Below are 284,779 nucleotides of genomic sequence, written 5' to 3' on the forward strand. Positions count from 1 at the left end.
TTCATTTATTCAGCACTTTTGTTTGCTTGATTCTTTGTTCTTAAACTTCATTTCTTATTATAAAAATAATACATATTTATTGAAAAAAAAGAAGAAAACAAAGGTGGTTTAAAAAAACACCTGTCGGGCTTTCCTGGTGGCGCAGTGGTTGGGAGTCCGCCTGCCGATGCAGGGGACACGGGTTCGTGCCCCGGTCTGGGAAGATCCCACATGCCGCGGAGCGGCTGGGCCCGTGAGCCATGGCCGCTGAGCCTGCGCGTCCGGAGCCTGTGCTCCGCAACGGGAGAGGCCACAACAGTGAGAGGCCCGCGTTAACGCAAAAAAAAAAAAAAAAAAAAAAAAAAAAAAAAAACACCTGTCATACGGAGTGAAGTAAGTCAGAAAGGGAAAAACAAATACCATATGTTAACACATATATATGGAATCTAAAAAAAGAAGAAAAATAGTTCTGATGGACCTAGGGGCAGGACAGGAATAAAGACACAGGCATAGAGAATGGACTTGAGGACAAGAGGAGGGGGAAGGGTAAGCTGGGACGAAGTGAGAGAATAGCATTGACATATATACACTACCACATGTAAAACAGGTAGCTAGTGGGAAGCAGCCGCATAGCACAGGGAGATCAGCTCCGTGCTTTGTGTCCACCTAGAGGGGTGGGATAGCGAGGGTGGGAGGGAGACGCAAGAGGGAGGAGATATGGGGATACATGTATACGTATAGCTGATTCACTTTGTTATACAGCAGAAACTAACACAACATTGTAAAGCAATTATACTCTAATAAAGATGTTAAAAAAAAGACCTGTGATATCATACTTAGAAATAACCACCACTAATATTTTGATGTATGAATTCCAGCATATGTGTGTATAGATATAGATGACCGTACATACAATTATACTGTAAACACAATCTTGCAATTTATTTTTTAAGTAACATTTTTATAATAGTAATATATATCTCTCTCTATATATATAAAACATGAAATTTGCCATTTTAACATTTTAAAGTGTACAATTCAGTGGCATGAAGCATATTCACAATGTTGTGTAACAATTACCCCTATCTAGATCCAGAACTTTTTTAAAACCCCAAAAGGAAACCCCATACCCGTCAAGCAGTCACTCCCCATTCTTCACTCTTTCCAGTCTATGGCAGCCATTAATCGATTTTCTGTCTCTGGGGATTTATCTATTCTGGATGTTTCATATAAATGAAATCACGTATATGTGATTCTGTATCTGGCATCTTTCCTTTAGCACCATGTTTTCAAGGTTCATCCACATTGCAGCAATGTATCAGTACTTCATTCTTTTTAGGGCTGAATAATATTCCATTCATGTATATATCACACACAGACCTGAATCTTACAACAGTCCTGAAAAATGTATAATGTTATTCCCATTTTTTTAACATCTTTATTGGGGTATAATTGCTTTACAATGGTGTGTTAGTTTCTGCTATATAACAAAGTGAATCAGTTATACATATACATATGTTCCCATATCTCTTCCCTCTTGCATCTCCCTCCCTCCCACCCTCCCTATCCCACCACTCCAGGTGGTCACAAAGCACCGAGCTGATCTCCCTGTGCTATGCGGCTGCTTCCCACTAGCTATCTACCTTACGTTTGGTAGTGTATATATGTCCATGCCTCTCTCTTACTTTGTCACAGCTTACCCTTCCCCCTCCCCATATCCTCAAGTCCATTCTCTAGTAGGTCTGTGTAATGTTATTCCCATTTTAAGATGAAAAAACTGAAACAGAAAGGGCTATATAAGTGCACATGGTATTAATGCTGGAGCTGGGGTCAGAAGCCAGTTTTGTCTATTTCCAAAGCCTGCACACTTTCTATTTAAGTTTGATTTATAGGACTTATTTCCTTAGGATAAAGTTCTAGAAGTGGGAATTGTAAATCATAGTACATGCAAAATTTTAAATTATTTATTGCACACCTTTTTAAAGGCAAGATACTTTCGATAACTTCATCCAGCTTGAATCAAGAATATTAAAGATTTAATTTAGCTCCAAAGAGCCTTTCAAAAATTGATGCTACAATTTTTTGGCCTGAAGGCCATATTCAAATTGCAGAAAAAATGAGTTTCTTGTTTATGCAGATCATAAATTGACTGCCAAGGCAGAAATGTGAATTTAAGTAGTCTCAGATTCTAGAAAGAGTAGTTGGAATCCACGATATTATGCATTTGTCTAATGATGATCAATCTTTTGATGAGTAATTCAAATCTGGAGGTTGTCAACATGAAAAAAGGGGCTCCCTCCAAATTCTCTTCAGGAAGAGAGTTGGTATTGGAGACATAATGTTCAGATCTTTCAAGAAAACGTCATTTTTGATAAGTGGAAATATGTTTTCCACAGGGAACCTGCCGCTGTATGTAAAAACTAGTTTGATAATTGCTCTAACTTCTGTACCAAACACCAGGTTGAAAATAATTTTTGTGCAATGAGTAATCTTGCTTTAATGGCTATAACAGAGCCATTCTTGAATCAGTAAAAACCAGACTTTGTGGTTTGTTGAAGGTTTTTTAAATACTTTTACTTACTTGGTAAGAAAAAGAATGTAATGCAGAATGTCATCATTAAACGTTCCACAATATAAATGATAATTTACCTGACAATAAAAATCAATAATATTTACCTGGTAAATCATTTGCATCTAGTATTTTTGTTAGAATAATCCAACAAACCTATTCCAATGTCAAATGCAATGCCTGGCCTCTTAGAAATTATTGATTTCATTACTTGCATGATTTCAAAAAGTAGTGTTAAGATTAAAATGTATTTACTTCCAGATGCATGAGCACTTTTACATAAAGTGTAATATTCAGATCATTTATCCTGCAAAGGCAGAATATTTAGGATTTTTGTTTCAAAAAGTTATTAGTCTTTGTATCCTTAAGAGCATCTATTCCAGTGACTAAAATGTGACAGGCACTGTCATAAAAATCTGTAAAAAATGAAAAAATAAATAAAATGTATTTACTTATGCAACATATTTATCAAGTACCTACTCTGCTAAATCACTAGGGACATGTCGACAAACAAAACCTATAACCCTCTACCCTTATGGAGGAAGACCAGGCAGGGGGATGGTTGGAAGATACAAACCAGACAAACAAAATGCTATGTGTCCAATGGTGACGATAACCAAAGGAAAAGCAAGGTGAGGAATGGAATGTGAGGAAGAGGTTAACTTTTGAGCAAAGACCTGAAGTTAGAGAACAAATGAGGCAGGGAGGTCAGCAGGATTAAAGATCCTGGAGAAAGTTCTCAGCTGGAGGATTTGGGAGTGGCACGAGGGCCAGTAAGACTGGAGCAGAGGGAACCGGGGAGACAGAGGGTCAGCAGTGAGGTTACAGAGGTCTAGACCATGGAGACCTTTGCAAGGATTTTGGCTTTTCCTCTGAGTAGAAAGCTATTGCAGGCTTGAGTAGATGTGATGTACTTATGAAAAGGCTAACTCTGGTTACTATGTGGGAAGGAGAGCATAGAGAGGCAACAGTAGAAGCAGGAAGAATTTTAGAAGTCAAGTGTAGTAATCCAGGCTAAAGTGGTGGCAGCTTGGGTCCAGGGGGAGAAATAGTTAGATTCTGGATATATTCTGAAGGTAGAACTGATAGGATTTGCTTATGGATTGAATATGGGGAATGAAAAAAGAAAGAGCTCAGGGGTGATTTTGAGGTTTTTAGCCTTAAAAACTGAAGTCGTCATTTCTTGAAAGAGGAACATTTCAAGAAGAACAGGTTCTTTTAGTTGTTTCTGTTACAGGCTTTTGTCATGGGGTGATGTATGAGTTTGGTTTGGGACATGTTAAGGTCAAGATAGCACCTATATTCCAATTAGAAGTGTCAGCTATGTCCAAGGGCTATGTCCAAACACAAGCAAGAGATATACAGAAAGAGGCCAGCTGGCCACTGACTTATGGGAGATTCCTGATGGCTCCCATCTTTCGGTGAAATAAGAATCAAGGACATCAGCCCCAAGTGGGGGCAGCGGGAGTATAGTAATCACCTAGGAGTGAGGCTAAGTGGACAGACCAGGGTAGTCTGTGGGCTGGCTTGCGTCTTATGACGTTAGTGGTCAGGAATTTAAAAGGCAGCCGTCAACATAGATGTGTGTTTTTCTCTAGCCACATCCAGCTCTCTGGTGCAGGCTTTCAAAATTCAGAAAGTTGCATTTAACCAAGTTGGAAGTTTTCGGACAAGTACAACACGTCAGGGGATAGAACCGTCACCACTGAAGAGAGCTGCAATGAAAGTAGTGCCCTTGGGGGTGGATCCAGGATTCAGAAAGGGTGAGAAGGTGAGGGAATATTCTGGTAAGAGGATACAGGAAATTTTGCTGATGACTAAGGTTGAGAGGGTCCCATGGAAAGGTTTTGCTTTGGGGGCAGAGTGGTGGTGAGGCCATGATAGGCGATCTACAGTGCTGTATGTGGGTGGAGTCTGGAAGATGGGTGGCCCCGGGGCCGCTGGGGAGGTCCTAGTTTCCTAATGGTGGCTGATGAGGAGATTCAGCCCAGTGGCCTCCTGGCAGATGATGGTAAAGAGTTTGTGAGGATTGGGAGGTGGGTGGGGTCATCATCTAATAGGCACCCAAGAAAGCTCTTCATGCTTTCACCCTCTTCATGCCAACTCACGGCAGCAGCAGGGGGGGTTTGCTGAATGTAAACGTACTTTGAGAAGGACAAAGCATGATATAAAGGGAAAAGTTTTGATTACAAGTTCATCTGATACAAAGCAATGCATGAGGGACTCCCCTGGTGGTCCAGTGGTAAAGAATCTGCCTTCCAATGCAGGGTACGAGGGTTCCATCCCTGGTCAGGGAACTAAGATCTCACATGCGGCAGGGCAACTAAGCCCACGTGCCACAAATAGTGAGCTCGTGCGCCACAGCTGGTGAGCTCTTGCGCCTCAACTAGAGCCCACGTGCTGCAAACTACGGAGCCCGCGTGCTCTGGAACACGCACGCCACAACTAGAGAGAAGCCCGTGCACCACAACGAAGAGCCCGCACGCTACAACAAAAGATCCCGCCTGCCTCAACAAAGATCCCGCATGCCCCAACTAAGACCCGACGCAGCCAATAAATTAAATAAATAAATAATAAATACAGCTAAAAAAAAAAACCAAAAAACACTGCATGAGGGAAAAATATCTCTTGTCCTAGTTCATTTTCACAGCACCACCACCCCAGGACCCTACAAAGGCTGTCAGGCCTCCAGCAACTCCCACTGCAGGCTGGGCCCTGACCCAAAGACAAGTTAATACATTGTCTTTCAAAACCCACATCTCTGTCCAGCCAACATCAAGAAGGTCCAAGAACAGACTGAGCTCCTGTCTTATGATCGGGGAGTTAAACTCTATAGGTTTGGTGCTTTGGGCCCATTTTCAATATGCTCCTTAATCACAGCTTTATTATAAACACAGAATCCCAATAAAACAGTGGGGTATGGCAGGGGAAAATCTAGGACCTCATGATTTAAAGAAATGTTTGGATTGAAAATAAAAACCTGCACGGCAGGGCCAACCTTTCAAAGAATGAGTGTCACAGTGAGTACATGTTGGCAGTGAAAGTTGAGTTAGGGAGGAAATGTGTTGCCAGAGGACCTTGAGCTATTATATGATGTCCAAGATATAATAGCCAAGTAGAAAAAGAGGTTGTGAACATACAGAGATTGGAGAGCCCAGCTGGCGAAAATTGAAAGAGCATCTTACTGTTGCCTAATATTCACAAAGAGGTCTTACCCAACAGTGTGTGTGAACTTGTTGTGACTCCTGCAGTTGTCTCTCTTTTAGCAGGATGAGTATTCCGGGAACATTTACTTGGCCTTTCTCACCATCTAGGGTGGTGTATCTTAAACAAAGAATGACTGTGGTAAACAACTGGTCCCCTGAGATCTGAATACATTTTCCATAAATGAAGCATTAAACATCTCCTGTTGAGAATACCAGTAGGATCCTTGGCCATAAGAAATGGATCCCATTTTGCTGATTATTGAAGGGTATGGGAAAAAAAACTCTGGAGGACACCCAGTATCAGCTCTTCTTCATTTGTTTTGAAAATGATTAACCTCTCTCCCCAGCCCTCAATGCATAGCAATCATCGGAGCTACCTTTCTCTCCTGTGAGCTGGCAGGAGTGCTCAGAGATGGCAAACCAATTTTGCTATCAGCAAAAGAAAGATACACTCTGAAAAGTCTCTTCTGCATCTAACATTCTGTGATCATAAAGCAAACCTCCTGATACCCCTAAAAATAGTGTGCGTCCTTAAATTAAGTAGAGTTTGACTTTGAATGACCCATCTCACAACTCCCTCTCTGAATAGGAATAATCGGGAATGCATTCTGCCCATCTCTCCACCACCCTCGAATGCACACGTATTAACAAATGACTACCACGTTGCTTGAACAGAGCATGATATGCAATTATCTTATTCAAAAATACTTCAAGGCAATGGATTCAGATTGACACTGAAAAATTGGCTTGTTGTCTAGTCTACACTTTCATCTTTGGTCACCAATAGCTAGACTTCAAAAATACCAAACTTCCTGTGTTATAGTTGTTTCAATTCTTGATTCTCCTCAAGGGAATTATTGATTTTCTTAGCATATGGCCTCTTCCTAAGATCGTACAACCAACCCTATAAGGAAACAGAAAGGGTGAAAGAAAGGTCGAGAAATATGGTACCCTCCAGGAAAGTATGAAGTCACCAGTACCTCAAAGGGCATCCACTTATCAGCTTGCTTTGAGAATGACTACTCTCTTGGCCTAAGCAAACATGAGGATGTTTGAATTTAAGGTGAATCTAGGGGTGAAGAAGGTGGAGAGAAGAGGAAGATGCATTGCTTGTAAATCACAAGGTTGGGAAAAAGTGCAGGAATCCGTGTTCAGAGCATCTGTGGGACCTAATTAGAGTCCTGGGCACCTGTTCAAAGGAAAGCAAAGAAGAAAACAGACTAAGGCAAACTTCACCTACTTTTCTATGTTTTCCTGAGTCATCATGTTTTTTAAGGATACCCAGGATGCATTTTAAGGAATGTTTGGTTTCCAGACCTGTTGAAATAATTAAATTTTCATAGTCAGCCACCAAACAGGATGGGGTTTCTCTCGACCTATCCCACTGGCTTTCCACAGGAGTGGTGTTTTGGGGGGGTCATAAAGGATTTACACACACTGGAGGCCTTTGAAGACATCTCTTAGAAGGAGATGTCTGAGGCTTCTCCCTACCCTAATCGCTTCCTAGCTTCAGCCTGGTCTGCATATCACAGTCACCAAAGCCATCAGAATAGAGTCTCCTGGGCTTGGAGCCTGAATTCATATTTTCAAAATTTCCCTAAGCAGCCAGATTTGGAAAGCACTGAAAATTCCCAAGAATGACAGAAAAAGTGAAGGGGGAAGAGGTGAGAGACCAGGGAACAGAGGTCAAGTGGGTGGAAGGGCCTGGCGCTCTCTCTGTGTCTTTCTGCAGCAGGAAACTGGTACTTCTCAGCCTCTGCTTTTTCTCGTCTTTCCACTAACTACTGGAAAGAGTGAGGGGGAGCTGGATGGACATCTGTGTTTTGGAGTCAGACCCAGTGGGGCAGACTGCTTGGCTATTTGTGACTGATGTGAATTACCTAAATTCACTGATCTTCAGTTTCCTTATCAATAACACTCACTAAATGGTTGCCACCCTCAAAGGCCCAGGTCATCTCAGACTAGGCCATGATTTACAGCCTCTGGACAAGTCCTGACATGGCAGCTCTGGCATTCCCAGGCATCGAAGTACCACGACAGCATGGAGGTGATTTCCAGTGCACAGTGGCCTTGATGGAGCCCTGAGTCAAACTGGGACGTGGACCAAGTTTTTTCCAGCCTTTCTCCTACTGCTCTCCTTCCAGCCCGGCAGATGCCAAAGCACCAAGGCCCACCCAAGCCCGTCTTCTCCCAAATGAACCACCATCTTTTTTCTCTTCACCATTGCCTTCATGCAAACTCCGTTCCTTTGAAGTTGCTTACTGCAAATGATTGGTGCGATTAAAGCAATTATCACTAAAGTATGGATGACTTATGCATTGGCAACTTTCAAAGGGTGTTTGTTCATTCAAATCCCCCTCCGGTGTCTTAAAATGGATTCAGGAGGTGGGTCTTTATGGTCTGGGGGGCCTTCTGGGCTTCTCAACTATTCCAGGAAACTCATCACCCCAAAACTCATCTGTCAACCTCATAATTGCCATCCCACCCCTTTCATTAGTCAGTTTTGACTGTAGCTCTACACCACACAAGACTGAGTTAAATACACAGACATCCCTAGGAGGAGCCTGAAGACCCCATCAGAATGACCCCATCAGGAGCCATGAGAACATTCGTGAGCATTATTTTTCTTCAAAATGCCAAAGAATGTTCCTGTGGTATTCATCGGCAACCATCGTCTATTCGTAAGCTCACTCTGCCTATATAGATGTCTCCTCTTCCACAAATCTTGAGTAAAATCTTGAATAAGTGAAAGCGTTATGCCTTCAAGTCCAGGGATATAGTGAGGTCGTCAGACATGAATCCAAGATGGCAGCCTAGATGCAATCAGTGTGTCCACATTCCTGCTGGCAGAAAGGAGAAGGGAAGAGCACATGCTCCATTTAAGGACACTTTACGTGCATTTAACACAAAATTTTCACTGGAGTCGTGCTGACCAGAATCTAGTCACATGACCAGACTTTTCTGCAAGGAAGGCTGTAAAGTGCAGGTTTTTATCCAGGTGTGTTTTCACTTCTAGGTTACTGTGGCTTCTCCCCAGCCCTCCCGGCTTCATTGTACCTTAGCCCTGGCAGCATCCATGTGCGTGTCACTGCCTGGAGATGCCACCTCCTGCGGCATAATGCTTCTTTCCTGTCTCTGCCGTTGTTATAGCACCTGTGAGATCATGTCCTGCGTGGTCCTGGGTGCTGATCTGGGATTGAGTCCTTGAGAACATTCATTTTTTATCAGTTCTCCAAAGGCATCACAGAGGACATTCTACATTCTGACACTAGAATGGAAAGTGAGAAAAAGCCTCTCAGGCAGTTCACTGCATTAATCAACAAAAATGTTAATGAAGCCTCTGATATTCCAAGTACTGGGCGAGGAGTTGAGGATACAGTGACAAGAGGCACAGTCTCTGCCTTTACAGAGCTGGGAGGCCTCTGAAGAGATGGGGTGAGTGCATTGTCAGGGACAAGTGGAAGGTTATCAGGGCACTCTGGATGAGGGTATCTGGACTGTCAGGGCAGGTGGAGGTGGTCGGGTAAGTCAACTTGCAAGAGGTTAGCCTGAGATGAATTTGAGAGGAGGAGCCGGGATTAGTCAGGCAAAATGGAAATGTATATGCCACAAAGAAGGTTTAACATTTCCAAAAGCAAGGAGAAAGAAAAGAGAGTGTTGTATGCATGCAAGCATGTGTTATGCAGCATTACTGGAAATGCAAGAAGATGAAATAAAAGAGGCAGCAAGAAGGCTCTAACTCCCAGACCATCTTGTACGCAATGTGATGCAAGTTTTACTTTAGATTGAAGACAATGGGAAAGCCATGGTTTCAGTCCATGACACAGTCAAATTTGTATTTGTAGACAGAGCACTCTGGCAACTCTGTGAAAGAAAGTTCTAAGGAGGTGTAAAGAGAAGAGGGGAGACCAGATAGCAGGCTACTAAAGTAATCAAGAGAGAACTAATGATAGCCTGAACTAGGGTAGGGTAAGGGAAATGGGGAGAAAGAGATCACTAAATAACAAAGAAGTCAAACCAGCAGGTCCGTTGTTTGACTGAATGGGAGGATGAGGATAAGAAAGCCATCAAGCATGATACCTTGCTTCCTAGTATGGGCCGGGGTAGGTGGTGCTGCTAACCGATGAGAGCAAATGTGTATGAGAAGCAGATATAGGGAGGAGGGTGATGTGTTATATCGTAAACAATTGACGGTGCTGTGTCTGGGGATATCCAGGTGGAGAAGACAGATAGACTGTTGACTATAGGAATCTGAATCTCCCAGGAAAGGTCTGACCTGGGAGATCTAGGTGGCCATGATAGGCATATAAGTCACAGTTTAAATCATGAGAGTGGATCAGTCACATGGAGATTGTAGGAGAAAAAAGCAGTGATCCAAAAGCAAAACATTAGGGTCTTTCAGAAGGAGCAGTTACAGGAAGGAGGAGAGCCATGATGGAGAGACGTCAAGAAAGCCAAAGGCTGAGAGAGCTCAGTAAAGAAAGTGTGGTCCATGTTGTCCTTGTTGGGTGTAACAGAGAGGCCCTAGATGATAAGGGTTGCAAACAGCTATTGTAGTAAAATATGGATGTCTTGACCCTACTTAGTGACCTGGGAATTGTATCAAAATAGCAGGAAATGAACTAGATTTTAGAGTCAATGGGATGTAAAGAAAGAGAAATGATGGTTTGGACTTCTGTGTGGAGTTTGCATGACAAAGGGAGTAAAGATGTTGGACAGTTCCTAGCTGTTTTAGAATGTAAATGAAGGTTTTATTGTTTTGTTTAGTATCGGAGAGATTTGCACGCTTCTCTTGGCTGTAGAAAGGAGCCAGTAAAGAAAGAACATTGATGTCAAATTTCTCAATAAAGGAGGAGGTAAGGAATCTTCTGCGACTCAGGAAATGGAAATGAACAGTGACCTTTGGAACCATTTTTGAGGGGAAGAGAATGGAGGATGACCAAGAACCAGTAAAGGACTCAGTGAAACCCTTCCAGAATCAGTCCTGTGTTGATACCTTAAGGATGGATCTGGAGCCGATACTCCATTATAGACTTTCTGGATTTCCATGTCTTTCTGCCTTAATCTTCAAACATAGTCTGCTCATCCCTAGTCTGCTCATCCCCATCACTGGGCCCTATCCACTTTTTGGCACCCTTTTGTACAGCGTGGGCCCTCCTCCATGTCTTCTCAACAATCTTCTACTACTGATACTGTTACCTATTGTCATTTTCCCCAGATACTTTGTTCCACCTGCCAAACTGGATTTTTCTCTGCATTCTGCACACAGGTTTACTCCACCCTCAGCCCAACAGTCAGTGGTTAAGTTCCTAGTCATTGTGTCCCCTGGTCTGCTTCAACCTAATCCTTCACAGCAAATCAGTTCTACAGAAGAAAAAAAAATCTAAGCAATGTAGGCATGAAAAAAGTTGTGGTAGGTAGTTTCCAAGAAGACCCCCAATAATCCTTACCACTTGTATTCACACCTTTGTGTAGTTCCCTCCCATATTATACCTGGGTTGGAATGTGTGACCACAGAATATGGCAGAAGTGATGCTATGTCACTTTCAAGACTAGGTCATTAAAGACTATGGCTTCTGCCTTTCTCTCTGTATCATATACTCAAGGGCAGCCAGCTGCCATGTTGTTAAAACACTTATATAGCCCTATGGCAGGGTCTGTGTGGGGAAGAACTGAGGCCTCTGGCCAACGATGTTGTGAGCGAGCCTTCCTGGAAGCAGACTGTCCAGATCCATTCAGCCTTCACATGGCTGCAGCTCCAGCTGACATGCTGACTGCAACCTCATGAGAGACCCAGAACAAGAACCATCCATCTGAGCCAGTTCTGAATTCTTGACTACCAAAACTGAAACAATCAATGATCATTTTTTTACGCCATTATTTTTGGGCATAATTCGCTATGCAGCAATAAGTAACCAATACATCTTCCTCGCTTGTCTCCTAGAAGAAGTAATGCTGATCTGATTGGCCAGGTTTCAAGACATGGAGTGGATTATGTTTACTGGTGAATGGGGTCTCTGGCAACCGGTCAACCAGTACTTGCTGAGTTTCTACCATGAGCCAAGTGTTGTTTTAGGTGCTGGAGATATGACAGTGAGCAAGACAGTACCCCTGACATTCTAAGGGAGGGAGGCAAGCAACGAACACGCACACTTTGTCAGTAAGTGCCGTCAAGAGTATGAAACAGGCTCACGTGCGCAGAGGGCCAGGAATGATTCTTGGCTAGGATGGGTGAGGAAGACTTCTCAGGGGAGGTGACATCTGAGTTAGGACCGGACATTGAGGGGGAAGTGACTTTCTCGGGGAAGAGCATTACTAACAAATGCAAGGTCCAGAGAGAGAAAAGAGCTTGGTGTATTTCAAGGATGGAAAGAAGGCCAGTAATGAAAAAGCAGGAGGTTAGGGGGAGATATATCACAAAACTGTGCACCCCTCATTTCCTTTCTTCTTGCGGCTGGCTGGGTCAGTCGAGGCAGAGCCTGAGTCCTTGAACAAACTATGCCATTGTGTCCTCTGGCTCTCTCCTCTCCTCCTCACAGGCACACTCAGGTCTGAGATGTGAAGGGGACCACTTCTGAGCTTTTTCAGAGTGCTTCACTATGGACAAATTGGGCCCTGGGACAATTTGTAGTAAAATGATAGATGGGTTCTCATCTTTCTTGTTCCCTTGAGAACCCCATGGAACAAAGCATGCTTGAGGAGCAGAAAGAATCAGCTATTTCTAAATTCTTCAAACTCTGTCAGATATCAGTGCCTGCTATGTGAAGCCAGAAAATGACTGAGAAAATGTTTGTATCAAAATGAAGGACATAAGCTTAGAACAAGGGGCATAAAGGGGCAACAGAAGAAGAGTATGACCTAATTCCCACCTCCAGCGTGTCGTGAAGAAACTCCCTGGGCTTGCATTCTGCGTTTATACATGGGCATTACATTCTTAACAGCTTGCTTTTCATGTTTACAAATATAAAAATTTCCAGAATGCTCCTTCATAAAATGTATAGTGAGAGGCTATTGATAAGACATGATGTGACCATCCCCATTCATAAAACTCTTCAGATTTTCATGGGGAAGGTGGAGGTGGGGAGGGGTATTAAAGATCCAATCAGCTATTAATTTGCTTTTAGGAGAAAAGGGCCAAAATTCTCCTGTTCAAGGAATAGGCAAATATCAGGACACAAGTCAAGAATTCCAAACTGAATAACTTTGTGAAGATGCAAGAAATGACAGGAAATAACAGGACATGAATACAAAAGTAACTTAGCAGATGCTCCCGAGAACTTCAGCAATGGGACCAGAGCATTGTTCTTTGGCATTAACCAGATAGGACAAAAATAACCCTAAATTCCTGCAAACGCTCTGGGTGGGTGGCGGAACTTCAGGATAAAATGAAGTGGGAAGAGGCTTCTGTGATCCCTGTCTGCCAAATCACTTTGAAGGCAGAAAGTCAGAAAACCCTGTCGATTAGAAACAGAATAAGAATTACTTAAGGGAGAGTGATTGAAGAAATAGGTGGCTCTCAGAAGATTTCTAAGTCACGTGAAAATGGATGGGATTTTTAAAGTTCAGTGATTTTTTTTCAAAACCAAAAATCAATCAGACTGGTCAGATGAGTAGGAAGCCACTGTTTAAAGAAAATAAAGAACTTGCTTAAGAAAGATTTCATATTTCTGTGGTCTTCTTCCTGTTTTCTTTACAGTACTTTGATTTGCATGGGAATCTGATCTCAAGATGGGACTTTGATTATATTTGTTGCCAAAATGTGAATCCCTTTAGTCTGCTGATAAGAGAGTGGTGGGGCCTGGGAGAAGGCAGAAAAGCATGAAGGGAGGAACCTTAGGGTTTGACTCAAGCCCCTATGAAAAACTGCAGACATTTATGTAAGACCAAGTGAATACTAATGGAAATAGTCATCTAAAAATTAAGAGTGTGCAAAAGAGAAAGCCCTAATGATTAAAATCAGTGAATAATTTTATTTTCCCCTTTTATTTCAACCTCCCATTCCCCATCCACAGTCAAACCTAACGGCCCCTTATCAGTTCATCCACAGCTAACGTACGAGAAGCCCCATTCTGGCATGGAACTGCCCTGCTTGCTTGCTGTGGTCCTCAGGACAGGCACCCAGTGCCAGCCTTCTGCCTGGGTCAGGAAGAGAGTCCCTTCTAATGCTTACCAGGGCTATCCTTGAAGCTCCTGCAGCAGCCGGATTCTTAGAATGACCCCTAAAGACCCTTGTCCTTGTATTGTCCCCTTCCCTTTGAGTGTAGGCAGACCTATAATTATGATGGATATCACCCCATGACTTACATTATATTGCCAAGGAAGATTGTCCAGTGAGACTGACCCAATCCCATGAGCCCTGTAAAAGCAGAGCTTTCTCCATCTGGTCACCAAAGGGAAAGTTAGAATTTTGAAGCATAAAAAGAATTTGATGTACCATTGCTGGCTTGAAGATGGAGGGGGCCGTGTGGTAAGAAATATGGTGGCTTCTAGGAGCTAAGAGTAGCCCCTGGCTCAGAACCAGCAAAGAAAAAGGGACCTCAATTGCCAAAGAACTGAATCCATCCAACAACTTGAATGAACTTGGAAGTGACCCTTCCCTAGAGCTTCTGGACAAAAGCTCAGCCTGGGCAGCACCTTGATTTCAGCTTTGTGCACTCCTAAGCAAAGAACCAGGACTGCGAGATAATAAATGGGTGTTGTTTTAGGCTGCCATGTGCGTGGCTATTTGTCACGCAGCAATAGTAAATGAATATACCTCTCTGCCTGAAATTCAAGATGGGTCTCACTGGGATACAGTCAAGGTGTCGATAGGGCAGCATCCCTTCTGGAGGCTGTAGTTGAGAATTTGTTTCCTGCCTTTTCCAGCTTCCAGAGGCTGCCCACATTTCTTGACTCACAGCATCCTTCCAGCAATCACGTTGTTTTGACCTCTGCTTCCATCATCACATCTCTTCTCTGACCTTGACCCTCCTGCCTCCCTGTCTTACTTATAAGGACTCATATGATTATATCATGCCCACCCTGATAATCTAGGATAATCTCCTCATATCAAGATCCTTAATCTAAAGAAAAAGTCAAACTCACAGAAACAGAGGAGAAAGGGCTGGGTGTGGGGGAAATAGAGAGAGGGTAGTAAAGGGTACAAACTTTCAACTCTAAGATGAATAAGGCCCGATGTCCTAAAGAAAACATGATGATTATAGCTGACAACACTGTATCATGTAATTGAAATTTACTAAGAGAGTAGAATTTAAGTATTCTCATATATATATATATATACACACACACACACATATATATGTGTGAGGTGATAGATGTGTTAATTAAATAGATGGCGGGAATCCTTTCACAATGTATATGTATATCAAATTACTATGATGTACACTTAAATATCTTGCAGTTTTATATGTCAATTATACCTCAATCAAGTTGAAACTTAAAAAAACTTTATATCTGTTCCTTTTGCCATGTAAGGCATGCACAGTTTTCAGGTTTGGGATGTGAACGTTTTTTTTTTTTTGGCCACACCGTACAGGGATCTCAGTTCCCCCACCAGGTTTTGAACCCAGGCCTGGCAGTGAAAGCACCGAGTCCTAACCACTGGATCACTAGGGAACTCCCCCAGACATGAACAGATTTGGGGTCCATTCTTCAGCCTATCATAAGAGGTTTCCCTAAATTTGGTCTGTTTTTATTTTAATATTTTATTTTATTTTATTTTTGGCTGCGTCAGGTCTTAGTTGCGGCACATGGGCTTCTCTCTAATTGTAGCATGCAGGTTTTCTCTCTCTAGTTGTGGCGTGGGCTCCAGAGCACGTGGACTCTGTAGTTTGTGGCACTCGGGCTCTCTAGTTGAGGTGCCCGGGCTTAGTTGCCTGCAGCATGTGGAATCTTAGTTCCCCGACCAGGGATCGAACCTGAGTCCCCTGCATTGGAAGGTGGATTATTTACCACGGGACCACCAGGGAAGTCCCTGGTCTGTTTTTAATCATTAATATTTTTTGCTACTTGAGAGGGAGAGTAAGAGCTCTAGAAAACTTTCTTTCCCAATCGTTTGTTACTCACTATTTATTAAATGCTTATTTCACCACCACACTGCACAAATCAGTAATCTCTGGTAAATTACACTCCCCCGACGCTGTACTAGACCACTCCACTGATGCGCGTGAGACATTGAGGCATCGCGGCAAACAAGATGACAAATCCTTGCCCTTGTTCATCGAACACCTGCAGGAGGCCTAGACTGGTGTCTGGGCATGTGTTTTCTAAAACTCCCCAAGTTCTTTTGATGCGCACTGAAACATAAGGACCACTGAAGGCCTCACACCTGGCACTACCCTGGACTACTGAATTAGAACTTGTGTGGGTGGGATAGAGACCACTGTCTGTTGAAAATCCTCCTTGGATGATCCTGACGTACATAAAACCTTGGGTTTGCCTGCTTGCAGCATCATAGTCCACAGATTGGTACCTGGAGGGGATAGGATACAGGAAGTTATGTTTGACAGGCTAGAAAAGAGAAAGGTCAGAGTGTGGGTTCACGGGAAGCCAGAGAGAGGTTCCTATCCTCCAAGACCTGGGGATGGTAAGGAGGGGTAGCACAGAGAAAATAACCCCTCATTTCCACTAGGAAGTGGGATGTCTAGGGGCACAAGGCCAAACTTTGGAGATGTATGTATCACTGGTGAGCGTGGACTCTTCAGTATTCAGTTTAAGGACCATCCATGAGGTATTTCAAGGCCAGATGGAATTTATCTTCAGAAGGTTAAAGAGAGGTGTGTCAGGTGAGGCTGTCCAGATGGGCTAGTTATAACTGTCAAGGCTGTAAAGACCTAGGAAAGGAATTTTAGAAAACTATTTTGACAGAAAATAAGAAGATGGAGAGTCTATTTACCACCAGGAAGAGTAAAATCACCTCCCAGAAGCACATTAGGGTAAGAGGCGGAGTAAGAGGGAGAAGGTAAGAATTAACGCAAAGGCAAAGTTGGGAGGATACCTGCCCTGGGAGAGAGGCAACGGTGGGTGAGCCTTGATCAAATGCAAAATCCATTGGAGGCCACCAATGGAAAGAGACCTGATTCCAGGTACCAAGAGGAAGCCAAAGGCCAGAGCACTGTCCTGGAAGGGAGGGCAATCTCTGCTTTGGCCCAAATCCACTGAGCCAGGCAGGAAAATCTGGGGGTCTGGTGGATGTCTTCCCAATGGCTGCATGGTGAATGCCATGTTGTTTGTCAAGATACCTTTACAGCAACATTAAACAAATTTCTTTTCATCGGAGTATAGTCACCTTACAATGTCACGTTAGTTTCTGCTGTACAATGAAGTGAATCAGCTATATGTATACATATATCCTCTCCCTCTTGGCGCTCCCTCCCGCCTCCCCATCCCCCCCATCTAGGTCACCACAGAGCACCGAGCTGAGCTCCCTGCACTTTACAGCAGGTTCCCACTAGTTATCTATTTTACTCATGGTAGCATATATATGTCAGTCCCCATCTCCCAATTCATCCCGCCCCTCCTTCCCCCCCACCGTGTCCACACGTCTGTTCTCTACATCTACGCCTCTATTTCTGCCCCGCAAATAGGTTCATCTGTACCAATTTTTAAAGAAAATATTCACCCATAACACCATTTACCTATCTAACAGCTTAATGAAGTCTTCAAGAATAACTCTTTTTGAGGAACAACTTTCATGCTTAGGACATCAAACTCTTACTCTGATCCAGAAATTAGTTATTTCTTTAAAATATCTCACTTTCCACTTTGAATGTTAAGTTGCCAGCAAATAAATGAGTATTAGATCATGGAGAAAAATGCAAAAAAACGTTGAATCAAATAGTACAAAGGGGGCTTCCCCGGTGGCGCAGTGGTTGAGAGTCCGCCTGCCGATGCAGGGGACGCGGGTTCGTGCCCCGGTCCGGGAAGATCCCACATGCTGCGGAGTGGCTGAGCCCGTGAGCCATGGCCGCTGAGCCTGCGCATCTGGGGCCTGTGCTCCACAACGGGAGAGGCCACAAAAGTGAGAGGCCCGCACACCGCAAAAAAAAAAAAAAAAATAGTACAAAGAAACACAGTTTCATTTTCAAATATCCTTAACTATTTTCTTTTCTCTTTATAAAGTAACACATGTCTCTTAGGGAAATAATTAAATTTGGACAGATGAAAAACAGAAAATAAAAATAACTCATAATTTCACCTCTGAAATTACATTAGTATTTTGTGTCTATGCATATATTTACACTTACCTTCCCTCATAATGAGATCACACTGTGCATATTATCTGTATATACACACACACACACACACATCACTTTATACAGCTGGAACATCTTTCTATGTCATTATGTTATTTTCCTGCCACATTACTTGTATATTTCTTATTGAAATATAGTTGAATTATGATGTTGTGTTACTGCTGTAGAGCAAAGTGACTCAGTTATAGATATATATTCTTTTTCATATTCTTCTGCATTATGGTTTATCACAGGATATTGAATATAGTTCCCTGTGCTATACAGTAGGACCTAGTTGTTTATCCATTCTATATATACCAGTTTGCATCTGCTAAGCCCAAACTCCCACTCCATCCCTCCCCCACCCCCCTTCCTTGGCAACCACCAGTCTGTTCTCTATGTCCCTGACTTTATTTCTGTGTCATAGATAGGTTCATTTGTGTCATATTTTAGATTCCACATATAAGTGATATCATATGGTATTTGCCTTTCTCTTTCTGACTTATTTCACTTAGTATGATAATCTCCAGGTCTATCCCTGTTGCTGCAAAAGGCATTATTTTATGGCTGAGTAATATTCCATTGTATATATGTACCACATCTTCTTTATCTATTCATCTGTTGATGGACATTTAGGTTTTTTCCATGTCCTGGCTATTGTGAATAGTGTTCCTGTGAACATAGGGGTGCATGTAGCTTTTTGAATTATAGTTTTGTCTGGATATATGCCCAGTAGTGGGATTGCTGGATCATATGGTAATTCTATTTTTAGTTTTCTGAGAAACCTCCATACTGTTTTCCACAGTGGCTGCACCAAATTACAATCCCACCAACAGTGTAAGAGGGTTCCCGTTTCTCCACACCCTCTCCAGCATTCGTTATTTGTAGACATTTTAATGATGGCCATTCTGACTGGTGTGAGGTGATACCTCATTGTAGTTTTGATTGCATTTCTCTAATAATTAGCGTTGTTGAGCATCTTTTCATGTGCCTGTTGAGCATCTGTATTTCTTCTTTGGAGAAATGTCTATTTAGGTCTTCTGCTCATTTTTCAACTGGGTTGCTTGTTTTTTTGTTGTCAAGTTGTATGAGCTGTTTGTATATTTTGGAAATTAAGCCCTTGTCGGTCACATCATTTGCAAATATTTTCTCCCAAACTGTAGGTTGTCTTTTCGTTTTGTTTATGGTTTCCTTTGCCGTGCAAAAGCTTGTAAGTTTGATTAGGTCCCATTTGTTTATTTTTATTTTTATTTCTATTGCCTTGGGAGACTGACTTAAGAAAACATTGGTATGATTTATGTCAGAGAATATTTTGCCTGTGTTCTCTTCTAGGAGTTTTTTGGTGTCATGTCTTATGTTTAAGTCTTTAAGTCATTTTGAGTTTATTTTTGTGTATGGTGAGAGGGTGCCTGCCACATTATTTGAATGCCTATATATTCAATGGCTATTGTATTTCTCCAGTTCTCCATAAGGAGGCGATGCATTTCAAAGCAACCCCTGGGGGCCTTAGTCAACTAACCTCCCTTGAGAACTGTGAGGTTCATTCTCAAGGTCACCAAAGGTGTACTAACATTTATTTAACCAAGAGTGGGTTACAAGATATTAAGGTGGTCCAATTGTTTGCTATTTTAAAAAATGCTGCAAAAATATGTTTGCATTTAAATGTATTTTCTTTTCACATTTCAGAATATCTTTTAAAATTACATTCCTAGAAGTATAAAAGCTAGGTCAAAGGTTATATACATTAGATAGATATTAAAAATTTGCTCTACAGAGAAGTCAAGTCAATTTACACTTTTGACAGAAGGATGGGAGAGAGTCTGTTTCCTGCAGACTCAGCAATACTGGATATGGTCATTTAAACAGCACTGCCAATTTGAGAAGTGAAAAACGCTGTTTCATTTTAGATTATATTCCTTTGATTACCCATTAAATTCATCATCTTTTTATGTTTTTTGTCCATTTATAGTTTTTCTTTATGAATTACTTAACGTCCTATGTCTATTTTTCTGGCAGAGGTGTTAAACTTTTATTGATTGATTTATATTTATCGACATATATGAGATTTTTTTACTGTATAATAAGAGTATAGAGAGAATCATATACTCTTTATACAGGGAAAACATTACCCTTGGTCTGCCTTAGATGTTGCAAATATTTTTTCCTTAGTTTATAATTTATCTTCTAATTTTGCTTAGGGTTGATTGGTTTTGTTTTGCTTTGCTTAGAAGCCCGGAGGTTTTCAATTTTAATATAATCAAATCTATCCATTCTCCTTTTCCTTCCAGTTTTCTCCCACTTTTTTAGAAAGACCCTCTCTACCACAAGAATATTTAAATATTCACATATATGTTCTTCTAGCATAGTTATGCTCCTTAATTCAGCTGGACTTTATTTTAAAGTAGAATATAAAGAAAGAGTTGAATGTTTATTCTCATATCTAGCTGGTTGTCACAACACTTTTTATCAAATAAATCATAATGTTCTCTTGTTTAAAATGATACTTTTCCCATGCAATAATGATAACAAACCCCTATTGAATGAGAACTGTATTCCAGAAACTATGCTAAGTGCTTTCATGTATTAACCCATTCCATCCTCACCCCATGAGTTGCTATCATTATCTTCTTTTCACTGAGAAGAAGATAGTCACAGAGGGTCTGGTGATCACACAGTTAAGAAGTGGCAAGCCAGGAATCAAACTCAATCAGGCTAGCTCCAGAGCCCAAATTCTTTAAGTACTACCTCAAGCTGCCTGTCTAATTTTTAATACACACTTCAGTTGACTTTGGGATTTTGTATTGTTTGTTTTTTCCTTAACATGTCACATTGCTTTTACAATTTTACAATGTATCTTACTTTCCAGCTGGGTGGGTTCCTATGAATCAGAGCCTGTGCTTGGGGTTCCTTAGCTTGCTCTGGACACCAAAGATGTGATCAACAGGCACACCATGGCCACATTTCCAGTCCTGAAACCCCTTCTCTTGTCCTACTTTAGATACTTGAAGTTGGAAGCCTTAGGGTTAGGGGCATTCTGCTACTTCCTAGAAGGAATTTGAAAGTCAGTTTCTCAAGGAAGGCTTGCTCAATCAGGGTCCTACTCTGCTGTATCTGCATAAAATTCCTTGACCTTTTTGGGAATGCAGATGCCTCCTTCCCTGGTTCTGATAGTCATTTTAATGGTAATTTGGGAAGTAAATGCACTGATTCAAAACAGTCTTGAGTTGGACCACAGTTATAACTGTTAAGCCTAAAAATATATTTATTTATTTATTTTGAACTCAGATCACATGAAACTTTAATCGTTGAACAAACAGACAATTAATAGCAGTTATACAATGGACATGTCGTGATCCAGCATCAAGGTCATAAACCATATTGCCGATAGGAACTCCAGAATACAATTACACTGTTATCCCCAGTAAAACTTGTTCCATTTATCAGTGTTTTAGAAGAACAGGTGATAAAGCATTTTGACTAGCTTGTCTAAATTTTAATCACTCAGAGGTGGTTTCATCCTCCAAAAAATAAATGGCACACAGGCTCAAGGTGCACTGGCTTCAGTAGCTGTGGCTTGCAGGCTCAGTAATTGTGGCCCACTGGCTTAGTTGCTCCGTGGCACGTGGGATCTTCCCGGACCGAGGATCGAACCTGTGTTCCCTGCATTGGCAGGCAAATTCTTAACCACTGCATCACCAGGGAAGTCCCAGAATTGCAGTCTCCCTTTTAATGTACCTTAAGCCAAAAGAATCCATGGAAAATTGTTACAGAAGATAAGACAATAAAATATTGTAAAGACTATAACAGAAGCATATAGTACACAATTCATATAGACACATCCCAAGCAGTTACCAAGTATATTGAAAGGGAGGCTGCAATTTTAAAAGAATAAGATAAATTATACCCACAAACTCCCAATCTTTCCTGAAACGTTGCAATCTGAAACCCTATTGTAGGAAGCAGAAGATTCCAGGAGACATTCTACAAATGAAGGACTCTAAACGCTGTGGGTGGATAAGGAATTCTGGAAGGAAGGTATCCTCACCCACGGAGAGCAGGTTCCTATACTTCTCTAACATCACATCCCTGTAACAATTCCCATTGATCTTGGTCCAGGCATTCTCACTCCTCTTGAGAGAAATCTATGGCCGTATCCTGGAATGTCAGCAGTCCCTGAAACTAAAAGTACACATGCCATGTGGCCAAGGGAAGAGTTCATAATGTGACCCAAGAAGAAAACAGAAAGTTAAGAGAACTTGTTTTAATTTAGAAGAGTGTCTTCAATTATCACTAATATATATATATATTTATTTCTTTATTTATTTTACAAAGTAACTTTCTCTACTTTATTCTAAAAATATATTTAAATGTTACCTATAGCTCCTCCATTCTGAAACCTCTCTTTTTTAAGGACAGCCTCTTTCAACTTCCCCTCAACCACCTCTTGGTGCCCTCTTCGCTCCAACCCAGCTCATTCTGGCTGTGGTCAATACTTCTCTCTTCCACCCACTCCCACTGGCCTTCCAGAATTCCATCCTACCCTTCACGGAGACCTTGACTCACCCATTCTCCCTCATATCTTTGACACTTACCCACAGAGCTCTAATACAGCCTCTTGTAACTCCCTGAAGATCAAAATGAAAGAGCATATTCCAATAAAGAGCAAGTGAATTTCTGGCCAAACCAAGTTCTCATCGGCTACGTGCTTTTGAAAACATCCTACCATGTTAACCAAAGCAGGATGTGATTCATTCCCAAGGAGGAGACCTCTCAGTTATACACCCCAATAAAGAAGAGCTTGGGCCAGATACAACAAACGGCAAGCAACCACACAAAGAGAATACTTTCCATGAAATGTGCCCTATGATGTCAGGCAGAGACGTTGCCCTCTACCTTCATATGGTTATGTCTGTGATGAAATTAGCTTCTACTTCTTGAATTCACAGCAGGTTGCAATGCTACGGGTGCTTGGGGGTAAGCTGGGTGGGGATGGAGATGTTTATCTGGGACTTTACATTTCTCTTTTTTCTTTGAATTTTATTTTATTTATTTTTTTAATATAGCAGGTTCTTATTAGTTATCTATTTTATACATATTAATGTATATATGTCAATCCCAGTCTCCAAATTCATCCCACCATCACCCCCACCTCCGCCGCTTTCCCCCCTTGGTGTTCATATGTTTGTTCTCTACATCTGTGTGGGACTTTACATTTCTTACAACATGCTAGTAACCCCTACAAGGTGACAATTAAAAAAGAAAATTGGTGAGTAAAGTAGAAAATTGCCAGAATTCAAGAAGAGGGCTTTCCAGGAATCATCAACTCTGCCAAACAAAAACCCCATACCACTTACCATAGTGCCTGGAACACAGTGGGTCTTGGGGAAGGTGCTTCTGCCCCCATCCAATGGCTTTAGGGCAGCGGGTAGCATGGCCTGGGCTGGAAGGAGCCCTCAAACCTGTGCCCAGTGCCTCCAACCCTACGTTTCCACTGGACCTTCTCAGGCCTGCCCCTTCCTGTGTCCAGATCACCCCTAGCTCCAAGACACCTCCCCTGTTCCTAACCTACCCCAACCCTGCACTTCACCTGGAGCTTTTATCTTTTAAAATCTCCCTTCTGAAGGACAAAATCTGCTTTACCGCTATACACTGGCCCAAGGGCTCACCTAACTCCAGGGGGAAGGTGCTACCTCTACCTTTTAATCTTAAGTTGCCATTTTGCACGGTCTACCCCTTTCCTACCTGACGTGTCCTGCCCCTCAGCTCTTTGCCTTATCTGTGTCACTGTCACTTTAGCAGAAATACAATGTCCATTAGTATTAAAAAAAAGAATTAAGTGTTTCTTTAATATGGAGAGAGAATATATTTATAAATACAAAGGAAGTCATATGGGCCTTGTAAAGTTAATGGTTAAAAACCTAACGTCTCGGGCCTGATGACTTTGAAAAAAAGAAAATCAGCTTTTAATGAAACTCACTGGAAAACTTGGGGCTTTCTTGGGCTTTGTACTATATTTTAGGGAAGAAATTAAATAAAAAGAGAAATCTAAGTGCTCATCTGGAGATTTATGTAATTTGTCAATTACATAATCACTTTTTAAAAACCACGTCATTGTGTCTTGCAAGACCTTAAAGGCTCTGTTCCTATGTACGTGTTCTCATCTTTCTATGTGATATGAAGTTATTTTAGATAATGCAGATTGTTTGAATGGGGCTGCTTGTCCTACATCTCACTTTCTGCTGACATACCTCTACCCCGAAAAACACATGCACACCTAAGCACACACAACCGACGTACTAATGTCGATAGCAGGGCATTTTTTTTTCTTTTTTTTTTTTTTCGGTACACGGGCCTCTCACTGTTGTGGCCTCTCCTGTTGCGGAGCACAGGCTCCGGACACGCAGGCTCAGCGGCCATGGTTCACGGGCCCAACCGCTCCGCGGCATGTGGGATCTTCCCAGACCGGGACACAAACCCGTGTCCCCTGCATCGGCAGGCAGACTCTCAACCGCTGTGCCACCAGGGAAGCCCGATAGCAGGTCATTTTAATAAAAATATTTAGTTGGATTCAACTGTATTTTCTCCCTTTTACAGCTCAGTTTTGAGAGTCTAGATACAGCCAAGCTCAAATCCACTCTCATTTGCATATATGCCTTATTACATGATTTAGTAGATAATGGATGGTCCACCATTGTAATCCCAGTGAGAACTGGTGTCACTGCAGCATAAATAAATTAGGGGGGAGAGAACAACATTCTCCAGTGAAGTTCATTCAATATCACATTTGCAATTGAATTTATACCTAGGTTTTAGAAAGTTTTCTCTTTTATTTTTTTAAATTGACAGTTTTCAGAGAGAGGTAGTATCATCCATGCAGACAGTATCCCCATGGCTTTAACTATTCATTTTCAATGGACTCTTGTTGGCAAGTGTCTTTCAAAGGAAGATCTGTTCTACTTAAACTTATTCTGGTTACAAGAGCCTTGATGTAATACCCCAAATTTGTTTTTTCTGCAAAGTATATGCCTTTTAAGCATTGTTTATCATCAGTAGTCAAGAGCAAGACTCATCTTCTTTTTTTTTTCACTCTGTAGAATTGTAGAAGGTTCCTGATAATTTCTGATGTTTTCCACTTTTTTATTAGGAGCGTTTCCTACAAAGCAATTATTCAAAGCCTTGACTCTGGGTCTTTCTTATATGCTCCATCTGAATTTACTTCCATGAGGCAGCCCTCTTTCAAGGCAATAAGCAAGGCATTCAGTAACTCCTTGAACTTAACCTCTAAAAATTTCATCACTGGGGCACTTACAATGGAGTTGCTTTGCCGCCATCTCACTACCTTCAGAATATTTTGTTAAGATTTTAATGTTTTCAAATTCAGAGCCCTAAAATCTCAAAGTAATTGTGGCAATTGTTCTAACATAAAGCTTACTCAGCAGGATATTCTGAACACATTTCTTAACCGAAACGTACATCAGTCTTTGTTGAACTCCCCACCCCACCCCAAGTGTCAACATCCTGGTCTGGTCACAAGATTGGGGGTTAGTGCTAGGACACACCATTGCCTATTTGGAGGACTCTTTAAATGCTGGGCAGTTCCAGAAACATCCACGTGAGGCTGTCCCCAGAAGAAATGGAAGTTATTTGTGTTATGGTTTCTAGGCTGGTGATTCCTAGGATGGCTTAAGGAACAGCAGTACAAGACTGTATTTCCAGGCAGTTTGGCTTCATTTATTGACAACGTTTTGGCTTTGGTTTTGGTTCCATCGGTTAAATTGTTCACTGGAAACCATAATCCCCAACGTTAGTCTTAAAACGAGCACAGAAGGGGACCCTGATGGGAGAGTACCAGTATGATGCCCTGATAAAGTACAAATATGTATGAAGATATTCTGGGATTCATGTAATCCAATTTTCTTGATATTTAGAAAGGAATACATTTCTTTGTCTCCTTCTGCACAGAAGAAAAACAGGTTTACTTGTTGCTTTGAAGTATCTGTCAAGATTCTTACATGTTTTCCCTTCATGTTTACATATAGCACACGAGAGAGGAGAAAATGAACTCCTTAAGTTACAGAAACTTTTCATCTGATTCAGTGAAACAGTTTCGTTTTAATTTTTCTTTTAAAGCCCCAACACATTTACGATTTGCTTTCTCACCTTTGTTACTCTCCAGATGTTTATTTAGTCTTGAATTTTCTGTCGCCAACTACTGGCCAGAAGAGGGCTCAAAAGTGTTTGGGATTCAATAGGCAACGCCTGTTATTTTCTTTCGCTTGAACTGATTTGTATATATTAAGAATTGCTTTTGTAAATTATTTCCTGGGATCTTGGGTCTCATTTTAGCTGAAGTTTTTCTCTCTTTTATACATTTCCCAAGATAACAGTATTTGCTTTTAGGCAACACAGATTTTTATGGTTCAGCAATATTTCTTTCTAATTACAAAAATATTTGTGTCTTTTACACATGAGTTAATGACACATTTGGAGTAATTTGATTAACATGACACTTTTAAAAACAGTCAACAAAATTCCAACCATGTCCCATAACTTCAATTCAACAGAAAAAATTTACATGCTTCAACGATTATGACAACCTTAATTTAACTCATATTTGAAGTATTTTAGTACATTTGTCTCCATAGTCAATGCCTAGCTTTATTACTTCCCTTCCTTTGTTTTGCTTGTCATTTCCCGGCCCCCCCCCCCTTCCTATTACTTTTGGACCATTTATAAGAACAGTTTCTACGTCAAATTTAGTACCTTGAGGTTAGAGGTTACATGATTAAAGATGACTCATATGAGGAAAAGTAGATCCAGAAATAATCAGCCCTGTTGCCCTGGGCAAGTCACTTAATCTTTGTGAAACTCAGGAAAACAAAGTTGAGGATCTCTGAGGTTGATTCAAAAACATAAGCTGTGTAATCCTCTTGCCAGAAATGCACGTCCTCAGGGAAGGACGTGTAGTCCCTAATAGTCTTGGAGCCCAGAACTGGTCTTTCTTATAGTTATTTAAAATCCTTGAATGCGCGCTGCTTTAGTACAGGAGGCTTCTCTGAGCTACACCCACTCAGCAGCCTCACTCACTCTGCAGTCTTAGTGGCCGGGCAGTTAGCTATGCTCTGTGGACAACTTGGCCAGGCAGGCATGCCTCCTAGTCAGTAAGTTTCTCCTTAAAATTAACAAGGAGGCTTAGAGTGTTCTTTCCAATCGGCCAGTGATTACAGTTTGTAGTAGCATATATACGTTTTGAACAATGAGATTGCTTTCCGCAGTCCAGTTGTTTTTGAATGCCAAGAAATTGGTTCATCTTCAAAAGAGGATTTAGGTTTAGAACCTCATCGGTCTCGTCTTACAAATCACAGCTCCATTTTCCCTTTGTGGAGCAGGGAAGCCAACAAGATATAATATAACTGAAACACTACTTCAAATCCTGTTATCCTTTCAGCCTCTAGACCACTGCTTTTCAAACTTTGATGTGCATACCAAGCATCTGGGGGTTTTGTTAAGACAGGAATAAAGACACAGACCTACTAGAGAACAGACTTGAGGATATGGGGAGGGGGAAGGGTAAGCTGTGACAAAGTGAGAGAGAAGCATGGACATATACACTACCAAACGTAAGGTAGATAGCTAGTGGGAAGCAGCCGCATAGCACAGGGAGATCAGCTGGGTGCTTTGTGACCGCCTGGAGGGGTGGGATGGGGGGGGTGGGAAGGAGGGAGACGCAAGAGGGAAGAGATATGGGAACATATGTATATGTATAACTGACTCACTTTGTTATAAAGCAGAAACTGACACACCATTGTAAAGCAATTATACTCCAATAAAGATGTAAAAAAAAAAAAGCAAATTGTTGTTTAGTTTGGGGTGTGGGCCAGATACTATGTTTATAACAAGATTCAGGGAGACGCTGCTGCAGCTGGACTGTGACCACGCAGAATGGCAAGGCTAAACCATAGCATTCACTGGGCAACTCCTCACCCATTCAGGGTGGACAAGACACCAGGCATGCCAGTAAGGCATGAGATACAGTCAAATCACTGAGGGCTACCCGTGAAAGTTTCTGCTCTATGTTATCTTTTTCATACTTCCAGTTGAAATTGCTCACTTGGCAAATCCAGCATGTAGCTCAAAGGCCAATTTCAATTCCTCTAAATTAGTTCTGGAGTAGATTAAATCTCATAATCCCTGAGTAGCTAACAGTACACTCACTACACTTATTTACTACTTAAAAAAAAATCTTTATCTAAAAAAATCAGCTGGGGGGAAAAGACAGCACTAATAATTGAAATGGCTTTACTTATTAGAACTTTATAGTTTTCCTATTGATATTCCAAGATTCCCTCACTACTAATTGCATCATCTCCTTAATCTATTCAGAAGACTGTGAAGGCTATCGTATCTTCATACTCTCAGTGCCTATTATCCCAAAGTCGCTGTAGTGGGTCAATGATGAAGCAAAAAGCAGAAAATGTCATTCTTTTCCTCAAACACAGGCAGACTTTGAAGGTCTACAATGTGCCAAGCTTTTTTCTTGACACTTTATATATTTTATCTCTTTAAATGTTTGCAATAACACTCTGGGCTGGTTATTATCACAATCCCCATTTTAAAGACAAAGACATATCTCACTTAAAAAGCTTCTGCAGAGCAAAGGAAACCATCAACAAAATGAAAAGACAACTTATGGGATGGGAGAAAATATTTGCAAACTACATATCTGATAAGGAGTTAATACCTAAAATATAAAAAGAATTCATGTAACTCAATATCAAAAAAACCACACACACACCACACACACACACACACACACACACACACACAACAAATAACCTAATTAAAAGTTGGTCAAGAGATAAAAAATGCTGGTGAGAATGTGGAGAAAACGGAACTCTGGTACAGTATTGATGGGAATGTAAATTGGTGCAGCCACTATAGAAGATAGTATGGAGGTTCCTCAAGAAATTAAAAAGATAACTAACATATGACCCAGAAATCCCACTTCCGGGTATATGTCTGAAGGAAACAAAATCACTATCTTGAAAAGATTATCTGTACTCCCACGTTCATTGCAGCATAATTCACAATAGCCAAAGTATGGAAACAACCTCAATGTCTGTTGATAGGTATATGGATCAAGAAAATGTGAGATATACTTCAGCATTTAAAAAGATGGAAATTCTGCCATTTGCACCAACCAACTTGGATGAACCTGGAGGACATTATGCCAACTGAAATAAACCAGTGAGAGAAATACAAATACTGCATGGTACCACTTAGACGTGGAATCTAGAACAAAGGTCAAACTCATAGAAACAGAGAGTAGAATGGTGGTTACCAGGAGCTGGGGGATGGGGAAAACAGGGAGATGCTGGTAGAAGGGAACAAACTTTCAGTTATAAGATAAATAGGGTCTGAGGATCCAATGTGTAACATGGTGACCCTAGTTGGTAATAATGTGTTGTATAATTGAAAATTGCTAAGAGAGTAGAACTTAACTGCTCTCTCTCTCTCTCTCTCTCTCTCTCACACACACACACACACACACACAAGGTAATTATCTGAGATAAAGGATCTGTTAATTAACTCAATGATGGAAATCCTTTCATAATGTCAAACCACCACAATGTACACTTTAAATATCTTACAATTTCACTTGTCAATTATACCTCAGTAAAGCTAGGGGCAGGGGGGGAAATGAAAGAAACAGGGGACAAGTTGATTGTTCAAGGTCAGATAGCTAGTAAATGGTGGGTCAAGACTTGAATGCAGAAAGTCAAGGTTTGGTATTTGGATTTTCAAAGAGTATGTTCCACTGTGTATACGTCTCATGGGGACAACTGTAGATCTACATAATTCTTGGGAAGGATTGTGACAAGTGGAGCTGGGGCTGAGAACAACTGGGCATGTGAGCAAAGGTACTATGTTTTCCTTCCAGGGCTGAGGGCATGGAGATGGCATGGGACACACTGAGTGGACAGGTCTGGTCCAGCCCTGGTGCCAGCACTTCTTGGCTGTGTGATCTTGAGTTGGGTATTCAAACTCTTTAAACCTTAGTTTCCCTTCTGTAAAAGGGAATGAAAATAATAGTACCCACCTCATACGGGTTATTATAGGTAAATAAAAGAACACAGTTGCAGAGTAAATCCTCTGAAACGTTAACTGGTGGTTAAGTGACAGACAAAATTCAGGTGGCAGCATGGAAAAGAATGAGGGAATGCAGAGGCCTCATGCAGGGACAATCCATGCACAGCTTAGTGGCTAGATGTAAGGGGCCAAAGAGAAGAAAAAAGGAAAATTCCTGAGGTTCAGGCCTCCTGACCAGGAGAATGGGGTACCATTTATGTATGCAGGGATGTCAGAAGGAAGGGTAAGTTATGACAGAACACATTTCACTTATTTAGCATTTACTATGTTCCACTCTCTCTGCTAGGTGCTTTATAGCTACTACCTTATTCAGTCCTCAAACTGGAAGTGGATATTATTCCAGAGAAAACTCTAATTCAAAAAGATACATAGGGCTTCCCTGGTGGTGCAGTGGTTGGGAGTCCGCCTGCCGATGCAGGGGACGCGGGTTCGTGCCTCGGTCCAGGAAGATCCCACATGCTGCGGAGCGGCTGGGCCCGTGAGCCATGGCCGCTGAGCCTGCGCATCCGGAGCCTGTGCTCCGCAACGGGAGAGGCCACAACAGTGAGAGGCCCGCGTATCGCAAAAAAAAAAAAAAGATACATGTACCACAATGTTCATTGCAGCACTGTTTTCAATAGCCAAGACATGGAAGCAACCTAACTGTGCATTGACAGATGAATGGATAAAGAAGATGCGGTACTTATATACAATTGGATATTACTCAGCCACAAAAAAAGAATGAAATAATACCATTTGCAGCAACATGGATGGACCTAGAGATTATCATACTAAGTAAGCCAGGCAAAGAAAAATACCATATGATATCACTTATATGTGGAATCTAAAAATATGACTCAAAGGAGCTTATTTACAAAACAGAAATAGACTCACAGACCTAGAAAACAAACTTACAGTTACCAAAGAGGAAAGGCAGTGTGGGAGGGATAAAGTAGGAGTTTGGGATTAGCAGATACAAACTACTATTTATAAAACAGATAAACAACAAGGTCCTACGGTACAGCACAGGGAACTATATTCAGTATCTTGTAATAAACCATAATGAAAAAGAATATGAAAAGAATATATATATGTATAACTGAATCACTTTGCTGTATACCAGAAACTAACACAACATTGTAAATCAACTATACTTCAATATAAATAAATAAATAAGTGAATATATAAATATTCTGGAAGAAAAAAGTGGATATTATTATTATCATTATTATCCCCATTTTACACATGGGAAAGCTGAGACTTAAAGAGTGTAATCTGGGCTTCCCTGGTGGCACGGTGGTTGAGAGTCCGCCTGCCGGTGCAGGGGACACGGGTTTGTGCCCCGGTCCGGGAAGATCCCACATGCCGTGGAGCGGCTGGGCCCGTGAGCCATGGCCACTGAGCCTGCGCGTCCGCGTCCGGAGCCTGTGCTCCGCAACGGGAGAGGCCACAACAGTGAGTGGCCCGCGTACCGCAAAAAAAAAAAAAAAAGAGTGTAATCTGCCCAAGGTGACCCAGCCTTTCAATGACAGAGTTGTGAGCTGAACCTAGCTGTCTGATTCAAGGCCATGCTCTTAAGCCCTACGCTGGCTGAGACATCAGATTAAAGCTTCAGCAAAAGTAAGAATATGGAGCAAAAACTAGTTTCTCGCTCCTCTACTTTCCAGTCACAGTTTTCCTATATATTTTTTTATTGTATCTTGTATTTGAGTGACGTTTCATTTCCCCTTCTAGATTATAAACTCTCTGAAAGCAGCCTCTGAAAATCTTAAATTCTCAGTGCCTTGGACATAAGAGGTACTCTCCTATCTAGTGAGTGAGTGAATGAATGAATGAATGAATAAAAAGCTAGAAAGAGCCATCAGGACCAGGCAGAAAGATTTTGAAGCCATTTGTGCAGATGTAACATTTCACATATTCATAAAAAGAAAACTGACAATAAGGTAGCAAATGGTGTCAAAATAGTTTAAGGAAAAAACACATTCAAACTGAGATGCATCCCTGTGGACTGTAAGCCATCTCTTATTATTTTCCCAGCCTCTTTAACTTTTCACAATTGTATTAAATCTCTCTGTGCTTATCATTGAATCTTATGAAAACCAAGTTTAAGGCAAATGTCCGCCATTTGTCAAGATGCCTTTTCCTGCAACTATTCTTTTCATTTCTCTTTTTTCTTTTATGTCTGTTTTGCACTCCCACCCAGGAAAGTACAATGTTTTTTTCTGTGATATTTGAACTTTTAGTTGACTGTTGGCATCACCATTCATCCATTTGCAACAGTCATTTTCCTAATCAGAATTATAGCTGATGAAAAACTTGACTTCACTTTTAGTACAATCAAAATTACTAGAAACAAAGGAAAGTAGTACAGAGTGGGAAATTAGGCTTTTTATTCACACAATAGTAATCTGTAGATTCTTCCAAGGTAGTTCAAATAGCCTTTTATGTTTAAAACCAGAAGAGGGGGAGTAAAGTGAGGGAGAAGATTATGTGCCAGGAACATTTGTCAGTGGGAATCTGACTTGAGAACCAACCTGCCCACTTGCCTGGGAATGGCCAATCATCTTGGGTAGATCTGGACCAAGCTTCCATCTCAAATCAGGGCAGAAAAGGCCTTGTCTTCTAGAGTAATGACTCCGATCCAGAGAATGAAAAATAAATGTGATCTTTCACAGCACCCAGGCCATTTACTGGTAAAACAGTACTTATATGCAAAGAACTGAATGCCCCAGATAAGCCCTGCCCTTCCAGACAACTTCTTCAGAAGCGTGATATGAGGATACTCTCCACTGACCTGGAGCTACCTGGACATCCTAAGTTAGGGTTTCTCCTTTGGATGGCGGGGGGAGTGCTATACCTTTCATAGGTCATGACACTAATTGACATAAGCTGCTGGATGGCATGGAGGATTTTCGTTCCATCCTTCCTTCCGGATTAAGTAAAGAAATATTTTCTATCATTGGAACACAGGCCCATGAGAGTCAGGACCTCGTCTGTCATGTTCACCTTGAGTTCCCAGATCTTGTCACAGTGCCTGTCAAAAAGAAAAGATCCTCAAGGAATAGTGTGGACTCAGTGAATATGGAACAAACAAATGAATGAGTGAGATAATGCTTGAGCCCCTAGTGCATACCGTCTAGTGTACACCTTCTGTGACCAATGCTATTCCTTGTAAGACAACGTTCTGTGAAGGGCACTGCTGACCTACTTTTGCCCCCTCTGGATGCCAGAATATGACTCTGTCTGGTCCACCCACATCAGATATCCCCTCGTGAGCATACCTGAGGGGTTCTTAATTTAAGGTTTATGACAGAGATAAAAGCCATTGATAAGGATTGAGGATGACCAAACCCACACCCCTAATGAGAGCAAGTTCCAGTGTCTTAAACACAGTCATACATGAGAAACCATGAAGGAGAGACAATGGGTTCTTTATTGGTTTTTAGTTCCTCTTCACTGAAAAGCTGGTGTCCAACTTGACTGGGATAGTTAAAGCCTCTGTATGGGTCCCATCTGCCTCCTTTCCTGAGGGTTTCACGTTGCTTTTTTTTTTTTTTTTAGCCTCACCCTGTGGGATCTTAGTTCCCCAACCAGGGATCGAACCTTGGAAGTGCAGAGTCCTAACCACTGGACCACCAGGAAATTCCCTTCCATGTTGCTTTTGTCTTCCAAGCTTCCCTTCTTGTGCAAGAGCCCTTAGCATGATCACAGAGAGTCATGAGTCTTTTTTGAACCTGCACTCTTTGCCCTGAAATCCTGTCTGCACTTTCTGTGCCACCCACAGCCTGGTCCGGGGGATGCCTAATGGGGCTCCAGATGGTGGGAAAGGTTTCTGAGCCCCTTTTCATGGAGGCAGGGGGAATCACTTCCTGTTCAGAGCCCATCAGAGATTGCATCACTTCCTGCTCAGAGCCCATCAGAGATTGCACTCCCTATTTGTCAACATCATGACATCCCCTGAGAATCAGCACTGAACATGTTTTGGACGAGAGCCACTAGACATTACTATTTAAGGCTTCCACGCCCAGAATCCTTGCTGACACTTTCACATATTACTTTTTTTAATTCCTGTGATCACTATCATTATCCCATTTCTCAGAATTTGCTAAAGGCAGACTCTCCCAAAGTGTATTCCATACAACATTAGCCATCCAGATGCTTCGGTTTGAAAAAAAGTATTTTATGGTGCAACATGTTTGAAAAAAGATGCATAAATCCCCTTCTTGTATATTCCCAGTGCACATGAATCCCACAGTAAAGATACTTATTTACCTTATTTTAACCCAGCATTTCCCACACTTTGATCTCTCTGTTCCTAGGTAGCACCTTTGGAAATACTGGCTTAAATCACAGAACCAGTAAGAGGGAATAAGAAAGAGGGCAGAGATGTGAATCTGTGGCTTTTGACTCTTACCCAACCTACCACATGGTATACCTTCTTTTACTAGTTCATTAATATGTATGTTTTTCATAATATGCATGTTTGCCACAATATACATAAGTATATCACAGCTGCCTTCTTTCTTTTTACTAGTTCATTGATATTTATAAATTTATCTGAATATTTAGGTAGAATACTGAAGGGAGAAAATGTGAACCTAAGAGGAAAATATATAGGACCATTTTGGAAAGGAGACTAGAGACAAACACGCAGGACTGAGAAGGATCATGTCCAGGCTGAGTGACTTAGCGTAAATACGGGAAGGTTGAGGAAGCAGCCCAGCAGTTTCCAGGCTTTGGGCATCACCGTTAACAACATCCTTCACATTTACATAGCACTCTATAGTTTGCAAAGCACCTGTAAATGTACCACATAATTTGATTCTCAGAGCCAACATGGCTTCTAGGTGTGGGGCTTCTGCTTTTATGAATGAGGGAAGCATCCAGAACCCACCCAACGTCTGTCCAGTTTGTACTCTAGTTTGGAGTTGAACCCAAATCTTATTTTAATCCAGGGTCTTTCCAGACCAATGCTGTGTGATTGATGAGGGATGAGCCTGCAGTGGACAGGGAATAAAACCTGGGGACAGATTAAGATGCGGGAAAAAGTCAAAGGCCATTCATTTCACAATTTACCCTGGAAGTGGCCGCCCATGGTCAGTCCATTTAGGGAGCCCCACCCTAAGAGCAGGCACCCTATTTCAACCCAGGAAGCACACTTTTCAGCTCTGCCCCTTAGAGGTGTTGCCTCAGCTGGTGAGACATTTGGGAATGTTAAGAATTAAATAGTTTGGAGCGAAGATTTTCATGGGTTGGTATTCCTTCCCACAAAGTGGACACGGGAGCATAGGAGAAATAGAACAGGCTGGTGAGTCAAGACATGGTTAGGTTTCCTGGGTTCAGAAGTGGGAGGACTTGAGGAAATCCTGAGCTAAGAGGAAAGAGACAGCTTGGCGAGTGGTAAAATTAAAAGTCAGTATGTAGGACTTCCCTGGTGGTTAAGAATCCGCCTGTCAATGCAGGGGACACAGGTTCGAGCCCTGGTCCGGGAAGATCCCACATGCTTCGGAGCAACTAAGCCCATGTGCCACAACTACTGAACCCGTGTGCCACAACTACTGAGCCCGTGTGCCACAACTACTGAGCCCGTGTGCCTAGAGCCCGTGCTCCACAACAAGAGAAGCCACTGCAATGAGAAGTCTGCGCACTGCAACAAAGAGTAGCCCCTGCTCTCCGCAACTAGAGAAAAGCCCTAGTGCAGCAACAAGGACCCAATGCAGCCAAAAATAAATAAATACATACATACATCTTTAAAAAAAAGTCGGTATGTAAAAGGGTAAGAATTCTTTACAAGAATGAACACCAAGTGTTTAGACATCCCAGAAGGAGAACTTCAAGGGAGTCCTAATTAAATCATGATGATTGAGTCACAAATTATTTCCAGTGAAATACAATGTATTTCCTTCTCTCATGAATCATTTTCTTAGAATTTCTTTGGTATGCATTTTCCTAAAATACCAAGCATTGTGGTGAGATTAAAAAGTGGCTGGTCCCATTGACCATTACATGAACTGAAGCCTAATCACTGAACTTTACCATGAAGGAGAAAAGGGTAATGATGCCTATCTTTCTGGGCTCCTGTCTCCTATGTACCATCCAAACCCCCCAAGAACTTTTTTTTTCCTGGAAAAATGAAAGAGGAGTTCCTAACATGCTGGCTTTTGAAGTAGAAATACAATTTTCCCTACATTAATCTTAACCAGATTTCTTCCTTCACCTCTATGGAGCGCTAAGGCGACAGCTCCCCTATCTTTTTCTGGGGCCCCACTTCTCCTGGCAGCTTGCTTTCAGGACTAGCAGACCTAGAAATTTCCTGACCATCCTCCAGTGGCCTGTGGTTCAAGGCAGGGTCTACACACCCGTCTGAGCATGGAGCATGTGTGTTCATGCCTGTGTTCTATGTAAAGCACTTCGCTGGCTGCCCCATCGCCTGCTGGATAAAGTCAGGACTTTTTAGCACGGCATGCAAGGCCTTCATCGTGTGTCCTCAATCTACATGTCTAGTCTCAACTGGCTAGTTTCCAGTCTCCAACTTACACCTTGTACCTCAGACTCCCTGAGATTTGTGCCTTTACACAAACTGGTCAGCCACGATCTCACCCCACTTCCAATGTTTGGCTCAGGATCTCACCCCAACCTGGAAGGCTGTCACCACAAGTTCCCACCCCTGTGCTCTTTGCTGGACCACCTCCTCACAATCTCAGTTCAAGTGTCATTTCCAGAAGTTTTTCCTTTATCTTATCCACGCAACAGCCCTATCTGCATGGGTTTACTCTGCCATCACACTAAATATCGTAACCATCTTCTGACTTGTCTACGTTTATTACACGCTCATTTTTTGAGTGTTTGCTAGATATTGAATATTTTATGGAGCAAAAGGAACATCCAGCTTATGTCCTAGTGGGGAAAACCAACAAATAATCACGTATAAAAATAAAAGCATCTACTGTGTTAAGTGCTATTAAGGAAAAGAAAAAGGATTCTGGGAGTGCATAAAATTATAGGCTGGGGAAGGAATCTTTGAGGAGGTGATAACTGGGCTGAAATCTAAAGAGTGAATAAGAGAAGAGAGGAGGAAACATTGCAAACAGGACAGGAAGTCCTGTCTTTATCTCTAAGACCTAAGGCACAGAGTGGTGAAACATGTTTGTTGGGAGGTTGAAGGCATGAATGAAGGAGGGATTTAATGAATGAATGATACCAGAGACACTGGAGCTCTGAGAATCACCTCATGTCTCCATGTTATCCACCGAAGAACTTAATCTGAAAGTCACTGGATCTGTCCGAGAGTCTGATGTCACACACCCTCTTCCCACTGCTCTAGGATAAGGAAAGTTGATTCAACGGTCAGTCCTCAAGGACCACCTGATACCAAAGGATGGTCAACAGGAAGTCAGAAAGAAAACAGCCTCTCAGAAGTGGAGACCAAAAGTCTGGGGCCAAATTATCTGAAAAATAAGGGCAATGTTGGGAAAGAGGAGAGGAAGTGCAGATGAAAGAGGAGAGTAGGACTCATGCAAAGATAGCTCTGGCCACAGAAAAGGCAGCAGCTGAATTCTTTAGTTTGGTCAGAAGCCAGGCATAATTATTAAGAACAAAATCCTATTCTAGAAATGGTGAGAGGAAATCTGAACCCTTGGGCTCTGCATAAGTAAAAGTTTGTTTGTTTTCTCTGTCCCAAGTGTGTGTTTGCTCTCCAGCCGTAGGGCTATTTGTCGCTGTTAGACCCCCCGGGTCTGAAAGAGGAGTTTCCATGGAGAATAGGTCTCAATACCAGAAGTCAAGCTGGGATCAGTTCTGTGTGAAGAGTCTCTCGTCAGAGGGAAACTTAGGGAACGTTTGTTTATATTTTTCGTAATAAAAATGGCGTTATTGTTACCCTGATCTCCTTAAGTGATTTTCTCTTTCATTTTCCTAATTCACTATACAGGGAGCTTAGTAATTAATTTTCTTTTTCTCTTAAACCTCTAAAGTATTGCCAGGAACAGATACATAACCGTTCCTCTCGGGAAGGAGTGTCACTTTCCAATCTAGAAAAACATGAAAGAGCTGGTCTGTGTTGATTTTTGGTCAAAGCCATTGTCACTGGCGTAATCATAGGTGGTTGCCCCACATTGAGTGGAACCATTTGTCCAAATACCTGCTCTTTCGTGCTGCTCTGGATGCAAGTGCTAATCTGCAAATCCACATTTGGTTTTCAAAAGAGACCTTCCCCCCGCCCCTCCCCCCTCAACTAACACCTTCCAGAAACAAGGACATATCATCGGCACGTGCTATGAAATGTCTTTGACTAGAACCCAGCCACTGACACCTCAATGTTATAAAGAAGGTTAAAAAAAAAAAGAGGAAAAGGAAGAAAGGAGAACCAGGAAGTAAAAGTAACACAGGCAGCCAGGAGCCGTAGTGAAAGTTTCATGAATGGAATTTTATACACGCTACTTGACGGAATACATTTCTAGATCTTCACAGAAGCAAAATGATGGTAAGGAAAGAGTATTAACTCTGAAGCCAGGCAGACCTCGGTCAAGTCCCACCCCTTTCACTGATCAACCATGTGAACCCGGATCCGTTTTGGTTAAGAGGTCACCCCCTGGTCTTCATCTTCTCCATCCATAAAGGGGTAACATGAAATTTAGCTTAAAAGATTGTCATGATCTGAAATTAGAAAATAAGTTAGCAAAGGTAACTCTTACCTTCTTTCTAACACAAATACGGCCAGTTTCCTTCTCTGGATTTTCCCAAGTCCACCATTGAGTAGCCCAATAATTCGAAGCAGGAAGACACTCCCCTAGATGGTGGTGAGAAAGGACCTGGGGTCATCTGATACCAAAGGAAAAACTGATACCAGAACTCAAATAGTACATCTATCTGCAGTCTTATAGGGCCCAAAGTAAGAGAAAATAGTCGTATTCTCCTATTAAAAACTCGGTAAAGTAAGAATGGTTTAGCATGACAACACGTCCACACCCCACATAAAAGTTTACATTCTATTCAGAATATTGTAGTTAAGAAGACAGGAAGTGGCCTTCCCTGGTGGCGCAGTGGTTGAGAATCTGCCTGCTAATGCAGGGGACACGGGTTCGAGCTCTGGTCTGGGAAGATCCCACATGCCACGGAGCAACTAGGCCCGTGAGCCACAACTACTGAGCCTGCGCGTCTGGAGCCTGTGCTCCACAACAAAAGAGGCCGCGACAGTGAGAGGCTTGCGCACCGTGATGAAGAGTGGCCCCCACTTGCCACAACTAGAGAAAGCCCTCGCACAGAAATGAAGACCCAACACAGCCAAAAATAAAAATAAATAAACTAAAAGAAGGCTCAACATTTAAAAAAAAAAAAAGAAGACAGGAAGCAAGAAAGATTTTGGAAACATTTTCATCCATGATGTTTCAAGTTTCATTCATTTACTGTCTTCCAAATCTTTACTGAGCTCCTATCACATTCCAGGCACTGTTCAGTACTTTGGAATACATCAGAAAACAAAACAGACAGAAATCTCTGTCCTTGGGCAGCTTAAATTTTTGCAGAGAGAAACAAGCAATAACCAATGAATACAGCAGGGAAGTAAACATATACTATGTTCAAAGGTGCTAAGAGCGGTGAAAGAATAAAAGGGCACAGGCGATGGAAGTTGGGAGAAGTTGGGGAGGAGAGGAACAGGTTACAATTTTAAGTAGACTAGTCAGGGAGGCCTCAAAGAAAGTTTTGTACTAAAAGGAAAAACCCTCTGATCTTTGAAAAACCCAAAAGGGTTCCAGGAAAGCTAAAAAAAAATCACAACTCTTTTTCCGTTATTAAATTCCTAAATTGAAATTTGACTGTACATCTCACTGGCCAAGTAGACTTAAATCCTTTGAGAATGAGCTCAGACGTGTCCCCCACAGACATTTACATGCCCAAGCTAGTTTGATGAATGAATGAATGAATGAATGATGAAGAAATGAAACACTCTCCTCTGAGAAATCATGGCTTAACATGTTAACTCATTTCTCTAACAAACTGAATCCCTACTGCCTTCCAAGGGGTTTGGGCATCTTGTCCCCCAGAGCAAGCATACATACCTCTTTCTCCCTACTTCTCTCCCGGGTGAATTTCCCACTCACTGTCCCCAAGAGAGAAGACCTATTGGGGCCAATAAGGCACCTTTCACTACGGAACTCTACTCTTAGGCAGCATCATCCCAAGCTACCTCATTGTTGAATTTCCTTATGGTTCCATTCTGTCATGACAAAGACCAGTGAACCAGTCTGTTGTGGTCAGGGTGACAGAGTCCCTGGCAGTAGTCAGGGGGAAACTATAGACTGAACCTCCCAGACACATTCTGCAAGAAGGAGGCTGCAAGAAAGGCTGGCACACACTCTTTTGTGAACCAGCAGGTACATGTAATTTCAAGAACAAATTAGAAAATGGGGAGAGTGAGGCTGAGGTTATGAGATAAGCCCCTGACTTGCTGTGGGAATCTCCGTGTTTTTTTTTTATTAATTAATTAATTTGTTTATTTAGTTTTGGCTGCTTTGGGTCTTCGTTGCTGCGTGAGGGTTTTCTCTGTTGCAGCGAGCGGGCACTACTCTTCCTTGCCTTGCGCGGGCTTCTCATTGTGCTGGCTTCTCTTGCTGCGGAGCACGGGCTCTAAGCGCCAGGGCTTCAGTGGTTGAGGTGCGTGGGCTCAGTAGTTGTGGCTTGTGGGCTCTAGAGCGCAGACTCAGTAGTTGTGGAGCACAGGCTTAGTTGCTCCGTGGCATGTGGGATCTTCCCGGACCAGGGCTCGAACCCATATCCCCTGCATTGGCAGATAGATTCTTAATCCCTGCACCACCAGAGAAGTTCCTCTCCATGGTTGTTTTTTTTTTTGAATTTTATTTTATTTTTTATACAGCAGGTTCTTATTAGTTATCCATTTTATACATATTAGTGTATATATGTCAATCCCAGTCTCCCAATTCCTCTCCATGGTTTTAATATTGATTCCTTTCACCACAAGCAGCAGACATAACTTGAGTAGGTTCACAAGGCTAGACAAAAGCTGGCCCTTAGCCAGGAAACAACCAAGATACTAAATTCTCAAATGTGGAATGCTTTTTATTATATACATTTAACATACAACAGTGCTTCTCATATTTAGACTTATCACTTTCTTATGTCCTATTGCCCATCTGCAAAATCTCAAAAGTTAAGGGTCCATATCATAAATAAATCCTGGGACAAAGGCCATACTTCAGGAAATTTGTCCAAACCAAAACCAAAACCCCAGGAACAGAGTTTAATGGAAGTGTTCGCTGACCCACGTGGCTGGGCTTGAATCAGTTCTCAAGCATCTGAACCATATCTACCTTTTCATGCCTTGCGTGGAGGTCCTTCATGTCCAAACAGGCATCTGTTTCCTCTTTGCAACCAACTCAAGGTCCCAGAGAAGGCCTTGGGCAGAGCAGCAAGTTGCCTGGTAGGAACGAGCTGAGATGTGCTCTCGTTACCAAGGGAGTGCTTAGTAGGGTGGCCTGGTGAAAACCAACCTGGTTTAAAATGGAGATGAACACCAACTGTGGTCCTCCAGCTTTTCATTTTTGAGCTGTGGTACAGAGTAGGACTGTGTGTCTGATAACTGCCCAGCTCCTTCACTAGCGAGAATAAAGAGGCACTATTTGCAGCAGGCTTGCTTGGAGACTAACCAACCCCACCCCTCCGTGAAGGTGAGAACTGCTTCTCCTCCCCTGGGGAGATCTTCCTAGATGCGTCTCCTTCTCAAACCTCTGGGACTGTGTCTGACTGTGTCCATCAGCACTGACAGTCTTCTGGTCCATGGGCAGGTCGTGAGCCACAGATATATTTTGTTGGGGCTGCAGTGAATTAAAACAAAATTTTTTTGAGATAGTTTGCATTTGAAAACTTGGAGGTTTTGTCTAAAAGTCTTGATATCCAACTACTCGATAAATCAGAAGATCTGGCAATACTGACAAGAAGGGGGTGGATGTGAGGAGTGGTTGCCTGTATGAGCCATTCATGCACTCTCCATTTCTCTCCCTGATTTCACTCACAAGGCTTACCTGCCTCACCCTTGAAAGCACTTAAATTGCTGACAAGCTGCTCTGACCATCTTGACAACTGGTCCGAAGCAGAGAATGACAGCCATCATTTATCGAGTGCTCACCATGGGCTTTTCTGAGCTCTTTTCCTATATGACCTCATTGAACCCTCCACCAACTCCAAGAGGTGTACCTTGTCACTCTCCACAGATTACAGAAGGGGAAACTGAGGCAAGGGAAGTTCAGTGATTTGCCGGAGGTCACACAGCTGTAAGTGGCAGAAATCCAAGAAAAGCCAAAGATGGTTGACTCTGGAATCACAGTACCTGACTTCTGATCTACCCCGCCTTTAAGACTGGCCAAATACGCTATCTCTTTAGAACGTTTCCAATTTCATAATCTCGCTTCTGTTTGATTACCTGGTTCTGTTCTGGCCTCACAAGTTTTTCTCACCTTATGGACATGCACATTGTACCTACACGTCCATACTATACTATAAATAATGAATTTCAGTGTAATACATTGCATTAGGCACATGTTATATGTCTATTAGCAGGGGTATATATATACACACACATACATATATATATATATATATATACACATATATATCAAATATTTATTCATCTGTTCAAACTCTGAGGGTCCTAAAGGAGCAGAAAAACTAAGCTACAGACACTGGCAGCCATTGGGTGGAAATGAGCCATGGCTTGTTGCACGAGGCGGTGGCTGTGAAGGACCTGGGGCAGGATGGATGTAGCTGTCACAGGGAGACAAGCTCCTAAACCTCACAGGCTCCTTGGCCAAGACTGAGCTCGGGCCCAAACCACACACTAAGTCAAGCTTCTCAGATTCCTCTCAGAACCTTCTTTCTCTGCTCCATTTCCTGGCCCTCATTTCAGGCCAGTTCCTCCCAGACCATCTTCCATAGCCTGTGGTTCCTCCAAGCTTGGATTTTTCCCCCCACGAACAGCAGCTCCCTTGGGTTCACTGCCTCCTTCCTGCTTCTTCTGCAATATCTTTTTTCTGACGGCTCCTTTATTAACAAGGCCTGAAGGCTGGAACGATTTTGGGGGGTTCTTTTTTAATCAAAGAAGCTACTTCCGTGTTATTTATTTTATTTTGTTTCTGAATACTCCCACTTTAGCGGTGGTTTTTGTTGGTGTTTTCAGAGGAGGTTTTGGTTACTGTTTGTTTAAGGAAGCCTAGGCTGAAGACACTGTGGTGTCCCCCAGGCCCTGCCTCTGGGCTCTGGAATTTTCCTTCAGCCCTGGCCAGCCACGCCCTTGGCTTCCTGTGGGCCCTGGCCTGGCCGGAGACATGCAGCTGGAGCAGAGCTGTCTGGCCTGACCGCCTCCTGCTCTGCAGGCCTCTCTGGGAACCTTGAATACCCAAATTCCCATGCTCCCCCCCAGCCACGCTCAGTTCCCCAGCCTCCTCGGAGAGTGTTTCCTACCTTTATTTTCCAGCACTTCATAATTTAAAGAGGTCGTTTTTCAGGGGAAGTGCAATTGATATCCTCCAAAATCAAAACCTTCTGGGGGAAGTCTATAAAATGAGCACTCCTATAATATGGTACTTCCCCCTAAAATTTATTTTTTCCTTTAAGGACAAGGTACTGTTAACAGCACTAAAACCCTTAACGATGGGGAAATCCTCTGGATTTCGATATGCTGGCATGAAGTACCACAAAAGCAGGGCCCTCTGCTTTCTACTGATATATCCCAAGCGCTTCACAGTTAATAGACACTCAGGAAGAAGTTTCCCAAAGGGAGGAAAGAACTCGTTATTTAAGAGCCATTAATATAGACTAGGAAATATATGAGAGACCCACTGATATAGCTCATTAAGTATAAATACTGAAATGGTATAATCTATACCAAAGTCCTTGCCAAAAAAATAGAATTTTCTCTCCAACCTGTTGTCACACTGTGAATTTTGGTTATTTTAAGATCTATCCCACTCCTTATTGGACTGAATTCCAACCAAGATGCCCCAACAAAGAAAAAACCCACAAGAATACAAATTTTAAGGGTGCTAATTATGAATCTGAACATTAAATTCTTATTATATACATACTCTTATAGTGCAAAAGTTACCTGAGTTTTCAAGATGAAGGCTTTTGTCAATGTTTAGGTCAGGTATACATAATAAAATGTTATTTGCTTAATGTCACTAATTCCAAGTCACGCCTGGAAAGTTTTCTGGCAATAAAGTTCTCTTCTTTCTTCTAGTAAAGCTGATGTTTACCAAAAATGTTGTGTTTAATATCTTTATGTTTATAGAACCTGGTACATAACAGATACTCAATAAATGTTTGTTAAGGGAATGACTTTAGTAATACTTTGCCATAGGGTTAAAAGTACCATCTTTTGAAGGCTAAATTAACATTGGCATACAAACACCATGGAAATACAATCTGTCCCTGAATCACCCCATATTTCAAAAAAGGACTAAAACGATCGGCCTAATTTATCTTATTTTGCAGAAAATGGGTTATAAGTCTTTGCCTACTTCAACATCTTAGAGAGGGAAGAGGTTGTGGGTGAGCTGGAGTAGACTAGAAAGTTCCCTAGGTTTTCTGAAAGCACTGGATGGGAGTGGTATTAAATAGGACTGACAAGCTCACTTGGTCTTAAGAGGGACAATGATACCTGGGGGAGGGACCTAGGAATCTACATTTTTAAACATGTTCCCTGAGGTGGATTTTTTTTTTTTTTAATTTACACAGGTGGCCAAAATTCTCCACCCTTCCCTGTATCCATGCCACTTGCCATCTTGCAAAGTGGTACTGAAGCTCCTCCCACGAAGACATGAAGTCTATTTCCCCACCCTGAATTTGGGCTACTCGTTTGACTTGCTTTTCCCTTGTGACAGAAGGAACACTGGGCCAGTTCTGAGCCTAAGCCTCCAGAGGTCTTGCTTGTTTCCACTCATTCTCTTGTTTGCTGCTACCATGTGTGCAAGCCCAGTCTGGTCAGCTGGGTTATTAGAGACACGTGGCCCCTGTCACCCCAGTTGACAACCACCAACCGTCAGACATGGGAGTGAGAACATGCAGTCTACCTGAGAGCTGACTGCACAGGCACAAGTGGACCTCCCCAAGATCAGCCCAGCTGAGCTGACTGGCGGAACCACCCATCAGCCCACAGATTTGCAGGAAGTAAGGGATGACTGGTTTAAGCAACTGAGTTTGAGTGTAGCTAACCTATGCACATCTCTGCTTCTTACAATCAAGCAATCTTGGAAATGTTAGTCTGCAAGATCTGCAGCTTTCTTGGAATAAAGAGATAAGTCTGAATGCCAACCTCTGTAAATCCCTTGGTATTTGCCCATTAATTGAACACAAATGAAAATATAATTAGGAAAAGCCTACATTAACTTTAAATAGTATAAAACAATCCACTGAAAGTTGTCAAAAAAATAGCCAAGAATTATGACCTCCTGGGGAGACTTAGGGTTAGGTTATGGAAATAACCACTAGTATTCAGGTGTATGATCTATGATCATCACAAACTCTCTAAAAATATATTTTTCAGTTTCTCCATCCTCTGACCAGAAATGAAGGGCAGAATTGATATCAAAGCAAGTAATTGTTCTTAATTGTGTTAATCCTAGAGTAACAGGCTATGGTGCAATCATGATTTTTCAAGTGCAGAATTTGAGCGTCTGGAAATAGGTACTGAATTCTTTGTTTTCTAGCAATGGACACATTCCGCACTCCTGATCCCTGGCCTAATAACAACACTGTGTATTAGGATAATGATGAATGCTTATTGTGGTGTACGCAGCTTAATGGCTTGATAACCGGATGGGAAATCCTGTGCATGTCGACAGGAGAGTTGCCTTAGTTTGTTATTAATCATCAAAAAGTGAACTGCACTGAGTCACGGCAGCAAATGAGAAAGAATAAAGGCTTAGTTATATTGATCATTTTTAATTTACCTTTAGGTCAGCTAGAACGCGTAAGGCAAGGCATTATGAGTAAGTTATATCTAGTGAGGATACCAGGAATAGAGTTGCCTGAGCCAGCCCACATTTCCTTCTTCTTTGGAAGCTGATGAATGAGCTACAACATGATCCTAACAACCTGACAACAACAAGGAAATAGCACTACTTTTTCAATTAGCACGTGGATTAAAGATTTCACGCATGCTTTTATTCTCCTTTTATCTACTAATAGGTTTGCTTATTGGAGAAAAAGGCAGCCTGGCGTAGTCTTGCCTATTACAATATTTCACTAAGACCAGTGACATTTTGAAATAATAAAAAGAAAATAGCACCATAGAGGTGATCCAAAAAGTAATCCCCTTTAAAACAAATTTGCTTAACCATTAAAAAATCATATAATGTTTTGTTTAGCATAAAATAGGTTTAGAAGAGAAAGAGTCTATATTCTTTGAGAAATCTCCTTTATGAGCCAGGTTATGAGCTGAAATAACTATATTTCAAGTGGAAGAAGACTGAGGAAATAAAAGAAACCCTGGCTGTGTGTAACTTTTGGCTTTGTAGAGTCCTTTTTCATGCATATGATAATTTCCTTTGATCCCATCTAAAAAGTAGATAGGGCATGTTTTATCACATCCATTGTACAGATGAATAAATTGATATTAACTTGCTAAGTACACACACTACAACAAATAACCAAGCATATTTAAAACAAGTAGGCTAAAATATACACATTCCTATATATAAAATGGGTAACCAACAAGGACCTATTATATAGCACAGGGAACTATACTCAATATCTCGTAGGAACCTATAATGGAAAAGAATCTAAAAAAGGATACATAGGGACTTCCCTGGTGGCCCAGTGGTTAAGACTCCACGCTTCCACTGCAGTGGGCATGGGTTCGATCCCTGGTCGGGGAGCTAAGATCCTTCATGCCGCATGGCGCAGCCTAAAAAATAAATTAAAAATAATATATATGCATGTATATATATATATGTACAATTGAATCACTTTGCTGTACACCTGAAACTAACACGACATTGTACATCAACTATATTTCAATAAAAAAATTTAAAAATAAAATAAAATTTAAAAATAAATAAAACAAGTAGGTGACTACCAGTTCAAAGTGGTGTATTAGGTGCATCTGTCCCGTTTCTCATCTGTGCCTACACTAAATGTATTGCAATGGAATAATAGCAACAGAAACAACAGGTGTAACAGTATAATAACAGGGATTTGTGTGTTCTTCTCACAACAAAGAAGAGAAAGGGGAGACCATCAGTAGATTTAAGATTTGAATACATTTCTAGAAAAATGGAAAGCAGATGCAGGAGTTGTGGATGATCCAAGTGGAGGAACCTGTAGTCAATAACAGGTAGAGATGGGTGCGCATCTGAAAAGGGAAGTGATTGGCCCTGATTTCAAGAAGCACAGGAAAGCTTGAATTTTGGGATTCAAGGTACAATAGAGGGTCAGGGTGGGTCATGACAGCAGAACAATTGAAGTCTATAGACTAACAGGTCAAGCCAACCTTCACCCCAGGAGCAGGTGCCCAGTAGACAGGCATTTACCTACCCTTCCAGTAAGGTGTTCTTTTCTTAAAGATTGAATGGAAGAGTCAAAAGAACTAAGACCTTTATGTGGAAGATGGTACCCTAGAGAAATGTTCTGTACATTCTAACATTAGGGTTTCCAAAGCAAAAGAGCTGGATCACCACTCTTTTACCCTAACTTAGACAGCAAACAAGCGTCACCCTTTTCATAGAGCTGGTTAGAAACCCCTCTGGGCTATTTGACTTTTTAACTATATACAGTTATTTCTTTAACATTTTTGAAAGTTGGTTACATAAATTTAGAAGTTAAAAACTAAAGTGACTTTCTTACTAAATTCTCTATCATCTTAGAGTTTTTCCCATTTATGTTTACAATTTCATATTAATTATAAATCATAACATTTTATATTTTCCTGGCCTCAAAAAAATACCCTAAAGTAACTTTTTAAGAATGTGAGTTAGTTATCAGGTTGATATTCACAGCATTAAATATTAGAGAAAAAGAAAAAGTTTAAAAAGAAGACAATATGCAAATGACTAAATAAATCACTTGCATAAAATGAAATGCTCTGCAGCTAGTCAAATTTTTAGAATACATTTTTTTTTTTTTTTTTTTTTGCGGTTCGCGGGCCTCTCACTGTCGTGGCCTCTCCGGCTGTGGAGCACAGGCTCCGGATGTGCAGGCCCAGCGGCCATGGCTCACGGGCCCAGCCGCTCTGCGGCATGTAGGATCTTCCCGGACCGGGACACGAACCCGTGTCCCCTGCATCAGCAGGCGGATTCTCAACCACTGCGCCACCAGGGAAGCCCTAGAATAAAACTTTTTTTCATAAAAATATGTTTATCATATATTATTGAATGAAAATAAGTTACAAAATATAGTATAAGGCATTATTATAGTTTTTATTTAAAAGTTATTGTTAAATATGGGTACATACATTGAAAAAAGTCTAAAAAGGTATTTAACAAAATGGTAACAGTGTTTGGCCCTGGGTGGTGAGATTAGGCATAGTTTTTTCTTTTTTTTTTTATATGTTTTCTAAATTTTCTATATAAACATGTTATATTTAAGTAACTTAACAGTTTTTTCTTGTTTTTCCATTTAACATCATAGTATAAATTAGTAAGTGCTTTTAGTAAAAATGTTTTGCCTAATGTACTCAGACTCTTTTTTTAAAAAAAATATAGTATGTGTACATACTACTATATTACTATATCAAAATTTATTTAAACATTTCTCTATTGTTTGATATTTTTGGAATTATAAAAAATGCTAAAAGAAAAATTCTTATTTGAAAATCTTTAATTTCTGAGTTTCCTGAGAAGGTTTTCCTAGAAATAGAATTACTAGATCTAGGAATATGAATTTTACTAGGGCACATGGTATATGTCACCATATTTTACACTTGCAAATCTTTCTGCAGCTGTTTTGTTTCCACATAATTTCACTTCTTAGATTTAACTCTTTAACATTTTTGTCATAGCTGTAAGGTAAGATTATAAATTTAATTTTACCCCCAGATATTTAGTCAATTTTCCCAAGTGTTGTTAAAAACCATTTCCTTATGTTAGGTGCCATATCTTTATATGTACATGCTCAGTTGGTTACAGAACTACTTATTTTTTTTTTTTTTTTGCGCGGTACGTGGGCCTCTCACTGTTGTGGCCTCTTCCGTTGTGGAGCACAGGCTCCGGACACGCAGGCCCAGCGGCCATGGCTCATGGGCCCAGCCGCTCCGCGGCATGTGGGATCTTCCCAGACCGGGGCACGAACCCGTGTCCCCTGCATCGGCAGGCGGACTCTCAACCACTGCCCCACCAGGGAAGCCCCAGAGCTACTTATTCTTTTCTTGTGATCTTTTCATCAACTTTTGTTGCTAAGAATGACACAGTTTTGATGATCAAACTTTTAAAGTGAATTTTAATATCTCATATAATAAGTCCTTTCTTAATACTCTTTCAAAATTTTCTTCTTACTGTCTTCATTTTCTATGGCTGCATAACAAATGAACACAAGCTTAATGTCTTGAAACAACACAAATGTACTATCTTACAGTTTTTGTGTGTCAGCATTTCACAAAGCTGAGTGGGTTTCAAAGTGTCAGTTGGGATGTGATTCTCATCTGAGGCTTGGAATCCTCTTCCAAGTTCACTGGCTGTTACAGAATTGAATTCCTTGTGGTTGTATGACTCTATATCCAGTTGTAAATTGAGCACTACTCACCCATGATGTGCTCTGGCAATGAAGGTCTGCAAAATATCACCATCTGATACTCCTAATCAACGACCTATTAGAAGCAAGGATCTGAGTGACTGTGGAGAGTCAGTCACCCAGACATTTTTGTCCTTTCAAACATTTGAACATTTTCAAATACTTTAGAACATTTTGGGCAAACTAATGAATATAATGAGATTGGCTGGTTGCTCCTAATTTTCAGGGACAAAGTGAGGAAAGAAAAGCATAAGCTCAGTGATTTGAATTCCCAGCTCTAGTGCCACGTAAATGACCTGAAAGCTTCTGTATGTGCCCTGAAGGAGACCCCAACCTGCAGCTGCAGGGATGAGATTTAAAATGATGAGGTTTTAGTGTTATTTAAAACCCACTCAGCCACACTGGGAGGATCCAGAAGACATACCTTTCACCACTACTGTAAGGAGTATTCATGAGGGGAGCATCCTTTTTTTTTTTAATTGATGTATAATTGATTTACAAAGTTGTGTTTGTGTTTCAGGTATACAGCAAATTGATTTAGCTATATATATTTATTTTATATATATTATATATATATTTTTTAATGTATTTTTAAATATATATTTTATATATATATATATATATATATATATATATATATATATAAAAGACTGTGCTATACAGTAGGTCCTTGTTGTTTCTCTATTTTATATATAGTAGTGTGTATCTGTTACTCCCAAATTCCTAATTTATCCCTCCCCCTGACCTCTCCCCTTTGGTAACCGTAAGTTTGTTTTCTATGTCTGTGAGTCTGTTTCTGTTTTGTAAATAGTTCATTTGCATCATTTTTTTTTAGATTCCACATATAAGTGATATCGTATGATATTTGTCTTTCTATTCCTGACTTACTTCACTTAGTATGATAATCTCTAGGTCCATCCATATTGCTGCAAATGGAATTATTTAATTCTTTTTTATAGTTGAGTAGTATTCCATTGTGTATGTGTGTGTGTATACACACATATATATATATATACACACACATATATATATACACACACACATATATATACACACACACACACACACACACATATATATATATATATATATATATATACCATGTCTTCTTTATCCATTCATCTGCCCATTGATGTCTAGGTTGCCTCCATGTCTTGGCTATTGTAAAAAATGCCGCAATGAACATTGGGATGCATGTGTCTTCTTGAATTATGGTTTTCTCCAGATATATGTCCAGGAATGGGATTGCAGGATCATATGGTAGCTCTATTTTTGGTGTTTTGAGGAACCTCCATACTGTTCTCCATAGTGGCTGTGCCAATTTACATTCCCTCCAACAGTGTAGGAGGGTTCCCAGGGGAGCATCCTTGAAGAGCTCTGTGATCACACTTCTCAGTTACAATGGGAACTGTGATCACTTCGTTGGGAAATCTGAATGCAGTGGGAGTAATTGTATGGCAGGGGTCAAGTGTCAGCACTCGACGGACAAGGGCAAGGTGGAAGTGGTTGCTGTATTGACCACAGAGTGAAAGCAACATTCAGAATAGTCTGACTCATACAGATCCATGGTGTTGGCTAGTTAATCATGGCATTTCTAGAAGTAAAATAGATAAGAAGTCTTTTCAATTCTTATTTGATCTGTATAAGCAGAAAAGTTCTAGCTTAGGAGAACAGAAGTCTAACCTGAATCATAAAAATATAGAGTTACAGCCCCTCAGTCAGTTCCCAGACTTGATCCAGTTTACAGACCCAGAGCCCCTTGAATGAAGGAGAGGCTGCATCCCCCTGGGGAAAGACCCTGGTACACTGCCAAAAATTTATACTGTTAAATTTTCTCCAGCCTACTTGAAAGGGTCCAATGTTTTTTTACCAAGGTAATGGTAAATTGGGGAAATAGAAATAATCAGATCTTTTGGAGGACTGCTGGACACTGGCTCTGAACTAACACTGATCCCAGGAGACCCAAAATGGCACTGTGGTCCACAAGTTAGAGTAAGGGCTTAAGGAGGTCACATGGTCAATGGAGGTTTAAGTTCAGGTATGTTTCACAGTGGGGACCAGGGCATTCCGGAACCCATTCTGTGGTTATTCCCCAGTTCCAGAATGCGTAATTACAGGAGACACAATCAGCAGCTGGCAGAATCTCCACATTGGTTCCCTGACCTGTGGAGTGAGGGCCATTATGGTGGGAAAGGCCAAGAAGAAGCCACTAGAACTGCCTTTACTTAGGAAAATAATAAACCAATAGCAATACCACATCCCTAGAGGGATGACAGAGATTTGTGCCACCAACAAGGACGTGAAAGATGCAGAGGAGGTGAATCCCACCACATCCTCGTTCAACTCGCCTATTTGGTTTGTGCAGAAGACAGATAGATCTTAGAGATGACAGTGAATTACTGTAAGCTTAACCAGGTAGTGACTCCAATTGCAACTGCTATACCAGACATAATTTCATCGCTTAAGCAAATTAACACATCCCCTGGTAGTATCTGGTATGCAGCTATTGATCTGGCAAATGCTTTTTCTCCCTTCCCTCTCCATAAGTTTGCTTTCAGCTGTCAAGGCCAAAATGCTTTTTCTCCCTTCCCTCTCCATAAGTTTGCTTTCAGCTGTCAAGGCCAGCAATACACAGTCATTGTCCTACCTCAGGGGTATATCAACTCTCCAGCCCTATATTATAATTTACTCCGATCACCTTTTTCTTCCACAAGACATCACAGTGGTCCATTACATTGATGACATTATGCTGATTGGATCTAGTAAACAAGAATTAGCAACTACTCTAGACACATTGGTAAGACATTTGCATGTCAAAGGGTGGGAAATAAATCCAAAGAAAATTTGGAAGGCTTCTAGCTCAGTGAAATTTCTAGGGGTCCCGTGGTGAGGAGTATGTCAAGATATCCCTTCTAAGGTAAAGAATAATTTGTTTCCTCTGGCCCCTCTTACATCCAAAAATGTAGCACAACACTTAGTGGGCCCCTTTAGATTTTGGAGGCAGCATATTACCATGATACTCAGGCTCATTTACTGAGTGACCCAAAAGCTGCTGGTTTGGGGAAGGGCCCAGAACCAGAGAAGACTCTGCACCAGGTTTAGGCTTTTATGCAAGCTATGTTGCCACTTGAGCTATAGGATCCAGCAGATCCAATGGTGCTTGAAGTATCAGTGGCAGAAAGGTTACTTAAGCAGACCTCTATAGGTGAATCACAGCTCAAGCCCTCAAAATTTTGGAGCAAAGTCCTGCCATCCTCTGCAAATAACTACTCCCCTTTTGAGAAGCATCTTGTGCCCTGCTATTGGTCCTTAGCAGAGACCGAACGCTTAACCATGGGCCACCAAGTTACCATGTGACCTGCCCTCCCCATCATGAACTGGGTTTTATGTGACCCAATAAGCCATAAAGTTGGGTGTACACAGCAACACTCCATCATCAAATGGAAGTGGCATAGATGTGATGGGGCCCGAGCATGCCCTAAAGGCATAAGTAAGTTACATGAAGAAGTGGCCAAAATTCCCATGGTCCCCACTCTTGCTATGCTGTCTTCTCTCTCCCAGCGTGCACCTCATGGTGAGTCTTCACTATCAGTTGGCAGAGGAAGAGAAGATTCGGGCCTGTTTTACAGATGGTTCTGCATAGTATGCAGGCACCACCCCAAAGTGGACATCTGCAGCATTACAGCCCCTCTCTGGGACATCCAGGAAGGAAGGTAGTAAAGGGAAACCTTCCCAGTGGGCAGAACTTTGAGCAGTGCACCTGGTTGTTCACTTTGCTTGGAAGGAGAAATGGCCAGATGTGAAACTGTATTCTAATTCATGGGCTGTAGGCATTGGTTTGGCTGGATGGTCAGGGACACAGAAGGAACATGGTGGGAAAACTGATGACAAGGAAATTTGGAGAAGATGTTTGGATAGTCTTCTCTGAATGAGCAAAAAATGTGAAGATGTTTGTGTCCCATGTGAATGCTCACCAAAGGGTACCTCAGCAGAGGAGGATTTTAATAATGCAGTGGAAAGGATGACCCATCCTGTGAATACAAGTCAGCCTCATTCCCCAGCTACCCCTGTCATAACCTAATGGAAAAGTGGCCATGTTAACAAGGAAAGAGGATATGGGCTTCCACTCACCACAGCTGATCTGACTTTGGCCACTGCTGACTGCCCAATCTGCCAGCAGCAGAGACCAGCTCTTTACTCAATATGGTACCATTCCCTGAGATGTTCAGCCAGCTACCTGGTGACGGGTTGATTATATTGGACTACTTCCATCATAGAAGGGACATTTTTTGTGTTCTTAATGGAATAGACTTTTACTCTGGATATAGATTCCCTACATGCAATACTTCTGCCAAACTACCATCTGTGAACTTATAGAATGCCTTTTCTACTGTCATGGTACCCCACACGACATTGCTTCTGATCAAAGAACACACTTCACAGCAACTGCAGTGCATCAGTGGGCCCAGGCTCATAGAATTAATTGGTTTAACCATGTTCCTCACCAACCTGAAACAGCTGACTTGATGGAAATGTTGTAAGGTTTTTCAAGATGCAGTTACAGCACTAGCTAGGTGGCAATCCCTAGCCACCTAGTTATCCAGAAGGCTGTGTATGCTCTGAACCAACACTCAATATATGGCGCTGTTTCTCCCATAACCAGGGTTCAAGAGTCCAGGAATTAAGAGGTGGAAATGGGAGTGGCACAACTCACTATTACCCTTAGTGACACACTAGCAAAATTTTTGTTCCCTGTCCCTGTGACGTTATGCTCTGCTGGCCTAGAGGCCTTAGTTCCACAGAGAGGAGTGCTTCCACCAGTAGACAAAACAATTATTTCATTGAACTGGAAGTTAAGACTGCCACCTGGTCACTTTGGGCTCCTCGTACTTCTGAATCATCAAGCAAAGAAGGGAATTACTGTTGGCTGGGGAGACTGATCCTGAATGCCAAGGGGAAATTGGACTGAAACTCCACAATGGAGGTAAGGAAGAGTATGTCTGGAATACAGGAGCTCTCTGAAGACATCTCTTAGGATTACCATGCCCAGCGATTAAAGTCAATGGGAAACTACAACAATCTACTCTAGGTAGGACTACCATTGGCTCAGATCCTTCAGGAATGAAGAGCTGGGTCACCCCTCCAGGTAAAGAACCATGACCAGCTGAGGTGTTTGCTGATGGCAAAAGGAATACAGAATGGATAGTGGAAGAAGGGAGTACAAATACCAGCTACGATCACATGACCAGTTACAGAAACGAGTACATCATTGTCATGAGTATTTTCTCCTTACTTTGTTAGGAATATGTTTGTGTGTATGTACTAATATTTCTTTGTTTTCTTCCCTCTCTTATTCTCTTATCATGTAACATAAGATGTATTGACTCTATATCATAATACTTAAGTATACTTATCATTGTAATTATTAATAGACAAACTTATCATTGTAATTTTCCAAATAAACTTCAGAAGAGTTTGGTTAAGCTCTAAAGCAACATCCCGTGGAAATGTTTCTTTACTTGCAGATGGTGTAAACATCTTATTAGTGTATAGCATTCACACAGAAAAGTATACAAATCACAGGTGTACACTAAAATTTTCACAAAATTCGTACTTCCCCAACCAGTTCCCAAATCAAGAGCCCCTAATACTCCTTCCAGTCTTTATCCTCCCAAGAGTAGCCACCATCTTGACTTCTAAAAGCATAGATTGGTTTTGCCTGATTTCAAACTTTATACATATGGAGCCATACAGTATGTACCATTTTATGTCTGGCTTATTTTACATAGCATTATGTTTTCAAAATTCATCCGTGTTGTAATTTGCAGTTGCTGATTCTCATTGCTGTATGGTATTCCATTGTGTGAATCCACAATTTATTTATACATTCTGCTAGATCATTTCCAGATTTTAGTTATAGTGAGTTGTGTGGCTATAGTCATTCTTGAAGACATGTTTTGGAGAACATACAGCCATGAGGATTTTAATTAGAATTTTTATAAACTCCATACATAACTTCAGCAAGAATTGAATACTTACTTTGCTTGATCCAGGAACTTGATAGATCTATCCATTTATTAAAAATTCAAGTCTCTTTCAGTAATGCTTCTTCTACACTCACCTAGTTTGTTGTCCATTGGCCCTGGTCAAAGAGATGGAAAGAAGAGAGGGGCAAGGAAATTCTGACCTCTCTTTTACCTGCTAATGATCACTGTCTTGCCAAAACATTGTTCTGGGCCATTTTCCTCATATTCTGTTCTGGGAATAGATATTATGCCTTTTGTTTCCTTTACTTTTCACAAGTGTTCATTGAGCCCAGTCATTCACTTTCACAACACACTCTTCACTTTCAGTCTTGGTTATCTCTTGCTCATTCATTTTTTTGTACATGACCTTTTAAAATGTACACTCACTGGAGAGCTCCCTGGGGGACTGTTTGGGTTGTTTTAAAGACTTCCTTTTCTGCCTCCTGCACTTTTAGAAATGCCCTTCCCTCTTGAGTCATACTCCTGTTTAGAATCTTTTCTTCACATTTAAAAAATATCTGCTACAGTAAAATCTTGGACACATGTCTTACTATGTCTATAATTCCTTCCAAATAATGAAGTAAGTAGTCATCAAGAAATGCCAGAAATTGACCAGATACCCTGCTTTAGGCAAACAAAGCTTCTAGCTGATGGTGTAGTACTAAAACCTACGGTCACTATCATATCTTACTTTGAGCTGAGCTGGTTTTGTAAATCTTTGTTAGGAAAACATCTGCTAGACCAAATAGTCTGTAAGTGATGGGGTCTCAACATGAACTGTGGGCATGTGTTTTGGGACACTCAGGCCCTTCCAACATTCTCCAAGTGGGCATCACCTCCCTTGTCACCTGGTCAGGAATGAAACTCTGTTCTTTCCTCCAACCTCTGTGCTCCTTGACCTGGAGCAACAAGAACCCGCGATCCTCTTCTGGGCCCTTTAAGAGCCATGGGAAATACGACTTCTCCCAGGTACACCAGACCACAGCCCAAACTCACCCCTTGGGCCCAATCTGCTCCATTAAGCATCCTACCTTCATATAATTTCAAGTGAGAAGTAGTTAATACTCTCCATGTTTTTTGATGACCCCAGGCTCCCCAGAACACTTATTAAATGTGTACGGTATCTCCCTCACCACACTCCACTCCACTCAGACAGCTGCACTAGGGTGAACCACTCTGCAGCTCTGTCAGTCATCTCTCCAGAGAGCCAGTCTCCCCTCAGTTAAAACCCCCAACTCTATAAATAAGTCTCTTGGAGATTCCAGGTTCACTTGTTCAGGCAGGATGGTGGTGGGGGTGGACGAAGTAACCTCCCATCATTAACACAAGACCAGTGGTCCCTGACTCTCTATCTGTCTCTCTCCCCCTTCCCTTCCTTTTCCAGAACCTCCTCCCACCATCTCCTGAGGGTAACAGGGCCATATCTGCAGCTATTTGGTTAGACCCAGGGGAGGGACCGGCCCTGATTTTTTATGGCAATTTTTAGAGTTCAGGGGTATATAACAAATGATTTGTCCTCAGCTTCGAACCTTAGTCAGCTATTTAAAAATAATAGAAAAGGTCTCACTCAACGACAGGTTACAAAGGAAACATATAACAATGATTTTGGATGGTTATAAGTGCTATGAAGAAAATGAAATAAGGCAACATGATAAACAGCGACAGGGAATCACTTTAGATATGAAGGTCAAGGACAGTCTCTTTGAGAAGGTGGTACCCAAATACCCACCAGAATAATGGAAATCACTGAGCCCTTTGGAGATATGAGAAAAGATGATTTCAGGCAAAGGAAGGAGCATGTGCCAAGACTCTGTGGTGGGAGTAAGCTTAACTACTTTGAGAAACAAAGAGAAAGCCAATGTGTTTTACAATATGAATTTTGCCTGGATTTGGCAGGACTACACCTCCATCCTTAGTCTTCTACCCAATGACACAATTTTCTTTTCAACAAGAGCCCATGGCAGTGCTTCTCCCAATAATAAAGACAGGGGGTAGGCGATGTTCAGTGAAGCTGTTCTTAGAAAGAATGACCAAGAAGCAAGTTTGACATAAACACACCATTAACACTGGGATCCTTAGATATCACTAATGCAAAAATTATTCTTGTCTACTTTTAGGTAATATGTCTACTACTGGAAAGACTACACTGGAGTAATTATCCTCTGTTGATGTCTGGACGTTCTTTAAAGTAAAGAAACTAACTGAAGTCTTCAGAAAGGTCCCTGGTACATGGGAAGCAGCCGTCTGCAGCTCAGTAATGTCATCAGGATGCCTTTAAACAACTGGATGAACAAGACAAAGAAATGTGTTTCTTGGGATGCAATTTATCAGCAATAAAGCAAAATAAGCTGGTGAACATTTCATTGCAACTTCTAGGAAGGAAACTGATAAAAATATTTCCAGGAGTAAAAGGTGGTAAAATAGAAATTAATTTCACAATTCCTATTCTTAGCTGGGATTATAAAATGTCATTGATAAGTCCTTAAAAATAAAAGTTTTATTTAAAAAGAAGATTTTTAAAAAGCCACTCAAACTTATCTCCCGGATGTGGAGCTATGACCAGGATTCACAGTCAATTCAGAGTGGTGGTGATGGGAAGCACAAGCTGAATTGTTCTTTTAGTCTCTTCCTCCACTCTTGGACACCCACTGACAAAGACAAATGAAAACAAAAGCTCTCCTCTTTCCTCCTTCAGTCAAAAAACAAGTCTCTGTACATATCAACTTGCAGTCAAGTAGTTCTCAAGTATAGTCCAAGTAGACTGCTTAATTGTCTAGCCTTCCTGCATCACAAAGAGCAAAGTCTTTCAAAACTCTAATACTTACAAAGTTGTGGTACTGCCCACCACAATTCTAAGACAGTCCCCAAGGTCCTTTCCACCAAGCCCTGTGTGCACCCTTTGCCTAGTTACTGGGACTGTGAATACGATGGATTTTACCTTCATGATTAGATTACATTATATGGCATAGTTGACCTTAAGGTAGGGAGATTATCTGAGTGGGCTTGACCTAATCACATGAGCCCTTTGAAAGCAGAGAGTTTCTCCAGCTCATCACAGAAGAGAAAGTAAGAGGTTGGAAACTGGAAAAGGATTCCATGCACCCTTGCTGATGGCAGATGGCGGAGATCATGAGGCAAGGAATGTGGGCAGCTTGTAGGAACTGTTAGAAGCCTTTGGCTGAAAAAGCCCAGCAGAGAAATGGGGACCTCAGTCCCACAACTGTAAGGACCTGAATTCTGCCAATAATCTGAATGAGCTTGGAAACGGATTCTTCCCTGGAGCCCACAGATTAGAGCTCAACCTGACTGATGCATCGATTTCAGCCCTGAGACTCTTAGCAGAAACCCCAGCCACACCGTGCCTTCTGACCTATATAGCACTGTGGGCTAATAAATGGGTGCTGTTATATGTCAATTATATCTCAAGTTTTTTTAAAAAAAAGAAACAAATACATTATTTAAATGTTTATATTTTTCTCAAATTTTTTTCCTTCTATTCTCTGATATGTACGTAGGTATCTCTTTCATGGTCTAATTAGATATTTCCTTCACTTATTAAATATTTCCTTAGACATAAGAATCTAGCCTGTATTCCTTCTACATGGGCTCAATATAGGAGGACAGAATAAACAGTGATGTTGTATGGCAGAGAAGAGGAAAGAAAGAGAAAGAATAAAAGTTAGTAGGAAAGGAAGGAAGGAAGAAGAAAGAGAAGGGAGGGAAGGAAGGAAGGAAGGAAGGGGGAAAAAATGAAAGAGGGAATATTCTGGTTATCTTTAGCTGCATAACAAATCTCTCTAAAACTTGCGGCTTAAAACAACAGTTATTGTATTATTGTCTCATGATTCTGTGGATTGACTGGCTCTGGTGGGTGTCTCTTCAGCTACGTATGATACTGGCTAGGGTTGCAGACATCTAGGGACTTGGCTGGGCTGGAAAGTCCAAGATGGTGCTGACGCGTCTCCATGCCAACTGCTGTCTGGGAGCTCAGTTGGGGCTGTAGAGCACAGCCTCATGGTTTTCCTCCTTGTAATGTCTCCATGTGCGTTGGGCTCCTCATAGCATGGCTGCTGAGTTTCGAGGGGCTGGAAGCAGAAATGATCCATCTTGTTTAGGTCTGGGGGCAGCAGTCCAGTGATGTCACATCCCCTGCATTCTTGTCAGAGCCAATCATAAGAAGAGCTCAGAGTCAAGAGGAGAGGAAATAGGCTCTACTTCTTGATATGAGAAGAGATGTATGTGTACACGTTGGGGAAGGATTTTTGTGAGACATCTTTGGAGACTCACTCCCGCAGGAAGCAAGAGAGAAGTACACACAGCACCACCACCACCACAGGGATCTTCCAAAAACTTAAGTCAGATCATGCCACTCCACCACTCAGGGTCTTACAGTCGTTTACAAAGTGATACACGACCTGCTCCAACCCTTGAGCCTCTTCTGCATCTGACTTCTTTTACTGTCTCCTTGGCTCATTGCACTCCAGACACACTGGTATCCCAGCTGTTTCTCAGACTCCTTAAGCACATTCTTATCTTAGAGACTTTGCCTTTGCTCTTTGTCTGTCTGGAAAGCGTTCTCCAGTTATCCACAAGTTTCCTTCCCTCACTTTTATCTCTCAGATCAAATGTCAGGGAAGGTTGTCACTACCATCCCACACAAAATAGCAACCTCCATCATCCCACCACTATGACTGAATTGTGTCCCATCCATATTCATATGTTGAACCCCTAACCCCAAATATGACTATATCTGGAAAAGGATATGATGTTTTGTTTTGTTTTGTTTTTTGCTGTATGCGGGCCTCTCACTGTTGTGGCCTCTCGCGTTGCGGAGCACAGGCTCCGGACGCGCAGGCTCAGCGGCCATGGCTCACGGGCCCAGCCGCTCCGCGGCATGTGGGATCTTCCCGGACCGGGGCACAAACCTGCGTCCCCTGCATCGGCAGGCGGACTCTCAACCACTGCGCCACCAGGGAAACCCCTAAGGATATAATGTTAAATGAGGTCATAAGGATGAGACTGATTTGTGTCCTTATAAGCACTCTCTCTTTCTCTGCATGTGAGAACACATTGAGAAGGTGGCTATCTGCCAGCCAGGAGGAGAGCCCTCACTGGGAACTGAATCAGCCAGTGCCCTGACCTTGGACTTCCAACCTCTAGAACTCTGAGAAATCAATTTCTGTTGTTTAAGCCACTCATCCTATGGTATTTCATATGGCAGCACAAACTGAAGAAGATACCAACCAACAACATGTGACCACCAACCCTGCACTACTTTTTCTTCATATTCCATTGTATATATGTGCCACATCTTCTTTATCCATTCATCTATCGATGGACACTTAGGTTGCTTCCATGTCCTGGCTATTGTAAATAGAGCTGCAATGAACCTTGTGGTACATGACTCTTTTTGAATTATGGTTTTCTCAGGGTATATGCCCAGTAGTGGGATTGCTGGGTCATATGGTAGTTCTAGGTTTTTAAGGAACCTCCATACTGTTCTCCATAGTGGCTGTATCAATTTACCTTCCCACCAACAGTGCAAGAGAGTTTCCTTTTATCCACACCTTCTCCAGCATTTATTGTTCGTAGATTTTTTGATGATGGCCATTCTGACCGGTGTGAGGTGATACCCCACTGTAGTTTTGATTTGCATTTCTCTAATGATTAGTGATGTTGAGCATCCTTTCATGTGTTTGTTGGCAGTCTGTATGTCTTCTTTGGAGAAATGTCTATTTAGGTCTTCTGCCCATTTTGGGATTGGGTTGTTTGTTTCTTTCATATTGAGCTGCATGAGCTTCTTGTAAATTTTGGAGATTAATCCTTTGTCAGTTGCTTCATTTGCAAATATTTTCTCCCATTCTGAGGGTTGTCTTTTCATCTTGTTTATGGTTTCCTTTGTTGTGCAAAAGCTTTGAAGTTTCATTAGGTCCCATTTGTTTATTTTTGTTTTTATTTCCATTTCTCTAGGAGGTGGAGCAAAAAGGATCTTGCTGTGATTTATGTCATAGAGTGTTCTACCTATGTTTTCCTCTAAGAGTTTTATAGTGTCTGGTCTTACATTTAGGTCTTTAATCCATTTTGAGTTTATTTTTGTGTATGGTGTTAGGGAGTGTTCTAATTTCATTCTTTTATATGTAGCTGTCCAGTTTTCCCAGCAACACCTATTGAAGACACTGTCTTTTCTCCATTGTATATTCTTGCCTTCTTTATCAAAGATAAGATCCTTTATCAAAGATAAGGTGACCATATGTGTGTGAGTTTATCTCTGGGCTTTCTACACTGTTCCATTGTTCTATATTTCTGTTTTTGTGCTTGGAAATTCTTACAAACTAGATAGCCCATCTCCTCCTCTTCCATGTTATTACCCCTTTACAACTTTTCAGTCACTTTTATTACTCCTTTTCAACCTTTCAGTCACTTTTTTCAGTTATTTTTGAGTTGTGGTGTTTTGATTCGGCCAACAAATTCTAAGGGTCTAATCTAATCATAGCAAATTCCCTGTGAGCACTTGTACTATCAAATGAGAAATCCCTCCTTGTGTCCCCCTTTGAGTTTCCCTGATACAATAAGACTGCTGCTCAAAGCATCGCCAGGCTCTTCTAGTGTCTTCTGAATCATTAAGAGAATCAATAATGATCAGTCAAGTTTAGATGCTAAATACATTTCCCCCTCTGCCAATTTCACGGAAATGGCAAGTCTGCATGTTGTTGGTAAGATAAAGCTCATGGATTGTAACCATGAATCATAAATAATGATGTTGATAGGCTCATTTGCTCTGTTCCCTAGTCCTCCTAGATAGACGAATGCCACTATTTTCTAGGATCATTCTAGCTGCTATTACTTAAATCTTGCCTCTCAGTTTAAGGTCAAGACAGGGGCTGCACATTGATATCTCATGTAACTAATGCAGCTCCCCATCTCCCCAGTAAGTTTTGTTTGAAAGACATAGTATAAAAAAGTATAAAAACTTTTTTTTTTTTTTTTTTTTTGCTTTTAAGTGATCAAGTGTTCCCCAAATCAACATGGTTCCTACCACTCTCCTTTTCATTTTTATCCACTAAACCGCAGGAAGTGAAGACTCAGAGGGAGAGGAGATGGGCCTATGACCTCCTTTTCCGTCCCTGTTCACTGTACTGAAGAAAGAAAACCCAACACATGGGTAAACTGGAAACACTGGAGGGGTCCTAACTTCAGACCTACTTCTATCACATTTAAGAAACTGAATAATAAAGTCTTTTAGCCTCTCTCATTTTCCTTACTCAAATGAGTAAGAGTTCTAGTGATAATTCCATAAAAAATCTTGGACTGTTGAAGCAGGCATCAGCAGACATTTTGGGTGTTCTTAACACTCAAAGGTTTGAAATGCCACTTAAGGAACTGCGCAGTGGGTCTCTGGGAAAATAAAACCTGTTTAACCTCGGAATCCTAACTGTATTTCTGCAAAGTCAGGTGGGTCTGGGAAGTCCCAGAACTCTGTTTTATAGAATAGCTTTCCTTTTTTTCATCCCCTTTAGTCATTTAGTGAAAATGACCAAATACAACATCATAAAGTTCTGGGGCAAATCAGAAACTATTCGAGCTGGAAGAGAAGTTAAACTATTCACTTTCCAGATGAAGAAAGAGTGACTCACAGGCGTTTTGAGACTTGCTCAAGGTCTCATAAAGGTCTTATAATTTTGGGGGGTGGCTTAGTCACAGGGATGATGCTGAAGTATTAAGTATTTGTAACAAATTCTGCCCACTAGCCTGCACTGGCCTTTTTAAAATGATGTGCCTTGCAATACTGGTGAACAGATGTTCTGTGCATAGATTTTGCTAGACAAATAAATTTAGGAAATAACATGTACTGTAACTTTTCTTGGAACATACTAACAACACAGGTCCTACAGTAAAAAAAAAAATTAGTTGCTTATATTTATGAGACAGTTTGTCCAGTATGTTTGACCAAGGAACCCTTGCTCTGTAGAACACCCACCAACTTGAGATCAAGTTTCCCACGTGGGAAAGACTGATCTATTGGTTTAGTGTTTGCTCTGCCACAAGAACTCAAGCTCCTGGGTACATTTTTCACTTTGTCCTGGGATTTATTGGGCCTGCTTAGATTTTGTTTAAAATGTTAAATTAAAAAATAAATATTCTACTGAGGGAAAATTTCAAACATGTTCTTTCTGGTGTTTTTATGGCACAACTTAGGAAATGCCAAATGTGCCATAACTCAATGCAATTTAGTGTCTGGTTCTTGGAGTCAAACAATCTGTCAATTAACTGAGTAAACTTGAAATATGAATCCATGAGTCAGGATGACCAAGCCAGCTCTGCATGGGTGTGCCTAGCACACTAGGAGTTGTTAAGAACCCTCAGTGGATCTATTAGCCAACACTATTGAACATCTTCCAGTGAAATTGCTACATCTCTCCAGGGCTCAACAATTCAGATGGCTCAGGCAGTGGCATAAGTGATCTAATGACTCATCTTCAGGATTGTTTTAAGTGGCCTGGCAACAACCACACTATTTTCAACATTGATTTGTCTTTTGATGGTTCAGGAAGAAGTAGAAGCAGTTTGTGCAAATCACAAATACAGGCCACCAACCTCTCCAATTTATGACTCTTCTTTCTAAATCCAAGAAATAGAAACAACTATTTCTGCTTGTTTCCCAACCTAAGAAAAAAAATTGGTTTCTGGTTATGGATGAGAACAGAGCTTTTGCCTAATGTCCAATTAGGTAATAAGGTTGTAATAAAGTACATTCAAAAGGGAAATTAATTCCCATTATGCAACTCATTCTTAGCACTGTTTGTTCTTATAACAGATGCAAACACATGCTTTGATTTTTCTACTGGATGATAATCTGTACTTGAAGAGTTAAAAGTCTTCTGTTACAACTTTGAATGAGTCCAGGAAAGCTACCTAACTCTCCTACATGAGGGATTGCCCATGTTTGGTGGTGGATGGAACACACGCATGAATGTACACCTAATTTTTCTATCAGGGTTTCATTTGAAAATGAAAAAAACAAATTTCGGAAGTCCTATTAATCCCTATATTTTGGCTGCAGGAGATGGAAATCCAACTCAAACTAGCACTTCAGCCAAAAACACAATGTGTTGGCTGGGAAGTCTGAGATGTGCATCTTGCTTCAAGTATAGTGAGGTCTGGGACTCAGTTTGTCACACCTGAACTCTCTCCCTCTTCATCTCTCCACTCATCTCTGCTGGGTTTTATTATTATTATTATTATTATTGCGGTATGCGGGCCTCTCACTGCTGTGGCCTCTCCAGCTGTGGAGCACAGGCTCTGGACGCGCAGGCCCAGCGGCCATGGTTCACGGGCCCAGCCGCTCCGCGGCACGTGGGATTCTCCCGGACCGGGGCACGAACCCGCGTCCCCTGCATTGGCAGGCGGACTCCCAACCACTGTGCCACCAGGGAAGCCCTCTGCTGGGTTTTAATCTCAGGTTCTTTCTCCATCGGACAGCAAGACATCTGTTCATAGCCCCAAGCACAGTTTGTCCTTCTATCTCCTGATTCTGGAAGAAGAAAGAGACTCTCTTCCAGTTTTCCCAGTATCAAACCTCATGGAAATGCTCTGGTGGGACTTGGTTGAGTCATGTGCTCATAGCTGAACCAATCACCATGACCGGAGTAAAAAGCTACTCAGATTGGCCAATCTTAGGTCATGTGCCCACACTAAAGTCAAAGCAAACAGAGCTGATGTCCTACCACCATGGTTGGAGGGACAGTTTTCCAAAAGAAGAGAGGCTGGCAGGCACCCAAGGATGGCTAGTACAAAAGACACTCACTTCCTGAAAACCATAGCACTGGAGAGCTGAAGGGAGCTCAGCTAGCCTCCTCTTCCTACACAAGACACTGCTAAGGACTCCTAGCAGTTGGGATATCCTATAGCTATGTAATAACCTATAGGATTTACATTTGTAAAACCTCTTCCCGAACTATCCCCCACTCTGAGATGCCTGCTGATAGGAGACTTGAGACCCAGACACTCAAAAATATGATAAGAATGAAAAGAAGTTTAGTGAGACAAAGTGCCTAGAATTGAAAGAAAGCATTTTTTAGATATTGAAAAATTATGTTTCATTTAGACTTCAGGAATTTCCTTTATCCCCCCACCCTCTAGTTTTTGATTGCTTAAAATAAGGTTAAAGAAAATATTTTAAAAACACTATCCTCCTGTCCTACTCCAATGTCCCCCAGCCCAGGAAATAGTCAACTGGTATGAGAACTATAAATCACTTGAGAGTGAACACTCAATGCCTGAAAACATGTGCTGAAGATTTTAGATAGTGTCAATGATTCATGGTTTAACATTCTTCTTAAAGTTCCAACTTGCCCTCTGAGTCATGGGTTTCACACTTCCTATTTCCCTGCCTGGAACATCCATCTCCCTTCTCCCTTTCCTTTTCACCTCCACAAAGAAGCTATCCTGTCTGATGTATAATAATAGATCACTCATCAGTTATTCTCTATCACAGAGCTTCATTTGCTTCCCTCATGGAGCTAATCACACCTGATTACAGTTTTATTTATTTGCCTGTTTCCTGTTGGTCCTAGATTGTAAGACCCATGAAGGCAGGGGCATGCTTTATTTGCTAACACCCATCCAGCAACTAGCACAATGCCTGGCACATTGTAGAAAAATAACTGAATAAAGTAAACCAGAAGAAAGAAGTAACTTAGGACTTCTTGGTTGTTGTCCAGGCTGAGAAAAGTAGGGGGAGGTTAACCTAGAAGGCACCAATCATTTCTTTCTGGCAGAAATTGAGAAGGTGATGAGATGGAGAACAGGGAGGGGACTGGAGGCTCTGCCTTATCCATTGTGTATGATTCCTCCCATCTCCCATTTCCCATTTCAGTATATAATCTCCACTCTCTGCACCAGCAAAACTTGCTCTTAGGAAGGAGTAACTAAACTCCTTCACTGTATTGGGTGACTAAGAACAGCTTAACGTGAGAACTTTTTAATACAAATTAAGCCTCAAACTCTTATCTATAGATTTCAGCCATGGAGGCTGGGGAAGGTAGGCAATACATGAGGTGTCCTTGATTCCGACTCTGAATTGCTCCTAAGATGAGTCTCCCTTGCCCTTTGAGAAGTGGAAAAGTTGAGGGCTGGGTTAGCATTGAATTGAAAGCCTCCCTGAGCAGGCTTCTGATCACAGCTTTCCCATCTCCAAGCTCCTCTACATCCTCCTCCAGCAGTTAACAGTGCCGCTGGCTTTAGAGCCAGACCACAAGCTTGGAAAACGGCATCATTCCCAGGAGGTCAACAAAATGTATACGCCAATCGACATAACTGAAAGCAGCATTAGTCACTCCTGGCAATTTTTTATTTTGGAAAAGCTCTTTCTGCTCATTGCAACTGTTACTGGAGCTTTATAGGTTATAGCAACATTGAGATAAATTTATGATAAACTTTAAAAATATAAATTTTGGGTTGTTTGGCCTGAGGCAATCCAGAACTGGAGGCTACAGGCTCTTTCTTGGGGCTAACGGTGGGCTCTGGGGGGAGCTCAGGCCAAGAAGTACTTCCCAGAATTTCTGCTGCCAGTGTCCTTGTCCCCGTGGTGAGCCACAGAAAACCCCACCTCTGCAGGAGACCCTCCAACACTAGAGCTGTGTGGCTGACAGGGTCTTGGTGCTGTGTCCGTGTGTTAGGCCTGAGGCTCTAAGGTGGGAAAGACGAGGTCAGGACATTGGACCACCAGAGACCTCCCGGCCCCACATAATATCAATTGGCGAGAGCTCTTCCAGAGATCTCCGTCTCAAAGCTAAGACCCAGCTCCACACAATGACCAGCAAGCCCCAGAGCTGGACACCCCATGCCAAGTAACTAGCAAGACAGGAACACAACCCCACCCATTAGTAGAGAGGCTGCCTAAAATCATAATAAGTTCACAAACACCCCAAAACACACCACCGGACACAGTCCTGTCCACCAAAAAGACAAGATCCAGCCTCATCCACCAGAACACAGGCACCAGTGCCCTCCAACAGGAAGCCTACACAGCCCACTGAAACAACCTTACCCACTGGGGACAGACACCAAAAATAACGGGAACTACCAACCTGCAGCCTGAAAAAAGGAGACCCCAAACACAGTAAGTTAAGCAAAATGAGAAAACAGAGAAATATGCAGCAGAAGGAGCAAGGTAGAAAACCACCAGACCAAACAAATGAAGAGGAAATAGGCAGTCTACCTGAAAAAGAATTCAGAGTAATGATAGTAAAGATGATCCAAAATCTTGGAAATAGAATGGAGAAAATACAAGAAACATTTAATAAGGACCTAGAAGAACTAAAGAGCAAACAAACAAGGATGAACAACACAACAAATGAAATTAAAAATTCTCCACAAGGAATCAATAGCAGAATAACTGAGGCAGAAGGACGGATAAGTGACCTGGAAGATAAAATAGTGGAAATAACTACCACAGACCAGAATAAAGAAAAAAGAATGAAAAGAATTGAGGACAGTCTCAGAGACCTCAGGGACAACATTAAACGTACCAACATTTGAATTATAGGGGTCCCAGAAGAAGAAGAGGAAAAAAAAGGGACTGAGAAATATTTGAAGAGATTATAGTTGAAAACTTCCCTAATATGGGAAAGGAAATAGTCAATCAAGTCCAGGAAGCACAGAGAGTCCCGTACAGGAAAAATCCAAGGAGAAACACGCCAAAACACATATTAATCAAACTATCAAAAATTAGAAACAAAGAAAAATATTGACAGCAGCAAGGGAAAAGCAACAAATAAAAAATAAGGGAATCCCCAAAAGGTTAACAGCTGATCTTTCAGCAGAAAGTCTGCAAGCCAGAAGGGAGTGGCAGGACATATTTGAAGTGACGAAAGGGAAAAACCTACAACCAAGATTACTCTACCCAGCAAGGATCTCACTCAGATATGATGGAGAAATTAAAACCTTTACAGACAAGCAAAAGCTAAGAGAATTCAGCACCACCAAACCAGCTTTACAACAAATGCTAAAGGAACTTCTCTAGGCAGGAAACACAGGAGAAGGAAAAGACTTACAATAACAAATGCAAAATAATTAAGAAAATGGTAATAGGAGCATACATATCGAAAATTACCTTAAATGTAAATGGATTATTAAATGCTCCAACCAAAAGACATAGACTGGCTGAATGGATACAAAAACAGGACCCATATATATGCTGTCTACAAGAGACCCACTTCAGACCTAGGGACACATACAGACTGAAAGTGAGGGAATGGAAAAAGATATTTCATACAAATCAAAATAAAAAAGAAGCTGGAGTAGCAATACTCATATCAGACAAAATAGACTTTAAAGTAAAGACTATTACAAGAGACAAAGAAGGACACTACATAATGATCCAGGGATAAATCTAAGAAGAAGATATAGCAATTGTAAAAATTTACGCACCCAACATAGGAGCACCTAAACAATACGCTACGAAATCACCAAGAGATCACTGAAGAAGTCAAAGAGGAAAGCAAAAAATACCTAGAAACAAATGACAATGAAAACACGATGACCCCAAACCTCTGGGATGCAGCAAAAGCAGTTCTAAGAGGGAAGTTTAGAGCAATACAATCCTACCTCAGAAACAAGAAACATCTCAAATAAACAACCCAACCTTACACCTAAAGCAATAAGAGAAAGAAGAACAAAAAAACCAAAGTTAGCAGAGGGAAGAAATCATAAAGATCAGATCAGAAATAAATGAAAATGAAATGAAGGAAACGATAGCAAAGATCAATAAAACTAAAGGCTGGTTCTTTTAGAAGATAAACAAAATTGATAAACCATTAGCCAGACTCATCAAGAAAAGAAGGGAGAAGACTCACATCAATAAAATTAGAAATGAAAAAGGAGAAGTAACAACTGCACTGCAGAAATACAAAGGATCATGAGAGATTACTACAAGCAACTATATTTCAAAAAACTGGACAACCTGGAAGAAGTCAACAAACACTTAGAAAAACACAACCTGCCAAGACTGAATCAGGAAGAAATAGAAAATATAAACAGACGAATCACAAGCACTGAAATGGAAACTGTGATTAAAAATCTTCCAACAAACAAAAGCCCAGGACCAGATGGCTTCACAGGTGAAATCTATCAAACATTTAGAGAAGAGCTAACACCTATCCTTCTCATACTCTTCCAAAATATAGCAGAGGGAGGAACACTCCCAAACTCATCCTATGAGGCCACCATAACCCTGATACCAAAACAAGACAAAGATGTCACAAAGAAAGAAAACTACAGGCCAATATCACTGATGAACATAGTTGCAAAAATCCTCAACAAAATACTAGCAAACAGAATCCAACAGCCCATTAAAAGGATCATGCGCCATGATCAAGTGGGGTTTATCCCAGGAATGCAAGGATTCTTCAATATACACAAATCAATCAATGTGATAAACCATATTAACAAACTGAAGGAGAAAAACCATATGATCATCTTAATATATGCAGAAAAAGCTTTTGACAAAATTCAACACCCATTTATGATAAAAGCCCTCCAGAAGTAGGTAGAGAGAGAACTTACCTCAACATAATAAAGGCCATATATGACAAACCCACAGCCAGCATCATTCTCAATGGTGAAAAATTGAAACCATTTCCACTAAGATCAGGAACAAGAAAAGGTTGCCCACTCTCACCACTATTATTCAACATAGTTTTGGAATTTTTAGCCACAGCAATCAGGGAAGAAAAAGAAATAAAGGAATCCAAATTGGAAAAGAAGAAGTAAAGCTGTCACTGTTTGCAGATGACACGATACTATACATAGAGAATCCTAAAGATGCCACCAGAAAACTACTAGAGCTAATCAATGAATTTGGTAAAGTAGCAGGATACAAAGTTAATGCACAGAAATCTCTTGCCTTCATATACACTAATGATGAAAGAGAAATTCTCTGAAAGAGAAATTAAGGAAACACTCCCATTTACCACTGCAACAGAAAGAATAAAATACCTAGGAATAAACCTAACTAAGGAGACAAAAGACCTGTATACAGAAAACTATAAGACACTGATGAAAGAAATTAAAGATGATACAAACAGATGGAGAGATATACCATGTTCTTGGATTGGAAGAATCAATATTGTGAAAATGACTATGCTACCCAAAGCAATCTACAGATTCAATGCAATCCCTATCAACCTACCACTGGCTTTTTTCACAGAACTAGAACAAAAAATCTTAAAATTTGTATGGAGACACAAAAGACCCCGAATAGCCAAAGCAATCTTGAGAAAGAAAAACGGAGTTGGAGGAATCAGGCTCCCTGACTTCAGACTACACTACAAAGGTACAGTAATAAAGACAGTAAGGTGCTGGCACAAAAACAGAAGTATAGATCAATGGAACAGGACAGAAAGCCCAGAGATAAAGCCACACACATATGGTCACGTTATTTTTGATAAAGGAGGCAAGAATATACAGTGAAGAAAAGAAAGCCTCTTCAATAAGTGGTGCTGGGGAAACTGGACAGCTACATGTAAAAGAATGAAATTAGAACCCTCCCTAACACCATACACAAAAATAAATTTAAAATAGATTAAAGACCTAACTGTAAGGCCAGACACTATAAAACTCTTAAAAGAAAACATAGGCTATGTTTTCCTTTCCATAGGTTATGTCACTCTATGACATAAACCACAGCAAGATCCTTTTTGACCCACATCCTAGAGAAATGGAAATAAAAACAAAAATAAACAAATAGACCTAATGAAACTTAAAGGCTTTTGCACAGCAAAGGAAACCATAAACAAGATGAAAAGACAACCCTCAGAATGGGAGAAAATATTTGCAAACCAAGCAACTGAAAAAGGATTAATTTCCAAAATTTACAAGCAGCTCATGCAGCTCAGTATCAAAAAAGCAACAACTCAATCCCCAAATGGGCAGAAGACCTAAATAGACATTTCTCCAAAGAAAATAGACAGATTGCCAACAAACACATGAAAGGATGCTCAACATCACTAATTATTAAAGAAATACAAATCAAAACTACCATGAGGTATCACCTCACACCAGTCAGAATGGCCATCATCAAGAAATCTACAAGCATTAATGCTGGAGAGGATGTGGATAAAAGGGAACCCTCTTGCACTGTTGGTGGGATTGTAAATTGATACAGCCACTATGGAGAACATTATGGACATTCCTTAAAAATCTAAAAATAGTAATACCATATGACCCAGCAATCTCACTACTGAGCATATACACTGAGAAAACTGTAATTCAAAAATAGTCATGCACCACAATGTTCATTGCAGCATTATTTACAATAGCCAGGACATGGAAACAACCTAAGTGTCAATCGACAGATGAATGGATAAAGAAGATGTGGCACATATATACAGTGGAATATTACTCAGCCATAAAAAGAACGAAATTGAGTTATTTGTAGTGAGATGGATGGACCTAGAAACTGTCATACAGAGTGACGTATGTCAGAAAGAGAATAACAAATACCGTATGCTAATGCATACGTATGGAATCTAAAAATAAAAATGGTTCTGAAGAACCTAGGGACAGGACAGCAATAAAGGCACAGACATAGAGAATGGACTTGAGGACGTGGGGAGGGGCAAAGGTAAGCTGGGACGAGGTGAGAGAGTGACATGGACATGTATACACTACCAAATGTAAAATAGATAGCTAGTGGGAAGCAGCTGCATAGCACAGGGAGATCAGCTCCGTGTTTTGTGACCACATAGAGGGGTGGGAGGGAGACGCAAGAGGGAGGGGATATGGGGATATATGTATACATATAGCTGATTCACTTTGTTATACAGCAGAAACTAACATAACAATGTAAAGCAATTGTACTCCAATAAAGATGTTAAAAAAAAAATCCATGGGGTGTCCTTAGAGTCTGGGGGAAAAAAGGCAAATATGCAAAATGTTCTCTACGAGATCCTCAATTTATAAAGAAATAACATAATATTATCTATGTTTCTTTACGTAATGGACATCCTGTATTTCCTATCTATATACATATTTCCTATAATATGTATATGAAGGGCAGGGCATCTTTAAAGCTCACAGTTTTAGAAGGTTCTGGGGCTGAGAGGAGATAGATTCTTCTCTACTAAAATTCAAGAAGAAGCAAGGAAAATAGTCTAGCACCTGCAGAAATTTTCATAAAAGTCTATGGGTTAAGGGAGTGAGCAAAGTGCGAAAACACAAGTCAAAGGGGAAAGAGGAGGAGGACAAAGCCCTCTTTTTTTTGTTTTGTTTTGTTTTTGTTTTTGCGGTACGCGGGCCTCTCACTGCTGTGGCCTCTCCCGTTGCGGAGCACAGGCTCCGGACGCACAGGCTCAGCGGCCATGGCCCACGGGCCCAGCCGCTCCGCGGCATGTGAGATCCTCCCGGACCGGGGCACGAACCCCTGTCCCCTGCATTGGCAGGCGGACTCTCCACCACTGTGCCACCAGGGAAGCCCCCAAACCCTCTTAATCTTGATGAGTTCTAAATGGAAGGCTGGAAGGAGATATTTTTGCCTGGAGCAGATTAACCAGAGTTTAAAATGTATTTACTTACATGCTGGAACATTTTTTTCCTTTGATCTTATGGAGACTTGAATCTGAAGTCTGAATAAATCCATCCTTAACCACTGGCTCAAAGAATTGTTTAGCCAGTATCAATGGAATTCAGGTTTCTAAAAAAGTCTGCTCCTTCCGGGACACGCCCTATTGGTTTATAGGTTTTTTTAATCCCTCTTCAAATGCAGAAATATATTGAATCTCTCTCTGGGTGTGAGTCCAAACTGAAGGCCCTATCATAGTGCGCTATTAATAAAGGCACTAAGTCATCCATGTTCACGTGGATGAAATCTTTACATAGTAGCCTGGCCGCTGGTGTAGCGAATCGCATTTCCAGACAGCCATTCTCAGCTAACGTGGTCTTTTGAGTCCTTGCAGCTGAGCTCACTTCCACCCTGTTACCTACCTCTCCAATTCAGCAGTTCAGTGCTCTGAGTACATTCATGCCAGTAAGTCAACTAAAAGCTTGATTCCCACTTACTGAGGAAAATGTAAATAATGCTACTAACCATTACAGATGTTGGGACTTGCTTTTCACTTTTTCCTTCTGGAAGCCCCCACTAGAGTTTTAATGGTGATGAAATGAGTAGCTGGGTCCTAGAAAACATCTCGATGCCAGAAAAGACTTGTTGATACCACAGACACCAAGAGAACCAGACATGATTTCCTCCTGCTTGTGGTACTGATGAAAATGACAAAGGAACCTGAACCTGATTCTCAACTGGCAACTCACGTCTGGGTCATGTGTTTCCGTGAACCCTGATGAGCACTTCTCTGTGGTCAAAGTATAAATATAGTGGTAATTGTATGCCTGTGTCCTCACCAGCAAGTCTGTCAGAGGGATTTCTTAACTTTTCGATACCTTTGTTTTTAACATGAAAGAACAAGTTGTTGATACCTTAGTAAATACTGCCATTGCCTCAAGCATTTGAAATATTTTGAACAGACCACAAAAGCTTTGAGTTTCCTGTATATTACTTGTAACCATTTTGAATGGACCCTACTGCTTAACTTAATTTGTAGTGGGAATTTCTACACTGACTGACCATATTCTCTCTGTAAAGTGGTTTTAGAAATCGTGAGTACTGGAATTTAATTACATGGACATTTTTTCCAATAAGGGCTTGTTCAGTTTTGGATGTAGATATGCCTTGGGTCAAAACAACTACTGCTCTATGAAAAATAAGGTATATAAATCAGTTAGAAAGAGAAACTCCTGAGGTGAAGCTACAGTGTAAACTAACACACTCATAAAACTCCAAAATGTACCCAATCAGTTTCAGTTCTAGTCACATCACTGTGGAGTCAGAATGAACCTCTTCTAACCTTTCATTTTACAGACAAGGCCCAGAGAGATTGAAAGTTGTATCCAAAGTCAGGGAGCTGATTAATGGCAGAGCCAAGACCGACTCTATACCTTGGCACTAAAATGAAGCACTGCCTTTGCCTTAGGATCCTTTTCAAGCCAAACCTGTTCATTATGATTTATTCAATCGATGTAAGTTTATTGGCTGATCATGAGGTACCAGGCACTGGGATTTGACTGTGAAATAATGCAGAGTTGGTCACTGCCCTCATAGAGCTTACATTCAAGTGGTCGAAATAGATGAACAGATAAATAAGATGATTACAAAATTAGGACATAAACTCTAAACAAAAACACTTAAGGGGATGAAAGAGAATAACAGGGAGGTATCAACTTACCTACCAAATAATAGCTCCCATCTTTGGATAGAAGAGGCATTTGAGCTCAGACATCTAAAGGAAGAAAAGGAGATAACAAAGAGAAGAGTTTGGAGGGGCATGAGAAGAAGATTCCAGGCATACAGAGGTGCTTTCAATGTTGCTGAACATGAGGCTAGTCTAGACTGTTCTCTGATAAAGGACATATTTATGATGTCCAAGGATGAACCATGCCTGATCCCCATACATACCTGGTTCAACTCTTCATTCAACTCAACACAATGCTTCTCGTATTCATAAGAAGGGGTCTCCTCTTATTATCTAGAATGAGACTCACACACTTATCCATCCTCTCCCCCACCCCAACCATCTGCCACAAACAACAGAAGGAAAGAGGCCGAGGTTGCTCAGATTCCTACTCCTAGCCCTGCTCAAACAAGCTAGATTTCCTCCTGATTAGACTGAGAGCAGATCTTCCTGGCAGGGGCAAAAATAATCAAATATAGGACTTAGGAAGTTATTCACATAGTTCATGAGCAGATGAGAATCCCACCCGCTCTCATCAGTTGCTGTATGCTCAGGCTACTCAAGATGGCTGTTTTCTTGCTCTTTGTACATCCCTGCTCGACCAGTCCCTGCTTCACCTGCACCCTACTCACATGGACATGTTTGCCCCTTGTCCCTTAGACCAGAATAGCTCTACCTGCTAGTTTGTTAAAGGGAAACATCTGGCCTCGTGGTGGTCATTAACCTGAGGGGCTGTGAGGGACGTGCCCCTGCTGCTGATTTCCCTGGTAGTTGATGAGCCAATCCGATGTCAATTCCCCCTATAAATGGTAGCCTCCTTCTCCCCCAGGTAGCGAAGACTTCTGCTGTGTCCTGCCCGCTGTCTGCTGCACACAGTGTGGGGTGTTGCTCCCAGACTTGCCTCAGCTGTATAAGATCCCCATCTGTTAAATCATTTGTGTCTCTGTCACTGTCTCAAGGCTCTTTCTTCAGTCTCGAGACTGGGCAACTGCAAGGCTTGCAGGCCTGCAGGGTGCAGCCCAACAGTTATATTTATCACATAATGAGCTTGGTTTTCCTTATTTTACGCACTAAACAGATGTGTAACAAAAATGATGCCTAGAAAGTACAGTTGCATTGGACTTGCTCACTTGATAACATGGGAGTTTCTGATTGCATCTGAATCCATCGACCCTCTTCCAATTTGTCCCATTAAAATATCCCAGTCACTTATGTTCATTAAAAAAAAAAAAAATCTATTCTCCCATTTGGGCATAAGTAGGATTACTTCCTCAAAGTTTCATTCAAACCCCACTAGACTCCCTAGTGTCCGACCTCACACACTATGATATAAAAGTTTTGTAGATAACAAGAATGTGAACCCACCCTGTCTGTCTGACTCAGTCAATAGCTTGACCTCCCAGATAATCTTGGATTTGACTGCTGAAGCCTGCCCAAAGCCCAGTTGCTCTCCAGCCAGTTGATTCAGCTGGAATGGAAGTCATGAAGCTGGGGCTACAGATTCGGCTCTCCTGAGGACTAATTAGTTTCACACAGAGAAAAAATTCTTCCAAACTTCCCTTATAATCCCAGCCATCTATTTTGGAAGTGCACTCACTGGGGAAGGAAGGACATTCTAACTCACTCTCTCCAAATCTACAGATTCCCTCTTCTTCTCAACAAAGTTTCTTGCAAGAGATGTTTAGACTCATTAGCTCAGCCTCCTTTTTTCAGTTACTCCTTCAATGTCTGGATTCCTTCCTCCTCCCAACAATCCATTGAAATAATTCCTGCTAAAACCACCAACAATCTGCTAACTGCTCTGAATGAGGACCATTCAGAGCCAATCCATTTCTCCAGGGAGGAAAAACAGTGGCAAACATAGTCTCACTCCTGGAAGACAAATGAGCCCTAGTGGATGCTCTGCTGCCAGATCCTTCTCCAGCTGCTGGCACGGTTGGGGGCTGAAGGCTTTCAGCTGGATTGCTCTTTGGGAATCTGCATCAGCTGAAAGCAGCTGTCTGACCCAAACTCTTTACCTTTCTGGGGACAGCCAGCATGCAATGACTGGTTGGTGGGGGGTTGAGTATGAAGTGTCAGCCCTCTTGCCTTAAATTAAGACAACCCTAAGGGGCCATCCTTCTCCCAAGCTCCCTGTGGGATTGACTGAAGCCTTTGTTACAAATGCCGTGACGTGACACCATCTCTTGATGAGAACTACATTGGACCCTCCACCATAGAAGGGACAGAGATTGATTCTGACAGACATATAAACATATTTTGTGGGGTCTGGGTTTGCCCTTTCTTCCCACAGGACCTCACCCAGCAACGCTGTCTGAGCATCTGATCCAATGACGTGGGTCCTACATAACATCATACTGAACCAAAGAACCCACTTTATTTTATTTTATTTTTTATAAATTTATTTATTCATTTATTTAATTTTTGGCTGCATTGGGTCTTCACTGCTGCATGCGGGTTTTCTCTAGTTGCGGCGAGCCAGGGCTATTCTTCATTGTGGTGTGCAGGCTTCTCATTGCAGTGGCTTCTCTTGTTGCGGAGCACAGGCTCTAAGCGTGTGGGCTTCAGTAGTTGTGGCGCAAGGGCTTCAGTAGTTGTGGCTCGTGGGCTCTAGAACGCAGGCTCAGTAGTCGTGGCACATGGGCTTAGTTGCTCCGCTGCATGTGGGATCTTCCTGGACCAGGGCTCGAACCCGTGTCCCCTGCATCGGCAGGCAGATTCTTAACGACTGTGCCACCAGGGTAGCCCAGAACCCACTTTAGAGCAAAGAGATGTTGCAGTGGTCACATGACCATGGGCTCTACTGGTCCCACTCAGAAGCTGCTGGCCTGATAGAGCAATAGGATGGATTTCGAAGGTGCAATTAAGGCACTGTCTTGAAGATGATACCCTGAAAGGGTGCTGCCTTCCCTCCCCACCCCACCTCCCAGGATTCAGCATGTACTCTAAATCGGTCACCATTACATGGTGTTGGCCCACAGAAGGTAGAACACAAGTATCCATAACCAATGGGAGTAAGTAGGAGTGGTCCCATCCACCATCATGCCCGGCGACTTGCTCTTGGTCTTCAAAACTCTAGTTCCTATGGATTTAAGGGTCCTAGTTCCCAGGGTAGAAACATTTGCACCAAGGGACAAAGCAAGGGTCCCATTAAAATGCAAGCTACTGGGCTGCACCCAGTCACTTCAGTCTTCTAGTGCCAAGAAACAAGAAAGTAATACAGCAAGTTGTCCACCCTGGCAGGAGTGATGGATTCTGTTACTCAGAGGAGGTGAGGCTCCTGTTACACAGTGGGGAGAGGGAAGATTATGTTTGGTACCCAGGTGAACCACCTGAGCCTCTCTTGGTACTCCCCTGCCCAGTTTTGATACTGAATGGTTAAACGTAGCAGCCATAGCCTGAGAAGGGCAGATTGACCAATGTTCAGGCTTCTCAGTGTTAAGGTTCTTGGTCATCCCACCAAGTAAACCACCTGAACCAGCAGAAGTAACAGCTGAGGGAGAGAGAAATCTCGAATGGGCAGATCGTTTGCAGCTTTGAGATGAGCTACAGTGATGGGTCCCATAGTTCATCCCACTATCCATTTTCTTATAATCCTGGGACAGTTGGTCCCAGAATGTCTTGTATGAAAAAAACTGGATCCAAGCAGTGTCAAGGGTAAACAGCAGTGCACATTTTAGCGCACCTCGCAGACCCTCCATCTCAAGATTCTGGAAACCTTTCTTCCAGTTGCTGTGAGTGTTGACAGCACAATACTTTCAGATGAGTTGTCCTCCAGAAGTTGCCCTCTATTAGGTAAAACCACCTCACACAAGACCATGCCTTCTTCTCACTGGCAGCTCATGTCCAGTGACTGGACAGTTCTGGGAGGGTATAAAGAACCACCCCCTTTGCCTCAAGGCAAGATGACCCTGGAGGGCCACCTCAGTTTCTGAGCTCCCCATGAAACAGGATGAGGTCTTTGTGACTGTATTACAATCCAACTTCTCCCTCTGACCAACACTGCTTTTGTCAATCCCCATGAGAACTGATATTGGCGACACTCCCCAATGAACTTTCTACAGACCAGTCTCCAACTCAGAGTCTGTCTGCTGGGAAACCTAAGACAGAAGCTTGAATATAGGAAGAAGGTATCACATTGGGTTTAAGGAGAGTATGGATTTCGAAGTTCCACAGAACTAGTTCCAATCCCAGCTTTCCATGTACTACTACCTGTGAACTTGTAAGCAAAGGCTTACATTCTCTAAGCTTCTGTTTCTGCATCTGTAAAGTGATAATAATAATATGGCCCTCAAATGGCTATGGTTGATGTGTAAATTAGATATGATGAAGTTCTTAGCCTGGTGTTTCACATAATAAGCACTCAAATGAAAGCAAATATACTTAAGTGAGTCTTCTGCTGGGTTCCTCCTGAAGCAGACCCTGAGCCTAGTATTTGAAAGCAGGTAGTTTACTGGGGAGGTGGTCCACAGGAGGCACTCACAGGGGGAAAATGATGTGAGATGGAGAAAGGAAGGAAGTCGATCCTGGGTATGTTAATGAGAAAGTTAACGATGTGGGCAATTAGGACTCAGTCTCGCCAGGGACCTCTGAAAGATTGGGCAGAACTTGCTCTCCTCAAGATGGGTAAGGAAATTGGGGTATTTGCCCCCAAATCCTATCCATCGTCTGTTGAATGCTTTTCCCCAGAGGATTAATTCCTTGATCATTTTAGTTCTGCCTCACCTGCTCTGGGGCAAACCCAATCCAGCAATGAGAGAAAACTCTTAGGCAGAGACTGAGAGATGCCTTCAGGTAGGAGCAATTTGTTGTCTGGGAATGGCAGCGCTGTGGGGATGCGGCCAGGGCAATGATAACATTTGCCGCCGGCTGTGTTTGCACATATTATACACTAACAGCAATCTCCTTGCACATTTTCACTTTATTCGTACACTTCTATGTTCTCTTGATCCTCTCACTGTTTTGTGTTTTGGAGAGTATAGTGGATTGTATGGTGTCCCCCCAAAAGATGTGTCCACATCATAACCTCTGGGACCCGTGAATGTGAATTTATTTGGAGAAAGGGTCTTTGCAGATGTAAGTAAGATAAGGATCTTGAGATATGGATCATCTGGGTGGGCCCTAAATTCAATGATACATGTCCTTATAAGAGAGGCAGAGAGTTTTGAGACAGAGGAGGAAGAGGCAGTGTGACCATGGGGTCAGAGACTGGAGTGATGCTGCCACAGCCAAGGGACACCTGGAGCCACCAGAAGATGGAAGAGGCAGGGAAGGATATTCCCCCTAAAGACTAGAGGGGTCACAGCCCTGCCGACACCTTAGTTTTGGACCTCTGGCCTCCAGAACTCTGCAAAGAATCAAGTTCTGATGTTTTAAGCCTCCCAGGTTATAGTAATTTGTCGTAGCAGGAAATGAAAACAGGGCGTGTTCCATAAATTTGTTTCTGGATGTTTTTGGCATTCTTCAGAGAGTGTCAGCAACCACGGTCTTAACTTAGCTTTTCGTTAAAGAAGAAAGAGGCTTGAACGCAGACCAGTTCTCCAGCCCAAACCAGCCTCTCACTTGGAGGACCTATGCTGACTGCATTTCCCAGATTGGCAGATGCGCTCCAGGCCTTGGGAACCAGGAGGTTCTCACCTCTGGTCTCCTCTGGTTCCCTGGCTCCAGGCTACAAGCGTAACACTTCCCTGAGGTTCTCTGGCTGTTTCAGAGAAGCCACAGGGCATGAGATCTCTTCTGTGCTCTCTTAGGCAGTCTGAAAAAAATGAAAGCTAAATTAAATTAAAGCTAATTGAGGAAGCTGATTACTCTATTAGAAGCACTTCAAAAGGTGTTCTGCAAGTTGATGCCCAAGTTGGATATTTATTCCACAAACATTTATCAGTTTTTCTGGTGTACCAGGAATTTTTCTGGATGCTAACAGAGATAGGAATCCTTAGGGAAAAGCAATGATGGTTTTATAAATTGCACATTTATTGAAGTCCATATTCCCACTCCAGACAAGGTCTGTGCATGTGGTGTGTCAGCGTGGCAAAGATCCGTTTTTGACTGTGTTCAGAGTTCTGGTCCTCCGACCTGTTAGCTGGGGATTGATGCTCCTCCTGTGATCCATTTTGTTCTAAATGTGCTGTCTTGGCATGATGTAGCGGGGGAGAACTGTCCCTAGGGGACACTGGATGCAGAGGCTACAATGCCCCCCAAAGCTCCTTTCACATTCTAGAGAACAACATCTACAGGTTTGAAACAGGAAAATATGATCTGGGACTTCCCCTGTGGAGCAGTGGTTAAAAAACCGCCTGTCAATGCAGGGGACACGGGTTCGAGCCCTGGGCCGGGAAGATCCCACATGCTGCGGACCAACTAAGCCCGTGGGCTACAACTACTGAACCTGTGCTCTGGAGCCCATGAGCCACAACTACTGAGCCCATGCGCCTAGAGCCTATGCTGTGCAACAAGAGAAGCCCCCGCAATGAGAAGCCCGTGCACCGCAACGCAAAGTGGCCCCCGCTCACCGCAACTAGAAGAAGCCTGCGGGCAGGAACGAAGACCCAACACAGCCAAAAATAAATAAAATTTTAAATAATAATAATAAAGAAAAGAAAATATGATCCTTCCCACCCATCCTTCCTGGACCATTTAGTCTACCTCCTCCAAAATGCTTCCCAGACTTTTCTGGCCCAAGTAATCCATCCACCTATGATACTCTGGGCTGGTCAACCCATGCCAACCCAAACATCTATATTGTTACTTACCACCTTGTTAAGTGTTATCTCCTTGGGAAGCAGGGACAGGATCCTAACATTGTCCTAGCCCAGGAAATCTAATAGATATTCAATAATTTGTTTGAATGAGTATTGAATGAAATTCATTAGACAATTGGAAAAAAATGAATGAATCTTGACACTTCTGCTCAAAGCCTCCTGCTGACTTCCTATCACGCTCAAAGGCCAAAGCCAAAGTCATTACAGTAGCCCAAAGGCCCCCTGTGACCCAGCCATCTGCCACCTGTAGGACCTCATCTCCTATCAGTCTTCCCCTTGCTCATATCTCTGGTCTTCCGTTTCCTTGAACACACCAAGCATACTCTTTCTTCAAGCCCTAACATGGCTTCCCAGATTTAGCAAATAAGATACAGCATGCTTAGCTCAAGTTTAATTTTAGAATTTTTTTTTAGTATATAAGTATGTCCCATGCAATATTGGGGATACACTTATACTAAAAATATTTTTTTTATCTGAAGTTCCACTTGAACTGGGCATCCTGTATTTTATCTGGCTACCCTATGTGGTGATTCCTCTTCACAGACCGCGCTTTCCCAGGGCATCTACATGGCTCAGTCCCTTACTTCCCTCAGATATCACCCCATTAGAGAGGCCCACTCTTGGCACTCTGTCTAAAAGGGCACATCACCATCAACTCCATCCCTCTCGATCCCCATTCCCAGCCTAATTCTTCTTCTTAGTACTTATGACAACCTGACGGAGAGTATTTTTATAGGCTATTGTCCATCTTCCCCACCTTGCACATCCACCCCATATGAGTGGGAACTCGTTTCATTTACTGACATTTTTCTCATTACAGGGACAGAGTCTGGCGCAGGATAGGCCCTTAGTAACTACTTGTTAAATAAATAAATTTTAATAGCTTATAATTTGCTTTAAATTGTTGATTTCTATAGAGACGATTTGCAGGTAAGAATTTAAGTTTTAAATTTTAATATTGTTCTCCTTCAAGAATAATACTCCCTCTCGCCTCCCCTTCACCCATCATGACAGACCCTCTCAATAGGAAAATATCTCGAGCAAGAAGGGGATTTACCTTGATTCTTGGGCTTCTTCACTTGAATCTTTTCCCTTCTTTGTTCCATGCTGAATGCCAACTTAGAAACATGGAAGTTTTTTTTTTTAATATAGTTGATATACAATATTATGTTACTTTCAGGTGTACTACGTAGGGATTCAACATTTGTATATGTTATGGAATGATCACCACAGTAAGTCTAGTAGCCATCTGTCCCCATACAAAGTTATTACAACATTTTTGACAGTATTCCTTATGCTGTGTATTTCATCCCTGTGGCTTATTTATTTTATAACTGGAGGTTTGTACCCCTTAATCCCTTTTAATATTTTGCCCACCCCATACCCCTCCTCTCTGGCAACCACCCATTTGTTCTCTGTATCTATGAGTCTCTTTTCATTTTGTTTTGTTTTGTTTTTTAGATACTGCATATGAGTGAGATCATACTATATTTGTCTTTCTCTATCTGAGAGTCAAGTCCCACTGATACTTGAATTAGAGGACTTGTTTGACCTTGAGTTTTCTTGAGATGTCCTGTGGACCAATTTATCTGTAATTGACAATCTGGGGAAGACAAAAACAAACACTAGTAATTAAGGGGATGACCCATGTTATTTCATCCCATGTTCCACTTTTCTATTTGTCCCTTGCCTGGGGATAGGGAGAGAATTGTCTTTTGTTTTATTATAGAGTTCAGGTAGAATGAAAATTGTAGCTGTTATACCAGCTGCTGGCTAAGACCTACTGTTCTAATTCCTATTTGTCTAGCACTTGAAGGATGAGGCATTGTTTGGAAACATCTAATAGGCAGGTACCCTGGGTTCTGCAAAGTTGACAACAAGGAACGAGAATCTCAGTTCTTCTTTCTAGTACCCAACAGGATAGCTTTTACCTTCTGAATCTTTACCCAAAGCAGATATTCGAGCCAGGATCACACTGGTGGTCAGTTGACTAAATGGGGCTCAGAAGAGCCCAAAACTCCAAAGCTCTCCAACAGTCCAATAGTGAAGAGTCTCTGTGACTTTCTTCTGCCCCTACCACCACTACATTAGGCAGGGTTCCATCATCATGTACCTGACTCCCTGCCAACTGACACTTGATTCCAGGCTCTGCCTCAGGAATCTGGAGGTCCCTGCCAGACACTAATCTTCACGATTTCTTTCACTTGTTCAGGAATTGTAGTGATAATGTAGCGTTGGCCCCATCAAGGGTCTTCTGCCTGGCTTTCAAAACCTTCCATCATCTACTTTTTCCCCACCAGATCAGCCTCCATCCACCCATCTCTCTAATCTCTACCTTCCTTTCTGGTCTACATCCCCCTCCAGGCATTCTTTTAGATGCTCCTTTTGCCATGTCTATACCCTGAAGCTCACCTCACCTTCAATATCCTCTTAAGCCTTTATTGATCTTTCCTTAAAGGCCCCCAAATTCCAAATTTATCATTTCATTATATACTTACTGCATTTTAAACTTTTCTGTTGTCTTTTTTTCCCAAGTAAATTGTAAGTGCCTTGAGATCTTGAACATTTGTATGGAAAATGAAAACTATACCTGATGATTTATTTGTAAATGGCCCCAGTGGCATAACACTTAACACTAACTCTTAAGTTCATAGCTATACCTTTGGTTCTCTCTTATAAGCAACTAGAAGAAGAGGGGTCTTTGTTGGTTCAGTGACTTCCTGACACTGGACTTTAGACAAGTTTATTTGACCAAAGTTGGGAAATCTGTACTATCTTGACACTGGCTCAGTAAGAGCTGGTTTGTAGCCTCTTTTTGAGGAGTCAAAAATAAACATGTATGTGCTTAACACTGATTATACATTATCTTTAATCCTTACTACAAACTTATGCAAAAGGATTGTTATCCTCATGTTAAGAGTTTAGAAGAGCTTAGTCAGGTAAGAAATGTGCCCAAGTTCATGTAGTTAGTCAGGATTTGAATTACAGGCTGGGCTAACTTTCAAAGCATCTCCAATTAATTTTGTAGGTATTAGAGATCATAAGCACCAACACCATTATTATAGACATGGGTGAACAAAAGGGCGTGGGCTCAGAGGAGCTGCCTGTCAAATGTTCCAACAAACTGGCAGCATCATACACCTAGGAATTAGTCAATACATTATTTCTTTACATTCCCATGGATGTTGGAAAAAACTCAAATCACACAGTTTTCAGAGAATACCACATTCACTCAAAATTTTGGCTTGCTGAACCTAAGAGTGCTCAGGAGATATTCAACATCTAAATATGATTGATTGCCTTCTCTGGGGGGGAGGGGGGAGGGAGTAATGTTTTACTTTTCCTCTAGTTCGTTAGAGCCTTTTTTTTTTTAAAAGATCTTCCTTTAGAAGTCTAAATGCTTAATCAAAATAAGTCCTGGGACCCCGCAGAGCTTCATCTTACACAGTTGCATTTAAAAAATGCATGGCTCAATAGGCAAAAAAATCACTTAATGGAAATTTCATTCTTTACTTGCATCTCTTATAGAATATCAAAAGAGATCAGATTCACATATCCAAATCCAATTTCCTCTTACACCTATTTCTCTTCTACTCTGAAGCTGTTTTGAAGCCTCTCATTTACCAAAAGCAGAGTTGCAACATTCCTAAGTGTGGGAAATTAAAAATAGCCAGAACTTTTTAAAAAAATATTTTTTATTTATTTATTTGGCTGTGCCGGGTCTTAGTTGTGGCATGAGGGATCTTTTATGCCGCATGTGGGATCTTTAGTTGCAGCATGCAAACTCTTAGTTGTGGCATGTGGGATCTAGTTCCCTGACCAGGGATTGAACCCGGGCGCCCTGCATTGGGAGCATGGAGTATTAACCACTGGACCACCAGGGAAGTCCTGGCCACAACGTTTTATGCCACTCTATATCTGTATCTGTTGCAATGTGATTTTGTAGCTCCTCTTGTTGAGGTAGAAGTGACTGTGTGCCATTTCCGAGTTTAGACTTCAAAAATCACCTTGTCCATTCCCTCTCTCTCTCTCTCTCTCAGCCCTGACATGACTATGTGAACAAGCACAGGCTAGCCTGGTGGAAGATGACTGGAGGAGAGCCTTGTTGTTCCATCTGAGAACATCCTAGACAAATATACAGCCAACCAACCACCAAACATGTGACAGTATAGTCAATATCAGCAAAGCCAGCCAGCAGCCAGCCCACCAACCCGTCACCTATGCACGAGCAAGCTCAGCCAAGACCGGAAGAGCCACCCAACGAACACTCAAATTCATGAGCTAATTAATGTTTGCTGCTTCAAGCCACTACCTTTTGGAGGGGTTTGTTACACAGCAATAGCTAACTGATGCATTAGTGAAAGAGGGAAATCAAAGCTGGAAGCAGAAGGGAAATAGAAAATACTCATAAATAAATTTTGTTTCCTTCTGGCAGAAGGAAACAAAATTTGTGAGAGTTTCTAACAGTCAGCGATACTGGCTTCAGTGTTATCATTTTCTTCTTCTTTTGGTCCAATCTACCAAAATAACTCTGGTCAAAAACAAAGTATCCGTGGACTTCCTATTACAAATGTAAAAATCTTCTCTAGCCTCCACTTGATCATAACCATTTCATCTGCAATTTTCCTTATAATCCAAAGCAAAAGTCTCTTTCTATCACACACATGGCTTCTGGGCAGAGTCCACTGCTTGAGGGTTTTGCTGAGAGTAGTGCCTACATATCAAAGAAGCATTTATCATAATCTGTGAAAGGTTTATGTGTGAGCAACAGCAATGTATAAGTCATTGGTTCCTGGCAGAGCTGTAATAAAATCTACATGTTGGCTGCATCACTTAGGAAATATTCCCCTTCTAAGGATATTTGTTTGCTTTCAGACATTTTGGACATAAATTGTTTTGAAGTTAGGGCACATACCTCTGAGATATTGCCAAAGAACTGCTTCCATCACATCCAAATTCTATCCCCATGAGATATTCTATAGCTGTTTTTTTTTTTTTTTAAAAAAGCAGAGCTATAACATACTAATGACGATAAGGCATTTCCTCAAGATTTAACAAACACACATTCCAAGATAAATTGGATTAGACAATAGTATGTAATGTCACCATCTGGTGAGTTCCCCAAAATGTTACAACTATCTCCATGCCAATAATCAACAATTTATTAGTGCCTTAAAGCAAGAAAAGATGATTTTTTAACAAGACATATGGGAATTGTTTTGTAATATTTGATAATCTATTAAAGAACAGTGTATCGGAGTGTCTTTGGGAGTTCTTTGCTTACAACACAGAAATCAGCTGTAACTAAATTAAGCGAAAAGGAACTTGTTGAGAAGAATATGGGATGACTCTCACAATCAAAAGTAAAGCTAAAACAAACAAACAGAAAAACCCCACAGACACCTGAAAGGACAGGGAACAGAGTAGGCTCCCGGTACGAGGTGTCAGGCACTATTTAATGAGTCACCTGTTCAAATTGCCATTGTCATGATGAACAACCTCTGGCTGTTTTCGTCTTTTGGTGCCATTTCCTTTATGATTTCATTTCCAGGAAAAGAGTATCTACTTGGCCTAACTTGTGTCACCTACTCAATTTTGCCCAAGGGAGGGCTAGGCCACGTCAATTGACAGTCCCATCAGGACTGCATCCAATGGGACAGAGTATGCGTAGAAGGAAAGGAGGTCGGTCCCCAAAGCAACATCAGGGTTTCCATAACCTGAAGAATAAAAAATGGGTGCTGAGAGATCAAACAACAGACGTCCACACAGACGTCCATGCTTAAAACACTTTGGGAAGCTGCATGAAACCTAAAGATCCCTCCCCATTGCTCTGTCCTCTTCAGCTCTACGTAGAGGCTTACAAATACTGTTAAAAACACTCCATAGACAAGGCCTGGGGTGAAGGTGGGAGATATAATATTTTAAGGGCAATTTGAAAGGAGAGAGGGTATTAGCTTTCAGCTTCATTGGGCATAAAAAAGATCTTGCTTTAGTTGCTAAGGCAAAGTGAAAAAGGGAGTAGAGGATATGGGGAAGCAAAGACACACATAAGCAATGAGAAGTGAAGGAGATAACAAAAAAGAAGCAGACTCATAGATATAAAGAACAAACTAGTGGCTACCAGTGGGGAGAGGCAAGTGGGGTTACCATTGGGGTAGGGCATTAAGAGATACAAACTATAAGGTATAAAATAAGCTACAAGGATATATTGTACAACACAGGGAAGATAGCCAATATTTTGCAATAACTATAAATGGAGTATCACCTTTAAAACCTGTGAATCACTATATTGTACACCTGTAACTTATATAATATTGTACAGCAACTATACTTAAATTTAAAAATAATTTAATTTTTAAAAAGTGAAGGGGAAGGAAATAAATCTGTTATGAGGGAAAAAAATGCCATGATAGTTACTCCTTCCCTATGAGACCATAGACTAAACAGACCCAGAATGGGTGCTTGCCTGTGGTAACATCGCTGTATTCTGCTGCTTAAATGTGACTTCAAAGACACCTAGAACAACTACGAGTTTTGTATTTTCTAAACTGATTCTCCTAGAACTATCTCTGTCCTCTCTTCTTTGTACCTAAACTGGCTTTTTCCTCTTATAATTAATTTAACTTAATCTTGTACTATTATTAGTGATGGTAGAGAATAATATGGTACTACCCTTCCTATAAACATCTCCTCATATGCTTACCATTCTTAAACCAATCCCAACCCTGCTGTGAAACAAGACGAACGATCAAACAACATTCTCCCATCAGTCCTAAGTACTCAGCCCTAAACAAGCTTTTCTGAAAGAAGAGGTGCCGCCTTCACTGGGTTCTCAGAAGAGGCGGAGGCCTATCTGTCCTCCATTCAGAGTGGAAATTATTGTTTTAATATTTATTTATTTGGTTGCACCGGCTCCTTAGTTGTGGCATGTGAACTCTTAGTTGCAGCATGCACATGGGCTCTAGTTCCCTGACCAGGGATCAGACCCAGGTCCCCTGCATTGGCAGCGTGGAGTCTTATCCACTGCACCACAAGGGAAGTCCCAGAAATGATTTTTTAAAAAGGAAGAATCATACTGAACTGATGGAATTTGATCCCCATCCTTCCTTTTAGATATATGCATGAGAATATCCTCTCACACGAATGCAATGGCAGAGCTTCTCTAGAGCACATTAAGACATCTCAGCCTGAGATATGTTAGCATCTCAGCATCCTAGTTTGGTGGAGAAAGGACAGAAGCCATAATAAGAAGGAGCCGGGGCGAGGGCAGCAGGCAGCCCCCAACCAAATCAGCCAATCATGAAACATAATAATAATATCAGGTAGTATCCACATGTGCTGGACCTCAGGTCAAGTGATTTACATGCATGGTTTCATTTAATTCTCTTATCCACCCTGGCTTTCAGGTTATTTTTCTCACTACAGATAAAGAAACTAGGGCTCAGAGGGTGAAGAAATAAATTCAAGATTACACTTTGTAGGAAGTATCAGAGCCAGAATTCAGACCAGATAATCTGGCTCCAGGACCCAGATTAGAAATGGCTGTCCCCACAGGGTGATACCCAAGGTTGGAGGTGGAGATGGAGTGCCCACTGTGGCGCGCAGCTGCCTGAGGGTTCTGGGGGAAGCAGGTGAAAGGCCAGCACCACAAGAGGAGTATTTCTGGACTGGGCAGGCTATGGGAAATCCTGCAGGGAGGAGGGTCAAATGGCTGGGGGCCTGGTGTTAAGTCTCAGCAAAAATCCATATGCCAGTGTCCGTGTCTGACTGCCTCAGGCAAGTCCAGGTTGAAGACCAGAGACTTGTTACCTGATGGGTGTTGTTCAAGCCAAGCTCACAAGCCAATGAGAGACGAGCCTGGCAACATATCCAGTTGCAAACCATTAGGGCCATGCTCAGTATCTGGCCCCGAGCCTAGATAAACAGTCACCTAAGAGACCAGAGCCAGAACCAGAACCTATGTACTCCCTCCAGCCCTGCTCACAGCCGGTACCGTGTGTGCCCAGTCACTGTATCCAGCCAGGTCCCGATCCATTCCCTGCTGACCAGAACCCTAAAAACCTGCTCAGCCCCTTCCTGTCCTCTTTTCTCTCCAGTGAGCTGAACCCTGTTCCTTAACCCAGCATCTATTTTTCAGTAACACTGTTTCATTCCAAATACATGCCCCCAGATTCAACATACTACTGACCATTGATGCTGGTTACCACGACTACTCAGAGATCTTATTACTGTACTCTCGGTCCCCAAACGGGGCCAGTTGGCTGCTGATGCCAGGCGTGATTAAACCCAGTCTTTCTGGTAATTAAGATGGCTGGCTACGTTCTTGGGCAGGAGCTCCCAAATGGTCACTCCCAATTGTATCAGTCCCTGCAGCTCTAGCCCAGTCTGAGTCTGCTTACTCCCCTTCCCTACCAGCCTATGGATGGGGTCCCCACATACTTGGGAACCCGGCTGGAACACGTCATCATAGCACAGGTTGCAAAACAGAAGCCTGGTTTGATGCCCTCTCCTGCAGCACAGGTCACCAGGATAAGGGCCATGGTGAGCTAGCTGGCTCCACAGAAGCAGGGCTGGGAGTCACGGGGCCTCACGTGACCTCACTCCCTCTTGCATGCCCTCCCACTTCTCGGCATCTGTACTGGATGTTCTCTTATTGGGGACCTGCCTTCTCTTACCCTTGCCCAGAAGTCCCCTAGATACCCACTGGCTTTTCGCATTTTGAAACTGCATTTCTTCAATGAGTATTGTTTCTGGAAAAACAAATAGTTACGAAAGCCCTTTCTGTGGCTGTCCCCTTAGACAGGGTCTCCACGCAGGTGGGGCCCTGGTACTTCAGGCACGGGGCTATTGAAGCTGATGGCTTCACTCATGTCAGGCAACATTGAACCACTCCAGGCAAACCTCACAAAGAATAACGTCAGCTTGGCTGTTGCTTATCAGAAGCTCAGACGAAGGAAGTAGTTTTTCCAAAGGTCTGTAACTCTTCCCCTTGAGCCAGAACTGTTAACCTCAGAAATGAGAGTGGGTTTCAGGAGTCTGCAACAGGAATAACTGTATTTATATAAAATGTTTTGAATGTGCATTTTCCTGAAAATAGGGTCCACAGCTTTGATCAGATTCTACCCCTCACCTATCCTTCCTACGTCCTATCAATATTGTTCCTGCACTACACCTGCACCTGCATTCCTTCTCCATCACCCTAGTCCAAGCTATCAGAACTGCTGCAATAGGGACTTCCCTGGTGGTCCATTGGTTAAGACTCTGTGCTTCCACTGCAGGGGGCATGGATTTGATCCCTGATCGGGGATCACGCCTGCCACGTGGCATGGTCAAAAAGACAAACAAACTGCTGCAATAACTTCCCAGTGGCCTCCTGACCTATGGTCTTGCCCACGCTCAACCATCAGACTCAAACTAGGGCCAGAATGATGTTTTAAAAGGCAGAGTTGATGGGAGCAGCCTGTTAACTTAGAGGGTTCTATCCTTCCACTCCCAGTCATCCACTAAAATATTTTGCTTTTGCTGCTTTATTTCTTCCCCTTTGCTCTACCCTCTATGGGTGTTCTGCTTCTGCCAGCCCAATTCCTGTGATTATTGTGATCCTGAAAAAGGATGACTATTTGGAGAGATGGTACATAGAGAGTAGGAGAGAAAGGTGAGGTCATGGTAAAGCCATGGCCCTGTAGGCTGAAAGCTGGGAAGGAGTAAGGGTGAAAGAGGAAAAAGGGGGAATGAAGAGGTGAGGGGTTCCAGAGCTGCTCTGGAACTGTGGAGGATAGACATGGTGGTTTTAAGAAGGGCTGCTGTGTGTTATAAATTACACGGTGTATTAGTCATTGTGGTGGGTTGAACAATGTCCCCCCAAAATGCATGTCAACCCAGAAGCTCAGAATATGACCTCATTAGGAAATAGGGTCTTGGAAGATGTGATTAGTTAGGATGGGGTCATGCTGGATTAGTGTGGGCTCTAAGCACTGGCATCCTTATAAGAAGGCCATCTGAAGACACAGAAAGATGCAGATACACACAGGGAAAGAGGCCATGTGAAGATGGAGGCAGAATTGGGAGTGACGAACTGCAAGCCAAGGAGCACCAAGGATTACCAACAGCTGCCAGAAGCTGGGAAGAGGCAAGAGAGGATTTGTCCCTAGACCCTTCAGAGGAAGCCTGGCCCAGCTGACACCTTGATTGCATACTTCTAGCCTCCAGAGCTGAGAGTATAAATTCCTGCTGCCCCTGGGTTTGTGGTACTTTGTTACAGCAGCCCTAGAAAGCTAATACACAGTCGTATTACACTGTGGCAAGAAACAAACCCTGAAGCCTCAGGGCCTTAAAAGGGGGTGATTTCTCACTCACCCAAAGTCTGAGGTAGGTCCCCAGCCCTCTTCCATCTTCCATTCCAGAAAGATGACCTCCAAGATCATTGTTGCTGGTAAAGTGAGGACTGAAAGATCACACAAAATGTTTTTGAAAACCAGACCTGAAAATGACTTCCATCATTACTGCCAAACCCAGTCTCATGGTCCCAACCAAGCTGCAAGGCAGGCTGGAAAATGGAGGAGAGCATATAGATACCCACTGACCTCTAACGCTCTGCCAAAGATCCCCCTTAAAGGCACAAGGAATGAGTAGAAGGACCTTTGGTTGCATTTCATTGACAGTGTTTTGCATCTAAATGAGGTGCTGTGGCAAGACTGAGCCCTAGGGTGCGCAGAAGGTACTGGTTAGGTTATATAATCACATCATTCCCAGATTAGAGCCCTTTATTTTCTTTCTTTTTTTCTCTTAGGAGAAAGAGAGAAATCATTATGCTCTCCAAGATCTAGCCTATGTCATCTGGACCCTGCCGACCTCTTTGGTCTTAGATGTGACACTTTCTCCCCCAGTCTCTCTTCCCCATCCCATAGATCTTCTTCAGTTTCCTCCAGGGCACACACAGTACTCCATCCCCATACCTTCCTCCTCCTACAACTGCTTTCAGACCTCAGTTCACACACACCACTTGCTAAGTAAAGTCTTAACCTTAATACCACTCCTTCCCAGTCTAAATTGTATCCTTCAGTTATTCTCACATAGTTTCTTATACTTTCCCTTCTTATTACTTATCGTAGTTTGTCATTCTATGTGCATGTGATTATTTAATCAATCTCTCTTTTTTGCTTCCATTTCTCAGTAATATTTTATTTATTAAAAATGAATGAATGAATGGGTAAATTCTGAAAAAGACTTTGGATTCCCCAAAAAGTTAATTGCTTTAAAGTATTCTAAAAGATGTATTCATTATGATGCTTTTGGCTGCAAGTAAAAGAAATAACAATTCAAAATTCCCAAGACAATATGGGCTATTTACTCTCTTATATAATGAGGGTTTCTTAGATAGGGGACTTCCTGGGTTGGTTAATTCAGCAGCTCAGTGACATCATCAAAGACCCAGGTTCTTTCCATATTTTGTCTCTTCCACCCTCAGCATGTAGCTTATTTCCTCCCATAGTCACAAGGTGGCTGCTGTAGTTCTGGGAAACAAGTAGAAGAAGTGATCTCCTCTTTCAGTATGAACCTCTTTTATCATCAAGACAACCTTTTTCAGATGCTTCTCTGCCAACTGACTTCTCTACAGATCATTTCTACTTCTAAACCAAGCATTGGCAAAGAGAATAAAATGATTATTACTGGTCAAGATTAATGAGGATTTACTCCTAAAACAGGTATCAGATAGATGGATGGGTGTCTGACCAAAATCCAGATTCTGCTAGCAAGAAAGAGGGATGGCATTAACAGATAAACAACATATCTGCTACACATTGGTTGGCAACTTTACGGATGTATTGCCAAATTTTGATCTGAATATAGAATGTATTATATGAATACTTATCTTGATATATTAATAGGTGTCAGATAAAAATGCTATGTTGAGCTAATTGTATTGCTGTGGTATGGTACAGGGTATATTTTCACATGAATGAGTCAGGAGGCATCAAATGTTACAAAGATATGTGTGCTGGAACACATGAAAACCTTTTCTCACGAGTAAATCAGAGTACATGTCCAGGACAATGGAGACATAGGTCTAAAGAGACACCAAGTGGATTATTTCATATCTGTGGTGTTGGGCTGCACCCCACAGGCCTGCAAGCTCTACTTGCCCAGCCTCAAGCCCAAACAAAGAGTCAGAGTCAGCGACACTTTAATGGATAAGGAGGATCTTACACATCGGAAGCAAGGTCTCGGAGTGACACTCCACCCGCGTGCAGCAAATGGTGGGCAGGACATGGCAGTAGTCTTTGCTGGGGAGTGGGAGAAGGGGGAGAGGGAAGGTACCGGTTATAGAGAGAACTGATGCCAGGGAAACCAACAGAGAGGCACGCCCCTTTGATAAACTATCCTGGTGGAGATAGTTCTGATCTAAAGATTAGAACAATCACTAGCTGAGGTCAAGGGCAAGTATGTTGGCATTCACTGATTAGGCTCTATGAGTAAGAGGGAAGTTCAGTCAAGTGAGTAGAGAGTAGAGTGTAGGTGAAGCAGGGGCTGGTTGAGCAGGGGATGTACATTGAGCAACAGAACGGCTATCTGGGTGGCATGATCATACATATGGATATAACTTATGCACTAAAACTTCAGCATAGGGGCTCTGGGAGTGTCCCATGCCTCAGTAGCAACAAACATACACATTAACCAGATCTTGGTTTCTACAATAAATGCTGTTCCCTAATAAAAGGAATCAGGGCTCCTTCAAGAAATGACTGATTCTAGGGCTGAGGAGAGAAAATATAAGATGAGTCTACAGCATCCTGTAGTTCCAGAAAGCAAAGAAGTAATCAAAGGACAAAAGATGGAGGCATATCAAAGGGACACAGGAAAAGCTCCCAGGAGCTAAATCTGGAGCAACAAAATGACTAGTGTGGTATTGCATTAGGATCCGAAATGTAAAATAAACATACCTAAGTTCATCTTGATATAAATAAATAAATGAATTAAATAAATACCTGGGGAAGAAGAGATAAACCTTCCCTTCAGAAGAATCCCATTTAATATAAGGAGACATTCCCACCTCCAGAAGGTGGACTTTGACCTCCTTGAGTGCGAGCTGGACTTAGTGAATTGCACCCTAATAGTACATGGAAAGGGGGAAAATAGTAACTTTTCAGTGGAGAAAAGGCAAATAACACCTTAACCACATAATCAAGGTTAACTTCACTGATGATATTGAAGAACGCAGCCCTGATCTAATGTGATGAGAAGGGCACTTGGCCTATGTGGTCCTCTTCCTCCAAACCCATAATTCCAACCTAATCATGAGGAAAACATCAAACAAACACAAGAAGAAGTATATTCTACAAAACACCTGACCGGGGCTCCTCAAAACTGTCAAAGTCATGAAAAGTAAGGAAAAACTGAGATCTGTCACAGAGCAGAAGAGACTAAGGAAACATGATAACTAAATGCAATGGATACCCTGCACGGGGTCCTGGGACAGAAAGTGGAGGTGGCGGGACGCGTGAAATCCAAATAAAGTCCGGAGTTTAGTTAATGATAATGTGCCCATGTTAATTTCTATGTCTCCACAAATGTAAGACGGACTTTCCATATTATCTCTGCAACTTTTCTGTAAACCTAAAATTATTCCAAAGTTCAAAATTAATTTTTTTAAGTGTAATTAAAGAAACAGGTTGAGAACAATTGCTCTAAAATCTATGCTTGGATTAGGCAACAATATCAAAGAACTGGATTGCCTGGGTTCCTGAAGCAAATGGTGTTGCTACTCTGCCTTCACTCTCTCCGTTACAAAATTTTCTGACGGTCATTACCATCAGAAAACTCATATTAAAGGGTATTGCTGTTGTCTGAATGTTTGTGCCCCTCAAAATTCGTATGTTGATTGCTACTTATTAGAGAAATACAAATCAAAACTACAATGAGGGGGCTTCCCTGGTGGCGCAGTGGTTGAGAGTCCGCCTGCCGACGCAGGGGACGCGGGTTTGTGCCCCGGTTCGGGAAGATCCCACATGCCGCAGAGCAGCTGGGCCCGTGAGCCATGGCCGCTGAGTCTGCGCGTCCGGAGCCTGTGCTCCACAACGGGAGAGGCCACAACAGTGAGAGGCCCGTGTACCGCAAAAAAAAAAAAAACTACAATGAGGTATCACCTCACACCAGTCAGGGTGGTCAACATCAAAATCTCTACAAATAATAAATGCTGGAGAGAGTGTGGAGAAAAGGAAACCCTCCTACACTGTTGGTGGGAATGTAAATTGGTGCAGCCGCTATGGAGAACAGTATGGAGGTTCCTTAAAAAACTAAAAATAGAACTACTGTATGATCCAGCGATCCCATTTCTGGGCACATATGTGGAGAAAGCTATAATTCAAAAAGATACATTTGCCCCAATGTTCATAGCAGCACTATTTACAATAGCCAAGACATGGAAGCTATGTAAATGTCCATGGATGTGGCACATGTATACCTATATATATATAATGGAATATTACTCAGCCATTAAAAAAATCATGAAATAATGCCATTTGCAGCAACATGGATGGACCTAGAAATTAGCATACTAAGTGAAATAAGCCAGACAGAGAAAAACAAATATCACATGATATTCCACATTATATGTGGAATCTAAAAAAAAAAAAATGATACAAATGAACTATTTACAAAACAGAAATAGACTCACAGACATAGAAAACAAACTTATGGTTACCAAAGGGCAAAGGTGGGTGTGGGGGAGGGATAAATTAGGAGTTTGTGATCAACATATACACACTACTGTATATAAAATAGATAACCAACAAGGACCTACTCTATATCACAGGGAACAATACTCAATATCTTATAATATAATGGAAAAGAATCTAGAAAAGGACACACACACATATATCTGTGTGTGTGTTTATGTATAACTGAATCACTTTGCTGTACACCTGAAACTAACACAACGTTGTAAATCAACTATACTTCAATAGACATTTAAAAAAATATTTGTATGTTGAAATCCTAATGACCAAGGTGATGGTATTAGAGGTGATTAAGTCATGAGTGTAGAAACTTCATGAATGGGATTCGTAGCCTTATGAAAGAGGACCCACAGAGCTCCCTACCCTCTTCCACCATGTGAAGACACAGCAAGACATCTGCAGTCTGGAAGACGGCCCTTGCCTAACCATGCTGGCACCCTGATCTCGGACTTCCAGCCTCCAGAACCGTGAGAAATAAATGGCTGCCTGACGAGTAGATCTTGAGATGGATTCCCAGGTGCATTTTTAACAAGAATCTCAAAGATAACCTTGCAGGCCATCTTTGGACTACACTTTAAGAAATGCTGGGCTGTTGATCTATAAGGTTCCTTCCTCACTTTAGAAATCTTGGAAGAGATGTTCAATGCTAAACTGACACAGGCATCAACAGCGTGTGTTAATAGATACAGTTAGACAAAGCTCACACTTACAGATTCCTTCGAGGTTCAGTCACTTGTTCCTAGATCGTTTAGGGTAGAAATGTACAAAGTGTAGACTGGAGGGACTAAAGAGGGTTCTCCAGTGGCCCTTTATTGCTTAAAAAGTGATAATGGGTCTCTATGTCTGGGCTTTGGTTTTTTCTTTAATAATAACCAGTCTTTTCTCAAGGTTTCATAAGGATGGGGCATCTTCCTTAAATCTAAAACGGGGTGTAAGAAGAGGTGATAAGGGGAAGCTGAGAGAGGGTGGAACACAGGATCCTTCCCACAATGGAGATGTTGGGGGCCTGGAACAGCGAGAACCGCTCTAAGGGGAGGCAAGATGCAGAGCATATCAGCTCCTGTCCTGTAACCACCACAAAGATGATTAAGCAGGGACTTCCCTGGCAGTCCAGTGGTTAGGATGCTGTACTTCCACCACAGAGGGCATGGGTTCAATTCCTGGATCCTGCACGCCGTGCCACATGGCAAAAAAAAAAAAAAGATTAAGCAACCTGTGATTAAAAAAATTTTTGTTTTTTCTTTTTCACTCAGAAGCCATTCTTGAGATTTCAAAGCCTGGTTATTCTCGCTCTGCAATCTGAGTCGCCTTTGATAATTCAGGGTCTTCCTGAGCATCTGAAGACAGCTTTCTAACCTGGTATGAAGTTGGGAACCTAAACAGACAAATTCATTCCTTCTATTTAGAACTGGAAATCTCAGAACACTTGTCTTTACTTTCCACTCCCCCAACATCTGTCCAGAGGGACTGGGAAAACAATAATAAATGCTATTATTTATTGATTTCTATGATGTGCCAAGCACTACAGAAGGCACACCGGAAGGGTTGGTATAGAGCAGAATCTGCAAGGAACCAAGATAGACCAATGAAGATCAATTGTGTGCTTCAGAAGTAACAATAGTAGTGTTATGGCTGAAGGTTTATGTTCCCTCAGAATTAACAACAGTAAAGTTATGGAATGAATATTTGTCCCTGCAAATTTTATCTGTTGTAGCCCTATGCCCCAATGTGACAAAATTTGGAAACAGGGTCTTTATGGAAGAAATTAAGGTTAAGTGCATTCAGGTGGGGCCCTGATCCAACAGGATTAGTTTCCTTATACGAAGAGACATCAGAGTTCTCTCTCTCTCTCTCCCATTCATACGCACAAAGAAGAGGTCATGTGAGTACACAGTGAGGAGGAGGCCATCCAGAACCAGAGGAGGGGAGAGTCTCTCCAGAAACTGACCATGCTGGCACCCTGATCTTGGATTTCCAGCCTCCAGAACTGGGAGAAAATAATTTTCTATTCTTTTTTTTTTTTTTTGCGGTACGTGGGCCTCTCACCATTGTGGCCTCTCCCGTTGCGGAGCACAGGCTCTGGACGCACAGGCCTCATGGCTCACGGGCCCAGCCGCTCCGCAGCATGTGGGATATTCACGGACTGGGGCACGAACCTGTGTCCCCTGCATTGGCAGGCGGACTCTCAACCACTGCGCCACCAGGGAAGCCCTAACTTTCTATTCTTTAAGCCATCCAGTCTATGGTACTTTGTTAACGACAGCCCCACTAGACTAATGCAGGTAATAATATCTGTGAAGCTCTTTGGATTTCACAAAGTGCTTTCACCTAAATATCATACTCCTTTCTCATGACAGCCTTAAAAAGGTATTATTCTTCTTCTATTTGACTGAGCCTTGGAGAAATCAAATGACTTGCTCACAAACACAATTAAGAGGTGACAGAATGGGACAGTAACCTAGGCATTTTGGCTCCCAGTGTCCTGTCTTCTAGTTCTTCCACATGCAGTTGTCTAGGGTACCGGAAGAGGTAGAGGACTGAGGACACAGAAGAAGCAGTGAAGTGTGCAAACTGCCCAGGTGCCAAACCTAGTTGATCTGTGAGTGGCTGTCACTTTAGGGAACAGTAAAATTAATTGTATTTTTCTTCATTCAATAAACATTTATTATGGCCCCTCTGTGCAAGGCACCACATGAAAACTTAAAGATATGAAAAAAAAATGGCTACTGCCTTGAGCTTAGAGCCTAAACCAAATGCTTACATCCAAGGAAGGATGTGGTCATGTGAAATAAACAATCCATACTTAGAGTTAAAGGAGTGCTGAGTGAGGAGATATCAACACTGGCGAGGCTGAGAGGGGAAAATTGTGAAGCATGAAAATTATTATTTCAGTGGCAGAGAAGGGTGGTGAATTAAGTCCAAAAATTGGTGCAATGATCCCTCCTTTCCTGCAGCCCCTTCTGCAATGCGATTTTTCTACTCCTCTTGTTATAAACTGTGTTCCTCCAAAATTCGTATGTTGAAGCCCCAACCCCCAATGTGACTGTATTTGAAGACAGGGCTTTCAAGGAGGTAATTAAGGTTAAATGAGGACAAATGTGTGGGGCTCTCCTCCAGTAGGACTAGTGTCCTTATAAAAAGAAACGACACCAGAGATCTCTTTCTCTATGTGCGCATGGAAAGACTGCATGAGGACATAGTGAGAAGGCAGCCACTTAGAAGACCGGAAGAGACGTCTCACCAGAAACCAACCCTAAGGGTACCTTGATCTCAGATTTCTAGCCTTCAGAACTGTGAGAGAATAAATGTCTGTTGTTTAAGCTACCGAGTCTGTGGTGTCTTATTATGGCAGCCCTAGGTGACTACTACATCTCCTTCCTCATTTGAGATGGTTCTGTGACCTACTTTGAATCCAACAGAAATGACGTTATACTAAATCCAAGGCTAGTCCTTAAGAGGTCTTGCAAGTTCTGGTTTTACCGTCTCGGAGTCTTGAGCTATCCTGTAAAGAAGTCTGTGTAGGGACTTCCCTGGTGGTCCAGTGGTTAAGACTTTGTGCTCCCAATGAAGGTGGCATGGGTTTGATCCCTAGTTGGGGTTGCTGCACAGTGTGGCTGAAATATAAATAAATAAATAAAACAGTGGCTATGTAAATTATACTTCAACAAAAATTTTCAAACAAACAAACAAAAAGGCAGTCTGTGTATTGCTGGAAAACCAATGCAGAGAGAAGCCTCTCAGTTTGAAATATGATAAGAGGGGGAAAAGGCCCATAAAGATGAAAAAACTGGAGCAAAGAGAAGACAGAGTTCCAGCCATGCCTGCACAGGGTCCACACATGTGACTGGAGCCATCTGGAATCCTGCAGCTGTGCAGGTCAGACAACACTGGGTGAATCAGAGATGAACCATCCCAGCTGAACCCTGCCCAGCCAACCCATAAAATCATGAACAAATAAAATGGTCACTTTAAGCCATTAAAATTGGGATAGTTTATAATGCAAGACTAGATATCGATACAGGTGGAGTGAAAGAAGGGATATTTGGGGCAGAATGGTTTAAACAATGGCACAATAGTAGAAAACTACAATAGAAATTTTGATGAGGAATTCTGGTTGGTAAAGCCTTTATGAACATATTAGAGAAAATGAGAGGACAAGGCTAACAAGGTAGGTTAGAGTTAGACTGTGGAGAGCTTTCACTGTAATAATTTTTTATTGAGTACCTACTATTTACATTCAGCTAAACCCTTTTCACAGATTAACTAATTGTGATTAATTGTGATTAATACATAACTGTATGTGTAGGTTATACGATTAGTATCCCCCATTTTACTGATAAGGAAACTGAGGCTCAGAGGTTTAGTTAATTGAAAAAAAGTTATGTAGTGATGAGGTTGGTATTTGAACACAGGCAATCTAACTCCAGAACCTGTGACCCCAACCTCTACAAAAGACTGTCTAAGCCAATGAATTCAGACCTTAGTGATAAACATGAAATTATTTTAAGCGTTGGAGTGGCATAACTGAAGCAGTGCCTTAGAAAGATTAAGCTGGCAGTGGTGGATAGAATCTGGAAGCTGAAAGAATAGTTAGGGTATACTGCAGTGGTCCAGGGATGAAGTGATAAGGGTCTGAACTAATCTGAAAAAAAAAAAAATAGGAAAGGGATGAATAAGAGGGACTTAGGGATGGAACTACTAATAGCACCAGGCAATGGCTGGATATAGGATAAAGGGAAGAGGAGTCATCAGAACTCATTCCCATCCTTCTGGTTTCAGTGACTGAGGCAGCACTCATCCCTCTAAAATCCTTATGGAGTTCAAGAGGAAGAACTGCTTCAGGAGGGAGATAATAAATTGCTTTAGATTTGTTAGGTAGGAGGTGATGGTGGAATATTTATTTATTTATTTAGTCGTTCATTTATTTATTTGGGCTGCGCTGGGTCTTAGTTTTATCGCACGGGATCTTCGTTGCGCACACAGGTTCTTTTAGTTGCTGCATGCTGACGTCTTAGTTGCGGCATGCAGACTCTTAGTTGCGGCATGCATGCGGGATCTAGTTCCCTGACCAGGGATTGAACCTGGGCCCCCTGCATTGGGAGCATGGAGTCTTACCCGCTGGACCACAAGGGAGGTCCCTGACAGTGGGATATTACGTAGAAGTTATCTGCCAAGCATTTGGAGATATGTGAGTAGGAACTTGAACAGAGGTCAAGGCCATCTGTAAATACAGGCTTGGAACTCATCCAGAACTAAGCAAAGTTACAGGTATCTAGGATGTATCTGTTAAAGATTCTTGATTACAAGCAACAGAAACCAAATCTGGCTAGAAAAGAGTCCAGTGTGGACTTCTATTCAGAAGAGGCAGGGACCATGGTGGTTCTGGGGATCCAGAAAGGGAAGGATTCATAAACAATCTTATCAAGCTAGGATGAGTCAGCTCCAACTACTCTCCCCATTCCCTTCAAGTATTCAAAGTCCTGGGAGGGGATCCAGTGAGCTTGGTCATATGCCCACCCCTTGGCTAGAAGAAGTAAAGACACCTTGTCATCCATTCCCAACAGGGTGACATAAAGCAGAAGAAGTGATTCTCCAAAGGAAAACAGATCCGGCAATCAAAAGACAGGGAAGAGATGCTGGGTGGCCACAAACCAATCAATGGTCACTCCACTGGGAGAGAGTGTGTGAAGGAGAGGAGACAGCTGAGGGCAGACAATAATATAGCACCCACATACGGGAGGAGAAGGATTTGATGAGGGAAAGACAAAGGCTAGCGAAGGAATTGGAGAAGAGAGAAAACAGGCAAAGGAATTTCAAAAATGGGCAAAACACCAGAGTTATATGCTGCCAAGAGATCAAGGGTGATAAAGAATGATGAAAAACCACTGGGGTTGGCATGGGAAGTTATTAGTAACCTTTGAGAGAGGCGGGGGCGGGGTGGAGGAAGAGAGAGAGGGAGGAGACAGTGATGCAGGTAAGAAGCGAGGGCAGAGAGAGTATAAAAGAAAGGGAGGCGGGCTTCCCTGGTGGCGCAGTGGTTGAGAGTCCGCTTGCCGATGCGGGGGACCCGGGTTCGTGCCACGGTCCGGGAAGACCCCATGTGTCGCGGAGCGGCTGGGCCCGTGAGCCATGGCCGCTGAGCCTGCGCGTCCAGAGCCTGTGCTCCTCAACGGGAGAAGCCACAACAGTGAGAGGCCCGCGTACCGCCAAAAAAAAAAAAAAATGGGAGGCGGCATCCTTGTTTGGTGGTAAAAGGAAGAAGAGAAGAAGAGCTAGGTCGTTGTTTGAAGGGGTCAGCATCACAGTGAGCCTCAGCACCTAGGGCTTCCCATCTTCTCTGGTCAAATATAAGTAGAAAATAACCCTCAGCCCAGCACTTACTGACGTCTTTTCTCTGAAGCCCTTGGTGAAAAGTAGCGACAAGAGTGGGAAAGTGTGAACTGATGCTCTGGTTGAGTCTGTTTCAGAAGTTACAGAAAGAGGAAACTGGAATTATTTGAAAGCCAACTTGAAAGGGAAATAAAAAGACAAAAAATACCTATTATAAGCTTAAAAAAAGAGTTCATACCAATGCAACAGTCCCAGAAACTAATTGTCTAAGTGAACTGTTATAACCAGTCTCCTTTCCCCTGGTTGAAACAACCTTACGAAACAGCATTTGCATCTATAAAGTTGTGTAACAAGTCGTCTTGTGGTGAAATGCATTTTAAATAGGGGTTAGATAGGAGAGGAGCAACTATTATTATCTTATTATAGAAACATCAGTAGCTCTTCCAGACAAAACACCATCACCCATTGGGAGCTAAGGATAGCTTTTACTTAAATACAAGGTCATACTGTTTGGGTGTATGAGGGAGCAGTGGGGGTGGGGTGGGGGGATTTTCATCTTCTTCCAAAGCACTCAAAGCTGGACCTCTTCCAAGAGAGGAAATGAGACTAAATAGATCATTTGTTTTATTCTGTTTGGGCATTTCTTGCGTTTCTCCCAACTGCGGCTTATGGACACAAAGCCAAACTCAGAGACTGGCTGGAGCTGGCTAAACTCCAGGTCACTTAAAAAAAAAAAAAATTAAGGAATAAACCATTTGAAGCTCTATCAGAGGATTAAGGCAAGCCACACAATTGAGGGACAAAATGAAATTCTGCTGTGAATGTGAAGTTGTACAAAAAGAAGCAGGTAGGAGCATTAACCGATTTGGATTTCTCGAACAAGACAGGAGGGAAACGCCAATTGAAAGCACACACCTATGACAAATCCATTTCAACAAGGGTCATACACCCTCTGGTGTCTGAACTGCCGCTTAGGGGCACCAAGTGAGGTAGGAACACAGCTTCTTTGGGGCAGCCCCTAAGATGGGGGTCAAAGTGCCTGGTCACTTGAATGTTGTGGAAAGCTTGGGAGATTGCTTCTGTACCCTCTTGCTGGCATCGGGAAGGCCGGTCAGCAGTCACCGTGCACATTCTGTAACAAGCATAGTTGGTATTCCCAGCATAGCCCACTGGCAGAATGGGTCTTTGTCTTGAATCACTTCCCTCTGGGAGACACTCAGTGGCAGTCCCATCCAATGTCCAAGGAGAGAGAAAGGCCCATTAGTGGTTAGGCATAGTTTAGCATATTAGTTAACACTGCATCCTGTCTGAATTCAGAACTAAGAAGTCATGTACAGTATTGCTCAAAATGTTCCTTCAACAGTACTGGGTAGGGCAGGGAAGTGAACAGTCAGAGGTAAGTCCCAAAGATTTCTGACTGTCTTTTACAGATGAAGAATCTGGACCTCATTATGCTCTAACTGGGAAAATAAAACATTCTTCCCCTTTAAAAAAAAGTTGGTTCCAATAAAACAAGAGACCAAAACCCTTTAACATAATCTTTGTTCATTTCTGGGCTTCCCTGGTGGCACAGTGGTTAAGAATCCACCTGCCCATGCAGGGAACATGGGTTCGAGCCCTGGTCCGGGAAGATCCCACATGTCGCAGAGCAACTGAGCCCACGTGCTACAACTACTGAAGCCCATGTGCCCTAGAGCCCGTGCTCCACAACAAGAGAAGCCACTGCAACGAGAAGGCCGTGCAAGGCAACGAAGAGTAGCCCCCGCTCTCCATAGCTAGAGAAAGCCTGAGCGCAGCAACAAAGACCCAATGCAGCCAAAAATAAATAAATAAAATAAATAAATTTATAAAAATAATATTTGTTCATTTCTTTCAAAATTTTAGAGTAACTTTACTAAAAATTTGAAATGGCAAATAATTACCCAAGGTGTTTGAGACATGAATCAATGTATACGTGTTGATATACTGATTGTGATATTACACAGTAGTCTTGCAAAATGCTACCTTTGGGGCAAACGGGACAAAGCATACAAGGGACCTCTCTGTGTTATTTCCTACACCTGCATGTGAACCTACAATTATCTCAATAAAAATGTTCAATTTTTTTTTTTTTTTTTTGCGGAACGCGGGCCTCTCACTGTTGTGGCCTCTCCCATTGCGGAGCACAGGCTCTGGACGCACAGGCTCAGCAGCCATGGCTCACCAGCCCAGCCGCTCCGCGGCATGTGGGATCTTCCCGGACCTGGGCACGAACCCGTGTCCCCTGCATCGGCAGGCAGACTCTCAACCACTGCGCCACCAGGGAAGCCCAAAATGTTCAATTTTAAAAAGTGACAAAGATAAAAGTGGATGCAGGAAATCGGGCAGGCTTTCATAACCTGGCTTCACCCACTTCTTGGTTCTATAATAGTTTGTTTCTCCACTAGTCCCCTGAATGACTCCCTTCCAGCTGAAAGACGTTGGTCCTAGCTTCTCAAACACACCAAGCTCAATCCCACCTCTGGGCTTTCTCCTGTAGCTTCTCCCATCCCCACCTCATTCTTCCCAGCTCCAGCTTGCCTTCCCAGATGAGACCAAATGATAACACTGTCCCTGGAGCAGTCCTTACCATGTTAACAGTCACTTGGCACTTGTCCACAAATATTTCTTGAGCAAAGACTATAGGTGGAGTGTTGGCTCCAGGCACCAGGAACCAGGTGAGTTAGAAACCACATTCAACTGGTTTCTCTTCCTTCCTTTCTGGGAGCATACATTCTAATGAGGAAGTGTGGAAAAAACTAGTCAAGAAACAAGTTAAAAAAAAAAAATCAAATCATGCTGAGGACCATGAAGAACGTCATGGGTTGGAGAAAGGCGGGTGACTTTAGCTCAAGTGACCAGGAAAGGGTTTCTAGAGAAGGTGACATTTGAGTTGTTGACCTGAAGTAAAAGGAAGCAGTCATCAGGAAGATGGTGGGGAGAAACAAAGCATTTCAGGCAGAGGCAACAACAGGAAAAAGGATTTTTATCCTGCCTGTAACTGAATATGAATACTGGGCATGAGTGTAAAGCAATGAAGTGGGTTTTCTTTTTGTGGACTGTGCTTCCTTTTAATTTTAGGGCCAAAACTCCCATAGCATGTTTCCCTATATGAGAGGCTGTGAATACCCTTCCAAGATTCCAAGTTGCTCTAATGAGTAGATGCAAGCTTAATTCAAGGCTGTGTCTTAGGAGATTTACCATATTTCTTTCTCACAGTCGGGGCCGTGGGCCTGCTGGTGAGGGTTCTGCACTGTCTAAAGGCAACATAAATTATGCCATTAAAGTTGGGTACCTACAAAACTAAGCTGATGCAAAGGCGGGCCGCATGCGGGAGATCTGGGTCATACAGCTGGGAGCAGGACGGTAATTTGCCGCCGGCCTCTGGGGTCTGTGCTTCTCTGCGGCGCACGAGGTCCCACCGGCTGTAGTAACCGGTTGGGAAGGGCCGGATTCCCAGGTCTCTGCGGGGTACCTCACGCTGTCACCGCAACCAGGAATCCAGTTTTCTGGATCCCCTGGTCTGCCTTTTGCCTAAGGCGACCAGCTGCGGCTCCTCTGTTCGCGAGGCCGGGAGAAGTCGTCTCTGGGGCACCCGGCGAAGAGGTTCGAGGGGTGATCTGTCCCTCCCCGGTCGCGACCTGGCACCGTTATCCCCATCACCCGGACCGGTAGGCACTGTCCCGGGGCGTCCCCCTGTTTCTCCCGGGGAGGGGGGCAGCCCAGACGACCAGCCCTGCGTCCCAGGGACGCGCCGCGAGCCCTTGGGTCCCTCCCCCTCCCAAACCTCCCCCCCCGCCTCCGAGCCCGGCGACCCACGTGCAGCTCAGGCCGGGCTGGTGCCGCAACTCGGGGTCGGCGCGTCTCCCGGCTCTTCTGGGCGCAGCCCCGGGACGGGGACCCGCGGGGGGCGGCCTCGGCGGGACGGCGGCGGGAGCGGGGGCGCCCCGGAGTGCGGGCGCGGGGACGCGGCGGCCGCTGGCACACAAAGGAGGCGGCGGGAAGGCGGGGCGGGGCGGGGCGGGGGCGGGGGCGGCAGGAAGGGGCGGGGGCCGCGCGCGCCGCGATAAAGCCCCCGCCGCCGGGGCCGGCCCGCTGGCTCAGTGGGGCTGCCGGGCTGCTCGGGTTGCGAGGCGTGTGCAGGCGTCGCCGCCTCTTTCCTCCGCTGCCCCTCCTCGCCGCCGCCGCCGCCGCCGCCGCCGCCGCCGCCGCCGCTCTTCCTCCTCCGACTCCCCCGCCCCACCGACACCCGGCTCCGGCTCGGGCCGCGCCGCGCTCCGCGGCCGCCACCTGGGGATCCCGAGCGAGGGGCGGTGAGTACGGGCTGCGCTCCCCGCGGCCGATCCCGGGCGCCCGGGGCGGGAGGGGCGCAGCAGGCGCTGCCCGCCGCGCCGGGGACGGTCCCGGGGCTCGGCGCGCCGCCTGCTCCGCGCGGCGATCTTGCGCCGGGCCGGGAGGCTGCGGGGCCAGCGGGGCCGGGGGCGCCGGTGTCGAGGAGGAGGAACTTTCTCAGCCTCCCCCGGCCAGGCTGCCTCGGTCAAAGCTGCGTGCGCGCCCCGCACCCGTGCCCGGCCCGCGAGGAGCCCGAATAGGACCCGGGCGGGGCACGGAGGGGCCGCGCCGGCGGGCCAGGTGTCCGCGCGGCCGGGAGTCCTGGGGCCAGCGTGTCTGCTGCTGCCGCCGGTCCAGCCTAGCGGGCGCCCGTGACCCTGAACCTGGGATACCCAGGTACTCGCGGGCGTCCCCTACCCCGTACTTTGCGTGTGCGCCGCCTGTTCGCGAAAGACAAACGGACTCCTACTTGTTACCGCTGCCTGAGCGGGCTGGGGGTAACCGGTGATTTGGGGGAGAGCCTTTAAATTGGCTTCTGGCAACCGATGTAAGCCCATGGAGCTGATCTTTGCCATTTTCATCGTCTGTAGAAATGGGAATTGCAATGCTGATCAGTGCCTACAGGTAAGGTGAAAGTACTCAGAAATTCTGGGCGGAATTAGGTGTTTAATTTGCCTACAAACTGAGTGCGGAGGGAAGACTTCTATTACATAAGACAGCACTCCACCTTCAGGTATTATGGAAGATGCTATTGAAGGTTTTAGTGTTTTAATGAGCGAAAAATAGTCTTCGTTTGTGTCTCTCTTGAGAAATCTCGAATGCTGCTGTGTCTTGCTTTGACTACTTCGCAGGGAACGTTTTTATATTTATATTATTTATATTTAGCATCAACATAAAAAGCTGTTTGAAGGTTTGACTTCCTCTTTCAAGCCAGGAAGCAGTTTGCTCCTCTGAACTGTTCAGGAACAATTTACGTGATAATTTTATGCTTCGGAGATTTTATATCGGAAAGTTGAACACAGATAACTGGGGAAAAAATGTAAGCATTGCTAATTTGTATATCTAAAGCACACTTCAAAAATTGAAGATACTTTCAATGCTGACTGCATATCTAAATCAGTAATTATGTACTGTTTGCAGTATTTCAGCAAAAAATTTTCTTCAGCTGTGCAAATGAAGGTGTTAGCCTAAATCATCGAAGGCTTCTCTCAACCCCAAGTTTTGATACTTTCTTAAAATCATGTTCAAAAATATTGTACAGTGCAGGGCAATTACTGAAGGTTATCAAGATGTCGCCTATCTCTTATTCTTTAAAAAAAATGAATCTATGCAGAAAATTTCTGCCTCCCATGAATTCACATAGTAGTGTAATTTGAAAAGGACAGAAATGATTCAATCTCCAAAGGACAGTAATTTTCAGTTCCACATGAGTGATTAAATACTAGTCAGAGATTGTTTGAGGTGGCAGAGTGGGAAATGAGTGGTGACCTAGCCAGGTCCCAGCTACACTTCTCTGTGGCCGTTCTCTGCCAGCTAGTCACTCTCCCACAGCATGGGAGACTTTGGCCCGTGGGCTTTCTCTCCTCCCCTAGTCCCACAGTCCATGTAGGGGATGCTTCCGATTCCTGCTTCCTTAACCATCTCGACTCCAGTGACCCCCAACCACTCCAGCTACTGGGTCCTCTACATCCAAATCTTGCCCTCACCCAGAGACGCTCAGCTTCTGAAATCAGCATCTCAGTGTCTCTGCACCACAGGCTCCTTCCTTCCAGGTTGCAAACTGGTACTCCCATGGCAACTCTTCTTGAACACAAGAGATCTGTTCCTTTCCCTCCTTCCAGTTTGGCAGGTGCCTTTCATGGCCCACTCTAATGAGAAAGTAGGGGTCACCAGTTTGAAGTCTCCCCACGTCCTACCCCATTTCCTTCCTACAGATTTTTCCAGATTTACCCACATCCAAGAAATCTTCTTAAGCATCTGTTGTGTCCAGGCACTTTGCTAGGCCCTGGTGTATGGTAAATGTAGCCGGTCGCTGTTCTCTTGGAACAGTCTTTCCTGTGGCAGCAAACAGACACAAAGAAACCTAACTATGCTCTAATAAAATAAGAATAAGGCAGAATAATAGAAGAGAAATCAAGTTGGGGCAGGGACTTAGAGAAGGTTAGAGAGAAGACTTTCCTGTGGCAGTGCCTCATGTCTCCCAGTGAACTCTTTTCTTTTTTAACAGTGTTTTTAAAATGCCATAACCTCCCTTGTCAATGCACCCCCAGCTCACCTACAGCCACCACCTGTCTCCCAGGCTTCTTAAATGAGTTAACACTTCCCCAGGCTTCCCTTTTTTCTTAACTCTCTGCAAGCTGGCCAGAGACTCCCCAAAGTAGGAGAAGACCCCACAACTCCTGCATGAGTGGTCCTGAGCATGTGTCCTAGACCTCTCTGCAGCATCGGATACGGATCTTTCCTCTTTTTCTGATGGATGCTTTTCTCCTTCCCTAGTTGCCACCTCCTACTGGTTTGCCTTCTGCCACCCTGGCACCTCCACCACCTCCTGGGGTGACCCAGGGCTCTGTTCTTACCCCTCTTCAGCTTCATGCAGAATGTTTGGGATACCACATTCCCACAGCTTCCACTTTCACCAGTACGAAGTGAGTCCCAGATTGGTACCTGCAGCTAGTTACCTAAAGTCTATGCCCTTTAGGCAGAAAAACCCACAGTAAGTCGAAAACTGATTTTAGTTCTCATCACCCACTCCGTACCTGTTTCAGCCTTGACCAAAATTTATCCTTTTTTTTTTTTTTTTTTTTTTTTGCTGGTGACTCGGCTGTTTACCAAGGTGCTAAAGCAGGAACCTCCCTCCCAGGGACGCTGGGCTCCTCCAGCAACCGCCTGCCGCCCGCATCCAGTCACTGAGTCCTTCTCGTGCTGTGAAATCCCATAAACCTCTGCTCTGGTCACCATGGCCCTGCCCTGCTTTAGAGCCCAGAAGTGGCAAAATGGTGGCCAGTGTGCCAATTCCAGCTGGCAGACGTGTTGCTGGCTTGAACACAAGTATACAAAAATCGTGTGAATATTTGGAAATGTTACGATATCACTTGGATTTATAGCTCCTCTTAAAAACCAGGAGGCCTGGAACAGGAGGCCTACGTTCCCACGTGGCAGCACTTGGCTGGCACGGAGCTTCCAGTGCCTGGCCATGCTGGAGGCTGCTTGCTTCCCGCTTCCTCTTGCACCCATGGTCCCCATTTACAGCAGCTTCCTAGCTCCCGTGGGCTTCCAACCATAGGCTGGGGGACCGTCAACAGCCCAGGAATGCTGAGTGGCTGACTGCACCGTTTCCTGCCTGGTCTGTTGCAGTAGCTTTGCACCCCTTTCAAACCATCATCCACATTGCTTCTGGGGCTACTTACCTCAGGGCCCTCAAATCCGAATCTGCTTGTGTCCCTCCTGATAAAAACTCAGTGCCTCCCTCTTGCCTTGGGGACAGACGCCGACTCTGAAGGAGTAGCTGTGTTGCGTCACAAGCTAGGTATCTCAGATAGAAAGGTGAGCTTTCTATTGACTTTTTAAGGTGATGTACCTGCATTTCTCAAAATGCTTTTGAACCTCTATAAGGAGGGTCGCTAATATGTAATTCCAGTGTTTTCTCACCCTTACTGAGATGCAGTCTCTGCTGTTTACAAACCGTTTCCACAGGCCTCACCACCTTCCCACTGCCTCATAACCACTCTGGAAGGAGACGGGGCAGGGTTGATTCCACATCCCAAGGCACGGGCTGCCCCAGAAGACCTCAGCCCTTGGAACATGGCGGAGCCCATTTCACATGGTGCCCAGAGTCATACAGTATGTCCCCAAGGTCACTCAGCTGCCTTTGGGCAGTCCTGTCCCAGAAGTCCTCAGCCCTCAGCCAGGGAACTTTCCACAGTGCCCTGCCCTGCTCTCCTCCCTAGCAACTCCCCAGACTGCCGGCCATTTGTAATGACAGAGTCCAAGCTTTCTTCAACCCTTTCCCACCTCCCTGCCTTGTACCCTCCCGCAAACTTTGTTCTCTTGCAAAACTGAACTCCCTGCAGACTCCTCACACCATGGCGGTGCCCTTACTCCCCGCCTTGGCTCCTATGGGACCTCTGCCTGGAATTCTCTTTCTCCATCTTCTGCATTCATTGTCTGGCCAACTTCCCCTTTTTCAAGACTCATGTCTAGTATCACCTGTTCCAAAAAGTCTTTCCTGAAGACCAGTGTCTCCCAGTCCCCTGTGGCACACGTGTGGTGTGTGCACACACATGTACATCCTACCAAGTGGATGCCTCTCTGACGGCGGTTACTGTGTCATAGCAACATACTCTACCCACCAGATTCTTAGTGCCGTGAAGTCGTGCCTGTGTTCTGGTTTCATTCGTACCAGCAGTGGTGCGTGACCCAAAGGCATTTAATGGCTGTTGAACTAAACCATATTCATATTTTTCATAAGTTTGCTGCACACTTTATGAAAGAGAGCTTGTCTTTGGGGCTTAAAGAGGAGCTCTCCTCCCAGACCTCTACCCCTGGTGCCGGATACTTCTGCATTTAATATATATCTTCACATTAAAAAAAAAAAATCTTTGATCAACCATGTCTTCTAAAAGACAGAACATTACCTAGAAAAAAGCAGAAGTCTAATACAGAAGTGCTTCTGTGTCTGTGTTCACTTCAGTTACCCTCATCCGAACCCTCTTTGGCTTCATTCTGTCTTCCTTGAAGTCCACTGGCTGTACTTCGTATTTCACAGTTTATACAAGGTAGGAGAATACCTTCTGGTTTATTTCCATTAACCTTCTCGGTGAGGGTGATACATGCCCTCTTGCTGACCCTTGTTTTTCGTTTTGTTTTGTTTTTCAATTTTTACCAGGGCAGTTTTTTGGCTGTCTTAAGCCGGGTTTGGTGGAAAGAGCCCTGGGTTGGGAGAGGGTCTGGGCTATGCCACAAACGATTTACATAGTTGACTGTCTAGAACTTAATTTCCTTGCCTATACAATGGGTGTGTTGAAATAGTGATCTCAAAGCTGCCTTATTTAAAGAAACAATTTAACTTCTTGGCTAATTTTCCTTTCTGACCCAGCTTTCTCATAAATATCAGGCCTAGGGGAAATTTTTTCTTAAATGCATTGTTTTATGTTTATCTACATGAAATTCTTCTCTTTCATTTTCCTTCTCTTTTAAACCTAAGAAATATATATTCAGTTTGGTTCTTCAGGACTTAGAAATAGCATTGAGGCCCAACATGAAGATTTATTTAGTTTGTATTCCCACTTGGAGGCATTTATAAAAATGTTAAATAGATTGGGTCCCATATACTTGGATCTTCTTTGCAAACCACTGTTTCCAACCATAAATGTGCCCGTCTTCTCTTTCCAAAACCATCTTTCCTCATGAGTACATTGCACGCCTGATCTAAAAATCAATATTGGGTTTTAAAAAAATACCCTTAGGTATGAAATGGAGTGAAATGCAATAAACTACATCTTTAGGTTGTTTCTTTTCTATAAGTTCACAGTTTGTCTAAGAACACTGAAAGACTAGGCCAATTTTATTTCTCTTTTGAGAAATGCTACCTTTCACCCAATGGGACAAGTCAATTTACACAGTAAATGATTCTCCCCTTATTCTGCTGTTAGATTTCTAGGTCTGGATGGAAGCCCAGCCCAGAGAAGTTGGCGTTCCTTCTGCAACTCTTTTTGTGCATGGGGATGGCCACGGAGCCTAAGCAATCCTCTATTTGTAATTCCATTCATGCATCTGGACAAACATTTCATCTCCACTTCACCTTTGAATTCCTTCAAAGGTTGGGGTGGACACCCTAATCCAAGATCAGATGAGGAATACCCCATGCTCCTGCTTCAGTCTGACCTCAGACTTTGCCCTTTGTCTCAGAAGATAATTGGAGAATTGGAATCCACTGTGCCTTTCTATTTTTATCAGTTAATTCTTGGGAGACAGATAATGTGGAGGGGTCTTAATATAAAACAGAAAAACTCTGATGAAAAGGCAGAAAGGATTTCTTCTAGTGACTGCAAATCTTGGTGAATGTACTTTGTTTCGTTTTTGTGATGCCTTCCCGCACCTTGCAGCAGTGAGAAGTCCGGTAACCTGGGGAATTTCTAAGAACATACTAAAAACAGCATCAGTACTTTCTCCCCCTTCCCTTCCCCGCTCCATTTAGTGCCAACTAATACAGCTATAGAAAAATTAACTACTTGTTTTGGGCCTAAGTTTTTATGGACCAAATCTTGAAAGTGGGTGTGGGTATGCGGGAGAGTTTAACCCCAAATACGAAGCCCACTGGAAAATGTATGTGGTGACTGCAAATGAAAATAGATTTTTCTTTCTTTCTTTTGAGAAAATGCTACATAGATAATGGCAGTGTTCGCATCCTCTACTAAAGAGGTTTTTTCTTTTTTTAACTGGGGAATCCACTTAGGAAGAAATTATTTTTATTGAGGATTTGGTCATTGATTGGATTATATGAGCTTTAACTACCGTCTTATCTTTTGGTTATAAGGGCAGAAACCCCAATCAAAATAACTGACTCAGAAACACGGAGAGCATGGGGGGAACTACTGGCTTATGCTGCCGCGCCCGAGCCATGGCGGAGGTGCTTTGGCCTTGGAGGTGACTGGAACTAGAGACTCAGGGCCTTGGGCCTCTTTTCTCTCCCTCCATGTCTCTTGTCTCCGGACCATGACATGACTGCAGGCACCTTCAGGCTTATCTCCCTACAGCCTTAGGATCAAAGAGGAAAGATGAGCTTTCTGTCAGTTCCAGTGGGGAAAATCGTATGGAGGCGCTCTGATTGGCTCAGGTTGGGTCATGTGTCTTTCCCTGGACCAATGGCTGTGGTCAGGGGAATGGGATGCTATGACTGGCCAGATTCTGAGTCACAGGTTCAAGCCTGCAGTCAGGGGAGGAGGGAGTACTGAGAGGGTGTGCTGGATAGGCAAGTTAGCTCAACTGTCATTAGTATTTGTTTGCAGTCGACAGAGGCACTGTGCTATCACCTCCAGCCTCATGTTTGCTTGTTGGACAGATACTAATATTCCCACTCGGACAGTTGTGAAGAAGAACGTGGAGCTGCCCAGGTGTCCATGGTTATTCATACAACCTGTACGTGTCAATGCCAGAGCCTGCACCCAGGTCTGTAAATGTGTGCGCTGTGAGCTGGTACCATGAGCTGTCAGAGATTTACGACTCGTCAATATTTATAACCTCTCGAAAGGAAATTCCTGTCAAACAACGGGCCTCCTTTCAAGAGACCAGCTTCTCACTTTGCTGTATGATCTGCTTCAGTAAGACAACCAAAACAGAGATGGAAACAGACTAATATTTGTGTGTTATGATTGAAGTAATGTTTTTATGCCTTTTGGCCCCTGGGCCCAGTTGTTCCTTAGATACTTGTTTTTTTCCTGGGACTCAGATGCTAAAATTAGTACTGACCTTTGGATTGAAAAGGTAGAGTACATATACCCAGAGTCCAGGGGAATAACTTAGGCTGAGCTGGATAAAACTCAACTGAAGAACAAGTGTGACATGATTTTTAAAAGATGTCTAATTGAACTCCACAAATGTGTGGAGACTTAGCATAAAACATGGAGGTTTAACTTTTCTTTTTATTGTTTTTTTAATTTTTTAATTTGTTATTTTTTGCGGTATGCGGGCCTCTCACTGTTGTGGCCTCTCCCGTTGTGGAGCACAGGCTCCGGACGCGCAGGCTCAGCGGCCATGGCTCATGGGCCCAGCTGCTCCGCTGCATGTGGGATCCTCCCAGACCGGGGCATGAACTCATGTCCCCTGCATCGGCAGGCGGACTCTCAACCACTGCACCACCAGGGAAGCCCCTATAGTTTTTTTTACATTTAACTTTATTTCAAAGTTTGTCACATCAAATGGTACGTGCTTTCTTCCTCCCCCTCTTCCTTAGTCTAGTGTAGTAATTAAGAGTATGGAGGATGTAGAGACCGACAGGCTTTGGTGTGAATCTAGATTATATCGGTTACTAGTTGGAGGCCAGAAGGCCATAGCCAATTGCCTAGACTTCTCCAAGCCTCAGTTTCATCATCTGTGAGTTGGACATGAAGGTAACCACATCTTAAGTGTTGTGAGGGTGCCGTGGAGAGTATGTTTTAGGTGCTGAGCACAGGGTCTAGAATGGAGCTGACTTCCAGGGCACGAGGTGGCAGTGGGGTTCCAGGCAAACATTTAACTCCTCCGGGACTGGTGTTTTCATTGCGCCTTTGACCTGAAGAATGAGCGGCTTGCTCTCTGTGTTTGCATACCTAGTTGCCAGACCCCTTTTCTGTAAAACTCTCAGTGAGTAGCACTCCTAGGGATCAGCTGGTCATCTGTCCTTTCCACAGGCTTCCAGCTCCTCCAGTACTGGCCATGGAGCAAAGGATGGCTGATGCCAGAAGTAAACTCCCTTTTACTCCACCTTATGAGGAAATGTAAGCAGCAGTGTTACCAGAAGTTCCTTCTAGAGGCACATTGCAGGCTAGCCCTGTCAGGCTGGGCGCTGTGTTTGTTTGTTTTGGTTTTTTGTTAGTTATGAAGAATGAATAAATTGTGCAGTAGGAAAAATAATCTATTTAGGTTTTTGCAGATGTAGCATCCAGAGTCTTCTCTTTTTGTTCTCATTTTTCCGATTGAGAAAAAGTCATTCTACTGTATCCAGTGATGTCCATATACCTAGAAATAACCATTTTAACCACACACTGAATGTATTTAAAACACCTTTAATTATTCCTTCAATATACAAAAGAGTTCTATGAATGTTGGATTAACCACTGCCAACATCGTTAGATAGGAAATGTATTTTCTGCTGCCATTAGTATGATTTTTTTAGGATTTTACTGGCAGATATCCACATGGGACTTTATACAGCACTCAGTGTATGCCCACACGTGAATTATTGCTCAGACAATGGGATGGGAGATGCCAGGGAGATTCTATGTGATGGCTTAATTACAAAGAGAGTTTTCTTTCTAAAGGTGTGGATTTTCTTTTTGGAATTAATTTACTTGATAGACTCATATCATCTCTTGCCAAACCTCTGTTCATTTCTAGCAACTTGGAGGATTGGCCAGAGATGCCGAAGTATCCGTAGTGACCCTGTTCTTGCGCAGCAAGGTGGTAAATCATGACTGTCAAAGTGCTAATCATACTAATGTGAATGAATTCAGCAATTACTGAAAACAGAGTTGTTCCATGCCTGTGTATCACTTATTGGTGTCAAATTTCTTTGAGAACAATATATTTTTTATGTATACAATGGCAAAAATGTGCTTTTCTCTTACTCTCTACCGTGTGTTCTCGTTATGTGTGTGTCTTATCCACCCCACTAGGAAACCGCCAGGACTTTGTGGTCTCTCTTACTCCTCTGGGCTCCTTTCACAGTACCTGACACAGAGGAGCCCAAAAGACGCTTGAAAGGGGAGAATGAAGCGCAAGCTCATTGGATCATCAGGGTGTCAAGGGCTGTGAGGCACATTTTATACATGATCTTGTTGAATCTAAACAGCCCTTGTAAGGTAGAAAGTAGTCCTAGTTTACAGGTGAGAAAACTGAGATTCAGGTGTGTGGAGTACCCTGCTGAGATTCCCACCCATGGGGATGTTCTCTCCAGGGCTGGGTGTCTCGCAGAGGAGAGTTTTGATTCTGAAACATTTTTTTCAGGGAATGACTGAGGCCAAACAGTGGTGATGGAGCAGCAGTGCAGGGAACCACAGACCATTGCTGGATGGAGAATGACTTGGGGAGTCAGATGGACCTGGGTTTAAATGACTATTCTATGCTTAGTAGTTTTGTGTCTGCAAACTACTACCCGCCCCCAGTGTGCTCCATTTCCAAAGCTAGAGAATGGAGGTGTTGAGGATGCAGCTTCCTTGCGGAGAGAGATAGTATTGTTCCTGTCTTACACACAGGGAAATAGGAAGTATCATGAATTAGGACACTTGACAAGCCTGAGGTCATTCTGTAGATGAGGAACTCGGAGGCTCCATGAGGGTCAGGAACATGGGCAAGTGATGGACTGTGTCCAGGTCTCAATTTCCTCCCATGTGAATTGAGGGCTTTGATGCCTGGCTTGCCAGGAGCCCGAGAGCGTCAGCCATGCTGATGCGAAAGCCCTTTACACATAGGAGTTTCTTAAATGTCAGTCACTGGGTCAGGGCTGTGACTTAGGTCACTTGGCAAGGTCAGGGCTGTGGCCGAGTGAGGATTCACCTCTCTGTTCCTATCACTTGTCACCTCTCCAGACGCAAGTCTAGGTACAGTTTGGTAACAGACCGCCATGACCTGTCACTCACCCCTGGTTAGCCCCCAGAGTACCCCCACTGACCTGGGGACTGTTACCACTCATTCCTTAGGGCCACTGGCTGGTTCATGTCTCCCTTCCTCTTTGTTGTTCACACCCATGTTCTCAAAGAGGATTATTCCCCGAGAGAAAAAGGGTTTCCCAACGCTTACTCTTGATGAATCTGCCCCACACAGGACTTCAAAGGAGCACGAGGTGGCAGATCTGGTGTATTTGGGTGGCACGCAGTGTGAGAGCTACTTTTTGAGCGCTTACTCGGTGATAGGTGCTCTGCGAGACAAGAAGTAGCCACAAAATAAGTTGACCTTTGAGGATCTTCCCTATGTAGGTAGAAAAGGCATATCCGTGAGACTTTAGCAATTGAAGATAGTCTAGAACAGCGGTACACCGTAGTGGGGTGGCAGCAGGGGCATTCGGGGGAAGCACTGTCTGTAGAGGATTTAAATGTAATAGTGAAGTTACCTCAGGCTTGGTTTGCTTTTTATTATCACTGTGTGCCATGGTGATAAACTATTTCTCCCCTGGACCAGACCATCACCCTGCCCCTCACTACTGTTCTGGGTCACTTATCCACTGCTGTGTAATGAGTGCCATGGATGAGATGCTCAGGATGTCCCACTGGACTGGTCGGTGTGTGCTGAGTTGTTGGTGTGAAGGGACTCTAGGAGCGCCGTGTGTGGCCCTGGTGACCGGAGCGGCCACTGGTGCCAGCCCAAAGCCACGGCCGTGCACTGCCTCCCTAAATCCACTTGGCAGCCCTGAAAGGCTGGAGGCCCGAGGTCGTTCTATGGATGAGGGACCCGGAGCCTCCGTGAGGGTCAGGAATGCAGGCAACTGATGGACGGTGTCCAGTTCTCGATTTCCTCCCGCGTGAAATGAGGGCTGTGATGCCCACTTTCTAGGAGCCTGAGAAGCTCAGCCGTGCTGATGCTAAAGCCCTTTACACATAGGAGTTTCTTAAATGTCAGTTGCTACTAATCACGTGTGTTCGTGTTCGCGCGCAGGGGTGTGTGTGTGTGTGTGTGTGTGTGTGTGTGTGTGTGTGTGCGCGCAGAGGTAAGTCTGTGCACAATGTGAAGCGTTGGCTCGTAGCTAATAAGCACAAATGTCCAGACAGCCCTCGGGGGTAATGCAGTCCTTTCTTTTTCTTTCATGTTACTCTCCATGAAAACCGTTTTGATCTAAATTGTGTAGAATTGCTATTTACTGATTTGTATCAATAATAATGAATTGGCCGGTTAGTCTCTCATGTGGTCTCTATGACTAAAGATGTGGAGATAACTTCTCCATGGGGGAGAAATCAGATCTCATAAAAAATATGACAGCTTTGGAAAGTGTGAAACATTACTTGCATGGAACTTCTACTTTCATTAAATACTCAAGACTACAAGACACGGAGTGTCCAGAGCTGCAGTAAGGCCCGCTCTCTTCCGAGTCACGCACGCACACTGAATTGGTGCCTGAGAGATGCCTTAATGAGTCACTGAAAAGCACTAAAATGGTGGAATTTTGTCTGTGAAAATGAGAGTGTCCTAGTTTAAAAACCGTGTACATGAATATGAAGTGAAAAATTTATCTGAAATTGTCCCTCAGAGAAAGAGAGATTTGCTAGATATAAGGGTCCATTTTACAAAGATCCTGATATGTTTTTGGTCAGAGTTCACCAAAAGCACTGGATGGACGAGACTCATGAGAACACATGGGGAAGGCGTATTAGCCTGAAATCCCCTGTATCAATTCTTATTGTGAATGCTTTTAGCGACTGCATGATGAAAAAGGGTTTTTTAAAAAAAAGGCAGAGAAGATGGCAGAAGAATAAGTGGAGATCACCTTCCTGCCCACAAATACATCAGAAATACATTTACACGTGGAACTGCTCCTATAGAACACCTACTGAACGCTGGCAGAAGATCTCAGACCTCCCAAAAGGCAAGAAACTCCCTACGTACCTGGGTAGGGCAAAAGAAAAAAGAATAAACAGAGAAAAGAAAACGGACGGATCCTGCACCAGTGGGAGGGAGCTGTGAAGGAGGAAAGGTTTCCACACACTAGGAAGCCCTTTCGCGGGCGGAGACTGCGGGTGGCGGAGAGGGAAAGCTTCGGAGCCGCGGAGGAGAGCGCAGCCACAGGGGTGCGGAGAGCAAGGTGGAGAGATTCCCGCACGGAGGATCGGTGCCGACTGGCACTCACCAGCCCGAGAGGCTTGTCTGCTCACCCGCTAGGGCGGGCAGGGCTGGGAGCTGAGGCTCGGGCTTCGGTCGGAGCGCAGGGAGAGGGCTGGGGTTGGCGGCGTGAACACAGCCTGAAGGGGTTAGTGCGCCACGGCTAGCCGGGAAGGAGTCTGGGAAAAGTCTGGAGGTGCCGAAGAGGCAAGAAACATTTTCTTGCCTCTTCGTTTCTTGTTGCGTGAGGAGAGGGGATTCAGACCACCGCTTAAAGGAGCTCCAGAGACGGATGCGACCCACGACCATCAGCGCAGACCCCAGACACGGGCATGAGACGCTAAGGCTGCTGCTGCTGCCACCAAGAAGCCTGTGTGCGAGCACAGGTCACTATCCACACCCCTCTACTGGGGAGCCTGTGCAGCCCGCTACTGCCAGGGTCCCAGGATCCAGGGACAACTTCCCTGGGAGAACACACGGCGCGCCTCAGGCTGGTGCAATGTCACGCCGGCCTCTGCCGCCGTAGGCTCGCCCCGCACTCCGTGCCCCTCCCTCCCCCCGGCCTGAGTGAACCAGAGCCCCCGAAGCAGCTGCTCCTTTAACCCCGTCCTCTCTGAGCGAAGAACAGACGCCCTCAGGCAACCTACACGCAGATGCGGGGCCAAATACAAAGCTGAGCCCCTGGGAGCTGTGAGAACAAAGAAGAGAAAGGGAAATCTCTCCCAGCAGCCTCAGGAACAGTGGATTAAATCTCCACAATCAACTTGATGTACCCTACATCTGTGGAATACCTGAACAGACAACGAATCATCCCAAATTGAGGAGGTGGACTTTGGGAGCAACTATATATATTTTTTTCCCTTTTTCTCTTTTTGTGAGTGTGTATGTGTATGCTTCTGTGTGTGATTTTGTCTGTATAGCTTTGCTTTTACCATTTGTCCTAGGGTTCTGTCTGTCCGTTATTTTTGTTTGTTTGTTTTGTTTTGTTTTGTTTTGGTATAGTTTTAGCACTTGTTATTGGTGGATTTGTCTTTTGGTTTGGTTGCTCTCTTCCTTTCCGTTTTTTAAATTACTTTTTAAATTTTTAACAATTTTTTTTACTTTAATAACTTTATTTTATTTTATTTTTTCTTTCTTTCTTTCTTTTTTTTCTCCCTTTTATTCTGAGCCATGTGGATGACAGGGTCTTGGTGTTCTGACTGGGCATCAGGCCTCTGCCTCTGAGGTGGAAGAGCCAAGGTCAGTACATTGGTCGACCACAGACCTCCCAGCTCCATGTAATATGAAATGGTGTAAATCTCCCAGAGATCTCCATCTCAACGCCAAGACCCAGCTCCACTCAACTACCAGCAAGCTACAGTGCTGGACACCCTATGCCAAACAACTAGGAAGACAGGAACACAACCCCACCCATTAGCAGAGAGGCTGCCTAAAATCATAATAAGGCCACAGACACCCGAAAACACACCACCAGACGTGGACCTGCCCACCAGAAAGACAAGATCCAGCCTCATCCACCAGAACACAGGCACTAGTCCCCTCCACCAGGAAGCCTACACAACCCACAGAACCAACCTTAGCCACTGGAGACAGACACCAAAAACAACAGGAACTATGAATCTGCAGCCTGCAAAAAGGAGACCCCAAACACAGTAAGTTAAGCAAAATGAGAAGACACAGAAGCACAGCAGATGAAGGAGCAAGGTAAAAACCCACCAGACCAAACAAATTAAGAAGAAATAGGCAGTCTACCTGAAAAAGATTTCAGAATAATGATAGTAAAGATGATCCAAAATCTTGGAAATAGAATGGAGAAAATACAAGAAACGTTAAACTAGGACCTAGAAGAACTAAAGAGCAAAGAAACAATGATGAACAACACAATAAATGAAATTAAAAATTCTCTAGAAGGAATCAATAGCAGAATAACGGAGGGAGAAGAACGGATAAGTGACCTGGAAGATAAAATAATGGAAATAACTACCATAGAGCAGAATAAAGAAAAAAGAATGAAAAGAATTGAGGACAGTCTCAGAAACCTCTGGGACAATATTAAACGCACCAACCTTAGAATTATAGGGGTCCCAGAAGCAGAAGAGAAAAAAAAAGGGACTGAGAAAATATTAGAAGATATTGTAGTTGAAAACTTCCCTAATATGGGAAAGGAAATAGTTAATCAAGTCCAGGAAGTGCAGAGAGCCCCATACAGAATAAATCCAAGGAGAAACACGCCAAGGCACATATTAATCAAACTATCAAAAATTAAATACAAAGAAAAGATATTAAAAGCAGCAAGGGAGAAATAACATACAACAGAATTCCCATTAGGTTAATAGCTGATCTTTCAGCAGAAACTCTGCAAGCCAGAAGGGAGTGGCAAGACATATTTGAAGTGATGAAAGGGAAAAATCTACAACCAAGATTACTCTACCCAGCAAGGATCTCATTCAGATTCTATAGACAAATTAAAACCTTTACAGATAAGCAAAAGCTAAGAGAATTCAGCACCACCAAACCAGCTTTACAACAAATGCTAAAGGAACTTCTCTAGGCAAGAAACACAAGAGAAGAAAAAGACCTATGATAACAAACCCAAAACAATTAAGAAAATGGTACTTTGAACATACACATCGATAATTACCTTAAATGTAAATGGATTAAATGCTGCAACCAAAAGACATAGACTGGCTGAATGGATACAAAAACAAAACCCGTATATATGCTATCTACAAGAGACCCACTGCAGACCTAGGGACACATACAGACTGAAAATGAGTGGATGGAAAAAGATATTCCATGCAAATGGAAATCAAAAGAATGCTGGAGGGCTTCCCTGGTGGCGCAGTGGTTGAGAGTCCACCTGCCAATGCAGGGGACATGGGTTCGTGCCCTGGTCCAGGAAGATCCCACATGCTGTGGAGCAGCTAGGCCCATGAGCCATGGCTGCTGAGCCTGCGCATCTGGAGCCTGTGCTCCACAACGGGAGAGGCCACAACAGTGAGAGGCCTGTGTACCTCAAAAAAAAAAAAAAAGAAAGAAAGCTGGAGTAGCAATACTCATATCAGACAAAATAGACTTTAAAACAAAGACTATTACAGGAACCAAAGAAGGGCACTATATAATGATAAAGGGATCAAATCCAAGAAGAAGATATAACAATTGTAAATATTTATGCACCCAACATAGGAGCACCTCAATACATATGGCAAATGCTAACAGCCATAAGAGGGGAAATCGACAGTAAAACAATCATACTAGGGGACTTTAACACCCCACCTTCACCAATGGACAGATCATCCAAAATGAAAATAAATAAGGAAACACAAGCTTTAAATGATACATTATACAAGATGTACTTAATTGATATTTATAGGACATTCCATCCAAAAACAACAGAATACACTTTCTTCTCAAGTGCTCATGGAACATTCTCCAGGATAGATCATATCTTGGGTCACAAATCAAGCCTTGGTAAATTTAAGAAAATTGAAATTGTATCAAGTATCTTTTCCGACCACAACGCTATGAGACTAGATATCAATTACAGGAAAAGATCTGTAAAAAATACAAACACATGGAGGCTAAACAATACACTACTTAATAACCAAGAGATCACTGAAGAAATCAAAGAGGAAATCTAAAAACACCTAGAAACAAATGACAGTGAAAACACGATGACCCAAAACCTATGGAATGCAGCAAAAGCAGTTCTAAGAGGGAAGTTTATAGCAACACAACCCTACATTAAGAAACAAGAAACAGGCTTCCCTGGTGGCGCAGTGGTTGAGAGTCCGCCTGCCGTTGCAGGGGACATGGATTTGTGCTCTGCAACGGGAGAGGCCACAACAGTGAGAGGCCTGCGTACCCCCCACCAAAAAATAAGAAACAAGAAACATCTCAAACAACCTAACCTTACACCCAAAGCAATTAGAGAAAGAAGAACAAAAAAACCCCAAAGTTAGCAGAATGAAAGAAATCATAAAGATCAGATCAGAAATAAATGAAAAAGGAATGAAGGAAACAATAGCAAAGATCAATAAAACTAAAAGCTGTTTTTTTGAGAAGATAAACAAAATTGATAAACCATTAGCCAGACTCATCAAGAAAAAAAGAGAGAAGACTCAAATCAGTAGAATTAGAAATGAAAAAGAAGTAACAACTGACACTGCAGAAATATGAAGGATCATGAGAGATTACCAGAAGCAACTATATGCCAATAAAATGGACAACCTAGAAGAAATGGACAAATTCTTAGAAAAGCACAACCTTCTGAGACTGAACCAGGAAGAAATAGAAAATATAAACAGACCAATCACAAGCACTGAAATGGAAACTGTGATTAAAAACCTTCCAACAAACAAAAGCCCAGGACCAGACGGCTTCACAGGAGAATTCTATCAAACATTTAGAACAGAGCTAACACCTATCCTTCTCAAACTCTTCCAAAATATAGCAGAGGACTGTAGCCTGTGCTATAGATGGGAGTGACTGTATGACTGAAATGCAGACTGGATGACTGAAACACTCCCAAACTCATTCTACGAGGCCACCATAACCCTGATACCAAAAAGAGACAAAGATGTCACAAAGAAAGAAAACTACAGGCCAATATCACTGATGAACATAGATGCAAAAATCCTCAACAAAATACTAGCAAACAGAATCCGACAGCACATTAAAAGGATTATAACACCATGATCAAGTGGGGTTTATCCCAGGAATGCAAGGATTCTTCAATATACGAAAATCAATCAATGTAATACACCACATTAACAAATTGAAGAGTAAAAACGATATGATCATCTCAATAGATGCAGAAAAAGCTTTTGACAAAATTCAACACTGATTTATGATAAAAACCCTCCAGAAAGCAGGCATAGAGGGAACTTACCTCAACATAATAAAGGCCATATATGACAAATCCACAGCCAACATCGTCCTCAATGGTGAAAAACTGAAACCATTTCCACTTAGATCAGGAGCAACACAAGGTTGCCCGCTCTCGCCACTGTTATTCAACATAGTTTTGGAAGTTTTAGCCACAGCAATCAAAGAAGAAAAAGGAATCCAAATTGGAAAAGAAGAAGTAAAGCTGTCACTGTTTGCAGATGACATGATACTATACATAGAGAATCCTAACGATGCTACCAGAAAACTGCTAGAGCTAATCAATGAATCTCATAAAGTAGCAGGATACAAAGTTAATGCACAGAAATCTCTTGCATTCCTATACACTAATGATGAAAAATCTGAAAGTGAAATTAGGGAAACACACCCATTTACCATTGCAACAAAAAGAACAAAATACCTAGGAATAAACCTACCTAAGGAGGTAAAAGACCTGTATGCAGAAAACTATAAGACACTGATGAAAGAAATTAAAAATGATACAAACAGATGGAGAGATATACTGTGTTCCTGAATTGGAGGAATCAACATTGTGAAAATGACTATATTACCTAAAGCAATCTACAGATTCAGTGTAATCCCTTTCAAACTACCACTGGCATTTTTCATAGAACTAGAACAAAAAATTTCACAATTTGTATGGAAACACAAAAGACCCCGAATATCCAAAGCAATCTTGAGAAAGAAAAACAGAGCTGGAGGAATCAGGCTCCCTGACTTCAGACCATACTACAAAGCTACAGTAATCAAGAGAGTATGGTACTGGCACAAAAAACGAAGTATAGATCAATGGAGCAGGATAGAAAGCCCAGAGATAAACCCACACACATATGGTCACCTTATTTTTGATGAAGGAGGCAAGAATATACAATGGAGAAAAGACTGCCTCTTCAATAAGTGGTGCTGGGAAAACTGGACAGCTACATGTAAAAGAATGAAATTAGGACACTCCCTAACACCATACACAAAAATAAACTCAAAATGGATTAAAGACCTAAATATAAGGCCAGACACTATAAAACTCTTAGAGGAAAACATAGGCAGCACACTCTATGACGTAAATCACAGCAAGATCCTTTTTGACCCACCTCCCAGAGAAATGGAAATAAAAACAAAAATAAACAAATGGGACCTAATGAAACTTCAAAGCTTTTGCACAGCAAAGGAAACCATAAACAAGACAAAAATACAACCCTCAGAATGGAGAAAATATTTGCAAACCAAGCAACTGACAAAGGATTAATCTCCAAAATCTACAAGCAGCTCGTGCAGCTCAATATCAAAAAAATAAACAACCCAATCCAAAAATGGGCAGAAGACCTAAATAGACATTTCTCCAAAGAAGATATACAGATTGCTAACAAACACATGAAAGGATGCTCAACATCACTAATCATTAGAGAAATGCCAATCAAAACTACAATGAGGTATCACCTCACACCAGTCAGAATGGCCATCATGAAAAAATCTACAAACAATAAATGCTGGAGAGGGTGTGGAGAAAAGGGAGCCCTCTGGCACTGTTGGTGGGAATGTAAATTGGTTCAGCCACTATGGAGCACAGTATGGAGGTTCTTTAAAAAAGTAAAAATAGGGCTTCCCTGGTGGCACAGTGGTTGAGAATCTGCCTGCTAATGCAGGGGACATGGGTTCGAGCCCTGGTCTGGGAGGATCCCACATGCTGCGGAGCAACTAGGCCCGTGAGCCACAACTACTGAGCGTGCGCGTCTGGAGCCTGTGCTCCGCAACAAGAGAGGCCGCGATAGTGAGAGGCCCGCGCACACCATTTTAAAGCAATTATACTCCAATAAAGATGTTAAAAAAAAAAAAAGGCAGAGAAATCGAATACAGACTTAGTCATTACTGCAGAGGTCATGACTTCACAGTCGCCAAATGTTGAATGTTGTATTAGTTAAGGTCACGCTAGTTGCCGTAACAAATAAACGCAAACGTGTACCGTGGTTCAAACATGATGGAAGGTTATTCTCCATTTGCATAAAGCCCCACATAGGTGTGTCACTTTCCTGGTGCGGACCTGGTGATTCAGTGACCCAGCCTCCTTCCGTCGTGTGGCTCCACTTCATTTAACGTGTGGGTTCCCAGGGCATGATGCTTGTCAGCAAGAAGCTGGTGGAAGCAGAAAGGTCATGGCAGAATGCGCATGGCAGGTCTTGATGGGCCAGGCCTGAGGGCAGCATACATCACTTCCACTCCCGTTTCGCTGACGGCATTTCAGTCATACAGTCATATAGCACAGGCTACAGTCCTATCTTTAGAAGAAGAGGAAATGGGTTTGCTGAGTAGGTAGCTATTCTGTCAGATGAAATTTTATCAAAACCACAAAGGGTCATTTTAAAATGGAACACAGTAATATGCTGTGGGGATCACAGATATATTTTTTACCTATGAGAGCCACTGTGCTGATGCTCTGTGAAGGGCTTCTTATGGCTTAGGATAGATTTTTCCATGGCAGTGTCACACATAGATTTGGAAAGCGCGGTATCACAGGCAACTTGGAAGAAAAGTGGATAATGTGCTCGGGGAAATCGTTAGACAACACAAAAAGCGATGACAGGCATGTAGAAGATGTCTGGGGAAAATGCTGAACTAAATTGCTTCACAGAAGGTGGCAATGGAAAGAAAGGTTCTATTTCTAGAGTCACATAATATACGTGCTTTCACGTGTTAGTCATAAAGTTTACTTAGTCCTGTGGACCAAAACTTGGGTGGGCTGGGGAAGAGGTGTCAGGATCTTCTTGTTGGGGAAGAGGGCTGTCGTTTTTGGGAGATACCATATATTCAAGCACATATTAGAACGTAAAAAATAAAGACTTTCATGATGGAAGAAGGGGCGCCTCTTGCAGCTTGGGAGAGTGTCGTCAGGTGTGCTCAGAGCACCATTCTGCAACCGGGAGCAGAAGGCGAGGCGAAGCTGGGGGACGGGATCAACGCCAATCCTGAGCTCTGACGGGGGGTGGCGGGGTGAGGTAGGTGAAAGAAGACCCGGAAGAATAGGACAAAGGGGGAGGCAGTTGACAGCGTGACGGGCGCATCTCTGCCCTCTCTCTGGAAGAAGCCTCTGGCAACATCCGTCGCGCCGAGGTGGGCATATCCACGTGGTCCTCGCCTCTTTCTTGCTGTGTGACGTGAGGCAGATGCCTCAACCTCTCTGCATTTCTGTTACCTCAACCGTATCCCGAGCGGCTCACGTGAGATTTAGTAAGACGCTGTGCTCACAGGGCTGTACACACAGGAAGAGTTTTAGAAACAGCCTCCCGTCTCCTGTGCAGAGACTCGCCGGCTCCACTGTTGGTGAGCATTGTCTCCATAACTGGCCCTGAGAAAAGGGGGAGGCATTCTCCCCCTGCAAACTGTGGCTTCATGACAAAGAGAAGCTCAGCCTCCTATCCCGAAGGATTCCTCAGTGCAGTGCCTTATAGCAGAGGTTAGGCAACGGTGAGAACTTTCATTGTCATTGGTTTTTTTTTTGTATATCTGGTATTGATTCTTCTTTTCCTTTAATTTTATTGGAGTATAGTTGATTTACAGTGCTGTACACCTGAAACTAAAAACTAACGCAACGTTGTAAGTCATTGATTTTTAATTCCTGAAATCCTTTTTCTACCTGAGCTTTGTATAAAGGCCGTTCCTATGAGGAAGAGTTCTGTGGGACCTGAGAGTTGTCATATCACTTCTCAGGACAGTGTTTCATGTGTGTACCTTCTGAGGTGCAGAATGGGGGAGAGGGGTAATCACTGATTTGACAGATGAGGAAGCTGAGACACAGAGCAGGGATTTATGCTACACAGGCAGGCCTAGGGCTAGACAATCCTATTCCACCACCGTTTCAAAGTGGACACAGGTTAGAGCAACTCCCCTCCCCCTACCAGATCCCTTCGGAAGGCACCAGCGGAGACCTCAGTGAGAAAAATCAAGTCAGGCTAAAGGAAGAACCTTGGTATTTGAGTAACTAAAGCCAAGTTTGGAATTGTGCTTCCCATAACTTCAGGTGGTTTCTAAGCTTTGCAGAACTTTGCTGGTTAGATGGTTGCTTGCTGGGAAAAGAAAAACCAAAAACAACAACGACAAAAACATGGAAGTAGAGAGTGGTCATCTTAAATATTCCTTTGGGATTTTATTTGTTTACAAACTCATCTCGCTGTCCTTTTGGGAGATATTCTCTGGGCCACAGAAGTTTGAATGGGTCAAGTCTAGGAGTGTTTGTATTCCTTTTACATCCATTGCTTTAAAAGTCACTTGGAGCCTTGAAAACCTCAGTTCCTAGTGTGAAAACTTAGGCATGGTTGAGGCTCACCAAGCAATGTTGACCTAAGTGTGCAGAGCACTTGGTGACAACGCTTGACTGTACATTGTACAGCAGGGGATGCACGTTGAACTTCCTCCTGGATGCTTTAACTCATGCATTATATGTGCAGTATTTTCAATTAGCTGCAGAAAAAAGTACCTTCGGTGTGGGTCTATTTTTACAGCTGGGAATTGCCCTGAAAACACAACTATTTCATACATGTGAGATTTATTTAAATGACTCACGGAGTATTTGCAGTTTAACCAATAATTGAAAATATTATTGCAGTGTGGCAGATAAAAGTCGGAAGTCATTTTGCATTCCTCCAAGCTCAATAGGGTTATGTTAGTCCAAGGGGCGGGCAGTGGACAGCGGGTGAGAGCAGTGTTGAGATTCGATCCTTCCCATTTCATTCCCGGGCTGTGCTAACACCATGGAAAGAAAGAGACCGCCTGGCCTAAGGATGCTGTGAGAGGGTGTTCTCAGCAAGGACCCAAAGCACTAAGGTGTTCTCTTGTCTCTCTCTCCTGTTTTCACGTACCAGACACAGATGGAAGGTCCGATCATATGTGAGGAGCCCCATCCTTCCCCTGATTCTTCGCCGACTACCTGTTTCTTCCCTACCATGCTTTTGCCCCCTGTTTCACATCAGCTGTCACCCAACTCACCAAGGCAGAAAGCTAGCTTGAGACTCTCAGGATGGGCCAACCAGCCCCTCCGTGGTGGTTCATAAACATTACCAGGGATTTGGGATACGTGTTCCCGCTGAAAGGATGTTGTAAATGGTAGTTAGGTAGCGCTGTATTAAAATGCATTCTTGCTTCTGTGATTCAGTCAAAGCATGGGTTACTTAGGCATTCTGTGGGCAGAATTCAAATCCTAACCACCAATTTTTAATTTTTCTCTGGGTCAACAGTTCTTAGCCAGGGGCTATCCCCCTCTTTCCCAGGAACGTTTGTCAATGCCTGCAGACATTTGGTTGTCACACTGGGTGAGTGGTGCTACTGGCATGTAATGGGGAGGCCAGAGATACAGCTAAACATCTCACAATACACAGGGCAGCCGCTACAACACAGAGCTATCCAGTCCCAAATGTCAATAGTGCCAAGCTGTGAAAGCTTGCTCTAGAAAAAAAGAAATATCTTCCCCAAAGACTTTTCAATCCCAACCTGCCTGTAAGATGGTGGCTTCTGCAATCGACATTAGTACGTGAGGTGAATTCAGGTGCTCGCCAAAGGGCTGGCTTCTTCATCGATGCCCTGGTTACATAGAGAATCCCTTGGTATCCCTTGTGCCGCGCTGGACACTGGGGAAGCTTGGTGAACAGAACAGAAAATGTCCCGCCCCACCCCCAGTCAGAAGGAGCAGGATTATGGAGGCTGGAGGTGGGAAAGAGCCTGGCAGCTTCTACAAACTGCTAGGGGGAGAGTGTATCTGTCAAAGGAAGCCAAATCCGAGCAGGCTGGCCAGGTCGTAGGCTGTGGGAGGGTAAGAGTTCAGGGAAGCCACTGCAGGTTTGATGCAGGTCTTGGTGCCAGAAGTCAAGGTCAGCCTTCCGTATCAGCAAGGTCACTGGGCAGTGCAGACGGTGGGTTCAGTGTGGGAGACTGATGTCTTCTTCCAGGAATGTCGGTGGCTTGCTTAGCACAAAGAAGGCAGAGAGAGTAGACCATTCAGGAACCGTCTCAGGGGTGGAGAGATAGAGCTTGTTGATGGTTCAGTGGGGTCGGGGAGAGGCTGGAGGATGACCCAGACTTTCTGCTTAGATTCTTGAGTGGGTGGGGAGCTGCACTTACGGGGAGGTAGATCCTGGAGGAACAGCAAGTTTAGGGAGGAGGAATACTCTTTCCTCCCATTACAGAATCTCTGTGAAAACCGATAAGGGCACTTCTCCATCTTTCTCCCCAATGTTTCTTTTGAAAAGAAGCATTGGGCTTTAGAGTCAGCTCTGTTAGCTAAAATCTAAGATATTTCTCCTGGATTACCTCTTCTCTCCAGTTCCCATCATAATTGGCTTTCCAATGTAGCTCAGAGTTATTTCTAAATGGCTTCCTTGGGCAATCATCAGGCATTTTCTCTGTGAGATATCCTCTCCATCTAAGCAAATTAAACAGTAATGAGACTCTGCACACCATCCAGGCTTCTGAGATACAGCTTGTCTGGCTTTGCCACACTAAAACTTTTTAAAAATTGTGATAGTCTAATCCTGCCCTATTCCATTTTCAGCTGGTAGGAAACACTTTTCCTTATTCATGAGTCTGGCAGTCTTGGAGGAAGCACCAGGAAATCATCAGAGACTGATGCCCGTTTCCTGGGTTCCTCAGTAACCATTGGTCCTTTCCTGACGCCAACGCCAGGGCCATTCAAGGAGGCTGCATGGGGCCCAGCTGCTGCCTCGGGAGGACAAGGCCACTCAGGTCACCTTCCCTGAGGACTTGTGACCAGAGGTGAAACTCTGATAAAGTCACATGGTAGACCCTTGAAGCCCACCTGCAGCAGAAACATGAAGGAAATGGGCCACAGTTGAAAAAAGACCACGAGTAAATAGAAAAGGCAGCTTAAAAATTCCCTTTGACTTTCAGAAATTGGAATTTGGGGAAATTTTGCCTCTGAGGAAACTGTTAGGATGGGCTGGCGAGTCCACCTTCAGAGGCTGAGGAGAGAGACCCCAGGACTCCTCGACCCTCTGTGATAACGGCAGTCGGGGCAGAGCCAGCTTGGTTGAGCCCTTGGTGTTCGAGAGCTGTCCAAAGAACCTGAGATGGGGCTTCCCTGGTGGCGCAGTGGTTGAGAGTCCGCCTGCTGATGCAGGGGACACGGGTTCGTGCCCCGGTCCAGGAGGATCCCACATGCCGCGGAGCGGCTGGGCCCGTGAGCCATGGCCACTGAGCCTGCACGTCTGGAGCCTGTGCTCCGCAACGGGAGAGGCCACAACAGTGAGAGGCCCGCGTACCGCAAAAAAAAAAAAAAAAAAAAAAAAAGAACCTGAGATGTATCACCCATTTTTATTCCTCACATCAGCCCCTGAGGCAGGGACTACTGTTGTACAGTGGGCACAGTGAAGTGTAGTGCTTGTCGAAAGTCATGCAGTGAGTTGGTGCGGGACCTCGTCTGAACTTGAGGAGTTTGTCTCAGGAGGCTTACAGAGGCCAAGATGCCTAAGAGTTTGTGCTCTCTCAAAGAGTTATTAAAAGGCACAATTATGCAAAAAAATATTTTTGGTATCTTTTTTAGAATATTGACATTTTTAATGTGCCTGCAGTAATTGGGAAAAGAAAGTAAATAATAAAAAGATCTGTCTTAAGGTGTATTTGTTTGCTGACTAAAAGTTTTAAATGAGGGGTTTTATTTTTTACTTTTTATTTGAAGGTAGTTGTAGATTTTTTTTTCACATCTTTATTGGAGTATAAATGCTTTACAGTGTTGTGTTAGTTTCTGCTGTACAACAAAGTGAATCAGCTATATGTATACATATATCCCCATATCCCCTCCCTCCCATCCTCCCTATCCCATCCTTCTAGGTCATCACAAAGCATCGAGTTGATCTCCTTGTGCTATGCATAGGACCCAGCAATCCAACTCCTGGGCATATACCCTGAGAAAACTATAATTCAAAAAGATACATGTACCACAATGTTCATTGCAGCTCTATTCACAATAGCCAGGACGTGGAAGCAACCTAAGTGTCCACAACAGATGAATGGATAAAGAAGATGTGGCACATATGTACAATGGAATATTACTCAGCCATGAAAAGAAATGAAATTGAGTTATTTATAGTGAGGTGGGTGGACCTAGAGTCTGTCATACAGAGTGAAGTAAGTCAGAAAGAGGAAAACAAATACCGTATGCTAACACACATATATGGAATCTAAAAAAAAAAAAAAAAAGGTTCTGATGAACCTAGTGGCAGGGCAGGAATAAAGACGCAGACGTAGAGAACAGACTTGAGGGCACAGGGGGAAAAGGGGAAGCTGGGGTGAAGTGGAAGAGTACCATTGACATATACGCTACCAAATGTAAAATGGATGGCTAGTGGGAAGGTAGTTGTAGATTGATACGCAGTAATAAAAAACGGTAGAGGGAGATCCCATATAATCCTTCACCTCGTTCCCCCAAAGGTGTCATCTTGCGCAACCAGTACGCAGCAATAAATACCGCAACTAGGACATTGATATTGTATAATACACCTCGTTCAGATGTCAACAGTTTGACATGTACTCGCGTGTGTGTGTGTGTGTGTGTGTGTGTGTACTTATTTCTATGCAATTTTATCATACTGTAGATTTGTGTCACCACCACAGTCAAGACACAGAACAGTTTCATCACCAGGACCCCCTCATGCAAGCTTTCTATAGTCACATCCATCCACCTCCCTCTCAGGCCCCCTAATTCCTGGTTGCCACTAATATGTTCTCCATCTCTATAATTTTGTCATTTTAAAAATATTTTATAAATGGAATCATACAGTATGTAACCTTTTGGGTTTTTGGGGGGAGGGTTTGTTGTTGTTGTGTTTTGTTTTGTTTGGCGGTGCAGCAAGGCTTGTGGGGATCTTAGTTCCCTGACCAGGGATGGAACCTGGGCCCCGGCAGTGAGATCGCCAAGTCCTAACCGCTGGAACACCAGGGAATTCCCCAGTATGTTACCTTTGGGAACTGACCTTTTTCACTCAGCATAATTCCCTTGAGACCCATCCCAGTTGATACATATATGAATAGCTCATCCTTTCTTCTTGCTGAGTGTGTTCCGTGTATGCATGTGCTACGGTTTATTTAACCAGTCACTTGTTGAAGGACGTCTGGGTTGTTTCCAGTTTGGGGCTATTACAAATAAAGCTGCTACCAACATTGGTGCAGGTTTTCGTGTGAAGATGAGTTTCCATGTCTCTGAAATAAATGTCTAAGATTGCTGGATCGTATGGTTAAATGCATGGAAGAGACTGCCAAACTGTATCCTGGAGTGGCTGTACCATTTTACATTCCCACCAGCAATGTGTGAGTGATCCAGTTTCTCTGCATCTTCTCCAGCATTTGGTATCATCACTAGTTTTTATCTGAGCCGTTCCAGTAGGTGTGTATTGACAGCCAGTTGTGGTTTTAATTTGCATCTCCCTAATGGCTAATGATGTTGGACGTCTTTTCATGGGCATATTTGCCTTCCGTATGTTCTCTTCAATGAAATGTCAGTCTGTGTCTTTGGCCCATTTTCTGATCGACTTGTTTGGTGTTTTTTACTTTATGTTGTGAGAATTGTTTGTATATTCTAGATAGTGTATTAGCCTTGTGTCAGATATGTGGTTTGCAAATATTTTTTCCTAATCTGTAGCTTGTCTTCTCATCCTCTTTGCAGAGTCCTTTGTAGAGCAAATATTTTTAATTTTGAGGAGGTTGATTTATCAGTTTTACCTTTTTGGGGGTCAGACTTTTAGTATCAAGTCTAAGACAAAGTAGGGTTTTGATTCCTGCCTCGTCTAATGTGCAGTGTCTGATCATGAGAAAAAGGCAGTGGGGCAGGATGGACACTGGAGTGTGAAGGGTTGTTCTTCCAGCCTCTGTCTAGTTTGGACTCTGGTGTGTGTCCTGATGAGTTGTTGCTCAAGGTTATGGCCCCAGGGTAGACCTGGTCCTACAAAGACTGTAAGATGATGATGGTGTAAAGCAAAACTTTCAAAATCTCAGTTTCCAGAGCCATACGTGGTACCTTCTAACGCAAGGCCTTTTTGCACATGAGATCATCTGTCTGGAGCACTCTCCCTTGCCCCCGGCCCCCTCCTGCTTTGTCATATAAAGTTCTTCCTCCAAAGCTGGCCTACCAGGCCCTTCCTCAGAGCACCTCATCAACCCCTGCCTGCCCCCATCCCCCCAGGTGTGTCTCGGCTCCCTTTGTTGTAAATTCCACTTGCTGTCCTACCACTTGCAAGCAAATGTGTCAAAATGAATGTAAATATCCATTCAGTATTTGTGATGATTTCATTAAAGTCTGTTTCCCTCTAGACCAAGGTTTCTCAACCTCAACCCTATTGACCTTTTGGAGGTGACAGGTCCTTGTTGTGCACGGCTGTCCTGAGCCTCGTAGGGTGTTGAGCGGCATCCTTGGCCTCCATCCACTATATGCCAGGAGCACCCTCCCCCTATGCCCAGTTGTGACAACCGAAAACGTCTCCAGATGTTGCCGGATGTTCCCTGAGGGACAAACTGCCCAGGTGGAGAACCATGGCCCTAGACTCTGAGCTCTGGGAGAGTAGGCACCAGCCCCTTTGTCCATGTTCTCTCCCCAGCCCTGTGCCTGACACACTAGTGCTTCATTAATACTTGTGAAATAAATGAATGGACGAACAGTACCTGTTATCCCACAGTTCTTTACATGGCAACCTTGGAAAGACCACCTGATTCTTTCAAAAGAATCAAGCGGGTTTCATTGTGAATCTGAGCCCCAAATTTCCTCTCTTCAGAGTTGAGTACAGTTTCCTTTCCCTCTTCCCGTGCTGCCTGAAATAAAGATGCAGGAGTCTTCGAGTTCCTGCCTGATGAAAGCCCACATCCTCTGTTAACACTGCCAGCGCACCTCCATCATTCACAGGGCTGGGAGGCCTCCCACGATCTCTGAACATCCCTGCCGGCAGAAAGGGAACCTCCTGCAGGTGGCTTTTGGCAGGTAATTTGGCTCTGCTGGAGACGCAATTCAGCATTCGTCTGCTGAGTCTCCTTCCCTCTCTGGCCTCTGCTCCCTTTTCATGAGGAAAGGGAGGATAAGAGAGATTTGGGCTCGGTTTTGCTTAACTAAGCATGTAACTGAATATAATTAGTTCAGAAAGTTCCCAGGGAGTAAGTACAGTAGTCGTTAAGAATAACTTAGGGATGTGTGAGCATTTTAGGTTTTTCTCTGTACCTGGCAGTTTTGTTCCCTGAATGATAGAGCTGGCTTTGCTTTAGGGGGGAAAAAAAAGGGCTGCTGGGCATGGGGGAGCAGGCAGTGGGTGGGGAAGAGAGCCCGACGGGGGTAATGGCTGGGTATGCCAGCCTCGGCTCCCTACTGCTGCTTTATGTGAGGGGTCTCACTGGCGCTCAGAGGTGCCGCAGTAGAGGGAGGCGGGGACTGGTCCTCCCCACGCGCCGTGGAGGAACAGCTGGGCCTGCTGTAAACTCTTTCCCTGCCGATCCTTGCAGGAGGCTCTGCATGACGCAGGCATCCTCCACTCCAGCCGCAGAACGTCCGCGGGCCGTAGAAGAGCCTGATTTGATAAGGTGGGCTGACGGGCCACAGCTTTAACTACTGGTACCACAAACCTTCCCTTCTGGGATTCACAAAAGGGATGGGCTGGATCCCTTCCTCTCTCGTGGGTCAAAAGTTCCAGGGAGGGGGCTTCCCTGGTGGCGCAGTGGTTGAGAGTCCGCCTGCCGATGCAGGGGACACGGGTTCGTGCCCCGGTCCGGGAAGATCCCACATGCCGCGGAGCGGCTGGGCCCGTGAGCCATGGCCTCTGAGCCTGCGCGTCTGGAGCCTGTGCTCCGCAAAGGGAGAGGCCACAGCAGTGAGAGGCCCGCGTACCGCAAAAAAAAAAACACTGTGACGGTGTCAGCACAGTTGTTGCTTTGACAAGAAACGGTCTGTGACTTCAGACTGAATGCTCGATTCTAAGTTAAGGAAAGTCAGTTGTGACGCACTGGGGAAGAGTGGAAATGTGTGCTTTTTTGTGCTCTAGAAGAGCCTTCCTTATCCTCAGCACAACTAACGTTTGGGGCTGGATAATTCCTTGAGGTGGTGACCGTCTCCTGCGCTGTAGGATGTCTGGCAGCATCCCTGGCCTCAACCCGTGAGAAGCCAGTAGCACTCCATCCCAGGTGTGACAACCCAAAACACCTCCGGATGTTGCCAAATGTCTCTTGGGGGGCAGTGCCGCTCCCCCTTCCAGCTGGAACCACTGCAGTAGAGTAACAAGCTTTCTGTTCAATTCCTGTGCCCTGTAGAGCTGTGGTCACTTGTTTACTCCAAGTATTTGGTGATTTAAGCACAGGACAGAGAGGTAGAAAGAAGGCAGTGTTTCTTTACTTTTTCCTTGGTTGACCCTTTAAACTCCCGCACAAGAGTCAGCATGATATATTGACTAAAAGTGTTGGTTTTCAGACATCTCTTCACCTTGTATGATCTGGGCAGGTCATTTAATTGGGCCTCAGTTTTCATTATCTGTAAAATAAAAGTACTAATGCCTACTTCTTAACTTGAGGATACAGCTAGACATTGAATATATAAAGCTCCAGGTACAGTGTCTGGCATATGGTAGGCATTCCGTAAATGGTGGCTAGTATTCTTGTGCACTTAAGAATGTATTTTACAAGTTTTAAACAAATCGGATTTGTTTTTGAGTTAGCAATAGCAGTTGCTGCTGCTACCTAAAATAGTAATGGGAACAGTTAATTTCCATAGAATTACAGCTTATTTCAATAACATTATGGAGTTCCAACTATATAGTAGGTACTATGCTATATGCAGGGAATAAAAAAATTAACTGTAATCCCTGCCATTAAATATCTAATATGTAGATTTAGCCACATAAATGGGTCAAATCATGTTCATCAAAATACAGCCATCGCTTACTGAAAAAGCTCAACACGAAATGGTCCATGGGTTGTAATGGGGTGTAGCATTCATTTTAGTGTAGATAAAAGGATCCCACCATATTTCTCAACTCTCTCATTTTCCAATAAGTACCAATTTTTATTCAAGTTTTATGATCCTGTGATTCAACCACGGTGATTTAATTGTGTTCTGTAACCTTCTCTGCTCCCTCTTAGTACACATCTCAGCTGAGCTATCTGGAATATATTACCATATCTTTAAGTTTTCTTCAAGGATAATTTCCTAGCTTCTGAATGATACTGTGTTGGATGGATGTCATGAACTGTCCTTTACTGTTGGGTGTCGTAAGTTGTGCCCTCCCAGATGTAGTCCCTGAGTCAAGGATAAAGTGTAATTGATTCATTAAGGAAGTGCTCCCAGTGAAACAGTAAGGGAATGGAAGAAGTGGGAATTAGAAAGGGAAGCAGCCTATCAAGGGGCAATATCAGGGGAAGTCCTACCTCAGCCCAATCCCACGGGGAGCTCTAGAGAGTCTATTGCACCTTCGGGTGGTCTGTGCCACCTTGAGGCAAAGAAGCTGGGCTTTTGTACTCCTGACCAGTAGTCAGTGGCTGGTGACCTCCCGGATGGCAGAATGCTGTATGTAAACTCCCAGCCACTTAGAACCCACTAAGATCGTGGGCTTCAACTCACAATAGCAAGACTCTGAAAATAGCAGGTGCAAATGATTAGCAACAAAGCACACAGACGCTAGAGAAGTGCACAAAGCTGATGAGAGGTCACCCACAGTGTCCCTTCATTGGAAATTTAGGTTGCAGTGATCATTGTTACTGCGATTTATCTATTGCAAAGAAGATTGCAGTGATTTTGCTGCTAGAAATAACTCCACAGTGAACATTTTTAGACTCAAATCTTTCTTTTCATTATTACCTTAGAATTGAGAGATAGAAGGAGTATTACTTTTCCAATAGGTATATACATTTTAAAGAACATGCATATGAAAAATTGCCTTCCAGAAATATTTTTATCAATTTACACTTCCAGCACTTACTGTTCATTTTCTTTTTTAGCAACAGTCTAGAGAGCATTGATTTCTCACCTATGAACTGAAGACCTGTAGACAACATCAGAGTTATTCTCAGGGATCAGAAAAGTCATGTTCCTGGTCTAGCTTTGAGTAGAGACTGAATAAATGATATCTCAAAATACGATTGTTTTGAAATGTATCAAGATGCTGTTATGTATAGATAAAAAGCATTTGCATTTTATTAGTGTTTATGAATTCACGGTAGCATTTCATCATGTATTTTCACCAGTACTAAAAATATAACTAGTCATGAAGCATCTGTAGTACATTTTTTTAGGTCTCAAAAAGGTGCTACCTTGTTTTAAAGATTGAGAACTACGAGCCAATATCACTAAGATGTCTTAGGACATGTCTTGACTATTGATTAGAAAATCACCCATCTAAACTGTTTTGTCTTAAAGATTTGTCAGTAAGAAAGTCTATACGACTTGGCACCATACATATAAAGCAGATTTAATGACCAAGTCAACAGACTAAAAAGCACATCTCAGAACCATTAAAGGTTTTTTGGAACATACCTACCTACCTCCACCCCCGCCATAATAGAACCCCTTCTTTCTCTTATAGGGGTAAGGGAACACACCAGCATTGTCTTATTCTGTGTTTTAAATAGTCTAAAGAAATTAGAAAGACACAGACAGGGCTGTATCAAGGTGGAAGTATTGTTTGACCTGTTTTCTTAGCTCGATCCTTGAGGCTTTCTAAACAGCTGTTGAAGTAAAAATCAGAGACTGTTTTGGGTCTTGAGCATCGAGGAAGACAAGGGTGACACTTACTGAGCCCCTACGCTGAGCCAGATACTGTGCTAGTTCCTGTCTGCCTTTCTGTTGTGAATATGGAATTCCCATGACCACCCTTGAAATTTGATTTCTAATACAGTAAAGGAGAAAGCTGAGGTTGATAAAGGGCGTGACTTGCCTTGGTTAGTAGGTGGGAAAATTGGGATTTGAACCTCACATGAATTTCCCCTGACACTTAGAGGAAAATAGAATAAATGACCCATAATCTTGTATTTTAAAAGATGGACAACTCTCAATTTAAAAAAGACCATAAAAAAAAAAGATGGACAACTAACAAAGCCCCAGTTGCCTTCTTCCTCCTAACCTTACCCTTTCACCTCAAAAGAGGTTTCAGGGCTTCCCTGGTGGCGCAATGGTTGAGAGTCCGCCTGCCGATGCAGGGGACACGGGTTCGTGCCCCAGTCTGGGAAGATCCCACATGCCGCGCAGCGGCTGGGCCCGTGAGCCGTGGCCGCTGAGCCTGCGCGTCCGGAGCCTGTGCTCCGCAACGGGAGAGGCCACAACAGTGAGAGGCCCACGTACAGCAAAAAAAAAAAAAAAAGATTTCAGAATGAATGGTATGTGGATGAAAGACACTTGGATGTTAGTTAGAGTGTACTTATATCTCTTTGTTGAAGGAACCTTTTAGACATTGTTGCTATATATTTCAGTAGCTGAACATTTCTTTCCTGGGTATTTTTAGGTTCCTTTCTGGCAAAATTAATTAGTGTCATAGATCAAGCATATACTTTGAAGTCTGATAAAAATGTAAGAAAAAAGTCCAAAGAGGTCTCTAAGTCTCTCTCCAGTAACCTGAAAGAAGACATTTTAGAACCACCAAGCTACTGTCACTTTGATCAGTTGGCATTTCCTGTTTGTTCTCTTAAGTCTTAGGAATGCTAAGTCATTCAGATAATACTCTGTACACTTCCCAAGGGTATCAAGAGGCCCTTTAGTTTTGCTTGTTCATCTTATTTTCTGGCTTAAGAGAATGTGGTAGATATTTGGAAATGAGGACAGGTTCTGGTGGATGTAGTTCAGTAATGTCTGCAGAGGTTAGAGGGACTAGAGTCCTTCTCTCTCCATTATAGGACCAGACCTGAGGCTTAATCACAGTTATTTGTTCATTAGCAACTGCAGTCACTTTGCAGATACAGCCTTCACTTCCATAGGTCAACTCCTGAAGGCCTCCAGAATGCCTATTGCCAAACACCCTTAACAGTTAGGCCTTTGCCTGTTGGCAGAGTGTTGGTGAGAAACATTTGGCCTGACTGCTGGGCAGCACAGTCCTGCTCAAGGCCACCTAGAAGTCTCAGTTTGGCAGCCTTTCCTTCATATTTACTTCTTTGGGAAGCTCTGTCAAGAAAGCTGTTGGGAGAGGCCATGATTCTAATATAATCTGATGTGCTATTTTTTCTCCTCCTCCTGTAGCCTCCTCCTGTAGCCCCCCCGCACCCCCGAAGAACTGGTTAATCCAGAGGTAGATTAATAAAGGATCTTAGTTTCCAAGAACCAGGATCCTAGGAACACAGAGACCAGAAGGATATCAACAGTTTCCCAGGGCCTGAGAACATGTCAGCTTTCATTGACGGGAGGCAACTGGTTGTCACACCTTGCCCCCCACCAAGATAAACTGGGGTTCTCTCCTTGTCATGCTGTGGGCCAGTTGTTCATTCCAGGAGCTTGCATTGTTAGGACCTCACTCAGGATGGGGTTGATCCAGGAGACTCATTACCTTCACATGAAGGTGATTCATTGTGATTATCCTAGCCCAACTTTTAATGCCCAGCTCACTCCCCCACATTATCATTATCTAGTGTGCCTCCCCTGTGCCATACAGGCCTGGGAGGCAAACCAATTCACAGGGTAGCAGTCTATCTTCCATAACTTGAATTTCAGTGTTCGACTATAGTCCAGAGAGGGATGTTAAGTGGATTTTGGATTTTTCTACGTGTCTGTTGCCCAGTATCCCCACAGTTAACTTAGGGTTTATTTGGTCATGACACTCAGATTGTGGTCTCTAAATACTGTCTCCCACTGAAAGGAACCAGAGTTCCCTAGAGAAGTGTCTGATTCCAACTGGGTATGCAAAATGAGCCTGGAACATCTTGCCAAACCAGAAACAAGGAAGCTATTGAGACTACAGGGTCACATGAAAGGTTCAGGAGCCAACCTGAAGAGGCTTGTTCTGAGCATCAATAAAAGTAGTAACATTTTAGTAGATCAAAACCCTTAAAATATGTTGAAAAACATGAGTTTGTAATTATACTAAGCAAACAAACAGAGAAACCCCCTCTGGTCAACACTAAGAATTCTGGGTAACCGAGTCATTATTTGGAGAATGATACAGGGAATGGATCTTGCCTTTGCTATACAAACTGAACCTCAAGACAACCAAATCGTTGGTTATGGGAAATTTCTTTTTATAGAAATATTCCAGCCAGTAAATGGAGAAAGAAAGGATTACAAAAGCACCATTTGGCAAGCCATAATAAAACAATACACTTAGGCAATGATCATGAGTAACTGCTAACATCACAAAAAAGAGACAGACAGCCGCTGTTTCCTGATTCCAGACCCCTGGGCAGTACCTCTGTGAAATACTCTTGCAAAAAAGAAATTTGAATCTGATCAGCCTCTAGAGCAGAAGTTGGCAAACTTCCTGTGAAGGGCCAGGTAGTAAATGTTTCCTGGCTTTGCAGCCAACTGGGCAGCTGTCTGTTCAACTCGCTGTAGGAGCCTGAATGCAGCCAGAGACAAAACAAAAAGTGTGGCCAGATCTGGCCCAGGAGTTTGCAGACTGCTGTTCTAGGTCTAACTACCAGTTTACAGGAAGTAAGGAAGACAGATGAGCCTGTTAAACAGCATCACATGAGTGCAATTAGCAAAATCTAGACTGGGAAACTCTGTAGGACAAATAAGCTGGTTTCTTCAGTTAAAAATAAAGCAACTAGGGGAAGATTTTTTAAAAGACAAGAGACATATCAACCAGTTACAATGTTTGGAGCTTATTTAGATCCTGATTCAAATAAACTGTAAAATAAAAGGCAATCAGGAAAATTTGGACACTGACTAGATATTTAACATAATAAAGAGTTATTAATTTTTGAATGGGATAATGATATTATGTGTGTGTGTATTCCTTAGGTTTCGAGTATATACTGAAAATATTTTGAATTATATGCTATCTAGAATTTGCTTCAAAATAATCTTTGATTCTGAAAGAAATAAAATAAGCCACAAGTTGATAATTATTTTTTCTGGATGTTGGGTATTGAGGGGTTTTCTTGCATATATTTGAAATCTTTTATGACATAAAAAGTTTTAATATGTACATTTTACAAAATATATCACTTTAAACTTTTTTTTTTTTTTTTTGCGTTACGTGGGCCTCTCACTGTTGTGGCCTCTCCCGTTGCGGAGCACAGGCTCCGCATGCGCAGGCTCAGCGGCCATGGCTCACAGGCCCAGCCGCTCCACGGCATGTGGGATCTTCCCAGACCGGGGCACGAACCCGTGTCTCCTGCATCGGCAGGCGGACTCTCAACCACTGAGCCACCAGGGAAGCCCTAAACATTTTTTAGAGAAGAAGAAGGGATGGAGTATTTTCTGTTAGGCACCCCTGGGTCCTCCTAAAACTGGTGGGAATTATCTGGCTAAGAGTTGGCGCCAGAAGAGTCTTTCCGGTGTTTTTTCCCCCAAAAACTGTTTTCATACATCTTATTTGTCATTCTAAATAGACTCGACAGATATCATATTATTTATCATTTGAGCTGACAGATATCACATTATTTATCATTTGCTCATGTGTTCTATGTAACAGACATTTTGTTTTGTAAAAAAAGAATTTATAAGGTTGAAAATAAGCTTCATCTTTTGTGACCAACTATACTAGGCTCCCATTGTTTAATCGATGAGCGTTTGTTCAGTGCAGGAGTCTGGCCACAAGTGCTTTTCACAGCCTGGGGAGGTAATGTGAGTGATGGCAACTGGTGGGGAGCAGAGGGGGCATGTAGGAAAGCAGGTGCCCACCTCCTGGGGCAGTTGCTATGCAGGATGTCTGCCATGGGAATGAGGGCCCTGTGTTACCAGAACACCCATTCATTTTCCTTTTTCCTGAGAAGAACTCTAAATCTAGATTGTATGTGACATTGTCTAACTTTTAGTTGCTTAAAATATTTCTACAATGCCTTGTCTTCCAAACCAAACACTTGCACAGCTGGATTAGACCTCTGATTTAGCGTCTGCCCAATGGCAGGGCCCTAAATGAGAGCCTGTGGGCACCAGGATTCTAAAGTGCCCTGGCCCTGCTTTCTGTGAGCTTCCAGTCTAGTTGGGAGGAAAAAAAACATACTTGAAAAACAAAATGAGAGGTGTAGATAGGAAATGCTATGGGAATTCAGAGAAGGGGGTGGCTAACCCCATCTGGAGAAATTAGGGAAAGCTTCCTACAGGCCACAGAAGGAGTTGGGGGAAGCCCTGGTGTTCTAGGTGGAGAGCCAGGGAGAGAAGCAATGTCATGGACATGGGCAAGAGCAAGGCCCAGCAACAGGAAACCAACCCTTTGGGAGGAGAGTCAGTGGCCCTCCACAGCCCACCCATGAAGGATGTTTCAAGACAAGATTGTGTTCTGTACAATCAGGTGAAAATAGGCAGCAAACAGTGGAAAGCATGGCACTGAAACTCAGCTGAGGATCTGAGCAGCAGATCAGAGTATCATCTGTCTAGAAGTGATGGTTGAAGTCATGGGGCCTGTAGAGAGTGTGTTTCTTTAATGCTTGCCATTGGCAGGTGGTACATTTATATAGGTGGTAGGGATGCTCTCTGAGTCTGGCATTTCAAAACTACCAACCCATTGTTTATAACACTAAATCTTACTTAAAGCTCAAAGCAGCACCCAAATACTTCAAAAACATTCCCCACACTGGAAAGGAAAGGTTTGGAGTAAGAAAAACTAGAAGTCCATGGGGGAGGAGAAGCCCACATATGGAAGGATATGCCTGTGGTAATGGCTTTATTTATAGGTATATGGTCTCCCTCCAAGGATGGCCTAAAGTAGAGACTTTTTCACTGTTAAGAAAAGATTATTCAAGAAATTGAAATATTATATAGATTATGATTGTCCATATTAATGCTATGTAATACATTTGAGCAACATCTTTATTCCTTCCCTTATTTGAAAGTTTAAAGTGTAATTTCTCTTAAAAAATAAAACAGGATGTTATCATGTTCTTCCCATAATGAGAATCTCTTCGTTCTAGAGAATAAGCATTTCAAAGCCTGATAACTCCAACAGTTATATCATGTAAAAGACTATCTATTTGGACAGGAATATGTGTTAATATTAGGAACGTTATCAGCCTATAATAATGTATGGATTAATACCCACTTTCCTGGCTACTGAACTTTGAAGAGAAGTGAAAGCTTAGTCTTGGACATGTACGCAAGCCAGGTGAGTTTAGACCACTGAGCATTTAGCTTAGGAAACTGAGACCAAGAAGAAGTTATGCCCAGAACATAAATCAAAAATAGCTCTGATGATTCATTTGGAGATTGGTTCAAGATGGTGGAATGTAAGGACGTGCACTCACTCCCTCTTGCGAGAGCACCAGAATCACAACTAACTGCTGAACAATCATTGACAGGAAGACACTGGAACTCAGCAAAAAACGTTCCCCACATCCGAAGACAAAGGAGAAGCTGCAATGAGACGGTAGGAGGGGCGCAAGCACAATAAAATCAAATCCCATAACTGCTGGGTGGGTGACTCACAAACTGCAGAACAATTATACCACAGAAGTTCACGCACTGGAGTGAAGGTTGTGAGCCCCACCTGGGGGTCCGGCAACGGGAGGAGGAATTCCCAGAGAATCAGACTTGAAGGCTAGCGGGATTTGATTGCAGGACTTTGATAGGACTGGGGGAAACAGAGATGACACTCCTGGAGGGCACACAAAAAGTAGTGTGCACATCAGGACCCAGGGGAAGGAGCAGTGACCCCATAGGAGACTGAACTAGACCTACCTACCAGTGTTGGAGGGTCTCCTGCAGAGGTGGGGGGCAGCTGTGGCTCACCGCAGGGACGAGGACATGGGCAGCAGAAGTCCTGGGAAGTACTCCTTGGCATGAGCCCTCCCAGAGTCCACCATTAGCCCCACCAAAGAGCCTGTAGCCTCCAGTGTTGGGTTGCCTCAGGCCAAACAACCAACAGGGAAGGAACTCAGCTCCACCCATCAGCAGACAAGCAGATTAAAATTTTACTGAGCTATGCCCACCAGAGCAATACCCAGCTCTGCCCAACACCATTCCCTCCCATCAGGAAGCTTGCACAAGATAGCCTCATCCACCAGAGGGCAGACAGCAGAAACAAGAAGAAATACAGTCCTGCAGGCTGTGGAATGAAAACAACATTTACAGAAAGATAGACAAAATAAAAAGGCAGAGGACTATGTGCCAGATAAAGGAACAAGATAAAACCCCAGAAAAACAACTAAATGAAGTGGAGATAGGCAACCTTCCAGAAAAAGAATTCAGAATAATGATAGTGAAGATGATCCAGGACCTCAGAAAAAGAATGGAGGCAAAGATCGAGAAGATGCAAGAAATGTTTAACAAAGACCTAGAAGACTTAAAGAACAAACACCTAGAATAATAAAAGAACAAAGAAACAGAGATGAACCATACAATAACTGAAATGAAAAATACATGAGAAGGAATCAATAGCAGAGTAACTGAGGCAGAAGAACAGATAAGTGACCTGGAAGACAGAATGGTGGAATTCACTGCCATGGAACAGAATAAAGAAAAAAGAATGAAAAGAAAAGAAGACAACCTAAGAGATGGTCTGGGACAACATTAAACACACCACCATTTGCATTATAGGGGTCCCAGAAGAAGAGAGAGAAAGAACCCGAGAAAATATTTGAAGAGATTATAGTCGAAAACTTCCTTAACATTGGAAAGGAAGTAGCCACCAAAGTCCAGGAAGTGCAGAGTCCCAGGCAGGATAAACCCAAGGAGAAACACGCCGAGACACACAGTAATCAAATTGACAAAAACTAAAGACAAAGAAAAATTATTAAAAGCAACAAGGGAAAAATGACAAATAACATACAAGGGAACTCCCATAAGGTTAACAGCTGATTTCTCAGCAGAAACTCTACAAGACAGAAGGGAGTGGCATGATATACTTAGAGTGATGAAAGGGAAGAAACTACAACTGAGATTACTCTACCCAGCAAGGATGTCATTCAGATTTGACATAGAAATCAAAAGCTTTATAGACAAGCAGAATCTAAGAGAATTCAGTACCACCAAACCAGCTCTACAACAAATGCTAAAGGAACTTCTCTAAGTGGGAAACACAAGAGAAGAAAAGGACCTACAGAAACAAGCCCCAAACAATTAAGAAAATGGTAATAGGAACATACATATCAATAATTACCTTAAATGTGAATGGATTAAATGCTCCAACCAAAAGACTCAGGCTCACCGAATGGATACAAAAACAAGAGCCATATATATGCTGTCTACAGGAGACCCACTTCAGACCAAGGGACAAATACAGACTGAAAGTGAGGGGATGGAAAAAGATATTCCATGCAAACAGAAATCAAAAGAAAGCTGGAGTAGCAATACTCATATCAATAAAATAGACTTTAAAATAAAGAATGTTACAACAGAAGGAAGGACACTACATAATGATCAAGGGAACAATCCAAGAAGAAGATATAACAATTATAAATGTATATGTATATATGCACCCAACATAGGAGCACCTCAATACATAAGGCAAATGCTAACAGCTATAAAAGAGGAAATCAACAGTAAGACAGTAATACTGGGGGACTGTAACACCTCACTTACACCAATGGACAGATCATTCAGACAGAAAATTAATAAGGAAACACAAGCTTTAAATGACACAATAGACCAGATAGATTCAATTGATATTTATAGGACATTCCATCTGAAAACAGCAGATTACACTTTCTTCTCAAGTGCACATGGAACATTCTCCAGGATAGACCACATCTTGGGTCACAAATCAAGCCTTGGTAAATTTAAGAAAATTGAAATCATATCAAGCATCTTTTCAGACCACAACACTATGAGATTAGAAATAAGTTACAGGGAAAAAAAATGTATAAAACACAAATACATGGAGACTAAACATACATTACTAAATAACCAAAAGATCACTGAAGAAATCAAACAGGAAATCAAAAAATACCTGGAGACGAATGACAACGAAAATATGACAATCCAAAACCTATAGGATGCAGCAAAAGCAGTTCTAAGAGGCAACTTTATAGCAATACAATCCTACCTCAAGAAACAAGAAAAATCTCAAATAAACAATCTAACCTTACACCTAAAGGAACTAGAGAAAGAAGAACAAACAAAACCCAAAGTTAGTAGAAGGAAATAAATCATAAATATCAGAGCAGAAATAAATGAAATAGAAACAAAGAAAACAATAAAAGATCAATATAACTAAAAGCTCGTTCTTTGAGAAGGTAAACAAAATTGATAAACCTTTAAAACCAGACTCATCACAAAAAAGAGGGAGAGGACTAAAATCAATAAAATGAGAAATGAAAAGGGAGAAGTTACAACGGACACCGCAGAAATACAAAGCATCCTAAGAGACTACAGCAAGCAACTCTATGCCAATAAAATGGACAACCTGAAAGAAATGGACAAATTCTTAGAACGGTATAACTTTCCAAGACTGAACCAGGAAGAAACAGAAAACATGAACAGACCAATCACAAGTAATGAAATTGAAACTGTGATTAAAAATCTTCCCACAAACAAAAGTCCAGGATCAGATGGCTTCACAGGTGAATACTGTCAAACATTTAGAGAAAAGCTAACACCCATCCTTCTCAAACTCTTCCAAAAAATTGCAGAGGAAGGAACACTCCCAAACTCATTCTATAAGGCCACCATCACCCTGATACCAAAACCAGAAAAAGACACTGCCAAAAAAGAAAATTATAGACCATTATCACTGATGAATATAGTTGCAAAATTCCTCAACAAAATACTAGCAAACAGAATCCAACAACACATTAAAAGGATCATACACCATGATCAAGTGGGGTTTATCCCAGGGATGCGAGGATTCTTCAATATATGCAAATCAATCAATGTGATACACCACATTAACAAACTGAAGAATAAAAACCATATGATCATCTCAATAGATGCAGAAAAAGCTTTGGACAACATTCGACACCCATTTATGATAAAAACTCTCCAGAAAGTGGGCATAGAGGGAACCTACCTTAACATAATAAAGGTTATATATGACAAACAAAGGAAACTATAAACAAGATGAAAAGACAACCCTCAGAAAATATTTGCAAACAAATCAAGGACAAAGGATTAATCTCCAAAATATATAAACAGCTCATGCAGCTCAATATTAAAAAAACAAACAACCCAATCAAAAAATGGGCAGAAGACCTAAATAGATATTTCTCCAAAGAAGACATACAGATGGCCAAGAGGCACATGAAAAGCTGTTCAACATCACTAATTATTAGAGAAATGCAAATCAAAACTACAGTGAGGTATCACCTCACACCAGTTAGAATGGGCACCATCAGAAAATCTACAAACAACAAATGCTGGAGAGGGTGTGGAGAAAAGGGAACCCTCTTGCACTGTTGGTGGGAATGTAAATTGATACAGCCACTATGGAGAACAGTATGGGGGTTCCTTAAAAAACTAAAAATAGAATTACCAGACTTCCCTGGTGATGCAGTGGTTAAGAATCCGCCTGCCAATGCAGGGGACACGTAACCACAACTACTGAGCCTGCGCTCTAGAGCCCACGAGCCACAACTACTGAGCCCATGTGCCACAACTACTGAAGCCCGTGTGCCTAGAGCCCTTGCTCTGCAACAAGAGAAGCCACTGCAATGAGAAGCCCGTGCACCACAACGAGAAGTAGCCCCCACTCACCACAACTAGAGAAAGCCCGTGTGTAGCAACGAAGACCCAATGGAGCCGAAAATAAATAAATAAACAAATAATTTTAAAAAGTAAATAAATAAGATAAAAATAGAATTACCATATGACCCAGCAATCCCACTACTGGGCATATACCCAGAGAAAGCCATAATTCAAAAAGACACATGCACCCCGATGTTCGTTGCAGCACTATTTACAATAGCCAGGTCATGGAAACAACCTAAATGCCCATCGACAGATGAATGGATAAAGAAGATATGGTACATATATACAACGGAATATTACTCAGTCATAAAAAGAACAAAATTAGGTCATTTGCAGAGATGTGGATGGACCTAGAGACTGTTATACAGAGTGACGTAATTCAGAAAGAGAAAAAGAAATATCGTATATTAACACATATATGTGGAGTCTAGAAAAATGGTACAGACTAACCGTTTTGCAGGGCAGAAGTTGAGACACCGATGTAGAGAACAAACATATGGACACCAAGGGGGGAAAGCCACGGGGGGCGGGGGTGGGATGAACTGGGAGATTGGGATTGACATGTATACACTAATATGTATAAAATAGACAACTAATAAGAACCTGCTGTATAACTAAATAAATAAATAAAATTCAAAAAAATTTAAAGAAAGAAAAACTGCTCTGATTCCGAGTTCTGCACAGCCCCTGACACTGTCCCAATGCACTGTTATGAAACTACACACAGACATCTCACAAAAACTTCCTAAATTCAAGGAGCTAAGAAAAATACCCCTGGCAGCCTTCCCCCACTTTATAATGAAACTGTTCTTTTAGCAAAAAATTCACAACCAAGAAAAATTCTGCTAAATAAGGTGGGTATTTATTTGGGAGACCGTCTTTGCTGATTTCCAAGACCTTGGAACTTAGCTTTCTCTCGTTACTGTTGTTTTCTGCCCGTTTTACAATCTTCTACATAAGTCTATAGTATGTGGGTGAATCAACTTTAAGCTATCAGAGGCAAAACCAATATGATGTCCATTATGAATATGCAGATTCAAATATTTATTCAAACATTTGCTGATCCAGGAGGATTTCTTTGGGAAGCTTGGGGAGAATAGCTAATGGCATACTGAAGGCAGATGCCAGAAGCCATCGTAATGCAAGAGTCAACAGTTCAGAGTGATGAAGTTGGTGCCAGTCACCGAATTTGGCCATTTGTAACAAAGAAGGTACAAATTGTTTTATACTTATGATGCCTTGGTAGTATATTAAATGTTAAAGAGGAAGTTTAGTTCCAGAAAGAAAGAAGCAGGGGAGCGGACACAATGTCTAATTTTTAGACCAAATGAGTAGAACTTCCATTCAGGATTTGGAAGCGCTCCATTATCCAACAGGCTGAAAGTAACTCAGGGGATTGTCGTGGTATTAGAGACAGTCCAAGGTGCCAAAGTCAAAACAGGCCACTCTGGCCATAGGAGAGCCCCAAGTGGGAGTGTATGTAGGTCACTTACATGTTTTGAATTTAGACAGGCTGCGTTTATGCAATCATTTTACAATTAAGCGCTGGATAAGTTCTGAATGTTCTAAATTTTTTATAATGTGCTTTTTTCCCAACATATAAGAAAATTGCACCATCACCTTGAACGATGGCCTTAATGGTTCACCTTGGGGCCCTGAGTGTTCGGTAGGGCGCTGGCGGGGAACTCTGCCTCTGCTGACAGGCCTCTTCCCACCCCAGTGAATTTCACTCTGCTTGAGAAGTGTTTGGAGCTAAGAGTGCCGGAGGCTCAGGACTAAATTAGTCACGCTCAGTAAACATTATTTTGATGCAGTGAAAAAGAATGAACAAAAATAGAAAGTGTATCAGCCATCAGGTTTGATCCCACACATATTTACTGAACATCTACTTGGGTGGGAAGAAGGACAAGTACGTAGAGAGGAAGACAAGGGAACACACGTGCCCGTTTTGCCTGATGCTGTCCTGGTGCCCTTTCTTTCCCTGGAGCACATGGACGTTATTTCCCCTCGCTCCAGGTCTCCTCTCTAAAAGGCTCCCCTCTTTCTTGTTCTCTGCAGACACCCCCAACTTCCCCCATGTAAATGCACATAACAGGAGGACAAATTGTTTCCTGGGGAAACTTGTGCTGATCAGGAGCTTGGGTCTATAAGGGAGGAACCAAATTAGCCACATCTCAAATTCTGCTTTTGTTTTACCAGCTGCCGCTTCTAAGTTCTTATTTAATGAAAGTATTTGCTTTTCCATAAACACATGTAAATTTCCTACCTCTTGCTTCTCACAACCAAAGAAAGCTCAGTAAGTGGTAATCAAGGAAGAAAGCATATTTCAAAAAAATCACTGTAATTGAGAATATCAGTGTAAACAACGCCATCTTCACAGCTGATGAATTTGCCAATTGTTCTGCCGTCTTGTAGATTTAAGGGTGTCACTTAAATTTATTTTCATTAACAATTCATTAATTAAGAAAGTTATATATATGGTAAGAAAAAGAAAGTGTGTAGTTATAAGATAATCACAGCAACCCAAGGGATTCACTCCCTTATTTCAAACTCTCCAGTGCCTTCTTTTTTTTTTTTTCTTAATTTATTTGATCGCACTGGGTCTTAGTTGCAGCTCACCAGCTCCTCAGTTGCGGCACATGGACTCCTTAGTTTTCATTCGCGGGCTCCTTAGTTGCGGCTCACCAGCTCCTTAGTTGCGGCATGCAGCCTCCTGAGTTGTGGCATGTGAACTCTTAGTTGGGGCATGCATCTGGGATCTAGTTCCCTGACCAGGGATCGAACCCTGGCCCCCTGCATTGGGAGCGTGGAGTATTAACCACTGTGCCGGAGGGGAGCTCCCTCCAGTGGTTTCTCGTGACCCCTAGAATGAAATGCAAGAGCCATACCTGGTGTGACAAGCCCTTCAGGATCTGGCCCCTTTTTCTTCTTCACCTCCTCCCCAACCTCTCCCCTTCATGTCCCTTACATCGCTCCAACAATCCACCTTTGTTCCCACCTCAGGGGCTTTGCCCTGCCGTCCTTCTGCTTGGCACATCCTTCCCCCCTTTCTCGTCACTCAGCTCTCAGCACGCGTGTCCCTCTGCAGAGGTGGCCTCCCTGCCTGTCCTGTCCCATGCTCCCCCACTCCATTCACTCACATCACCGTGTCTTATTGCTGTGGCCTGATCCCTCTCTGAAATGACTTTATTGCCTCCTGGTTTATTTTCTGTCTCCCCTCTAGAATATAAACTCCAGGAGGGCAGGGGTCTTGGCCATCTTACTTACATTTCTATGCTCAGCACTTAGACAAGTGCCTGGCACACAGTAGGCTCTCAGTAAATATTGGTGTGATTGGATGAAGTGCGGTAACAAGGATGGAATGATTAGAATTGTGTCTGGCACAGAGTTGGGACCAGCAAGTGGAAGTTTCCTTCCTCTCGCTCTGCATCCCCCTAACAAAATATATATAAAGGAAAACAATCTAAGCTACACTGTTGTGTCTTGAATATATTAAAGATATTCAGTTACACTGAGTATAGTAAATCGTATCTAGCTGAGTATTCATTAAATGTAGAATGTAAATATTTTCTTGATTTCATTTTTCAGGTTGTCCTTGCCAGAAGGAACCATGAATTGGCATTTTCCCTTTTTCCTCGTGGCCACCGTGACATTGCCCTCTGTGTGCTCCCAGTTCAACCCCCTGTCTCTGGAGGAACTAGGCTCGGACACAGGAATCCAGGTGTTCAATCAGATTGTCAAGTCCCGGCCTCATGACAACATCGTCATTTCCCCCCACGGGATTGCGTCCGTCCTGGGGATGCTTCAGCTGGGAGCCGACGGCAGGACCAAGAAGCAGCTCACCACAGTGATGAGATACGGCGTGAATGGTGCGTGCGCCTGGGCCTGGCTGGCGGGACTTGCAGGAGTCCCAGTCTGGAGGGCCCCTGGCTTGGTCTTTGCTTACCACACAGAGGAGCAGAGCAGCTGGGAGGGGTCTTGCTGGTGCCCCCTGGGCTTGAGGGCCAGTCTCCTCTAAGGCACAGTGGCAATGCTAGGAGTTAGGAGAGCTGGGTTCTGGTCTCCGTTCGGTAGCTTGAATGCCCCTGTTTTCTCATCTCTAACAAGAAAACTTCCCGTCTGCCCCCCCTATGTTGCACAGTGCTCAGAATGCATCATGGCTGTGAACGTACTTTTAAATCCGTAATCTGGGGAGGTGGGTGGGTGTGACCATGGAGGGCAGCCCAGGGCAGCCTTCTGCGTCTCAGTTGAGGTGGCAGACACACGAATCTCCATGGGGGGTAAAATTGCATAGAGCCACATACACACGCACGCACACGCGCACACATACGTATGTAAAACAAGTGAATGAGCTCTGGGGACTGTACCAGTGGCAGTTTTCTCGTTGTGGATCTGTACTACCATCATGCAGGAGACTGGGTGAAAAGTGGAAATACACGGGACCACCTTGTATATTGTTTTGCAACTTCCCATGATTCTATCATTATTTCAAAATAAAAAGCTATAAAGGAAGTTTGTTTAAAAGTAAGGCCCAGGGCTTCCCTGGTGGCTCAGTGGTTAAGAATCCTCCTGCCAATGCAGGGGACACGGGTTCGAGCCCTGGTCTGGGAAGATCTCACATGCTGCAGAGCAACTAAGCCCATGAGCCACAACTACTGAGCCCGTGTGCCACAAGTACTGAGCCTGCGCTCTAGAGCCCATGAGCCACAACTACTGAAGCCCACGTGCCTGGAGCCCGCACTCCACAACAAGAGAAGCCCCCGCTCGCCACAACTAGAGAAAGCCTGCGCACAGCAAGGAAGCCCCGACACAGCCAAAAATAATAAATAAATTAATTAATTAAATTAAAAAAAAAAAAGTAAGGTCCAATAGGAATGGTTTTCTTTTCTTGAAAGAAAGCCCCATTTTAATTACCTGTTTAAGCTTAAGAGCTTGCATCTCCTAGTTCTGTCACTCAGCTTTAGCTCAGGTTTCTCACCCGAGTCCCCTTCCACTGCCCCCTCCACAGTCCTGGGCATGGGCCAGCGCCAGCCTTGGAGGCCTTCCTTGGCACCAGCCTGTGCCGTGACCTTGACAAGTCACATCTGACATCCAGGTTTTAGTTGCTCTATTGGGGAAGCAAGGACGTTCTCCCACCCACGTTCCTCCAGTCCCACTGGCCATAAAGTTCTAGGAATCTTGACCACATTGACGCCTTTGCTGGGAGAGGAGGAGAGATGGGGGTGTGCGTACTTCAGGGCTCCCCTCTGCGCCCCAGTTCGATCCTTCTCAGAGTAACCCCCGGGGGCTGCAAACACGAGATGCCCACCCGCCCCGCTCTGTTTACACGGCATTAAACTTTTGCATGAGTTTGCAGTTTGCTTACCTGTTGGAAGCACTGGGGGACTAAATATTTGGAACACACCGTTATGCCCTTGCTTGGAAGCCCACAGAACTCTTGGTGGTTTATAACTTCATAGTGAATCACCCACAGGGCTCCTGGCCTCTCCCAGCGCCATCCGGGCCCTGTCGGCCAGCACCATTCCCAAAGAGCAACTGGATTGTCGTCGTTTGTCTTCCCGCTGAACCACATTCATTTTCACTAGTGTTTCTAAAGTTTTGACAATATTGGTCTGTTGGCCACTCCCCCCAACCCCCATCTCTTCTTCCTCCCAAATCACTAGCAGTCGAGTTGTGGAATGACTTCAGTTCACATGACAGACTCATCGGGGGAGCCCGGGTGGGTTTTCAGGCCCTGGTTTGGGCTCAGCCTCTGAGAACTCAAGACAGCGGCACTCTGGTTGAGGGCAGAGGCAGGACAGTCTGGGGCACAGGGGGAGGATCTGCCCTGATCTTTTCTGGGCAGGAGACTGGGGAGCGTGGAGGAGCTGAAAGGGACAAGTGCCGAGATTGGGCTGTGAAGTCTGCTGGTCCCTTCATTGTATAACGTGCCTGCCCACTCCTGCTGGGCCTGCCCCCACAGAACCCGTGAGGGGCTCAGTCTCCAGAGGCCTCACAAAGGGCCAAACCGTGGGGCTCTTACCTGCCATCATTTAAGAAGGACAGGTCAGCTCTCCAGGGGACCGTCAAGGTGACTCTGCCAGTTGTTTTAGGACAGTGTCATTTTGAAAGGACCCCAAGCGAGTAAGACAGGTCTGTAATTCGAGCTCTCTGTAGGAACACATTTCATCCTTTACAACTTATTTCCTTCTTTTCCATGCTCTGAAACTAAATGGAGCGTGTATGAATGGCCTGTGTAAAATAAAGCTTACGTTGCCATAAAACGGATTCCCTTACTTTGTGAGCTTCGCATCAAGTAAAAATCACCTTGTTCTTGGATGGTGGCACGTGGCCATTTTTTATAGTCTTTCTGATGCTCAACTTTATACCTTTTTCTCCCCAAAATAGAGAAAAATCGTGTTGTTAAATCTTTGGCAAGAAAGGAAATAGCGCTTAAGATTGTTAAGAGAGAGAGACGGCATTAGGAAGAGTCCTTTGGTTTATTTCCCCACGGCTACATAACTGAAGAGCTTTCCAGTCTCCCTATTGACCTGGTGCCAGGAAAGTCTTCCAGGAGAGCCAGGTCTACTTGGGGAAGCTGTGGAGAAGGCCTGGAAGATGCCTGCTTTGAGGCCAGAAGCGCAATTGATCTTTAGGGGCTATTAATAGTTATACTTCATTCTACGCCCTCCCTTTTCTTAACAGAAGGCCACTGAGAAAGCAGATGACTTAGTCTCTTGCTACTCGTACTAGTTTTGTTTCTACTGTTCTTATTTGCCATAATATAGAAGATATTAAAAAAAATAATAACCTTCCTACATTCTTGCGGAAATATTGCTGCATTTTCTCTTTTCTCCTTCAGGAGTGGGTAAAGTATTAAAGAAGATCAACAAAGCCATCGTCTCCAAGAAGAATAAAGATATTGTGACGGTGGCCAATGCCGTGTTTGTGAAGAATGGCTTTAAGATGGAAGTGCCTTTCGTCACGAGGAACAAAGACGTGTTTCAGTGTGAAGTCCGGAACGCGAACTTCGAAGACCCCGCCTCCGCCTGCGACTCCATCAACGTGTGGGTTAGGAACGAGACCAGGGGTGAGTGGCCACGGTTCCCGGGAATGAGCGGGCGTGGTTTTCCACTTTGTGAATGAAAGCGTGAGTTGGGCTTTGAGACCCTCATTGGGGCCGGCGTGTCCGGTGGCCCTTCTGTTGTGAAAGGCCTGGACCCACTGACTGCTCCGCCCTTTCTCTCTCAGAGCCCCACGGCTCAGTCCGCCTTCCTACCCTTTTCCTGCCGCCATCACCTGTGCCCCTGGGGACTTGTCTCCCTGTGGCTCTCGGGCCGCAGGGCGGAATACCGCTCTGCAGACTCTCTTCTTTCTTCGCAGCATCTCATCTCCAGAGCCCCTGCCCACAGGCCCTTGTCTGTTTCGAAGGTTTTAGTGCTCATTCCTTCCTACTTCTGTATCCACATTCCCTTTGCCCAGAATGTGCTTCTCAGCCTTTAAGATTCGGGATTGAGCTCTCCCCACGCCTTCCTTGCCTCTTTCTTTTTACATTGAAGTATAATTGATGTACAATATTATATAAGGTACAGGTGTACAGTGCAGTGATTCACAATTTTTAAAGGTTATACTCCATTTATAGTTATTATAGAATGCTGGCTCTATTCCCTGTGTTGTACAATACATTCTTGTAGCTTGTTTTATACCTAATCGTTTGTTCCTCTTAACCCCCTGCCCTTGTGATGCCCCTCGCCCTTCCCTCTCCCCTCCCCTTCCTCACCTCTTGCTTCTGTTGTCCCAGGAAGTAGGTGGCTCCCCCGGTTATGATGGGCATATGCTTATCCACGACTGCACCCTTCGTTAGAGCACATCCACACGATGTGATTACTTGTGTACGTGCATCTCTCCCTCCACGAAACTGAAGAAATGTCTAACATCGGTGTTTTTAGCCTGTTCATTTGTAAACTTCAGGTTCAGGCGGAAACATTCAGAGGGAGAGGTAGGTCCAGAACATCGGAGGAAAGTTAAGGCTAGAAATAGAGATTTGGGAACCGTTTTTCACCGAAGGGGAGAGTTAAAGTCACAAGAGTGGAAGCAAAAGAGACTCAATACGGAGAGTAAGCCCAAAGACAAAACTTGGGGGAACTCTGGCCTTTCGGGTCATGTCTCTCAAAGCGTGGTTCCTGGGGCGTGTGTTTAGAATGCAAATCTCTGAGGAATTCCTTGGTGGTCCAGTGGTTATGTCTAGGCACTTTCACTGCTGAGGGCCCACGTTCAATCCCTGGTCAGGGAACTAAGATCCCAAGCAGAAAAAAAAAAAAAGGAATGCAGATCTCTGGACCCCAATCTACTGAGGCAGGGACCTAGCATTCTGCACTAAAGTAAGTCCTCCCCCGGTCTCCCTCCAGACTTGTAGATGTGAATATTTGCAAACCATGTGAGGGGCTAGAGAAGAGCCAGATGGGGAATGCTCTGGAGGGTGGAGGAGAGCCAGCGTGTGGTTTTGGTAAACCTGTGACATCCCTTTTCAACAGGATCCTGCACGGTGCAACCTGGGCTCCCTTCCTGAAACCACGAAATGATCAGGCGGACTGAGCCGTGGGGCTCTGAGAGAGAAAGGGTGGAGCAGTCAGTGGGTCCAGGCCTTTCACAACAGAAATGCAGGAGACCAGCAAATGGGAGGGGGCTGGTGGGCTCTTCTGAGCCTGTAGGGCTAAGAACAGAGGTGGGAAGCTGATGGCCCTCAGATGCTGGTAGCTGTATGATGTGATGTGTCAGCGCCCACCCAGCCTTCTTCTTTGCTGTGTCCTGGGAGTAGTAAGTCCCTCAGGATGCCACCCGACCATTTCAAACCACTTGAACACACACTGACTCAATGCATTTCTCACAGCAACCGGGGAAGGGAAAGCGATGAGGCTAGAAAAGTGATTTTCAACCCTGCAGACCTAACTCCCTCTGTTAAACAAAGATTTTCACTCTGTTTACTCTCTTGAAATGAAACTCGTAGCTCATATAACCTATGCACATGTACACAAATTTAAAAAAAAATTAATATAATGCCAAACTGTAATACCAGGAAAAACAAAAGTTATTTATAGCTGTAGTTCAGTAGGTAAACCCTTGGGTACAGCCACCCCTGAATACGTAACAGTCAGATTCTTAGAATAAGAATTGACATTCACATTGACTGTGAATTGACAGCCACAAAAGCAGACCAAGACAAGCACACTGCACTGGCGACACAAAAACCACGGGCTGTGTTACCATCGTTGAGGCAGTTTTTTATAAAATGCTGCAAAACTCTTGGTAAATTTCCGAGCAAAACAAGTACAGACTCTATTTGGTTTGCGTGGTAGTCACATTCCTGACAAATTCAGCATACATTAAAAGTATGCAAAAGAAAAGATACTTTGTGTTTACACCGGAAAAAGAATAAGGTTCTGGGCTCAGATGACAAGGAGCAGGTTTCTCAAGAACGTGACTGTGCAGCGGCGTGTTTGAAAGCAGGATAATTCATCGTTTGGGCTGTTTTGAACACTGCAGGATGTGTAGCATCTCTGGCCACTGTCTTTGCAACCAGAAACACTCCCACAAATTTCCAAACTGCCCGCTCAGAGGCGCTTGTGTATATGTGAGGTGTCAGAAGGATCCTGGTGATCAAACTGTCCACGTGTGGAAGACTGCTGCGTGATGACATATCCTGCCCCGCAGAGAGTGGGGGAGCCTTTCCAGTGTGCTAGGGATGTGGTGATGGCCTGGCTGGGGCTGCCCTGCCACCTCTCTGTGGCCTCAGCCCCAACCATGCGGGCTTCCTCCCAACTCGCATACTCGCCATCCTCTCTCCACAGAACCCGCCCCCCGCCCCCACCCCGGTGCATCCTGCTACCTGGAATGCTTTCCTTCCCTGTTGCCCTTTGCCTATTCATTTCACACTATCTCATGAATGGAATAATAGTTACAAGCATGAGTGCCCAGTTTGAACCTCAGTTCTGCCACCTGCTGGCTGTGTACCATTAGGCAGGTTACTTAACCTCCCTGTGCCTCAGCATTCTCCTCTGTAAAATGGAGCTATAGTAGTGGTACCTCCTAGAATTGTTGTAATAACATTAAGGTTGTTATGGGACTCTAAATAATAAGCATAAGTCATTTAGCAAGGTGGTTGGCACTTTGCAAAGGTTCAACGAATGTGAGCTATTTTTATAGCCATTGGCTCAAGTAGTACTTCCTCAAGGAATCCATCCATCCCTGACCTCATCCACCAGATCAGATCCCCCTCTTATTTGCCTTCACATCCTTAAGTACTTTCACTTGAAGATATTTATTACAATTGCATTTCTAAGTCACTTATATCAGCCTCCACTTGCCTCTAATCTATAGCTTTTGGAAGGGCGGGTTTTATTTTTATTTTGTTTTGTTTTCTCAGGTAGACATCAAAGACTGGATACCTGGATGGATGGATGGTGGATGGATGGATGGGTGGATGGGTGATAGATGCATGTTTATGGTAGTTATTGATGGCAGGTCCCCCATGTGCCTCCTTGCCTCTGAACCATGCATTTCTTACACTTCTCTTTTATCCTTTCTTTTCATTTCTTTGTGCCCCTTATTATATCTTAGTTCTACCAGTGGCAATAAGAGGCTTTATTTACCTTAGGAAAAAAGGGCAGAAGAGATTCCTTCAGACTCTCGGTGTGCAACCACAGAATAGTGAACACAGAATCTTAGGTGTGATTTTTAAAAAATGAATGACAGCGTTCTTGCTCTTGTGCAGCTCACAGTTTAGTTGAGGGAGACAGATGCTACATTTGGCTAGAATAAAATACCGCAGTGTAACTAACGGTGGTGCTGAGCATTGGGCTTTATGGAAACTCCAGGAGATAGGGAGGAGTGACAGAGAAGAGATATAAGAAGAGGGGACCACTGAGCTATGTCTCAAAGGCAAGTAGGAATTGGACTGGGTAATGGTCCCAGCAAAGGCAAAACACAGCCTTCGCTATTGGGAAACCAACTCTCAAGAGCTTGCTATCACTGGAGCACAGAGTTCTCACTTCCTTCCCACAGGACAGAGTCTGTTCACAGATGCCGCTTTGCTTTGAGCGATGGCTATTTATATCACATGTATTTTCCTTCCAGATCCTGATGTAAGGTGGCTTTGGTGCCCCCTTGTGTAAGTAATGAGCAATGACGACACTGACTTGCCGGGCGCCCTGTGGGTCAGGGAATCCTCCAAGTGTGCTTCTTTCCCATGACTGACGTAAACATCTGTTTATTGTACCTCCAAATCTTCTTGAGTTTCATTTCAAAGAACTTAAAGCTCTCTCTGCTGAATCAGATATTCTTGCTTCTTCAGAAGCTGTTGGTTTTATTCTCTTGCATTTACATTATGAACATTTTTTAAAAGTTGGACTAAAAGCTACAATGAACTAATTTTTAATAGCTTTAGTGTTAGTGATCTCTCTTAAACCCATACACACACACACACACACACACACACACACACACACACACACACACACACACACAGTTGAATCTTCAAAAACCAAGCAAAAGGAACCTAAATGAAAATTCAAAGCTTCAAGCACAGGTGGCACTTTAGAAGGACCTTTGTGACTTCACAAGAACAGCCTGAAATTGCAACTGTTGTGTGTGCCTCATTCCTGCACAAACAAGCCGGACCGTCCTGATATCTTGTGAAGAGCATCTTCCTTAACAAATAATTATTCTAAGAGAGACCCCGTTTCTTTTTATCTCTATAATATGAGCCTAAATGGACCCCTGACCCATAAATATAGATACCAATTTTAGTCTCAACTCTTCTTTAAGTAGCTATATAATAATCAGGGATTCCAAACTAATGCTCAACATTCCTAAAATCTTAAGAGAAATTAAGCATTTGCCTTTGATAACATTACACAGGCTGAAGTGTTCCTTTATTTTTAACTGGGATTAAATCAACCTAGTGGTTACAACAAAGCAACACGACAACTGTTTATCTTGTGTCGACCAAAAGCCCTCACTGGCAGTCATACGTGTCAGTTATTATCAAAAACAGAGAAATTAATTATGAATTAAGTATAGCTTATGCAGATGAGCAAAATGTTCTTAAAATATGGGGTTTATGGGGAATTAGTTATAAAAGAATTTTTTTTTTTTTTTTTTTCTGCCGTACGCGGGCCTCTCACTGCTGTGGCCTCTCCCGTTGCGGAGCACAGGCTCCAGACGCGCAGGCTCAGCGGCCATGGCTCACGGGCGCAGCCACTCCGCGGCATGTGGGATCTTCCCGGACCGGGGCACGAACCCGCGTTCCCTGCAACAGCAGGCAGACTCTCAACCACTGCGCCACCAGGGAAGCCCCTATAAAAGAATTTCTGGATGAAAAGTTTGGTAGCCCTAAATAGAGGGTCTCTGAAGTCTTTTCTGGTTCTCTGATTTTTAGCTTGTTTTCAGCTTTTAATTTTTAGTGAGGAAAAAAATTAGAAGGGACAACAGGATATTGTAAAAGTTCTTTTATAAATCTTTGAAATTTAAAATTTTAAAAATCTTTGAATTTTTAAATTTTACAAATCTTTGAATCTTAAAATTTCTCAGATTTTTCATTCCTCCCGATCCTGCAGCTGCCTTTTGCCCCCAAACGGACTGCCCGTCCTGAGTGTCCTCTGTGTCTGTTCTCTGACTGCACAGGTATGATCGACAATCTGCTGTCCCCGGATCTTCTCGACGGTGTCCTCACCAGACTGGTCCTGGTCAATGCAGTGTATTTTAAGGGTTTATGGAAATCACGGTTTCAGCCTGAGAACACAAAGAAGCGCACGTTTGTGGCAGCTGATGGGAAATCCTACCAAGTGCCGATGCTGGCCCAGCTCTCCGTGTTCCGGTGTGGTAAGTTCACACTCAGTGGGGCTCTGTCCTAGAATGTGCCAGCCGCAGAAAGGCCCTCGGGTGCTGTCACTTAGCTCAAGAGCAAACCTGCCTTTTTATTTTTTATAAAGGGCAGAGAGGAGACGGCAGGATTTTTTAAAAGCTCATGGTAAGTCTCTGCATTACTTACAAAGGTTATGTATTAATGTATAACACATGTAACGCTTTTAGGTTGAAATTTAAAGATGACGGGACAATTCACAAAATGAGAAGTATAAATGGACATGAAACATATTGCATGCATTATCAAGTCATCATGAGCAATCTTACATTACCAAATCAAAAATAAAAGTAAAACTTAGATTTCTTTTTCACTGATCAGATTAGCAAAAATTACGAAGATTGACAAAGCCCAGTCGTGGCTCTGGCGTGGGGGCCACGTGGGCACCCTTGGGTGCTGTTGGTGATGGGGAACCGTGGTCTGGAGGACTTTCTAGAAGCCCCGCCTCAGCAGTCTCACGCCAAGGAATTTATAATATGAAGATAATCATACACTAGCAAATAAATAGAAGCCATATATGTACATGTAGTGGAACACACATGATAATTAGATTTATATAAGCAGAAAGTTATATAATATGTGGTTGATTTCAGAAAACAAGTTACAGAACAGCAGATGCTGTTTCATCTCATTTATGTAAAATACTTTCTATATATTCATGCAGACATGTCTTGGAGGATGTTAAATAAAATGTTAAGTGGTAGTATTTCAAATGATTATTTTTCTTTGAGTTTGAAATTTTTTTTAAGGAACATGTGTCAGTTTTACAGTTGGGGGAGAAAGAAAATGACCCATCTCTGTAGTCATTACCACACATAGGTAACTAAGGCTGGTGACTGTTTTTTAAACCTACTTTCGTTGAAGTATCAGTGGTCCAGTTTAAGTTAAACTTCTTTTTCCTCTATAAGTTAGCCTTTATGTCTCCAATCTATATGTGGACATGTGGGTCCCAAGTATTCCCTTTGCATATACAGTATATGTTAGATCAAGCATTGCTCAACATTTCTCCAGCTGCCAAATTCTTTAAATTAAGAAATGACTCATGCTAGAGACACAATAAAGTCACTTTCCTTCCCCCATGTCTTTCATCAAACTTCCAGGTGGAATTTTGTCATTCACTCAATAAATTTTTTCAAGATAATACGTATTTAAAAGCCCTGCAGAGGGACTTTCCTGATAGTCCAGTGGTTAAGACTCTGCACTCCCGATGCAGGGGGCCCTGGTTTTATCCCTGGTCAGGGAACTAGATCCCGCATGCTGCAACTAAGACCCCGCACAGCCAAATAAATATTAAAAAAAAAGAAAAAAGTCCTGTAGAAAGGTAGCATGCTAAACAACTGAGACCAATGAAAGGCTCTTTTTGTCCAGAACTCATTCTCAGGTTACGTTGCCCAGGAAGACGTCATGGAATGCTATCATGGCCACCAGCTCCTACCCGAAGCACAGTTATTTTATTTTAGGTCAATCTTTGTACACATTCTAATAAAACAAAACGCGAGAAGGCCTCATTTAGTGTATGTTTCTGTTGCTGAAAAATAATGAATAAGTCGGTAAAGAATAAATCAGCAAGGCTTCTATAGGCATTCCCACGAAAGATTAAAATGTTTGTATTTGTAGGAATGGAAGATGTTTTTCTTGAGTATATAGGATGTTCCCAGAGAGGGAGTTACATATCCAGGTGGCTTTTCAATTAAGAACTGATTTGTCTAAGAATTTGTGGTGTGCCTTATGGAAAGTAAGACACAAATACATTCTTATGGTCCAAGATTCAAACTCCACAGCTCCACAGTGTGGGAGATCTCTTCCCCCACCTTCCCTGATTCATGCCCTCCCTTCTCCACCCTCTTCTGAGCCCCCTGGAGACTGCATCAGTGGGCTCCCTTTTCCCCTGGCTTCCTGTTGGTTGGCTAGTGGTGTGAACCAGCAGGTGATGGGTAAGGGAGGAGAGCGGGCTTGGACACTGGCTTCCCAGCCCTCTCCTTTCATCGCCAGGGCCGCAGCATCCCTCCACCCAAGGTCTCCTGCCATCAGGACCTGCCCAAGGGCTCATTCTCTCTGGGCCACCAGCCCCTACCCTTGGCCCTCCAAGGCTAAGGCTGGTAATGGTGCCCCACTGTTTGTAGCCCAGGGTACCATCCTTATTGGCTCCTCTGTACCCTATCCTTGCCTTATAAGTGGTCCCTTCATTAAACTCTGCTGAATTGACCCAGTTTGGTGTCCTGTCTGTTAGCTGTCAGACATTGACTGATCTGTGCTGAATTCAGAACAGAACATGAAAGTCCCCTTGCTCTCATTCCCTGCCAAGTAAGCACTGTAAGTGGTCTGGGACCATCCTTCCTGCCCCCACTTTCTATGGTGTCATGGGTTTTTACTGAGTAACTTGGGATTGGAACCCAGCTCCTTCATGGGCCAGGAGACAAGAGTCCAGTGGTGTCATCTGCTCCCAGGTTTCCCTCTTTGGCCGGCAGAGCAGTTTTTCATGGAAAGATGAGGCAGGTTTGTCTTGTGGAGAAAGCTCAGCCGTCTGTGGTGGCCCCCAGTCATTTGTTTTCATGACCATAGACCACACAGCCGGTCACCCATTTTCGTCCTGTCTCATCGTCCTGCCTGGCCCACTCGACCAGCCAGGGATGGGAGGCAGGTGGTCCTGATAGCTGAGCCAGGCCAGGCTGCCTGAACTCACTCACTCAGCCTCTGGTGCCACCTGCCCAGCGCCGCGTGAGGCCCCAGCCAAGCCTCGCCACCTTTGGTCACTTTGCTGAAACATTGTACTTCCATTTACTGTTTTTCAGCCTTCCTGACTTTTCCTCCAAGATATCATCAAGGTCTCTGAGAGGATTTCCTTAATAACATTAGGGAGAGGATAGAAAATAAGAGGGGAAAAACTCTTCTGACTTAAGCCCCATAAAGTGTAAGCACTTTGAGGGCAGAGACATTTTTCCATTAAAAAAAAAAAAGCCTTAAAGATTAGTAGAAATGTATTTCATATTCATTGCAAAGTCCTCAAATACAACAGTATATAAGGCAGAGAGTAAATGTTACTCTATATTCCCATTTCCCATCATAAAAAGCCCTATTAAGTGCTAGGCGTTTTGAGGCTTTTTCTGTGCATATCATTTGAGGCTTTTTCTATGGATATGTAAAATTTGTCTGTCCAACTTTTTTGCATACACAGGATTACACCATAATTTCTATTCTGTAACCTGTGTATTCATTAGTCTATCTTGGAAAACCTTTTATTGTCAATTCTCGTGGAACTACTCGATCCTTTATCAGTGCATAACACTCCATAATGTTATAAACGTATCATAATACCTTAGGGATTGCCATTTACTTTTTTTCCTATAACAACACTACAGTGAGCATTCTTGTACATAAATCTTTAGATATTTGCGTCAGAACTTCTAAAGGTAATGTCCTTGGATAGGAATTGCTGAATCAAAGTTGTTACAAATTTTCTGTTTTTATGGTTATGGATTTAGATTTAAGAGACTTTTCTGCTTTGACAAAGACCACAAAGAATTCCAAACATACATATGTATGTGTATATACATGTGTGTCTGTGAATATACAGTATGTTTCTAGCTTCCGCTCTTCTCTGAGTTTCCAACTCATACCTACACATCCATATTATGTCTCTAATTAGTTGTCTATTAAGTTCTGGTTCCACAGATAAATATACTCTTGCCCTTCCCATCTAGTTCTCCCCGCAGTGTTCCTTCACCCAGCAAATGGCACCAACACTCACCCAGTTGCTTAAATCACTCCTCCTTCCCCATCAACTCTCCCCAAACTCCCTTTCCACTGAAGCCTGAATACAGACTACTATATACAGTGGGTCTACTTGTTGTGGTTCTTTTTTTCAAATGTATATTTCAATTTCTACTTAAGTATAGCCTGAACAGTTCCTTAAGACTCAGAAATCCACAAAACTGCTTGTAGTAGAAGGTAATTAAAGGGACTTTCATGCTGTCATGCCCCGGAACAGTCATTTATTAACAACTTCCCACATTTCGCAGTTTCTTTTTTTTTTTTTAATTAATTTATTTATTTTGGCTGCATTGGGTCTTCGTTGTTGTGCGCGGGCTTCTCATTGTGGTGGCTTCTCTTGTTGCGGAGCGCGGGCTCTAGAGCGCAGGTTCAGTGGTTGTGGCGCACGGGCTTAGCTCCTCCGTGGCATGTGGGATCTTCCCGGACCAGGGCTCGAAACTGTGTCCCCTGCATTGGCAGGTGGATTCTTAATTAATTAATTTATTTTTGCTGTGTTGGGTCTTGGTTTCTGTGTGAGGGCTTTCTCTAGTTGCAGCAAGCGGGGGCCACTCTTCATCGCGGTGCGCGGGCCTCTCACTGTCGTGGCCTCTCTTGTTGCGGAGCACAGGCTCCAGATGCGCAGGCTCAGTAGTTGTGGCTCACGGGCCTGGTTGCTCCGCGGCATGTGGGATCCTCCCAGACCAAGGCTCGAACCCGTGTCCCCTGCATTAGCAGGCAGATTCTCAACCGCTGCGCCACCAGGGAAGCCCGGCAGGTGGATTCTTAACCATTGCACCACCAAGGAAGTCCCTTTTTCGCAGTTTCTAAAAATGAGCTCTACCAGTGTAGGAACCTAATGTTTTCTTTGAAGATTAAAGGGCTTATTAGGAAGTGGGTTTTTTCCTCACTTTCCAATCAATTTTTCAGTTCCTGCTGAGACCGTTTTATCATGCAGGGTAATAGTAAAGGTGAAGACTCCCATCTTGGACTCTCAGGCAGCCCCAAGACGGGACCCGGGCAAGAAGGAGAGTCCACGTGTGTCCGGAGCTGGGGCCAGTCACCCTGGGTACCTGAGCAGCCCTGCAGGCGAGGGCGGCACATGGGGACCTGAGTCACCGAGCACCCCCATGAATTGCCCGCATATTTCTTCCTCAAGGAGAAGCTGTCATGTCATCCTGTAGTGTCGTGTATTCTAAGAGCTTCACCATTCTTACCATATTTTACAGCTAAAAGTGTTTGTTGCATAACGAAGACACAGTACGCTGTCTCTCTCTCTCTCCATCGGTGCCTCCGTCCCAACCCCTGTCTATGGACAACTGGCTTACTGAGGTTCCTTGTCTCAGTTGCAGTGATTAGCAAAGTCATCCCCAAAGAAAAGACAAGTGACAATCATGAGAGAAACTCACTTTCTCTTTTCTCTCGTTCTTAAATATGTTGTCCTTCTGGGTCATTCAGGGGAGGAGGGAGAGGGAGCCAGTGTTCACTGGGCACCCACCGTGGGCCAGGCCCTGCTGAGTACCTTATATGCATATGTCTTCTAATCTCATCATCACAACAATCCTGTGAGCTACACACTGCAATATCCCTGGTCTCTCCATGCTCCAAACCAGGAGGCACACAGAGGTTAAGTAACCTCAGCAAGATCACCGAGGTCTTCTTCAAAAGTTGGAAGTGTTTCAGAAAACATTTCAGACATCCACCGTCATCTAGAAATGCTGGTTTTCCATTCACCTGGTTAATTCTTACAACTCTCCCATCGCATGTCTAATGTAAAGGTTCTGTGGGCTCCTAAGGCATGCTCTGTGGAAGGCTTTTTCTCCCGGGAGTTCATGGCCCCTCTGGGCCCCATGCTCATGCCCTGGGCTTCTCTCCAGCGCCTCTCATGTCTGTACTTGCGTCCACTCGGATGGGCAGTGCTCAGCTGTGCTCCTCAGTTGCTAAATGTTTTGAACATTTTACATGGGGATAAAAGGGTTCTAAGATCAAATTAGTTTTGGAAACCTGAGAATAACTAGAGTTAAACAGTTTTCTTCGGGATATCTCAGAGCCTTTCTAGCATTGGTGTATATTTTGAATCTGCAGGAAGAATCGAGTGTCTGGGGCTTCCTCAACTTCCTGGGATGTGGAATCTGTTTTGTCTACCAGACATCTTGCAGGGATGTGTGTTCTCTAGACGACATTCAGAGAAATGCTGGTTTAAATCCTTCTTGTGTTTTCATCAGTAAGCACAAGTACCATAATGTATCAAAAAGCCCTAATGGTAGTTACTGGAATGAATGAAGAGTGAGTAGGAAGTCAGGCAGTGAAGGAGGATCATCTTTGCCATTAGACGTACTGAGTCCTGGTCCACCTTTTAGCCATGTGTCCCTTGGTAAGTTACTTAATTTCTCTAATTGTAGCCTCCCCAGCTGTAAAATAGGACTGCGTATGCCTACCTCGTGGGGCGCTGTAGAGGCTAATTGCGTTGGGGTGGTTGGTGTGGGCCCGGCACAGAGTGGACCCTAAATAGTGGAAGCTGTTTACCCCCACCCTTCTTCCCTCCTCTTCACATGCATTCAGAGACACCACCAAAAGAATCATTCTTAGGCAGCTCAGATTCATTCCTTCATCCACATGATAAGGGTCAACTTGCAAAACACTGTATGCTAAGTGCCTTGTGATCTAGTTAAATTCTACTCAACAGAATTAGTATGACTTTAGTGATAGCCAAAGGTATTCTGTTAAGACATGTCTAGACTAAAGAATTCTTTACCAGGGAAGGAAGAAATAATTGCCCTTATCTTTGACTTTGTAAGCAAACTATTCTTATTTATTTTCTTTGAATTTTTGAATTTTATTTTTTTTATACAGCAGGTTCTTATTAGTCATCCATTTTATACACATCAGTGTATACATGTCAATCCCAATCGCCCAATTCATCACACCCCCACCCCCACCCCCCACTGCTTTCCCCCCTTGGTGTCCATACCTTTGTTCTCTACATCTGTGTCTCTATTTCTGCCCTGCAAACCAGTTCATCTGTACCATTTTTCTAGGTTCCAAATATATGCGTTAATATACGATATTTGTTTTTCTCTTTCTGACTTACTTCACTCTGTATGACAGTCTCTAGATTCATCCACGTCTCTACAAATGACCCAGTTTCATTCCTCTTTATGGCTGAGTAATATTCCATTGTATATATGTACCACATCTTCTTTATCCATTCGTCTGTTGATGGGCATTTAGGTCGCTTCCATGACCTGGCTATTGTAAATAGTGCTGCAATGGACATTGGGGTGCATGTGTCTTTTTGAATTATGGTTTTCCCTGGGTATATGCTCAGTAGTGGGATTGCTGGGTCATATGGTAATTCTATTTTTATTTTTTTAAGGAACCTCCATGCTGTTCTCCAAAGTGGCTGTGTCAATTTACATTCCCACCAACAGTGCAAAAAGTTTCCCTTTTAGCCACACCCTCTCCAGCATTTGTTGTTTGTAGATTTTCTGATGATGCCCATTCTAACTGGTGTGAGGTGATACCTCATTGTAGTTTTGATTTGCATTTCTCTAATAATTAGTGATGTTGAGCAGATTTTCATGTGCTTCTTAGCCATCTGTATGTCTTCTTTGGAGAAATGTCTATTTAGGTCTTCTGCCCATTTTTGGATCCAGTTGTTTGTTTTTTTAATATTGAGCTGCATGAGCTGTTTATACATTTTGGAGATTAATCCTTTGTCTGTTGATTCGTTTGCAGATATTTTCTCCCATTCTGAGGGTTGTCTTTTTCGTCTTGTTTGTAGTTTCCTTTGCTGTGCAAAAGCTTTTAAGTTTCATTAGATCCCATTTGTTTATTTTTGTTTTCATTTCCATTACTCTAGGAGGTGGATCAAAAAAGATCTTGCTGTGATTTATGTCAAAGAGTGTTCTTCCTGTGTTTTCCTCTAAGAGTTTTATAGTGTCCGGTCTTACATTAGGTCTTTAATCCATTTTGAGTTTGTTTTTGTGTATGGTGTTAGGGAGTGTTCTAATTTCATTCTTTTACATGTAACTGTCCATTTTTCCCACCACCACTTATTGAAGAGACTGTCTTTTCTCCATTGTATATCCTTGCCTCCTTTGTCATAGACTAGTTGACCATAGGTGTGTGGGTTTATCTCTGGGCTTTCTATCCGGTTCCATTGATCTATATTTCTGTTTTTGTGCCAGTACCATATTGTCTTGATTACTGTAGCTTTTTAGTATAGTCTGAAGTCAGGGAGTCTGATTCCTCCAGCTCCGTTTTTTTCCCTCAAGATTGTGTTGGCTACTTGGGGTCTTTTGTGTCTCCATACAAATTTTAAGATTTTTTGTTCTAGTTCTGTAAAAAATGCCATTGGTAATTTGATAGAGATTGCATTGAATCTGTAGATTGCTTTGGGTAGCATTTTCACAGTATTGATTCTTCCAATCCAAGAACATGATGTATCTCTCCATCTGTTTGTATCATCTTTAATTTCTTTCATCAGTGTCTTATAGTGTTCTGCATACAGGTCTTTTGTCTCCCTAGGTAGGTTTATTCCTAGGTATTTTATTCTTTTTGTTGCAATGCTAAATGGGAGTGTTTCCTTAATTTCTCTTTCTGATCTTTCATTGTTACTCTATAGGAATGCAAGAGATTTCTGTGTATTAATTTTGTATCCTGCAACTTTACCAGATTCATTGATTAGCTCTAGTAGTTTTCTGGTGGCATCTTTAGGATTCTCTATGTATAGTATCATACCATCTGCAAACAGTGACACTTTTACTTCTTCTTTTCCAATTTGTATTCCTTTTATTTCATTTTCTTCTCTGATTGCCTTGGCTAGGACTTCCAAAACTATGTCAAATAATAGTGGTGAGAGTGGATATCCTTGTCTTGTTCCTGATCTTAGAGGAAATGCTTTCAGTTTTTCACCATTGAGAACAATGCTTGCTGTGAGTTTGTTGTATATGGCCTTTATTATATTGAGGTAGGTTCATTCTATGCCCACTTTCTGGAGAGTTTTTATCATAAATGGGTGTTGAATTTTTTCAAAAGCTTTTTCTGCATCTATTGAGATGATCATATGGTTTTTATTCTTCAATTTGTTAATATGGTTTATCACATTGATTGATTTGTGTATATTGAAGAATCCTTGCATCCCTGGGATAAATCCCACTTGATCATGGTGTATGATCCTTTTAATGTGTTGTTGGATTCTGTTTGCTAGCATTTTGTTGAGGATTTTTTAAGCAAGCTATTTTTAGAATAGGGAAGTTCTCAACCCGAATTGCTCTCTTCCCTCTGAAGCTACCCTGGTGATCAGCAACCATTCATGCCCCTTCTGGAAGTCACCAAGGATGCACTGAACCTGCCTCTGATTTCTTTAGGGTCTACAAGCACCCCCAGTGACTTATGGTACAACTTTATCGAGCTGCCCTACCACGGGGAAAGCATCAGCATGCTGATCGCGCTGCCGACAGAGAGCTCCACCCCACTCTCGGCCATCATCCCGCACATCAGCACCAAGACCATAGACAGCTGGATGAGCACCATGGTGCCCAAGAGGGTGCAGGTCATCCTGCCCAAGTAAGTAGCCCCTTTCCCTAAAAGAGGAAACAACAGGACTACTCGATCCCTGGGAGTGATTGTGTCAGTTACTGGACAACTGAAGGCTGAAAGAGACATATCATGAAACCTGCCTCATTTTGCAGAAATTGCATGGTAGGACTACAAGGCTGTGCTTTTGTAAAAGTTGGTTTTCAATCCCTGTGCCTCTTATATGGCAGGATAGTGATGATGGGGAAGGAAAGAAGGCAGCCTGGTCTCTAAGCCTCCACAAGACTACAGCTCTTGTGCCACTACAAGGGCTTTTAATATAGGTCACTGTTCAAAAGACTGAAAAGCAGATGCATATCATCATCTGATAGTATGCTGAAAATACAGTGAAGTTTAGTAGTGCTCCGTGTGTTTTGATAAGGAGTTTCATCTTAGGTACTTAAGTTTTAGCTGCAAGTTGCTAAAGGCCAAGGTCCAAAAGATAGGTAATAAGGAAATATTTTGAAGCCACCCAGGCAGAGTTCTTACATTAGTATCTAGGGCAGTTTTTCTATTATACCCTAAAAGTATAATATAAATGAAACCTGAACTGTTAGGACTTGAAACCAAGGGGAAAGGAATCCCAAATTCTGTCTGATTCCTAAATTTCTAACAGGTCAGAGAATACTTTGCCCAGATCTGTGAAGCAGGCAGTGAATGTCCCCTTTTTATAAACTTTTCAACATTACTGTTTTGTCAGTACCCAGGGCTTTAAACCACCCAGGCCTCAGTGGTGGTGGCAATACTTTCCAGTTCTAATAGCTTTTAATTCTCTAGCCACTGAGTTAAGTAATCAGAAGAGTACATTCATAATAAGTATTAGTAATTCTTATTAGTATTAGTAATTCTCCCAAGAATATTTCTTTTATTTATTTATTTATTTATTTATTTATGGCTGTGTTGGGTCTTCATTTCTGTGCGAGGGCTTTCTCTAGTTGTGGCAAGTGGGGGCCACTCTTCATCGCTGTGCGCGGGCCTCTCACTATCGCGGCCTCTCTTGTTGCGGAGCACAGGCTCCAGACGTGCAGGCTCAGTAGTTGTGGCTCACGGGCTTAGTTGCTCCGCGGCATGTGGGATCTTCCCAGACCAGGGCTCGAACCCGTGTCCCCTGCATTAGCAGGCAGATTCTCAACCACTGCGCCACCAGGGAAGCCCGAGTATTTCTTTTTGTTGTAAAATAAGCCTTCACATAGGCAGTGCTTGCCATAAATGAAGAAGCTGGTGATGTAAATAAATTATAGTTATAATGGTAAATTACCATATAAATTACCATAATAGGCCATCTGTGATGAGAATCTGCTCACTTAGCCTTGCTGCTTTCCCACAGGATGTTATAAAAACTGGTAAAACGTCCTCTGATGATAGATTTAATAACTGACATTTACATATCTATAGCTATAACGCCAGATAGTCCACAAATGTCCAAGAAATCCATATCACACCCAAATGAATACCATTCCTAATGTTTGCCCCTGTTTTAATGGTAAAATGCTTCCAGAATCCCAACACAAACTAGCAGGAATGTATTTCCTCTCTTTTGACCATCCCCAATCCCAGTAAGTATGGTGGCTCTTACAGCAGCCAAGATCATGGCTCTGTTGTTGGGTATGGGGAAGAACAGTAGATATTCCAGAATACCAGACACTCATCAACACCCTGTTACCAAATCCAAGCTTGTATTTCTCGCCACATGACAGACCAGCAAATCAAGAAATATCAAGGAATAGCAACTTTATTCAGAAAGCCAGCAGACTGAGAAGATGGTGGACTAGTGTCCCAAAGAACCATCTTGCCTGAGTTAGAATTCAGGCTTCTTTTATACTAAAAGGGGAGGGAGTAAAGTCAAACATTTCCTGGTTCCCATCAGCCTCCAGAGGGGATGTGTTCATTTCTTCCTTCCTGCAGTCATTCACAGGTGGGCCTGGTCAAGATAGTTACTGTGAGCTAAACAGAAGTATTTTAGCTTAATGCTTATTACCTGGGAGGCAGGGTTCCCAGAGATGGGCCATTTATGTGTAATTTAAGCTTACAGGCAACATCCCTTTAATGATTAACTTGCAATAGCATACAAAGTTTCTTCCCTATTGCAACCCTGCATCTCCTCATCAGCATAAGAGAAAGTGCTTCTGTATATCTTCCTAGGACTGGAATGGGGAGCCTGTTGCCCATGAGGGTAAGGACACCCCTACTTGCTGATACTGTGCTATTTTGCCAGGTATGTGTTTGAGAGATGAGTTGTTCTCTACTTACCTGGTACTTAAATCTTGGGATTAAAATGAAAGTTATAGGTGTTCAGAGTGTACTTTAAAAAGGATCTGTTTGTACACCTTTTTTCCACTGGCACTGACTATATCATTTTATATCATGTATAGTATATTGATTTTCCCCCTATTTTCTGCTTTCATGCTAGGTTCACAGCTGTAGCACAAACAGATTTGAAGGAGCCGCTGAAGGTCCTTGGCATCACCGATATGTTTGATCCATCAAAGGCAAATTTTGCAAAAATAACAAGTATGTTCAATTTAAAACTTGCTCTTAAACTTGTGGAATATGTTACTAATTGAGTCTCTGATTTGTTTAGAAAGAAAAGGTCAAAATTAGGAATGTGCTGCCATAAAACTCTCCAAGGCTTAATCTGATATATCACCCAATGATGCTGTTGAACCTTCATCACTTAAATCAGCATGTCATCCATCCCTACATTTCACATGTACATTTCATGTGAAGCCCACACGATCCCACACATTTAAAGAAGCATTTCAGTGGCTCACGGGCCCAGCCGCTGCGGCATGTGGGATCTTCCCAGACCGGGGCATGAACCCGTGTCCCCTGCATCGGCAGGCAGACCCTCAACCACTGCGCCACCAGGGAAGCCCTCTGCTCCTCCTCTTCACTAATATGCCCGTAAGATGAGTGACTTTTGTTATGAAAAGACAGCACTTACCACGCCACTAATTAGCCATGTGATTGGGGGCAGATTTCTTAACACTCTGGTCCTCGCTTTCCCCATCTGTAAGTGCCTTTTTTTTCTGGATCTGACATTCTGTAATTGAAAAATAATACTGTTGGCTTGCTTCTTCTGGAAAACTAGGCTACCTTTTTAAAGCCCTGCTCTTTTCATTTTTTAATAAAATTCTTAGTGATCAGAGTTGAATTGATAGAGTCACTAACACATTTGGGATCCGGGACTCCCTCCTCTGAAGTGATGTCACAGTTCACTTAGCAGAGACTGAAATTAACCATGGGTGACCCTCACCCTACATGCAGCCTTCAGTCACTAGGACTGTAAGAGGTCACTTCTTCTGACACCTTTTAAGAATTGGAGCTTGCCATGGCGTTGAGGTTACTTCCGCCACTAACCCGATGACCTGCATATCAAATAAGTGCTGTTTTTGTTTTATTTTCTGGAAACAGGGTCCGAAAACCTTCATGTTTCTCACATCTTGCAAAAAGCGAAAATTGAAGTCAGTGAAGATGGAACCAAAGCTTCAGCAGCAACAAGTAAGTAAGCCCTGGGTCAGCAAGTAAGTAAGCCCTGGGCAGGACTGGTCCTGGTGAAGGGAGCAAGTGTACCCTGGTCCACTCATCAACTTAACGAATGTGTCCTAAGCCCTATTTCTAGCCAAGCACTGTGGATTGACCCTCGGGAGACAGTGGTGACTTTAGGAGGGTCTGCATCCACGAAGCTCAGAGTCTGTTACATTAAGGAAAGCACTTCAGTAGAAATTCCTCTAGGACAGGAGTTGGCAAACTTCTTCTATAAAGAGCTAGATAGTATAGAGTTTCTGCTTTGTGAGCTATACGGGGTCGCTCACAACTTCTCAACTCTACCCCTGCAGTGTGAAGGCAGCATAGACTATACAGGCAAATGGGCATGGCTGTGTTCCAATAAATCTTTCTTCATAAAAGCAGGGCCCCTCAGACTTGGCCTAAGGATGGTAGTTTACTGATCCCGCTCTCAGAAGGATGAAACATATTGTGGGTTCTTATCGACAGAAAAGACCCATCTTCACATTAAAACATAAAATAATAGCAACTACTAATAGGAAAATAGCCAGTTGGGTCTGGACGAAGGACGAAGTGAAGAATTAACAAGCAGCTATTGTTGCTATACAAGATTGCTCTGCAGCCTTCCTCGATAATTAGAACATCCACGTTTGCTTTCTCCTCAATAGCTTATATAATTAAGCTAGAGAAAATAGAACAATTTTAGGTTGGTTTTTGTACCCCCTAATTATCCACATGAGATTGGATGAATAGATCTGGCCAAACTCTGTGAATTCATAAAGTGAATGTTTTAGCTATACCTGTAACTAGGTCAAATATTTCTGGTCATTAAAAGGCATCATTTATACTCAAAATAGACATTTTATTGCCTTTCTAGAATAAACATTTATTTTTTATTCCTTTAAAATAGGGTTTAAAACAAAGACCTAGAAAGTGATACCTAAATTTTGCCAAAGTTGTTGAGCAATTTTGCCAATTGGTGTAACTATCGGAACTGACTACTTAAGATGCAGGACCCTATGCAAAATGCAAATATGGAGCCCTTTGTTCAAAACTTATTAAGAATTTCAACACAGCAATAGCAGAGCAGTAAACCAAGTGCAGGGCCATCGTGAGCATGGGGCTCTTGTGACTGCCCAGGTCACATGCGCTTGAAGCCAGCCCTGCTGTATTAGTCTGCTAGGGCTGCCATAGCAAGGTACCACAGACTAGAAGGCCTAAGCAACGGAAATTTATTTCTCACAGTTCTGGAGAATAGAAGTCCAAGATCAAGGTGTTGGCAGGGTTCCTTTCTCCTGAGGCCTCTCTCCTTGGCTTGCAGACGGCCACCTTCTCACTGTGTCCTCACATGGCCTTCTCTCTGTGTGCTCACATCCCTGGCATCTCCCTCTCTTCTTATAAGGACACCAGTCCTATTGGATTAGGTCCCTACCTTCATGGCCTCATTTAAGCTTAAAAAGTTCCTTAAAGGCCCTGTCTCCAAATACAGTCACATTTGGGGTTAGGGATTCAGTATACAGGTTTTGAGGGGGTACTATTCAGTCCATAACTACCCTCCTGCAAGGCCTTATCACTGGCTTATACATCAAAGCTACCATTGGTAAACAGCAGAGTAAACATGTGTAAGACCATAAGCCGAAATAAGTTTGCTTTCTAAGTCCCACGTCTACACCAGATACTCGAGTTGAACAGCAGTATAAGGTAGTAGGTCCCAGATGAGCAGTCTACACTGCCAGTGAGAGGACAGTCTAGATGATGTGCTCAAAGAAGGCACAGACAAAATGGATGAGAAGTGAGTGGGTCCTTGATACAGGATTTGGATAAGCTAAAAGGTCCAGGGACCAGGCATCAGCTAGGAAGATGGTATGAATGAAAAACAGCTAATAATAATGGTGAATATGCATTGGGTGTTTATTAAGTGACAAACACTGTTCTAAGAGCTGTAATATGTTTCATTTAATCCTAATAAAAACCCTACAAGGAGTAAGTACGTTTATTAAAGGAGATGGGGCTTGTGTGGACTAAATGTGGAAGGATGGAAAGGGCCTGGCCAATGGCAGGTGTGCAATCAGTGGTGACCACTGGACCTGTTATTACATGGCTAGCCTGTGGGACAGGAATCATGTCCTGCCTTGAATTACATGCTGCCTTGCTGGCCTCATGCTGGGCGTACAATGTATTTTCCTTTTCCTCCCACAGCTGCGATTCTGATTGCAAGGTCATCGCCTCCCTGGTTCATAGTAGACAGACCTTTTCTATTTTTCATCCGACATAATCCTACAGGTAAGTGATTCTCCTCCTCCGTTTTTCGCTAGCTGTTAGTTAACTCCAGCAGTGCTGCTTTTAATCCTTGTCCCATGTGTCAACAAGTGCCAACGCTTTCAGTAATGTACCCACGCCCCTCACAGAAAGAGGAAAATCAGGCTGTTTTTACAGAGTGTGATGGCATTTTTCAAACACAGGATTTTAGGTTTTGTTTTGTTTTGTTAACATCTCGAGAGCTCTGCAGCCCTCGAGACGTCTACTGGTTTTTTTTATAAATGCAGAAGGTAAATTTTGCAGGAAGCTACCTGTCTTCAACCTTTGTAAGGGCACCCTGCGGTTATGACCTGAGAATTGTTCATTCAGTCTATCTTAGCTCCACGAGTCATGGGTTCAAAGTTGGCTCTGTCCTTTAGCTTCATCTTTAAAATTAGAATAACAATAATTCCTACCTCTTAATACAGTTAGGAAGAATACTTAAGACTGTCTTTGTGGAGACGTTGTCGTCATGTTGGTACAGAGTAGAAACTAACATAGTCTAACTTTTCCTCTGCTTTTAATCAATGACGTAAGCTAATTCCTTATCCTTTTATCTCATTGCATCTTCATTGTTGTAATTCGTGTGCTCCCGAGCCAAACAGTCCAATATGGGAGCCTCTAGCCACACGTGGATACTTAGCTTTTTAACTTTAATTAATTAAAATGAAATGTAATTAAACATTCAGTGTCTTAATCACACTAGCCACATTCCAAGGGCTCAGTAGGCACATGTGACCAATGGCTACCATATTGGACGATGAAGATACACACATTCCCATCACTGCAGAAAGTTCTATTGGACAGCACTGCTTAAGAGCAGTGGGTTAAACACAGCCCAGAAACCTCCCCTTAAATATACCTTCCATCTTATTTGAAGGATCATTTTTTATAGAGTTATGTGTTGTTTCCTTTTAATTCTCTAGGTGCTGTTTTATTCATGGGACAGATAAACAAACCCTGAAGAGTATACAGAAGGAACCATGCAAAGCAAAGACTACTTTGCTATGAAGAAAAGACTCCTTTCCTACATCTTTCATAGTTCTGTTAAATATTTTTGTACATTACTTTCTTTTTAAAAACTAGTTCTTAGGAACAGAGACTCAATGATGCAGTGTTTCTGTTCTGGGAGGCGTTAAGGGAAAAAAGGGCAAGACGGCTGGAACACTGTACTGAGAAACGAACAGAAGGCTTCAAAATGTCTAAAAGATTCTTTAAACTACTGAGTGGTTACCTAGGTCAACAACCCTCTTGAGTATTTACTGTCCAGTTCAGGATCTTTGTTTTGTTTTGTTTATATGTGTGGCTTTTCAGAAAAAAAATTAATCAGTGTGATGGGAGGGAAAAAAGGACATTTTATGGTAGCTCTTACTTTTATATGAAAAAATATTATTGGCCTTTTAAATTTTTTTTTTTGTCTCATCCAAAGTCTTGATAGTAAGAATTACTTTGGGGATAGAAATAGCGAAATCTCTAGGCTCTTTGTGTGTTTTTGTTGTTGTTGTTGTTTTATATAATGCATGTATTCACTAAAATAAAATTTAAAAAACTAATGTCTTGCTAGACAAGGTTTGCTGTTGTGCAGTGTGCCTGTCACTACTGTTCTGTACTCTTTGGATTTGCATTTTTGTATTTTGTACAAAGTAAAAATAAAGTGTTATGAGTAGTAGAAGAAAAAAAAAAGCCATTTCTCTGCTATTTGAAAATACAACAAAAGAAATAGCCTTTAAAAGTACCTCAGCCTCTTCTAGTAAACCTTTGCACTTAGGCAAACAGCAAGAAACCCCTGGCCTTCCCTTCCCTTCCCTCTAAACCTAGCAATCAGACACTGTTCCCTGCCCCCGCACTCGCCAGGTTACAGATCGCTCCGGAGAGCCACTGTCACAGTAAATGCATCTCTGATGTCAGCTGCGGTTCCTCAGGTGAGGGCCAAGGCTTCTCAGCAGAGGTAGGGATTTTGTAGCAAGAGTAGAAAGAAGTTGCCTAGTGAACAGTGACTGTTTCTTTTTTTTGCGGTACGCGAGCCTCTCACTGTTGTGGCCTCTCCAGTTGCGGAGCACAGGCTCTGGAGGCGCAGGCCCAGCAGCCACGGCTAACGGGCCCAGCCGCTCTGCGGCACGTGGGATCCTCCTGGACAGGGGCACGAACCCGTGTCCCCTGGATCGCCAGGCGGACCCTCAACCACCGCGCCACCAGGGAAGCCCTGACTGTTTCATTTTTGATGCTAGGCCAGAGCTTTTGTTTTTTGAAATGACAAGCTTTTGGTCTTTTGTGTTTTTGGAGAACTCATCACAATTCTAATGTTACCATTTTTTATTTGCCTGGTTTTTTTTGTTTGTTTTTTTACTAATTTCCTAAAGATTGGGGTAGTCTTATCTAAATCAGAATGCTTTTAAAAATATTTATCAAAACTTTGAACTTTTTTTTTTTAACCTTCGAGCTCTGTTCGTCTCTCTTTATACATTTAAACCTCATGTTCAACTCTCCACCAGTTTGCCATTTGTAAGTTTTATTCATCAAGTGGACTGAGTTTTGCTGTTTGCAACTATTTAAGTGTGGATACCTTGGTTAACCAAGAGAGAATGGAGAAAGGGGGCAACTATTTTCCTGATTTAAGAGTAAATGCCAAAAAATTATTTTGAAGGGTTACCTGAGGCCACTTGCATTCTAGCAAACATGCTAGTATAGTTATTAATGCCTCCAAAGTAGTTTTACTGGTTTTTCCAGTTTTCTGATCCCATTCAGTTATATTATTTTGAATAGTTTAAAAAAGGCATAGTGTTAGCAGTAATTTGAGAATTATACATTCATTCATTCGTTTATATACCTATTGGGGTACCAAGTACCAGGCGGTACAAAGACAAATATGTCCTTTCCTTAAGTGACTTGATTTTGGAAGGGAAAGAGAGAATCCTAGCCCAGCAAAGTATCTAACTATTGCAAGTGTATTTACAAGATGTGGAAGTAAGATCAAGTGGTCATTAGTCCAGGAGAGAGGATATAAAAGTGGCTGCAGGGTCAAGACTAGATCCCTGGGCTCTTGACTCCAGCACTGCTCATTCCAGAAAGGACCGGAAGAGTTTGCCTTTCAATATAGTGGCCCTGTTACATGATACAGGTAGTCTGCTCCCCAGTAAAATAATTAGTCAAATTTTACTGGCCACATTAAATTTTGAGGTATCTGGTCCCATTTCTGAATGCCTCTTCAATAGATTATAGCATTTCAAATTTATGATATACAAAACTTGGAAACATCTCATGGAAAATTCATAATATGAAGGTTCTCAGACTATATATATATATATATATATATATATATATATATATATACCCTATTTTTCATTTGATCCTCCCAACCTACTCACCTTTAGCCTCTCCTCATGTTGACCTAAAACACGTAGAATGCCAGGTGTTTCTCCAGCAAAGATGGGTTTATTTGGGATCAGCAGAGAATTACAATTCGGGGTCTGCAACTTTGGGGAGCCTCGTACAATCCACCCCCATGGCAAGAGAAGGAAATGCTTTTATAGAGGAGAAAAGAAAGTTGAGCGGCTGTGATAAACAAAGGATTCATGGCTTCCCATTGGCTGAGTCCTTGCGGGGAAAGAAGAGGAGTCTGTCTTTTCCCTGTTGGACTCAACTGTCTTCACAGGGCATGAGAGCTCTCCCTTCTGGTCTCCAGACTCTATAGCAGTTTCTGTTTATTAACTTTTTACACTTACCAGTCAACACCCAGATTCTGACCCTGGCTGACTCTTAGACCCTGTTTATAATCTCTGGACTTGGGGAAAAATTTCCTCTCAAATTATTATTTTTCTAAAATTCAACTTTTATCTTTTGATATACTTAGTGGGTCTGTCGGCCTTGTCTTCAAAATGATAAAGTTTATGAAAACTCCTTTACTTGAGGGAAACGAATACATTTAAAATATGGAGACTGCCACAAAAATGACATACCTGGGGTAGAAGATCATGTTTGCTGTGCTGCTGCGATCTATAGTAAGAAATATATCTTTGGTCTTCATCCTCATTTCTGGCACAGAACTCCCAAAACCTTTGGAAGTTCTTAAGTGAGGAACACAAAAAAGGGGTCTTTTGTTATGTTAATAAGGTAACTTTTCCTGCTCCTAAGGATGGGGGTTGGTCGCCAGGAGACCCAACCACGTGATTGGAGGGGGTTGGAACTTTTAGTCCCACCCCCCTGACCTCCTGGGACAGGGGGAGGGGCTAGGGGTTCACACCAATGGCCAAAGGTCTAATCAGCTGTATTTATGAAATGAAGCCTCTGAGAAAATCCAAAATGACGGTTTGCAGAGCTTCTGGGTTGGTGAACTGAACACATGGAGATACAGGGAAAGCGGCATGCTCACTGAGAGCTCCTTGCCCTTGCCCTTCCCCCAGATCTTGCCCTATTTGTCTCTTCCATTTGGCTGTTCCTGAGTTATATCCTTTTGTAAGAAACCAGTAATCTAGTAAATAAGATGTTCCTCTGCATTGTATGAGCTGCTCTAGCCAATTCATCGAACCCAAGGAGGGGGTCATGGAAACCTCTGATTCATAGCCAGTGGGTCAGAAGCCCAGGTAACCACCTGGGCTTGCAATTGGCATCCGAGGTGGGAGGCAGTCCTACCGGCCTGAGCCCTTAACCTATGGAATCTGATGATACTCTCTCCGGGTAGATAGTGTCGGAATTGAGTTGAATTGTAGGACACCAAGCTGGTGTAGGGAAAACCCACACACACTGGAATTGGGTGTCAGAATCTTTATTTGCTATGTAGTTATTTGAGCAAACAATCTACACGTGGATTAGATGTCATACTGAGTTCGGACAGGAGACAGGCTGTAATTTCCCTAAAGTAACAAAATGGTAGACTTCTGGAAAAGCTGAAGACATCGGCCAGTAAACTCACTCCTCTGACACTTAATGAGATGGGGACTTTCAATTCTTTTTTTTAAATTTATTTTTATTTACTTACTTATTTGGGCTGCACCAGGTCTTAGTTGTGGCACACAGGCTTCTTAAGTTGCAGCATGCGAACTTTTAGTTGCGGCATGCATTCGGGATCTAGTTTCCCAACCAGGGATCGAACCAGGGCCCCCTGCATCGGGAGTGCAGAGTCTTACCCACTGGACCACCAGGGAAGTGCTGGGACTTTCAATTCTGCCTGAGACACAGTGAAAACAAAGAGTAGGCACTGACCCAAATAAGTTGAAAGCGCTATGTCTTGTTGGCCTTCGAGTCTTTGTTCTAAAAAGGAAATGATGACGGGTGACCTGAAAAAAATGCCAATCATAAGAGAACTTTACAGAAAGCCACAAGGGAGTGGCTTTTGTACCCGCAGCTCTTTGTTTTCCTGAAAATAAAAAACTGAAGGACACATGTGCTCCACATTAAGGCACTTAAGAACTGAAGGAGGAAGGGCAGGGATTTGCTCAGAGCCGGCAGAGTAAATGTGGTCGGCGGTGACTGCCCGGTAGAGGCGAGGTTTGGGTGAGCTGCTGGACGACCTCTATGTCCTTGACCTCCCGTGAATGCTGAAACACACTGTGTCCTACCAAGAGTCCACTTCGGGCGGCCAAAGAGTGGACAACACCACTGGCTCCAAAGCCCTGTTTCTTTCAAGATTCCCCAAACTGCCCCTTTGACCCTCTTCCAAACCTTGAAGAAAAAAGGATGCAGATGTTGTCATTTAAAGGAGAAATTTGCTAAATGAGAAACCACTGCTCTACACGATATCAGGTATGTTGTTTGCAGATTAAATTGTTGTATATGAGGTAGTAAAATGGAAATGAGTTGTTTAATCCCTTAACGTTATACTCTACCATCTGCAGTTTAAAATCCCAGCTACCAAAGGTAAAGGGAAGGGTGGCAGACTTTTGTGCTTGTCCTTTCTAGACAAAAAACAATCCCAGGACCAAAACCTGAGTCCCAGTGGCAGGTTGTCTGGGGCCTAACTAATGGTCACCATTGCCAAGTTTATCTGTGGATGGTCAGCTAATTTTTGACTGTATGTGTCTTGTTAACTGTAACGTCTGCTGGTAAGTATCTCCTGGCCCTTGCTGACATGTTTTCTTGCTGTGGAGGCGCTGATATCAATAATTTATGTAGAAGAAGTATTATCAGAAACACTTCAGAGGAAGTGTTATCAATGTTATCAGAAAAGTGTTATCAAGTAAACCCTTCCTCTGACTAGAAATGTCCTTCTCTAGCTGACAATGACCTGATTACTCATCTCTCCTGCAAAACTCATTAAAACAAACTCACTAGTTCACTGTGCAATTTTAATGTATAACAGATATGGTAAAACGGTGTTCTGTTAATCATCAAATTAATGGGGTTCTTCCTCAGTTGAAGGGGGAATAAGCTAATGTATTTAATTTTCTCAATCATTTTTCTCTCAGAAAATTTTCTTAAAACCCTTAGTCTTCTGGTATCGGTGAGCACTAACAGGCAGCCGGACCATTGAACAGGAGCAAATGAGCGTTGAGTGGAAAGCACAGACAGCTTTCTTTTTTCAGGAGCGTGTGTGCTTGTGATTATGATTTTTGACTGCATGAATTTTCTCCTGGAAAAATTGTTCTCTGTTTGCAAGATGCGATTCAATCTAGCCATCAGTCTTGGTATCCTACAGAGAGAACTGTGGCTTTCAAGTGCTCTGATAGTCAACCAAAGTTGCGAACCATAGCTCTAGGGCCTAGCAACAATGGTGGAGGGCTTTACCAACTGAGAGAAGACTCAGGGGTCTGCTGAGGGGAAGAGAAAAAGCGGGCTTAAGGATGCAGACGTGGGCAGCATGGGGCCACCCTCAGCTGGGGAAAGTTGTGAGCTGGACCACACACACCCCCCCCCACCCCCACCCCCCCGTGAGAAGAATGTCCACATCTGGTTTTATGAAGTGTCAAGATGGACAGTGAGATTCCCTTGCCTCTGCAGTGCATTTTCTGCCATCATAAAAAGAGGGGGAAAAAAGTCTTTTCAAAGTTTTATCCATGGCAGCCCTGCAATTCTCCCTTTCCAGTAAAGATAAAAGAGCTCAAACATCCATACCTTGGCATCAGAAATGAATTGTTCATACATGAAACTCTTAACTTTACGTCCTGAGGGGAGAGGTAAACTAGCTTCTGCAGAAATAGTCATAAAATATTATAGCCGTAAGGGGCCTAGAAAAGTCATGTTTCACTGTAATCAAATGTAATCAGTCTTTCCTGTATAGGGAGAAAATGGTGTTCCCCATAATAGCGCTTTATATATTACTTCACTGAAAGTAGGGTTAGAGCACCACCTTGTGGCCAAAATCTAACACATGCTGAACACAAAAAGCTGCATTTGTTCCATGCTTACTTGGGATAATAGTTTACTAGTTTCTAGTAATACTTTCTCATGGCCATATAAAACACTTTTGAGAATAATATGCCCTATTTTACATATGTATATAATAAAAACATAATATGAACTAAAAAGAATAAGCCTTGTATAATTGAGTCTGTAGATATCAATCTTAACATTTTTGGCTAAGGAATCTTTTTGGAGCAATTGTATTTTGGGCTTAGGAAACTGGAGGGTGGGAAAGAGTGTCAGAATTTCAAAGCAAATGACTTTAAATGTCTGTCTCTGCTGCCAAGGTTAAGCATCAGTGCTTTTATATCCCACCAACTTCCTATGGTCATAACGACTGTCTTCTCAACATGGATTAGACTTTAGTCAAACAGGAGTTCTCCGAATGGTCACTGAACGCTCTTGGGTACAAACCCCCTTTCGCAACACCCTCAGACCCACGTGTTCCTCTTGCCCACACATCAAACTTATGCAGTATTTATTCTCATACAGCAAATTAAGTAATTGTCCAGGTTGGTTCCAAGTTTCAAGCTATTTCACACAGAAGTGTTTCAAAAGCATATTATTTGTTTTCTGTGTTCTAGTCCATCATGTTTTAATGGGTGCTTTTAAGAGGTGTAACTTAATTTAGGTTCTAAGACTTTAGAATTGTGTTGAAATCATTCTTTTTCAAGGCATTTGGATCTCTTGCGAAGCAGTTTTCATCAACTAGAGCTAGATTTGCTTGAAAACCTGAGGATAGTTCCCCTCCAACCTTGTAGATTAAGGTCCTACAAACTACCCTCAACAGGAGAAATATCAGCACAAATTTATGGGGGGAAAAAAAGGATTTTACTGAGTTTGCTACTGAGTTCTCCAGACTTTTCAAAAAAATATTCAACTAAAATAAAATTAGAACACTGCTCTAGCTGGAATCTGACATTTTGCACATGCTGGATGACTAAGTGGTTGGAGGACATGTACCATCTTTTGCGTCCCAGAAACTTTCTATAATCTCTTTCCTCCTATGGTGTCAATGAGATGCTTATCAAGTCAGGTTTACTTGTCATGGATGATACGCATAAGAGTAGCATTTTACTACTGGATTTGGTCCTCTATCCCTGTGTTGAATTATTAGGAGTTGCAGTTACTCTCAAAAGAAAGGTGAAATAGTTTACATTTAGCCTACTAATTCTGCCAACTAGGTCATTCTCAAACGTCCCTCCAAATGCAGTCTCTGTGTTAGCTGTCATAGCTGTGAGCCTTCTTACATATAACATTAAGTCCACTTTCCTAACCAGTCTCAGGAAAGGAGTTTCAAAGATCCTTCATCTTCCCTTATAAAAAAGATTTCATGGCAAAAGTGCTGTCAGTTTAAACATTTTACCACTTTTCTATTCTCAACTCCCACTTTTCTTGTTAACCTCTGGGAGTGACTACTGGCAGACTGAAACTAAAAATTATTACTGTTGCCAAAAAGTTGAAAAGAAATAAATCAAAGGGAATTTGCAGGATTACTGAATTGAACACGAAGGATTAAAGAACCAGAAGGACACACTCTTAAGATTTGTCCTCTACTGAATTAAACGTGTTATAATAAAATACTTAGAAGAGTGCTTGGTACATGGTAGGTATGATGATGATTATGGAATACTAATTGATAAATACATACCCTATTTTTCCATTAGCTTCAACATTTTAAGCTGCTTTTGATTTCTGTTTTATTTTAAAAGCATAAAACGTATGTTCCCTGCCATTCGTTTTATAGCTATTGAATAACTATGAAATTAATTAGTATACAGAATTTTAAACCTAGACAGAATCTAGAGTTCATGTAAATGCCTAATTATTATAATCAGCCCCTTACATTTCTAAAGGTTAAGAGTTGTAACATTACTTTTTAGCTAAAGTCATACTAGGGAGGCAAAGTTCACTAACCTGGGTATAGCAAATTAAGCTACAATGAAACACTTAAAGAGTAACTTTTTTATTGGCATTACAGCAAACTTCACGTAAAACATATATTCAAATTATGATACTTCAAAGCTAGAAGGGAATAAAATACACCTAACTGTACAAGTTAAATATTTACAATAATAAAATCAAGAACTTTAGTTAAAATTTATCAGAAAAATAACAAAAAAGACTTTTGACAAAACAAAAGTGATTAAAAAGAAAAGAAAAGTGACCTGATAAATATCAATACTTGTTTAATTTTAGGAACTCAGTATGAGGAATAAGATATATTTCTTTACAATTTAAAAAATGTCCAGCTTTGGATGTCTTTTGACATTTGTCTCGCTGTTTTGCTTACAAATTTCAGGCTGCCACATCTCTGGCTGGCTGGCTGGCTAGCTGGCAGTGATGGTCTTTTCTGCTCTCACATGTTCTTTGGGCTTGGAATAGTCCCAGGGCCGGCGATTCTCGGTGAACCCGTAGAGCTTCCTAAGTGCCACTCGAGCAGCTTCTTCTTCTGCAACTATTACTGTCTCCCCAGGTCCTTCTGCGATCAACTTTTTATCACTAGGAAAAAAAACCCAACAGTAAACTAAAATTACATGGTGCATCATAAAACAAAGTGCACAAATCAGTTTTGCCTGATCTAATTTTGGCAACAATATTCACCAGAAGTAACAAATACTGCGCTTTTTTTTCTTTCTACCATCAGTGTATGAACTGCTGATAAAGGATGTGTTTAAAGCTCGCCAATCTGATAAGCAAGAGTATCTCATTTTGCTTTGCACTTCAATTAAAACTAAAGAAGAAACTTCTTAAAACATTATCAGTTTTCTCCTTTGTGATGTCTTCCATTGCTTTCATACCTATAAAGTCCTACATCACATAAAGATCAGAAAAATATTTACCTAAATTTTAGTTACCTTAGATATTCACAGTTTACATTTAACACTTCAATCCACCTGAAATCAATTTGAGGCAGGTCAACTGTTACTAAGAAACCAAAAATGTTCTCAGCATGGGTGAATTATACATTTTTGGTGGACAACGTTTAGTTTCTTTTCTTTCCCAGTTCTAGGCTCAATGGAAGCTGTTACAAGTGTGGACTGCGGTTAAATCTGTAATACTTATGAGTCAAAATTTTTTTACAGAAATATTTATATTAGCAGATACTCCATGAAATTCTACAGTGAATAGTTGGTTAACAAAAGCTACTATACAGGAAAGGAAGTAGTGACTAGATAACCATGGGAATGAGATTTTTAAAAAATCTTTTAATGCAATTAGAGGTTATAATAAGAAATTGTGAAAAGTCAGTTTTTAAGGCTTCTGATCAATATTATGAAGTTAAGATTAAAATTTTACTAACCAGTATAAGCCAACAAAATACACAGGCAAAGCTGTGGTGCTTCCAGACTGCCGAGTAAGTCTAGATTCGGGAGCTGAAATATTCCTTTTCTTCAATTCTTCTACCAGTAGCCCCATGGGGTTTATTATCTTCCAAATCTCAAAGAGTTCTTTTCCAGTCATTTGAGTAATTAAGAAGTCCTGCATATAAAAAATATAACTGATACATTTAAATTAGCATAAAGAAAATAAGGACCATAATTCAAGGTACATTCTTTATAGAAATTTAAAAATTTAACAGGATTAAGAGGTAAGAACTACTATGTATAAAATAAATAAACCACAAGGATATATTGTATGGCACAGGGAATATAGTCAATATTTTATAATAACTTTAAGTGGAGTATGATCTATAAAAATATTGAATCACTATATTGCACACCTGAAATTAATACTGTAAATCAAAATAAACAAGTAAATGCACATTTGATCATGAAGATCTCCTACCCAGAGCTTCTCCAGCTGTCTCCACATCAGCCTTTACTAGACCATCAAATACAGACTCCTCAGCATGGCTAAAAACAGTGCTGTTCAAATTCTGGGGTGCTTAAGGATCAGCTGGAGACCTAGTTAAAGCAGATTCCTAGGCCACACTCCCAGGGATACTCATTAGCAGTCCGAGGTGTTGCCTGAGAGTCTGCATTTCTAGCACGTTCTCAGTGATGGTAATACTGATGCACAGTTTCAAAAGATCTTCCCCACACTGGCTCTAAAAGGTCCAGACCCATCTCCCATTTCCCCAGATACAAAATGATCTGACCACACAAAATTACTTGTAGGTCCTAGAGCAGAAGCTCATCCTCAAGGTTTCTTCCTGGAATGACCTTCTTGGGGCAGGTGTCAGTCCCGTAAAGCTTCCCCAGCCCTGCTAGAGTTAGCTGTTGCCTCCTGAGCTCCCTCTCCTCCTTACAATAAGTGGGAGCACCGCCCACATTCCACTCTACCTCTAATGAGCTGTGAGTAGGACCCTGAAGGCAAGGATCCAATGCTACTAAGCTCGGGCTTCAGTGCTCAGCACAGTGCCCGGCACACAGCAGACAATAAATATTAGGTGGACACATGAATGAAATAAGACAACTCAAACCTGTCAGTTCTACTATGGAAGGCAGCCACACTCACCACTGTATCACCAATGCAGTCAGTTCTACTACGGGAGATATCAAAGCCCTTGACTTAGACATGGCTATCTGAATTATCTGACTCTACTAGGATCTACAATTGGAACTGTCAACAGAGGCACTAAAATATGGTAAACAAGTATTTCCAAAATGGTCTCATGACTACCCTGTGAAAATTTCAAAAAGGTGACTGAACACTAGGCAGTTCTAGCCTCTACATAAGCTATAGTGATAGGGAGAGAATGGAAATCAAGGGAAGATTTGGTCAGAATTTCTTTAGGAAAAGCTATTTAATTGCAGGGGGAGGAAGGGGCAGGAGAGGCTCCCCTTTTCACCTTAAGCCTAGAGGGCTTCAAAGGGTCCACTGGCTTCTGAATCTGAGGCAAGTGATGTTCAGTCAACGGGCAGCCAACACACATGCCTGCTCAACAGGCGGGCAGAAGCTGCCTGCAGAGGTGGGGTGGAAGTCTGCACCTGATCTCAGAGAGACACAAATCCTTAAGGCCTGACATGGAACACAGAAGGGATGTCATTTTGGGAGGAATCCCACCCAGGAAACTAGAAGCTGACAGCCAACACCCATGTAAAGGAACCTGGTTACGAGGTTCCAGCAGGGAACAAAATGCTCACTAGAGTCTGTTTTAAACACTGATCAGGCTCAGAAAGCACTAAACCAGTTTACAGACATCAAGTAAGTATCTTCTGCTTTCCTTCTTTCCCTCAGCTCCCACTCCAGAGGGGTCACTTAACATACCTGCTTCCCAAAGGCAAACAGGTAGTCTACCTATTATAAGCCCTGGTTGGGGAAGGAGGAAGACAGGTCTCATCTATGAACGAAGTCTGAGTGTTGGTCAACACAGGTATCCTTCTTGATCAAAATGATCAGTGTCAAAACTAAATAAATAGATTCCAACAGTAAGGGATGCTGGTTTAAAACACGTGAGGTTCAAAGGTCTGAATCAAGACTGTTTTTGTGAATTGAAGTGACTGCCTGGACTATGCATTATGTAAGAAAGACCAAAAACTCATGTTTTCATCCAAAAGCAAAGGATGAAACTTCTCCCAGTTAACAATTCTAAAAGGACAGTGGAGTTAAGTCATACCAATTATTAATTATTTTAATTAGCCAAGCTACTGGCTAACAAGGAGTTAGGTATACATCATACGGACTCAGAAATCCAAGATTTTATCACTTTAGAAGAACAGAACAGCAGCTAGTACTTAAGCATGGAGCTCCCTAACCATACTAGCCCCTCCAATAGTGTTCTTTGGACTCATTCATTCACTAAACATCTACTGAGCATCTACCATGTAGGCACTACCCTTGTACCTGAAGATGTAAAGCTAAAGACATGGCTTGCAGTGCTTACGAACTCACAACCCAGAATTTAGTATTCACCTCTGATGCTGTCCTCAGTAAGAGACAACTGGAATAATTAAGACACTACCATAAAAAAGCTTTAGGTCTTTCTCAGTTTGGGCAGGGAGAAAAACTCACACGTAACCTGCCAAGGTCACAGAGCAAGGACATTAAGTATAAAAAGAAACTTTTCTTTCTGTCTACCTCAAGCATGTCCCAGAGTGTGCAATTAACAATCACCTACCCTGATGAAAAGTGCAGTCCTCTCAGGTCCGCTGCTCTGTAACAGGACTCCAATCACTGCAAAGAAAGTCTGCCTTAACACAGCTGGGGGGACTGGGAATTCTGCACTCAACGTTAACTGCTCCACTGCCAAGTTTCTAGCTACATGACACACAACTTCCTCACTGGTGAGAAAGTCAACTAGACTTTTAACGCCTTCAGTGGGTAAGTCTGAGAATGCGTCCTCAAAAAATTGTGTGAGGCAAGTTTGTGAAAAAGATGTCCCTTGTTCAGATAGTTCTTGATTATCTTTAAGGTTCAGAAGAACAGCTTCTTTCTCTATTCCAAGTTTTTGGCGTTTGGCCTCCTCACTTTTAATATAGCAGCTATTAACAAATGCAGTTTTGAGAAGATCTAAGGAAAAGGTTTCCTGTAACCGATGGCCAAATGCTTGCATTTCAGCATGGTAATCCCAGTTGGGCTTCTCTGAACTGAAAATGTAAAACAGAAGATAGATGGTAAAGAGAACAACAAGATGTTACTATGATGCAAACATTTTTCATTGTGATGCAATTTTATTAATTATATAAAGAAGATTTAAAAATACTGAGTTTCATTCAAATTCCAGACTCTGATTTTCTGAAAATTAAAACTTATGTCACATGATTACTTGTGGTTCTTTGCCAGATTAATTTTCCCTTTGAGTCAAATGCCACATCAAAGTGGTTCTTCAACATCAGAGACTAAGCCATTATCCTAACTTTTAGGTTCTTTACTTCTGCTCTAAATGGGACTACGCTTCATACTTAGATATGAAATACAAATTATAATTTCATAGGGTCAACCCATAAACAGTAAGTATATTATATTTATCTTGTATTTTATTATTTTAAGTTTTGAAAACAACCATTTAAATGAGCAATTAAATAATCTAGTATCAATATTACAAATAAGTTAAAAGTTCATAATCATTCTCAAGAATTATTAATAGGTCTTTTTAAAAATAAAGACAATAAATCGAAAATAAAACTCTTTTAAGTAAAAAAGTGCAGCAAAGTATAAAGATATGGGCTGTAAGTCATACGATGTATATAATCTATACAATCCATAAAGTTTCTTCCACCTATAAAAGCCTAAAGTGACTAACCTCACAATAATCAAATGTGAATTAAGAAGAAACATTATTTTATTTTTCTTTTTAGAAAGAACTTAATATTCTGTGTGGAGAGTATACAGGACTATGAACACGTATACACCTCCTGGTAGGTGTATAAACCGGATCAACCTTTTTTTTTGGAGGGCAACATTAAAGTACCTATCAAATTTTCATACGAAATTTCCAAAACAGTAATAACTTCAAAGCTGTTACATCGATGTAACTAACAGGTGTACACTGTTTCATCGGTTGTAATAGCAACAGTATGGAAATCAAACAACCATAAATGGAGTCATAAAAGAGTGCGGTGCATCAACCTGTACAGCCACAACTACATGTCAAAGACACATTATTAAAGAGAAAAAGGTGCAAAACCTCATGCATAGTAGGGTCTTTTTTGAAGCTATAAAGATCTGCGTCTATTCCTACCAGATTTTCTACTACTGGAACAAGGTTAATTTCGGCAGAAACCTAAAGCCAAACCGTTTTCCTTTTCCTCTGGACAGTGGACTTGTGATTGTGTAATTTTTTCTTGCCCTAAATCGCAATACTGTAGAGTGCTTTCTTCCCTCTTGTCCGTACCCAAAGAATTCGCAGGCATCATCACAAAGCAGGGGCTACAACACCCAAGCCCAGATAAAGATTACCCTCCAGCCGGCCTCATTTCTCACAACTTTTCCACAACTTTCGGATTCTAAATGGGAGTTCCGAAAGCGTCGCGGGCAGCCACGCGCCCAACCCCTTAGCAGAAATCCACCATTCCCTTTGCCTCGGCCACGCGTCCACGTCCCGCGGGTGTCCCTATCGCACAACTAGGGTCAAGCCAGGAGCGCACTAGCAATGAGCAATCCTTCCCGCCGCCGGGCCGAAGCTGCGGGGAGGGGAGGCCAGGGTCCCCAACCGCCACCCCTACCCCGTCCTGAGGCGGCTCCTACCGGCGCACGGGCGGCGGCGGGCACCGAAGCAGGCGCCACCGCTCTAACTCCTTCTGGAAGCGGAAGGCGGCGCGGAATGCCTTCTTCACTCCCCGAATCGGCGGGGCGAGAACAGGTACGGCCGGTGCCAGGAGGCAGCGAGGCCTCCACAACAGCAGCCTCACCAACCCAGACGCCATCGCGCAGAAGAAAGCAATGGACGGCGGAAGGAAGAAGGTCGGCCCAGCGTCGCGGTAACTCAGTTCCCCCGGAACCGGGGTAGGAGAGCGAGGTCGGGGCGGAGCCAGCGCGCGGCGGGTGGGGCGACTGGGCTGCTTTAGTGCGCATGCGCAAACGTTGGTGTTTTTGCGCGCCTGGGAATTTATCTTGGGGGAGCAGGGCCTGCTGGGTATTTGGGTGCAGGAATTTCTGGAAAAGTTTCTTCATCCTGTCAGTTGCTCTCGTTCCTTCCGTTCTAATTAAAGTAAAACAAAAAAGTTGTTTCCCGTTTAAAGAAAACACTTAAATTCTCAAAAAAAGAAAACACTTCTTACCAACCTGTCTTAGCCACTATTTATGAGAAAATATTTACCTGGCATGTCTCCAGAAGCCTTCGTTTTAGGACCCCTATACTAAAACATATTGATTTATCCAAAATAAACATTTTTATTTAAAAACTAAGTACAAACTTTTTTACAGCAAAAAAAAGGGAAAGAATGGAAAAAACTACATCAAGATGGGAACAGTGGACTTACGTCTTTTTTTAATCTTTCACTTTTTAGCGATATCATCATATTGCTTTCTTACCAAACTGTAAATATATATTTTAAATTTAATATTAAATCACAAGGGAAATCTTGTCTGAATTATCAAATTTTGAGTTGGGTGCAGAACATCTAGATGTTGAAAGGGGCACCTCTTTCTGTGGTGTCTCTACTTGTTAATGGCGTTAAAATCCCTCCTCACCCAGATTGGGCTCCTATGTCTTCAGTTGTTCCTTTTTCCACAAACACCCTCTTTTGTCTAGTTGCCAAGTCTTTTTTCAGTTTAGACTGAAAGCAGCTACCTGATGGCTTAGGCTACCTCTCTCCCAGGTTATTGTAATCAGCCTTCATTGTAATCCGTCTTTTACCTTCCTCTCTTCCCTTGCACATCTCACCTACACATCTCACCTACATTCATCTCCCTGAAACACAGACCCAAACATGTTACTACTTAGCTCAAGAATCTCTGATGTTAGGATCTGGCAAAGATTCTCCCTTGACCAAAGTTCAGTCAGGCTGCTGTAAGCCCTCTCCTCAACAAGCCTTTGATCTTAGGTTCCAGTGTCCCCCCCCCTTGACAGGCCTGCATCACCCAGTTTCAGCAAGAATCCTGTTAAGTCAGTCTAGAGAGGCTCCCCCATCTTCATTATCTCATCACCCTTGATATCTAATCAAACTTATAAGCCTCTCTATCCTCCAGTGATGTCTGATCACGCTGGCCTGCCTTCTGCAAGAGTTCTGTCAACTTGGTTTAGCCAGACTCCTCCTTTACCCCTGATGTTTCCTCTTAGTACTTTTCCACCCACTGACCACCCACCCTGCTCCTTGGCTTCAAATCCACACTTGTCCATGCTATACTGGGAATTGATTCCAGTTGTACGCTGGGGTCCCTTTTCCCTCATTACAATAGTTCCTAAATAAAATCTGTTATTAACTACTGTCTAGCTGTTATTTTTCTTTGACAGGTCATACAACAGTTTAGGTCTCTTAGCTTAACTTTTCAAGAGGAAGAATCTGAACTGTTCATTCCAGCTTGTAAAAAGGTTCCCTATAGGGAGGGAGAGAAGAAAAGAGGGATTTGGTACATATCACAAAACAAGCTGATGAATTTCTGGATGAAGCAAGTTATCTAAGAAAAGGTGAGAGGGGATTGTGATTGGTCTTTTTATTACACTGCAATGTGAAGTATTGAAAATTCATGGAATATCAATCAAATAAATGGAATGGAAGAAAGCACAGGGAACTGTATTTTTGCAATATCCCATTACTTGAGAGAAATAATCTAATAAATGATCTAATAATCTAGTTGGAGCACAATAATGTTAAATGAAGTGTCTCTGTATTGAAAGTTTCTCATTGAGGTGTATTAAAGAAAAGGGGGAGATTGAAACCAAGCAGGACAAAAAAGCCCTTCCATGTCCCCAGTTTCTTGTTGGTAGAAAAAGGCTTTAGTCACTAGGTGTTCCCTGAGTTCCAAAGAGCAGACTCAGCTACTGATTAGGGGAGTGAAGGAACATAGAAACAAAGGAATAGCAGTCAAGCAAGGAAAGTAATGATAGCTTAAACAATAGTTTAGCCATAAAACAGAGTACTTGTTCCTCCTCAAGGAAGAGACTAGCAGTCTGATGCATATCTCTGAGCTATTCTGCAGAAACTAAGACACCCCTCCCCCCATCCAGGTGGAGGATGGTGACTACAGGCTGACCAAAAGCACATAGACTTCAGACTAGTTGGAACCAGAGGTTGATGTTTAAGATTCTGAAACATAACTCGTAACCTCACCACTAACCAACCAGAAGAAAGTCCACAAACTGCAACCCGCACCCCAAATGTTGCCTTTAAAAACCCTTCCCTGAAAGCCATCAGGGAGTTGGGTCTTTTGAGCACGCTGCCTGTTCTCCTTGCTTGGTGCCCTGAAAATAAACGCTGTACTTTCCTTCACCACCTGGTGTCAGTAGGTTGGCTTTGCTGCGCTGCGGCCTAATGGACCCAAGTTCGGTTCAGTGACGTTTATGTTCCACAGGAACCAGCTGTGAGCACCCAGCCAGCTCTTAGCAACACCCAAGTCTGGCTGACAGTACCAGGCCAGCTCCTAGAGGTCTAGGGCTGCTTTTCTCTTTCTCATAGCTTTGTGACCTTAAGCAAGTGATTTAACTTCTCCATGGTTCAGTTTTCTCATCTCCAAAATGAGATTAAAAGAGCACTTACCTCTCCACCTCTTATGGTTGTTATCAGTATTGAGATAACCCGTGTAAAGATTTTGGGATAGTGCTTGGTATATAGTCACCCCTCAATGAGTGCCTTTCAAAGATTCTAAATTGCACTCATTTTTTTCACACTTTATCATGTCTGAAATGGAGCTGTGGTCCAAACAAAGGCTTCTTAGAATGGATACAATGTAGTAGTATTATTTTCCCAAGGCTCTGGTTTGGGGGACAATTCCTCTTCGCCGCCAACTGCTCAATCCACTCCTGGGTGAATGACTTTACTTTTCAACCTTTGTGAGTTTCACCACGTCTCGGGCAAATCCCTAAGGGCCTCTCTCTCTCTCCGCCAAGTAATTTTAGTTGCGCGTCTTCCCCAGCCAATACGATCGTTGGCGGCAGCACTCGGGAGCTTACGGCGGTGCGGCACACTCACCGCCGAGGAGCCAAAGCGAAACCTGCAGGTCCCCGCCCGGCCATCAGCTGATGGGCCGCCCGCCGCGAAGACCGCCGCCGCCGCCGCCGCCGCCGCCGCCGCCGCCGCTGCCGCTGTGCGAACATGGCGGCCGAGATCCACTCCAGGCCGCAGAGCAGCCGCCCGGTGCTGCTGAGCAAGATCGAGGGGCACCAGGACGCCGTCACGGCCGCGCTGCTCATCCCCAAGGAGGACGGCGTGATCACAGCCAGCGAGGACAGGTAGGGCCGGCGGGTCGAGCGCGGGGCCGAGGCGCGACGGGGGCGGCCCGGACTCCCGCCGGCGACCGGGTGTAGGGACCGTGGGGTCGGCGGCCTCGTCGCTTTTCTCGTGGGGACGTCCACGGCCCCCGGGTCCCGCGGCCTGTCGCCCCCGCCAACCTTTCTGGCCTCTGGGCCCCACCCCCGTCCAGGGTTCCCGCTTTTGGGTTCCCTAGTCTCGACCCCCACCGCGCCCCTCCCGCCCGGTATGCCGTACCTGGTTCGTACCTTCAGTCCGGGACACCTGTCCCTCCCGCGTCCACTGCGCTCTGCCAGCCCGAGACCCGCATCTCCGCCACGTCCCTCCAGTCTGGGACTCCCGCCCCCCCTCGCACTCTCCTTTGTGGGATTTCTCCCAGAGCTGGATGCGTCCCCTCCTCGGTCAGTTCCGAGCCGCTTTCTCTGGGAGCCGGGACTGGTGGCCGGTTACCGCGGGACCCGGTGCCAGTGATTCCCTTCTTGCAACAAACCTCCCGGGGCTTCAACGGTCTTCTTTCTGCTTTACGCTGGAGTTTACACCTCTGTGTCGCGCACACCAGGTCCCTAGATCAGTTATTTTATCACAGCAGCTCGGACCACCTGAATTGTTATTTACAAAATAGTTTCTTTTTTTTCTAAAAGTGACTCTCTTAAGAAAAAACTTAATAAGAATAATGAAAGATACTTTTATTTTTAAGATAACTTGATATTTGCACTATTAATGGAAAACCGGTTATCACTTGCCATAAGAAATTAAACTAAAAGCTAAAACATGTTCATCTGTGTCACCTAAAGTCAAATGTATCTTGTAACAAGACGTCTTGCCCACCGTATTTTGGGAAACACTGATCTGATGCGATTTTCTCATTCTATCCAAGAGGAAACTGAGGCCCATGGAGAGGCACAGAAATACTGGTGATGCCACAAATGCACCCCAGGATTCCCCAGTCCAGCTCTTTGGTCTTCCCAGGGCTGTGTGATTGGATTGGAGAGAGGTTTATTTGTTTTAAAACTTTGGCATTCTTTTAAACCCTAAAAGTTTAAAAGGTTAGTGGCTTTACTGTGGGAATTTGGAGGAAACGACTGATGTTACTGAGAGAAACTGCGTTTCCTTGCTGCAAGGAGTGGTCTTAAATGGTGATATTGCAAAAGTGGAAAGGCTTTCTGGAAGAAGGAAGGTGCTGCTGTTCTCTTAAAGCTGGAGGCCTTTTGTAATCTACATTTGAAGTAAGTACGTTTGGGGGCCTGTCCCAAATGGAAAGAGGAAACCTGAAGCCCTCAGGGCCTCTTTGACCTTTGCATTTTGCTTTTGAGTGAGTTTATTGTGACCTGGCAATTTACATGTAGCTGACCTTGGTGGGACCTGGGTGTGGGTGCGTCACCAGGATGGGAATGGGAGAGAGAGGGATGCGTGAGCCACAGGGAGAAGAGGGGAATGTAAAAACAGGCAAAGGACAGAATAATGATATTTGCATGATATGAACATAGATGCAGGCAACGCTTTATACAAGTTATCTGTCTTTATTCGGTAAAATATTTTATTCATGATTCGTGTGTTGGGTCAGTCGCCGAATATTTGAGATTATTGGCCAGGAGCAGTGCTGATTAATGTTTTATGGAAAGTGATTACTTAGCTGCTCTGGGACTGAAGTGTTCTGGGGGAGCCTTAGATCAGCTCATTTTGTCACTGGGGCACAGCAGGGTCCTGGCAGATGACTGGACCAGGCGAGGGTAGGGGCCTCAGGTTTCTAATTTGTGTTTCAGGCCCATGGACCGTCCTGGAAGGTAGGACACTCTTTTCAGGAGGTGCTACCCTTCATGAGATTTACGAAAGCACACGGCTATGGGGTTTTTGTTGTTGTTGGATGTGGTGGTTTGTTTTTACATTGTCATAAATGTGTCATATTCTTCAGTCATTTACTTATTCACTCATTTCTATATTTAGCAATACTGTACTTACTGAGTGCCAGGCCCTAGAGATAGAACAAGGATCAAAAGTCATAGCACCTGCCCTTATATAACTTTGGAATCATTGATTTTATGGCCTCTGACCTGATAGAACCAGCCTGTTGAGGAAATAGAACACTGACCACCCTAATTCATCAAACAAGCATTTATTGGACACTTACTGTGTGCTGGGCCCATGCTAGACCCGGTGGGTAGAAAAAACTGATGCTGAAATTGTTTTTTCCAAAGGGCTGGGTGGTGTGGTGAAGAGATGGCCATGTGCTCTCAACTTCCTGGGTGCTGGGGAGACACCGAGGAAGGAGTATCCTTGGGTGAGGGCTGGGTTTCAAGGAAAGCCTCCCCGAGGAGAAATCACTGGAGAGAGGAGTGGTCTGTGTGACCCTCGTCCAGGCAGAGGGAAAGGACAGGAGAATTTGGACTTTAGTTTGCAAGCAGTGGGGGACCATCAAAGAGTTCAAAGCAAGCAAATGACATGATCAGAATTTGTACTTGAGAAATAACAATAGTTAACCTTTTAAAAGTCCCTTTCCTCTCTCAGTACAGAAGTGGACCAATGTACGTGACTGCATCCAATCCTCACATCTCCCTGTGAGGTGAGTTCGGTCACCTAGTCTTATCAGCAGTTCCAAAATTCAAAGTATTTAAAAAGTCAAATGTGCTTTTGTTTGTTTTTTTGTGTGTTAGGCCTGAAAACTCATCGGTGCTAAAGCTTGACCTATATAGTTGAGACTATTTGTAATCTTTATTTGTCCCATGTGGTGTGAATATTCATTTGTTTCACTGCAGAAATAGCAATGCATTTAATTGCAGGCGCTGCCCCAGGCCCCGCTGGGAGTTTTATGGAACATTTGGTGTAAGCATCTTATTGTAACGGGCATTTGATCATGTAGAAAACTGGGGCACAAAGGACATTGAGTAAGTACCCAAGGTCACGTAGCTAGTAAATGATAGGACTGCGATTTGAACCCAGGTCTGACTCTGAGGCCCCAGTTCTTTCTGCCATGGCCCTAGTTCTACACATTTGGGAAACCTGAGTCCAGGCAGTGTCAGTGATTGTCTACTCTGACAGCAAGTGTAAAATGCTAGGATTCTGCCTTCCACCCGCTCCCCGCTCCCCCTGGGGACATTTGGCAATATCTGGAGACATTTTGGTTGTCATAACTGGGGGAGGGTACTCCTGGCATCTAGTGAGTAGAGGGCGCTCAACATCCTTTGACGCACAGGACAGACCCTCATGAAAAGGATTATGCAGCCCCAAATGTCAGTAATGCCCAGGTTGAGAAACCTTGCTCCAGACTTAATGTACTTGTTCATCTGGTCTCTCTAGACAGTGGTTCTCAAACTTGAGTGTGAGTCAGAGTCGCATGGAGATAAGTCTTGTTAAAACACAGAGATTCTGGTTCAGTAAGTCTGGGGCGGGGCCTGAGAGTTTGTCGAGAGTTTACTTGTCATGATGCTTGCCTGTGGAAACCCACAGGGAGAGAATACTCTTTATATTTTGTCCTCTTTTTTGTCAGCTTCTGGGATGTATTTGCCTGGAGTCATTTAGATATACCCACCTATTTCCCAGTAAAACCAGACTATATATATGATAGAGCTACATACAGAGAATCCCCCCCCGCAGGGAGTAATAAACCATTGTGGGGTATTCAGCTTAATTCCATCGGACCTGGTGTCATTGGTAATGGTTTGGGCAGTGAGCTTAGGGGTCTAATCAGAAACCTTCAGGGGTTACTGTGCCATGAAGGGTTAACAGAGAATGGCACTACTCTCACATGCATTCATTTCTATTTTGTTGAAGTAGTAAGTACCCTACGCTCTTTTGCTTAAACTTCATTCTTCATGAAACCTTCATTAGTATTTTTAAATTTTAGTTTTCAGTTGCTTGCACTTTGGAACTAGAATATTTGAGCATGCAAAGTAGAATGATACATTTGTAAAGTGAAAAAAAATATTCTTGAGTCACTGGAGTATGACTGTCTTTCTGGTCAGGAGACCGTGAAAATAAAAGTAATAACCTCAGTATTACGTTTCAGAATTTGAACCGCAGCAGTCATTTTCCTGGTAAGGGAAACAGAAAATGAGACTCTGCTTTCAGGACAGAACTGAAATGTGGTGAGGCAGCAGGAATTGATTCCCTAGACGCGTTTGCTTTTTGAACTTCTTTGCTGTGAACTGCACCAAAAAATCAGTCAGTTGGTTGAAAAGGATAGATAGCATTTTCTAAAGATAAAAACTTTATTAAAAGCTTTATCAATAAGTTAAGGCTGTGGGCCTGCTGTCTTCATTTTTTGGAAAATAGGGTTTGGAGAAAAGCGTGCTAATACTATTGCTTCAGGGGCCTGTAGGCCAAGGTTGATTTCTGCAAGAAACTCAATTTTGTCTGGCCCAAGTCAAACAAAGAGATATCTCATATGTTTTAAGATATTTTAGGATGTTGCTGTTAGGCTGGTAAATAATAGAAATTATAGAAAATCAACTTTTAAAGTATTTTTGGTGGCCTCTTCCTTTTTTTTTTTGTTACACCAGCTATTTAATTTTTTGTTTCCTTTTAGACATTTCTAAGTATATTAAGACGGTTTAAAGGAAAAATTGTGTATTTAGTAGCTGTTCACATGGAAACAATCTTAAATAAACAACTTGATTTTTAAGTGTTCTGCTTAGGAGGAAACCTGGCATAGCTGGAAGTTTTTAGTTTATACAGAAAACCAGAATGTTAACCACTGTATTTTTGTTGTCATGCAGTGCCTAAAAGTAGACTCTTTCGTTTGTGTTATAAAATAAAGTGAAGAAGTGAGAAAGGGGAAGCCTGGGTGGGAGAGCATTTATTCCTCTGTCGTTAGAGTAGTTTTCTTTAGCTAGCTCATCTAAAGATGAGCTATCGTTTTAGATAGATCATTTTCTTTTAGTTAGATCATTTTCTTTTTATAGCATAGTTTAGAACAGATTCTGGATCCAGAATGCCAGAGTTTGAATCCCAGCCGTGTGACCCTGGGCAGGTTACTTATTCTCTCTGTATCATAGTTTTCTCATCTGCAAAATGGAGATAATAAAGGCACCTACCTCATAGGGTTTTGTGGGAATTAGATGAATTCATATGCAAAGCACTTTGAACTGTGCCTGGCACAGATAAAAACGCTTTTTGTGTGTTGGCTGTTACTGTTTTCGTTCCCATTTATTTTCCATTTAATTGCTTTAATCTCATCAGAAGCTAAAGATGTCTCTGCTTACTGTGTCTGGGTATGTATGTGTGTGTGTGTAAATAAAATGAAATTTCTCCTGTCTGAATAGAATAATACCATTTTGGGGGTCACTTACACACCTAAGTTCTTATAACTGTCTTCGAGTTATGCCTTTTCATCATTTCCATATTTGGTCACTTACAAGTCACGTCAGTCATAAGTTTTCCCTTATAAAAATCTTTGCCCTGCTGTGTTAGGGGGCGCCAAGGCCACCGCCAATTTCCTTGACTCACTAGGACTGTCATTATACAGTCATGCTTACGGTCCTGATTTATTATTACGGCGGGACAACCCACAACAAAATCCATGAAGGGAAAGGCGTGGGGTGAAGTCTAGAGGAAAGCAGGCATGAGCTTCCAAGAGTCCTGGCCCTGTGGAGGCAACTCAGGAGGTGCTCTCTTCCTCCAGCAGAGAGTTACATCACATGTGTGAAATACCTTCTACCAGCAAGGTGGCTGGAGACTCAATACCCAAGGCTTTCACTAGGGGTTGGTCATGAAGGCAGCCTCTGCCTCACACGTGCTGCAATTCCAGACTCCCAGAAGGAAAGCATGTGGTCAGCGGTCTCTCAAATGTTAGTCTGAGTGAATCAATAAACAAATAAACCTGGTAGGAATGAAGAAGCATGGACCAGAATTGAAAAACAGGCTTCTCCCTTACGGCCCCCAACGGTGCTTCTTTTAGGTTAGTTTAACCTTGCATTTCAAGACTTCTAGGCTGTGAACAGAGTTTGAAACCTTTTATTTTTAATTCAAGAATCAGTGTTGCGTGGACCCTCCATTGACTGACTCCATCCTATCCTCCTGCCCCGGCTCCTCAAAGGTTGTGATAGCTTTTACCCTCCTGGGTGGCGCAGAGGTCGCAAAAAATAATTTTGATGCTAACAAAAGCCTAACAGCAGGAACAGATAACAGCAAGAGTGGTTCCTCAAGTAAAAAAGAAAACATCTGCAGGTAGGAAACCCAGCCATCAGGCTTCTGGAGCAGCGCTATTCATTTAGGGGCTGGCGCAAGCACCACACAAGTCAAGTGGCCTTCCCTCCAGGATAAAAGTCTGCCTGTGACACGGGCTGCAGTCTGAGAGTCACCATTGTCATGGACCCTTGAAGCTGCCCCGGATTCCTTCCCTGGACTGTAGAAGGGGGTGGAAATTTTAATTTTTTTAAACCAGTCTGATTCTCCTCTGTAGAAAGAGGCTAGTTTCCCTGCCTTTCAGTTTAGATAATCAATTCAATAAAAATCTAGTGTTTCCCCCCTTTGTTATCAAAGGAGAAAGGCTGCTTTCTGCCGCAGTAATGAAGAGGGCAGAGTTCAGGAGACTTGGCTGGAAGGAAACTGCTGTTTATTTGATAAAAGCAGATTGTACCATATCCTTTCCTCTCCCTCTTAGGCTAACATTTTAATGTTATAGAAACCAGCCAGGCTACCAGAATTACACATTTTTGTAGGTAACCCTGGAGGTACTGTCAGACTAGGAAAAAATATCCTTTGTAGTAGGTAACACAAATGTTTGGTGATTTACCAAGATATAAAATAGCATCAGTGATCCTAAGAGTGACTGGAAAATCAGATTTCCCCAAACTTACTATTTGTTCAGAGTTTAAAAGAAATCAGGCCTGGGGCTTAATTAATTTGTAGCATATGCTATACTCTGTATTCTTTTAAATCATTTTGTTGAATAACCCCTGTATATCAGTTTACAATTTAAAGATGGTTAAATTACTTCAATTTAGCTATTTTGGGATGATTAGGGTGTTTTTTTGAGAACTTTTTTTTTAAGTTTAAAAAAATATTTATTTATTTAGGCTGTGCCGGGTCTTAGTTGCAGCACATGGGATCTTTAGTTGTGGCATGCATGTGGGACCTAGTTCCCTGAACAGGGATTGAACCTGGACCCCCTGCACTGGGAGTGTGGAGTCTTACCCACTGGACCACCAGGGAAGTCCCCTGATAACTTTTTTAAAAGAGCTGGTTTTAATCATCAAAAAATCTACAAACAATAAATGCTGGAGAGGGTGTGGAGAAGAGGGAACCCTCTTGCACTGTTGGTGGGAATATACATGGATACAGCCACTATCGAGAACAGTATGGCAGTTCCTTGAAAAACTAAAAATAGAACTACCATATGACCCAGCAATCGCACTACTGGGCATATACCCTGAGAAAACCATAATTCAAAAAGAGTCATGTACCACAATGTTCACTGCAGCTCTATTTACAATAGCCAGGACATGGAAGCAACCTAAGTGTCCATCGACAGATGAATGAATAAAGATGTGGCACATATATACAATGGAATATTACTCAGCCATAAAAAGAAACGAGATTGAGTTATTTGTAGTGAGGTGGATGGACCTAGAGTCTGTCATACAGAGTGAAGTAAGTCTGAAAGAGAAAAACAAATACTTCATGCTAACACATATGTATGGAATCTAAAAAAAAATGGTTCTGAAGAACTAGGGGCAGGACAGGAGTAAAGACACAGACGTAGAGAATGGACTTGAGGGCACGGGGGGGGGAAGGGTAAACTGGGACGAAGTGAGAGAGTGGCATGGACATATATGCACTATCAAATGTAAAATAGATAGCTAGTGGGAAGCAGCCACATAGCACAGGGAGATCAGCTCAGTGCTTTGTGACCACCTAGAGGGGTGGGATAGGGAGGGTGGGGGGGAGAGGCAAGAGGGAGGAGATATGGGGATATATGTATATGTATAGCTGATTCACTTTGTTATAAAGCAGAAACTAACACACCATTGTAAAGCAATTATACTCCAATAAAGATGCTAAAAAAAGAAAGTCATACCAATAAAAAAGAAAAAAAAGGGCTGGTTTTAGAAATGCTGATGTGTCGGGTGAGGTGGAACTTGGCCTTGTGATTTTACAGAAACACTTGTGTGCTATTTGAATCTGTTTATCAAAGTGTGGGCATGACTTTCAAGGTAAGCATACCAGAAAATAATATGTATTGGACCAAATGTATGCTCTCATGGAGTGACAGGTTTGAAAATGGTATTAATCATGACTTAACACGAGATGCCTCCTGTTTTGAGAGCCAGTGATTTTTAGAAGAAAAATCATGCTTTGAATCTGTCTTTGCTCTAGTATGTTGTAGCTTAAGCAGATGAGGCTTTATAGACTTGGTGATTTCCTGAAGTATATTTTTAACTTGCTTTCAATCAGCTCTTTGAAAGAGTCAAACAAAGGGACTAGAAGAAATAAAAGGGGCCTCTCTGCTCCTCATCAGGAATGTCTTTGAGCAGATCAGATTAATCTCCCTGGAATAAGTACTTCTTTTCTTAATCAAACTTTTGGTTTTTAGTCTGCTTTTTATGTATCTGCTGTAGTAAGGTAAAAGAACGTACAGAACTACTATCCTTGATAGGATGAAAATATTGAATAATATTTAATTAAGAGTAATGACTTCATTCATGCTTTTACAGTAATGTCTTCAGTTTCTTGGGAATCAAATTAGCATCTGAGCAAAGTGAGGATCCTACAGCTCAGTTAAAAGTTAAAGTGGACTTATGTGTTCACTAAGTACTTTGAAATTCTTGACACTTGGTCAACGCCAAATGCTGTTTTTATTTCCAGTTTTAAGGTCAGATTCCTAACTATTCTTAAAGATACACTGCTTGGGACAGATGGCATTGTATCAGTTAGCTATTGCTATGTCGCAAACCAACCGAAAATTCAGTGGCTTAAAACAACAAGTGTTATCATTGATCATGAGCCTGTGGGTTACCTAGACAGTCCATCTAGTCACAGCTAGGCTCACTTATACACGTGTTGGCCCTGCTCATCTTAGCCGCAGCCCTGTGGAGGACGGCTTCACCTGGCACAGTGGGGCTCTCTTCTGTGTGATCTCTCATCCTCCAGCAGGCTAGGCCCTCTTGTTCATGTAACCATGGTAGGCTTCCAAGAGAGGGCCTCTTTACTTAGAGCTGGCACTGCATTGCTACAACCACGTTCTTCTGGCCAAAGCAAGTCACAAGGCAGCCCATTTTCAAGATCAGAGAAGTAGTTTCCACCTCCTGATGGGAAGAGCTACAGAGTCACATTGTAAAGGGCATGGATGCAGGGAGGGGTAAAGAATTGGGCCCAGTTTTGCAACTTGCTACCTCAAGCACTTACATATTGAATCGTATACTGTAGTTGATCTTGAGGTAGTGAGAGATTTTGTTAGAATCACTGTACGTATTGAGCACAGAAGTCAGGATTTTTTTGAGCTAAGTGAGAATTTTGGAGTTAGACCTGGACTTTTCCACATTCTGCATTTATTTGGAGAAAAAAAGGAATTTAATGCTTCATGTTTCCTTATTGTTTAGGAGTTACTGCTTTGGAGGATAAAATGTAGAGTTTTCTGAATGGCCTTTAAAAAATTGTTCTCTATATTAATTAATTACCATATAAAGCTTCTTTGCTTTGAATGATTTACTTTGGTATTGTTTTGAAATGTGGATTTTCATCACCTTCTGGCAGAATAAGTAGACAGAGTTGGAAAATCTGATCCAGGCTGCTGTTGGTTTGTTTGATTTTAGGACTTTCTCCCTCCTGACCTCTGCCTCCCTAAGTATAAAATGGAGGTCTTGGCTGTCATCTTTGCCTTGAGGGTGTGGCATCATGTTCTCAACAGACTTTTCTAGATTCGCAGTGCATATGTAGAAGGCAGGAGGTAGCGTCTGTGCCACTGGAGCGCTTCTCTGGGAACTTTGAGAAGTTAAGCGGGGACACATTTGTGAAGAGGCACGGTTTATTGCCCTGTATCTTTCGGGCCATCGAGCCCTGTGCCTTTTGGTGTCTTCTCTTTCCTGCCTTTCTGCACTGGACTTCTTTGCCCAGCTCTGCCCATTCTGCCTCTCTGCTCACTGCTCCCGGGGCGTAATTGATGCTCTCGAGGCCCCGTCCACCCAGCACCTCTAGCCCTTGTGTCCAGGCCCTCGTCACTCCTCTGCACTGACCTCCGTGGGTGCAGCGGATCCCCTGACAGACTCCATGGGGGCACAGGGCCTCTTAGACTCTGCCGCACTGAAAAAAGGAAAGTGGCCGAGCCCTATTTGAAACTGCCTCTGATTCTAGTGCCCGCAGCCGCGCCAGAGCTTCAGTCTGACCCCTGCTTTACTACTCAGCCTCCCTTGCTCTCAGTGGTTAATGATTTAACGGGCACACTCCCAGGGAGTGGACGGTTTTTACATTTAGAATTTGAGATAGGTACACTTGAAAATCAGACAAGATAAGTCCTTATGTGCCTCAAGGCTTATGAGGAGGTGTTTAATTGTTGGTGGCCCTGCTGTTTTCCTGCTTCTCAGCTGCTCTACATCTTTTCTCTGGGAACCCCCCCCCCCGCCCCCCAGGAACCAGAGTCCTTGTCTGCCCCAGGGGCGTGTTCCCTTCTCTCCTTCTTTCTGCCCTTCATCAGCCGCCTTGTCCTCCCTGCCCAGCCTGACTCAGCATAGTTATGGAATTTAGTTCTATCATCTTATATTAAGCTTAAAAAAAAAACAAACCAAAAACGGGCTTCCCTGGTGGCGCAGTGGTTGAGAGTCCGCCTGCAGATGCTAGGGGACGCGGGTTCGTGCCCCGGTCCGGGAAGATCCCGCATGCCGGGGAGCGGCTGGGCCCGTGAGCCGTGGCCGCTGAGCCTGCGCGTGCGGAGCCTGTGCTCCGCAACGCGAGAGGCCACAGCGTTGAGAGGCCCACGTACTGCAAAAAAAAAAAACCAAAAAACCTTAATATATTATAAACATTTTTTCATGGTTCTATGGTCTTCATAACTAATTTTACTGACTATATAGGCAATTAAATTCATGTGTCATTAATCCATTTCATTATTTAACATTTTCCCCTAACTTTACTCCTTTGAATAATGCTCATATGAACTTTTTAAAATATGTAGTTCTTTTTTGCATCTATTAAAAAATTTCTTCAGGATCAATTGCCGAGCCTGGAATTCCTAAATCAGTTTATTGTTGTCGTTATCATCATCATCATTGTTATTATTGTTATCATTATGATTAGGCAGGAAACGTGTCTCTCACTATATGGAGCAAAATTCTTGCCAAAGAATTAGCTCTAGTGCGCAGTGCTGACTGAAAATCATGAGAGCCCTAGAAACAGCATGTTGTTATTGTTTTCAGCTGTTCCTTTGCTTGGCCCTGCCCGGCAATACATTTTAAACACATTTCAGTCTGAAATATTTAAAATAAAGAAATACAATCCAACTTTGGCATTTCATTTATTTAGAGAATAAATAGATGATGATCCACCGCGCTGAACAACGAGACCAATAAGATGATGGTTTGATGTGCATACAGTGGGGCTATAGTCTTACAGAGAGACTTCCTCTCATGTCTCCATGGAAATCGCTGCAGCCCTACATGAGTTCATGCTTCTCAAACGAGGAGGGCAAAGGAGACTAATGGTGCAGCCCTCCACAGGGACAGCAGGAGCGTGGGGAAGATTGAAAAGCACTTACAGTAGTGTAGGCTCTGAAAGAAATGACACATTTCCTTTCTAAGTACCTTTTGGAAAAATATCAGACTGTTGTTTTCAAAAGAACTTAAAAATAGATCTTGGCAAAGATGAACATGTTTCTAAGGTTCTGGTGTAAAGAAAAGATTTTTTTTCCAGATTGACGCAGTCTTGGAACATCAAACAAGATCCCTCTACTAGAAAAATGGGTAGAATAAGCAGCAGGCAAAACATAAAATGAGTTTAGGTGAGCGGGTGTAGGTTGTCAGAATAGTGAAGGAAAAGTTAAGCTGTTTTACTTCAGTCAGAGAGGGACTTAGACATTCATCTAGGCAGAAAATACTGTGCTTTTTGGAAAAATAAAGCCATCTGATCCTGACACTTTGGTGATTATATCGTTCATTAGTATCATCCTAGAGGGGTTTTTTTGTTGTTTTTTTGGTTTTTTTGCAGTACGCGGGCCTCTCACCACTGTGGCCTCTCCCGTTGCGGAGCACAGACTCCAGACGCGCAGGCTCAGCGGCCATGGCTCACGGGCCCAGCCGCTCCGCGGCATGTGGGATCTTCCCGGACCGGGGCACGAACCCGCGTCCCTTGCATCGGCAGGCGGACTCTCTACCACTGCACCACCAGGGAAGCCCATCCTAGAGTTTTTAATAGTTTGCTTCTGTAAAATGTTACTAAACTGTTTAATTGTGACTAGTAGATTTTGTTTCCAGTTTTCTGAATAGTAAATTTTTTTAGTTTGTGGAATTTGTTGATTTTTTTAAATAAACAGCCCAACTTAAGGCTGTTTTTTAACCATTTTTTTAAACCAATGAGGCATGTCTGACTACAATACAAAACAAATTTCTATATTACCTAGTAGAAATTATACACCTTTGTTTAATATCATAGTTTCTTGAGAGTACTGGAGTATTAGGAGTTAAATTTAATATCATTTTGATTTTTATCTCAGAAGTGGGAGATTTTAATGCGTCCCCCAAGGAAGGGAAAGAGTTTGGCTCGAAAAGAGAAGGAAGGGAATTCCAGATAGAAAGTGTGAGTACAGAGGTAGAGCCAACTCTCAAGGTCAGTTGCCTGATTCCCAAGCAAGGATGATGGTCTTCTCTCAGCCTGGATGTGATAAATAATTTCCAAGTGAAACACCCCAAGAGATCATTTGTCTTGCCAATTTCCTAGTGTGTCAGCTGGGTGCAGACCAAATGGTAGTAACTGATGTTTGTCCTCCAAAGGAAATAATACTGTTTCAAAGATGCTGGGGTCTAGGTAGGTCCCGTTTTGACCTTGGACTAAGCTGCATGAAGTTAAAATTTGACTTTTCCAGGTTAGATGATTGGCTGGAAGAGACAACCTTTAAGGTTTCCCACTCACAGTGACTTCTGTGCTGTCTGAAATCACTCTTCTTTCAAGAGGACACAGGGAAAAGCATGTGCCTCTGAGGCCTCCATTGAGCTACCAGTGCATTCATGACCCACAACTTTTGGGGGTGATCTGGGGGCTTTTAGGCTACATCAGCATTCTGGTCTTTAGACCCTTGAAAAACCAGACAGATAGGTTTAATCCCTTTGAGTGAATGAAGGCGCTGTACGGTGCTCTCATCTTCAAGTACCTTGGCCTTTGCTGTCCTGTCTTTGCAAGTGGAGTAGAATCCTTTAACAGATTTAATGCTTAGAGGTGAGTTGGCCTTTGACTTCTTATAACTCCTGTTTCATCCCCTATGTTGAACATAAGTAATGAAACGTATCCATAAACATTCTGTACTAAGTAACATAAAATATAGTCAACAGAATGTAATATTGTGTTAGTAGTTCAGGCCTAAGGATCATCATTATAAGCTTCTATTGATTAATTTAGGTGAGGGAGGTCATGCTGAAATGGTACCCATCCTGCGGGTACTGCCCAGATGAACTACTGCCTAGAGAGAAAAGTCCTTGGTGGAGTGGTGAGGGAGGAGGGATTAGGACATAACCTGAGCTCAGCATATTTGGGGCATCTGAGGTTGAAAGCTTGCTGGGATGTAGGATCTGGGTCTGGGAATCATAATTACGTCAGTTGAACCCCTGATGTGAGACAACAATTGGTGGGCTCTGAACACAGGGGCAGTGGGATGCATGGTTCCTTGGGAGATGTAGCCAGTCGTCGACATGCCCGAGGTGGACCAGGGGGATGAGCCCACCACATAACCTGAAAGGAGGCTGCACTGAGGCATGAGTGATGAGGGCTGGACGGTGGTGAGCATGCTGAGAACAGAGACAAGGGCCAGTGTCCCAGGTAGGCATTACTGCTTACTTCTTTAAAAAACAAGCAAAAACCTGCAACACCGTTATCACACCTAAAGAAATAAGCAGTATTTTCTTTTAATATATTTATTTATTTATTTATGGCTGCACTGGGTCTTCGTTGTTGGGTCTTAGTTGCTGCGCGCAGGCTTTCTCTAGTTGCTGTGAGCGGAGGCTACTCTTCGTTGCGGCTTCTCGTTGCGGTGGCTTCTCTTGTTGCGGAGCATGGGCTCTAGGCGTACAGGCTTCAGTAGTTGCGGCGCATGGGCTCAGTAGTTGTGGCGCACAGGCTTAGTTGCTCCGCAGCATGTGGGATCTTCCCGGGCCAGGGCTTGAACCTGTGTCACCTGCATTAGCAGGCAGAGTCTTAACCAGTGCGCCACCAGGGAAATCCCCATTAAATATTTTTCATCGCTTCATTTAAATGGTTTCAAACTAGAAAGATCTGTTCCATGAAAAAGTCTTAACCTCTGAGGTTTGTGGAAGAAGAAAACTAAATAATCATGAACAGTAACCAAGAACCCACAAATAATAACAGTGGTTTAAAACGTTACCTCAGAGAGTGTCAAATTTTGATTTAAGATGTCGAACTACAAACAGTAAAAAGTATAGGTCTGTTCACAGATGCTTTAGTCTGATCTTTCTCTCTCTTTCCCTTTTAATTTTGGTTGTGAACTTGAACTTTCTAGGACTTCCTATCACAATATAGGTACTCCTGAAGGAGTCTGCCTGAGTGCCTTGCCTTGTGAACGTCGTCACGTAGGATCTTGTTTAATGGTGCTTGAACGAAGAGACAGTGTCTGAGAGTCTTCATGGTGTCCCACGCAGACACAGTGTATGAGTACCTGTTTGCTTGCAAATAGCGAAGGTTACTCAGATTCGCTTAAGCCGCTGAGGGTGTTTATGGTGAGGATGCTGGGGCATCTGCCTCATGGAACCCAAGTCTAGGGAAATAGCGGCCTCAGGAGCAGCTGGCATGGGGGACTCTCCACCTGGACTGTCTCCAGCTCGCTACTGCTTCTCCTCTTCGGTCGGCTTCATTCTTTCCCTTTTATTAACGTACAAAATTCTCCAGTCCAACTTGCAAAATGTGTGACGAGAAGCAGTCATTTCAACTACTGGAGACATACTGATCTATTTCTGTCTCTCCTGGTTTCTGAGTTCCCGGGGAAGGAACTGACTGATCCCATTTCTGGTCTGGCCAGTCGTGATCAGAGGTGGGATGTAGAGAAAAATTCTGAGGGATTCAACTTGGCCAAAGGTTCCATCATGACCAGTTAGCAGTGGCTGGAAGTTGGGTCGTGTTTTACAAATGGCTGTTCCTACACTAAGGCCTGTATAGCCAGTTCACCTTTAAAATAGCATGATTCCCGCTGTGCTGCCAGGTCGTCTTATTTATTTGGATGAATGAAAGTCAACATCTAGTCTTTATTTTCTTTTATTTAGCTCTAATCATTTACAGTAATCTGTAAGATCTTAAGTACAGCTGGGCAGGTTCTGAAAGATGCATACACCCACGTCACCTACTCCCCAGAGCCTTACCATGGCCCTAGAAGGTTCCTTCACATCCCTTCACTGCATTCTGTCCTCACCCCCAGAAGTAACCACTATTCTGATTTTTATCCTCATGGACCTGTCTTACTTGTCTTGAACTTCAAGCAGAATGGAAACACAGTGTCAACATTTAGCCTTACTGTATTTTAGTTCAAGGTTGCAACCATTAATTCAGTGCTGGCGGTGGGCCAGAATCTGTGTTGCTGTTAGAAATACAAGAGTGTGACAGAGCTGACAATAAGGGACACTGAGACAGGAGTCACGGCGAAGGCAGAGCACAGCTGTGCCGGAAAAGGCAGTGAGTGTCCCACTCTGAAGAGGAAGGGGCCCGGAGCTTCCTGGAGGTTCCATGAGTGCTGGAGAAATATTCCATAGTGTTCTTCTGAGGTGATAAGCCAAAGGATTAAACTTTGGCTGTTTTGGTCGTGTGTCATTTTCCTGCCTGTGTCCAGGATTTCCTCATCTCTCTGTGTGCGTTCTGGTGAAAGGAGAGGCTCAGAGACGGGTGTGGAAGGATTTCCTCCCGGGGCCGAGACGACTGGGAATTATCTGCGAACGAGCAGTGGTGTGGGCTCTGCTTTGTACGCACGTCTCTCCCAGTTCTCCAGGAACGTTTTCTTTCCACTTACGTCTACGACTCTCATTTGGCTGAGACAGCCAAGCGACCCAGTTTGCAGTTTGTTGCCAAGAAAAGTAGTTAATAGTTCTCAGCTTTCTTTGTATATCACTATATATATAATGAACATTTTCCATATTATGAAAGTTATTTAGAATCCTGACTCCTAGTTACTGCATAACTCGCCATGTATGGACATACTGTAGGTAGCTATATAATATGTGTGTGTGTATATACACATATATACTAGTATAAAGTATACCATGATGCTCTGTGTGTGTATTTGTCTAATTTTTCCAGTTGATTAATGTTATAAGGTCAATGGGAAACAATACTGAAAATAAAATTAAAAGTTTGCCTGGAGCAGAAAAGAAGGTAAAATTACTAAAGACTACTCGTTTTTTTCTTTGCTTTTCTCCACAGAACTATCCGCGTATGGCTGAAAAGAGACAGCGGTCAGTACTGGCCCAGCATTTACCACACAATGGCCTGTGAGTAGCTGTCTTTGAGGATTTAAATTTCAAAATTCCTGATTAAAAAAAATGCCGCTAGATTTCAAAATGAGCTTCTTAGTTGCCTAATACCTCTGATAGGCTGTGTTAAACCACAGGAAGACTCCCTTTCCGTTGTGAATGAAGCTGGGTCTACCGGCTTAAGTGAAGTGGACTTGAACAGAAGTGGAAAGAATAAAAGGAAGAGGAAAGCCTCCCACCTCCTCCATTTTCCTTTGTCTTCCTTTTGCCAACTTACATTAGTAGTAACTTTCTTCTTAGTAATAGCTGATATTGACACTAAAACAGGGCTCTGAACACTCTGCCTTCTTAACTGGCCTTTTGTGCAACTTTTTCATAAACTCTGGGTACTGTTGAGAGATTTGGTCCAGGGCACAACGCATTCTAAATGGAGATGTTTCTCAGTAGTCAAATATGTTCTAAAAATAAACCCTGACCATAAAGCTTTTGCATTGAGATTTTAGAACAGCCCTGAGATGTCGTGATATAAAATTACATTTAAATCCAGCCCTTCCTGCAGATCTAAGCAGCTTTGCATCCTTCTTTCCCACTTCTCCATCCTTTCTTGAAAAAAGTGCCTGGATACCACCCAGGTCCAAGCTGGGGTTGTGTCCTGCCCCCCCCCCCCCCCCCCCCCAGTGGCCACACGGAAGGCATCCGTAGCTGCTTATTTCCTGGTGGTTTTGGTCCTTAATGAGGGCTTTTCCTCAGTTAAGGTTTCAATAATCAGAGGATCCCCTAGGAAAAGACAAAAGGCTCCGGAGCAGGCTTGACGGTTTGCTAGTGACGACTGTTACGAAGTTCTCCAAAGAAGAGTGTTTGCTAGTTCCAGACGCTGTGGACACTGTTCACAGCTCCCTTAAGAGTTATTCCAGGGGCCGTGGAGTTTCTTACAAACACAGAGCTGCCAGTTATTCAGCAGATTCCTTATATCAGCCTGAGTCATCCTTCCAAGCACCTCCTTTCTTGGCTAGCGCTTTCTCATTTGCACATTTATCGCAGGGTACGTGCAGGGTTTAGATCCTATAAGCATTTCCACAAATAATTAGTAGTTTATCAGGATTTTCATTTGTTCTGCCTTCTACCGACAGCTTGGGCAGGCTGCTTATCTTCTCTATCTTGATAACCATTCAGTGAAAATGAAGTGGACTCTTTGGAATACGGGTATAAAGCTAACTATTATAAAAGGAACCAGAAGACTTTACCATGTGCAGTGTGTTAAGACTACCTGAAACCCTAATCATGATTTACTATGCCAGGCAGTAGTACCTCCCGTCCTGTGTCCGTGTGTGTCTGTGGATTCGTCACCTTGGTTACTCAGTGTGAAATAGGAAGCGGCTGATGTCTTGTGAAGGTGCTTATGGAGCCCATTTGATAAATTTACTTTGGGATTTTGAGGGAGCAGGGCAGAGGTAGGTGGGATACTCTGGGCCTCTGAGCCTATCCTTTACCCAACTGAAAAATAAAAGGCAGTTAACTTAGACAGTTAACTCCTTACTTCCAGTGACCCAGTGAGAGATCTGATAGCTGGGAATAGCAACAGCCTGGGGACCTGCTACCTGTGCTGGGGGATGTTTTGCCGTCTTTGTGGACAGTCCTGCTAATGCTCTTGCTGTTATCCCTCCCTCCTCTCCATTACCCCGCACTTCATAATCTGGCCACAGCTCAATCTCCTGAGACCTCAACCTTGGAGTTCATGCTCTTAAGAACAGAGAGAGACTGAGATCGATTTTTGTCCAGTGTTTAGTTCAGTGACTCCTTGACTTGTATTTCCCCCAGATATTTAGTTCACTTTGTAATTGATTTCTCCCCCAGGGCACCAGAACCTAGCAGTAGCAGTGCACACTCTTCCTTGGCTTTTGGGTCTTGGGCACATGGCTTTGCTTTCTCTCTTGCCATCCCTTGCTACCTTGGCCTAACTGTACCCTCCAGAAGTAGCTTCCGGCGCTGTGGCTGGAAAGACTAGTAAAGACACAGCTCTGCTGTGGGTGACTGACACCTTCATGTTTGTATCTACACGTATGCAGCCTGTTGCTTCCAGATGCCTCTTTATCACCTCCATCTGGAACAATGTCTACTGATGAAATTGCAAGAACATTGCCAGAAGAAAACGGAATGAATGAATTTTGAGAAATAACTGCTTGTCTGTTTTATTTTAAAATTAAATGTGAAGTCTGAGAAGAAAAGGGCCGTGTTGGTTTTAAAAACTGTCTGCAGGTTACCTGGCTGAGGCCATTTTAGTGGTCATCCACCAGTTTGTTTCCTGTGACCTAACAGAGGTGATCAGTAAGCAAACCTTAGAATGTTGCTGTACGTGGACCAATTAGGATTCAGAACATTACCTCACATAACAAAACTAACTTTCAGAATCTGCTTTAGCTGAAGAAAAATGTAACTCTTAGTTTCTGTATCTACTATGTGCCTCATGCATTTTTGTCTTTTGGTACTATGTTATGAAATCATCACAACAGCTATATAAGGTAGATGATATTTTCACCATTTAGTAGACAAGGAAACTGAGGCCAGAGGTTGGAATTCCAGTTCATGCCCACCTGACTCCAAAACTGTGCTGCTCACCGCAATATGGGGTGGGTCCACAAACTTTTTCTGCAAAGGGCCAGACATAAACATTAGGCTTTATGGGCCAAACAGTCTCTGTGGCAACTTCTCAACTCTGCCATCGTAATGTGAAAGCAGCCATAAGGAATACATAAATGAAAGAGCCTGACGATATTCCAGAAAACCCTTTGTTTACAAAACTAAAGTTTTAAGCATATGATTTTGGACTGCAATGGTGCCTTTTTAAAAGGTCACTGATTTGAAAGATGATTTGTGTTTTGCTTATTTATAAAACTATGTGGGGCTTCCCTGGTGGCGCAGTGGTTGAGAGTCCACCTGCCGATGCAGGGGACACAGGTTCGTGCCCCGGTCCGGGAGGATCCCACATGCCGCGGAGCGGCTGGGCCCGTGAGCCATGGCCGCTGAGCCTGCGCGTCCGGAGCCTGTGCTCTGCAGCGGGAGAGGCCACAACGGTGAGAGGCCCGCGTACCGCAAAAACAAACAAGCAAACAAACAAAAGAAAACTATGTGAACATTCACATTAAAAAATATATATATATAGTTTCTCTCAGTAGAAGCTTCCCTTCTAGGAAAAAAGCCAGGACATTTTTAGATACACAGCAAACTAGCAAGGCTTTTTTTAAAAAATATGTGAGAATTCTCTAGTCTTATAAAATTACTCAGCACATTGTAATTTTTACGCAAAAGATTTTAACATGTTTATGTACAGTTAGTTATAGGATTGGGCATAAAAAGAATTGAAAAGAAGCTTAAAACTAAAGCATTAAGATTTAGTACCAACTGAAAAGCAAGCAAAAATGATGACAGTGAATCTTTAAAATCATCAAAGAGATTTGATTTCTCAAAGATAATTTTATGCGTGGTTATTAAAAAGCACTTTTTATGAAGATACATATATCTTTGTGGTTATAATTCTTAAACATGATCATTCTTTGTAGTTTGAAACATCAATATGGTGGATAAGGGTGTACAAACTTGTAGTCAGTTCTGATTGTTTTGTGTGTAGACAGTTTTGGTCTCTACATTTCAACGAGATAGTTTTTTGAATGCCCCTGAAATGGTCTGATCACACAGCTAACTGTGTTTCTGCCTTTGAGTACGATTCAGTTTTGTAGTTTATTTTCTTCCTTTGGTGGAGAATATCAGCCATTGTAGTTAGAGAACTTTAAACTGTTTTCAAATGGTAACTTCATTTATAAGATTTTTCTCTTTTACTTTTTTTAAGAAGTTTTATTTCAAAATAAACTCATTTGTTTATTTCCTAGCATGCATTTCTTTCCACAGTCAATTAAAATTCTTAAGCCTGAAGTGAACCCAAACATTTCTTTTTCCAAATGTTCCATTTTCTAAATCACTTTAATTCTGATTTTTAGCAGAGGAGACAGTTTAGAGTTTCTCCTTTGTGAAACTCATTCTCTGGCCCATGCTTTCTGGCAGAAGACTATGTAGAAGCTGGAAGAGGGGTGCATACCTGGGAAGAGTCGGGGCTGTCCTAGTCACATGACATGCTGTGGGCAAAGAGACATGTCTACCCCTCACAACGCGTTACCACAAACTGGGGTTGTATGAGTCATCGCAAAACGGAACATTTTTTTCATCATTGGGAAAAAAAACCAAGTAATCCCAAAGTGGCTTTCCCAGCTTGCTCACATGCCACGGAAAGGAAATTGTGGTGCCGGGAACCCTTCTTTCCACAGATACCAGGTGCTGTTTTACCTGTGATGGGGAAGCGGGAGGGGCAGGATGACCTGTGGAATTTGGGTAGCAGATCACCTACTCTAAGCACTGGACCCCAGACCTTTCCAGAAACAGGTGGGAGTTTCAAGCAGATGAAACTTCATGGAGCTCGCTTCACCCAAAGTTATAAAAGTAACTTGGAAGATTGTTAAAGTTTTACACTAAGACAACAGAATTTTAGTAATATTTCTGTTTATAAAGTGTTTTTGCCCTCTTTCTTTGAACCTAAGTTTTATGGCTCTTTTTAATAATGTCCCTGGAACAATGACTCACCATGCTTAGCTTTGCGCGTAACGTGGTCTTTGTCTTTCTGGCAGCTCCTTGCTCGGCCATGGCTTACCATCATGACAGCAGACGGATATTTGTGGGCCAGGATAACGGAGCCGTGATGGTAGGTAGCCTCCAGGATGTATTCATTATACTGACCTCCTGTGTTCACTCCTGTTGGACAGTGTAAATAAAGCTAACAATGAATGCCTGCTTGTTTGGCATTAGAAAATGTTTCATCCGGTACAGATGTTAGGCCTAAAAATGGATTAATTTTAGTTAGTGCTTAATTGTAAACTACAGATCTTCCTCAACTTACTGATAAACCCTGATAAATCCATTGTAAATTGAAAATATCATAAGTTGAAAATACATTTGGGACTTCCCTTGTGGAGCCGTGGTTAGGAATCCTCCTGCCAATTCAGGGGACACGGGTTCGATCCCTGGTCCGGGAAGATCCCACGTGCCGCAGAGGAGCTAAGCCCATGCGCCACAACTACTGAGCCTGTACTCTAGAACCTGCAAGCCACAACTACTGAGCCCGCGAGCAACAACTACTGAAGCCTGCGCGCCTAGAGCTCGCAACAAGAGAACCCACAGTAATGAGAAGCCCGTGCACCGCAACGAAGAGTAGCCCCTGCTCGCCACAACTAGAGAAAGCCCGCGCGCAGCGACGAAGACCCAACGCAGCCAAAACTTAAAAAAAAAAAAAATAATTAATTAATAAAAAAAAGAAAATGTATTTAATACACTTAATCTACTGAATATCGCAGCTTAGCCTAGCCTACCTTAAACGTGCTCAGAACACTTACATTAGCCTACAGTTGGGCAAAATCACCTAACACAAAGCCTATTTTATAATAAAGTATTGAATATCTCATGTAATCATTGAATACCATACTGAATGTGAAGAACAGAATGGTTGTGTGAGTCCAGAATGATGGTAAGTGTGTTGGTTGTTAACCTTCATGGTCACATGGCTGAGCGGGGCTGCGGCTGCCCCTCCCCAGCATCATGAGAGAGGATCGTATGGCATATCAGTCACCTGGGAAAAGATCAACATTAATCGAAGCGTGGTTTCTACTGAAGGCGCATTGCTTTAGCACCATCGTAAAATTGAAAAATCGTAAGTTGAACCATCGTAAGTCAGGGACCATCTGGAGTTCCATGGAGCTCTGAATGCTGTCATGATTGATGGTTTGGTGCTCAGTCTAGCCCACAAAGTACAACCTTCGTACAGGGGACGTGAGTCCTGTAGCAGCCCTGATCCCTGAACCCGTGAAGGAGGAGGCTGGGGCAAGGAAAGTGTGGGAGAGAGCACACGTGTGTGTGTGTGTGTGTGTGTGTTTGTATGTGTATAAGGTGAGAAGGAAGGAAAATAAGACTAGGGACTAGTCATTCAGCCAACAGCTCATATAACTCTTTGAGTCTCTACATCTCAAACTGTCTTTGGTGAAGGACCAGATAGTTAAATTTTCAGTTTATTATAGATTAGTATTTTTGTGGGTCTAACTGTGTGTGTATGCATATATTTAATGGAGATGTAATTCATATACCATAAAAGTCACCAGTTTAAAGTGTGCAATTCATTGGTCTTATAGTATAGTTACAAGATCATGCAACCGTTAATACTCTAATTCTACAACATTTTTATCAGCTCCTCCAACCCCCGAAAAAAAGAAATCCCGCACCCATTAGCAGTCACACTACAGTCCCCTTTCCTTCAGCTCCTGGCAGTAACTAATCTACTTTCTGATTCAGAGATTTGCTTATTCTAAACATTTTATGTAAATAGAATCATATAAGGTGTATATCCTTTTATGCCTGGCTTCTTTCACTTAGCATAATATTTTCAAGGTTCATCTATGTTGTAGCTTGAATTAATACTTCATTCCTTTTTGTAGTAGAATAATATTCTGTTACATAGATTATACCACACTTTGTTTATCCATTCATTAGTTGATGGATAGTTGGGTTGTTTCTACCTTTTGGCTATTATGAATAATACTACTATGAATAGTCGCATAACAGTTTGTGTGTGAACCTAAGTTTTCAATTTTATTGGGTATGTACACCTAGGAATGGAATTGCTGGGTCATATGGTAACTCTGTACTTAACTTTTTACAGAACTGCCAAACTGTTTTCCAAAGTTGCTATACCATTTTACATTCCCAACAGCAATATATAAAGGTTCTAAGTTTTTTACATATTTACCAACACTTGTTATTTTCTGGGTTTGTTTTTGTTTTATTATGGACATCCTAGTCGGTGTGAAGCGGTATCTCATTCCGGTTTTGATTTGCATTGCCCTAATAGCTAGTGATCTTGAGCATCTTCTCACGTGCCTGTTAGTCATTTGTATATCTTCTTTGGAGAAATATCTATTCAAGTCCTTTGCGTTTTTTTGTTTTTTTGTTTTTTTTTAATTGTTGAGTTGTAAAATACTTGGACCTTCAGCTTGGAAGAGTTTCACCAGTGAAACCGCCTGGTCCTGGGCTTTTCGTCCTGGGAAGTTTTTTGAGTGCTAATTTAATCTGTTTACTTGTTATGGGTTTTCTTTTTCTTCTTCAGCCAGTGTTTGTTGTTTATGTCTTTTTAAGAGTTTGTCCATTTTATCTAGCTTATCTAATTTGTTGGCATGTAATTGTTCATAGCAGCCTTTACAGTCCTTTTTCTTTCTGTAAGGTTTATAGTAACGCTCCCCCTTTCATTACTGAATTTAGTAGTTTGAATCGTCTCTCTCTTTTTCTTTCCCACTCTGGCTAAATGTGTGTTAATTTTGTTGATTTTTTTCAAAGAACCAGTTTTGATTTAATTGATTCTCTATTGTTTTTTTCGATTCTCTGATAATGCATTTCAACTCTATTATTTTTCCTTCGGTTTGCTTTGAGTTTAGTTTGCTGGATTGATATTTTGGGTATTACATTGTTGATTGAGAAAATTTGCTGGTTTTGTCTGCTTGGATGTCATAATAATATTAAATTGCTGGAAAGGCTTCTGAACACACATTCCCTATTTCTCTGCTTCTTTCATCAGGACCAGTGGTCCGCAGACCGCGCTTTGAGTATCACTGCTTTATAGAACTGCACACAGAGCAGTGAGAGCACAGACCGGTGCCTGCACCTGGCCAGAGAGCGGCAAGGCCAGCCTGTTACTGTGCTGAGTCATAGAGGATGGCTAGGAGTTAACCAGGAAAGAGGGAGGAGGACTTCCAGACGCAGAGGACAGCATGAGCAAAGACAGAGGGGTTTTCAAAGTCAGGGTGTGTGCAGGGAGCAAGAATGAAGCAGCTTGGCAGCGTGAAGCACATAAGACTGAAGAGATGGCTGGAGCGGGTCACAGAGAGCCTTGCATTCAGCACTAGGTGTCATGCAGAGTGCTAATTAAGAAGGTAGACATGGTCCCTGCTCTCAGGAGCCTTATGGTCTCATGGGAGGGACAGGTAATATACAAGTAAACATGAAATTACAGGTTGTGGTAGGTGCTGTGAAGAAGTGAACGGGCGCAGTGGAAGAGGGAATCCAGAGAGATGTGTGGCCCCGCTCGTAGCAAACAGGATCCTCAGGAAGGAAGACCGCTCCAAGGGTGTGACGTTCAGCTGAGGCCTGAAGGGCAGGTAGGAGACAGCCAGGCAGAGCCAGAGTAAGTTTTCCGGAAGTGAAGGTCCAGGTAAAGACTCGAGGCAGGAAGATCTCTGTGTCTGAGGACGTGAAGGGGGTCGTCTTGGCTGGATGGTGCTGAGCGACGGGGCAGGACGAGGGGCGATAGGACAAGCGGGCTGAGGCCAGGTCACGCAGGACCTTGTAGGTCTGGGAGAAGTTTTAAGTTTTGTAAATCTGTGGGAAGCGCTTACAGGGTTTTCAGCAGAAGAATGGCGTGATTTAATTTACATTTTTAAAAGATCACTCTGGCTGCTGAGTGGAGAGTGGATGGAGGGGCCACAAGAGTGGAGGCGGGAACGTCAGGTGTTGTCGCTTTCTGGGTGAGAGGGCAGTGGCAGTGATGATGGACAGAAGCAGATGACGGACATACATCTGTGGCAGGTTGGGTGTGGGGAGGGGAGGAAGGGCAGCAACTCAGGTGACGGCCAGGTTTCTGGCTTGAGTAACTGCTAGACAGAGGTATCATTTATTGAGAAGAGAAAGGCTTAGGGGTATGTGGGGAGAGGGGGCATTTACAGGGAAAGAAGACAGTGAGGAACCAGCTGTACAGCTGAGATACCAGTGAGACAACCAATGGCGATGCGGAATTGGCATTGGATTTGCAGGCCTGGAGCCCAGTGGGAGCCCGGGCTGGGGAGTCATCTGCACATAGGGCATCTTTCAAGCCATAAGAATAGCTGTGATCGGGCTTCCCTGGTGGCGCAGTGGTTGAGAGTCCGCCTGCCGATGCAGGGGACACGGGTTCGTGCCCCGGCCCGGGAAGATCCCACATGCCGCGGAGCGGCTGGACCCGTGAGCCATGGCCGCTGAGCCTGCGCGTCCGGAGCCTGTGCTCCGCAACGGGAGAGGCCACAACAGTGAGAGGCCCGGGTACCGCAAAAAAAAAAAAAAGAAAAGAATAGCTGTGATCTCCTGGGGAGAGAATGAGAAAAGACAGGCCCCAGGCCTGAGTCCTGAATGACTGATTTAGGAGCGGGGTTGATGAGGAAGGCAGCCAGGAAGGAAGGGGAAATAGTGATCTGAGTGTGCATGAAGGAGCCTGGACTACATCGTGTAAGCCGAGCTTCCCACGCTTGCACAGTCAGTCACATTTATCATTTAGGGGACTTACTGAAATTCGCGTTGCCTGGCTCCATGCCAGACCCACAGCTTCAGAAGCACTAGGGAGGGGCCTGGGAATCTGTATTTTAGCAAGTCCTTTCGTTGACCCTTAGGATCGAGTGCATTAGGGAGTCACTGCATGATGGGGAGCCATTGAGGAGCATCAAGTCGGGGAGGATGGAACGGTCAGGTGTCTGTCTGTTCGCTTAGTGTGCGGATATGTGGAAGATGTTTGATTAGATGTAGGTGTTTAATAGAGAGCAGTGGTGGTAAGATGGCATCCGGTTTCTAGCCAAGGTGATGGTGAACGGTTAGCTGCTCCCTGAGACAGAAGACACGCTGATATTGAGGGGAAAGGTGACAGGTTCAGTTTTGACAGTTGGGTTCATGTGCCCAAGGGGTTGGCCTGGGCTGGGGTTGGGAGTCCTCCCAATTTAGGTCTCAGTGGAGACCACGCCTGTGGCTGGCGTCAATTAGGGATAGCGGTACGACGAGAAGAGCAGAGGGCCAAGGTCATGTTCCCTGGGGAATATCAACGTTTAAGAGAAAGTCAGGGGGTTGGGAACCCACAGGGGAGACAGAGACGGAATGGGCCATGTGGGAAGAGGGCCTAAGATCAGAGCAGGGACACGACCTTGGGGATGGCAGCTAGACAGCAGCTGGTGGTTGCAGGGAGAACCCTTCCCATGCAGCGGGGGTGGTGCCCTGCGGTGCGGTGGATTCACGAGTGACCGGGGTGAGCAGCTGGAGACCCTGAACGTGGTGAGTGTGGGCTCATCTGGAGAGAAGGTTTTGGCTGAGTAGGGGATGAAGAAAGTTTTGGTATCGTTAAGAGAATTTTGTTGTTTTTTGTTTGCTTGTTTTGCTTTTTAAAGTAAAGGAGAAGAAGCCTTGAGTGTGTTTAAGGGCCAAGGAAGAAAGCCAAGAGAAAGGACAGGCTCTCTGCTTAAGCAGTTCACGCAACAGTGGGCAGCCGGGGAGGGCTGGGGAGCTGCGGGCTTGGGGGTCAGCGCCCACCTGCTTGGGGCTGCTGTGTATACGTTGTGTAGTGATAAATGCCAGTGGTCTTGTTTTTCTCCCTCTGAAGATTTTATAGGAATATCGTGGCGATGTGTACACACATATAACGAGAAGCCACGAGTGCAAGCCTCAAATGCCTTCTCCAGTGCTGGTAGTGGTCATGCATTTATTTCTCTAGGGACCATTCTTGTGGCTCGTGGTTCAAGGGTACTCTCTGCAGTTATAGGATGGCATATAAAAACCCTTATAGCTCCTCAGTGGAAAGGAGCAATGTAAATTCAATTTATTATTAGTTAGTATTAATCTATTGGTTTCCCCCAAGTAGAAATTAGTATGTATAAAATGCTGATACATTTTTGTACTTTGTAAAAAACCAAGATGGAGGACAAGGAATCAGTATTCCTTTGTGGGTTGGTTTCTTTTTTTCTTCCTGACCAATCAGCAATTCATAATGTCCATGTTATCGAGACCCTTAAGGACTTATCAATTTAACGCTGATCAATAGAATTTTTAATTAGTGCTTTTTCTTTAGAGTTTTATCTTCTCAGTTTTATGCTGAGGCTCACTTTCTCATTAAGAAATATGTACTTTTAATTTTTTCCTAGTTATAAAGTATTACATAGTCTGTATAAATTTTGGAAGATACAGGAGTATTAAAAATAAAAAACACCCAGTGTCTAAATTTCCTTTTTAGTGTGTGTTTATATATTAAGTATACGTAATTTTCCTCTTCTATTGCCTCAGATACCCAATGCCTTATTTTCATTAGTGCTGAGAATTCTGTTAGTAATGGGTCTTTGTAGTTTTACTTTGTATGTGTCATCTTGAGGAAATTCTAGTGAAGCCAAAAGAGCAAAATTAACAAGATGCCTCCTTTGCAATTAGAGGGAGAGGAAACACAGAGCACTCATTTGTAGAGGAAGAATTGGACAAAAGTGCTGTGCTGGTCAGCAGCACTTTCTTTACTTGTCTGGTTCCAAAAGAAATGATAACCCGAGGACAGGACCAAGAAGCAATTCCCTGTTGTTCTTACGTAGCTAATCTTGAGTCCCAAGGCTGGTGGTGGCCATTTTTGGATTTTACTTCCTTTTGAAAGTTAAGGTCCTGTTGTTTTTAAAACCGTAACTGTTTTCTTATTGCATGTGTTTACTTTTAGGAATTTCACGTTTCTGAAGATTTTAATAAAATGAACTTTATCAAGACCTACCCAGGTAATTATAATACACACACACACAACTAGAATACCATGTCTTATGATCAAAATTAGGTTTTCACATTAACTCTTTAAAAGTGTTGTTACCCCAGTTATGTGGGAGGCTATTAGCTCTTCAGAATTATTTACCGTCCTTTTCCTGCTCATTAACATTTGAAATTTTGTATAATATTCCATTGGGTGCAGATTTAATTTAACCATTCCTCTGTTTTTGAAAATGTATACTGCTTCCATTTTTTGATAACACATACTAACATATATGATGGTGTGTATATGTGTGTATACATATCTGTGAGTGTGTATATTTCATATATATGTATACACACATATGTGTGTGTGTGTGTGTGTCCTTGATGGTTACTCTTACTCTAATTCTGTAACTCCTTACTTCTATTTAAGACAGATTACTAAAAGTAGAATAACTGGGTCAAACTTTAAAACTTTTTTTAATACTCTGGATTTATTTTGCAAAACTCTTTCCAGCAATAGTGTAAATTTTTAATGAGTGGTGATTGAGAGTACCTGTTCATTAAGTCTATATTGATCTTTATAAATGTTTATTGCCAGTTTGATAGTCAAAAGTTGTTCTCAGTTTTAAAATTATTTAGGCTTTATTTAATGTTGGCCATTTGTCATGTTTTATGAATATCTGTTCATGATTTTGCCCATATTTCCTGGGAGTTGTAGTATTTTCTGATTAATTTATGAGAGCCCCTCCGTTTTTCTGAAGCAGCCTACACAGCTGAGAGCAAGGTCAGAAGTGTCTCTGTCTAGCCTCTGACTTCATTCATCAAACTGGGCATTTATTAAACACCAGCTGCATGCAAGATCCTGTTCCAGATAAAGTAGACAGGTCACTGCCCTGATGTGACTTGCAATTGACCTGGAAATACAAATATTCTAGAAGTTAGGCAATAGAACACCTTCCTCATTCTCAGCTGTTGCTTTGGGATGCAGAACTTTACAAATGCTTCATCTTAAAAATAATAAAAAGTTAATTTCAGAAAATCTCAGTTGCCCTTTTTTACAATGCCAGTGTTTTCTAAAGAGTCAAAACACTAAAGGTATAGACAATAAAAAACAAACAAACCTATTCTGTTGAGATTAAGACTGCTGTTTTCCATATGGAATTCATTGAGAGTTGTATGTGTGTTTTTTAATCAGTTCTCTAATATATTATTTGAATCCCTCTTGAGCCTTACTCTGTAATGATTTGTAGCTTTTGATGGTCTTCCCTGTAGGGAGGCAGAGGGCAGGGCCACGGAGAGCCTGCGATAGATCTTGGGTTGGGGTGGGCAGATGCTCCACAGCCTGTTTGGAGTGCGGGCCTCTCCGGGATAGGACTGCTGAGCATGTGAGTCTGCAGGCCGACCAAGTGGAGAAGGGGAGCCTCAGTTCACACCCGCGGAGACTGGACTCCAAAGGTCACGTTTCTTCCTGAAGGGCGCAGACTTTCCCTTTCTGTCCCCACAGCCCATCAGAACCGGGTGACCGCGATTATCTTCAGCCTGGCCACAGAGTGGGTGATCAGCACGGGCCACGACAAGTGTGTCAGCTGGATGTGCACCCGCAGCGGGAACATGCTGGGGAGGCACTTCTCCACCTCCTGGACTTCGTGTCTGCAGTATCCTTCCCTGCAGCGCCTCCCGGTCTCAGCAGCTAGTTTTGAATCTGCTTGGAAATTGCTGATTGAGATCCAAAGACTGAACGAGACCTACATATTTCACATAACATCTAAGAACTTCTATCTCTGCTTTTTTGCTGTAAAGTCGGTTTATTAAAGATGATAGCTAAATGAATTGCTCTTCTCTGCTGGGACGTGCTCTCGGTGTTTTACTACAAGATCTCGGAAAACCTAAACCTCATTAGCGCAGACCCCTCCCTTCACTCCTTTGCTTTTCAAAGTGAAAGAAAAGACTTTCTGCTGTAGAAAGAAAGAAAGAAAGGAACGACTCTTCTGGTGATGGTTTCTTTGCAGACCCCACAGGAGAACATAAGAAGGGTCTGTGACCCTGGAGTTCATAAATGGGCTACAGTGTGTCTGGAGAGGGTTCATAATCCTTATAATACTCGCAAAGTTGCCTCAGGATGCCCCAAATGTTACAGAATTGCCGCTCTCAAATTTTTCTACTACTCTATGGGATTTGTTTCACGTAGAGCTCCCTCTTGCCTAAGGCTGCCTGTGGTAGCTGTGTATCTTAGCGATGGCAAGGTCAAGGCTGTCAGCAACAGACAAATGCCCCGCAGTAGTTTCTCTTTGAGAGTTGGACGTCTGGTGTAGTAAAACTCTTTTCTTCCATTGAAAGCCTTTATAAAAAAATGTGTGCTACAAATGAATGCACAGCATGAGATATTTAAAATAGTACCACATGCTTTAGAATCAAGCAAGGGAAGACTACTCAGATGTATCAAGTGCTAAATAAGTTTTTCTGTTATGTGTTTGGCTTTCGTATGGATGGATAGAAAATGGCACCGAATCACATAATCATGGCCCAGCCTGTGGTCCTCCTTTTGATCTATGTTTTGGAATTAAAATAGTAGTTATCTTATTGTGGGTAAACTACTGATTTGCCACAAATGTCTATGGCCATAAAGCGACCAAGAAAGTAATGAGTTGTTGCCAATAGTTAATATATTTTTAAATTTAAAGTTTACTACTACCCCAAATGACTGCCGTTTGGATGATTAAAATTAAAACTCTTCACAGCAATTTAAACCATCCTCTTCACTTAAGGCTAAATCATCTAGGCCCCCCAAAAAGATGGGTTCATGTCCATATTTGCTGTCAGTTTTACACCATTTCCAGAGATATTTCATGAAAAGCAGTTTTCTTCCAGTTCTTTTTGGCTGTTTTCACTATTGAGCATTTTACTTTTTAACACTTAGTTATACTTTGCTTATAGTCACTTGTTTTTATGTCTGTCTTCTCCATCAGCTCTTAACTTTTCTTTTGCCAATTCCCAGGATACTGGTTGGAATAGTAACAGCTACTCAGTGAATTCTTGTTGAGTGAATGAATATTAATTTTCCTGGTAATTCTAGCTTAAAACGTTCTTTTTCTTCAATATGTACACGTTGTATGATTTTCAGCTGGGTATTTCTTTTCTCGTCGTTTTAGGTGCACAGTTTCTTCTTTATAACTTTGGATTGTGTTATATGTCCTTGACTGCGTCTCCACAGATACGACTTTGATACTCAGTATGCTTTTGTCGGCGACTGTTCTGGACAGATCAGCCTGCTGAAGCTTGAACAGAGCTCCTGTTCAGTTATTACCACCCTTAAAGGACATGAAGGTAGGCTGTATAATCACCGCCGTTTTTCACCTAATTCAGGCATCCAGATTTAGTTCTCAGCTCTGTGGTTTCACGAATGATCACCTCCTTATGATCTGTCAGATTTCAATCCGATCGGCCAGATAGGGGGATTAAATCTCAAAAGGTCTCAAAGAGTGAAAACTAAGTGAAGGCAGGGTGTTGGGGAGGGTTTCGTGTTGTCCAAATCCCTTCTAGATGGCTTGTGTGGATAATACTTTCTATTTTGTTTACCTTTTAAATTAAATTATTTTTGAAGACCTTTTCAAATGTCTTATAAATGGTGAGACCTTTGGAAGAATGTTGTTATTACTGTTTCAAATTTGTCACTTTCTAGGACACCAAGCAAGATGTAGTAGGTGAGTACAATTAGAAGAAATGTATGAGCTGGTTCTGTCTCTACTTGGGAAACATCCCCGGGGGAGGGACCGCGGGAAAAGAATGACTGGGTGGAATTTTATTATTTCTGTAGGGTGGTGAGTTGGCCGGGCTTTGTGGAAAGGCTTTAAAACTCAATCGGCTATATTGAGTCACAAATTAGAAGCTCTGAGGCCATCTGGTTCACATCGAAGAATTGGGGGTTTGTTGAAGGAATTAATGATGGACTTATTTATGAAAATAGTGTTTTTAAGTGTAACAAGTTAAATATCCTCCATAGCTAATCTATTTATGGAAAACCGAGTCTATCAGATCAGGGACCTTGAAGGGGAAAAGGGAGAGAGAAGGACAGTAAGTTTGAATAGATTTAGGCAGGAAAGCACAGGCAGAAACCACTTTCTGTTTATGACTAATGGTCTCATGATCCCCATGCTGTTAAGTATTCTCTGGGTTGCTAAGGGCAGAGTGTGTTCTGATAACTACTTAGCAGTGTTCATGTAGAAGGACCTTGCTTGTCTGCTATTAGGCCTCTAGCTGAAGTGCATGGGGCATAGGATCAAACAGGGTCAGGATTTCTGCAAAGTTGATCCCTGAAGCCAGTTTTGCACAATACTTCTTTTTTCACTTTCGTTAAGCTTCTGTGAGAAACTAGTCTCTGTTGGTTGGTTTTGAATGTGGCTTTATCAGTTTTCTGTATACCCACCAAAAATATTATTAGCTTGTGTGACTGGTTCAATTTTATTAAGTTTATTAATAGTTTTTTTCTAGGCAAGCAGCAGTCAATGGAACAATGAAGAGATCTGTTGAAAGAGAAATCTGTAGAAAGAAAGATTTTCCCAAGGATATCAAATTTAATAAGTTTAGCCAATATAGAGTGTGAAATGTAGGGTTTGGATTTTTTTACCTAAGTTCTCTGGCATAATTGTATGGTACACCTGCATCTCTTTTTTTTTTTCTCTGAGATACTTAATTCAGTTTTCTTAAACGTAGGCATCCTGTGGTAAGACACCTGCAAGGTCCCAGAGCCCTAGAATAACCTAGATTTTAATCTTATATAAGGTAACCACAGAAAACTTCACTGCCTTTTCTCGTTAGATATTGGTAGCTATTTTTTTTTCTTCAAAAGCTTTTTCTGAACTAACCCTCATATACAGCTATTTTATAATTTTTTGGTATAGACGGGGAAAATCTTCTTTAAACACATTTGTGTTCAAAGCAGTTTGATATACAACTGAAAATCCTAATCTTGTAGCTTGGGACAGCGGATGTGCTGTGCCTTCTCTGTGACTCGTGATAAAGTGTTGAACGCCCTTTTGTGCAATGAAAATACATTTTTACTTAAAGATTCAGCCGGTCCTCGTTCGGTCTTCTGCCTCAGATGTGTATGTCCTGATGTAGAATTACATTTAGCCTCCCTCTCTCACGCCTAGGTAGTGTCGCCTGCCTCTGGTGGGACCCTATTCAACGGTTACTCTTCTCAGGAGCCTCTGACAACAGCATCATCATGTGGGACATCGGAGGAAGGAAAGGCCGCACACTCTTGCTCCAGGGCCACCAGTGCGTGACTGTTTGTGGGGGTGGGGAAAGAATCTGAGCTGGGGCAGGTCGGGGGAGGCGTTCGTATTCTGAGACTACTTTCTCCAAACCCCGTCTTTTAGCAGACAGTGAGCCCTGTTTGATAGGGCTCTCTCAGTCTGCTTCTAACTGCTTTTCCGTGAGGCCTGAGTGTCTGGTGTTCTGTAGCAAAAATAGAGGCCAGGGTTTTCTTCTTCCTTAGTCCATTGGTAGTAACTACCGTGCCATTGGTAGTTTGATAGGGAATTGCATTGAATCTGTAGATTGCTTTGGGTAGTATAGTCATTTTCACAATGTTGATTCTTCCAATCCAAGGATTGGTATATTTCTCCATCTGTTTATGTCATCCTTGATTTCTTTCATCAGTGTTTTATAGTTTTCTGAGTACAAGTCTTTCGCCTCCTTAGGCAGGTTTACTCCTGGGTATTTTATTTGTTTTGTTGCAATGGTAAATCGGAATGTTTCCTTAATTTCTCTTTCTGATTTTTCCTTGTTGGTGTATAGGAATGCAAGAGATTTCTGTGCATTAATTTTGTATCCTGCAACCTTACCAAATTCACTGATTAGTTCTAGTAGTTTTCTGGTGGCATCTTTAGGGTTTTCTATGTATAGTATCATGTCATCTGCAAGCAGTGACAGTTTTACTTCTTCTTTTCCAATTTGTATTTCTTTTATGTCTTTTTCTTCTCTGATTGCTGTGGCTAGGACTTCCAAAACTATGTTGAGTAAGAGTGGTGGGAGTGGGCAACCTTGTCTTGTTCCTGATCTTAGTGGAAATGCTTTCAGTTTTTCACCATTGAGAATGATGCTTGCTGTGGGTTTATCATATATGGCCTTTATTATGTTGAGGTAGGTTCCCTCTCTGCCCATTTTCTGGAGAGTTTTTATCATAAATGGGTGTTGAATTTTGTCAGAAGCTTTTTCTGCATCTATTGAGATGATCATACGGTTTTTCTTCTTCAATTTGTTCATATGGTGTATCATATTGATTGATTCCTGTATATTGAAGAATCCTTGCATCCCTGGGATAAATCCCACTTGATCATGGCGTATGATCCTTTTAATGTGCTGTTGGATTCTGTTTGCTAGTATTTTGTTGAGGATTTTTGCATCTGTGTTCATCAGTGATATTGGTCTATAATTTTTGTGTGTGTGATATCTTTTTCTGGTTTTGGTATCAGGGTGATGGTGGCTTCGTAGAATGAATTTGGGAGTGTTTCTCCCTCTGCAATTTTTTGGAAGAGTTTGAGAAGGTTCGGTATTAGCTCTTCTCTAAATGTTTGATAGAATTCACCTGTGAAGCTATCTGGTCCTGGACTTCTGTTTGTTGGAAGATTTTTAATTACAGTTTCAATTTCATTACTTGTGATAGGTCTGTTTAAATTTCCTAATTCTTCCTGGTTCAGTCTTGGAAAATTGTACCTTTCCAAGAATTTGTCCATTTCTTCATGGTTGTCATTTTATAGGCATATAGTTGTTTATAGTAGTCTCTTATTATCCTTTTGCATTTCTGCAGTGTCAGTTGTGATTTCTCCTTTTTCATTTCTAATTTTATTGCTTTCGTCCTCTCCCTTTTTTTCTTGATGAGTCTGGCTAAGGGTTTATCAGTTTTGCTTATCTTCTCAAAGAACCAGCTTTTAGTTTTATTGATCTTTGCTATTGCTTTCTTCCTTTCTATTTCATTTATTTCTGCTCTGATCTTTATGATTTCTTTCCTTCTACTGACTTCGAGTTTTCTTTGTTCTTCTTTGTCTAGTTGTTTTAAGTGTAGGGTTAGATTGTTTATTTGAGATTTTTCTTGTTTCTTGAGGTGAGATTGTATTGCTATAAACAAGATGGCAGTGTGGGAAAACGTGGAGTTAGCATCTCCCCACAAATAGGGCGCCTGCCGGCCGCTGGTGGGAGACTCTGACCTGCAGTTCTTAATGACTGATTAGTAGTGTTTATTTCATAGAAACTATTATTCTGTATAATAAGTTATAGAATGCCAATTAAAGTTTATACTGGGATCCAGATCATCAATGATAAAATGTCAGTGGCTGATTCCAACGAGGGGAGAGATTTGAGCCTGCATGAAGATGATGTCTGTGTTTTCCACATTGAGACACGTAACTGTTGTGTGTGCTGTTTGCAGTGACAGGGTGCAGTCGCTGTGTTACCTTCAGCTCACGAGGCAGCTGGTCTCCTGTTCCTCAGACGGCGGAATTGCAGTGTGGAACATGGATGTTAGCAGAGAGGAGGTAAGAGAGGGCAAGGCAGGGCTGACCAGGAGAGCTCCCACAGCCTGCCTCTTGGTTTTCTACCCGGTGACCGGAGATGCCAGCCAAGGTGCAGGCAGTCCCAGCTCTTACTGGTTATCAGCTGACAGGGTCCTGCATGTCACTTTGCACTGCATTCACTACTCATTGGAGAGTTTCCACAGGGACAAGCGATATACGCAGCCAGGGCATTTAGGCTGATTTTCACAGAGAAGGGCAAGGAGAGGACCCGGGAGACGGTCTGGCATGCGCAGGGGAGTGACTGTGGGGAAGCGCTCCGAGGTTGCACACCTGCCCTGGGGTCCCCGAGACGCGCACCAGGGGCATAGCTCCTCTGGGAAAATATATCTCTGTTCTCTGCTTTTATTTTCCACTGACTTCTGTTCCACTGAGTCCATGTCAACAGTGTTCTTTTCAGGAGACCTGAGTTCTAAGTGCCTTAATTTCCCTGAGTCTCCATTCCTTCTTCCATAAAGTGAAATAGTTGAATGAGATGACTTCTAAGGTCTCTTCCAATTCTTTAGACAGACACTCTATCTAAGCAATCTCTCTGTCTTTTTTTCTATTTTAAAGAATGCTGCAGTGAACATTTTTCACCTTGTCATTGTGTGATTGTTCAATTATTTATTTCAGACAAATTTCTGAAAATAGACCCTTTGGGTCAAGGATATGTGCATTCTGAATGCTTTTTATAGATGTCAGATGATTTCCAGGCAGGATTTCCATTCTCATCTCTGCCAGCACAGGTATTTATCTGTCTTTTCCAAGTGGCGTTTAAAACCTGTGACGTAGATAGTGGAGTTGGATTCCAGAGAAGATTTTAGTGTGAGGGGTGTTAAAGACTTATGGTTTAACTTCAGAAACATTTATTGAGCATCTAAAGGGTGGTCCTAAAGTCTGAAAACTTAGGTGCATATGCATCATAAATGATACTGCATTGCAGTACATACTGTATTGCATGATGTCACATGATGTGTTCCAGGTGCCGTCCTTTACGCAGCGTGTAGGTCAGTATGCTGCACACCTCTGTGGTGGACGCCAGGCATGAATGCAGCATTCCCACCCACCCCTGCATGCATCTGCTTTGTGTTGCCTCTAATTACTTGTGAGTCTGATTCTCACTGAATAAACTCGCATCTTTAGTATACCCTAGGGATGTAATCAAAGGGGTTCAGTCTATTTAAAAGAAATAGCGGGCTTCCCTGGTGGCACAGTGGTTAAGAATCTGCCTGCCAATGCAGGGGACACGGGTTTGAGCCCTGCTCTGGGAAGATCCCACATGCTGTGGAGCAACTAAGCCCATGTGCCACAACTACTGAGCCCACGCGCCGCATTTACTGAAGCCCGTGTGCTCTAGAACCCGTGCTCCACAACAAGAGAAGCCACCGCAATGAGAAACCCGCGCACCACAACGAAGAGTAGACCCCACTCGCCGCAACTAGAGAAAGCCTGCACATAGCAATGAAGACCCAACACAGCCAAAAATAATAAATAAATAAAAACAAATTTATAAAAAAAAAACGAAATAGCAGTATTACTCACTTCCAGACTTTATGATTACCATGCTTTATACACATAGATCCATACCTGCAAGAAGCTTGTAATCTAGTGAAGGAAACAGACTACCGTATAAATGATAAAGTGCGGTCCGTCATCTGGAGAAGTACCGATTGCTACTTTTTTAGTGACCTTGTAAGACAAGTCATAGAGGAAGTCTTGATTGTATGTCTGCTGGTTAATTTCCCTTTTAGAATTTTCTAAAGATCTTTTGGTAAGGCTTAGAGTAACTTGTTATTAAACATATGTAACATTGGCTCGATATTACAGAATGTGTAATACTTTCTTTGCAAAGATTTATTTGAACTGCATTTTATATTTATCATCTGCTAGTTACATGCAACAGTGGCAGCTCGTATACTATTCTATTTCCTAGACTCGGCCTGTTGTTTTTCAGTCTTATTCTGTGTTCCCTGGATCGTGAGGGAGGAGACCACTGGGGCCTGATGCTACTAGTGGCTCTTGTAAGGGTTTAACCGCTTGGATTTCAATCCACTATTCTCATCCTTGGTAAGTTCTTTCAGATGTAGAAAGTAGAAGCAGAGTTCTTACCTTCAAGGTTATGTGAGTGTGGAGTTTATTTGTGCCTCTAGGGAAAGAAAAGAGAGTCCTGTCATTCCTGTGGGGGTCACTCTTTTCCTTGTAGTCACTTATGGAAGAGTACCCCAAATCACAAGCACACAGCTGGTAATACGTTTTGCTCTATGAGCTTTTCTGTCTCAATGGTTGGCAGTATTGGTGGGAAAGAAAGTTATGTCAAAAAGGTGCAGCATTTTTAGTAGATTTTTTAGGGTTTTTTTTGTTGTTTTGTTTTGTTTCTACCAGCTGAGTAAATATTAGTGCAAAAGTAAGCCGCCTCCGATCCGTTAGATTCTGAACTTGAGTTAGGGTTTGGGACAATTTGTAGGACTTCTTTAGGCACAGGCCTAGAGGATTAATCCCAGATTCTCTAGCCCCACAGTGTTTGCTGGAGTTTCTTTCTGAGTCACCTGGAAACACTGACTGTGGAGTGTCCGCAGCCTACAGTGGCTGTCGGCCACCACACTGGCTGGTTGGAAGCAGATCTACCTCCCTGCCGGATTGTAATCAAAGGGACTCCTTTCTGGAAGTAGGCATGAAACATAAATGAGCAAGTAACAAGAATTAGAATGAATCCTCTTGAAATGAGAACTTTATTTGGAGCTAGTCGATCACAGAATGGATACTATTTTATACATCAGTGCAGAGTAGATGAGCGCACCCATTAGCAGCAGCAGTGCATTGGGGTTATTCTTGTTACATCATCTTTGTCCAGATTAAGCAGATGGAACAAGATGGAGAAAAGAGAGTGAAACAGAAAACTTGATTAATGTTCTCTTCAGCTCTTCTCAGCATAAAAGAAAACTTTGTCTCCTTAGAGAATAAGCATTTAATAGGATGGTTCATGATAGCTTACACCATAACACAATTCTATTAAAAGAAACAAAGTTATGCGTATTTCTTATATCAAAATATGTTTCAAAAAGTCTGTTTATTTCTGAGTTCATTTTTTCATTTGTTATCTCAAATTATTTTAAGCATATTTTTTCTTCGCTCATGCCCCTCTGCCCTCCAGCTCAGCAGAGTAATATTCTTTCCTAACCCTTAGGCAGAAGCATGCTTCCTGAGGGCAGGAACTCAGTCCCCATTGGTTGTCATACTCCAGAAACATGTTTGGAGACCCTGACATGTTGAAGTGAAAAGGACCATGTCCAGAGGCTGTGTGGAGCGCAGTGGACGAGTGCAGGGCTGTGGGCTGGACTCTTGGGTCTACTGGGAGCTCTACCCACTAACCAACCATGGACAGTCGCTTCAATCTCTGAGCCACAGTTTCTTTGCCTGTAAAATGGGGAGAACGTTGCTCTGTATCTCCTAAGGTTGTATTGAAAATTAAGCAAAGTAAGGCATATAAAACCCTGGGCACACACTGCTGGACTTATAAGACCCTTTGTATATACCAGGCATTATGCAAAACACTTCGCCAATGTTGCCTCATTTAATGCTCACAGCCCTATGCGGTGTATACTCATACTTGAATATCACTGCCGTGAATACGTTTTCACGTTCATCTTGTCCCACGTGACTGTTCCTCACATGGGTGGTATTGCAGGAGTTACACTGGCGTGTGTCACAAACATAAGACTAGACAGTGGCCCCTGCTTTCCTTCCCCCTGCGATTTAATGTCCCCACGTTGTTGGCAGCAGGGCCCGTCGTGTCGTTGTAATCACCGTTTCTCCTTCAGGAACATTGTTCACAGGCAGTGTTTTCAAACCACCTTCTCTCTTCCCTGGTCACAGAAACAACTAATTCTACATCAAGTAGTATTCTTCCTCACGGAGGTGTGCATCTCTTTATCACCCTTTCTGTCCTCCCTTCCCATTTCCAACATTAGCGCAGTTATTTAAAGAAACCTCTCCTCTGTCTCAGCCCACTTCTTTCTGTTTGTGAGTGCCTTACCCCCCAACCCCTGAAAGAAAGACCTTTGTAATGTCTGTCCTATATAGAAATATTTCTAGTGCCTTATCTAAAATAAGGAATAGGAAAGCCAAAAGTTTTGATGAAATAGGAAACAAAAAAAGAAGTTGGGAAACTCATTCTTTAAACCACCAAAAGTCCCCTTCCGAATCTCTGTGAAGCTGACCATCTTCACTGCATATTTTATAAGGATCAGTGTAGGTCATTTCCTGTGGTTCTCCCATCCTCTCCTCTTATCAGATACATTTTTCTTGAGTGTTAACTTTCAAGATCAAGAACAGATTATTTCTTACTTCGTGACCTTTGGTTTAATTTTATGGAAGTAGTATTTTCTATTTTTACTGCACGTATATGACGATACATGATGAGGTTAAACAGGCTTTTAGCAGGTTCATCTTGTAATCGAATACAACTTGTAACGTTTTGTTTAGAGAAATATTTTCTAAGTTCTCAGTGAAGTAATTTTGAGGCCTAATTGCCCTGTTTCAACAAAAATTCATTGAGCGCCTACCCTGTGACAGGCTGAAGGTACTTAAAGATGAAAAGACCAGTGAATAATTCATAGGTTAGTCGAAGGGGCTGGGGGGAGGAAATGTGCATAAAGATTGCAGTGCAGGGCTTCCCTGGTGGCGCAGTGGTTGAGAGTCCGCCTGCCGATGCCGGGGACGCGGGTTCGTGCCCCAGTCCGGGAAGATCCCATATGCCACGGAACGGCTAGGCCCGCGAGCCGTGGGCGCTGAGCCTGCGCGTCCGGAGCCTGTGCCCCACGACGGGAGAGGCCACAACAGTGAGAGACCCGTGTACCGCAAAAAAAAAAAAAAAAAAAAAAAAAAGCAGTGCAGAGAGATCACTGCTCGAATGGGGGTCCACAGGCTGGCTGTGCGGGCACCACTCCCAGGAGCTGGGAGTGGGGGCGGGGCAGCTCATCTGTCTGACACGATGCCGCGCCCTGAAGATCTCCTGTTGGTCACCTTGTGACCCCACAAGCCTTCCCAAGTGGTAGTTCGTCAGGTTCTGCAAGAAAGGTTTTTGCTCAAGTGGATATAGCTATCAAACAACTTTAAAAACTTTGGGCATAAAACAGAAGTGTATGAAGACAACTCTTAAGAGTTCATAATGCAAAATGAACTACTCCCTCCTATCGATAGATTAAAAATGAACAATCCTGAAAACATGGCAAAAATGATAAAGATGATTCAAAACACAAACATAATACTGAATATGGCAACAGCTATAATATATTGAAGAGTTTGAAAAAAGGATAACCCCACCAAGGTCTGGAACTGTTGTATTAATTTCTGACAACTCAGGGTAAACAGGCAGATGCTCACATGTTGGGTTTCACTTTCTCCTCCCCCAGGCTCCTCAGTGGTTAGAAAGTGATTCTTGTCAGAAATGTGAGCAGCCCTTTTTCTGGAATATAAAGCAGATGTGGGACACGAAGACACTGGGGTTGAGACAGGTGAGTAGCCAACATCGAGTCATCACTGGGTTAATTCTGTGTTTTGTTATTTATATGATTAATCTGTCATTTTGTTTGGAATCGCACTTTTCCCTCTAAATGCTGTTGATTCCTACCCTTGTGGTGTCACCATCATTGTGTGACTGACCATGAGCAGGGCCCTTCCCGGGTAATAGTGAGACTGTTAGCAGACTATGCCACTGCTTGTCCTGCACTGGAAAAGCCGGGACGCACAGAAAACCCTGGGAGCCCATTCGTCAACAGATGAAAGAGTTGAGTTTAGGACTATTACTTGTTAAAGTCAGTGTTTGTACTAGCCCAGCACAACATCAGAATGAACTAGGGCGTCTAAGCCTAATGCTTGCACAAACAGACAACAAGTAACAGATTAGCCCTCACTGGAATACTCTGACAACAAGAATTTTAGATTATTCATAAATGGTTCCACGTAAGTGTACCTGGAGCATTTCTATTAAGCATGTTTCAAGTACGTACTGTTTTTTATCTTTTTTAATTTGTCGACGATACATGTCCCAAATAGCCTACAGATTTCAAGGAAGCGCTTACCACTGGGTAGTCACGTAACACTAAAGCTCTACAAAAAACATAGTTCTACAGTAGCCTTGAAGGTAGCCACTCATTCAGATTGAATATGAATTTGTGCAGGTGAAGTAAAAAAGAATGCCAATTTTATTCCTTTTATTACTGGTCGCACCTCTCTAAGGGATTGACGGAAAGTTTGTGTGTGTTAATAAACTTTCTTTGACTTTACTTATGAAGCTACTCTACAGCAAGTTCAGGTATGAGACTGGCAGGCAGTGCAGGAATTGTTTTAGCATTCATAACATTCTAATGCTCGGAAGTAGCACCCACGTTGCAGCCTTGGCCTAGTTTTCGCGACGCATGTCTGGTGGTAACTGATGTGTGAAGTAGTCTCTACTTCAAAGGAAACATGAAGAATTAATTTTAATCTTATGAGTTAACAACTAGTGGTAGAGAGAGGAAAGGTGTGGATCGCAAGGCTTTTAGTGGTTTAAAAATATATATATGTTAAAATTAGTAATAATAACTGGGCTATTTTGGAATGTTCTTGGTGCTTATTTCCAGAACCACAATTTGAAAGATTAAAAGAAATAGTACAACATGATTATGGTTATCTGTTTCTTAATGAGGGCAAATTACATGTAAAACTTTTCTCTGTAATAGGAATAAATTTTTCCCTCCTGAAGTCTCTAGCCATTTGGGTTCCTGAATGAGCTTGAACTTGGTCTTGGCAATGTTGTTTATGGTCGCCTAGGCAGATAATATGAATGAATAAAAACTAGTATTTAACCAATAACAAAGCAAAGATATTTGGAAATCCTCAACGGCTGTTGATATTGTCTGCCTCTGGTGTGTTTATTGATACACTGAATTGGGGGTGATTATAATTCGAAGCACATTGTCCCAATCCCATTTCCCCTACTCTGAAGTGAGGCCACGGGCATTAAAGCAAAAGGTAAACTCCTCCTTTTCCTCCTCCTGGTCCCCGAAGCATCACTGCAGGAAGTGTGGGCAGGCTGTCTGTGGGAAGTGCAGCACCAAGCGCTCCAGCTACCCTGTCATGGGCTTTGAGTTCCAGGTCCGCGTCTGCGATTCCTGCTATGACTCCATCAAGGACGAGGAGTGAGTGTTCGCTTATCTTTATCTTTTTGTGTGTCCATCTTCAGTGGGAGAGCCCGAGAAATGATACAGATACATGGTTGACCCTTGAACAACGCGAGGGTCAGAGGTGCAGCCCTCCGCGTAGTGGATAACTTGGGTATAAAAAGAGTTGGCCCTTCCTATCCACGGTTCTGCGGATCACGTAGCGCTGTGGTATTTACCGTTGAAAAAACTCTGGGTATAAGCGGACCCACGCCGTTGGAAGCGTGTTGTTCAGGATCACCTGTATTCCTGCCCACTCGTTTATCCCTTTCATAAACAGTTTCTAAAGAGAGGATTCTGCCCTAACTTTATGACTTAAGACAAGTTTCTCCCAAACACTGTGAGAAATGATGCTGCTAAGACCAGTCTGGCCGGGAGCCCCCGCACCACTCGGGATGCTGTGAGGGTCAAGGCCGTGTGCACACTGATGGGTGGCTGAACTGGCACCCTACAGAAGCACCCTGGCTTCCACCTGTGCGCACACACGCATGGAAATTTTATTTGTGGGAAAACTCTGGAGACCCCTGTTCTCTCTTCCACAACAATCTGACCTAGCAATCTGTTCTTAAATAACTATTTGTGTGTAAGACATATCTGTCTGTCCTCCATTCTCTCCTGACTCAGGCAGATCCATTTGGACAGAACCAGCATTTTATTTTGCTCCTTTCTTTTATTTTTATTTATTTTTGGCCGCATTGGGTCTTCGTTGCTGCGCGCGGGCTTTCGCTAGTTGCGGCTAGCGGGGGCTACTGTTCGTTGCGGTGCGCGGGCTTCTCATTGCGGTGGCTTCTCTTGTTGCGGAGCACGGGCTCTAGGTGCGCGGGCTTCGGTAGTTGCAGCACGCAGCTCAGTAGTTGTGGCGCACGGGCTTAGTTGCTCCGTGGCATGTGGGATCTTTCCGGACCAGGGCTCGAACCCGTGTCCCCTGCATCGGCAGGCAGATTCTTAACCACTGTGCCACCGGGGAAGCCGGTGAATCATCTTTGAAAGTAGCAGACGGACACACCTTGGGGGAAGCCCAAGTAGGAACGCTAGTGCGGCACCACTGGTGTCGGTCAGGGAGCTGGAGATGGGGCCTGGGCTGCTGCGAGCTTTGGAGCAGGGTGAGGGTCAGCGTGCGCAGGAGCGCTGCTTCTCACACCAGAGTTCCGGGGGAGCCTGCAGCCTGGGATCTCATGCAGTGTGGTCTTGTCCTTATGTCTAGGAAAGTACCAGCCTTTCCGCTAAAAAAAAAAAGAAGAAAAAAATATTTAGTTATTTTGGGAGTTTTAGAAAATCTTTTATAAAAGAGTCTTGCAACTTATCATGCTTTCCATCATCCTTTAATTATAGTTTTCAAAACTGCAGCCACATTTTTAGGAGCGAATTTTGACGCTGTTACCGTATTTCCTCTCTGTTGCTAAGAAAATTCATCCCTTGGCTCTAGAAACAGTGGGGTGAGTTTAAATGGTCTCTTTTCTCTCTGTTAGTCGGACTTCTCTAGCAACCTTTCACGAAGGAAAGCATAACATCTCCCACATGTCCATGGATGTTGCTAGGGGCCTGATGGTGACCTGTGGGACCGATCGCGTGGTGAAGGTAACCTGCCAATTAGCACCTCAGTGTAGATTGCTCCACCGTCATGCTATGAATGTGCATAAGGCACTTCTGATTGGCAAGCTCGCCTTGCCTTTTGATGAACAACCTATAGCCACGTGGAAACCTGGAAACGAACTGCATGTTTGTGAGTTTCCACGCCCTTGGTGGTGTCTCCCTCGGCCACGTCGGTCTCTCCAGGTGAGCCAGTGAGGGCCTGGCACACCTCTGTCACTGTCTGCACTGAGCCAGCCCCAGGGTCCTCCCTCCCACTGCCTGGCCTTAGCTGACCCCTTTCTCTGATCACTCCTTCCCTGGCTATTGATCCCTTCATCCTGGGCAGAAGGCTTCCCACGTATAAGAAATAACCACACGCTTTTTTATTAAATCCCTGGGTGGCTAACGCAGAAACTGAAAGTAAGTGTTTTATCCTTAGTACCACTCTTGAGTTGTAAAACTATGACATAGTTTATTTCATAATAAAAAAAGAAGGGCTTTTCCCCAGTGGGCTTTTTATTAAAAATAAAAGTAAATTTATAGTAAAACATCATTATGATGTAATTTGCAGGTGTCGAGAGAGATACTGCTTATAAGCTTTTTTCACATTTTAGCTGACCGCGTTGTTTCGTCGCTGTGTAAATCTCGAGAAGGTTTTGTAGGGGAAGAAGAGCATGAGTTACGTTGGCCCCTTTGAGAGTGTAACCGCTGTCTGTTCTCAGCGCCAACAGCGCCTCCTGGGGGCACGTGACCGGTGCCGCGTCTCCAGGCCTCCCCCTTCTCTTGCAGATTTGGGACATGACGCCCGTGGTGGGCTGCAGCCTGGCGACTGGGTTTTCTCCACATTGATCCAGGAGCCGGGCGGGGTCTGCACCTTCCCAGCAGCAGCCTTCACCAAACAGGATGCTTCCCTGTAGCTCCACAGTCACTGTCACGTGGATGGACAGCAGCCACTAAAAACCAAATCAACGTTTTTAAAAAGAAAAAAAAAATGTAAAGGTGTGTTTTGGGGCCTTTGTGGAACTACCCGTGGGATGTAGCGGGTCCCCAAGGAATGGAGTTACTCCAGCGAGACGTCCTCGGGCGTGGTGAGCTGACGTGTGCTGAGGCAGTAATTTAGCACGCGAGAGTTTCGGAGGAAAAATACTGAACGGAAGAGTTAAAGCCTAGAACTTTCTTCAGGCAGTTCCAACTACAAACACACTTCCCCCCAGACCTGCTGGGCCCGCAGGGGCTCCCATGCTTCTCTGCAGGCAGAGCAGGGGTCAGGGGAGGAGGGCTTGTTCTCTCCCTTGGGGGCTGCAGTGGGACTTAGGAGCCCAGAGATTCTCCTCATCTGCTGGCAGTCTGTGAATATTCTCTACGCCTCGTCACTGAGAAACCTCTTAACAATATCTGTCCTCTCCAGGTAGTGCCATGTCTGCTCTTAGTGTGTGGCCCACTTCAGTTGTTTCTCGTCCCAGCCAGCATGCCGTGGGCGAACTCTCAGATTGTCACTAAGTGAGCTGTACAGTTTCTATACTAACCAAGGCAGTCCGCACTCTTCCCTTTCCCCCAAATGTGCTCTGAGGACGAGACGTTTCTATGGTGCTGTTAACACGGGACTCACACAAGCCGCCTGACTTTTTCTGATTGCAGTCAGTGATGACTAATGGAAAACCCAGCTACCAGCATGACTGTGGTGGGATGTGATCAGCCCATTCCATGGAATAGCCCAGTCCTCCTAAAAGACACAATCTATTTGCAGTTCCAAGATGAGCCCCTGTGATACTGTGGCAATTTAACAGACACCTCAGAAAAGGACTCCAAAGCTTTTTAAACTAGGTTGACTTTTAGTTATAACTTATTTCATAGAAGGAAATCGGTAATCCAGAGCAGTAACTGTTAACCAGGTCCTGCACAGTAATCCCTAACTTGTAAATTACTTTCATAACAATTAGCAAAATCTGTTGTATCAAACGGCATTTTAAAAGTTTTTGGCGACTTAGTACCAGGATGGGGCAGAGGTAGGGAATGGGGAGCCTGTCTCTTAATATTCAAATATCTATTTGTTTTTAACAGCAAAACATGTATCTGTTACTTTAGGGCTATGGAAGTGAGTGGAGAGAAGTCAACTTTTTTTAAGGACAGATTTTAAAATAGATAGCAAAAGTATTTTTGTTAGTCTTACTAATGGATATTGAAAAAAACTACTGCATCGCTTTTGGGGGATCATATCAAGACAACATCGTTGTGTATGATATAACTAAGGGACTAAATATTTTAAAATAACAGCTGTTAATTAAAATGGTTTTTTTAACATCTTTATTGGAGTATAATTGCTTTACAATGGTGTGTTAGTTTCTGCTGTATAATAAAGTGAATCAGCTGTACATATACATGTGTCCCCTCCCTCTTGAGCCTCCCTCCCACCCTCCTTATCCCACCCCTCTAGGTGGTCACAAAGCACCGAGCTGATCTCCCTGTGCTATGAGGCTGCTTCCCACTAGCTATCTGTTTTACATTTGATAGTGTATATATGTCAGTGCGACTCTCTCACTTTGTCCCAGCTTACCCTTCCCCCTCCCCGTGTCCTCAAGTCCATTCTCTACGTCTGCGTCTTTATTCCTGTCCTGCCCCTAGGTTCATCAGAACCATTCTTTTTTTTTTTAGATTCCTCCATATATATGTGTTAGCATACGGTATTTGTGTTTCTCTTTCTGACTTACTTCACTCTGTATGAGTTTTTTTTAATAATAGTTTAAGACAGGCAGTTAAACTAAGATGTCTTAATGGCCAAGTGGCACAAATAAGGAGAGGGGGTCAGGCACATCATGTTCTAGAATGATCTGCAGTAGAAGTCGACTTTGTTGCTCCTTGTAATCTTTGTGTTATATCACCTGAAAAAGATGTTTTCTTTAAAACTTTTTACTAGGCCCTTTGCCTAATGTCTGTTACTAACATAATCCAGAAGAAAGTTTGAGTGATGGTAACTTGAATGGCAGTGTTGAATGTTAGCTTGGTTTAGTCAATGGTTCAACTCATTCAAAGGTGCCATCCTGGGGATTTTATGAAGTCCTGCAAGGAAAATAGAATATGATCGATCCCTTGCCATGTTGAAGGGTGCCGAACTGCAGTTTTGCTTCCCTTTAACCTCTGTAAAATGTGATTTTATGATGCCTGTGGTAGACTGAGCAGAGTTTCGCAGCTGCTGAGAATATGCCTTAGCTTTGAGACTTTTTTTATTTTAAAAAATCCTTAATGAAAGACTCAGTGTTTCATAGAGAATATAAGGCTGATATAGTGCTTCCTAAGGGGTTAACCTAAGTCAAGGAGGAAAGGTCTGTGTGAGGAAGAATTGGAGCAGGGTATCCAGAAAGGGAAAGGAGAATGTTTCAATGTATTTTTTCTCCACCAGAGCTTATTACGAGTTTTTTTTTTGAAATGCACATGGCAGGCTTGCCTTGTCTCTATCACACACTAGGTAGCAAATGGGGTAATATTTTTTATAAAGGTGGGTGACAATTATTTTCACAATTTTAGCGACTGGGCACATAGAGTACAGCTAGACTTCTAGTTACTGCCTTATTTTGACTGCGTTACTCTTTAAACGGGTCACTTAACATAGTTCTTTGAGTAAGGGTTTACCGGCTTTTCCATTCCTGAACACTCACGCTGAGTTGCAATTAGGGATCACAAAGTACAGAACATTAGAGAATATCCTTCTGTTTAGATCTAGTATGTTTGTGATCAGGACTTGCCAATTCTTCATTCTAAACATGTTCTAAAATTGCTCTCTATTAGTGCAGGTGATAGGAATGTACCCTTATAGCATGAGATGGAAACAGATTATTCATTACATTGTAAATCTCTGTTTACTATGCCCTAGTTCTATCCTGCTGCCTAGAGGATATAAACAAAACATATTGCTCTAGAAGATGGTGTCACTTTGTTCTCCCCCTGAAGCATTCAGTTTGTTAATACCTACATTTTTAAACTGTTGAAATAGGCCTAAGTATGGAATAAATACCATAGTGGCTCAGACCCAAGGAGATATTTTCTAAAATCAGTTTTCTTTTTTTTTTTTTTTTTTTTTTTGTTACGCGGGCCTTGCACTGTGTGGCCTCTCCCGTTGCGGAGCACAGGCTCCGGACGCGCAGGCTCAGCGGCCATGGCTCACGGGCCCAGCCGCTCCGCGGCATGTGGGATCTTCCCAGACCGGGGCACGAACCCGTGTCCCCTGCATCGGCAGGCGGACTCTCAACCACTGCGCCACCAGGGAAGCCCTAAAATCAGTTTTCATTACATTGCGTCCTACTTCCATTACTGGACCTGGTATCTCCTTAAATGTAAGAAACCCGTTACTATTCATGATAAACCATCTCCTCATTATAAATGTGAAGTTTAACAAGTAATACATGCTATATTTATTCAAGTGTCTATTGCTTAATTGTTAATCATGAGCAGATTATTGAATGCCTACTCTATTTTCTGCTATTTACTATACAGTAACTCTTTGAGTAAGCTGAAGTTTAATTGTGCAACAAATTTATATTAGAATACAATTTAAAGTGTTTCTCTCTAGAGGCTTTTTGACTGGGGAAGCAAAGGGCAATGTTGATTAGTACATTTTGTCTTGTCCTAGCTATGTTTCTATAAGATAGGGTGCCCTGCGTGTCCCAGGCAGCTAGAAAACTTTGTTCTTTGCTTCTATTTGTGGGTTCTGTTTGTGTGGTTTTTTTGAGAATGTGCGTACAATAAAGTGTTCCTTGCTTGTTACTCTGTTGCTTAATTTGGCTTTTGTTATGTTTGATCTGGACATAGGGCAGCAGTAGTAGCTACCGTGGTTTAGCACTGTCTGTGTGCTGGGTGCTCTGCGGACTTTGCATTATTCAGTCCCGGCAACACTTCTGCAAGGCATTGTTTTCCCCGTCTTACAAATGAGAAAACCAAGGAGATACTGTCTGTCTGACTTGAAAGCACGTGCCTTCTTCATACCGCCTGCCTTAATGTGCTAGCGTGTAATGAGAGTTTTATATAAAGGAAGTAGGTATGATCTGTTTTGAAGTTTGTGAAGCCCTGGAGTCGGATCACTCAGGATATACAGGCCCCCTGAGTGCCCTGAGCCACGTGGAAACACCATGATCCCTGCGCTAGGTCCCCTTGCCAACAGCTCAGTCTTATGAAGAAACACAGGGTGGTTCAGACCCAGGACAACTGAGTCCTCAGCTTAACTGATAAGGGGTTGGTTTATAGATCAGAATGGCAGTTTATTTATTTATTTTTTTAAGCACTAAAGCTTTATTTTCTCGCATCATCAAGATAATATGTTTATTGGGAATTCCCTAGCGGTCCAGTGGTTAAGACTCGGTGCTCTCACTGCCAGGGGCCCAGGCCCGATTCCTAGTTGGGGAACTAAGATCCCAAAAGGTGCGTAGCATGGCCAAAGAAAAAAAAATAATAATAATATGTTTATTATAATAAAAAGAAAAGGGAAATAAAAAGATAATACCAAAAAGTATTTAAAAGATTTTTTAAAAACCCCTTAGTCCAACCACCCAGAGAAACCACTGTTAAACTTATGCTGTGTATCTTTCCAGGTTTTTTTTTAAATGCACATGTACATATAGAACACACACTTATAGTGTTAATGGATGACTACCTTTTTTCCCCACCTGATGTAGTACGGATAGTTAGCCCATGTCAAAAAATTGTGCACGCTGTTAGCATCATTAGTTGCTGCAAAGTCGCAGTGGACACTAGCTCTGTGCTGTCTGAACGTGTACTGGGACTGCCAGTCTCCAACTCTGTGAGGTTACGTAAGTCCACGTGACTTACTTCAACACTTGAATTTGTTCCTTTGAATAGGCAATAAACAGGCATAGCTTAGTGTCTTAATCTATGGAATTCCAGCTTGTTGACTTACGGGTTTCTGTAAGACAGTCTAGATAGAACCCAGGTCACCTCTGGCAGACTGTGCAGTGGACAAGGATGCGGGGGATAAAAGGTTGGCTGGATGACCTCAGTGCTGTTACGACAGCCTGATGTGCCTGTTGCCGAGGGTGCTGGAGAGTCAGCTGGTCGCTTTTCACTCGGAAAGTGGAAACAGACCAGCAAGTTGTTTCCTGCCTTCCCTTTTTAGGTTTCACCTGCCTCACTTATAAAAACATTCTCGGGAGGCTAATGCTGGTACTTGAGTTATAGCTTCCTTTCCCATCCATCACTCTTTAGTCCCTAAGTTTCCTTGACTATAGTTAGATCTCTTTCTAAATCTTTTCACTGCACACACAAACCATCCCTTAGGGAGTTTATTACATATTGATACATATAGCTTCCCACAAAAGTTGAGTAACACACTAGGAGACCACCTTCTTGACTTTAGTCTTGTCATCTGTGGCATAGAAATGGAGTCTGTAGATAGCTTCCCAGGTCAAACCCAAGTGGAAAACTGAAGATTCAAGCTCTGGTCCGTCTGACCTCAAAACTCATGCTTCTTTTTCTAGTACCCCATCTGGGTCTTTCATATTTGAAGAAATTTTAGATCCTGGAGAAAGATAAAGTAATAGAAATTGCGTTACACCATTAGCAAGGGATGTGTGGTATGTTTTCCCACACCCTAGAGTTTAAGGTCAAGAGGGGCATTAGAATTCTATTTGTCACCCCCTCACCTTCACCCTGGACTCATGAATCAGTGGTGTCACTGATAGGTGGCTTCTGTGGTGACATTTATAACGCCAAGTTTCTTACAAACCAATCATTTCCCGTGTACTCCAAAGAGCAGTGATTCTTAATCTGTGTTTTATGATATTTATGATCCTCTACTATTTATACATCATTTTGAAACTGTTAAAAAAAATTCCTTCCAGAAAGTAAATTGTATTTTTATCGGAAATAGATTAACATTAATGCACAGCAAAGAATGTAGCAGTGTCCCCAGATCAAGCTAATAAATTTGAAAGAACTTGGGAATCACTCTTCTAAAGTATGGCTGTTAAGCCTGGGACACTGGTAAGGGACTTTTATTTAAACCTGCTCTTGTAACGGGGATTTTCATCTATTCCCGCAACATTTAAGAATAGCCAATAGCCCGTAGACTCCACCAAAATCAAACCCAACTAATAAAGTCACAAAACAGTTACATGACTTTACTATTTCAGAATTCAAAGTATCATTCCCTTATTAAATAAATATGATATTCTTTTGACAAGATAATGGTAACCAGATATTTCAATAGCTGTAGATTGTTCTAGTTAATGCTGTGATATCAGAATTTGCATGATTGCACAATTTGTTGAATTCAATATACCTGAAGTCACAGGAAGGAAAATCATCTTCGAACAATTGCAGGCTTAGTTAAACTCTTCTTCCGGACCCACCACATGCTTTAACTCATGACAGGAGACTTGATACATACATTGTGATGGCCTGCTAACATGTGCCCTGGTTCTTGCCTGAGAGCCTCTGAAAGGCAGGGACCAGCCTTTCTATCTGTATCCTCATTGCCTGTCATACATTTGTTTCTTCACATCCTTTGAAAATGCCACATTAGGCTGAATACGTTGAAGGTTTTATGTGCTCTTCCTTGAGCTGTTACCTGTAGTTAGAGGAACTAATTGAAGAGCAACTTCTAAAATTAAGTAGGAACATCTGGTTGAATTAACCCAGTGTAGTGTCAAAAAGAGGAAGGGAGAGGAGAAAGCATACGGTCAAACAGAAATTTGTTTTATTTCTGGATTTACTTGTGTAAAAATAATTCTTTGCTCAAGTGACTTGGGACTTTATTTCTGCGTTGTTATTGTACTTTCCTATTTCTTGTATTTTATTGACATGGCATCAGATGTCTTTTGCTGCAGGGGTCATGTCAGCTGTAATCTATCAGATGAATCCCAAGTTGCAAATGTGTGCTGAAAATACAGGCAAGCTTGCAGGCACAAACCTCAGTACAAGCCTATTGGCTGTACCTTCAAAATGTATCCCAGTGCGGCCACTCTTCACCATTCAGCTGCTATTACCGTGATCCAGTTCCCTGTCATCTGCATTGTTCCAGTGGCCTCCTAACCAGTCTCCCACCTCCTGCCCCTAACAGCCTTTTCTCAACACACCTGTTAAAACACGGCTCAGGGGCTTCCCTGGTGGCGCAGTGGTTGAGAGTCTGCCTGCCGATGCAGGGGACCACGGGTTCGTGCCCCGGTCCAGGAGGATCCCACATGCCACGGAGCGGCTGGGCCCGTGGGCCGTGGGCACTGGGCCTGCATGTCCGGAGCCTGTGCTCCGCGACGGGAGAGGCCACAACAGTGAGAGGCCCGCGTACCGCAAAAAAACAAAAAACAAAAAACACGGCTCGGATCATGTCATTCCTGTACACAAAACCCTCACGACTCCACCCCACTCACAGTAGAAGCCCAAGTTCTAACCTGTCCCGTCATTATCTCCCTGACTTCGGTGTTCTCGTTGCTTGCTCCTGTCTAACCATGCAGTTCTTGTTTTCCTCTGTCTAACTTCTATGGGACAGAGAATTTGTGCAAACACAGCATGGAGCAGAGGATCAGGCACGTCACAGACACTTAAATGATGACGCCTGTATGTGTACAGTTTGGGTGCTGTGTGCATAAATGCCAAGGAACTTAGGTGAATTTTCTTAGGGAGTGAGTCCGCAGTGTGAAATTCCTGTTCCTCCACCACCATCATTCCTACCCACCCTATCTCACCTTCCAAGCTACTCTTACAGTTTCCAGAGGCTGGAAGGAGCAGTTAGAGAAAAGTGTAGAGAGGTTATAGAAGATAAGTACACGGGGGACATGAGATGTTTCTAAAACATCAAGCACTAGTTCTGGGAGTCTGATCATCATTAAGACCTAATCAGAAGACAACACTCTGCAGCTTCATGTTTTGTTTTGGTTTTTTTTTTGTGGTACGCGGGCCTCTCACTGCTGTGGCCTCTCCCGTTGCGGAGCACAGGCTCCGGACGCGCAGGCTCAGCGGCCATGGCTCACGGGCCCAGCCGCTCCGCGGCATGTGGGATCTTCCCAGACCGGGGCACGAACCTGCGTCGGCATTGGCAGGCGGACTCTCAACCACTGCGCCACCAGGGAAGCCCTGCAGCTTCATGTTTGATGGGTATGATGGTTTAAAAATATTTCTGCAAACGCTTAGACCCTCCTCCTATTGAGTGGTGGGATTTAGGTACCCTCCCCTTGAATCTGGGCCAACCTTAGTGACTCACCAATAGATTATGCCAGAAGTGACACCGTGCAGTGTCTGAGGCTAGATAAGGAAATACCACACAGCTTCCACCTGGTTCTCTGCGGGAAAGCAGCCACCTGAGACCGCCAGGTGTTGTGGTCGGCGGCAGAGCTGAGCTCCGTCTGACAGCCAGCATTATCTGCGAGCCATGTGGTGTGGCATCTTGGAGGCAGCCTATCTGAGCTCTCAGATGTCTGCAGATCCAGCTGACAACTGCCACGCAGGAGAGGAGCCAGTGAGGGCTGCCGAGGTGAGCCCTTCCCCAGTTCGTGACCCACCAAACTGAACAAAATAAAAGCTTGTTTTAAGCTGTTAAGTTGTGGAGTGATTTGTTACACAGCAGTAGTAACCTGAACAACAAGCCATTAATTCCTCATCTGGGAGCCATAGGACAGAGCACCGTCCCTACCCACCCGCCAACCCAAGCAAGAGAAGTGGACCCAAGGCAACACAGTACCAACGAGCTTCTTCAGAAACAATTGGGATTCTTTTTCATAAGAGTACTCTAGGGACCTATAGCTAATGGGTCATAATCCTCCTTATCTTTCTTCAGATTTCCTCCGCATTCCTACCCACCAAGCCCATCGCCCTACCTCCACTCCAAATTTTTCTTTGAGATTTCCCTTTTGGCCACATTAAACTTTTTTTTTTAACTTTTTATTTAATGTTGGAGTCTAGCCAATTAACAATGTTGTGATAGGGCTTCCCTGCTGGTTCAGTGGTTAAGAGTCCGCCTGCCAGTGCAGGGGACACGGGTTCGAGCCCTGGTCTGGGAAGATCCCACACGCCACGGAGAAACTAAGCCCGTGCACCACAGCTACTGAGCCTGCATGCCGCAACTACTGAAGCCCGTGCACCTAGAGCCCGTGCTCCACAACAAGAGAAGCCACCGCAATGAGAAGCCTGCGCACCGCAACGAAGAGAAGCCCCTGCTAACTGCAACTAGAGAAAGCCCACGCACAGCAACAAAGACCCAACGCAGCCAAAAATAAATAAATTAAAACCAACAAACAAAAAACAATGTTGTGATAATTTCAGGGGCACAGCATGTATCCATTCTCCCGCAAACTCCCCTCCCATCCAGGCTGCCACATGAATTTGGTTTTGAATTAACCCAGTCTGTACTAAGCATATTCATATTTTATATTGGTCATATTTAAGGGTGCTCTAATTTTCTCAATGTTTTTTGCCCATTATGTAAATGCAAGTTATGTACCATGATTAGGGCGTGGAGAGTTCTGAATTATGGAATTCCCAGTTTTCTAAGCACTGAAACGTTACTATATGTGATGTGTATTACGTCATATATATTGTGTTTTTATCGACACAACACCATTCATTGAAAAAATACTGAGTTTCTACCATGTATAGGTACTATTCTAGATCCTTGAGAAAAAAAGAAAATGAACAAAACAAAGATCCTGCCCTTGTGGAGTTTACATTCCTACAGAGGGAGACAGACAATACACAGTAAGCCTAATAGATAAGTTATACAGTATACTAGAAGGTAATAGTGCTGTGGAGAAAAGGCAAAGAACAGGTTGCCACAAACGGAGCATGCAGGTGGTGGGTAGGGGTAGTTTGCCAAATAGAGTGATCAGGGTGATATGTGTTCAAAGGATTTGAAGGAGGTGAGGAAGATAGCTAAGAGGAAATCAAGGAAGGACTTCCCAGGGAAGATAGCTGGATCAGAGGTTCCAAGACAGGGGTGAGCTTGATGTGTCAGGGGAAGAGCAAGGAGACCAGAGTGGCTGCAGTGGAATGAGTGAAGGGGAGAGTTTTAGCAGAGAAAGTGAGAGCTCAGTGGGGGCTGGATCACGGAGGCCACTGCAAGGATGCTGTCTTTTCCGGAGTGAGGTAGGAACCACCTGAAGGCTTTGCGTACAGGAGTGACATGAGCTGACTCGCATATTAGGAGGGTCACTGGCTGCTCCTTTGCCCATACCCTGTAGTGATGCGGGCAGGCAGGTCGCTGAAGAGGCTGGGAAGTAATCCAGGAGAGAAATGATGGCGGCTCAGTCAGAAAACGCTCCAAGTTTTCCCCTGAGCATTGGGAAGGGTGGGGCTGCCATATAGCTCAGAATTACGATCAGTTGTCGAGCTGAAATAGATGCTGGGGAACCCTGATCCGAACTCGTACCACAAAAAGAACCCAGCATATTCAGAACTGACCAGATGCCAAGCCAATATTCCGTGTATGTTTTTTCTTTATTTCACGCAACATCCATGAATGAGAACGAATAACCATTTTACAGAGAAGGAAACTAAAGTTCTGAAAGGTTCAGAGACTAAAGTTCAGTGACCTTGCCCAGCCTACTAAGTGGAAGGGCCGGGATTCAATTCCATTTTGACTGTACAGCCTGTAGCTTCTGCTGCAGCCTCGGGGACCCTCTTCCTCACTGGACCTCAGCGGCTGGCATTTTCACTATTTGTTTCTCATCATATGTTACTCAACTGTCCAGGTGTGTAAGACAGAATTAATTACTGATTAAAAAGTGTCACTGCCTCCTAAATCTCCCCTCTCCTGAATCAGTAGATCCTCCAGTATCTTTATATCTACAAATCCACTTGATTTACCCATTTATTCAACTTGAATGGCTACTGTCCTTACTGTTTATTGTCTCATATCGCTTAAACACATTGCTGCCAAAGACTGTTGAGGCCAGGTTGCTCTGGGTCCTACCTATAGTTTTCTCATAATAAACACATAATTCCTAATCATAGGTATCTAAGTATGTAAGGTTTCTAAGAGAAAGTATATGAGCGACCTGTAGTTTCTGTGTCTTTGCTATGCTGACTTTGGCACCATTTTATTTTTGACATCTAGATTCACTGTGGTGCCAGGTGATCTGTGAATTAGGAATGCCTGATAAACTACATTTTTACTTCTTTCTAGACTTCTGTTATTTGGAGATGGTTTTTTGTTTGGTTTGGGTATTTTGGGGCCGTGCCAGGCGGCATGTGGGATCTTGGTTCCCAGAACAGGGATGGAACCCGTGCGCCCTGCAGTGGAAGCGGTCCTAACCATAGGACCGCCGGGTAATTCCTTGGAGATATTTAATAGGAGGGAATTGATGAACGGTGGCAATGCTTGCAGGGGAATTACTGCTGCATAAATGCCATGCCTGCTGGACTAGTCAGCTCCTCAGGAGGTGTGGGTGTGGGGAACTAGTCCAGGATACTTTTTGTTAGATGCCTAGCTTGTCCCTTTGAGAAGGGGATCTGCAGACATCTTATTATCCCAGCGTGGAATAGTCATCGCAGTTATACCATTTTATTTGTTTTCTTTTCCATTGTAGTTAATTATTTTATATATACCATTTTAAAAGGGTGAAGTGTCCACTGATACCTTTATCATTGATAGACAGTGGCACGCGATCTGGTATGCAGGGTGCATGCAGGGTGCGTGCAGAACGACAACCGCTCCAGACTGCCTCAGGGCTTTTAAATCTTGGTTTCTTACTTTTATTTACAAGTGAAATTAAATGGAAGCTTGTTCACCTTCATTCGCTTTCTGGTTCCATTAAATGGTGCACAATCAACCTCACCCTCAGGGTCCTACAAGCTCAGGATTAATAACTTGTGTGGCTTTGACTCCTTAAATGTTATGCCCCGGGAGCCTCACATGCTGCACCCTAGTCCTGACCCGAGTCACATTACCCTCATCTTCTTAGGAATTATCATCATGTGAAGCTGTCCTCTTCGTTCATTTACTAATGTGAATAATGTGACTAATATTTCTCTCCCTCCTTAGACTATAAGCTCAATGAAAATATAAACTCTTTGTCACAAACAGCCTGCTTGTCCAGTAGGTTTAGGAAGCATCATGCCTACAGGCTCACAAAAGCAGTTTTATTTTAATTCCTTCTCAAATCAGAAGAGAAAATGAAGATAAGAAGAATGAATATATAATAACGAGTCTAGCCTGGATTATATTTGTCTTTATACCAACGTAGTCATAAAATATACTATTTAAGATATTTTTATGGGGACGGGGGGCCATGATGGCAAGAGTGGCCTGGGGCCCACAGAAGTCATAACGCAGCCCTGGTCACAGCACCTGGGACTGTGTCTGGCACATGGCAGGTGCTCAGGAAATCTCTGTCATGAGAATGAGTTAGTGAAGGGAGCATTCAACCAAAATAGAGATTTGGAGTCGAGTCAGGAGATATTGAACAAAGAGTTTTGTCCCTGGAGTCTTCCATTTCTAAGAACTATTGCTTCTCATTTCAAGTTTTAATCTAGATTGAAACAAATACCCAAGGACTCTCTAATCCATACACGCTCCCATATGGACTCTACAAAACCACCTGTCTGTGTGATTTACGAAGAATGTGAGGACATTCTTAACAGCCCAGCCCAGCATTCTTCAGCATTCTTGCTGAAATGGAAGTTTTTTTGTTTTTTTGCTTTTGGTGAAAAATGGTTATTGTTCTCCCTTCGCTGGCCTTTCATTTATCTAAAAAGTTGCCTAGTGTCTTCTCTTCATAAGTTCCCCAAGTTTTAATTTAAACACTTTATTTATACATGTCGGGAAACATCGGTGAATCTCAGTGAACTCTAGGGCACCATGCGCAAAGGTTAAGTGGATCACAGTGTTTCATATTTCAAGTCCCAGTAGTAGAAAATTCACATAGTTTATTTCAGAGAGTATACAGAATAACCTCTTTGGGACTGATGATAAATACCGTTGATAAATTCAAAAAATTTAGTTTTTGTTGTTAATGGTGATAGCCCTTTCTTTTACAAGCATCATCTAACTTTGTTTGGGAAGGGGAGGCAGTGTGGGACAATGGTTAGGAGTGCATCCCCTGATGACTTCATGCCTGGGCTTGAATCCCAGCTATCACTTACTGGCTGTGTGATCTTGGGTGAGTTACTTAGCCTCTCTGTGCCTTAGTTTCCTTATCTCTAAAGAGAAGGTTGTGATGGTGCCTACATCATTGGGAGGTTGTTATGGCCAAATCAATTAATCCATGTAAAAGTGTTTAGAATGGTTCCTGGCACATAGGACCTGTGCTCAGGATATGTTATGCAGATTCAAAATTCAGCTTATTAAGCCTTAGTAAATTAAAATAAACACCGGGCTTCCCTGGTGGCGCAGTGGTTGAGAGTCCGCCTGCCGATGCAGGGGCCACTGGTTCGTGCCCCGGTCCGGGAGGATCCCACATGCCGCGGAGTGGCTGGTCCCGTGAGCCATGGCCGCTGAGCCTGCGCGTCCGGAGCCTGTGCTCCACAACGGGAGAGGCCACAACAGTGAGAGGCCCACATACCGCAAAACAAAAAAACAAAACAAATAAAATAAACACCTCTCTGTCTATAAACAGACAGGATTTATATTACTCAGGGAGGCAAATTTTAGATAAATACCAACACTCTTGCAAGTTCTCATAAAATATAAATGTTGTCATACTCAAATTCCTTCTGTTTCTTTGTTATATTCCCCCAAATTAGTCAAGGTCAAAGTTTCTATCAGAAACCCAGTTTCTACAAGAGACCCAGTTAAAACAGGATCAATTTTCATTAGAATTAAATTTTGAAAAGAAGATTTTGAATTATTATTTCTACAGAGTATGTTTGATGCATTTTTCCATTTTTAATTTCTATTTTGATTTTGAAATTAATTCACATTGTTTAATAGTCATAATTATAAGTGATATATATGTTGATTTTAATTAGGTTTCCAGTTTAGCTCCAAGACTTAAAACTATTATGACATCATTTTACTCATAATGTAATTTTAATCTAAAATGTTTGAAGCTTCCATTTTAATTTCATGAATTAAAAGCTAAAGCATAGGGCTTCCCTACTGGCGCAGTGGTTGAGAGTCCGCCTGCCGATGCAGGGGACACGGGTTCGTGCCCGGGTCCGGGAGGATCCCACATGCTGCGGGGCGGCTGGGCCCGTGGGCCATGGCTGCTGAGCCTGCGCGTCCGGAGTCTGTGCTCCGCAACGGGAGAGGCCACAGCAGTGAGAGGCCCGCGTACTGCAAAAAAAATGTAAAAATTAAAAAAAAAGCTAAAGTATAACCACCACCTCTCTCAAGATATGAAAACTTCCTTCCTTCCTTCCCACTGACCACCGCCCCCCGCCCCCCAAAACACCCAGCTTTCTTTACTTTGACACAGTATTGCTAATTGATTACTAGAGAAAAGAGCAACGTAATTCTAGTTTTCAGTGGTTTCACAGTGACTTTCACCCCAGGTAAAAAAGATTTCAATGGCCTTTTGTCTTTACAATAATCATCTTTTTAAAAAATAGAAAATATATTACAGAAATAAGTCCTTCAAAACCAATGGCCAAGAATGACCTACAATATAGCACAGGGAACCATACAGTAGCTCCTAGTTCCAAGTTCAATATCTTGTAATAACCTATAATGGAAAAGAGTCTAAAAAAGATTCACTTTCCTGTAGTCCTGAAACTAACACAACATTGCAAATCAACTATATTTCAATAAAATTTTTTTAAAAAGACAAATGGTCTTGGTGTATTTGTGAGCTTTTAAACATTATTTTTAAAAATTCCAATCATCTAGGACATGCATAAGACTGTTGAATTTATCTTGGTCCTCAATTATCAATAATTGAGAATGCTGTCAACGGCTTTTTTCTTAACTTTTTATTTTGACACAACTTCAGACTTACAAAAAGTTGCAAGAATTCCCATGGACCCTCCCAAATTCTCCAAATTTTAATATTTTACTATATGTGAAACTGAAGGCAGTCATCGGTTAGATCCCTTAAACTATAATTCGCTTAATAAATAATATCCTGTAAACTGCCTTCACTGACTAAGCTCGCTTTAATTATTTTTGCAAGTTGTATACCCTCCAAGCTTCACACAGTCTCGGTAATATATCCCAAGACTCCCTAACTCCCCCCACCGCCATAGATAATACCTCTGACCTATGGGTTGCTATCGTAACAGTTGGAGCTGGCTAAGACTGGTTGGGACCACCGACCCTCAAACTGGGCCTGTGCAGCTGTCCAGTCTGATCTTTTGACGTCAGAGGGTCAAAATCTCCACCCTCAGATCAAGCTAATGCCACCATTTTCTGAACATGCATCCCACGAAGAGCACGTAACTCAGATACGTCTGTGCAGAGCAGCAATTACCTCACCTATTTCCTGCCTCAAATCACCTTCCCCTGCACCTCTGACCACCCTATACTCTACCCATAAATATCCCAAGCCCCTCGCCTTCAGGGAGGCCGATTTGAGAATTGTTCTCCCATCTCCTCACTTGGCTGCCTTGTGAAGAAACCCCTTCTCTGCTACAACCCTCGGCATCTCAGTGTTTGGCTCGGGGCGCTTTGGACAAACCAACCTGGTTCAGTAACACATGTAATGAATACTTTGAGACTCTATGAACACCCTATTACTCTTCAAATTTTCACCCACTAGTTTAGCATCCATTGGTGATTCTTGCTTGATGATTTTCTTGGTACTCACCAAGACTGCTTGATAATTTTTTTAATTCCAGCATTTATTCTACATTTATTAGTTGCTTTCTACTAAGAAAAGCTTTGTCTTGACCCAGCAATCCCACTACTGGGCATCTACCCAGAGAAAACCATAATTCAAAAAGACACATGCACCCCAATGTTCATTGCAGCACTGTTTACGATAACCAGGTCATGGAAGCAACCTAAATACCCATCGACAGACGAATGGATAAAGAAGATGTGGTACATGTATACAATGGAGTATTACTCAGCCATAAAAAGGAATGAAATTGGGTCATTTGTAGAGATATGGATGGACCTAGAGACTGTCATACAGAGTGAAGTAAGTCAGAAAGAAAAAAACCAAATATCATATATTAACGCATATATGTGGAATCTAGAAAAATGGTACAGATGAACCGGTTTGCAAGGCAGAAATAGAGACACAGATGTAGAGAACAAACGTATGGACACCAAAGGGGGAAAGTGGCAGGGGTGGTGGTGGTGGTGGTGGGATGAATTGGGAGATTGGGATTGACATGTATACAGTAATATGTATAAAATAGATAACTAATAACCTGCTGTATAAAAAATAAATTCAATTTTTTAAAAAAGCTTTGCCTTTCCCTTCATCTGTTTGCTTGTTTGCTTATAAATCAATCAATCCATGTAGACTAGTGAATTCTTATTTTATCCAATAGGTTATAATCCTTTACTATTATTATTTTATTGCTTGAATTCGTTTAATTTTTCCCGTGGGAGTCCTTTCAAGCTGGCTCTTGTGTCCTCTGAACATGTCACTATCATTCTTTGCTTACTTTCTGGCACAACAAGACATTCCAGGCTTTTCTTACACTTTCCCTGTGTCAGCCCTGGTGCCTGTCATTTCTTCAAAGTTTGTTTTATTTCATGGTATATAGAAGCAAGATCTGGGTTTTAGGTGGGCTCACTGCTTCTGGGGTATCACCAATTTTAGGCCTTTTCAAAGGAGTGAGTTTAGGAAATAGATGTATGTCTCCACACACACACACACACACACACACACACACACATATACATATACATATATACCTACACACACCTATATCTATTCTATACCTCTATCGTGCATTCTTTTTCTTTTCTTTTTTTTTTTGGCCGTGCCACGCAGCATGCGGGATCTGAGGTCCCCAATCAGGGATCGAACCTACGCTCCCTGCAGTAGAAGGATGGAGTCCTAATCACTGGTCCACCAGGGAATTCCCTATCATGCATTCTTAATGATAATTCCAACTTCAAGCCAACACTACAGGGTTCATTCTACCACCCACTCTTTCTGCATTTATGACTCCCTTCTACAACAGTGAGAAACCTGTCTCCCATGACCCGTAATATATTTACTTACTTGTTGAATCCTAGAACATACAGGAAATAGTTTTAGAATTCCTAATCTATATCTCCAAAGAAGAAGGGAAAGGAGGAGGACTTGGGGGGAGGAGAGAGAAGAGGAAGAATTTGTTTCCTAAATTCTGGTCCAGTATTTAACAGTTCTTTATCTTTTAACCAGAGGGGATAGGGTCCAAAAACTGTACCCTGCAGGTTTGGGACTTGTCAGCCTGCATAACTGCATGTGCCAATTTATTAAACTAAATGTCTCTCTCTGTATAGATCTCCCTCAACTCTTAATGGTGTTACAACCCAATCAACCCGTCTTAAGAATATCTTAAGTCGGGCTTCCCTGGTGGTGCAGTGGTTGAGAGTCCGCCTGCCGATACAGGGGATGCGGGTTCGTGCCCCGGTCCGGGAAGATCCCATATGCCGCGGAGCGGCTGGGCCCGTGAGCCATGGCCGCTGAGCCTGCGCTTCCGGAGGCCCGCATACCGCAAAAAAAAAGATCTTAAGTCAAAAACGCGTTTGATACACCTAACCTACCAAACATCATAGCTTAGCCTAGCCTACCTTAAACGTGCTCAGATCACTTACCTTAGCCTACAGTTGGGCAAAATCATCTAACACAAAGCCTATTTTATAATAAAGTGTTGAATATCTCCTGTAATTTATTGAATACTGTATGACAATGAAGAACAGAATGGTTGTTGGATTCAGAATGGTTCTAAATGTATGAGTTGTTCAGTCTCATGATCGCCTGACTGGGAGTCGCATCTCACTGCCACTGTCCAGCATCACAAGAGAATATGGAACTGAGTATCGCTAGCCCTGGAAAAGAGTGAAATTCAAAATTCGAAGTATGGTTTCTACTGAATGCGTATCACTTTCACAGCATGGTAAGGTTGAAAAATCATAAGTCGAACCATCATAGGTTGGGGGCCATCTATATATACACATCCTGTTGGTTCTGTTTCTCTAGGAAACCCTGACTAATACAGATGTGAAACATTAACCTGGATCCAAATGTTAGAACTGTGCCCAGAGCTATACGTAGAGAAGTGACATTCCCCTAGCCCCTTCCTAGCTTCTCCACTCCCATCCCACCCACTGTCTCTGGGTAAATAATCGGACAGTGCCTGGTTTAGGCTCCTTCTGCACGATAGGCAGATGCACGTGTGTTTTGTTTGCTCTTTTTTGTTGTATGAAGGTAGAGTACTATACATACCCTTGCACTTTGCTTTCTTCATTTAACAATATATCCTGGGAACCACCCACATCAGTTCACGGAAGTTCTTCTCATTCATCTGTGCCGCTGCAGAGCATAGCTGTACCATAGTTTATCTAGATGCCTCCTATGCACGGATTACATGTGGTTTCCAATATGTTGCAATTACCAGTAATGTCACAGAGATTTATTTTGTGCACTGTATTTTTGTATTGTTGGAGGTGTATCTTCATGTGAGTTCTTAGAAGTGGAATTGCTGGATCAAAAGGTAAACACTTATATAGTTTTGTTAGGTGTTGCCAAGTTACCCTGCATAAGGGTTGAACCAGTTTGCATTCCCACAACAATGGATGAGAGAGCCTGTTCCCCACAGCCTGCCAACAGAGTTTGTTGTCATACTGTTTAATGATCGATCCTTAACCAAAAAGTTGAGGAATCTCCAGTTTTAATTTGCATTTCTCAAGTTGAACATCTTTACATATGTTTAATGGTCATTTAAAACATTATGTGATGTCAATTATACCTCAATAAAAAACAAAAAGCAAACAAAAACAACTTGTGTGTGTGTGTGTGTGTGTGTGTGTGTGTGTGAGTGAGTGAGAGAGAGAGAGAGACAGAGGGAGACAGAGAGAGACACAGAGAGAGAGAGAGACACAGAGAGACAGAGAGAGAGAGAGAGAGATTTTTCAGTCAGGTATTTTGATCATTTTGTTCTCAATTCTGAGAAGTTCTTTCTTTGTTAGGGAAGTAGCCCTTTATCTGTGGCTATGTTGCAAGAAATGTTTCCCCAGTTTTTCTTTTTTTGTCTTTTTTGGCCCTGTACGTGGCCTGCTGGATCTTAGTTCCCCAACTAGGGATCGAACCTGTGGCCCCTGCAGTGGAAGTATGGAGTCCTAACTCAGTCACTGGACCCCCAGGGAAGTCCCTCCACAGTTTTTCATTTGTCTTTTGACTTATGGTGTTTTTTTCCTGCCATAAAATTTTAAAAAAAATTTTATGTAGCCAAAGTTATCAATCTTTTATTGATTTTGTCTCTTGTTAGAAAAACTCTTCCATATACACAGGTTAAAGAGGAATTTATATGTTTTCTTTAGTCCTGTGTGATTTCCTTTCTCTTTCATTCTTCCTTTATCTCTTGCTCTCTCTCTTCCCCTTCCTTCCTCCCTCCCTCCCTCCTCCCTCTTTCTCTCTCTCTTTCTATCTCTTTCTCCCTTTCTTTTGTTTTTACAGTTAGATTCCTGGTTCCTGTGGAGTTTACTCTCATGTGGCGTGACATATGGACCTGATTTTGTTTTTTTCCAAATGGTAAATCAGTGTACCAGTACCATTTATTAAAAAATCCATCTTTGTGTCAGTGATTCGAGATAAGCTTTGTCATAAAGTTCCGAATAGACTTGGGTCTGTCTCTCGACTTTATAAGCCATTCCACTGGTCTATTTGCTCCTGTCATAAAGTGCTATACTGCTTTAGCTCTGAAGGCTTCGTAGTATGTGTTAGTGTCTAGCAGAGCTAGTCTATTTTGTAGCTCCTTTAAAATGTTTCCTGATTGCTCTTGAATGTTTATTTTTCCATATAAACTTTATTTCTACTGGTCTAGCTCTGTAAACAATGCCTTGGTACTTTTATTGGGATAAGTTATTTATGAATTAAGTTAGGGAGAACTGACATCTTTATGATGTTGAGTCATCTTGTGCAAAAGAGAATGTGTTCCTTGTGTTCAAATCTACTTTGTGTCTTTCAGGAAAATTTTGATCTCCTCTAAGGTTTTGCACATTTTGTGTTAAATTTATTCCCAGGTGTTTTTTTTTTTTTCCTTTCATTTTTGTTGATAGGGTAAATGCAGGTTTCTCAGCGATTTTATCCTCTAACTGGTAATTGTGTATATAAAGGTTATTGATTTGTTTTTGTCTTTTGAAATTATATCCTGCTTCTTTCTTTTTTTAACATCTTTATTGGAGTAAAATTGCTTTACAATGTTGTGTTAGTTTCTGCTGTATAACAAAGTGAATCAGCTATACATATACATATATCCCCATATCCTCTCCCTCTTGCATCTCCCTCCCACCCTCCCTATCCCACTCCCCCACCCCACCCCCAGGTGGTCACAAAGCACCGAGCTGATCTCCCTGTGCTATGCGGCTGCTTCCCACTAGCTATCTGTTTTACATTTGGTAGTGTATATATGTCCATGCCACTCTCTCACTTCGTCCCAGCTTACCCTTCCCCCTCCCCGTGTCCTCAAGTCCATTCTCTACATCTGCGTCTTTATTCCTGTCCTGCCCCTAGGTTCTTTGGAACCTTTATATATATATATATATATATCCTGCTTCTTGAATGAATTCTTTTATTGGTTGAGTGCTGAGGGTTTTTAAACAATTTTGTGTTTCCCTCTCCTCACACCAAAAAAAACCTGTTAGTCTTCATAAAACCTGGACATCAGTGATAGAGTTATAATGAATTACTTGAAGATTTTTTTTTTCATTTCAACCACAACTTGTAAAAGTAGTAAAATGAAAATTAAGAAATGTACATTTTAATATAGTGTTATCTCAAACCTTCATATTTAATTAAGGTAAAAAATGTCAAAGTCCTAATTATACAACAGAGTTAAAATTGTAGCTGGTGTCTGGGAATGTGATATATATTTCTTTCACATGGCTCCTTAGAAATTCATTTTCTTTTTATTTATTTATTTTTGAATATTATATGAAGTTTATTTTTCAAAACAGACAACTTTTTATTAAAGTATAGTTGATTTACAATGTTGTGTTAGTTTCTGGTGTACAGCAAAGTCATTTGGTTTTATCTATCTATATGTATATGTATATATATATATATATGTATATATACATATATATTTACGTATTCTTTTTCAGATTCTTTTCCATTATAAGTTATTACAAGATACTGAATATGGCTCCGTGTGCCATATAGTAGGTCCTTGTTGTTGTTTATCTATTTTATTCTTTACAAATTCTTTAGAAAAACTTTAAGCCTTGTTTACAAATATTAAGCAGGTTATACTTATGTGAATTTGAACCTTTCAAAACTTATTGGGTAAAGGATAGGGAGAAACCTCCAAATAGTTTTCAGATTTCAGATTTCCAGCAGGCAGTAGACAAGGGTAGTTTTTGCTTTTCAATCTAATGGCTTATGTGTTAAAATGTATTAATTAAGGATAGTACACAATTAAGTACCTAATGGTGTTGAAAATGCAATTGCACATTTAGGAAAATTCTCCCTAGTAGCAAAGTTGTTTCTGTACTCCTATAATCATTTCAATTGCTTTTTTTTTTTTTTTTTTTTGCGGTACGCGGGCCTCTTAGGCTCAGCGGCCATGGCTCACGGGCCCAGCCGCTCCGCGGCACGTGGGATCTTCCCGGACCGGGGTACGAACCCGTGTCCCCTGCATCGGCAAGCAGACTCTCAACCACTGGGCCACCAGGGAAGCCCTTCGATTGTTCTTTAATCTCCCTATTTAAACTATTTATCTGCGTTCTAATGAATGCAGTGAAAGCTTCTAATTAAATGCAGAGTGCTGGATTTATTTCCACCTATTGCCTAAGTCTCAAAACCAAGTCACAGCAGGATCCAGAGGAGCATTTACAGCTCGGAAAATAAAATACCATTACAGAATTGGCCTCAGTGTTTGTGCTTAGTGTCTAGAAAGCAAATATTCAAAGGAACATAAAAGGAAGTGTGTGTGCTTTAAGTCTTGAAACCTAGCTGCCTTTTTTTTTCTGACATCACAGGGCTCAGAGTTAATTCAATGACAAAAAATATGTCCAATATATTCTTCTAGATATATCTGGTGAAATGAAAGAATATTGGGTTATTACTTACAGCCGACTGGTGATTTCAACAAAGTCAAATTAAAAAGTAGAGCATCGAAGAACCAATGTTTCAAAGAGGGTAAATATTGATTCATGTATTTATTTATTTATTCATTCATTCAAATATCCTCTTCACATATTTGGTTTCTGGCACCGGTTGAAGCAAAACACTAGGGATATAGCAATAAATAAAACACATGAATCTCTGAGTGCTGGATTTTATATTACACGATGATGGAATAAAACAGAAAGGGTTAGCTGAAATTTTGGTGTCCAGGGACTATTTATAATCTATCTGGACCTTAATTAAAATTCCAGGGTCTTTTGGGCAATACACAGAGTTTAATAAGAAGGAAAAGTCCATCTTCCTGGGAAGCTTCAATTAATTGGAGATGACTCCTTAGTTGTGTTGAGAGGGGAGCATTGAGTAGGACGTGAAGATGGTTAGTGAAGGAATAGTTATATTGGTTGGTGAAGAATCCCTAGGGGATAGACATATAGATACAGATCTAGATATACAACTTTATTAAAGTGTTTCCCTGGGGAAAAGAGGGAAAACTGTGAGTAGGAAGTTATGCAGAAGCTACTGCACACTAAAGATTTTTAAAACATGCATAGGTCCATGTAGTCTCACCTCTTTAGCTTTAATTTACAGCTTTTCCCACACTGGTTCCCTCTAACTGCAATCTTATAAATTTATTTATTTATTTATTTTTGGCTCCGTTGGGTCTTCGTTGCTGCACGTGGGCTTTCTCTAGTTGCGGTGAGCTGGGGCTACTCTTCATTGCGGTGCGCGGGCTCCTCATTGTGATGGCTTCTGTTGTTGTGGAGCACGGGCTCTAGGCGTGCAGGCTTCAGCAGTTGTGGCTCACAGGTTCTAGGGAACAGGCTCAGTAGTTGTGGTGCAGGGGCTCAGTAGTTGTGGCACACGGACCGGGGATAGAACCTGTGTCCCCTGAATTGGCAAGTGGATTCTTAACCACTGCACCACCAGGGAAGTCCCTAACTATAATCTTAAAAAAAATTTAATAAGCCTGTTTCTTTCCATTTACCATATTTTTATAAAAATAAAATTGAGGGCTTCCCTGGTGGCGCAGTGGTTGAGAATCTGCCTGCCGATTCAGGGGACACGGGTTCGTGCCCCGGTCCAGGAAGATCCTACATGCCGCAGAGCGGCTGGGCCCGTGAGCCATGGCCGCTGAGCCTGCGCGTCCGGAGCCTGTTGCTTCGCAACAGAAGAGGCCACAACAGTGAAAGGCCCGCGTACCGCAAAAAATAAATAAATAAATAAAATTGAAAATGTCCACCTTCAAAGAATAGCCTCTTCCATGCTGGAAAAAAAAGGCACAGAATATATATTGTATCGCATTTTGTTCTTGAATCCAATGCTTACATTTTAGCACCGGGGTCAGGCCCAATTCCTACGGCACATAACATCTTCAGTACGCTGTGTTCTTGTTATTCGTTGCTTTGTCTTTGCATTTGTACATTTTCTCTGTTGGATTTCTGGCAGTTCATTTAAAAATCTGAATTAGAGCTTAACTAATTTCTCTATTCAAAACATATCTGCTGCCAGCATATGATTTTAAATTGTGTTCATTTGAGGCCAAGCCTGTCTGGATGTAAAGTTACATCTCTACTCCCCCCCACCCCTGCCCCCCTCTTATTTTTTACGACCATGCTGCTGCTTCATCTTCCAAATGGCCTGGCATTACTGCCTCTCCTGTGTGAGGCCCAGTGTGGGTTCCCTGCGGTCCAGAGGAGGTGGAGGTGCAGTGGTGGTGCTTATTCTTTTTCAAATGTGGTGCTAAATTCTTCATCTGGGTTATTTGATTTAATCCTTTTTAAAACCCTCTGTGGTAGGAACTATTTTTACTCCTATTTTACAGATGAAGAAATGCTCCTCAAATTCTGGTTTTTCTGCCCAAGCATTGATTCTGACTTCCTAGAGGAAGCCTACAGGAAGTGCTAATAAAGAATTTCAAGACAGCATGGGGTAGAAAGTGCATGGACTTTGCTCCCAGATTTATCTGGGGTTGAGTTCCAGCGCTGTTGCTCATTGGATATGTTAACACTGACAAGTTACGCAAACATCCTGGCCACTCATTGCTTTCATTACCTGTAGAATGAGTACAATAATATGGCGTATGTAAAGCACACGGTGTTTAAAGTAGCTAGCTTAGTATCCATAATAGATGTTAGTTTCTTTCCTCTCCCTCCCTTTCATTAGAAATGATGGTGTTGAAGTGGAGATTGAATATATTTTGGGGAAGTCGATGGAGAAGAGGAGAGTGGTGCGTGGGATATGCCCTTTGAGGCAAAACCTACTTTGGGTTGGACAGTTGAGGTGTGTGGTCTGATTGTATCCTGAGTTCCTGGTTCATGGCCTAAAAAGAACACAGCGTGCTTTAACAAAATGCCAATACTGGGCAGTGCACACAACTGTTCCCTGACCCAGCCCCAGGGGTGCTTATTACCAATCAAAGAAAAAAACCCATAACATCTGATTGAGCAGGTTTGAGAGATATGAGTGAGGCCGCCTCTCCAAGGGTAACAAAGAGTGCTCTGTACTCATGGAGGGGAAACATTCTCCATGGGCCCAGAATAGACCTGCTGGCCAAGAGTCCCTTAGGGACCAGAAAGGAAGGGAAGGGACTAGGAGAATCTGGAGTCCAGGAACACTCCTCAGTGGGATCTTGAATCTTGAAGTGAGTTCCATTTTGATTCATTCAAACAGTCATTCAACATTGATTCATTCAACTAATGAGCCCGCCTGCCCCCAGTGCAACCAAATAAATAAATATTTAAATAAATAAATATAGAGAATTTGGAGTTATAAATTAAAAAATTGATTTATTCAACATGTATTCATTGAGCACCCACTCTGCAAAGCTGTTAGGGTTTGGTTAGGGGGGTGGCCATGACCATGGGCTGTGGAGTCGAATGCCTGGACTGGAAGTTCCCTTAGGAGCTGTGTGGTCTCAGACCAGTTATTTAACCTCTGGCTTAAGATTTCCTTATCTATAAGGTGGGGGAGAGTAATTACCTGCAGAGAGTCTAGTAGCAAAGATTAAATTAGCTAATATATACAACGTGTTTTGCACACTGCCTGCCACATATTCAATGCTCAGTAAACCTGAACTTTTTTTGGTTTTTTATTATATTTTTCAGTAAATGCATTTTTTTACAACTTAATTGATGTATGACTGGCATACAATAAATTGCCCATCTTTGAAGTGTACAGTTTGGTGAGTTTTGACATGTGTACACACCCATGAAAGTATCACCACAGGCAAGGTAATGGATCTTGCCCTCACCCTCAAATCTTCCTCATGCCCCTCTGTTATCCATCCCCCTTGCATCTCCGTCTCCAAACGCTGATCTGCTTTCTGTCATCACTATACATTAGTTTTCATTTTCTAGAATTTTATATGAATGGAATTGTACCATGTGTACTGTTTTTTTTTTGTTTGTTTGTTTGTTTTTGTGGTAGGCGGGCCCCTCACCGCTGTGGCCTCTCCCACTGCAGAGCACAGGCTCCGGATGCACAGGCTCAGCGGCCATGGCTTACAGGCCCAGCCGCTCCGTGGCATGTGGGATCCTCCCGGACCAGGGCACGAACCCGCGTCCCCTGCATCGGCAGGTGGACTCTCAACCACTGCGCCACCAGGGAAGCCCAATTTGAACTTCTTTGATGCACCAGAGTGGGCCAGAAGATTAGAAATTCAAAGAATACTAATGCATCTCAGAGGCCTGCTAGGCACTTAGAGGGCCCTCCTGCCTGGCAGGTGGAGGCTGGGTACTATCATCAAGGTGAAGACAGTGTCGGGCAGATCCCAGACCCAGTTCCCAGCCCTGCTTGATGAGGGTGTGTTTGAAAAGCCCAAGTTGCATCCCAGGGTTTGACGTCTGCGTCTTTCTTCTCTGGTTCCTGACTGGCCTTTTGTAATCATGTCCTCTCGTTTGGGGACAGAGACCACAGTGTAATGGGAGCCGCCCAGTCTGAGAGTCAAGCTTGGGGAATGCCATAGATTTGGACAAGTTGCAATGGTGACTCTTTTAAGCCTTGGAAGTTGCGTGGAACTTTTGAAGGTTACAAGTTTAAAGTAGCTGAGAAGTGCCTAGGAGAGCACTGATGCAATCCCCCAGTTCCTCCGTGACCCTGAGACCTGGTGAGGCTCAGGGACTTGACCATCCCAAGGCAAAGGCAAGACTAGAATCCACATCTCCAATCCCCATCACATACAATATATACGTACAGGAGTTTAGAGTTGAAACGGCCGCTGCACAGTACATGGACCAAACTTACTATTTTCACAGATGGTAACACTTAAGGCTCAGTATGGCTGAAAGACAATTTATTACTGGCCCTACTTCTTAGTGCCATTGAATCTGAGCTGACTTGTTTATTTGGAAAGGTGGCAACGAATTATAGAAAAAATAATGTTCCTAAGAATGGCCCTGGTAACTAAAGGATATTTTTCCACTTAACTCCTCTAATTTTCTCTTTTTTTATGTGAAATGCCACTTATTTTTATTAATACAATTTAGGGAGAAATCTCTTTGGGTTTTTTTTGTGATTTTTTTTTATTATCCAAGTATTCAAATCAATTCATTTCAATTTAGTAAACATTGATTACATTCTTACTGTCTGTAAGGCATGCAATTGGAATCCATTCAATTTTTTTAAAAAAATTAATTTCATTTATGTTGTGTTAGTTTCAGGTGTACAGCAAAGTGATTCAGTTATACATATACATATATTCATTCTTTTTTAGATTCTTTTCTCATATAGTTTAACACGGAATATTGGGTATAATTCCCTGTGCTATACAGTAGGTCCCCGTCGTTCATCTACCTTATATATAGCAGTGTGTGTGTGTTCATCCCAAGTTCCTGATTTATCCCTCCCTCCTCTAATTTTCTTAAGTCAGGAGAAAAACAGGTTCATGTAGCAGCTATTACTCAAAATGAACACAGGGGGTCTCTACTGCCATGTCTTGGCTTGAAATTAGCTCACTCTTCTGGTCTTCCTTGAAAGCTGTACTAACACTTCACTCTCATAAGACTGTTAGAATCTAGTCTTTAAATCCAGCAGGAACAGAAAAAGTTATTGATTGCTCTGGGAACTTCATTTTACCAGAAGTCAAACTCTGAGCTAATATTCACACTCTCCTTTTGCCTGGGAGTGTAGGTTTAATGCAAGAGAACTATCTAGGCAAATGCTCAATGATTACTAATTGGGAGCAGTGAAAAATGTGGATCACTCCCAATCACCACATTCCAAGAAAAATGATTTCCTGTGCTGTTTAGGGGAGCTCAGGTAAGCAAATACCCCCATAGCCAAGGGAAAGAAAGAAATGGTGGTGAATGGAGCAGTGCTTGTGAATAAGGAAAGTGGCTATGGGGTCTTCACAAGTTGTGAGTCCTCTAATCATTTATGCTGGAAAGTGCGGGGTAGTCTCTGCCTTGACTTCCGGCTTCTCCACCCAGGCAGCTCTCCGGGAGAATGTCTTATGACGGAGCGTTCCAGACAGAACTGAACTGAAAAAGAACTGCCTGTGGGGATGAAGAATGCTTGTGGGTGTCAGGGGCAGGGAGGGCAAGCTCAGAACTCCAGCTCCTCTACTAGCCTTGGGGGCGCACAGTCCGAGTGAGATCTTTGTTTTGGCCTAAGAAAAAATTCACAAAAATTTAGTATAAACAAGAACAGTTAACTTTTATTAAGCACTTACTATGTACCGGGTACCACGCTAGACCCTTTTCAGGTATTATTATTGTGCTTCATTCTCACAACAAAACTGAATTGTATGCTGGTGTTATCTCCATTTACAGATGAGGAAACTGAGGCACAGAGAAGCTAGGCAGTCAGTCCAAGGTGGCAGAGCTAGTAAGTGGTGAGGCCACGACTAAAATCAAAACCTTGTAGTAGAATGTGAGCCCATAACTACCTCACTCTGTGCCCTGGAACAGATCTCCTGAGTCTGCATTTCTCAGGAGGGGCTGGCATATATATCTTTAGCACGTTCCCTCCTCAGTATGTCTGTGCACACCAACGTTTGGGGTCCACTGGCTCTAGTGAGCGGGGCCAGAGTTCTCATGGCTTCCCATGGCGGGAATTTTCTCATGGGTGTTTGAGTTCGCCCTTCCCATCCGTGGGACCCTGACCTGTGTCCAGGGTGGGGACTCCCATACATCAGGCTTGAGAAGGAGATGTGAACGGTGTGTGCAGAACAGGAAACCTTCTTCAGGATCGTGCTCGAAAATGCTGGAAGTTTTGGAGTTGGGAATAAAGAGGACAAGAATAAAGGAAAGCTCAAGGTCTGGATAAAACACAGGCTGGGGGCTGAAAGATTACTTAGTGGAAAGATACTAGACTTTGGAGCCAAGGTTGCCCAATTTGAACCCCAGCTCTGCGCTTTACTAGTGAGGTGATCTTAAGTTTTTCACCATTCTGAGCCTCAGTTTTCTTATCTACAAAAGAGAGATAATAACTTACACAGAATATCTGGAACAATCTCAGTACTTTCCAAAATGTGTGACTAGGGAGGAAACAAGAGGGGAAAAAGTGTGACAAGAGAGGAAAGGAGTAACCAGAGAGGAAAATTCTGTGGTTTAAGAAAATAGATAAAGAGGGGGCTGAGCCTGCATAGAAAACCTCACGGTTGAATGAATTCCTGCTAATTATTTGCTTCACCGAAGTCTTAAAATACTATATCAAAAGGGCAGAATATTTGAAATAAAGATAAAATTAACAGCCAGTATCTGTTACCTCCTAACACTGTTTTTAGAATACTGACCCATATTAGAAAAAAGCCAAGCAACTGACAAAGGCTTAATTTACAAATAAACAAACAGCTCATAAAACTCAATAATAACAACAGCAAAACCTCCCAATCAAAAAATAGGCAAAAGACCTAAATAGACACTTCTCCAAAGAAGATATACAGTTGGCCAATAGGCACATGAAAAGATGCTCAACTTTGCTAATTATTAGAGAAATGCAAATCGAAACTACAATGAGGTATCACCTCATACCAGTCAGAATGGTGATCATTAAAAAGTCTACAAATAGGGACTTCCCTGGTGGCACAGTGGTTAAGAATCTGCCTGCCAATGCAGGGGACACGGGTTCGATCCCTGGTCTGGGAAGATCCCACATGCCGTGGAGCAACTAAGCCCGTGTGCCACAACTACTGAGCCCACTTGCCCAGAGCCTGTGCTCCATAACAAGAGAAGCCACTGCAGTGAGAAGCCTGTGCACTGCAATGAAGAGTAGCCCCTGCTCGCTGCAACTAGGGAAAGCCCATGCGCAGCAATGGAGACCCACCGCAGCCAAAAACAAATAAATAAATAAATTTATTTTTAAAAAAAGTCTACAAATAATAAATGTTGGAGAAGGTGTGGAGAAAAAGGAACCCTCCTATATTGTTGGTGGGAATGTAAATTGGTGCAGCCACTATGGAAAAGAGAATGGAGGTTCCTTAAAAAACTAAAAACAGAGTTGCCTTATGATCCTACAATCCCACAGCTGGGCATATATCTGGAGAAAACTCTAAATTGAAAAGATATATGCACCCCTATTGTAAGCACTCCTTACAATAGCCAAGACATGGAAGCAACCTAAATGTCCATTGACAGATGAATGGATAAAGAAGATGTGGTACATATATACAATGGAATACTACTCAGCCATAAAAAAGAATGAAATAATGCCATTTGCAGCAACATGGATGGCCCTAGAGATTGTCATACTAAGTGAAGTAAGTCAGACAAAGACAAGTATCACACGATATCACTTATATGTGGAATGTAAAATATGATGCAAATGAACTTATTTATAGAACAGAAATAGACTCACAGACATAGAAAACAAACTTATAGTTACCAAAGGGGAAAGGGGGCGAGAGATAAATTAGGAGTTTGGAATTAACAGATACACACTACTCTATATAAAATAGATAAACAAAAAGGTCCTACTGTAGAGCACAGGGAACTATACTCACTATCCTGTAACAAACCATAATGGAAAAGAATATGAAAAAGAATATATCTATGTAGATATATATACAACTGAATCACTTTTCTGTACACCAGAAACTAACGCAACATTGTAAATCAACTATACTTCAATTTAAAAAAATGCAAAATAGTACATACAACCTATATCAATGGATAATTGTATTAAATAAGGTAATACATTTAAAACTCTCTACTGGAATCACAGTAAGCAGTTAATAAAGGTTCATTATTATTATTTAAAAAAAAGAAAAAAACCAACATGTAATCAGGTATTTATAATGGCATAATATTATAAGGATGGAAATTAGAAGGCAGAGAACCTGATCTCTTGCAACAGAAGGAGGAAGAATACTCTCTCATAAATTCCTGAATGTAGGAGGCAGTGAGCTGACATTTTCTTAGGTGGCCATCTCCCCTAGGCATTCACATCACTTACCCTAAAGATCCTTGAGACCATGTGATCGCCCAAGTCTTGCTTGTGTGTGCAGATTATTATTCTGCTTATTACCTGAGTGTCATGTGAAAGTCAAGTGTGGTTTGCACTGCTGGGGACGAGCTTGTGTGTGCAGATTATTATTCTGCTTATTACCTGAGTGTCATGTGAAAGTCAAGTGTGGTTTGCACTGCTGGGGACGGAGCTACCATGCCATCCCCCTTAGGTCTCTCCGGTGCTTTGAAACATGCTTTTAAGAAGGCACATCATGCTTTGGAAAAGGTGTTTTGGTCAGTGAGGCAGCTTTTTTTTTTTTTTTTTGAGGAACGCGGGCCTCTCACTGTTGCGGCCCCTCCCGTTGCGGAGCACAGTCTCCGGATGCGCAGGCTCAGTGGCCGTGACTCACGGGCCCAGCCGCTCCGCGGCACGTGGGATCTTCCTGGACCAGGGCACGAACCCGTGTCCCCTGCATCGGCAGGCGGACTCTCAACCACTGCGCCACCAGGGAAGCCCAGTGAGGCAGCTTTTAAATAAAGTTAGTACTTATCAAATTTACTACTAGTGGTAGTAACAGCTATAATTATTGAGTGTGGACTTTTTAATACTGCTAACATCTTTAGGAAGCATAAGAATGAGATAAGGAAATTGAGGCACAGCGAGGTTAAACATGGTGCCCAAATTCATATGGCGGGTAAGAAGAGAGACCAGACTTGCACTCAGGGCGTCTGATTGCAGAAGCTCCTCTCCTCCCATAAGACAATCCCAACACATTACCTTGGGGCGATGTTAGCTCTCCACTCTTTCCCTGTCCCAACTCACTTGAGGACTAGGTGATTCTGGTTGTTTTCCATTGCCCTCCCCACTCCCTGCCCTGGATTTTGAAATCACTGGCTTTGACGTTCAGTCTCTTGCCCAACATATACATTTATCTAGTGACTCTGTACACGTGCTTAGCCTACACATGACCATAGGATTACATGGAGAGTTCGACTAAATGCTACAAAACCAAAAGTTGTTGCTTATCAGGAACACCAAGGCAAAGGATTCTCTGGTTGATGGGAAATTTAAATATCAACCATGGAGCTCAGTATATTTCACAGGAGACTGCCAATGTATGAAACCAAAGTGGCATGAAGCTTCAGAAAAAACGGAAGCCCCCTCCTACCCAGCTATAAATCTGGCCCCAAACGTCACATCTATGTCTTGGGTAACTCATCAGCGTCGCCACTGGGTACTGTGAGTGGCCACAAGAACTTCCCGGACCATGGTGATTGTTTGGGCATTCAGAATTCAAAGTGGGGTGGATATAAGTAGTGAGAAAAAGCGCAGCACGCGGGACTGATGCCAATCCTTTGAAACCAAGACCCAGAATGGGGAAGGCAAGTCTCTGAACATGACTGAGGATCAAATCAAAGGCCAGCTCTCACACAATAAACTGTTTCTAAGGCTCTCCAGTTTCCATGGCATCCATTATTCTGACATATTCTGCATTGTTAATGGTAATTGTAGCTGCCAGCCAATGTCAAGGTGTATCTGCATTCCATTTTCTTTTCTCCTTTGGTGTGGCAGTGATAACAATCGCCTGCTTTGTGGAAGTATCTTGTATTTGACCAGATTAACAAAATGAGAAACCCAGGGACTACTCCTCCCCTTCCATTTATTTTTATTTTAGTTAGCCTTTAACCAGATTACCATTATGATTAGGAAAAAAGAATGACCTTGTACATTTCCTGACAAATCTTGTTTGATGACATCAGTAAGTCTCATTTATTTGCAGATTCCAAAGATTACTGTTAAGAATTCAATCAGGAAGTGTTTTGCATAATCACTCCCCCCCCACCCTCCACACACACAAAGGCACACTTTGTACCTTTTTTCTTTTCTAAAGACAATCTGGCATTTACAGTGTGATAAATTAACATTTGAATAGTATTAATTAGTACATACATCTGGTTAGATACCATTAAACCTCTAAGGCAGAAATGCAGGTAACTGCAGGGATATTTGTCTCATGCTTTAATAATTTCACCTTCTCAGGGATTTGCAATGTCTGCACGAATCCTTCAGTATGTCAAGAAGAGACGTTAGACCAGCCCACTCTTGGTGATATGCATGTAGCTATGTTTTTAAAGCCAATTTGCGGTCTCTAGAGATAATGGGCATACTTAACTTGTGGAGGCACCAGTGGGGCCTGGCAGTCTAGGACTTTCCCCTAAGAGGGAGGAGCCCACTCAAAGTATCTGCCACTGAGAACTTGTAGGGGTGACAGTGTTACCAAAAGCTTGGCCTCTCTTTTGGTAACACCGGGGCTGAATCAAATCTCAGAGACAGAGTTTTGGGTGAAGTAGAAAAGGATAGCTTTATTACTTTGCTGGGCAAAGGGGGACACACTGGACTTCTGCCTCGAAAAACTGCGTAGCAACCCGGGAGGATTTGATGAGGGCTTTTATAACAATGGTTCAAAGGTGGGGTCTCTGGCAAGATTAGGGCATGAGCAGGCTTGCACTCCCTTTATCTCATCTCAGGTGGTTGGTCTCCTAATCTTGATGAGCTTCTCTGTTCCCTTTAGTCTTGCCTCAGGTGGTTTCTCAGCTGCTTCTCCCTTGATTAGCAAATGTTCAACTCTGGAACTCAGGGAAGGTCATGGAGGCTGGAGTCTTGCCTACAAGGAAGAGGGAACAAAAGTGCCTCTGTGCCTGGGAACCCCACAGGGCCCCGCTTGGTTTCAACAGTGAACCTGCAGCATCTGGCTTTCCCACCTTCCTCAAGGATGTTTCCCAGCCCCCCCCCAACTCTGGCTCTAGGGCTTGCACCCCTCTTTCCATGAATTCCTACTGCATGAAAATCATGTTGGAAACAAGCTTATATAGAAATGGAAACAGCTTGAGAGTTTGTGGATTGCCTTCCCTGGTGATTGGTTTCAATAATCAATGAAAGCCATAACACAAAGGAACTGAATTCTTGTGGAAATTTTGCCTTTATTGGGGATGTGTGTGTGTGTGTGTGTGTGTGTGTGTGCGCGCACATGTGTGCATGTGCATACATGCATGTCAGTGAATTAAGTCACATACACACACTGAATTTCTTGGCCAGGTTACTAGTTTCTTCTCAAATCTCAAAAAGTACATTTAGGGCTTCCTGGGTGGCGCAGTGGTTGAGAGTCCGCCTGCTTATGCAGGGGACGCGGGTTCGTGCCCCGATCTGGGAGGATCCCACATGCCGCGGAGCAGCTGGACCCGTGAGCCATGGCCGCTGAGCCTGCGCGTCCGGAGCCTGTGCTCCGCGGAGGGAGAGGCCACAGCAGTGAGAGGCCCGCGTACCGCAAAAAAGAAAAAAAAAAAAAAATTGGTCCAAATACACAGTAGTGGCTTTGAAACACTATCTTAACTCATGCCACATCTCAGCTAAACTAGGGAGTGAGAGTGAAGATGACAGAGGTCCAAACACTGAGTCTGGGTAGGCCAATGCTTAGAGGATTGGAAGATGAGGGGGGGTTAGCAAAGGCAAAAGGACGGGGCCAGTGAAGCAGAAGGAGAGCCGAGAGAGTGGTGTCCTGGAGGCCAAGGAGACAGTGTTTCCCGGAGGAGGCTGCCTGCAGTTTGGTCAGACCTGGCTGATGGGTGGACTGAGATGAAGATTGAGTGCTACCCACGGGGTTGGGCAACGTGAGCTCATTGGCGATCTAGATAAAAGCAGTGTGGTGGAGGCAGAAGCCTAATGGGAGTGGGTTCAAAAGAATGTGGGATCAGAGGATGCGAAGACAGGGAGTAACAGCTAACTGAGTCTTTATTGTTGTAGGAAGGGGGACTCCCTCCAGGGCCCGAGAGTGGGCTCTTGTCTAACACTCTGAAACGAATTGTCCGAGGAGACACACGTGCTGACAAAGCAAGAGACTTTACTGGGAAGGGGCGCCCGGGCGGAGAGCAGGAGGGTGAGGGAACCCGGGAGAACTGCTCTGCCATGCGGCTCGCAGTCTCGGGTTTTATGGTGATGGCGTTAGTTTCCGGGTTGTCTCTGACCAATCGCTTTGACTCTGGGTCCTTCCTGGTGGCGTACGCATCACTCAGCCAAGATGGATTCCTGCGAGAAGGTTTCTGGGAAGTTGGTAGGACATTTGGATGGGATCTCCTCTCTCCTTTTGACCTTTTCCGAATTCTTCTGGTTGGTGGTGGCTTGTTACTTCTGCGTTCCTTACCAGGACCTCCTGCCGCAAGATAACTCATGCAAATGGTTACCATGGTGCCTGGCCCGGTGCGCGGTTTCAGTCAGTGGTTCCCCTAACATTATTATAAAGGAGAGAAGAGCTATAGGGTGGCAGCTAGAAGGGAACACGAGGCCAAAGGAAGTTTTGTCTTGTTTTTAAAGGATGGAGGATATTACCGCATGTTTAAATGTTGCATGGGGATGGGCTTGTAGAATGGGAGGAAGTGATGATGAAAAAACGTGTGGCAGTTCCAGAACAGGCTCCTTGCCTCTGTGAGGGGTAGGGGGTACTTCGTGTCCAAGTGGACAGGTCCAGACAGGCCATCCGTGGTAGTAATGGAGGGACGAGCAAGGGGGAGACATAAGCGAATTCGGGAAGGCTGGAACACTGGTGTTTTAAGGCTGGGGAAGTGATCTTTTTTGTTTTTTAAATTTTTATTTTATATGGGAATATAGTTGATTAACAATTTTGTGTTAATTTCAGGTGTACAGCAAACTGATTCAGTTATAGATATACATATATCTCTTCTTTTTCAAATTCTTTTCCCATTTAGGTTATTATATTGAGGAGAGTTCCCTGTGTTATACAGCAAGTCCTTGTTGGTTATCTATTTTAAATATAGCAGTGTGTCTTTTGATTGCCTCTATTTTCTCAGTGGAATAAAAAGCTGAGAGGGAGGAAAGGGGAGGAGGTGCTGAAGTATGAGGAGCGAAGAGAAGGTCTTCAACAGTCCTTCAGCAGAGGGGAGCAAGTTGGCTGGGGGATGTGGTGAGACTGCCAGTTGGCCCTAAAGGCTATTTAAATGTGTGGGCAGGAATTTAAACTGAGACAGGCCAGCAGAGTTGTGAGTTTTCTCCAACTGAATTCAGCTGGAACTTTGTTTATACCGAAATTTATTCTTAATTCAAGAGTTACGTGGGTTGTTTATTACTGGTGGGAATATAGACCAGTGTAAACTGGATATATATAGAGAGAGATGCTTCAAAAAGGTTTATTCTTTCAACTAGTAATTTGAATTTTATGAATTTATCCTGATGTAACCAGAAGTTTGGAGAAAAATTTTATGTACAAGATTTCCATTGTATTGAATAATATTCATAAAATAACAAGTGGAAACAATCTTAGTATTTAGTCATAAGGACTTAGATTCCTGGAATTTCATTATACATCAGTTATAAGGAAGTAGAATATGCATAGCCCAAGAATAGGCTATTTATATGTCCTTTAAGTATTGTGGTGTTGTTGTTGTTGTTTTTTGGCTGCGTTGGGTCTTCGCTGCTGTGCACGGTCTTTCTCTAGTTGTGGCGAGCAGTGGCTTCTCTTGTTGAGGAGCACGGGCTCTAGGCACGTGGGCTTCAGTAGTTGTGGCACACGGGCTCAGTAGTTGTGGCGCACGGACCAGGGATCGAACCCGTGTCCCCTGTATTGGCAGGTGGATCCTTAAGCACTGCGCCACCAGGAAAGTCCAAACTGGTTTCTTATTTATTTATTTATGTTTGTGGTACGCGGGCCTCTCACTATTGTAGCCTCTCCCGTTGCAGAGCACAGGCTCCGGACGCGCAGGCTCAGCGGCCATGGCTCACGGGCCCAGCCGCTCCACGGCATGTGGGATCTTCCCGGACCGGGGCACGAACCCGTGTCCCCTGCATCGGCAGGCGGACTCTCAACCACTGCGCCACCAGGGAAGCCCCGTTTGTTTGTTTTTTTTTTGCGGTACGCAGGCCTCTCACTATTGTGGCCTCTCCCGCTGCAGAGCACAGGCTCCGGACGTGCAGGCTCAGCGGCCATGGCTCACGGGCCCAGCCGCTCCACAGCATGTGGGATCTTCCCAGACCGGGGCACGAACCCGCGACCCCTGCATTGGCAGGTGGGCTCTCAACTACTGCGCCACTAGGGAAGCCCAAACTGGTTTCGTATTGATTCCCACATCTCTAGAGCGCAGGCTCAGTAGTTGTGGTGCATGGGCTTAGTTGCTCTGTGGCTCGTGGGATCTTCCCAGACCAGGGCTCGAACCCGTGTCCCCTGCCTTGGCAGGCTGATTCTTAACCACTGCGCCACCAGGGAAGTCCCTGTGTTGTTGTTGTTGTTGTTTTTAACTGAAATTGATACTGAGAGATTCTCACAAAATAGCATTAAGTAAAAAAATCCAGGGACTTCCCTGGTGAACCAGTGGTTAAGAATTTGCCTTCCAATGCAGGGGACACAGGTTCGATACTGGTCAGGGGAACTAAGATCCCACATGCCACGGGGCAACTAAGCCTGTGCACCACAACTAGAGAGGAGTCCGAGCGCCGCAACGAAAGATCCCGCATGCCGCAACAAAGATGCTGCAACAAAGATCCCGCAACTAAAACCCGATGCAGCCAAATAAATAAATAAACATATTTTTAAAAAATCCATTACAAGAATCCTGGTCAAAGTCACTGTATCATCTTTCACTTGAAATATTGCAAAGACCACTTAGACGCCCTGTATCCTCTCCTGTCTGCCACCAGTTCTATTCTCCGCACTACAGCAAATTGTTAATAAACACCTTTAAAACACAAATTTGACACTTCTTTACTTGTAAGCCTTAAATGGTGTCCCACTTCTTGATTTCATATTCTGAATGCTTAATCCAACCTCCAGGGCCCCGCGTGATTTGCCCCGTCCCTGCACTCAAGCGTTTTGGGACCCATGTTCTGCAGCTTCATCTGCTCCAGGCTCCTAAGCACGAGCATGATGTTTCTTGCCTTCAACTGGTCTCCTCACCTCCCTCCCGCTTCAGGCCCGCTTAACTCCTACTCATTGCTCAGATCTCACCTATACCTCCCTTTCTCAGAGAAACCTTACCTGACTCATTTATGCCTCAAATCATCTTAATCACCCAAACTGTGACAACCAAATTAGTTCAGGTCACTGCAAAATCCAGAGTTAGTTTCTGGCTTGATCCAGGACTCAAAAAGTGTCACCAGGACCTGATTATCTTCTCGTCTCTTGGCCACATTTCTTTGGTGCTGGTTCCAAAGAGAAGCTCATCTTTCATGCTAAGACGGCTGCAGTGGCTCCAGCTTCCCTCTTCACCTTCAAACCTAGGAGGAAGAGTGGATATGCTTCTCCAAGGAGATTCCAATAAGTGTCCCAGAATTTAGTCTTGTTGGCTTAGGTTACTTGACTCCAAGCATATGCCTATTTTAGAACCAGTCATCATCACCATGGGAAAGCAATGCTTTGATCCACCAGGACACTGTCAGGCCATGTGCTACTCCTAAGGCTAAGCGTTATGTGTGTGTTGGGTCCCCAAACCTAAACTGGGATTTCAGGAGGCAGGGAGACTGGATCCTGGAGAGGCAAACAACAGATGTTTGCTAGGAATTTTTTTACTACATGTTTGCATAGCACTTTCTCCTTTATGATAATTACACATTTATGTATGTTAGTTACAGAAAAAATTATCTTCCCTATAGCACTGCATACTCATCTTGAGAGGAACCATGCTTTTTTTTTTTTTTCTCATTGTTCTATGCCCAGTAGCCAACACAGTTCTTGGCACAAAGCAGATGCTCAATTAATATTTGTTCAGTTACCAAAAAAAAAAGCCCCCCCGCAAAAAAACAATCAGTAGGATATAAAACAGTACATATGGTAGGATTCCAGTTTTTGTTTTAAAAACTAAATCTTCCTCCTCTCCTCTGTGCCTGTAGAATGAAAATCTGAAAGGAAATATACCAAATGTAACAGTGGTTATTTCTTCATGGTAAGATTAAGAGTGGGGCTTTAAACAACACTTTTCTGTATTTTCCAACTCTACAGTGAACCTATAATATTTTGTAACTGAAAATTTTCTAAAAATATTCTTTAGAAACATATTGGATAGGGTTCTTTTATTTGGAATAAAAATGTCCAGTTTTGAAAAGAAAAGAAGTTTTCTAAAAACATAATGTCCTCAAACCACAAGTTTCCCCATGACGAGGTGAATTCCTGAACACTGCAGAGGGGATTACTGGAGATGTTGATTGCTTAAGACACTAATAGGAAGGCACTGAAGAACAGCAGGGCCGGGCTTCAATCAAACGTGTGCTGCCGTGGAGGAATTGCACAGGCTGGCTTTGAAGTTGGCTTCGCCTTTGCTTCTTTTATTTTATTAAACTTGTAGCTTTACTTTCCTCAATTTCTAGAATATCAGTTTCTAGATATTCTGGTTTATGACTGTCATCATTTTGTTTTATTCCCATGTCCCTGATTTGTAACCTCACCCACCCCACTTCCCCTCTATGGACTCCACGGTGGCTTTTACTGAATTCTCTGTACTTTCTGTTACTATGTAGTTATAGAGTGATCTGAGAAGTGAAACTCATAAATCGAGTTGACCTCATACCAGGGCTCTGTGCACAGAATCACACCAATCTGCTCAGAGATCTGCCTGATCTGAACCACATCCCCCACTGTGCTCCCTGGCTTCTGCTTATGGCAGTAGATTTGGAATCAAAGGCACCTTCAGGATTGGACCATCTTCCCGGTGGAGCATCGTGATATACAGGGCCTCTGGGTCCTCCCCGGGGTTGGCCTCATTATTGGTGGACCTGCTGCTGTGGAGTCCAAAAGGGAGCAAAGATGCTATAGGGAAGTCAAGACTCAAAAAATGCAAGTAATTCCACTAAGATCCATGAGTATTCTGAATAGACACGGCTTATCCCCCACTGAGTGTCCTGAGTGGCTCTGCCAGGTGTGAGGCTTCAGCAGGAATCAACTTGAGCCTTTGAAACCGTGCGCCTGAGATTGGGACTTGAACACAGCCAAAACCCACGGTCTTCCAACTGAGGTCACACGCCTGGTTTCAGGACTTAATGAAGCTCAGGTTCTTGATGTCTCATTGCAGAAAGAATTCAGTGAGAGACAGAGTGATAGGTAAGAAGCGGATTTATTTAGAGAGAAACACACTCCACAGACAGAGCGTGGGCCATTTCAGAAGGTGAGAAAGGCACCAGGGTATGGGGTTGTCAGTTTTTATAGGGGTGGGTAATTTCCTAGGCTAATGAGTGCGAGGAGTATTCCAGCTATTTCAGGAAGGGGCGGGGATTTCCAGGAATTGGGCCACTGCCCACTCTTTGATCCTTATGGTTGGTCTTGGAACTGTCATGGAGCCTGTGGGCATGTCATTTAGCTTGCTGATGTGTTACAGTGAGCGTATACTTAGGCTCAAGGTCTAGTGGAAGTCGACTTGTCTGCCATCTTGGACACATTTGGGTCTAATCAGTTTATGTCATGTGCTCGGGCTGTCATTCTTTCAAAGGTTGTGCCCTGCCTCCTTCCCTCCTGTTTCATTCCCCCCTCAGAGATTTTACTCCCATATTCTTATGAGAAGCAGAAGGGCATGGTCCGGCTTATGTAACTGCTTCAGGGCTGAGAGGGGGTGTGGACCCTGCCTGTCAGGGAGTAAAAATCTCTGGATGCCTGATCTAGGGGCCCCAGGGGCAGGGCAGCTCCTTGTTTTAAATCAGTATGGGCTGTAATCCTCGCATAGCCATCATCTTGGTGTGGAACTGTTGTAACTGCTTCCATAGCTTTTCTATGAATCTCCTTGATGATGAGGCACTTTTTGTAACAGCATCAGACTACAAGAATATCTATAAATGACAAAAGACTTAAAAGTCATAGTTAAACCCCTGATTATAGTGTAATCAATAAGGAAACTTGGTTACAATAACCAGAATTCTGACTGATTGCATTTAACTTAACATACCAAACAATCCTAGTTAAATATTTCTCTTTAAGATACCTCAGGGGACCTCTAAAGTACCCCAAAGTTAGCTGGAAATCAAAAGAAACAATTAAAATTTGATACTTGGGAAGTTTGTCAAAAAGTTTTAAAACACTTGGTCAAATAGGATCATAGGTCACTGTGAGACAATACTTGTTCCTTAACCAAAGTTACAAAAGATCTCAAAAGCAAATTCAAGTCACTTAAAGGCAAAGAGACTCACACAATCTGTTGTCAAAAGCAGAATTTCGGGCTTCCCTGGTGGCGCAGTGGTTGAGAGTCCGCCTGCCGATGCAGGGGACACGGGTTCGTGCCCCGGTCCGGGAAGATCCCACATGCTGCGGAGCGGCTGGGCCCGTGAGCCATGGCCGCTGAGCCTGCGCGTCCGGAGCCTGTGCTCCGCAACGGGAGAGGCCACAACAGTGAGAGGCCCGCGTACCCTCCCAAAAAAAAAAAAAAAAAAAATTTATCAAGTGGCCCGCCACATCAATGACCACCTGAGGCTTGACATTAATTATGTAGATGGTACCTCTAGGCAGAGCCACTTTCGGCCTTGGGCCCCTTTAGTCTTTTGATTGCAAAACTATCAATAGAGGAGGGGGCCCCCCGTCACTCTCTGGCGTCTGGGGCGTTCTCTCTTCCAGTGCCTTGGCTGTTTGCAAAGGGCACATCAATCCCAATCCTCCCTCCATTGCCTTTTGTCCACACAGGGTAACACTGGCCTTGTATGGGTACCCGTGAGCCTTGGGGTCTGTCAGGGCCAGATTGGCCCAGAAAAGCCAGCTTCCCCTTTGGTGGTCTCTGAGCAGACAAAGCTACTGCCATCACTTGGGCCTTTTGCGTATTTCTCTGGGTGTGTTCAGCCTTTCTGGCCACATGCCTATTACTGAAAACCAAATAAACCAATTGGAACAAACCATTCATTGGAGTCTGAGGACCAGCAGGTGCATTCTGAATTTTGCACCCGATGTCTGGGGCAGACTGGGCTATGAAATGCATAACCAAAAGGGCCTGTACCTCAGGGGAGGAGGGATCCACGTTCGTTCGGGATCCGTGGCCCTGTAGGGTAGGTCAGTTAAAAAGTCCTCCGTGTCCTTCCTAGAGTTACCCCTCTGAGCTACACACGCCTTAGATTTCTTTTGGGTTTCATTGCCTAGATACAAGGCCATGAAAATCTGAACATAGGGTACTTCATTTTAAATTTCCTGACTCATATTGTGGCCAAACCTGATTACATAACCTACTAAGTTTTTCCTTTTAATTACAGTTGTCCACATCTTTCCCAGTCCCGGAGGATATGGTCCAGGGGGTATTGGTTGAGATTGATGCAGCCTGGCCCATTTCAGACAAGCCTGAGCCTAACTCGTGAGCTATCCAAATTCCACTCTTAAGTCAAAATCCACTGCATAATTTGGTCAAGATTTGCACTTACGATTTTAGATGCTATCCTTTCCAAGGTAGTCTCCCAACCAGGTTAGGGCCCCAAAAGTTGCAAAGAAATGGCACAGAAGATGTCCCCAGTGGTGTTGACGATGAGCGGGAGTTGGTCTAGCTATAAGTTGGGAATGAAGGGTCAGCACTTGTAAGGGTCAGAGGGAGGGGAGTAAAAGTACACCGTGGTGGTCTCACAGGTCTTCTGGGGTTAATAGAAGAAAGAGCAGGAATGAACAAGAATGCAAGAATGTAGGAGAAAAACCTCAGAGTCAAGGAGAAGAGTATAGGAATTGACAGTTCTGTCGTGGATCTGCTGTTGGATGTGCATAAGTATATGGGGTTGACCTACCAGTCAAAGACGAGCAGACAATCGACAGAGCGTCCTCCCCGGTGTGGCTGGCTCGTGGCGTCCCATGGGCCTCTTTAGAACCAAGACCAAACTCTCAACATTTTCTTACCTAATCACTAGACCTTCGTGGTTGCCAGCTGAAACCGTGCACCTCAGATTGGCACTTGAACCTGTTAGACCTTCGCGGTCTCCTAGGAGTTTCGACTCGCCCAGGAAACAAGAGTCGGAAGCCGATGCAAAACGCAAGAGGTTTATTGAAGGCCGGTGCACCGGGGTTCCTTGGTCCTCACGCAGGAGGTCGAAGAAGGAACCCTTTTGGGCGCGAATATGTCAGTTTTATAGGTTCCCACT

At 42.9% G+C, this 284,779-nt stretch overlaps 3 protein-coding genes and 1 long non-coding RNA gene across 12 annotated transcripts; 2 read left to right on the forward strand and 2 right to left on the reverse strand.

Annotated features, from left to right (window-relative positions):
* Positions 1-64,345: 64,345 nt before the first annotated feature.
* On the reverse strand, positions 64,346-106,999 carry LOC113627472 (uncharacterized). 5 transcript variants are annotated; one of them, XR_003435562.1, is made up of 6 exons: positions 103,907-104,633; positions 103,043-103,119; positions 100,142-100,275; positions 80,803-80,920; positions 75,160-75,213; positions 64,346-64,543 (listed from the first exon to the last, which is right to left on the reverse strand). It is a non-coding gene; the product is annotated as an uncharacterized LOC113627472 (long non-coding RNA). The 5 variants fall into 5 exon arrangements; XR_003435565.1 differs by lacking the exons at positions 64,346-64,543; positions 75,160-75,213; positions 80,803-80,920; positions 100,142-100,275 and adding exons at positions 105,600-105,745; positions 106,309-106,473; positions 106,829-106,999 and having other exon boundaries at positions 102,789-103,119; positions 103,907-104,196; XR_003435561.1 differs by lacking the exons at positions 64,346-64,543; positions 75,160-75,213 and having other exon boundaries at positions 80,345-80,920.
* Positions 106,661-179,173, forward strand: SERPINE2 (serpin family E member 2). Of its 4 annotated transcripts, none has more exons than XM_027120021.1 (9): positions 106,661-106,680; positions 153,063-153,343; positions 156,316-156,543; positions 162,135-162,332; positions 171,492-171,690; positions 174,110-174,210; positions 175,114-175,200; positions 177,406-177,489; positions 178,431-179,173. In XM_027120021.1, the coding sequence occupies exons 2-9, from the start codon at positions 153,085-153,087 to the stop codon at positions 178,466-178,468; spliced, it is 1,194 nt and encodes a 397-aa protein (XP_026975822.1). In that variant the 5' UTR covers positions 106,661-106,680; positions 153,063-153,084; the 3' UTR covers positions 178,469-179,173. The 4 variants fall into 4 exon arrangements, with proteins under 4 accessions (XP_026975822.1, XP_026975831.1, XP_026975804.1 ...); XM_027120030.1 differs by lacking the exon at positions 106,661-106,680 and adding an exon at positions 107,124-107,322; XM_027120003.1 differs by lacking the exon at positions 106,661-106,680 and adding an exon at positions 114,490-114,508.
* Positions 179,174-186,787: 7,614 nt separating this feature from the next.
* Positions 186,788-193,191, reverse strand: MRPL44 (mitochondrial ribosomal protein L44). Its single transcript, XM_027120092.1, has 4 exons — positions 192,973-193,191; positions 190,904-191,372; positions 188,144-188,322; positions 186,788-187,341 (listed from the first exon to the last, which is right to left on the reverse strand). The coding sequence occupies exons 1-4, from the start codon at positions 193,149-193,151 to the stop codon at positions 187,170-187,172; spliced, it is 999 nt and encodes a 332-aa protein (XP_026975893.1). The 5' UTR covers positions 193,152-193,191; the 3' UTR covers positions 186,788-187,169.
* Positions 193,192-196,390: 3,199 nt separating this feature from the next.
* WDFY1 (WD repeat and FYVE domain containing 1) lies at positions 196,391-243,455 on the forward strand. Of its 2 annotated transcripts, XM_027120068.1 has the most exons (13): positions 196,391-196,615; positions 199,145-199,194; positions 213,189-213,256; positions 217,912-217,985; positions 224,802-224,856; positions 226,332-226,482; positions 228,039-228,151; positions 229,978-230,104; positions 232,257-232,362; positions 237,792-237,893; positions 239,428-239,558; positions 241,049-241,157; positions 241,941-243,455. In XM_027120068.1, exons 1-13 carry the CDS (start codon positions 196,406-196,408, stop codon positions 241,998-242,000), a joined length of 1,356 nt encoding a protein of 451 aa, XP_026975869.1. In that variant the 5' UTR covers positions 196,391-196,405; the 3' UTR covers positions 242,001-243,455. The 2 variants fall into 2 exon arrangements, with proteins under 2 accessions (XP_026975869.1, XP_026975878.1); XM_027120077.1 differs by lacking the exon at positions 199,145-199,194 and having other exon boundaries at positions 196,410-196,615.
* The last annotated feature ends 41,324 nt before the right edge of the window (positions 243,456-284,779 follow it).

Source organism: Aethalodelphis obliquidens, unplaced genomic scaffold (assembly GCF_003676395.1).
Source record: "Aethalodelphis obliquidens isolate GAN/ISIS:26980383/991018 unplaced genomic scaffold, ASM367639v1 scaffold2, whole genome shotgun sequence".
NCBI classification, from domain to species: Eukaryota; Metazoa; Chordata; class Mammalia; order Artiodactyla; family Delphinidae; genus Aethalodelphis; species Aethalodelphis obliquidens.

Bases quoted from the DNA above. Each gene is read 5' to 3' on its own strand.
- WDFY1 (XM_027120068.1), top strand. From the start codon at position 196,406: ATGGGCCGCCCGCCGCGAAGACCGCCGCCGCCGCCGCCGCCGCCGCCG. The intron at 213,257-217,911 runs GTGAGTAGCTGT...TCTTTCTGGCAG, and splicing joins CATTTACCACACAATGGCCT to CTCCTTGCTCGGCCATGGCT. The intron at 228,152-229,977 runs GTAGGCTGTATA...TCTCACGCCTAG, and splicing joins CACCCTTAAAGGACATGAAG to GTAGTGTCGCCTGCCTCTGG.
- MRPL44 (XM_027120092.1), bottom strand. From the start codon at position 193,151: ATGGCGTCTGGGTTGGTGAGGCTGCTGTTGTGGAGGCCTCGCTGCCTC. The intron at 188,323-190,903 runs GTAGGTGATTGT...TTTTATATGCAG, and splicing joins GGACTGCACTTTTCATCAGG to GACTTCTTAATTACTCAAAT. The intron at 187,342-188,143 runs GTTAGTAAAATT...TTTTTTTCCTAG, and splicing joins TATTTTGTTGGCTTATACTG to TGATAAAAAGTTGATCGCAG.
- SERPINE2 (XM_027120021.1), top strand. From the start codon at position 153,085: ATGAATTGGCATTTTCCCTTTTTCCTCGTGGCCACCGTGACATTGCCC. The intron at 175,201-177,405 runs GTAAGTAAGCCC...TTCCTCCCACAG, and splicing joins CAAAGCTTCAGCAGCAACAA to CTGCGATTCTGATTGCAAGG. The intron at 177,490-178,430 runs GTAAGTGATTCT...TTAATTCTCTAG, and splicing joins CATCCGACATAATCCTACAG to GTGCTGTTTTATTCATGGGA.